Raw genomic sequence first — 268476 nt, forward strand, 5'->3', positions numbered from 1 at the left:
TCGGTTTGCTCATTTAGTAGCATACAGTACAGTTACTGAAGCATTTTCATATTTTATAATTCACGTTTTAGTTAAGTTAAATAAAGGTTAAGTCAAGTTTATAATTAACGAACTGAAATTTCCAATATCTAGTTCGATCACGTAGTGGGACCAATTATAACGTATTCCAAAGATAGATGTGAACTTTGTTGATTAAATCAATTATAATATGCGTAAAATTATTGCTAATCACTTAAGATAATATGTAATGTAATATGAACATGAAGGAAAGCGTTCTGTTAATTTTTAAAATTAATGTCATCCTAAATAGTTATATAAAATAAATTGTTGCGATAAAAAAATGATTTACTCGAAATATTATCCACTGTAATAAAAGCTTCATTATACGGCTCCGCTTATACATAATCTTTTTCACGTTGAAAAACAGAGCGGCGCTTTGGTAGTGTTATTAATATCGTATACCTGTTTCAATGTATCTATATATCATTAAACTAATACTTTTAAATAATTTAAGGTTGATGTGAGTAGATAAAAGTTAAGTTTTAGAAATTCTTTTAAAGCAATGGATACCCCTCCCACTGCAAGGCATAACCCTCCCCCAAAGATCGTAACGATGGCCGGTCCTGCGCTGTTCGCATCCAGTGACCCCCCACGACCTTAACAATGTCGTCGTTCAACCTAGTGGACTTATCTTTAGTTTAGAATTTTAAGGCTTCTAAATATTAAACAGCAACATGTGATTAGCGATAAGAGTTAAAAAAAAGTATGGGGGATTATATATGACTAGAATATATAAGGCCTATGACTTCCAGTGAACATCTATCAGTTTATAAAATAATGGGTTTTTTTTACATAGTTGTAATGGAATAGGCATTTGTCTTCCATCTTACCTGATGGAAAGTGTAGATGAAGACGAAGGCGGTACACGCCCATCCAAAAGAAACCTGTTTACTCTACCCTTAAAGGCTCCAGAGTTGAACATATTAGGAAAAATAGACCCAGGCAGGTCGTTCTAAATCTTGGCGACTCTCACCAAAAACGAGCTGTCAAACCATTTAGTTCGAACTTTGGGTATGTCAACAACGTATGGATGTAACTAATGCCTGCGCCTAGTAGTCCGTTAAAGGAATGAAGATGGCACAATCAGTTCTAAAAGAGCCTTCGAGCACTCTCCAAAGTGTATCCTATAAAAAACCGATTAGCTGGCAACTCGACGACGATGCTCAAGGGTGTGTAGTCTGCTATTTGAGAGCTTTTCGTACTTAATTAACCTACGGGCTCTTCGGTCAACTGAGTCTAAACTTAATTCCGAAATGGTGGTGGTAATTGTGGTGGTAATGATGATAATAATGATGCATATGCATAAGCCATGCAGCGGACGTCCGCCGACTGACATGATTACGATGACGATGATAACACTTCTACTAATCTGCCAACGGGACTTGAAACTATTCTCATTTAGATGTTGGAAACTTTACTTGTATTATGTTATGAATAACTTGTTCATATTTTTTGTATATTATGAATTTTTTTCTTTACTACAATAAAATAATGAATAATAAAAATCCGCTTTAATAGTTGCCGTGTATTCTTAAAAAATTTGCAATGTGCGCGAAGTAATTTAGACATTGGCTATTGCATTGATATTTAAAATTATTCTATTATATTTTTCTTCTATAATCATTTTATTGTAATCACTGTGCTTCATGCGAGAAGTTAGGAACCAAAAACTGTAATATACGGGCTCAGTTTGTATTTACTCTTCCGATTTTTGGTCTAGTTAGTTATATTTAACTATCTGACCTGATAACAGTTGTTTTGTATCAGCTATTAATCATCAAAGCAAACCTTCACAAATCGTCGTCGTCAACGTTTCAGCATAGACAGTCACTTTAAGGCGTAAGCCTTCCCCAGAGATATAAATAAGGAGATAAAAATAATCGCCACGCTTGGCAGGCGAGTTGGCGACCGCGGGGTTGTATTATAGTACGCAGAGGACACTGCTCCACTCTCTCCTCTGTAAGCTTTTTGTAAACAACAAATGTCGAATTGAATAAGGGATCGAACCCACGACCTATAATCGCAAGTCGCAGTCTATCTCTTGGCTACCACTTCTCTCTAAGCCTTAATAAATTATTGCAATATATTTAAAAAAGATGTTTCTTGTGATGCTTTTTGTAAACCAAATTGTTTGTTCTTATTTAGAGCTTAAATAATGTTAATACTTTTCCAACAAACGAACAGGCGACATGTAACTGGCCATGTGAAAAACATGGATTTTGAACTTTGATGTCACAAACACTCTTCGAGTGCCCTTGCGATTTTTGGTTGCATATTGCAAATGCAAAGCCGCACCAGAAATTTTATTTTATTCCGTAATATCCAAAAAAATTTAGAATCATAAAAGAAAGTAAATAAAAATTTCAATATATGTCGTAATCAAGCAAAGTATGAATATATTTATAAAAGTATAGAATATACTGAGTATTTTTTTTCAATCACCTTTACCGAATTTTAAAATTATTTTCTTAAATTTATAGATGTAAGTATTGTTTTGAATAATAAATATATTGTTTCAAGTAATATTATAAAATATTATAAACTCAGAATTTAAGTGCTATTATTTTCTTCTAAATCATTGAAAAATAAAATAGATTAATGGACACTCATTAATTATTCTTAAAACTAAGACGATGTGCCTCATTGACATTAATTGGATCGTCGTTCCATTAATTCGCTGAGTTTACCGGGGCTATTCCCTGTGAAGGCCCCAGGAACAAGTTTTCGTTTTAGTCAATGTTTATTAAAGTACATGGATTAGAAACTGCACAGTTCATTGAGATAAGTGTCAATCTTGAGTAATAAAATTCTTCCATTGTATAAACAAGATAAAGTATAAAATAACCATCAATTTCACAACTTTATAAACATTACGTTAGGACAAGAATAAAAGACTTCGAACTTTGTGCAAACTATATTGAAATTCACAGTTAGTTTAACATTATAATTTACATATCAATCAATAAAAACTAAATTTTGCGCTTTTTGTGTCACTTATTTACGAGAAAATTGCCAAAAGAAAACTATCAATTTACACTCCTCTACTGTATGATTGCTTACAGCTTTAAAAGTTTTATAGTGTGAATGTACAGTTAATTTGTCGGCAAATTTCTTGAAAGCTTTTACACCTATTTTTGATTATCACTCTGAAATATAATACATTAATTTTTTTTTAGAATGCGACAGGCGAATTACTTCTCCTAGCACAAATGCTGCAAGAACACATAATAAACAATAAGTAATCCGAATTTTTAAAACGCTTTTGCATAATACATTCTCATAACGCCATTTTTTTGTTTCTAAAATCATTGATATTTGGATAGACTTTACCAAACTTTGGCTGACAGCAGATGTGATATTATGTTCACCTATTTAAAGTTTTATATCTTTAATCAATCACCTTGTATAATACAAGGGATCCCAACACGCTCTGAACTAAAACATCCGTCGTCAAACTTACTCCGGTTTCTCAGTAATTGCTTTTACAAACATCCTTAATACAGTAATTGGAGCAATTCATTCTTAAGTATTGTCACTTAAAATGTTTTATAGAAAAGGGGTTGACAAGTATGTAGTTAATCCGAGCCATTTTTCTAAATTTTTAAATTTTAGCTTCTGAAACTATATGAATTTTTTTAAATATAATTACGTAAAAATTAAAAGTAAAAACCCTCGAAAAGCAGTGTGCCTTGCAAGCCGCAGGTTGGGCCCCCCTGCTGTAGAAGGATTTTTGTACTTATTTTTGTGAGACTTTTATCTCTAATAATACTGAGGTATTACAAGATAGTTAATTGCAAAAATGTATGCAAATTAATAAATAAAATAATTATGCCTACAAATGAGTTACTAATATTATACATAGCTTATACTGCTTGTAATTTCGCTTTGAAAAATTATATTTATACATAATTTTGTTTGCATCCTGTTCGTAACATAACTACGCTAGCAAGTTGTTCGCATGATGGTAAGATATATGCGTTACCCATCTCAATGTGGTTTTATCTAAGCTTTTGTATCACAAGACCTGTTACCGTATATTCTCATAAAACATTATGGTACGATACAATAACCAAGTGATTTCACGAAGAATTCTTTAAACCATCTTGGTTGGTACTATTTATGATTAATCTGTTTAGCTGGAGAAATAATCTTTAAGATTATCATCACTATAGCCTCTCTCAAAAGAGATGTATCGACAATAATTCCTTTTGAATGGTTGAATAAGCATCTTTAAATATTCAGTTTATCATCTGAATTCAAATCGCAAGAATAATTTCTAATAAAAGTATTGTGGCCGTAGTGGGTAGCAATATAGAACTTATTTATATACCTAAAAACAGATTCAGATGATCTTTAAAAGATAAATAATTATGGTTCTTTTGGTACTAAGATTAAAAGCTCCGTCGGCGCAATAAGTTTCATAATTAAACGAAATGCGTGATTTCGTGTCAAATCACGTGCCTGTAGGCGAATTAAGCTTGTAGGCAATTTCCGCGGCATTTTGGAGTCAGCTTAATTTTAATGATATATACAATGTCTAGAAAATTGAATATAATTTTCTATCACAATGAAGATTTGAAAACTCGTGGTATAATAACATTTACATCTTTTATATTGGTATTACATAGTAGTAGTAGTCTAGTAGCAGAATTCAGATTTAAAATACTACCATAACTAAACTACTAATTCAAATAAAATTAAAAAAATAATTGTGCGAAGTTTATAAGGTTTTTGAGTGAAAACTGTGGACCCATCACATAAAATCTAGATTCTAGACTGTCAATACCAATATGCTAATTCTAACTATTATTCGTCGATAAATAAAAACAAATCGAAACTAACGCCTAGTAATGCTTAGTGAAGGTTATTTGATACAAGATTTTCACATAAGATTTCTTACAGTCTTGTTTTCTTGCATGTCATTAAAAATAAATAAATTTCCTATGCAGAGTATTAGAATCCAAGAAGTAAAGTAATAGATATCTCTATGTAGAAAACTACATAAGATTATCTGATATTTTATGTAAGTTTACTTTTTTAAAAGAAACAAAACGTTGTTATATCACTACATATATTAATTAATATGACCAGTCCGTTTTACTGGAAGCCATCTTTATAAGTAATGAAGATACTTCTCATTGTCATTGACAAAAGTGTGTTGACTTTTCTCATTTTCAGCTTCACATTATTGTGTAAATATTATTATATATTATATATCTTGTTGACAAAATTATGCTATTAATATTATTATTAAATTTCGTTCTCTTATTGAATAAGCACGCGTGTGCTATTAACATTACATTTTCTTTTTTTTTTTAGAATGTAAAAGACATCAAATTAATAATCATAAAATGAAATTAATCTATGATAATTTATAAAACCATTGCGAAAGTTGTTTATTTGAAATAAATAGTCTAAAGATAGGCAAAGAGATTAATTATTCAAAGCTTAGTCCGTACTATATAACTATCCCGTTTCCCGTTTAATCGAAGGACATAAAAGTCAAGCGTATAATTCTCGCCGAAGATGACCGCGTTCCTTTAATAATTGATTGGATAGGCAGCTTATAAATTAACAAAGATATCCTAATAATTTTATAAAATAGTTACCAGGGCATTTGGCTGAGTGAACGCCTAACTTAGATCAAAAATACTATAACAATGGAATACCATCTCGATATGCATATGAAAATGCGTTGCATATCCATAAAAACATCAATTTTTCTATAAAATTATACGAAATGTAAATATAAATTTTGTATAGGTTAGATATAAAAGAATCGACTTCATAGAATTAGTAAATCTTTCTATGGACAATGTATACTATTACACAATATGTTACCAGATAATGTTCAGAAAGCTTCTTTTCTTTGCTTCTTCTAGCTAGATTTAATAAATAAATTCAAAAAAGTTTTGCGTTGAAAGATATTACGCTGCAAACCACTTATAGAAGGCAGTACACCTTGGGAATCACTTCGTCTACACTCTTTCAATGTTTCAATAAGCAATCTTTTTATTACTGTTTAGTGAATAAGAAAGAATAAGAATTTATAGCCTATTCTTCTCAAATCATCCGAACAGATGAAAAACTCAACTTGTCATATCAATAGTATTTTAAATAAAGAACTTTAGAACTTTAATTTGAGATAGAATATTTTACAGGCATACCTATCACTGAAACAAGGCATGCCATCTCATTAATCATTAGTTTTTTAAGCTCCACTACACTTTTTTATTAATATAGAATAACGGCCATATAAAAACTAAATGTTACTGTTTGTAGATTTTCTTTCTGTCAAAAGAAATTTAATGGTATAAAGTACATTTAGACAGAAAACTGACAGCTGTGGATGTCAAATGGACATTTGCGACAGCTGTCAGTTATTTTAACTGTTGGTTGATACAGCAACAAATAAACATCACAAAAGTTTACATAAATAACTACTTATTCTTAACTAATCAATTTGGAAAGACTTTACTCGTAAACATGTTTTACCATCATCATGATATCTGGCGATACACATGCATCGCAAGGCATAGATCTCCCCCAAAGATAGAAACCCAAAGAAGAGAGCTATGATGACTGGTCTTACGCTAACTCTTGTTCAGCATTTTCCGATGATCTTAGCTATGTCGTTGGTCCACCTTTCGCGACTTTCTAGAACCTTCCGGCAGCAACAGTCGTCGGTTACACGAATGGAATGTCACATCCACTACTTCACACGTGCAATTCTTCGAGCTAAGTCGATGTCCTTGATTCTTCTGCAGATGTTCTGCTCCTCATTTAATATTTATTGCTCAGAATAATTACAATAATTTAACTTATAATATCACGAACACATATAAACCAAAAAAATAAACGTATAATACGTAATTTTTCTTAATTATTCCGAACGGAATTTGTTAAACATATGTTGTGAAAATATGGTAAACAGGCACAATATTTTACTAACAAGGAAACGTTTTTAATTTCTGTTTTATTGTCAGTTTTTTTTATTTATTACATTTTATTTTAATTCAATTATATAATTAAACTATAGGTATTGCGAAAAAAGTAAACAGAAGTAATTTCCTAAAAAGGTTCGACGTTACAAGAAATTGGTTCGCGTTCTTTCAATACCCTTGGGTATTTGACAATGAACATATGTTTTTCCGTGCTTAGGTATGTTTTCTTAAGAAAGTACATTTTGATCTAACAGTTGATTATGTTACGCCCTCACATAACTCATACATTTAGAGGTACATTCATCGCTTTACAGCTTTTATTACACCTATTTACATAAACCCTGTATAATATGATCACTTTATAATACTTACGTTAATTAATTTTTCATTTGAAATGCGACCGGCCAATAACTTCTAGCAGTACAACATCAGCAGAAACATATAGTAAATAATTTACTTTTAATATGTAGTAATACGAATTTACACGTATTCAGATTTTCGAAATCATTATACTTAGAATAAAATGTACCGTACATTATTTGACATTTAATTATTATAATTCACTGCTTTAAACCTTTTACAACGTTACCAACGAAGTAATTACACGTAGGCTAACAAATTTATAAATATAGATTCTATTTTAATAATGTATTTTGTTGTATAACACAAACTTCTTTTTTAATAATTGATGTTATTAAACGACATACTTTTTATTGGTTCAGATCAAACTATTATACTCATATTATAGATCATACTATTATTTTTAGGAAAAAACTACTTTAATCTCACGCTTTGATCCCATACTAGTTAGTGAAAATATGAATAAAACGTAAACGTTATAAAAACCTTTTTCGATTGAAGACGACGTCAGAAAGGTATTTGACGTTATTCTTTTTTTAAAAACCCTGTCCGTCGCCTTAAGGCATGATCGAAATATATAACTAAACGATTTCCAATAACCTTTTCGGGCTTGTGTTTCTGTTTACTTTAAAAGCAATAACGTTTTGCGGTTCTTATACAAATACCCAACGACGAAAATCTTTTCTGCAATACTAAACTTTTACCATCAATCAAACTTTCACATTGCTAAGACTTTCTGTTTTATTACGAGTTACCGAAACATCCAATAACTATGGGGAGTCTAATAAAATTACTAACTTTTGTTTTCTATACGAAAATGAAACAAAAATATTCAGTTGATACAGAATGTAATGTCTATATTTGACGTCTTAATTTAAAAAAAATCTTATTAACCCTACACAGAGATTATTATGAAATAACACACAGATTTGAATTAAAAATATCTTATTCAGGTATGCATTTATACGCACTATTGAATCGTCGATTATTTTAACATTATTAGTAGTAAGGTAACACCGGCTTGGAATGCTGATCTGTTATCAAAATCCGGCAAGAAACTCAACAGTTGCTCTTTTCAAAAGAAATTTGACAATGCCACGTGTACAATATAATGTCAGACATATAAATGAGTCGACAAACAAAGTTTCACGCATTTTGATCAAATCAAAACTCCAAATTTTTAAAAGGGATCTCGGACAATCCGAAAAACAATTACGAGTAAAAGCAATCACTTTTTGAACCGATACAAATACAATATGAAAATTGAAATGTGTATTTTTGGAGGTTTCGAAGGTCCATTATATATGATTGCCGGTTGACTTTTCACAAAGGCACCTTCTATCCGTATTGTTAACATGACCCCGGTTTCCACAAAGCTTTTTTCTACTATCTGGTTTGAGCAAGCAAGTTATAAAAGCTTTGTCCGCGTCTCTTCAACGAGAATTATAGCGGTGGGTAAACGTAAAGGGGCTTTACCGTACCGTGCCTTATTTTAGACAAAAGGAAAACGTTTAAACAAGAGACGTTCCAAAGACTGTTTAGTTTGTGGCTTACGTCTAGTTGCCGGAATACTGTTTATATTTAATCTTGTGGTGGACAAAATAATTAAATACAGGGTGGACCATTATAAAGCTTACTTTTATTGCTCAATATTTATAACTTTGTGGCTCAGTTCAAGCAGAACAGGAGCCATTGTCACACATCTGTTATAAGTATGGAGGTCCTATTTGCATGAAAAGTCATATAATTTTATATATATTAGTCTAAGCACAACATGCATTTTTTTATTATCAAAAGTGAACTTTGACAATGATAATACAAGCGAGCTTTTAGATAAGTATCTCTGGTAGCAGATTTATGTTTACAGACGTAAATAAAAAATTTAACTCTTGACACATAGTTTTGATAAAATTATCTAACGATAGAACAAAAGTGCGGATTTGAATTTTAAAGAGTATGTCATCTTAATATCTCTTTAAGAATTGCACACAAAGTTTAAAACGGAACCTTGTTCGACCTTGGCTCATTTGAGCTCTATTCTCGACGAATATTTTCTTTTAAATTTACAAGTGTTCGGGATTGTTATTATTAACTCTCTTTTAGAGGTAGTACCATAGAACGGTTTGTTCAAATGGTCACCTAACTTGACCATTTGATTCAAGTGAGGTGAACTCGATGGCTGAACAGTTTTTCGGAGGAAGCTTCCCGAAGCAACTCATCGAAGCTCCGGCCGTGTGTGCAGTCAAATAATCCTATTAAAACCACATGTGTGCTGAGAACGATGGACAAGCGCACAGGTTTGGTGAAAAGAAATCCGCAATCGTTTGCCGATAATTCTCACTACTCACATTCATCGCCAGGCCTTGATTCGTTTCGTGTATTTTTGATGTTTCAATCGAGGGTTACGGGTTCTTGGAAACCAGTAACAGTAGCTCTGCTTTTTGACGTAGCATTTTAAGTTAAAACAAGACTTGTAAAAACAAAGTCACTTTCTTTCGCTTCTTGAACAATTTGAATTTTTCAAGGATGGAGGTTTAGTTACGATAGTCCTTGGAGATTATCTGGGCACTGGCCGTAGGGTGTACGAACACCAAAGCAATTCTCAATACGTCAGTTCTGAATCTCTCCACCTAAGCGCAGTGTAAATAAAATTGTCAACGAGCTTTTACATTAATTATTAAGTTAGTTAAATAATAAAAATGCCTCGACGACGGACGCGCGATGCTCAGTAGACCAGAGCCAACATCGTGACTTAGAAATCCGCACGGCCAATGATTCCCACGGCACCACACTTGTTATTTTCCTTTAAATCAGATAAAACAAAAAGTTACAAAGTTTAACAGATTATTTTAATTATTTAATATCCATATGTTATTCAAATGACCACTGGAGTCCTAAAGTTCTGAAGTGGAGACCACGGACTAGCAGGCGCAGGATAAGGTGTCCACCCACAAGTGAGGCAGAAGTCCTTTATAAGATTATCGGAAGACGCTGGGTACAGGCAACTTTCAACCGGTTCTATTGAAAATCTTTTACCTTCTCGATGTACAGCAGTGGGAGTCATATTGCTGAAATAATGCTGATATTTATTTAGATGGTTGATTCGGAGAGTTAAGGCTGGTTAAAATTATTTTCAGTAATCAAAACATTTTAGTTGTTTTTTTTTTATTATCACACGATCTTAAATATTAATTGATAAAAAATACTATGAGAAAACATCATTGGATCAAAGTTCACTTCTCCATTGGCCACGCTGTAAAGTTTAAACTGGAAACTCCATATTACTAGATTTATGAAGTCGTGGCGTCGTGTTAGGGCACACATTGTTATCGCTGTCGCGAAATATGAATTTCTCAGCATAGTGCTTACGACGAATCGATCTTCTTATATCTAAAATATGTTTGTTCAAGAAGGCATTTACATACGCTTTAGAATCGCCAATCATTTTATTACAACAAGTAGTAAGCTACCACCGACTCGGAACGATGATCTGTTGAGAAAAGCCGGTCAGAAATTCAACACTTGTTCTTTTATACGAATTTTAACAATAATCTTTCGTGTACATTATAATACCAACCATGTAAATAAGTCAACAAACAAAGTTCTGCATATTTCAACGAACTTAAAACTCTTAAATTTATTTCATAGCATACTTTTAATTTTAGATTTAAAATTAAGAAACGGAAGGTCTAAGATAGCTCGTGGAACTTTATTATATATGCGTACACCCATAATTAAAAAGATTTTGTTAACTTTTTCGGACGAAATTTAGGCGATATGATTTTATTTTTATTATTTGTAATTACATAGTATCTGTCTCAATTTTTCATACAAGATTTTAATATGTTATTAAAAATGTATCGTGAAGCAACGGTTAGAATACCAACTTCTTTAAAACATCTCTCAGGGAATCTCTAGCTTTTGAGTCATAACTAGCCTGTACAGCTTTCTTCTGTAAAATACTGATAGGATATCGGCGGCACTATCCCATTATAAAATAACGTAAGAGAGAACGCTATGAAAATAACTAAAATAAATGAGTCGAGCTATATTAACGTGTTAATTGCCTTACCTTTTTTCATTGCAAAGACGGCCGAGCTGGGGTTACCCACGAGTGGGAAATGGGGTTCCACTGAAATTTCTTATCCAAAATAATGCCCAAGAAAACCGTCGAATCAGTCTGCTCTAACAATTAATTATTAGGTAAGCAAAATTTTGACTGTTTACTTTAGAAAATGTAAACTGAATACACTGGGTCTTCTTAGCATTTGATACTAAATTATTAATTTCAAACCAATCAAGAACAATTGATATTGCACTGTTGACTTCATTATGATCACTCCTATTACCTTCAATTTTATGTGAGGTATCATCAGCAGGTCAAGCCTGATCTCCACATTATTGATTCGATTTCTTCTTTCTATAGTATAATTTATATGTATATAAAAATCGGTGGTACAAATTTATACATAAATGTTTTTTTTTTTCACTTGTAAGTACTTTTAACTACTACAGGTAATAAGAGCATCATTGATTCGAGAAATATTGGGTCAAATAAGTGGTACAATCAACGATTTCAAAGTGATCAACGTCACACATGTAATGATCCATGATTAAAAAATCTTGGGAATTACCGCACTGTAATATGTGAACAGTATCTCTTACACATTTAACTTATATCATCATATTCTAGTATAAATAAAGGCCTATTGTGATGTTTAATGTAGATAGAAGTCATCATCATTATCATTTTAACCGTTGTACGTCCACAGCTGGAGATTATACACCTCTAGATTTTAAATAGGACCGGTAGAAAGCGCCTCTTATTCTGTAAGTGTCGTATTCCAAATGAATTAAAAGTTTATGGAATTTTAATCTAAATTCTTTCACTGGATCACTAATTAACCGAGCCATCCCATTAAATGCAAAAACCATTTTTTTAAATCACTGCTTTCAGTCTAAAGTCGCACTCGACGCTGGAAACTGAAAGTGGGTAACAATTAAATAATAAAAATTGCAATTCTGTAGGAAAAAAGAATAATTTATTCATTAGAGTATAAAAATTATACCTAGCAAAATTACAAACAAAAAATACCATTACATTCATTGACTTCATAAATTAAGGTACGTATAATATGCGGAGTATCATAATTAGCTATGTAATGACGCAGTTATAAAATGTGTTTTATTTTTACCCTGAACAGCAAAGTATGACGGAATATTTAAAACAAAAACATAAAAATAATCTTTTATCGGGATTCCTATTAAGAAAAAGGTAAATATATTTATATACTATAATTTAATAAAAAAATATTAAAAATTGATTAGTTATTTCACTTTATGATTATTTTTCACGTGTTCTAAAATTGTTATAACAAGGATTCAAATTGCAACAAAATAAGGCGTCTAAATGAATAGAATACGATATTTCAAAATAACGTTTGATTAGAAACATATCACTCAGTAGTTGCACTATGTTACCAGTGTTTTAAACACTATATATGAAATAAAATTTATGCGTATGTAAAAATATTATGATAACATACATTCTTTTTAACGCAATCACAGCAAAAACGATCCATAATATTTTCAACAATTTTCCAATCAAATTGAATCACAATAGGTACGCACGCATACAGTACCAAAAAATATATCAACTTTTCTTTTTAAATCACAGATATTCTCCCACCAATAAAACATTGTTATAAAGCAGATACATCAGATTTACGCGAATCTTGTAACATATTAAAGCCAACATTACATGAGTTTTTTCAGATATTATCTGTAGCAAAACAGCTTTTTAAAATTAGAACAATACTTTTATACAATGATATGCACTTTCCCTAACCTGTTATGATATAATTGTTCATTTTTATTTCTTTCTCCGTCAAAAGAATAATACTTCTTCGAACAATGATTAATACATAGAGAAACAATATTTAGTATATAGGAAAATAGATGTGTTAAATATTTCTTTTATAGCTGAGGTATTAGGTGAAGAGACATAAAAGCTATTTTTTATTAAAGACCATCAAGGTCGGCTTTTGTTGCGGTAATTTAAAATGTTTTTATTAAAATCGAACTGTTCTCAACGTTTCATATATTGCCAGTGGCATTGGTGGAACTTCGTACGTTTAATATTAATAATATTGTTGAGTTCTTTCAAGATGTACATCAGTCTTTATTTCCATATCTGAAGAAACGAGTTCGTTTAATTTGATTGATTACCTATAACTAATCCCGTATCTAGTGGCTAGTTGCGGTGTGTGCGTGGAAGCGACAGCTAACAGTAAAGGGACATCGTTGACATCGATGTTGAGACACTTTGTGAGTGTTGCTATATCGCAAAAATCCGTTGTCATGAGCAAATCGGCTAGAGTTTTCGACAGCACGCATAGTTCTCGAAGTTTACCCTCCAGATATAATATGCACTGGAAAAAAAAACATTAATTAAAATCTATAAGTATAGCATTTTTCAACAAGAATTATGAGTAGTTATAATGTTATAAAAATCTTTAACAAAATGGCGCGTTTAACTTTCAAGGCTGCAATCCTTTCAGAAAACTCTACGTTCTACTTTCAACATAGGTTTATAGATAGTTCATAACCATTGAATAACCAGAGAGGCCAGTTAAGTGTACTTTCGAGAAATTATACAGTCAGGGTTTTGTGAGTAAAAATTAATTTCACTACCTGATCGACAAATAGCACCGTCACATACAAGTCATATGTAGACTGTATAAGGAGATCACTGAAAAGTGATGCGATCATTTATCTTTTCTATTAGAATGTAATGCCAATATATAGTTAAAATGAAAGGCCAATTCTAGAAGTATAGCCGGCAGAGACAGATAAAAAACTTTAAATAATTTTAAAATGAAGTAATTCGAATTTCAGAAACCATTTTTTATTACTATATTATTATTCGTTGTTATTATACGTTATTATTTCTGAAATAGGCTATTTTTTGATAATATGATGTAATACGTAAATTAACAGCGATATATTTATTTCTTTACGTCAAACATAAAATTGATCATATGTACAATAAAAAGTATGTTAAGAGGTAGTTCAACTGCCAAAAGTTGGACTTATGCCACGCCACACAAACATTGTATCTACCTGTTGCACGAGGCGGGTTCTATTTTTAATAATACACACCTGATAGGCGGGTACTTTAGCGTGTTGCATCATGACCGGCAGGGCATCCAGCATACCCCCTACCAGTGGAGACATACCACCCCAACCGCAGTCTCGGCCCACGACACGCACCTCCCTACAATTAACAATAACAATTATCTTTACTTTTATAAAGATTAGTATAAAATTTTTTGAGGCCTTGATATTAGCCTAACTAGCGTGTCGGTACAAGAAATTGAATTACATAATAATTAAAATTTCTAAAGAGATTACACAAAAAAATTAACAATGCGCTTGCTTTTGGTGGGAGTGAATGTTCGTTTACTTATGTGTGTGTATGCTTTTTGATAATGGTAATGTACTTTTGACCATAAATTGTGTTAACTTGATGTGGGTCCATCTTAGCCACAATAAATAGGTAAGGCTTTTTAAAATGTAAAATACTTTGAAAGTACGACGAAAGCTATGAATAAAATACTTGATTTAGTAACTAGTAACAAAAACTCTTATAGCAACGCGTATGTAGTACAGCTGCAGAGACCATTATAACCTGCTTAAATGGCCTCCGGGTATAATTTCTTATAACCAATGAACACAGATTTTTTAACCACCAAACTGATATATATTAACTGTTATTTATATTTCCTATTGGAAATTTAAAAGGGGGGGTGAAAAGACGATGATCCTATTTATAATCGCCCCTTATATATATGATTTCACATAAACTTCTCTAGTTATGTCAATTAAATAATTATCATAAAAATCAATTTTGAAAAAGTTCGTATAAGAAATATTTACAAAACCGAGATGTCGTTAGTACATTAACATGTGTTGTGTGCACTATTCAGTTCCTAATGAAAGAGGATTGTGACCCGCTATCTTACGACTGTGTTGTTTTTTCTGATAGTTGTGTTTATATGTTTGTCTTGTAGCTTCACTAAAAGACATGTCTAGAGTTTTTAAATAATATTTTAATTGTATTTTTAAGTATAGCAAAGCCACTGCACATCGCTGGTGTGTCGGATGACCTTTGGGGCTAAACGTTCCCAATCAGTTGGACATGGTTAAGGTCGAGATAAGTCGCTGCAAGAGGGCAGCGCAAGACTGGTCATCGAGACGATCTTTGGGGGAGGCAGGCCTACGCTATGCAGTGGGCGTCTATCGGCTATAAAAAAGAGGAAGCCATACGACTGACTTAATTCAACTCGTTTCTTTATTTGCTTTTCTTGACATGTCAATATATTTATTATAAAAACAAAATAAATACGTCATTGATTGAAAAAGCAAGGATATTACCGAACAATTAACTGGATAAATAATTCATAAACAACCATTGAATAACCCACCATGTACTGATATCTCCAACTATGGCAACCGCTTGCGTGGGCACATCTATTGTTCTGTTCAGGTACGTTGTCAGCTCTAGATCTCGTCGTAGTTCATTTTCCCAAGTTTTAGGGTTTGAGATTGTTCCTGGAATAAAAATAAAATAAATTACAAACATACTACGCTATATTGATAGTAAACACAATAAAATAAACATGAATATTACTGTAATCTTTTAAATATACCAATCGTTTGAACGCGATTAATTTAGTAGTTATCTGTAAATATGTACTATCAAATTGCCAATAAAGTATTAATATCTAATGGCTACAATATTTTCAGATCGAAGCAAGGTATTTGCAATAGAAAATAAATTTCAACAAAACACATACCTTGTAAAATTAAATCAGGATTATAATGTTCGGTGACGCCACCTAGTAGAGATGCGTCGAAACCAGAACGCACCTGGCCTTTGTGCAACCGACAACAGAGGCTCGGCACAGGGAATTCTAATACTTCTTGCACTGCGCATAGTCGGTTTGATGCCGCGAGAGAACTGTCGGTGTTTTTTTTTAAGTTCACGATGATCGTGTTCTCCTTTCGTTTCCTGACGAACGACTTCAGCGATTTCTCCCGCTCGTCTTCACCGGCCACCGTCACCTTAGCGAACTGCGGCTCCGACTGCCGGGGCATGTCGTTCATGAACTCCATTTCGGAGGCGTTGGTGGGCGTCTGAAGCAGCGATTCCATCAGCTGACACTTGTAACAAGACTCGCACCTCTCTTCCTGTATCGGCGGAACGATCGTTGGGTCGAACTGGAAGTTGTCCAGTTTTAAGTTACCCGGCTTCCCTATATAATGTCTGTCTAATATCTCTAAGTTTTTGCTCTTCATATAATTAGTGACTATCTGTGGGTACTTATCGAATTCAAACTTAAAACCGGAATGTTTTATTGGTTTGGAATGTTGAAGTGTTTGTCGGCAGCATTTTGACGGGCTGTCGGCGCTGCAAGATTTGTTTTGATCACAGTTTTCTTTGGTAATCGCCAAACTCTCGTCTGGCAACTCCGCGGTGACGGGTTCGTTAACTCTTAAAGACTTCTTTACACTTTTCCCGCCATTCGATTTATTCTTCAAACCAACAAGTTTTTCGTCGTCGCCCAACACAAAAACAACCTTTTCTGATTCCGAATCCGACCCGGAAGAGTTCTGAATTGAATCCGTAGACTCTTTCAATGAGATCAATATCGTGGGGTTCCTTCTGAGCTGGCTGGCCGATTTCTCCGCGCAATCCATCGGCTCTGAGTTAATAGAGAGCTTCCCATTAATATTAGAGAGCGTCGCCGACCGCTTGAGGCTGACGTCGCTCGGCACTAACGTACTAACACAACTACCACTACTATGAGTATTCGCTAACGGCACTTCCAAACTGTCCCGCGACTTGAACTGTCTTAAACTGTTGTTACATGTTTCGCTTTTATTTAGGCCAACATTCGAGGGGACTTTAAGACTTGTGACTTTGCTCTCTTGGCATTCACAATCCTCGTATTGGAATTCGGTCCTTGTGACGTCACCACAACGGACGAAATAAGTTAACACGGCGAGTAGCTTGTTCACGAATTGTGTGTTCGTAGAACCCGCGATGATGGTCCTGGCCGCTCTGGGGGGGAAGCCGATGCTTCCGCAGAGATCTCCCAGCTGCGCCCAAAGTGCATTATATGGACGGCGACATTCGGCTAAGGCCGACTTCGTTTGTGCGCTCTGGGGGTCGATGGCATCATAAGGGCTGACTGTTGTGACCCATCCGAGGTGGTGAGTGAGAACGTTCGTGAGTAGAGTGCTGATGAAACTGAAACAAATTAAATATAACCTCAATAATTTAGTAAAACATAGTGGAAGAAATATATACCTACGTTATGACTATGGAAATAAGAAACTGAAATAACAAAAAACTATTATTTCATTTTTATGTACCAAAAAGATGAATAATGTAATTACAATAATATAGAAAACAAAAAAATAAGTATTGAACATGAATACTAATTTTAAAACCCATCGCTAAATTAGATACAAAACCAATTTGCACAATTCGCGAACATTCATACGCGGGAATCACGTAAAAAATACGTAAACACTTACTTTATAAATAGCCAAAGACAACATGCTCAGACTAAAAATAAACATAACTTACAATATGACAGCTTCATTCACACGTTTCGTAATTACCGGTCAAACGGAAATAACTCAAAGACGTGCGACTTTTTTGAATTTAGTCAACTTATTAATTGATGGACAGCTCTGGATGTGGGCCAGACGTACGCCGTACGTCTTCCTTGAAGATTTATTGTAATACATAAATTAATTATCAAGATTAAGAATGTTTACTTGCTGACTTTGCTTATTTTTAAATTATTTCTGGTAAGCTTTCTGAAATAGCAGTGTGAAGGTCACATAGCGGGTAGAATAGATGGCTGTTAGAGCCTTAAGGTTCTGGAGTGAAGATCACGGATCAGCGAGTGCAACGCAGGACATCTCTACACAAGGTGAACACAAACGACCTTGTGAAGGTCGTAGAAAGACACTGCATGCAAGTCACTTTCCACCGGGGGAAGCATATGTGCCAGCAGTGGACGTCGGCGATTAGAAAAGAACCTTAATTATAGACTCTTTACTACCGGCCGTATTAAAAAGGTATAATTACCTCTATTTACGCTATTATAAAAAAATATTAGCCTATAGAAAGCGCTTACCCTTAAAATCATGTGATTCGCTCCATCGACAAAACGGTCTTAATAAAATTAGTGCGTCAGGGCGAGCCGCGAAAAAATTCGCGTTTCACATTTACATTGTAATATTTTTACCACTCGACTAAATCACGTGATTCCATTCCTATCACAAGTTCGATTACGACATTATCAAATCTTTTAATAGAATTTGAATTCCGAACCGTCACGAGTCGCGATTTATTTGAGATATTGCATGTACGAGACGATAAGATATCATTATCCTTCTACTCAGGTGAAGAAAACAAAGATTACAATAATAAATCTCGTTTAAGTCGTTTTAAAAAGGGCATACGATAACACAATACAAATGTTATTTAAGACAAATGCCGTTACAATATATCACTTTTGAATGGAGAATTTTAAATTTGACATTTATTCTTTACGCCATAATTTTTAATGATTAGCCAATTTTTAATATATAATTATCGAATTTGAACACATTATTACAATCAATACGTGTAACATTTATTTTAAAACGTACTTTATTTTTGTGTTTTAACTAAAAGTGTCCAGTAACATAAATCGGATTTCAAATTCAAATAAAAACTACTCTAAATAAACATTAATTTTAATAAAAATTAAAAACAATGACTGTGCAGATTTAATCCTTTTAAAAACGACATTCTATTTATTAACAAATGCATGAATTTCTTTTTGTTTCTTCTTATATTTCCTACGTTACTATTGTACGTAAGAGGACATTCAAATGCATCTTATATCAGATGCGGTAAATTCAATGACATCTTTTACTCGACATATGGGCTGAAGAAATGTGTTAATTAAGGGCAAAAAGTTGAGAGGTATTACCGACATGACAAATCAAACATAGATACGAATAGATTGGAAAATATAGTCTAATGCTTTTATCAAATTTAAATAAGATAAAATTACAAAAAATCAAGAAATTAAGTTTATACCAAATGAGATCGATATATTTATATGTAATATACATATCTAATTAGTCTAATTCTATAAAAAAAGGACAAACAAAATTTTCCTATTCTAGATTTTCAAAGGAGCTATGGGATCCAATTACACCGCAAAGAATTAATTTGTAAACGGTGTAAATGTATGAAATAGTCATGGAAATTTTCTAATATTTATATTTACAAACCGGAATGACTATATCAATGATATAATGCAACAAAGCATCTTGATAGCTAACGTCAGTCATATGCAAAGATAATGCGCAACTAACGACACGAATGAATGACAAGAGTCACAGAGCACATTAGCCGCGTGACAGAGACTTTGCACACTAGAATGGGACGTATGGAAACTTTCACCAACAGTTTCGCACTCTAAATAGAAACTGTCTAATGACGTGCGCTGCCACAGTGTAGTGACGATGACGAAGTGCGCGGAGCAAAATGAACGTTTCGGAAGGGCATTTGAAAGACTAACAATATTTTGACAATAATTTGACGGTCAGACAGCCTGGCGAATAACATCCGGGCCAAATCTACACGAGTTTTACGTCTTTAAATTCCTCTGCTATGATTTTGGCTATAATTTCGTCACGGCTTTTAATAATATTAGTCGTGATTTATTACATGATAGTACTGCAATTAATAATATTATTTAATAATTATAATACAATGGTAACATAAGAAGGTATTAATTAAGTCATCATTGTATATTATATCTGTATTGTTGTTTAAAATATTTAATAATCGCGAAAAGATGCAAAAACATGGAATCAAAATATTAATTACGTGATTAATTTTTTACCCTTTAAAATAATTTTGAGTTAAAGAATTTAATGTAGCAAAAATAAATAAAATCAAATTACTGTTCCGATCCTACCTTAATTCCATAAATAGCAATAACTTGCAACCGACTTGTGACTAGCAATCGTAAGTTGCGGGTGCTATTCCCGGAATACAGTATTACATAATTCACACTTTATGCATTTATTATATAGGATTGCCACCGCACACAAATAAGTTTCCAGATGCGCAGCAACGTCCTCTACGTACCGTAATACCACACAGCAATCGATTACGGTATATCCCTACATTGATATCTTTGGCCTACGCCTTACAATAAGCGTCTATGGGCTGAAACGACGACAACGAGCAATAATAAATTCCATTCTTTAACTACGACTAAACATTTATAAAACAAACACTTTCCTGTAAAAAAATAATTTTTCAAATCGTTAAACTAAGCTGGCAACGATACAATAAACTGTCTTCGCGGATATAGGAAATTTATAACAGGAAAATAATATGACATACAGATGAATATCGTCATCTTAACAAATAAATATATTAGAGGCGTATTAAACTGGCGAACATCCAAATATTCTTCAGCGACAATAGCTTTCATGATTACTGTATACATCCTCCAGATTAATCTTTATTATAGCATAAATTCAGTCGTAAAATCATGTCTACATTTTTATGGTTCAATAATGAAACAAAATATGAAATGAGAATTTTGATTTAGACTTAGTTGATGTGAGTGTGGTGCCCTGGAGGGTAATTAACACATTCTTGACCGGTCAAGAGTCAACTCGTGTTTTTAAAGCCGAGCGTTGCTGACCGGCCACGAGTAAGGTCGTGATAGCTTTTTTTGCATCTCTATTGGCGGACATGCAGTGCAATTGTTGGAAAATGTAATACAATCTGATTCTCTCGCTTATAAAAGCAGCCAAATCTTATTTTGTAAAAAATATTTTATAAATAAAAAAAACGATGATGGAACGTTATGAAGAATCTTTCCATGAATTACACGCAGATGCTTTATCTGACTATCCGAGTGGTGAGGTAACTGTATAAATGATACTGTATCAGAAGAGAGCGACTCTGATATTAGACCACCAAAATATCAAAAAAGAAATATTATAGCATCATATAGTAACGACGATTTGAAAGAAGAGTGAAACGAACATGATATTATACCAAACTTACAGAATTATTGAAATGTTCCTGGTGCAACTATTGAACTGGTGACGCTACGACCATCAGTGGAATAACGGCTTTATTTTATGATGGAGTTGTTTTTGATTTAGACGTTACGCAGACCAATTTTTTCATTCACAAATTAAACAGTTACATAAAATTTATGCCAAAATGGTACCCGGCTGGTGACACGCGATAAATTTTCAGTAAAATTTCCGGTCAATAATGTGCTAATTATTGAGTTAACACCTGCTTTTTGTAAAGCAGTAGTAATGCAACTAAAAGACGTTAAAAAACTTTGAATTCTCTGGCGTCGGGTCAGATCCGTATTGTCCACTAAAGTTAATCTGGGCAAGAGAGTAACATAGAACGGTCTCATGTAGCTATGGTACATAAAAGATAGCTCCAACAAAGCAAGGTTGTGTCAATAAGCGGTACTAGTGCCTTTCGTAGAATAATCGAAGCCCATCTAAGTAAGATAATCATCATATATGTATATGTTGGCGTAAAAGCATTGTAAAATCGCATGATTATTAAACACATTTTATCATTTTTAAAGGTGAATAACAAAAAAAAATATAGGAACTAATTGTGATATACTACAAAACTTGTAATATGTGATAAAGAGTAAATAAAACAAGTAATATTTAAATAATAAACACCATTTAAAATATAAAAATTCTATAATGAAGCAAAGAAATAAAAATGAACCTAAATTGAACTTATTCGTTAACGGAACGCGGCGGTAAAGCGAGGTATGAAAGGAATACAAAGAATGAAATGGAATGAAAGAATGTTTGTCGAATAAAAGAGGAATGTATGAATGACAAGGAAGTAAAGAAGTATGGAAGGAAAAAAGAGTATGGAATCAAGAAAATTTAGTCAATAAATTAGTATTGTTGTAGGTAGGCGAATACAGGCGATAAAGTGCTGGTGTTTGTAAAACAAAATCTTATTAACACAACGCCCATAATAATAATGTTACCCCGTATGACGAGCATATTAACATATAAATTATACTCACAAATTAGTGTGTTTCGTATCGCCAGTAGCCAATACAGCACAGAGATCAGACAGCAACGTCTCTGATTGCTTGTTAGAGTAGCGCGGGTCGCCTGTGACTAGATTCAACCACGTCGACTGCAGCCGTGGTCCGTATATTAGATCTGATAACCTTAAACAATACCAAACAACTGAAGAAACGGTATCTTACAAGCAACTAATGTACTTGCTCAAACTTAATGTAATAATGACATATTAATTGGCTTATCTCGCAATTCCTGTAGTGTAAAAGATTATTAAAAGTTAAGTAAAACAAATTACTGCTCTAAGCGGTGCCAAGTCCTAAGAATGATTCAATATCAAATAAATATACCGATGACGAGTTTGTTTTACACTTCAAAAATATTTTATAAGAATTATTCAAACAAAGTAATTATATTTTAGACAAACTTTTATGTACTTCCGCTTAATTTCCAAAAACATCTATGAGCTAAAGGTCCAATCTATATGTATATGACATTTCCACCTAAGTCCTGACTTATCACCATATCTCTGGAACCATAAGACTTAGAGACCAGTACGAATGTTCCTTCCGCCAAGTACAGTTCAACTAATAATGTATGTTAAGAAATTCAATCCGCAAGGGTTGAGAGGGCGTTTAAAATTCGCGAAGTTGGCGGGATTCAGTACATTATATTTCCCACTAGATTGGGTGTCCACAAGACTTATGTATAAGGGATTATAAGCAGAGTTTTCCTGTGTGACAACCCCAATGTTACATTATTGACTCCAATAATTTCATACCGTTTTTAAAAAACTTATTTTTCTATATAATCAAACATTTCAATTACCATCGGGCGGCATCACACGCAGCTTTATGCAGGGTAGAGACGAAGCTCCCGCCCGTGCCGGCCGCCAGTGTTGCCAGCCGCAACCGACACACGAGCGATTGCAGTTGAGGAGAATGCTCTACACATCGCCGAAAAAAATCCCTGCAGAAAATTATTTACAACTTTATACATTTGTATCATGTGGAAAAACGGTAAAATAACTTAATTTACCTATTTTTTATTTAAATCTAAGATGACTTGTAATTAAAAACATCACAGTTTGCATCATAGATCAAACTTTAACGAATATATGCGCTAATAGTGTATGTTAATCAATCTTTAATCTTTTTAATGTACGTTAAAAAATAATTGAAAAATATAGGTTAACTTTAAAAAGATACGTTCGTATAGACTCTATAAAAAGAAACAAGTTTGTTTGCAATATCCTTTTAGAGAAAGGCATGCGAACTTAAGCAATCTGTTATAGCGTTGATCAAGTAAGTTCAATCCGAGAACACATATCGGTTAAAAATTTAGATTTTTAATCAATAATAACAATTTATACAAACTGAGCTAAAACTTTGGATATGTAAGTTGAAAAAATGTTCGGAATTTTTTTTTTTAAATTAGGTTTTTTTTCTCTATTGCTATTTGTAATTAGCTATTTCGGTGAAGACATAAAAGGGGACGAGTTTTTTAATTCATTTTAAAACACTGCATTTAAAGATTAATATCTATCCTGATTGGTAAACAAAGTTCGCTGCATAAGCAACGGTCAGATGCATATGAGTCGAAGGCAACCCTGATAAAATCAAATAATAAGTATTATATAGGAATACGCTACAGTCTAGCATAGGATACACGAGAAGTTAAATCGCGTTTTAAAACGAGATTAAACTACGCCATGCTTAATTTTTGTTCGAATCGCAATCATATTGCACAGAGTTAATTAAAAATTAAAAAAAAAACATTATTATACGTCAATGCTAGAAGAAGAAAACGTAGTGAGTAGCGTATAGAGCGCAGCGCTGGTGATTTTCACTATAGCGCTACCAAAACCGCTGTACCGCACCATAGGTATGCACGCAGCGAGACGGGAGGAGTAGCAGACGCTCTGTTCCTAGTCGCCCTTTACCAAGAAGGATGAATGGGTGGACAGCAATTTCGGTAGTATTGTCGTATATGAGATATTTAGAGAAAAAACTAAGTTTTTTTGCTATTGACAGCATTTTTCAGATATGATATTATGGCACGAAACGTTATTATTAGAAATCTTAAAATCATTGATAATTAGATAAAACTAATTTTAATAGTGTTATATGAGCAGACTGAGAAACGGTATCAGTTGTTACGTTTTTGTTTTATTACATTGATGTACACAGACAAGAGTGTCAGATTTATTACCGTCATAAACTGATGTGTCACGAGCTTAGGATAAGTGAGAGTGATAACTATATATAAAGTAGTAATAACACAGAGTACAATAAATAAAAGTTTATGATCAAAGACAAAGGCTTACCACATAAACATCCACGAACAATAAAACACTACTAACACTTCTTAAACACAAAATATTAAAAATATGTCAATATGAAATGAACATATTTCTTATTCACATATTTTTAATACAGGACTATTGGTTATAGGTTGGAAAACTTACTCTAAAGGGATGAACGCTCACTAAAAATCCTCTAAAGCCTTCACGCATATTTTCAATTACTCTGTATAAAGCAATCACTCTGAAATATGTTACATTTATTTATTTTCTTGAATTTTTTATTTATTGAAATGCGACAGGTTATTAACTTCTGAGAGTACCTAACATAAAGAGATAGATATATAATAAACAATAATTTATGAATTTTATAAACACTTTTATTATACGTTTACTATATTATCGCTAAGTTATTTATTATTTTTGAAACTATTTTAATTGATTTTTTAATACATTCATCCCTTTCAAGTTTTTACATATATTAGCCATCACCATGTAGATGTAAATTTTAAAAGCAATTAAAAAATAATTATCATCTTGAATATTGTATAACTCGATACGGGATTTTAAAATTGCCGACAATAATATTGGCAAAATTGTCTACAAATCTTTCACTTTATTTATTACAACAAAAACAAATTAGTTTTCGTAATGAGTGCGAGTAGGGAATGTAAGGGAAGACGTTTGTATTTCTAAAATTAAATTTCGAACCTAACGACTCTTACATATCAGCGGAGTCAGGTACGGTGATCAGCAAAGCTAAACCCAATTTGTTCTTCCTCGGCGCTACTGCAGACGTGCTCATTAGACTATCACTCGTGCCGCTTGTTGTACTATTGCTGTATACCTGTTAACAAATATACTTTTAAGTTATATGGAAATAAATACATGATTTCCTTGTCAAACTTCAAAGAAGTTAACTCTTGAATCCCACTCTGCTAGGCAGCGTTCTGGAAGCTACCAAAAAATCTTTTCGTCAAATATTGGTCAGCCTAAGTCCGCTAAAACGGGGTGTCTCACTTCGGGCCTCGTTGTCAAACTCGTTCAAGAAAGAGAAGATTCGTATACGAATGAAAGTGATCGATATAGCCCAACAAATTGACAAGTGGAAGTGACAGCGGTCAGGTCACATTGCAGACAGAATAGATGGCCACTGGAACTTTGAGGTTCTGGAGCGGAGACCACGGAAACACCGTTAGTATAATGGACAAGAACATAGTTCGAAGTAGTGCATGTCATATAGAATTTATTTTCTGATCCTAAAATATTTCAGTTGCACATGATATTTATATCACGATTTATTTGTGAATAGTGGAAATTTTATGAAATTCATATAAATAATTATTTATACTATTATGTTTCCATACTATGGTTGTCTGTAAGACTTTGCCTTATGTGATAAGATAAGACCGCCCATTTTATTTATTATTATAAAACTATTTATATGTTTTCTAGCGTGTACAATAAACAATATTAAATTTAATAAAGTGTGCCACATAACGGGGACACAATTTAAAGTACGTACGGTTGTACTACGATTATGTAATAACAAAATCTAAGTCTTAGTAGGGTGCATAGGGTTAATATATACAATTCCTTACAATTTATTAACGTCATGAGCATTGGCTCTTAAGTCGCTTAATTAAAAGATAAGATTATCGATATGTAATTTTAAAATATAATCATTGATTGATCACACATGTATCGCCTCGAATAAACAAACAACTGTAGTTAACTTTTTCATACAAAAAAAAACAAGCAGAGCGTTCACCTCATAAATGTCTCGGCTATAATGTTGCGATGCTAATGAGATTTAATTAATAATATCAACATGCGAATATAGCATTCAAAAATAGCTACATTATTCATATTCCGTTAACAACGCTTATTAATAACACACGATTTAATTCTCTAGCTCATAGTGCTACAGAAACCTCATACCTTAGCGCTCGGTAAGATTGCGAGGAGTAACAGCCGCTCTGCAAAATCAATTCACTGTCAACACTCATGCTCTTTTTTGACTCTACCTCGCCGTGCGTTCATAAGAAGCGGTTGAGCTGTTTTGATAGCACTATATTTACAATAAAGTTGTTTATCCTGAGCGTCTTTTGTGCTCTACCATCAAACACTCGGTGAAGCTCAAAAATGCAACTGGCAAGCTATACGAATTCACAACAAAAACGTAAAAGAAACGGATTTATTAGTAATATATTGTGTACTGCACTTGTTGCGCTTGTAACATTTAGACATGCGATACTTTGCCTCATTAGGCCGGTAATTTAACTATTTGGGGCGCCTTTCAATCGTAGATACGATGGCATAGTAGAGTTCGCGGAAAGAAGCTGAATGTGGGCAGTGCAAGAGCGGTCATCGCGGCGATCGTTGAGCGTATCGGTGGCCTATTCTTTGCAATGGATGTCTACGTGCTGATATGATGACATTAGATATAGATTTCCTTTATAAATAGAGACGTACAATTATAGTGCTACTTTTTAGTATTAAGCTAAAATTTTACATAGCTTTTTTGTATATTATTTATATAAAACACATTTATTTTTTATTTTAGCTAAGAATTACCTATTCGAAATTCAAGAGCTTTATAAAGAGTTCACGTTTACCAGTAACGTTTCTAACTTGAACTGGTAAAATATAAGTAAAATACCATGCACATATACAAGATATCGATTTATAGCAGCTGTCAAAGAGTACGAGCTATATTTAGCTAGTAAGCATTGTTGCAGAGTGACGGTGCTAAATTAAATAGCTTTTTGTGAACCTATGAATTTAAACATTTCAGAAAACAGAGACTTTTATCATATAATAATTCTATTAACAACCTTTGCTAACCGTAATAATGACTTAATTATTGTAATTAGATACTAATGTTTCAAAGGAAGCTCCAGTTTAAAACAAATTGTTATTATTATTAACGTTCCGAAATTTTAGTAAAAATAATTCTATGTTAATAATTATACTATCAATGATATCGATTCTACATTCAAGAAATATATAGGCTAAATTGTTCTTAACTAATTTGAGAATTTGAAGCACTTATTAAAATTTATATCTGTGGACTATAAAACAGTTTTCTAAAATCAAATTAAGATAATGTCAACAAATTTTCCGTAATAATAAAATTACATCAATGTACCACACGTAGTGGCTCACGAAAAACACAAACAAGGCGTATGGTGCAAACGACCGTAAACACTGGTAGCGTAACGTATGTCCATCGTAATTGTGCAAACAATTAAGAGTAACAGTTAATTATCGAGCCTCAATTACCAGCCGTCACGCTGATAACGGCTCACATGACTGAAAAGCCGTTTCGGTCACTCGTGTGATATATCACGCGCTTGCTAATAGCGATAAAAACGTTGTATATAACTTTATTGGCATGACTACACATACGATGTTCTTATAAATAAACCGGACGATCGATAAGACCGGAAACTAACTCTCTAGGGGATTATCGATATTATTGCGATCGAATATACATCATAAACAAAATTTATATCATTCTCACTTTTGAGGATTCATAGTAAAATATATAATACTCATAGGTTAACTAGTTTTTCTACTAAACACTAATAACACAAATACAAAATTTTGTTTTTCATCTCATTTGCTGTGCATCATTTCACGATCTAAAATTACATTAACCCTTGAAAGACAATGGCTTAAAATATTTTCATAGATTCAGTTTTATCAAACTCATTGGCCAAATAAGATCGTAATAAATACGATCTCTCACTGGCACATTGGCACACTCGGCATTTCTCGACAATAACTAACCTGAAATGAGGCGATTCTAAAAGGAACAGTAGTAACTGATATCGTTAAACGGATTGGCAAGTTCAAATGGGAATTGGCAAGCCATAAAGCGCAGGAACACTGATAGCATCAGAAAGCTTAAGGTTCCACAAAGTGGACAGACGTTCTTGTTAAGATCTCCGCGAGACGATGCAAATCACTACCAATCGTTACCATTGAAAATCTGTGGGAGATGGCTATGTCCAACAGTATGTTATGCTATGTTCAGTAAGATAGCTTTAGTCTATTTTTAAAACGCTAACGCCTAGTGACAACGATGGTTAAGATAAGATAAGCTGTTTTATAAAATTAGGCATTATAAGGTATTATAAATATTTGTTACCTGTGAGTCAGTACTAGTGACCGTGCTGGTTGAAGTTGGCACGTTTAGTAAGTTGGAACTAGAACCGAGGTCAAATCGTGTCGCCATGTTCTGGAAAGTTCTTCGCTGCCAGCTACCCCTACTCGATATGCTTAACTTGCGACCTGGTGGAGCTGGTAAAATAAGTTACTTTTAATAACAACGTTAAATAACGTTCCTCAAGTTGAGGGAAAGCGATGTAATTAACTACATATATTGTACACTTGGTATTCAAACTTTATAAGCAACTATTCTTAACTATTAGACAGCTAACGTTTGCCAATTGTTAACATAATATAACTTATTATAGGAAAGGGTTATATATTATATTCACTATGTTTAGTTAGATTTGGTTAATCGATCTCATTTATTATTCACTGCAAAGCGTTGGACTCCTTTATAGATAGAGGTGACCCATCTTGCACTGCTCGCACCTAGCTACTTCCAGCGACCTTGACTAATCACTACTGGGTGGATAGACGAGATAGTCAAGACCCATGCTCCTATCGGCTCATTATCGCCTATTTTCGGTTCGTAAGGAAGTCAGTGGCACAAACGATGTGACCCAACCAGAGCCTCAAGAATTGTTTTTCTGATCCGAACAATTCTTAATCCTAAGTCGTTTTTTTTTTTGCGAACCATTCATTTCTATCTCGCAGCGCAACTCCAAGCATAGCCCTTCCTATTGCGCTCTGGGTGATTTCGAATTTTCTAAGAAGTCCCATTATAAACGACCAAGTTTCATATTCATAAATCATCACCGGCAACACATGCTGCCAGCTGAAAGCTACCCATCCAAGTATTATTAGGCAAGTAACCTCTTTCCCCAGGTTGGACTTTCCTATTTACTAATAACCTGTTTTATTTTACATGAAAAGGACATCAAAAGAAATCAAATGAAATGGGCAAAATGTTAAGTACAAACGGCGGTTTTATTGCCAATGACCATCGACTTAATTAATAAGGAATAATGGAACGAGCCCTCATTAAGGCATAGAAGTCATTGAAAATGGATGTAAATAAATATTAATTATAATACGAGTACATAAGTCATACAAATTACTACGTACTATTATAATAAGTTATATGTTAATTTTTTATCGTGAAATCCTATAAGTATTTATTGCGTTATGATATTATATCATAACGCAATAGTATTCTTATCAAATAATTCTTCAATTACTTATTACTTATTTCTGCAATTATTCACCGTCTAGTCGGGTTTTGAACAATTAATTCACCTTCGACTGGTAAGATCTCATGAATATATATTATAATAAATCTAAATAACTTCTACCAAGGTCCTTGACCTTTGTTAGTGTTGTTTTAATAATAAGCATGAGTTATAGAAGTTACGAACCTCCTGACATCATCTACGAATAAAAGTTTAATGTGCATTTTTAAGCTTTATGCGATTTAAAAATAGATGTTATATTAAAACACGACGTTAGACCATGAGCGAGAAATTCGTTTTTACATAACAATGTAATGCAGTAAGAAGATATTAATGTACCTAAGATCTAAGATCAATGTGTGTTACCGATGATGATTTAAGACAATAAATTGTAATCTCTTACTTAGACTTCATTATTAAGCCCGCAGTCGCTTAAGGTTTCGTAAAGAGGGATATACTCGAGACGAATGGATGACGGAGGTGACGGGTCGCCCAGCGGATTTGTAGGTTGTTGAGGTTATGGGCGTATAACCAGTAGGGCTTAAAGTCTTTGGTATAGAGACCACGGACTAGAAAGCGACTTGCAAGACGTTCCACCGATAAGCTGGAGGGGCAACCTTGTTCAGAAGACACTCGATTCAGGCCGCTTACAAACAATCGTGTTGTCAATGTATTTGGGATGTCCAAGGCCAGCAGTAGGAGTCATCAATAATGATAAATATGACTAAAGGATTGTCAAATTATTCGGCCCTAATGGGACTAAATGCCTTTCAATTAACAGACTAAGTCAAAATCCCTTCTCTTTACGGCCAGTCACTTAATGAAACGTATCTAAGAGATCTAAAAAGTTGCGGATTCATGATCTAGAAATATCGTAACCGAAATACCGGAAGAAACTCTAGCTTTTATTTACTGTAAAAATATTTAAACCGCTCTATAGAAGTGAAATATTTATAAAAAAAAAAACAACAACGTTACACGTTAAACTCTAGAGTAATCTTCAAATAAAAATACTACAATTTTCTCAAAATATTTGATTGGATATGGTGGAAATAGATAGCGAAGAATTTTAAAATAAAAACAGAGAGAAGTACATTGACATGAATATACACATACAAACGTGCACACACAAGCACTTGTTTATATAGGTTACGTCATTAATCGAGCCATCAATGAAATCGGCACACCTTTGTCTCCGAGTTGATCCTAATCCAACAATTAATCATAGCAATCTCGTAAATTAGAATGACCGAGGCGGGGGCGTGTAAGCAAGTTGTAATGGCAACAAAAAGCATCACGGCTGTTAAAAACGTTTTAGCATGTTTTGTTATTTACGGAGCGCTGAATAAGACAACTGATTAAATGTAAATCCGACGAGAACACCTTCAACCCTGATTAATTATAGTATTTTTAATTATTTAAACTTTAACAGCTAATCATTAAGAACATAATACTTTGATCAAAAAGTAAGGTAATTTTGTTTTTAAAACGTGAATTCTTTATTCATTTTTATCTGTCTTCTTACCCGTCCGATAAAACTTTTGCCTATGCTTTTCTTACTCCTCGAAACAGTCGAAGAATAGTCTTTTTTCGGTATAGCCTTCAAGACCTTCCATGATTCAGTTTTTATCTCCTCAATCGACTCCTTTTATATTTGCTGAATATCCTGAAGTTGCACGGAGCAAAATCAGGCAGGTAGTGGTAATCAGTGGTACGATATGAGACGAGTTTTTGCCGCCTTTTTTCCAAACATTGAGCGATTTTGGCATCAATCAAGACTTGACGCGGTTGAAGACAAAAAACATCCTTCAAAATAGTTTGAGCTGAACCAAATGATGTTCCAGCTTTTAACAAACAGACGCTTGACAAATGTTTACCTGCCTTCCTAATTAATACCTGGGAGTTTTAAATGACAATTTCACCTTACTTTTGACCGCAATAGTATAACTTACGTAACAATCAACTATTTTTTAATTTTTGAACGAAGAACTAAATTTATCTTCCAGCCATTAAATACTTATTCTTTTCTACAACAACTTCCACAACTTTTTTTAAAATCGAATATTTGTTTAAAGTAAGAGATAGTTATATTAATTTTTATACAGGTAGTTATTAGTATGTGGAATGCACAATTAACCAATACGACCAGTGTTAATGTACCTTAATGTACAGACACGGGCAGATACTGCGGACAACACATTTATTATGTCGCATTAATGTTTTTCATTGCGTATTATATGGTATTCAGATGACATATGTGGGATTGAACACAGATGTGAAAGCTTAAAAGCTGACAAATGAGCTATAAATAACTTTCAAATAAAAAATAAACAGATTTGCGCTAACATTTTTGATACGTTATTGCAAGCATGAAACGATATTATATAAAAGAGTTCCCAAACAGGCGAAACTTCGCATATTATCTTGTTACTATATAAACCTAATACACTGGGTGATCGCCCTACTCTTTTGGTTACTAGAATCACAGAGAAGAATCGTGACCTTACATTAATGTAAATGCATCAAATATTGTGGACACAATGTTAAATGTCAAGCAGGCTGTGTATTAACCTTGAACACAAATTATGTATAGAATTACGATTACCACTTATATAGGCTTTTTGAAAGCGAAAGTTTTTTTTTTTGGACCAATGTAACTGGCGCGTGATATCAAAAGGAGGTTTCATGTCACGTAGAGACAGAAATAGTGATTTGTACAACGAAATTACAAATCGAATAAATTTTTAAAATCCAGCTGTAAACCGCTGTCATAAAATTTAATCATCATCATCATAGACGTAGAAGGACCACAACTGGAGATAGGTTCTTCCTATTCTCTTCCATATTTACGAAAAAGTCCGGATGGAAGCGGCCTGCATCTAACGTCTTTCGACGACTTTAATAAGCAACAAATTCAAATTCAAAATATTTGTAATTAGGTAGGCATTCACATGTGCCTTTGAGTCGTCATCGTCGATTGTTTTAACATTATAGTAGTTATTAAGGCTCGGGATACTGATCGGTGAAGAGCCGGTCAGAAACTCAACAGTTGCTTTTTTAAGAGAAATGTAACAATTACCCTACTTAGGATAATTTCTTTATTAAATTCTACACGAGACCTAAACAAGACTCTTTGTTATACCTTGTAATCGTACAATTCAATATCAATGGATTTAAAAATAAAACAGTTCTTTTTAAAAAGGGCCAATTTATACTTACAGTGAAAACTTAATTCATCTTGCGTATTACTTCTGTCGCCGTCATCGAACATTGAGTAATAATCAAACGTTGAACCGACGCTACTGTATGGCGACTGCTCACTATAAAACCCTGCAACAAATTTACTTTTTTTATTTTTAAATTAAAACAGTTTATTTATACATATTCCAATTACTACAAAATCATAAATTTCAATAATCACGGAATTTTATATGCCTATTGCTGAAACAAACAGTACAATATCTAATTTATTACTTAGAACACAGTCTTTGAATATGACTATTTTTTACTGATAAGAATCTACATATTCAGCAGTGGCACGACAAGTCGTTTTAGCCCCTAGATGCCCATTGTAAGGCATAGGCCTACCCCAAAGATATCAATGGAAGATATACCAATATCGCCACGCTTGGCAGGCGGGTTGGCGATCGCAGTGTGAGACTTTTTTGTGACCAGTTGCGATCCTATATAATTAATGCACAAGTGTAAATTATACAAGATTGTTACTCGGGAATCGAACTCGCGACCAACGAACGTATATCTCATTTCTCTACCGCTGGACTACATTGTCATAGTAAACATAGATACATTTTGTTATTATTGATATAATATTTTGCTACTGCTTCACTAAAATACAGCATTTGTTTTTATTTATTTTTGAGTACAGACAGCTTAACGAACTTTTTAAGGATAATTTGATATTAGCCCTTATAGTTTTGAGATAAGTTGGATAAAAGTAAGCCATGAGATTTATTTACATTGTACAGCCTCTGAAATTAAATCAATGAGAGTTCTGTTAAAAGTTCCCATGTTAAATAAACGTGTTTTATCTTAATCTTCTATCTTTATATCATATGATTCACTGAAAGAATTGAAAATTTAGAAAAAAATCAAATTCTAAAATATCAGACGAAACATTGAAAATCGCTTAACATACGTGGGGTTGAAATGAGTAGGTAATCATTTCCCCCTTCTGTAGGGCACGCTTGATCCACCGGTCGTGTTACCCCCTATATACATAGATTAAAAACATATTAATGTTATTTAAACTTTCAATATACAACCCGTAATTGTATCCATTCAAATATTATCGTTGGTATTAGCTAATTTGCCTTATTATATTTCTTCACTTGCATCCTAATGAGTGATCAATTATTGTTACATTACTACCATTCTTTACTACCTACTATGTTATCTCTGATAACGTAAAAATAAACATATGTTATATGGCTTTCCCGTTTTTATCCAATAATAAATATTATTTGTAACTAAATGTTCCATTAATGAAATAAAGTATAACTTAGTAGTCTTAACATAGCGGACGGTTCTTTTTGATATTAAGATTCTCACGTCTTGTATATCCTTTCTCCTACACTGACCATACGATAAGCACTATCACTAATTTAAGAATTAAACAGAAATGAAAAATAATTTTCTTCAATGTAATTTCGTTTACGCCTTTGTCTATATAATGACATCGAAGTCATATAATACGCCTTTTTTTAAACAAAACAACAAAAAATAAGCGTGAATTGGTAGCTAAACTATTAATTCACACTGAAATTTACTTAAGCGGACTTTCATCTATCATGTTAATAACTTAAATTTTCCGGAATTTTTTATTTAATGTCCGCAGCAACGACATGTCAATGTTAACATTAAGTTTGACCATGAACATGATTTTCACAATATGTTTCCAATCACAGGGTATTGGTAAAGGTATCATAAAAATTTCTTGGTTACAAATGTTAAAATTTATTGAAAAAAAAATATTGCAATTAAGGAAAACGAGAATTTAAATGTATATAAGTAATGTAATGTATATGTAAGGTTCCGTTTGACACAATTCACTGTAACGCGTTCTTTCGATGAGCAGAAAAATTTTTAAAATATTCCCGAAAAAAAAAATTAAATTATGGAAGTTTTAAAAAAATTATGCACATACTAAGTATATATAAATACACTTGTGCAATATCTTGTGACGTCATTTAACCTTAAAATCTGGTACGCACCGGATTTCTTAACTAACGCTAATTCATGTGCATTCCGACCATTTAATTTACTGTCATGAATAGTTACTATAACGAAACTTTATTTCTACACTACCATCAATAATATTTTTAGGTTGAAATAAGTTAATGGAAATAGCACTAAAAAAATCTAAAATGAGCCATAACAGTTCTAAGCATTTGTAAAATGTTGAAGTCTTAAAAGAAACTTAAAAAAATAAGCAAAAAAAATAACAAAAACCTAGTTTTACCAGCTGTCTTGACAGACGTCGACTAATCTAAACTATAAATAATAATCAATATACTTAATGAACGCGTGAAGTTCATAGAGAACTGTCAAATGCGTAAACTTTCAAATCATATTTTATGAAACTTTTCAAGTATCTACGCAACTTTCTATTTTATTCCTCATAAGAAAATATAAAGTATTAGGAAATTGATTAAAAAGATAAATCGGAAGTCATTAAGTTATTACATATCCAAAGTAAATATATATATATATATATATATATATATATATATATATATATATATATATATATATATATGTGTGTGTGTATATAACATCCAATATTACATTAAAACCCACAGCTTAAAAAAAACATTAGACTAGACGTAGCCTGCTCCCTGAGTGAATTTCAATTGAAAATAATAAGTACTAGAAGCTAACGAAAAAAGAAGAGAAAGAAAAATTAAATTTTTCTTAAAATACTATATAGAATATTAAGTGTTTAAAATCGAAACGCAACGCTTAGCTAAAAAGCATCAAGTAATAATAAAACGAGCATGACATACCCGAATCTCCTCTATCGATGGAGAAACTCAAGGATACGCCTTCTTCTCTCAACGTCGGCACGTTCAAAGGCTTTGACGGATTCCTTGCAAGCTTGTTGTTGTTGGCTTCACTCGTCTTACGCTCGATGCGGCTTACGCGACGAGACATGGGCACGCAGAATACTTTCGTGCACATGAACCTACAAGAAAGCTAATACAATATATCTTAAATAATAAAAATGTAAAAAATATTCTGTTCTACTAAAACGAAAATTATTTTTAGTTTCGATATTCTGATTACAACTCCGTTTACAGCTCTCAAATTAGACTAGGACTGTTCCTTCCAAAGGACTGTTTCTCACCAAAAGTTAGATTTAAATTAAATCTTAAATTTTCAGGTGCTATTATGAGAATTATGAGATATTACTAGGCCCCTCATAAGGTAGACCGACGACATCGTTAACGTCGCGGGAAGTCGCTGGATGCCGGCAGGGCAAGACCATTTACCATTGTGATCCTTGGGGGGGGGGGGGAGAGCTATACCTCGCAGCGGGCGTCTACCAGCTGATATGGCGATAACGAGATAAAACTTAGATGTATTTAATATAAAAAAGTGTTTAATTTCACATTTATTTTTACTTCCATTTTTTATGATGATTAGCCAGTCAGCGTTGATGTCATTTAAAGAAAAATATTTATTGTACATTTATATGTACAAACTATAACAGAAGCATAACTTTGTATTGATAATTTTTATTTGTGGAAACTTTTAAATGACCTTTTTGTATTTAAGTTTTCATATTATTATTTAATCTAGCTGTTAGTTTCCAGAAAATAAGAAACTAATGAACAAATTCTAGTAAAAACATTTTAAAATACACTTTACATATTTCTTATACAAATATCACGTGATGAAATTGAATAACTTCACGTTGCAAAAACTTTCAGCGGTTGTATATTTATTTTACGGTCAATACATCACTTCAATTTCACAGTTCGAAGTTTGCCGAATCTGGAACGTGGCCAATTCTAACCGGTATGACACACAACGTATTAAGATCATGTATACATCACTACAGCAGATAATCTTAATATCGAGTATTTTGTAACAAACACTTATTTGGCAAATTTGAAAGTTTATAATTATTTACTAAGATGTCAACAGATTAATAACACAAATTTAAGATAACATTTAATGAATATACGATGGACACGTAACAGTTCATGAGGCGGCGTCGTCTTCTAGAACGTACTTTTACTTTATTCTAGAACATGGAAACGTGGTGGACTAATAGAACTTCGTGTTCCTTAGAAAACATGTGCCTAACAAAAGGTCCAGTGCAATCTAGGAATGAATTTATAGTGAATTTATATGCTCCAAGAAGGAGAGGTACAATAGCGAACTCTATAACCGTTAGTGGGTTCAGGCTGTCGAGAGCGAGTAAATTTTTTTAAATGACCACCGTTTCTAGGGACCTCTCGTTCTTCTTAGAAGAATATTTTTACAGACATGCTCCTCTCTCATCCTTTTTAATATCTTTCATTTATTTCTCTTTTATCCTTTTATAATATTTTGCATTCCTTTTCTTACCTTTCTTTTCGTACATCACCTTACTTCCATCGCCTGCAAGACCGTAAATACATACATTTTCTTTTATTTTTTTGTTTATTTCTTGCTTTTTACATTTATTTGTCGTAGTTTAATACTAATATCATTTTTTTCTTTATTATCTATATCACAGATTTTTTTAGTCGATTTTTAAAATATGACAGTTTATCATCACTTTTCTTTCCTCATTTGTTTTCGAGAGCGAGTATCAGTTCATTTCTGGAGCGGGCTACGAATGAAATATTGACAAAACATTTGAGATTTAGTTCGATAGAGAGAAAAGTCTGTTCGTGAAATTTAAGGAGGCTTCTTTAAACCTGCTACGCGGGTTGGCAGCCCCGAGCAGCATACCAGACCTCTCCCTCTACAAGACTGGACCCGGCACCCGTGTGTAAATCCACAATATGAAAATCATAGGTATGTATCGGCAAAATTTGTATTTGCATTGTTTTGTAGATATTTTAAAAAATGTCCTAGATTAAAAATCAATATATTTTTGCGTACAGAAACTGGCATTTGGGGTATAAAGAATAAAATTACTAAAATACTTTTGCATAAAATCATACATATGTGTCGTCTTCTTCAAACCAATATGAGCTATATACAAAAAATATAACTGGTGTGTTTTATAAAAATGTTTTCCTATAACATTTTATCTGTTAACGCAGTCTTAACATTTTTAATGAATAAATATAAAAAAAATATTTACCTCTTAGGATCATTCATGATGTGAATCTTTAGTGAGACGCTCTTGTAATTCATTGCGACCGCACCGAATATCATGTCGCCAAGAGCACTTGCATCCGCCGCCGGCCCTTTGTACTGCCAACAAAACTTATTTGAGTACCGTATCCGCTAAAATATAACCTGACTGACTATAAGCATTGATTACAAAGAAATCCTAAAACGATTACAAAACAATGACTACCATTATCCAAAAACAACTTCGTGTATAGTGGATATTCTTTCATTAAGTTTGAATAATTACATCGATTTTAATTATTATCTAATTAGTATTATTATATAGTAGTATTATCTTTAGAGGAATCTTTCACTGCTGTCACCAATAAGATGCGCTAAATCGCCGTTAACATTCAAAAAATAGTAAAAGAGCGCCTCCTTGGTCTCTAAAATTGGATATTGTGCAGCATTTGTTATTTATGGTATACTTTTTCTACCTAAATATATATATTGAAATGTATATATGAGCGTATATATAAGTATGTATGTACACCCTAAACTACCCTCTCCTTCATGTCTCTCATAGAGCGATAAAACCGCCTCTTGTAGCTCTAAATTAAAGTTTTTTTTAATTATCTTTGGTGTACAATAGTGTAAAATAAATATCTATAGTACAGAACATCAAACACGTAATTCGATGAACGGCATCAGTTATGCCCTACCAGTATTACATTACTTATTCAGAATATAATGAATAACTATAAATCCAGAGGTCATCTAGACAGATCAGGTTTAAGCTCTCACAGAATTACCTCTGAAAAAATGTCTGCGAAGTACCCCGGAGAGAAAAAATAGCAGGCCTTTGCCTGGACTGTACAACAATACCCATAATCAAGAGTATACGACCAACAATAGGACACTTGTATAATAACACAGCACATTTAATTTTCAAAATGTTTAATATATTATTTAGAAATCGTCGTGTATTGTAGAAGTTATCATAGCAGCTTAAAGCTACACAAAATCTAATTAATATTATTAACACCACTATTTAATCGGTAAACCTGGTTTAGATAATACTAGAACATTCATCAATGAAATGTTTTAGAACTTTTATTACAATGTCGATCAATTGCAGCTTCTAATGGAATCGGTTTTAGAAACGTAACAAAGTTGCAACGACGCAAAATACTGCAACAGACGTGTGCATCGATTCATTGCTATGTAACGTCCCTTTATATAAGTTGCGGTGTAATCTTATACAATACGTTTCTAAAATAAAAGCAAATGGAATAGGTTTGTAAAAAAATATCAAATGAAACAAATGCTACAGGATGGTTTATTATAGGTGTAGCTTCAAAGTGATAAGTGTATAACTCATTTGCTATCAACTAATGTATGGTACACTGTATCCAAAAATCAATGGTTTCAGAAATAATAAATAACTTAATGATAATACAGAAAAAAATGTTTTCAAAATCCGTATCACACTACGTATTAAAATTAATCAAAGTTTACTGTCTGTCTGTTATTGGGCCGTCCCATTCCAATAGTGTCTCAAAGGTTTTTTTTGTTGTTAAATATGCTATACAGTCACTTCATTAAAACCTTTACCTATAACCTAATTTATTTCGTTATAGCTGTGAAATGTACGGGGTAAAATAAACAATACGTCATAGTAAACTTTAGAATTTATCAATGGAATATAAGCATAGAATATCAATGTTGAGATGATTAAAGACAGTATTTATTTATTTAACTATTCTTTATTGTACGCTAAAACTCGATGTAAAAAAATAGAAAATATAACAAAAATAACATAGAATATAACTAAAAAAATAAATAAATTATGAGATTATGAGAGACATGGAGGATAGGGCAGTTCGTGGTGTACATAACAATTAAATAAAATAATTATAATTATAATTACTGTGATGTTCATAATATCTAGATATGTCTCGTCTCAAATAAGACTGTAGTACCGTACCAATAAAGAAAGTTTTCCTGATGATATTTCCATTCATTATTTGTGAGTAGCAACAACGACAAATTTCATACGACCATTTATCACGAACAGAACTCACTAATTACAACCATAGACCAATTTTTCTACTTACTGTATTGGAAAACACCATGTATATACTCCTAAACTTTAACCCATTTTAGCTCACGTAATGCATCTGAGAGAGACCGCCATAAACCGGGATAAAAACTAAATATGATTGAATATTAGATTTCTATTCCATCGAAATAGTAAATGTTCGGTAATTTGAGGGGTTGTGTAATATAAATTTATGGTTCGTGGTTATATATTTCATTTAAATTGTAAATGATTCTAAAAAGTAACAATATAGTACTTGTTTTTATTTCAATTGGGAGTCATTTTAAGAACATGTTCTAAAGTTAAAAGAATGCATATTTAATCTTAAAATATAAGAATACGCTGAAAGATAAGGACGTTGGAAAATTATCCATTACTGAATATATTATATATCATTATGCTTAGAATTACATGTAAGAAATTGAAGCAGTCCAATAAAAATATAAAGCCAGTTTCAGAAATATCTTATACCATCATTGTAAGCAACTATTTTAAGTCAATATATTGACGATCTTAGTTAGTTGTGAAAGATCGTCAAACGCTTTAAACGTAACAAGAATTTGCGCAATTGTTTAACAATTAAAAATAGGCACGGTTTTCTCACGATTACGACAAACAATAGTTCACGTGATGTCCTCCAATGCAAACAGTTAATTATCTTTACAGTAACATGATTAATAGTACCTTAGATTAGATAAAATACTAAAGGCTTGATAAATTAAACCTTGTCGTCGTATTAAAATTTGTTATTATTACAAACAAAAATCTAACAAACCAGTACCTCAATGTCTACGAGTTTCTTTAGATAATAAAGTGACTCAATTGGAATAACTAATGTACTTTCGTAAAACATACGTCAGTTATTTACGTCACAAACGTGATAACGATTTGAAGTGGACAAGAAACGAAATATGTGCCATTATGTGCATAACAGAAATTGTGTTAATACGACATCAACGTCATCGAAATTGCATTGTTTATTCAAATGTTATTTAAATATGTATTTTTCTCAGGAAACTTAACTACTTATAGACTAACATAGGATAAAAACTATACAAGGATCTGTTGTTTTATGCACTCTTTACATCCTATACATTTCTTAATATTTCCAGGGGTATAAAATTCGACAACAAGAGAGAAAAAGTCAAGCCAGGTCATCAGTCTGTGGATGTTTAGATATGTAATAAGTTTAGGAAACGAAACAATTATTGACATAAACTAAGAATCTCTTGCCTATTTTTATCTCGAACTAAACTGTACGCACACACGCATCATCAATACCATATTTGGAAAGACAACAATTCATGTAAAAGCCTGAAGCGTACGTTGTTGATTAGTACCACTTATGGCGTTCGTTGTAATCAAAAAGGCTAACGTATAAAGTGATCTAAATATAGACCGCAAGCGATGCGAATAAACGGAGAATTGGTCCAGTCTCGTGACGGCGCGATGTCTCAATGATTGCGTTATTTTTATTCGTAGTTTGATAACGCTCCGTATACTGCGGATACGCAAACAAGACCGAGGGGCACGTCTCGTATATTCCATCTACAAACACTCCATGACACATGTTACCCCGTTATAAAGAGTTAATATATTTTTTTGTATAAAATTATTTTTATCTTCTATCCTCATAGCCGATGTTGCTAAGGAAGATGTCTTCTTGATAATTAATAGCCTTTACATAACTTCCGCAAAGCATGGCATGTACGTGCCGCTTTCCTCTGTCGTCTTTGTTTTTTCGTTTTATTTATTTCCTTATTACATCGATATTTCTTTGAATTCGTGTATCGGTTTTTAATATCAAGTTAGATATTTTATCATTGATAGAACACATTGTTGTATCCAGAAAAGGCAAGGTTTTTAAAGACCGTCTATGTAGCTACCTCCTTGGCTCCTACCGTCAATCGTTCATTATTTAATCTTCTTTTTCATAACACAAGCGGTTTACTCACAGGATTCTTAGAGAAATCATTGAATTAGTAACACATATTTCTCATGTGTAACTCACAGATGAAGTATCCATCGCCTTACATCAGTATTCTACTTCATGCATTATTATTACATCTCGGGCCCTGAATTTGATACCTAACAAGCTGCAATATTTGAATTGAGAGAAGTATAATTTGATAACATAATATAAGGTCAAATTCCCGAAATACACATGTGGTAGTAAAAGCAAGCACTTTCGTAACAGAAAGTTGATACCTACGATTATTGCGCTTACGTGAAACTTATATTTGTAATTAACAACTTAAAAAAACTAAAACTGTCGTTATCCACTCGACTCGACTTATAATTAATTATTATAAGTCAACACCGAAAACTGATTTATTTTTACGTATCTCTGAGATATTTCATAAAGGTATTAATCACCACACTACCACATTGACGTGATTATAGTATCTAGTTTTAATTATAAACAAAATACAGGGTTATTATTGGAGGCGCGTATGGTAAAACCTCTTTTAGAATAGCTAACTTCGAGTACTCCCGGAGGCACCTCGGTTCTGACCGCTACATACTACAATTTCACAGAATTGGTATGCCGCCGAGCTCTTAGATCGCTTTGGCGGACACTCCATGGAGAAACTAGGCTAAAAGGAGAACCTGGACTTGGACTGTCGGTCGTCGATAATACCCGCGTAGCAAACCAGAGCACCCGTATAGGCCTTACCTCGAAGCGTTAGCGCTGGGAGAAGTGTCGGAAGAAAACCCTGTAACGCTTATATTAATCGTGTAATGTGTGTCTGTATATATATATATATATATATATATATATTAATCTTTTCAGAATCGAATGCGCGAACTGCGATCCTAAGACGAAGATATATCGTAGCTTCTGAAGTAAAAAGATTGATACTTTCTTTTATGCTACTCCTGATGTTTCTATATACTCGTAGTGATATATATATTAGCATCGACAACTTCTAGTGTATTTTTTTAATTTAGTTTTCGAATTAGAAACTAAAATCTTCTAGGAATTTTAGGTCAGTTTAAATTTTTGCTTGGTCAACAAAATATAATAATTACGTACGATACTTTAAAAATTCGAATTAAAAGAGAAATCATGATTGATATCATTAAAATTACTAATTAGAAATACATTTTGTACCTGTACAACTAGAAACAAGTAAAAAAAATATTTCTAAAATAAGTTTATTTATCAGTGTAATAACACTTTTGTTTATCATCAAAATGCGAAGCAAATTTATATTTCCTATATACCGAAACATACTATTTGTATTTAAAAACCTAGTATTCTAAATTTAAAATAACATCTACATGTCATATCTGCTTTAATTTTACTTGTTGCTATGGAGCAGTTTAACAGTGCCTATAATCACAATCTGTTATAGAAATCTAAAGATGCTATATAATGATATCCATACAGATAATGAGACAAACTTAATTTGATATTTGATCACTTGCTTCCTAAGTTTGGAACAAATTGTATACTATACTAAATTAAATATATAATTTTTTTTTAATATAGCCCAGTGTTGGGTATCAAACTTTATTTTAAGCCACCTTAAAATGTAATAACATGTAACAAACCTACCACATAGCTAAATCCGTCTGCAACTTCCACAATACATGGTACACCTTCTTTCTGTTTGAGATTTGGTTTATCATTTTTGACAGCTGGAATCTTTTCTATAGTGGATGAATCAAACAGAACCTTCCGTCCTCTCCAATCACATTCTTTGAACAGAAGCAATCTAACTTGCTCAGGAGCTATCTCACGAGACCTGTGAATAAAAGAATATTATCAATTTCTTTACATACCCAATGACAATTCTTAATGACAAAATTCATAATTTAACTGTGATTTGCTATCAATAGTTATTATTAATTAGTTTTAGTTTTAAAATCTGTTCTCAAGCCCAGGAAAACTAATCAATTTTCCCTTAGCTATTTCATTACCTATTTTAAAATTAGCTTTTACCTTAGAAGTATTTTTATATAAATGAATTGTAAAATAAAATTACAGAAAGTTACAAGTTATAAAAATATTATTTTAGAATAATAATAGGTATAGTTTTTAATTTCAACTATATAAGAATTAAGGCATCAGACAGAGTGGAAGCTTTTTTTAATTCAAAGGAAAAGAATTGTAAATTTTGAAAACATTGCAAAACAGTAAATTTTAACAGAAATTATGTTACTAATAATGTTAGTTAAATTAAATTAACCAGAGATTTAGGATAATAGTAATTAAGTGTAATTAAGTTAAAATAACTTTAAAAACTTTTTAGTAAACTGTATGTTGCATATATATTAAATAAAGAGTAACCTTATTGAAGCAGGCTAATTTCATACTACAGTATACAACAAACTTTCTCTTATATGCATATGCAGTCAAACACTCTTTGACATTCCAAAAGGAACTTTAGCCCAGTTGTAATGAAGTTAAAAATGCTTAACAAATTCATTACCTGTTCTTTGTTAGTATACAAATGTCAAAACATGTGTATAGTGATACATTACACATTGAAACCTTAACTTATAAATTGAACAGTGTGTGAAATAGTTTATATGTAAGTAAAATTTCACCAATACTAGACATATCAACACTTAATTCCACATGACACATCAATATATAAACGTGTTTACACTGCCTAGAACTACTTAGATTTGGACTTTATTTATTAGTATACTACATGATGATATACACATTAAAACCTGTCATATGACAGGTCGGAATTATAAAACACTCCAAATGATTTACCTATATTTCATTTTATTTCATAGTCATAAATGTTCATAGCACACAGTTGTTCACGTGTAAGAGGGAAATCCTTGCCACACAAATTCACCGTCTAACGAAATGCAATACAGAAAGGTTGTAAATGCACGTCGATAGCCGTTTCAACCGTCAGTCGGCCGGCCAGAGTGGAATGTGCGAGTGTACTAGCTCGCGGTAAGTAATAAGTAAACAACAAAGTATGCCTCCCCTCTTCCTGAGTGACGCGCTCGTTGCGCCCACGCCCGCAGCCCGCACCCCGCTCTTTGCCCTTATCACATGTTCGTGCCTCCCGTAGTATTTGTCGGTGACGCTCGCCGAACTGCCATCGACGTTTGCGTCAAACCAATTCACAATACGAAAGTACAACGTACGCTTTTATCGTTGACAAAACGATCAACTGTCGTGCGTCAACACTTCCAATACATGCCACACTCAAAAATAGAACCAAATGAATGAAATGCATCCTCTAACACATACCTGGCCCAGTTTCTTGAGCCCCGATCAACGTAATCGAGTTTTCTCTTTGTTGTAAAAATTTTATCAAACAATGCCATTGCCTCACATTAAACATTTGACGACATTCTCGTGGTCAGATTTGCCATGCATCTTTACTTGTATCCGATTACCACGAGGCAATCAAAAATAATAATTTGTCTTTCTACTTCGGATGTAAATAATCTGACAGATCACGTGCGAAAGTCATATGATTATCCATAGACTAGAAGACTGTTTTCTACGTTGAGGTCAAGGTCAATCAAAACTTTCGATTATGTCTTTATAAATTGCAGCAATAACGCTTCTTTTGAAAAACATTTTAATACAATTATTTTTTGTATTTCTTTAAAATCTAAAAGTAATAATTCAAGATAATAATAAAAAATGTTTTAAATTGCTTTAATACCATAGACATTTTGACAGTAAATCTTTTTATTAAAATGATAATATTTTCCTTTCAAAGCGTTGTACTACATAAATATATTGAATTGTACACTATTCATATACAGAAATACACATATACAGAATATTTGCAGGATTGAAACGAAGTTGTTTCAACTTTGTTTTGGTTATCAGTTAACTGGCACTGTCATTTAAGTCTAGGTTATGTTTTGAAATAGTTTTTGTTATGAATATGTAATTGTCAAATATTTTAAGTTACATTACAATGGCAATGGATAAAGTATTTGCAAAACTTGTTCAATTTAAAAATAATGTTTTAGTTGAGCTCCAAGAGGCAACCGATTTCAACTTTGTAATTAAATCTTTACTTACGGATTATTTAAATAAAGTCGAGGACCTTGATTCTTCATGCAGTTTAAAAATTCAAGCAGTTCTCGATTACATGTATGAACTAGCTAATTCAGGAAAATGGGTAGACGTAAAACTATACGTAAGAAAAACCATAACTATAGCATCCTATTTAAAGCTATTAATCCATTTATACGTGTCAGAGGGATCAGTGGACGACATATGGAAAGAATTGTTTAAAATCATTGATCATGGTATTCTTTTTGGTTGTCCACTAAAACAAGAACCAAGATTGCTGCAAAAATGTGCTTCGATTATCCATTCCCTAATGCCCCGTAATGATATTATTAAAGTACATATGCCAGAAGAGGGTGTCAAAGAATCTATAAATGATGTTAGAAATTTGCAACTAATAGGCATATTAAATTGTCCCGATATGGAAACTTTTTATAAAGACTATATTATGCAAGAAAAACCTGTAGTTTTAGAAAATTGTATTGATCATTGGCCAGCAATAGAAAAATGGAAGGATCAGAATTATTTTCTTAAACTTGCTGGTATGAGAACTGTAGCAATAGAGTTGGGTAGAGATTATACTAATACAGAATGGACTCAGAAGCTCATGACAATAGAAGAATTTATAAAGAATCACATATTTAACTCTAATGGGCCAATTGGTTATTTAGCGCAGTACCAACTTTTTGACCACATTCCAGAATTAAAGCAAGATATTTTTGAGCCAGAATATTGCTGTTTTTCTGATACTAATGAACCTGTGGATATAAATGCATGGTATGGTCCACAAGGCACTCTGTCACCTCTACATTATGATTCGAAAAGAAACTTGTTAGCACAAGTTGTTGGAAAGAAACAAATATTTTTATTTTCCCCTAAGGACACAGACTATTTATATCCATATGAAGACACGTTATTACACAATACAGCTCAAGTTGATCCAAGGAGGCCTAATTTTGAAAAGTTTCCTAAATACAAAGAAGCTCGGCCATATTATTGTACACTGAGTCCAGGTCAAATGTTATATATACCACCTAAATGGTGGCATTGTGTTGAATCATTATCTCTAAGCTTTTCTGTTAGTTTTTGGTGGGAGTAATAACTGTAATTCTATTGAGTTACTCATAAAAATTCTAATCATTATTGTTGTAATGTATCAATTGTTAAAGATATCTTTGTTTATAGACTATTCCACAAGTTGGTTTTTATATTAAAATGTTGGATGTCAGAGCTAAAATGATGGTGATAATAAAATTAATAAATTGAGTGACCAGTATTGTACATTTAGTGAAGTTTTATAAAGGGATTCGGGAATTCGTTTTCACGAATTTTAGGAGAGCAATGGAAAATGGAAACCATGAGAGAAGGAATCAGTTTTAAGAAAAAGATAAAAGTGAAAGTGAAAAAACACATTTTATTGACAATAATGAGTTTTTTTTATAACAACTTAACAAATTGTGTTCAATAAAAATAATATTTGAGATTTCAGTCATTTTAAGGTCTTTTATTATGTACACTTGCTAAGATATGTAGTAAAAAATGTTTTTGTGTATCTATGTTTTTCAACTGATGATGTTACACAAACATATTAACATTACTTTTTATTATATTGCAAGATAGAGCCAACAAATTTGACATTTTAATAATTACAACATATAAAATTTGTTATATGAATTTTTTATTCTATCTTGAATGTTATCCAGCTGTTAGCTGTTATAATTTTAAGTATAAAAGTCATAAATAATGCAATAAATCATACATTTTATTGATTGTTACTTATTTATATTCATTATTCAATGCTCTCCCAATGATCATTCTTCTTACTTCTGAGGTACCAGCGCCAATCTCATACAGCTTGGCATCCCTTAGTATTCTTCCAGTAGGATAATCATTAATATATCCATTTCCTCCTGAGATTTAAATTTAATAATATGAAAACAAATATTAGTCATTTAAAAATAAAAAGGGATGTAATAATTTTTATGAAGTCCTGGTTGCCATTAAAAGAAATTAATTGTAATAGTTTTTTTTATTTTGGATATTGTTGTTCCTTTTGTTTTATGCAATAAGATCTTAGGTTATTTAATACCCTGCTATATGTGAAATGCATCGCCTTTTGTGGCTATAATTTCATAAAATCCATTTTGAGTTATTTTAAAATAACAAGAAATAGCTTTGTTTTATACTTAAAAAGCACCGCACCGTAAACCCCCTTGCAGTTAAAATTTTCTAGTTTGTGACTTCTCTACTCAATGACAAGTAGAATGTTCTGGCTAAATTTAAAGTTTTCGCGCCGTATCTTTTCAGAGATATCTGTTATAAGCCAGTACATAAATGGAAATATCATACACAGCATAATTGGTTATACTCGTATGTGTAAAAGCTTGAAAGAAGTGACTGTATAGAATATTTGCTTTCAATCAATGTGAGTTACGCCTTATCCAAAAATCATTGGTTTCAGAAATAATAATAATAAATAACGTTATGATAATATTTTAAAAATTTGGCGTTTTAAAAATTTGTAGTCCTGCATCTAAAAATTAAATATTATTTAATATCTGTGTAAATAAAGATAATTACCCAAAATTTGTATGGCATCCAAAGCAATCTTTGTTGCTTTCTCTGCGCAGTACAAAATAACGCCCGCGCAGTCTTTGCTGTTTATGTGGCCCTCGTCGCATGCCTTCGCAACGTTGTATAAGTAAGAACGACATGCGCTCAGAGTTGTGTACATGTCAGCCATTTTTCCCTTAACAATAAATTAGAAAAGTTTATTAAACCAATATTAATACAAAAATTCAGCTATTGGATAAAGTATTTTTTAAGTAACAATAAAACGTTTGTTATGATCGAATCAGAACGCGTTTGGAAGCATAGTAGTTTTATTTAATGATTAGATATGACTTTAATGAAGATCCTAATTTATTTATTTTGTATAAAAAAGCTTATTATAACAATTTGACAAGTTTAAATAAGACAATATATAATATAAAATCAGTTTACAAATTTCATGCTTCTATTGATAAATGTGTATTGCTCTCTTGACAAACATTCAATGTGGAAAACAAAGTAAATAAATGAATATAAAAAAAATAAATGGTATATTATAACAATACAAAAGACCATCTAATGTTGACGACCAAGTCAAGACATCCGAGGGAGCGCCTGCGCTTTGGTAATGAAATAGTCCTTCAGCGCTCCGCCATCTCAAATTCAATTAAGCAATAAATTTGAAAGGACAAATAAAAATTTTATCTTACTCTATGGAAAATATGTTTATTGTTTTTAATCACGCCTTTTGAACCTTTTATATTATGTTTTGAGTTTACCCCGAAACAAATTGTATATTGAAATACGATGATTTGTTACATCTACATAGATGCCTTCTATTCCTAACATATATGTTCAATATGTACTTATGATTAATTGACTTATGATACTTCAATAACTTATCCTACATCTTATAATTTATTATTTTGTGTTCCTATTATCATTTTTTGTTTTATTTTGCTTGATTGGTTTCCAAGTAAAATTTAACAAATATAAAAACTTTTAACAAAAAAGTAACATAATATTTACCTGTAGTAACTGAAATTCACCAATATAGTTTCCGAATTGCTTTCGCGTGTGTGCGTACGAAAAGGCAGAGTCAATTGCCGCTTGCATGAGGCCGACGGGACCAGCTGCCAGTACCAGCCGCTCTAAATCTAACCCTGACATTAACACATAAACGCCCTTGTTCTCTTCTCCTAACAAATTTGCAGCGGGCACCTGAGGAAATAATATCAAGTGTCTTCAAGTCGTCATGTATTGGTTATAATACAAATGGAAAAGATTGTTTACGGACATTCTAGAAATGCGACTTTCTGTCGGATTTAGGGTCTAAAGATTCTAGGGCAAGACCCAAAAAGTAAACAAACGACCTAAACAAGATCATCAGAAGATGCTGGATGCAGGCCGCTACCAATCGGTCCTATTGTAAATCTATAGGGAAAGCCTATGCCTAGGTTGAAATAATCTTCGATCGACGTACCGCTCGTAAATTAAAAGTTTTATATACAGTACTGATATGTAACAAAACAATCTTATAGAAGAACGAATTCGTATCACCAATGTTAGAATTCTTGTTCGAATTATAATTTAAATGCACGTTACATTTGGGTTGCTGCTATGTTGTTTAATACGTGCCAGATATAATACATGAGTACTCTTGTGCGAAACTTCATACTACCTAAGAAAGTTTACCGCCCACGAAATGTTTATGCATAAGTTTTTTATATATTTTTTTGTGAATGGTTCATAATCCACACAATACGCGTTCAGCTTGTTGGGTGGGTCTTTGGGATTTCTTTGTCCTAGGAAAATCCGATTTTGAAATCGAACAAACAGCCTGTGAATAACATTTAATTTTTTGACACAATGCCGTAAATGTTAATGATTTTTTTTATAAATAATAATACGGCATAATGTTCCCTACGTAAAAGCCCTGCAGATTATTTCACACAACAGTGTTTTATTAGGATATGAAATCTCTTTTTACTCTAAAGCTATTATTATACTTAACATGTTAAAAACCATTTGTTACCTTGCAATCTTCAAACACTAGTTCTCCAGTATTAGAACCTCTCATGCCAAGTTTATCTAGTTTTTGTGCGACAGAGAAACCTGGATAATCCTTTTCAATCAAAAATGCCGATATTCCATGTTGTGGTTTGCTTGTCATGTTAGTTTTTGCGTAAACCTGTAACAAGCGTTCTTGCTATAATTATAATCATACATTTAAATTCTTTATACGTTATTATACATATATACAACTGATTTTGCTATGAACTAGATAAGAATATAAAAGTATTGTCATAAAAATAATGTTATACGCTGAGAAAACTTTACCTACATCACTTAATATTTACGATAAGTATACAGGGTGATTGGTTATAAGTGTTGAAAGTTTAAGGGGGTGAATGTATAACTTGTATGCTATACGCTACACCCTATGCAAAAAAACATCGTAATAATAGATAAGATAAATCGGTTTTAATATTATTTTCTAACATGTGTCTCTGCAGTCTGTATTACCAGATGTTATTGATCTGTAGCATTCCAAAAGAAGAATTAAATCAATGTAACATAATTCAGAGTAATCACTTTAAATAGGGTGATTGAAAATCGATGTAAAAGCTTTAAAGCTTTCTGCTGCGAAATGAGCTGTACATTTATGCACTTAAAGCAGTTACACCTATAATCTGTATTTTTCCTAGACGGAACTAGGCGTTTCCTTTAATATCTAACTGTAAATTTTTATTTTAAACTAAAACCTTATTAAGCTGCACATTAATAAACCAAATCACTTAGTCGTGTTATTTTAACTAGAAACCGGTTGAATCCTCCGAAGGTCAAATTCGGAGCCGAAATAGGCATGACATGTGCATGATAAGTTTTTTTTTTCATAACTGACATACGCTGTTTGTTCGTTGGCATTAACTGCTTCTCCGAGCGAGATATGGTTATTAAACCTCTGAGGTTAACCACTTCCTTAGTAGCGACAGCTCGAACACAGATTATTGCAAGACGAAATACAGGTTACAAAAACTTTAACTTACTTAGAGTACAATGAAATAAGTATTTTTTCTTTAGAACAGGCTTTGTTAAATACCTAAATAAATATTATACATGGTATAAATAGTTCCAATTTCCTCCTTATACTACGGAAGTAGGTTATGTTATGTTGAATTTATCGAGAAGAAAATCCAATGAAAATTATGCAAAACAATGAAATAAAACAATCTCTTACCACCAATACATCAGCATCAGGACCATTAGTTATCCAAAACTTATTACCGTTGAGTACGTAATAATCTCCTTTCTTCTCAGCTCTGAGTTTCATGGACACCACATCACTGCCTGATCCTGGTTCGGACATCGCTAATGCACCAAAATGCTCGCCTGAACAAAGCTGAAATAAATAAACTATATAGTCGAATAAATAGAAAAAAAAACGTATAACTTTTTCGCCTTTGGTTCAGACCAGTAACTTTGAAGAAAAATGCATACGTTAAAATATAGTATAGAGATCATAATTGTTTATGTTATACTTGTCTAAAAAAAATTTCTACACCGGGTATATATAAGAATTTAATTGAGTAAGTAAGAGCGAGTTAGATTCCCGGGATACAGTCTTATATTATTCACACTCTGGGCATTTATTACATAGGATTGCTACTGCTCACAGTTTCCAGTTTCCAGAGGGTGGGCAGCAGCGTCCTATGTACCATAATACACACTGCAATCACTAATCCGCTTGCTAAGCGTGAAGATTATGATATATCCCCCCATTGATTTCTTTGTGGAGGCCTTGTAATCGACTGAAACGACTCAAGTAAGTTAGGACTTCGAAACAAAGATACTCTATAAATGTATTAAATAGAAATTCGACACCTGCACATTCGCGCCTAACCTTATGGTTAGGCGCGAATGTGCAGGTGTAATTTTTTTCAACAATATCATAAAACGTAATATAATTTGTTTTCCTCGATACGAAATAAAAAAGTGTACGGTTGAAATAAATGAAATTGCACAAAATTTAGTAAAAAAAATAGTTAAATATAGGAGTATAAATAGTTAAAAATGTATATAGATAAAGATCTATATATCAGTGTACTCTCTCCATAGCTCGTTGAGTGATTGTGAGCTTCCCAATGTGGCCCGAAGTCACCCCGTTTCAGTGCCATAAGTCGGACTGGTAATACTTAATATTCATTACCAGTGACTTTTTTGAATTGAGTGATGACTTACTTCACTTGACTTCGTCTTTAGACACTAAATGATATTAAAAAAGAATATGTTTCATAGTTTCCGTAACGCAGTCCAGTTGGATTGGATTCGACGATTGACATCTTTTTTTATCAAGTTAGACGCTAAAGCAGGCATCACTCAACAGTTGTTCTTGAAAATTTTTGAAGAAGAAGGTCTTGTCGTACAGTGGACTTTCTACACCAGAAATGATGATGATGCTGATGATAATAAAAAAGTCTAAAAACATAATTGTAAACGTATTAACCTTCGGTAAATATTTGCTCTTTTGCTCATCAGTTCCATTTCTGTTGATCTGATTTACGCACAAATTTGAATGAGCACCATACGACAGGCCAATGGATCCTGATGCCCTGAAAATAAAATTTAAATTACATTGTATTAAAATATATAAGATAGCTCAGCGGTAAGGAATGAGGCTTGTGATCGTAAATCGCGGATTTGATTCCTGAGAAGCAGATATAAATAATTCACACATTTGTGCATTGATTATATAGGATTGACACTGCTCACAAATACGTTTCCAGGGGATGGGCTAGCAACGTCCTCTGCGTACCATAATCCAACACTGGGATCGCCAACTCGCCTGCTAAGAGTGGCGATTATGGTATATCTAACCATAGATACTTTGGGGAAGGCCTATGCCTTGCAGTGGACGTCTATGCGCTGAAACAACGACATTAAATACATTTCTTGTCAATTGTAATAACTTGAGAATATTTGTAAATATAACACCATTGTTATTACAGTCATAGGATGCCTTTTGCTGAACTTAATCAATCTTCTATAGATTTCCATGCCTGCACCCAGAGTTGTCTGACAACCTTTATGAGGTCACCTGTGCTCTTTGTAGGCGGACGTTCTACGCTCCGTTTGCCGGTCCGTGGATTCTATTCCAGAACCTTAGACCAAGCGATCTGGGCGCTGTGACCTGGTCACTTCTACTTGTCAAGGGAAAGAACTACTTGGTTTTAACTGTAATATTTTATACCTAAATATAAATTTCGTTTGTTATATGTACGAATTTGAAAAAAACTTTGCGAAAATTATGATGGTTTATGAAGAAAATCTTTAGTGCTCTGCGATGATATTAATAACATTGTAATGTCCAATGTTTATGAGCATTATCAATAGATCAAATCATTCAGCAATGTTTCAACTGTCACTAAAGTATTTTTTACAAATTGTAAATAATTTTTTTTAACAAACCTTACGTTCTTGATTTACGAGAACATAAATTATGACGAACGTATTAAAAATAGCGTTAAAATAATTTATGTAAGTATAGGTAATTTGAAATTTCATTTATTAACAGTGCAAACAAGAGAATAGACAAATCTTTTCTTATTTTTAAACCAAGTTTATAAGAATGTTTGAATTCGGAGATACGCGGTAGAGATTCCTACTAGATAACATTTCACAATTTAAATTGACATTGAAATTAAATATAGATATACATAAATTAGCTACTAACCGTGATATTTCTTCCATTATCACACAATGATCTGTATATTTTCCTCCAGTACCGCCATATTCCGGATTTGCAGTAATACCTGTAACAATAATCAAGATAATTCAAAGTATTGCATGGTAACAAGAAGACATTTAAAAAAATGATAACAGAGGTAACAAATTTTAAAATTGAAATTCGATAAACCAAAACTTTAAAATCTCAATTTATTTGAATTATCATTATCATCATTTCAGCTGTAAGGCGTTCACTGCTCGTTGACGAACACAGTGTCTAACAATATTGCGGACGAACGACCTACGCTGTGTTTGCCCGTCCGCGGCTTCCACTCCTTATGTATGAACATTGTGCTGCTAATCATAAATATTCTCGTTTGAAGTTGATATTGTAAGCCCGAGGGCTTTTACAGCTTTATCGGAGCCGAGTTGACGGAGCGAAAGGGTCCATGAATTTAAAAATTAAAATTTAAACAAAGCTTGACGGGCGCGTTCCAGTAACACTAAGTCTTTCGCACGTAGTAAAGCGCTCTACCCGAGTAGAGCTGTGTAGTATTGATGTTGTGTGTATGCAGTTTTAAACAGCAGAGTGCACAGGCAAGCCAAGTAGGAATCTGGATCCAACCTTGGTTTCCCCACGCTGTTCGCGGTTAGGGAGCGGGCGGTCGCCCCTAAAAACGAGTATTATGCAGCTTCATCGTTATTGAGCTTGAGGAAACAGTAGATCCGTAAACTACAATTTTACCCTGGCTCATCGTATTCAAATTTTAAATAAGATGTTTCCACGAAGAGAGAATACTCCTACAGATGTATAGTATTATAACTGTAGTGTAGTGTAAGTATTGCGAAGCGAGGACTACTCGGCGGTCAGAAGCGACACGGGCCAATCTTACCCTCCCTTGATTAAACGCGGACTCCTTATGTGGATTGGTATATGTGTTGCTATCACATATTTTTATTAGTAGAAAGAAAAGGAAAAGGAAATGTTTTTGATACTTCTACTCCCATCGCTAAGGATTTAAAGAGTGATAGCAGTGGTTGCCAGTCAGTAGCAACAGACCAAGTCTAGGTTCGGTCGTTGGGTACCCTTGAATGGGAATTATAAGCGAATAAATAATGATCAATATAACTCCACACAACCGACCTCAGAAATCTGAGGCCTCCTATACCGGTAATAACTTTGTATAATGATCCAAGCCTAGTTACTAAGTAAGAGGTTTAGGCTAAGCGCCTTCCGCACCATCTCCTTGGAATTTGTAATAGCCAATATGGTAATAGTCACCATTCGTTAAATAAATAAAAACATTTTTTTTTAATATCTAGTCATAAAACATTATTGCAAAATTTTTACATTTATAGGTTGGTTACGTCAGATACGAAAGGAAATAATATAATAACATAAAATATTATATTAGAGGCTACGTAAGCAAAGATGCGGTATAAAAGGCTTCTTTTTATCTTAATATCTTAATAGCGGCTGGAATAAGGTGCACGTGTAAAAGACTGCCTAGAGGCACAGATATTGGAAGGGGTTTAAACCAAAAAAATGAATGAATGTAGGCGAAACATGATGATGATTATGAAGCTTATATACAGGATGATTATTTATGGGTATAAAAGCTTTAAAGTGGTGAATGTATAGCTCATTTGTCAGCAGAAATATTTCCAATCACCTTCATAAAGTGATCACTATAAAACTCTATTGGGATGCGATAAGCCAATAACTTATGACAGTACAGTCTCCAGGTGTGGATAGTAAAGAATTATTCATTTTAATACATCGTAATCTAAATTTTGAAAATGCTCTTTAAGTATAACGTTGTTAATTACTTCTGAAATCACTGATTTTGCATAGGATTTACCATGTATTAACTGATTGTGAATGAGCTTAATATACTTTTAAAGCATTTTTCACAATGAATCATCCTGTACAAAGTTAATGAAAAACGTTTTATTCTCAAATATGTTATCTGTTAAATGACAGATTGCATCATTATGAACTTGACGATGTTGTTAATGTATTTTGATTAACATATCTATTCTATGATAAAGCTGTTATTTTAAACAATTCTGAACATATGATAATTAATGATGAAATGATAATTACATGTATGTTCAAACTCTCCTAAAAGCAGAAATACTAAATGATATTTAATTTATTTATGGTTCGATTGCCTCAGGAAGAAAAAAATAAACCAAATAATTATGAAAGTGTTCAATTGTTATGTATTCTTAAATTTTCTGATTTTTTAGTACAGATAAAAAATATGTAGCTATCATTTTGAAATTAATTAATAAAAGATTGTTTTAAAAAAAAACACGCAATTTTTAATGACACTTGAAATGTCATGTAATTTTCGTTATTGTTTTATGAAGAGATACAGCAAATAACTTGACTTAACTGGACTATTTGAACCTATGAAGATATTACGAAGAGAAAACAAATCATCATCTGTATCAATACCAATGATTACCACAATATATATTGAATAAACAGAAGTCAGATTCTTTCCATATTCACGCTTACTAGCTACCATAGTAAGATCGGATATTTATGCCTTAAAATTAAACGTTGAATATCTCCTGTTGGAAAACGTCATATACTGCATAGTCAGCGCTACATCTATTTATTAAAGAAAAATGTGAATGATACATACAGTCGGTTGTTTTACCTTTCTATAACAACAATAACATTTTTAAGTAAAAATAAAAAAAACTTTAAATTTAGAAAACACAACGGTTCTTTATTATTAAACTTTACAGATTAGATAGATTCGTCGAAGTTTGACTTACGTTTCTTTTAACATAAACATACGTTTCAACATTCGAATTTTTAATGTATACTAGATAAAAGAAAAGTGACAAAATAAACAGTGAACAATTTACTTCTGTTAGATTATGTAATGTAACAACAAAATGAATGGAGATAATTAATCCATATAGTAAGATTAAGAATTCGTTGTGATAACGAAATGAAAGCTTGATTATTCGGTATGAAATATGAGAAAAGCGCCTGCTTAAAGATTTAAGTCATAGCGACAACAACACGAAAGATGATGACACTAAATAAGATAGAATGGTAAAATATGAAGAAGGTTTATCGAAGACGAGCAAACAAACCAATAGAAATAATAACAAAATCATTAAATAATGCAAAATTTAAAATGTTCCAACAAGCTTACCTAATGCGCCAAGATTACCAAGCTTTTTCCAAAATTCCCTGATGTCTTTAAAATTGTTATCTCTATCTATTTCTGCTGCTTTCGGGGCTAATTCTTTCTGTGCAAAATCAAATATTGATTTTCGTAGCTGAAACATTTATTTATTAATTTATTTCAATGTATCTACGTCGTGAAAATTTAAAATACTTGGGGAATAATGTCACATTTTATTTATTTATACATTAACCTATATATTACATTTGGTAATTAAATTTTTTTAGCACGATTAGTTTTAATTTCTTTAAAATAAGTTATTGTTTTGTTTTTAAAGTAAGGGTCGCCTGAAGCGTCGTAAGCCTCATTCATCTTATTCCAGAGTTTTCTATCTCTGGCTAACATTGACCATGAATTTCCCGCAATTTTTGAAATTATATCACTCCATCTTTTAGCCGGTTTAAAGTCTATATATTTTAGTTCTTCGGGATTTTCTGAAAACGATACTACGTCATGTGCAAACTTTACATGAAAAAGATGTTTTCCATATAAATTTATTCATATGTATGTATTTCCAGTTTAATTGCCGGAAGATATCAGATTCAACTATTGCTATAAACAGCTTGAGTGTGAGAAGATCCACTTGTTTGACTCTCCGTTTCATTTGGAATCTTGGACCACTAACCTCTAAGTACTTTCGCGGTGCTGTTATTATAAATAGTTGTGGTCAGCTGTATGTACTAACCATATCCACCTTGACGATCATTGTCTTTCAAACACAGTCATGTGCGCCAAATGCCTTTATATGTTCAATGAATGGTATAATGGCAATTCAAATTCATTATACTTTTCAATTACTATTTTTAGTTTGTGGACATGGTCAATCATTGAATAGATCTTAATAAACCCAACCTGTTCTTTAGATTGATTTTTTTTATGGCCTTTGTAATACGATGTAACAGTGTGGTGGCAAATACTTTAATTGACAAGATGTTAGACTTGTTCCGTAGTTCTTGATCTGTATTCCTACTTATATTTCCCTCTTGTCTACATGATATATTAATTATTAAAATTATATATTAATTAAAAATATTTTTATCATAGTTAATTGGTTTTTAATTAAAATATATATATGTACTTTTGTCCAATAATTTGTTGCCATTTTGCACAATCCTACTATTAATTTTTGGAACTTCCATTTAAAAATAAACTTATCTAAAGTATTCTAAAGAGACTGAATCCGAAAAAAATGAAGCAAGCAAGGTCTTTCAATATTTGCTCAGTGGCTAAAAATACGTTTGATATGCTTTTATCATGATAAAAATCTTTTTCGTTGATCAATTCTGAAAGTGTTTATCTATTTCTCACTCTAGACTCATCTCAGCTATTGGCAGTATGGATAATATATATTTGAATCGATAGTTTTACTTGGCAGCAAAGGTATGTATTGAACGATGAATTTCAAACTCTGACATAAACAACATCTTATTGCAGGTTCATCGGGGTCTTTATGGAGTCGGCTATGCTTGACTGCTTTTGACCGTGGTTACCTTATTGCAGGTTCATCGGAGTCTTTATGGAGTCGGCTATGCTTGACTGCTTTGGACCGTGGTTACCTTATTGCAGGTTCATCGGAGTCTTTATGGAGTCAGCTATGCTTGACTGCTTTTGACCGTGGTTTGTTTTGCACCTCGTTTTTAATTAAAAATCCTCGTTACTTTTGACTGCCGGTGAGCAGTCTTTAAGAAACAGGTCGGTTTCATAATTTTTTATTAGAGAATTCTTAATTTTACAACTCAATACCTTTTGATCAAATAAAAATTGAACTTTTATCCGTCCAGACCTTTTTCCAAACTTTACCTTTCGCTAGCTTTTTAAGATGTCAGTCATAACATTTCTCAAATTTAAACACTTTTAAAAAAGATTTTCTACAGAATTTAGCATTATATTTATTTTTGTTACAAATTTTCAAAATGATTGGAAGTAAGTTTCCCGCCATTTTTCATTTTTGGATTTCGGTTTCCAAAACGCCATCTATTTAATGGCATCACAACCAGACAAACACCTATTAAAAATTGACTGCTATTTCTTATTTATAAAATACAAAAAACCTTTTTCCCCGTCTCAATACGTTTGTATTATTAAATTTAATGTTGATGATTTTAATTTTGAAATAAAGACAAAGTTAATGTTTTCATTTTATAGCATCAACTACAATTACTCACAAATCATACGTATATCTTTGTGTATAATTGATTTTTATTACGAAAAACTTGTCAATCTATTTAATGAAATAAAAAATTTAAAAAGAAATCGCAATAATCTCCGTATTTGTATAACAGAAACTGACGTGACTTCAATTTCCTGTAAATTATTTAATCCACGGTAGACAGTACAAGATTGTGCTGCTCAATATCAAATATTACACCATATCTGCTTTCATCCCTTTGTAAGATTAGATGACACATCTAATTATTTAGATGATTAAAAGTATCTACAATGCCATCAAAACGTAAGTAAGTAATATATATTATCGTGATACGGCCAGTTCCTAAGATTTCGTGAACAAGATGTTCTCTGGTCAAGCCGGTTCAATAATGCCACACCGCGCTGTTAGATCTAGTCGACATATGTCAATAAAACTATTTTCATTTCCTCAATTTTAAGACAATCCGGTTGGCAAAGTGATCACATTCAAATTTTGAAATAACGAAAAAAAATCATTACATTTTTAAACGTTTTGTATATTTTTATATTTAAATAGAACATTATTTTAGTCACATATGTAATAAGTTAGTGACTTGGTTAAAATGATACCAATGAATATATAAGTCGATTATCAATACAAAGTGAATGCAAGGGCAAACGTGTTTCGAAATATTTAAGTTATGTTTAGGAGAACCTGTTGTTGTTCACTTGTAAGTCCGAATATATGTTCGTCTATAGGATAGTGGGACATGCATCTGTTCCCGTTTGCACTCGCACATCTTAGAAAACTTTTAGCACACAAAAGCCTGCTGGTCATGGTAACGACCGCACTCGTCTGTTGTCCGATATTAACTGTCGTTCTGTGATACGAATTTCATCGCGACAAAACATTATTATGCGGACCTTATCTATATAGTTATAGTAGCTTCTTTCGAACGACTACATTGAAATTAATTTGGTTAATTACGCACATGATAACGCATACAAATAACGATTAACAATTTTATCGGTAAACTGTTTTATGTTGTAACTTTATGCGAATAAACTGATATGGAATCGCGTCATTTTTCACTTAGGTCTTTTAAAATTATGTCACTTTATTTTTAAATAACGATGATTTTAATTTTGAAATTTAACACCTGTGAAGTGCAAATAATTTTAGTAACGTTTACTTATATTTCAAAATCGCCAACTGATGATGTTCCTATGTCCAGCTGTGGACCAATGTGGTCTATGGTCCAGTCCAATGTATGAAATGATTTTCTACTATTGGACTCGCACTGCTGGTTCTAGGTCTCTCCGGTTAACTTCAAATAGGACCAGTTTGAAACAACCTACATCGCTGCCATTGACCTTAACAAGGACACCTGTCCACCTCAGCTTGTAATTGTAAACTTTTCTGTAGATATTTTTCATAACGCAGATATACATAAATGTATATTCTACCATTGACGTCATTATGTTTACAGAAACCTAAAACGGAATGAGGCATTATAGTGTTATAAATATTTATTTATGTAAAACTCAATTAAAGCATTCATTTGTATTTTAGGAATAGAGATGTTGTTTATTGTAACTGTAAAGAAACACTGTTGTGTAAAGTAAACCGCATATTGTTCCATACGGAATATACAATCTAGTGCATACAATAATAAGGGATTCCGAGAGTTTTGCAGTGTATTAACGGCACTTTGTGGCAACGTTTGTCAACGCGATGTACTGTTGCGGTGACGTCACTAGAGGCGTGATCCGTTTTGTTTTGTTTCTTTGGTTAAATAGTGCGGCCGAACGGAGCTCGCGCGATAAAAATTGTGAAATTTTACGATATGATAGATGGTTCATATCGTAAAATTTGTGTGATGTGTGACAGCTACAGTAATATTTCCAAATTAATGTATAATCTAAATGGAAAAGTACATAAGGAGACATGACTAGAATATCTGTATTGTAGATAACCGTAGTTATTGCAAGAAATTCAAGATTTCGTATTTAAAACATAACAATATTTAGGCTAATGTTAATATGCCTTTCTTCTGGAAATGACATTGCTAATAATGTTTGCTAAGCTATTTCTTAAGCTTTAAGCTATTTCTATCCATAATATTTTATCTAGAATTAAAAAGATAAAAAGTCTCATTTTCGACACCCGTTATAATACTACATTTTATTACTTCTAATGTATAAAAACATTTAAAAATTAAATGGAAACTGCCAGAAGTTATTGGCCTCGTTGCATTCCACTGGTAATATTTCATATTTCAGATTGATCATTTTATACAGGGCGATTAGAAATAAGTGCAAAAGCTTTAAATCAAATTGCTGACTACTGTATGTGCTACATCTCTATAAAGCTTTTATATTTGTGACCAATTAACCGCATGGTGATGACAAAATAAACTCAAATGGTGTTAAAAATGTCTCTTAAATCTTTTCCTATCTCTAACGATAATTCGTTAAAAGTATTTTATGTTATCTCCGTTAATTGTGCATTCAAAATTTTCCGACTCACAAAAATCATCATTTATTATTTTCTTTCATAAAGTTACATTAGATACAGAGTCTCATGAATTTATTGCAATGCATTGTTTCGTATATATTGTAATGTGCTTGGTCAAGGATCAAGGATATATTGACGACCATTGAGAGTTTTTTCTTAAGTTATCAATATCGGAAGCTTTGTAATTAATGCCGTCTTTATTTTATCTAAATTAAGTTTCTAGACAAAACGGTTTCAACTAGCGTTTCGTTATGTTCACCTAAATATATTTATAAAATTATCGAGATTAGATTCCATCATCATCATCATCATTTTAATAATTGGTCCGTAGATACGTCCACTGCTAGACAAAGGCCTTTTCCAGTAATTTCTAATAGGACTCGTTGAAAGCGGCCATCATTCAACGTCTTCCGTAGACCTTACATGCACCAAATTTAAAATAAAAATTAAAGAAATATTGAAAATTATTGTACGTTTTCCCAAGTTCTCTTTCTAATTGTTCTAATCTATTAACAAAGCTCTATAACTGACAGAACTATAGTTTGATTTTTTGAGGTATCTTTTAATTCGATATTAAATCCGTATCGAATAACAAACCGAATCGCGGCTCTTGAGAGAGCTCGCGGGTTTGATTACTGTTAAAGTGTTATCAAAACAAAGCTTTATTGGATTTAGTTGGGTTAATTTAGCAGAATGCTGATATATGAATGGCTAACGGATATAATAGCATTCGTCGATTTAAAAAAAAACGTTTTACAGCATTTTTAAATCACAAATTCTAAATCAAAAAAATCAACTGCAATACTTAGTCTTGCCATAAATATTGTTATAAAGAAAAGCACGATTTTTTTTTTATACGTAACATTTATTCCTTTCATAGTGAGTTAGTTTAATACATCAATATATAACTATTAAAAATATACAATGTTTATTCGAAGTGGTCTCCATTGGCTGCAATACAGTCTTTTAAACGTTGAGGCCAGTTATCAATAGCAGCACGAACTCTTTCTAGAGGAAAATTCTTCACTGCCAACCGAATGGATCGTTTTAGGGACTCCAAATTATCATGGCGTTTAGAGCAAGCCTTACTCTCTAAAACTGACCATAAATCATAATCCAATGGATTTAGGTCAGGACTTGACGACGGCCAGTTTTCAGTGCTGATAAAGTCCGGAACGTTAGTTTTCAACCAAGATTGGGTGGATCGAGCTCTATGACCCGGTGCCGAGTCTTGTTGAAAGCACCATTCTTTGTTATTGAACATGGTGTTAGTTAAAGGCTTAACTACCGTCTCAAGAATGGTATTTTGATAAACTTGTGCCGACGTTTTAATACCTTTTTCACAAAAATATGGCTCAGTCACCCCTTCATAGCTAACACCCCACCAAACCATCACTGAAGTGGGATAATGCCCACGTTGTACTCTGTTTACTAATTGCGAAGCTTCTTTAGAGCTTCCAGCATAAATACGGTCATTTTGTTTATTAAAATACTGCTCAATTGTAAAAATTTTCTCATCCGTAAACAAAATTTTTTTGTGACCTCCCTTTGCGTACCGCTTAAGTAGTTGTTTGGATTTTACCACCCTATTCTTCTTTAAATTATCAGTTAAGAAGTGACCAGTACGTCTCTTATAGGCTGCAAGTCCTAAGTCATCTTTTAATATACGCGACATGGTTCTAGGAGCTATCTTCATCTCCCGAGATAAAATCTTTTGCTTACGGACAGGATTTCTTCGAATTCTTTCCCTAACTGCTTTAATCACCTTTTTCACACGAACGGTACGTGGACGGCCAGATCTTTTTCTGTCACAAACAGAGGAGGTATCATTGTACCTATCAATAGCCCGGTACACAAACATTTGACTAATACCAAGCGGGTGGAGGGTTTTAAAAATTGCACTTTTCTCCATACCTACTTTATGTAAGGCAATCACAGCGATTCGGTTCTCTTTATCACCCCACTCCATTTTAATATAACAAAATATTTAACAATATAATGGCGCGAAAATAAGAAAACACATCAAGCAATCATATAAAAATGACAGATTCCAAATTCAAACGTAATATTTTCTTTTTTTGAATAGTAACAGTATTTATGGCCAGACTAAGTATACACGGCATCACAGAGGTAAAATAATTAAATACATATTAAATTATAACAAGTATATCTTACCCTTTTGGTGTCTATAGACTCCATAAGATTAGTAACTCTTTATGGGCAACGAGCAGCGCAAGACCGGTCATCCTGGCGAACTTTACGGGAGTCCTATGTCTTGCAGTAGACGTCCATCGGCTGAATAGAAGAAGAATCATCGTATTATTACTAAAATAGTGCTCTGTGTGAAATAAGTAAACTTAGTTCTTGCTAACAATTTTTTTTATCATTAAGACATTAGGTCATTAAACCAAATTGTCACTAGATACACCAATACCTCACTTTGTGTCGGTTACGTTCCAAAAAAACACGACGCAAATTGAACGCTGCAAAGTGGATTAAGATTTTCTATAGCAAACCATGTAAAGATCGAAGATAGGCTCCAGGGTTACGAAAATACAACTTTTTATATAGAAAATTGAACAAAGTAAACATTTAAAAAACAAAAATAATATAACTCTGCCAATAAATAAATTGGAAAAATATACCTTTTTTGTAACCAGAAACAACACGTTAAAATTTATATGAATTTATTAATATCTCTTAAAAAATTATATTATTACAATGCAATAAATTAATGCAGTATACTTTATAACACTACGTAATTGAAACTGAGCTCCAAAATTAGCAAAAGATAAAATGAGTGAAAATAAAACTATATTAGAAAGGGAATCCCCGAGTTTTGATGGCATGTCGCAATAAGAAACAAAAGTGTTACCATCTTTTAGAAAAAAAAGAAAATTTAAAAAAAATTAAAGACTCGAACCCAAAACAACGCAACCTCGAAAATCTAACGACGCACAGTGAAAATTAGTATTAATTAAGCAGCGACACAACTTCAAAAAAAAATCGCAAAACGTTACGACGCAAAGCGAGATTTTGGCGTATGTATTTTTTTTTCTAAATGGCTACAGGTCAATAACTCAGCACATCTCTCACGGCTTTAATTAAGGATTGAAGTCATAAAACCCCTAACTTGATCAAGACCATTAACGCCGATATAAAAAATTTAATTGCAATAGTATGCGAAAATCTGACGTTTAACTTAGATAGGCAAATTCAGGTTTTCGTAAAATAATACAACGTCAACAGATTAACTTATGTAAGTAAAAAAAATGTATTATTACATACTGGTGTTAAAATAAGTGGGGCCGCATTTATTTGACGCTATTAGTGGAGGAAAGAAAGGGCGGCGCAATGACCAGCTGAACTATCGAGTAATACCTGACATGAAAAATCAAAGACTTATCCCGGCGCACTTATTTAGAGTTCAGGACGTTGAAACAACTATCGTAGGCATTATCTTCACCTTTTTTCACCAGCCATTACGGGAGGATACGGCAATTTGCGAAATTCAGACTCTGTTCCATACCGACGATCCAGCTTAAAGCAGTTTTCTGCGTGACAACGTCTTGTACGTTATCAATGTAATGAACACCGCTTTAATCGGATGAAGTGTGTGAATTATAGATGAACGTGTGTTCATAGTTTTTTTAATTTATGAATTCTAACGATGTTCGCATTAGTAAACTGATTAAATGTTTTCTCACATACGGATAATGTAAGGTTCTGTTGGCTTTTGGGTGCTCTGTTAATAATATACGCCTATATTCCATATTTTATAAACAATAAAACTAGAAAAAGAATTCATTTTGAAGACCTATTAAATATAAATAACTTTTTTCAATTAGGATAATACAATAAAATCAATTATACAATACAATATAAAAAGACAATAAAAGCAATTTTTTTTAACTAAATTTAAGTTAACTAAATATAACTGAATAATACACTGCTAAAGAGTAATATACGGAAGTCTAAGAAATTTACAGCAATTTTTGCGATTTCTATCCTCTATCTAGAGTACTATATCGAAAGTATTACAATAATATTTGTCCACAATTCGTAATTGCTAATTTATGTTATAGATTGTAACCACTACGCGTTCCAATTTAGTTATTCTAAACTGTGAATTTAATGGTATTACTTTTGTCGTGGCAACGGTAGCCCAGTGGTAAAGTATCGAGACTTGCGACTGTAGGTCGAAGGTTCGGTTCTCGGGATAGAATCTATTAACGCGTGCTAGTCGCATTTGCAACGAAGAGAACGAAAATTACTGTTGAGAGTCGCTGCAAAAACTCGACGTGAGCAAGGGGGCCTTATATATAATTTAGACTTTGTGCATTTATTACATAATAGCATTGCCACTGCATGGGGATGGGCCGCAGCGTCCTCTGCGTGTCAATACCACATTTCAATCGCCAACCCGCCTAAGCGTGGCCATAGTGGTATCACCATATCCCAAATATATCTATGGGAAAAGCCTTGTAGTAGGTGTCTATGGCCTGAAACGACGATCTTTGTCCGACGAACACAGACTTGTTGATTCTAATAAATAGGAAATTAATTCTAATTTTTTTATACTATTATGTAAATCATTAATAATGTAACAGGGTTTTTATATCATTTCAAATGTATTTGTAATGAATGAAATCATTAATAAAATTTAGGAATTTTAAATAAAATGCAGTTACATCAAAAGATCTTTCTTAGTTGTAGAACTATTCTGTTAAAATAGTTTCTAGAAGCTTCATGGTTTAATCGCCAAAGGAAATTCAAGGTAAAGGTAAATAAAAACTCGAATTACACATTTGTATTATTATTTTTAGGTACAATAAATAAAACCATTACCTTTATAAGCACCATCATGATTTTGAGTTAATTACAACAATTAATTTAATAAATCTCTTAAACATTAACATGCGTACATCATGAATGCAACGTGTATAGTACAAAAAATAATTATTGTAATTTAAAATTATAAAATGTTATACAATGCAAATCGGAATGTGTTTCACATATTTACATGTAATCTTACAATAAAAACATCAAGGAATGTTAAATATTAAATAATATTTTTTATTGCACCATTTTCGATTAAAAACGCTAATAACATTGTTATAATACATTGTCAAATAGGTCAAATAAGTAAAAAATTATTTATGTTTCAATCCATGTGTGATATTGTAATATTTGAATATTTAATTATGACACATTGTTCATATTAAAACATTAAATAATGATTTTCTGTGTTGCACTTCATAAAATATATTTGTAGAGAAACGAGAAAAATATAGCAAATAATCAATCTGCGGCTAATGTTTATTAAACAATATTTTAATTCATACTTATTCTTTGATATGTAAGATAATTTTAATTCATAAAATCATAAACTTTTAATAACCTATAAAACATGTTTGTGCAATTTAACTGTCAAATATAATGTTATTTAAATTTAAACACTTCATAAATTGTTATTACTGAATTAGTAATAATGTACATTATTTTATTCCGAAAGGAAATAATTTAAAGATTTTTTAAGGATTAGTTCGTATCCATTTTGGATTTCAATGATTGGTAGTACTCCGAAAGTATCTTCCATGCAGAAGGTGCCATAAATCCTTTTGGCGGCTCCTTGCCGGCTTTAGCCAGTCCTGTGAGAAAGTAATCGTATATTAATTTATTATTTCAGCTGTGAACTGGCCTCCTTCAGAGATTTCCATTAGGGCCGGTAGAAAAAATAAAAGTGAAAAGATTTTTCACTTAATACTACTTAATAAAATGTTTTTGTTTTATTACCTCGCATTCTGGTGCCTGATATGAAATCAAAGTCCTCTTTCCTAGTTGGGTCGAAGAACGCCATCTTGCCCACAGACGTATCGTACGCTGCTACTCGGAATGGAATGATCTGAAATAATTACATACTATAATTAAAATGAAAAATAATAAAAACAATAATCAATCAAATATTATTAGAACAAAGTGGATTCTATAATAGGTAAGTTGTAACTAATATAGTCAATTAAGTAATTTCAATTAAGGAAACAGATTTTCTATAACAAAAATAAGTAAAATAGCTTAATGTTATTTATTTTATAAGTAAAGATAGATATTATATTTTAAATATTTTAATAGCATTTATAAACTACATTTTTATTTATTCTGTCTAATCCTCGATGATGATTAATCAAATTAAATCTTAACTTATCGTTAATATAATGTAAAAACAGTTTCTCCTGAGTATTATTTATAAAAACCAATTCAGACCAGGTTCTCTGGATTAGACTTATCCAGATGCATTAGGACCACAAAAACTCAAAAAATTTTTTCGACGTTTTACTCCTGCCCTATGGGCGATAGACGTCACACGCCTACAAGTCACGGGCCTTCCACATTGCCACGATGATCGGTCTTGCAGCATCCAGCGACTTCCCACGACCTTAACTACGTTACCAGGCCATCTAGTGTGGAGTCTACCCACGCCGCGTCTACAGGCTGCGTAGTCGGCATTCGAGAACCTTTCAGCACCAAGGGCCATCAGTTGCACAAGGAATGCGCCCCACCCACTACCACTCCAGATGACCAATTCTTTGAGCCATGTTGGTGACCCTGGTTCTTCTGCGGATCTCATAACTTTTTCTTATGAGACCCATCGTAAACACGTCTCAGATCCATATGCCATCACTGCATGCCAACACTTATTGGTCAAAGACCCTCGTCTTCAAGCATCGCGGTGTTTTAGACGAGAAGATGTTTCGGAGCTTTTTTATTGTAACAATACCAACCTCTAGTTCATTGAGTCCAGGTGCCATCTTAAGTACCATGGCACCGTGGCGGGGGTCGTATAGGTCCCCTTTGCCGTCGGGGTGGGGCATGCCGGCCGGATCGCGGCCTACTATGTAATGGTTGGCACCAGCGTTCATACGACACTTCGCATGCCATTGCACCTGTAACATTTATATATGTCCTTAGAAAATTCTTTACATACCTCAAAATTGATGATGATTTTAATGATACATTAATTGTAATGCATTGCTATGGCATATTTAACATCCAAGTGTTACCGTGAACATCTTTTTTAATTCCTCACTATAAAAAAAAATTGCAGCACTGTTTATATTTTTTGAACTCTTAGTTCCATAAATATACAAGATGATAGTCAACTTAATCTATTTTAAAATTTAAATTCGATTTCCACGATTATAATATTGTAAAATTAATATTTTTTTACAGTGCGTTATGTAATTATAAAAGTTAAAAAAATATAACTTCTCCTTGTTTGAATTATAATCATAACTGTTAACGAAACAAAAAGACTCTTAAGATAAACTTGGAAATAAATTTTGCTCCTTCATTCAAAATTACCTTCTTTTTCATATAATATTAATTGAATATATACATATATTTCAGTACGAATCGGAAATGCCGATAATGGTGTTAAAATTATTAACTTCGACCAAATTTCGGCCTAACATTGATTACTGGGACACATTGTATGTACATTGTCATTACCTCCGTCGGTCCAGCATACATCATGGGTGAAGGGAATATCGCTAGGACGGTCGTCTCCGGGTCCAGTACACCCTCGCTCAGCACTGCTTTATGCTGATTGATTCTTACTTCCAACGGTACATCGTCGTCCTTTGTCCATCCACCTGATAGAATATTTTCATTTATATCTATCTACTCACTTACATACTAATTCTTTTTAAATTATCTATTATTATTAAATAAACTCTTTCTATATAGTACTATAACAAATTTTGCAGCCGAAACCGTGGAAGTATGTGTATCAATATGAACAGGTCCGTAACTAGTGAATTAGTTGGTTTATTTGATGAACCATCTACAGGAGGATTTCTTATAATCAAAAATGCTTTAAAGGTGTGAATGTATAGCTCATTTGTCGTTATATATATATATATATATATATATATATATATAACGACATATTATATTTATATTTTATTTTATTATTATGTATATATATATATGTATATATATATACATATATACATATATATATATGTATATATATATATATATATACATATATTTGTGTGATACATATATACAAAAAATAAGTCTTAGAATTAATTAATAATGTAATAGTAAAAAGCATAAGCAAATAAAACGTTTTCAAAATTATAATTATTGCATTACAGACTTTGTACTGTCAAAAGTTATTGGCCTGTTGGATTTAAATGTAAAAAATCAATTTAAATAAACATATTTCAGAGTGATTGGAAAAATATTGTACACCTTTACATAACAATATCAACCTGTGTATCTTAAATAGGAAATCACAAGATTGTTATTACCTTCGCTTTTTAATTGCTTAACAATGGATTTTTATACCAAATTCTTGGCCATCACATCTATGTTACAAGTTAATAAATCTAATCTAAAATGTACAGTGACATTCCTTTATGACCATCTATTAACTATAATTTATAAATATGAAATAAATAAGCTTTGTGTATGAAAAAATATTACAATTTGCATAAATTATTTGCAAAAAATTTTTATCTAAGTAAATAATATTTAAACTGTTTTAAAGGAATTAATGTTAAGGCGTCTCACCGAGTGGGTGTAGTAAAAGAACTGGCTTCTTGAATCCCCTCTCCACGAGCTGACGGTGGGTGTCTTGCATTAGCAGCGCATGTCCATTGTGGATAGGGTTGCGCAGCTGTTTACATATAAAAACGTTATTGATATATTATATGAAAATGTGAATTAACTATCTAGTTTGAAATAGCCGTCGCCTAGCGGTTAAATTCTGTGGCTGAGACAATGAGTTAAATTTCCGGTAAAAATCAACAGACATCTTAAATAAAATTTAATGCTAAAATATTCCATTGCTAAAAATCCAAATGATTTATTATATCCAAAGGATTTTTTAATTTATATACTGTACTAGCTGTACCCGCATTTTCGAACTTAACAAACAAATCCTTTAGTTTTTTTTTTTCATTAAGATTTTTTTGAGAATGAATATTGCCTAGGTTATTCCTTAAATTTAAAAAATGTAACTTTGCTATATGTACCATATTTAATATATATTCATACACATGTAATAAAAAGCGGTTATTTTAATATCAATATAACAGGCACTTCAATTTTATTTATTCATATGAAATATAGTTAATAAGGTTACAGGTGACCGTTTAAATTGTTCTTTAAGAATTTCTCGGGTTTTCGATCAATGTGATAAGGACTCTTAACACGTTAGCTGCCATAGAAGAAATATATTTTTTTTTAGAAAAACTTTTTAATGATATTTGGTGTGGAATGTTAAGATATGAAAATATATCTAACTTAAAGTGAAATCGGTTCGATAGTTTTCAAAATATTTTCAAAAAACCTGACGAGGTCACCGGTGACCTACGTGGCGCTGTGAAGCGAAAATATGTAAAAACGTTACGAAGGCGCCGGAGTGACCGCAACTCCGGTCACCCTCTTCCGGCTGCATATTCGTCGCCATTAAGAAAAACAGTTAAATTATAAAAAATTAGGAATCGAAGTTATTTTAAATACAGCTGTTGTAAATGGATGGATTATGTACACTGAAAATAAAAAAGTTAGAGAAAGTATAGTAGAGTATAGAAGGCAGTTAATAGAGTACCTGGTAGATTCAGGAATAGATAGTGAAAAACCCGAAAATACTGAAAGACCAAAACGACTGAAGCACCAGTTGAAAAAGCGAGAGGGCAATGTTAGAAACACAAGACGTTTCTGTTCAGTATGCTACAAACATACTGCAAAGAATGCCCAAACGAATCATATTTTTGTTTGGCGTGTTTCAATCAATCTCATCGTTTTTTTTTTAAGTTTTTGATTAGACATGTTAATGTTATTTTTGATTGATACTTTTGAATAATTATTGCGCTGTGATTTTTATACTAAAGTTGTTTTATTTTTCCTTCAACAAACTTTTTGAACCCTTATGATTCTCATATATGTAGGTGTAGAACATTTGAGATTGAAATAGCATATTTCTATTATGTTATTCTTAATCCAAGCTAAGGCTATTCCTATGCTAAATTTGATTAAAAATACAAACAAAGAGCACAAACAACTTGCTCTTCACTTATCACAAACTGTTATGTTTATAATTTAAGAAAAAAAATCGAAAAACGTAGGTAAGCAGGAACCACGCCAAAGAAGTATTCTACAGCGCCACTCCGGCCACTTCAGTACAGAAAATGTATCAAAAACGCATCCTCCGGCGTACAAATTGGTTCCAAAAACAGGTTTGCCTTGAGGTCACCGGTGACCGTAATGGCGCGTAGATGTAGGTAGGGGTCCGGGCACCGGTGACCGGAGTGGCAGCTAACGTGTTAAAGTAAATGAATATTTAAAGAAATTCCATTTGTAGTTACCAGAAAAAAAATAATATCCATGTTAGAACGTCAACTGGTCATAATTTTTATTTTTTATGATAGTGTATTTTAGATTTGACAAAATAGGATGATGTACCTGGAAAGCGAAGACAGCGTCAGCTTTGAGTTCACGGAACTTCTGGCGAAGCTCGTTTGGCGTGAGGCGGTAAGAGTCCAGACCGTCGTTCCAACGAATACGTTCAAACACTTCCAGATTACCACCGACCAGCCAGTCGCCAGATTCTTCGATCATCTGAATTTTGTTTTAACAATATGAATAACAGGATCTGTAAGTTCTTTGTATAATTTTCTTTTTATATACTTTTATCTCACAAAACATTCAAAAAACATCCTACATTGAAATATCGATTATATTAGAATCGATGCAAACATGTATGTTAATGAATTTAAAAGCAAAAAATATATTTAAAAGCTGCATCTGTGAACTTCGTCCGGTCTTATTGGAAATTACGGGGTAGGCGATTATATCCAGAAGTGTTTTTTATGGAGTTTTTATTACCAAAAGTTAAAACTCGTATCATTTCAATGGATTTTTTTCCGCCAAAAATAAAGAAATTTTTATCTTTGGGCATAGAAATAAGATGAAAAGCAAGAAGTTAATAAAAATGTTTCTGTTATGGGTATGTTTTCAACGATAACAAATTTTTATACAGTGATATACACACTTAAAATCTTTCTAATCTTTTTTTTCCTTAAAGATCTTTTATTTGCAGACTACATTTTCAGTGTAAACCTGTGTATACACTTAAATATAAAAAACCAAAAAAATAACACATTTTGAAATTGAATATCCTGTGTTACCTTAATATAAGGATGTCCGGTATGATAAATTCCGTATTGACGCGAGCATCTCTCTTGTTTCCTATGAGGGTAAAATTCGGGTGAACGGAGGATGGCAACACTGCGACCGTTGTGCACCAACGATATAGCTGTTGCACCTGAGAGTTGCTCCTTCACGTTTTCTTCCACTGGCAACACCACTGGCACCGACTGGTTTACTAAAGAACCGTCCGGTAGAGTCAGGCAGTTTGAATGAAGAGCCTGGCAAGAAAAAACGTATTAGAAATGTCCTTGAATTATACAGTTGATTTATTAAAAGTGGAGACTTACTTGTAAATATTCAGTTTCACGCATAAATCCTTTCAATGGATACGCCCATCCCTCAGACAGTACCTGTAACATAATCAAATATGCTACAAGGACCTTGGCTAAATTTATATAGAAATACTAACTTCAATTAAATATCCAATTACAAATATTGGTATGTAGGGGGTTATTGATAATTGACTGGTTACAAAGGTGTTCCTTGTAAATGTGAAGAATAAATATTATTTGTTTATTTCTATACAGGATAATTTATAAGTATAAAAAAGTGGCTTGCTTTTAATAACAAAGTCGAAATCGGCACCTTCTACCACCCAGTGGGTAGTTTTGGAAGGATTGTTTTCAAATAGTCACTCCAAATAATCACTAACAATATGATACAGATAACATTAATGAGGGAGGATACTACTGTCATAGTTTGAAAATTGCTAGTCTGAAGTGGAAGGTTCTCGATTTGCAAACAAGAGCCGGTAGTCACGGCTTAGATGGACCTTACACTATGTGGAGCAACAACATAGTTAAGTTTACGGAAAGTCATCGTGACGATCTTTGGGAGAAGCTGATGTCTTACAATGAGCGTCCTTTCGAGTAGAAAGAAGAAGAATAATATTCTCAGCCTTACTTGAACCCACTGTAGATCAAGGTTTGTAATCTGTATCTGCGGCAGTGTTGCGGCTTCCTCGATAGCACTGCTGAGCCGGTTGCCATAGATAAACAACTCTTCAACGCCTTGGCTCTTTGTCTCGTAACGAGGTATGATGCCCTGGAACAAAAATATTTTAATACTGCATTACTACACACTCCCGTACATCTAAATTTGGGCCAGACACGTGTCTGGCTCTGATTTTATTGTTGGCTTATCTCCTATCAGAGCGCATTTGGGAACTTTATAGAAGCATTGAATCTTTAAGTTCAAGGATGTATTAGAAGGTGGGGAAACTCAATATGATTCTAGTTTCAATCAAATTGGGCTATTCTCGTATTCCTTTTAAGGCACTAGTGGTCCATCCTATGTGGAAAATAAATTGAATAAATAAAAAATAATATTAATAAATCAAATAAAGTATCGTAAAGATATCTGAGGAATAAAAAAAAGTGAAGAAATTTAACACCCACTAATCTGCAATGTAGCCTGTATACTTTTTTGTGAGAAGTCTTATGAACAATCAGTAGATACATGATAATGTAAACATAACTATAAAAAATAATACAATTCAAAAGTAAAAATTACCTGTGACTCAAGCAGTGCAATGACCTCCATAGTTGATTCTTCGATTGTCTGACCCACTGTTTGGATCACCAACTCCGGAGCTTCGGGCCGTTCATATTCCTGAGTGATACCGGTAAAACCCTGGAGCAATGGAAACACGATAGTTACTTGATTGTTTTTTATATTCATTTTCAAAAAATGTTTAGACACTTTACTATCAAGACAATAATGATATAATGCGTGTTCAGTTTTACATAAATATACTTATTAGTATTATGCTTTGTTAACGTATTAGACAAAATAAATGACATAAGAGCTGTTTGAAGCCTCCGTGAGTTTCTAAAAAAATCGGCAATTATACGTTTCATTTCTATTTTTTTCCACTTTTGGATATTTAGCGTTATGCAGGCTTTCAACTGGTTCTTCCCACGACTGAAATGATGATAATGATTGTTAATCATTCTCAAAGTGAATTGTCGTTGAAACACATCTAGAGTAAAAGCCGTGAAATAATTCATCAAAGCTTGACAGAGTACCACATCACGTGAGGAGCATGTTAATTATAGTTAAAATGCTTAATCAAAATGCATAAAGCTAATATTCAAATGATAGCCTGAGTCGTGGTGTACTCTTCCTGGCACCCCCAGTCAATCCATGCGGACTCCGTGGACTTTTATGCAGTTTCAGTCCATAAAAGCCCGCTGCAAGGCATAAGCCTCCCTGAAGATATTTGGAGGGGGGGGGATACCATAATCGCTTCGCTTGGTAGATAATGAGGTATCATGGTACACAGAGGTATAGAGTGGTAAAAAGTAAAAGCTATATAAAGGTGAATAGCACATTTGATCTCACTTAATGTACTGTACACCCTATAAAAATTTTCAGAAATAATAAATAATATAATGATAATGAAGTAAGAAAAAGCATTTACAAAATTGGAATTACTACATATTAAAATTATTTCTTGATTATTATCTGTTCCTGCAGACTAAAGTTATTGCCCTGTCGCATTCCAGTACAAAAAAATAAATTAATGTACTAAATTTCAGGGTGTTCTCTCTTTCTCTCTGTGTTTGGCACTAATCGGTGTAACATAACTCCTGAAGATGCCCCGTGGAGGGGTGAAACACGTGTTGAGTGAATTAACGGTGGCAGTTGTGTAATTCGCATTATTTGCCGCAAACGCATTTATCAGCGGGCTGGCGGGCGATGCACTTTGTTGCACGACTACCACTGCATGTGCGGAAGTGGCTAAATATTAGTCCTTTTCTTACTTAGGACGGACTTCCACAAGGTAACGCCTGATTCCATTAAATATTTCAGAGTGAACAATTATTCAGGATGACTTGACATTTGCTGGTAAATTTATACAATACATTCACCACTTTAAAGCTTTTACATCTGTAACCAATCATCCTGTATAATAATGTTTGTTCGGAGTGACTATTGGAAAACAACCCATCTAAAATTACTCGCTGATTGAGAGGTATTCTATCGTGACTTCAGGGGTGTTAAACTCTTAGGCCGTGGGCCGCATGCAACTCGAGATTAACTTATTTACGTCCCTGTCAATATATCCGTTGGCTACATTTTGAAAGTAGACTCGAACCATAAATTTTCCTTTTTAATAAATTTTTTAAAAAAGGAAATATTGTATTGGATCAGAAAAGTCAAGTATCAGGTTGTTTTAAATTTAATTTTGTGTGTTTATTACTATGTACTAGTTAAAATATTTTTTTTTCTATGAACATTAATTATTTTTGCAGCCCACCTAAAGTTTAGCTTTATTTATTTGACCCGTGTTAGAGGGACATTGTTCGATTAGAATTTCTCGCGAACAGTAGCTTTGTTCTTATGTGTAAGTTTTTGTATGTAACTTTTATTTTACTATTAAGTAAAATATAGATTATGTAGTTGTTTCTTAATAAAAAAATCTTATTTATTTCCATTGGAATTGGAATTTAATTTTACCATGCGTTACATAACTTGTTAGTTACGATCTAAGAGGATACGTAATAAACTTTCACATTTCCCGTTGCGAGAATGTTTCGAGCGTGGCGTGTGAATATATAAATATACTCTTCAACAGTCACTCCGTCTTATTTATGTTTACAATATATGATTAGATTTCTTTCCTCTTCAAAGTGAAAGTGATTCTTTAGACTCGCAATGTGTGGGACTTATTTCCTTTGAATTATTATTTTAATAAAACTTTTACTCGAATAGAAAAACAGATAACAATACCAAGGTGTTTTTGTATTTCAAAAACTTGGTACCTTGGTAGTGTATATTTCTATTTAACTTTTTAACTCCTGTTTAGCTTGGTGTTCTTCGACAACGATGGCAGTGACTTTGGAAAGATCCAGAAATAATGATAGGTAGAGCATTTTTCGTAAACTGCGAATCGTCATCGTATTCCAAAATAATTTCATAACTGAGTTGCAAACCTAAAAAAAATACTTTATGTAAACACATCGTTACTATTGTTGATGCCTGCTGATCTTTTCTCCCTTTCACTTGCTTATAAAAATATTGAATATGTAATTTTTTTTAACAAATGCTATTTTTTCAGTACTTGTCCAAATTGTACATTGTCCAAAAATAAAAGTATATTATCTTTTCACACTTAAAATATTTGATTTTAATACACAATAAGCTGTTACTTATATAGGACATTATAAAAAAAATTAATTAAAGATATGCATGTGTAGCTTCAAAACATCGGTTTATTTTTAATTACTGATAAAAATATAAACAAGTTGAATGACCTTTCACCTACCTTAATTTGCCCTTCTCTGGCCTTCTTGTAGAGGCCTTTAGTGTCCCGCTGCTCGCATATCTCTAGAGGCGTGTCTATGAATACCTCGAAGAATGGCAGCTGCGAGTCGGTGTGGATACGCCGCGCTACCTCGCGGTCCTGAAAGTATACGAAACTTATTTATATAATTCTTTCAATATTTTATAGGGTTGGCTACAATTAAAAGCATGTTAGTATTGAAAAAATCCGTGGTTGTGGATGAGTGAGACAGAAAAGTAAACCCAGGTCATATATACTACTAATTATTAACATAAAAATGACATAATTTAAAACATATGAATATATTATAAATATAATATAAAATTTAGTAATGTTTTTGTATAACAAATTTGCAGCCAATTTGTAGCCCAAAATGTAAAATCTCTGCTTTGGCTGTAAATTTTAATTATGACAAAATCGTCCTTATAACAAAGGTAAAGAATTCAAACTAACATTATTTTTATAAACAACATACTAATGAGATGTAATTAATAATTTCCATGAGCATGGCGGGGCTAGCGATTAAAACTACCATGGTTACGTTATTCAATAACGGTGGTTATTTATGTTTTTAACAATGTTTATGTCGGAAAGAGCATAGATAAAAAATTTTGTCTTGTAACCTAACTGCTAGGGGATTTAAAATATTTATTCCAGAAATCCATAATCAATAATAGGAAACGTAAAGTCTAAGGAATTACTTATAGTACGATAATAAATAGTAGCTTAGCAATGGTAGCCTAGCACTTGAAGACTGAAATTTGCTATCGTAGGTCGCAGGTTCAATTCCCGAGATACATTCTTATATAATTCACACTTTATGCATTATTTACATAGAATTTCTCTGCTCATAAACTAGTTTCCAAAGGATCCTCCAGCAGCGTCCTTTCCGTAACGTAATACCACACTGCGATCGCAAACCCCCTAAGCCACTATGATCGCCAAGCGTGGCGATTATGGTATATCCTCCCATAGATATTTTTGGAGAAGGGCTATCCCTTGCAGTGGGCGTCTATGCGCTAAAACGAATAAAGTAGTCGTGCGCTCTGCCTCCTCAAGATCGTGGAATCTAAAACTGTCAGTGAGGCAAATGACCGGGTGTCCGAATAAAAATTTCGCACGCTGTACTACCATTATCGTTTAATTATAATATACTTAAAAAGAATTAGAATCTATATATATATATATATATATATATAGTTACTGCACATAAGTTAACATTAGTAGAAAGTTTCACAAAAACTAACGGTATTGAACTGGACCGTGAGATTTGCCATTCCGTTCTACAAGACAAAAGCCTTTCTTCTTAACCTCGTTACATGCATGGAATTAAACATATATATTATAAGCAGAGGAGGCCAAGCTCCTCGATAGCCTATGCCTTTTTTTTAAATTTTCCAAGCCACATTTAAAAGCTAAAAAACTATTAAAGATGCACAAATTTAATATCGAAAATATATAAATAAAAGTACAAAATATTTGTATTGAATTTGAATTAAGCACACATTTATTTCTCTTGTTAATCAGTTAAGATTTTTTGACTAATCGGCGACAGCAATATTTCGTTCACACGCGCGTTAGTTAATACTGATGAGTATTTAAATTTCACGATATCATTATTTAAAATATGACTAGGACTAATTAAAAATACATGAAAATCAAAAGAGAATTCGGATTCAATTATCGAGGGCCACGAAATAATGTTTAAAAGGACCGTATGCAACTCGCGACCCGCAAGTTGGTCTCCCCTGTATTACAGCATTGATAAAATCGCTAAATATAAATATTGTAAACAAAATGTTTGTTAAGAGCGTTTACGATAAAGTGCATACTTTATTCATCAGTCGCTATCCCTTCTGACACACAAGTATGCAGAGTTCATTGTACTATTATATTACATAAATAATATATTCTAGTAATTATATACCAGTCCTGATACTGTGTATTATACACAAAGGAATAAAAAAAACTAAAATAAGGTTTTATATGAAGCACGTACGTTTTATGAGATAATACAACTCGGGGATGAATTGCTCAAACTAATGTATCTATGATAATTGTGGTCTTATTCCCCAAAAGATCAAGTTTAACTCTTCTGACAATCACCTCAGAAGGTACACGAGTAATCACTATAAATAATATGAATAAAACAAAGGTTTATAAAATGTAACGCATGTTAAAGTTAGTAAATATAAAACATCTGTTTTATTTTCATAGCGTTACCATAAAAACAGATTCATATAACTTATACCAACAATCTCTTCAAATTACGATAAAGGATTTGAATTAAGAATAAAAAATGAAATGTGTATAGCTTGTTCAGGAAAATTTGCTAATAATGTAATTACGAAATATGCAATGGCGCATAAAAAAATTCGTACTACATTATGCGCAGAAATAAAAATAAAAAAAAAACAATAATCAAATTTGTATATAGCAAACAGACCGCGAAACATTACGTGTATATCTCTAATTAAATCAGATAATCAAGCGAGATATAAATAAAAATAATTATTTGCGAATTACAGAAGTAATTGTAAATACAAAAATTGAATTAAAGTACAATAAAGCGGTCCGGTAAGAAGTCGTATGATCTTCGTACTATTAGCATAATGTTTTTAAGAATTTTATCTGAACCGAACTTGCGGGCTCTGGTTCCGTATACTATAAAACTGGTCGAATCCTACATGTGCGTTCACGTTTCTGATTTTTTACTGTGATCAAAAATATTAGGAAGGCAGGTAAGTTTTCCTAGGTTGGTAGGACTTTATAATATTTGCCAAGCGTCTGTTTATCAAGAGTTGAAACATCATTCGACTCAACCGAAACCCTTTTGAATGTTTTGTATCTTAAAGGCTTCATGCTTTAACGCGTTAATCTCGACTCATATCGTTCCACAACCATCGTATTCGCCTGATTTGGCTCTGTGCTACTTCTGGCTATTTAATAAACTCAAAAGGCCAATGCGGGGACGCCTTTTGACGATTTCGAGGACTGGAAAAAGCGTTAGCAAAAGTGCGTTTTATCAGACGAAGATTACTATGGGGGATAAATTTGGATGAATAATTATATTTATTTTAATTTCCAATTTATAAACAAATTTCACCTTACTTTTTATCACAGTATGATATTTATGATATCCACATATGTACTTAGCACGATATCACTGGAACCTTAAGACTCAGAGACACAAACTTCATAGAAATATTCCTTTTGCCGAGTAAGTGTCGGAATTTATTTGAATATGTTGGCCATAAAAGAATATTTCTTACAAGCCGCTTCCACCTATTGTGGCAGACCCATATAAAGCAATGGACGTATTATGGCTTCAATGGTCATGATGATGATGTTAAAAACTTTCCTAATGGTCATATGACAGTTAATGGTTTTGAAGACTTACTTTTTGCCTGTTTCATCTGATTTCTTTATATGTCCTATTGATGTATTATGAAGTGTAAATATAAAAATAAATAAATCAAATAATTGGGACTGTACCTCTGCGAACGGCGAGACGAAGCTACACAGGCACACCACCCCGCTGTCAGCAAAAAGCTTGGCCACCTCTGCCACTCGTCTGATATTTTCTTCACGGTCTTCCTTACTGAAGCCCAGATTCTTATTTAGTCCCGTTCGGATATTATCACCATCGAGTCCATAAGCTGGTATTCCTGAGTACGAAATATACTATCAGGGACTGCCATTACAAATTATGATTAAATCCATAGAAATACGCAAATGTTCCCATAAATCAACGTCAAGCAAGCAACTAAATCTGACTATAGGGCAGGAACTAGACCTTTACCCAGAAATATAGATGAATAATTTTAAAGAGTTATTAAATTTTATGTATACTAAGATATTTCTTCTATCACTGTGATCAAAAATCAAATATTTCACATATTATTTTTTATTTCGTTCATGTGACGACAGACAAACAAACGATATGAACGACAAACAAAAATTATTCTGTGAAGGCATGAATTTGAACAAAAAAAGGAATTCTTGTCAAATCAAATACTTAAAATTATTACTACATTGAACTTGACTGTGTTATACGTAACAAAGATTTTCTAAATTATTCTTCTGGATTTAGCAACTACCCGCCCAATTACCCTGAAATGGTATGTTCGTTTATGGGACACCTTTCTGTGATAATACGATAAATCTGCGATAAACATCAAAGCATAGACAAACTGTCTAAGATATTATTTTTAATGTTTTGAACATAATTAATTACTATTAATACTTCCATCAACTCGCTTTATCGAATAAATATCACTAAACAGGTTTACATAAGACAGAATGAGCTGTTTAGGAGCTACATAAAACACTTGAATATAGTGAATCATTTGGTATATGAAATGCAATGTACAAACGTTAATGTACAAAACAAAAGAGTTACTTCATTTCATAACGTATAGATAGTAAATGCTGCATCATATTTAAGTAACATATTTTTATTAAATTTAGCATATATAAATTTAGCATATTAAATTTAGCATATATAATAAAGCTATTTAGCTTCTGGAGTGGTGACCATGGACGGGCAGACGTAACATAGGACGAATACAAGCTGGACAGACGATATAGTAAAGGTGGTTGGTAGACGCTGGGTGCAAGCCGCTTCTAACCAGTCTTATTGGAAATCTATGGGGGAGGCCTATATTCAGCATTGGACATCCCGAGGCTGCAGCGATGATAATTATTTAGGCTTATAAAATGACTGGACCAACAAAATTTATTTATTTTATTAAATATAACCTTATAGGAATTGCGCTCAATGTGTTTATATCTATAATTTATAATATTTAGATTACATAAATATGCATAAAGATTCTCTAGTGGCGATTATAAGCCAGTAGACACGGCGTCAGTAAGTCTTCCACTTGGTGGACTGAAGACATTGTTATGGTCGGGTAAAGTAGCTAGTTTCGGACAACTCAAGATCGGTCATTGTGCCTATCTTTAAGGGAGATCTATGCCTTGCAGTAGGCGTCCATCGGCTGAAAACAATGAGAAGAAATATGCAAAGATAGTTCATATATTTGATTTATTACTACTGAAAACGTCTAGTCACCTTTTTGAATCCCACCAAATGTTTACAAAAAGCAAATAATTACAAATATATATGTTCTTATCAACTAAAGCATGTAATCTACTTAATATGAACGGCTAAACATATTGCTAAAACTAGTATATTATCTCTTCGGTTTTCACGGTCACACTAAAATGTTAATCGTATTTCGATTGACAGATGTCTTTGTCGTGAACTTGCACTGTCAATCCTTGGATCGACCACCTAATTACAGGAATAATTCATGTAGCTTAGCACTGTGGATGGAGTTTGGATGCAGGATTTGAGATAAATATGTAAATGCAAACGGCGTGTTAAAAATACGTTATAAATAATTTGGTAATAACAAGGTGAGCTAGGTCGATGTTCTAAAAAAATGAGATCATTAAAAATCAAATGAAATAATATAAGGAAAACCTATATTTCAAATATTCGATACGCAGCAAATTCAATTCAAAAGCACACTTGTTTGTACGTTATACGCTAGACGTGTCAAGTTACTCGCACGTATGACCCCGTGAAATTATGCACTCGTATTGAATGCGATTGCCATTAATAATTAATTTTTCAGTAGTACTGTAGTAAATCGGAAGGAGGCAGCTCTTAGATCGCTTAGGCATGGACCAGATTGTCCAATCGGTCACCAGAAATATTTAACTTTACACTTTACCTTAAAAAAAAGTCAGTAAAATATATATTATTGTAAGTTACTATGTAAAGAAATCATAAATAAATTAACAAAAATGTACATATTTCGACGTCAATTTATATTTAGTTTATATTTTGAAGATACGTCGAGATGTCTTAGGTGTTGTTGTCCTAAATACTTTAGAAAATTTCTATTATTGTTTTAAGGCAAAACAGAACCTATTGTTGTAACTAAACCACTATAACATTAACAATATATTGTTTCAAATTACTTAAGTGTTTAGTGTTTTATTAAGAGAATTAAATGAAGTTTCTTCTAATTTTCTTTTTAGTTGACGAATGCCCTCTTCAAGGCATAGGCCTTCCGCTAAGATGACCACGATGATCGGTCTTCACGCATCTAGCAACTTCCTATAGTAGGGGGCCTAGCCCGGCCTGCCGGCTACTAATCGCCACAAGAGAAGCTTTCGGCATCAGATGTCCCTTCGAGCTATGTCAGTGACCTTGGCCTTTGAGCGAATCTCCTCATTTCTGATTCGATCTCGCAACGAAACTCCGAGCATAGCTCTCTCTCATTTCCATTTTGTTACATTCAACAACAATAAATAATTATTAATTTGTATTCTTATCTGGTTTCTACTCCCTAATTATTTTAATTAATTCTATTTAAATTCGCAAACGTAATAAACACTGCAAGGAAGCTAAAAATATGTAGAGAAAAATTGTCTGCAAAAATTATTCTCCGGTCTCTCACGCTCGAATTTCCCACACTTTTACGATCTATACAATTTAAACTAACAGAAGTTTCTAATTCTTCACTTAGATCTTAATTACGGTTTTAAAACTGTTCTTTAAAAAACGCTAAGTAAAAGCCAATTTTACTTCTAAATCTCGTCTTGGATTTTATTCTATTTTAATGTAATTAATTTCGTAATACAATTTTATATTCTTATAACAAATCCAATGGCCTACAAAATACTTCTATAATGTATCTGCAGTAAAATAACGATCCTGTTACTTCACGCACGTTTCTAAGCCACGGTACAGCAGTTTCGGCAGAACTACAAGGGATTTTGCTAAGTAAACATACAAAGTAGACCACAAACCTTTGGAGACTAGATAGGCTTCGAGCGCGAACGCTATGCTGGTTTTCCCAGCACCACTCAGTCCAGTGAACCACACCGTACTGCCGCGAAAGGCTCGACTGCCGAGGGCTTTACTTCTTTTCGCCCTCGACACTTGATGTTTTTGTTCCACGACATTAGTCGCAACTTGGGCACACTGTAAATAAAGATTTTTTAAGTAATTATCGAAAGGTTATATTACTATTTAACTATGTTATACAACAAAAAATTAAAAAGTTTTTACGTCAACATTTATTTATAGTTGAAGCGTTTGCTTATTATGGACAGCGCTTTGCATCGAAAATATCTCGATATTTAGGTATAGAGGATTAACAGAGAAATAAAAACGAAATTAAAAGCTTAATTAAAAACGAAATGATTCGTAATAAATCCATAATGAATTTGGTCGGTGGAGGTAGGACTAGAAGTATAATAGTAATAACAGTGAAATTTCTATAACCTGCTGAAGAACATCAGCTTATTACTAGAACGGGCATTCTAATCAGCATCATTCGAATTTAAGCCAGGTAGGAAGAGGAATCTAGTACGTATAGGTGAATCATGCATTGCAAGGTTTCTTTAAACCTGATAATTCTTTAAACCTCTTTCTTTAATTCTTTACCATTCAACTCAGGTTAGTGGAGAGATAACAAATAAATAGCTGTGTAAATGCTATGCCTAAATTAATCCCTGCTTATAAAATAATAACCGTTATTCTCACTATTTCTCAAATAACAATTAACAATGATAACTTTTTCAAGTTTAAAATACAAAACCATAACCATAAAAGGAAACTGTTATAATAAAAATAATTAGACAATATAATGAAAATATAACAGTACCGCAATGACCCCGAAAGACCGTTAATAATTGACTTTGGCCTGACGAAGGTTTATTCTAAACGAAAAATAGATTGCCACACAATAAGTTATATTTCCTCTTCCTTATTAAATAAAAGCTATTTAACTGCAATTCCAATTGCACCGAACACGAAATCGATATAATTAAAACCTTGTGTACCGGGGATTGGTTATTTTAACTTTCTGTATTCTAAAAATAGTTCAATACTATAAAAGTAAAATAAAAATAAAATCATATAACCTGTTCAATCAACAATATAAAATTTATAAGAATTAAGTGTTGTAACTATAAATACTGAAACTTAATAAATACGTATATTACCTAAAAATTCCTATACTCCATATGTAACATACATAATGTTTGTCTAAAACCGATAGTGTTAAACTAGTGTTAGTCCATTTAGAATTGCCCGGACTGAACAGACAGCATCCATGCCTTTATTTGTACTATAATATATAAGATTTTTGTATCCTTACGTGTTTGCATGTTAGTGTTTAGAAAGTCTCTTAAACTACATCCTAACTTAAATCGTAAACTATTTTTTTACAGTCATGGTAACTGCATTGTGAAAAAATAACTAACGTGTAAACAAATTATTATAAAATAAATTTTTAATATTTTTGTACTATTTGCAGTAATACTAGTATTTAGTAAATATTAACAGTGCCCTGCAGAGATCAACGTTCGAGATTTTGAAACAGGATTGGGTATATCGGTAGACGATCGAAAGTAATTTAAAAATAAATAATTATTAATAAACAGTGACTAAAACAAGGTCAACAAGGTGGACAGACGACCTTGTCAAGATTGGAGGACGTTGGATGGAGGCCGCTATCTACTCGTCCTATTCGGAGTCTCTGGGGAAGGGCTCGTCCAGCTGGTGACATTAGATTGTACTTTTACTACCATTTTTTAAAAAAGAAAACACAAATATCTTTATAGGTGTAATAGGCACTTATAAATACGGATGAATCATGTGTGTAAGTAGCCTTGTAGATTAGCAGAACTAGCACTGGGCAGGTTAAATAGCGCGCAAATCAGATGGTCTCCGCCTAAAAATTCTGGAGGTGATACCACGGACCAAAAAACGACTTTAGCATTAGATGTCCTAGAGCTGAAATAATTATAAAGAAGTCAAAATAATCGAGAGAATCCAGTGTTAATATTGAATATAAATAATTTGATATGCGATCAAATGAAAAATTGTATTAAAAGATTAATTCTAGTCATAGATTTGTAATGTTTAAAATATATAGCGGAGAGGTTGACACTAAACAAGTATGTCCTTTAGCGTGTATGTTTACCATAAAAGACGATTTTCTTTTCTTATTTTAGAATACAGGATTCTTTACAACGTATTATTGACTTTATTTTTCCTCAACCTTCCTAAGAATATCCGGTTCTTTTTTGTTTCATTTCTTCTTTCGGTGATAACTCATGCACCGGTTTTGATAGTTTATAAGTTAGCAAAAATATATATCAACTACAATTTTCCCCGAATTTAAAATCTATTACGTGCTATAATTTTATTGCGGTGTAATGTTGTTTACAGCAGTTTTGGATCAATGTAAAGATATAATTACTTATGACGTGGGGGCGATTTATCATGTAATTATGATCCTGTTGAATAAGCAAAACCTAATCTTGTAATCATTTAATTCGTATTTGTCTGGATTTTCCCAAATTTATTTCAATATATTCCTTTTAAAATGTATTTTAATGTCTATGATTCTACCCTATCTAACCTATTCTATTTTCTTTGTGCCGCCTGATAGGAGGCCTTTCGTACTTCCCCTGTGTTGAGTCATCATTTATCATTCACTAATTCCTATGATGGGGCAGAGGGCGTCCACAGTACGTCGCCATCCCGAGTGGTCTCGAACCTCGTGCTTTACTTCGCTCCACGTCATTCCAACTGCCTTTACTTCTGCAGTGATCGTCCGCCGCCAGGTTTGCTTTGGGCGGCCACGTCTTCGCTTCCTTGAGGATTCCATTCTAGGGCTTGCCTCGGCATGTGATCAGGGTCCCTCCGGAGCGTGTGGCCTATCCAGTTCTACTTTCGGCGTTTGATCTGCTGCTCGATCAGCATCTCACCGCAGCGTTTCCAGAGATTTACGTTAGAGTCTTTCTCAGGCCTGTATAAACCGAGAATACGTCGAAGACAGCTGTTAACGAAGACTTGGACTGGGGCACATAAACCCTGTCTTGGGTACACAGGGATAATGTTTAACAGTAATAATTTCTTCACAGAATTCTGTCACCTACATCTACTATTCTTTCTTCTTTTATACCTCACATATTCTTTCATTTCTTTTCATTATTTATGTTCCGTTCTTTGTACAGAATTCTACAGGTATTGCAATTTGTATGACTTTATTTTAGTCATTTTACTTTCTTTTACATTATGAAATTTATTTTAAAATATTACATATTTATTTATTATTTCTTCTCTTAATATTTTTCGTATTATATTCACATATACAAAAAGATTTAAAAATCTATCACATTTCGTTTCTTTATGGTTTTTATTTGTTTATCACACCTGTTTGTTTCTCGGCTAATCTAATTGCGACGTAGAAAATATGGGTGAGCTTATTTTTAACCCCAGGGATAGAGATTCATAACTAAGTAAAAGATGGTAGAGACGATAAAAAGTTTCTTTAAGCCCTATCATCCAGCCCGCGTCTGTAGATCAAACATGATTAAGTTCTAATAGTAGAATCGTGTGCCAATTCTGAAGTCCTGTGTCGTAATATTCTTAAGTATGAATAACCCGCTGCCCTCGTAAATTAATTTTCTGAATATCAATCAGGCACCTAAAAGTGCTATAATGCATCTGCGCTGAGGACGTTTTAATAAGACTTCTGGATGCTCACTATCTATATTGAACGTTGGAAAGTATTCTGAGTAAGAAAGAGACTAATATATAGCTACTTCCTCTATACAGCAGTAGTCGTGCAATGAAGTGCACCGCCGCGCGTGCAATCAATGCAAACCCCACTACCACTGTTAATTCACTGTTCTCTCGGAAAGTATTCTTTCCAAAGGTCATATTGACGACCTTGAAAAAACCTAAAACATTGAAGAATATTTTCTGCAAACACTTTATTATGAACATCAAGAAGGTAAGACTAGAAAAGAAAATCAAGTACAATAGTGAAGAAGTAGTCGTAAGTCTTTCTTCTAGACAATTTTTCACACTAGGAATAGAAGGAGAAGCACACTAATTCCTGGAGTCGCTGATATTCATATCGATGGGAAGGACTATATTGGTCGTTAAGAAGCTGGTAATAGGGGCTTTGGCAGTCCCGAAGTTGCCTAGTCCGAGTTAAATCAGCCTGTTATGGACGTATCGTTTACGGTCATTTAAACTATGCTACCCACTTTTTCTCTTCACGTAAGGGGTGGAAACGAATCGGTAGAAGTGTTCTTGTGTGTATACGATATACCATCTCTGTATCGAACTCTACCAAATATCAGTACACGTGTACACAAATTATATCTTTGCGTAATAAAAAAAGGTGCAATGTCACCTTTTTAATTATGTAATGAGGAAAACCATATCTATAAGATACAAAGATTTAAAGTAAAAATTTTACTGCTTTTATTGCAATTTTCTTTGCTAAGATTAATGAAGTGATATTTTTTATCGATAATGACATGGTGTGATATCATTTACACAAGATATAATACATGTGTAGACTTTCTTTAATATTAAATTAGTTTATAGACGCGATTATTTTCTCCGTTTCTTTCTTACTTCTCTATTCTAATACATCAAAACTGAAGAAGGCAATAATTACTTAACATTCATTGTTTACATTAAAATTATACAATTATAAATGTTCCTGTTTTCAAATTCCCGTTGAAAAGTGAAAAGAACAATATAGGTACATAGTTTTAAAGATTTTTCGGCGAAACTATATCGAAGTCTAATTAATATTTCATTGAAAACAAACACTACGTTTACTCTTTGTTAAAATGAGAAGTAAAGCAGATTATAATAAAATAAAAAGAACTAAAGGAGTACATATATATTTTTTTAAATATTTTTTGGCTAAACCACACTAATTTTATATAAAAACGATATTAATAATTCAGTGAAAAAGGAGTAATTTCTATCAGAGAGACGAAGTTTCTTTTTTACAACTTCAAACCATTTTTTAATTCGTTATTCGTAAATTTTGGAATGTTTTAATCAGTTAATAAACAAATGTATAATTAAAGTTACATCAAAAAGATCAAAATATTATATAATGTCAAATATAATAAAAGACAAAGAGCTTATTATAAAATGCATTACTACTACGTTAATTAAAAGCCTTCATAAACATTTACAAAGCAAACGAAGACTTATGTGAGCTGATAACAATATCAGAGCTAACAATTGTGTAATATTCACTGACAATAGCGTCTTCAATTTGGTATAATAAATGATGCAACTGGCACAAAAGCCAACAAGACGAGTGTTTTGGCTAATCGCTTTCAGTTCCAAAACCCAGTGAAGCAATGCCCAATAAGGAAACTTTAATTGTCAATGACAAAAATTACAAGTGCATATAAAATGATGAACTTATGAACTTCTGTCTTATCAGTTTTCCTTTTAACCTAATAACGCACTCACTAGCCTTTTTCAAATAAATTTTAACTTAAAACTGTGATTAATATTGTGTATTTTGTAATTAATTTAAAACTGAAATAAAATAAAATTGTTTTACAATGGTAACGAAAAAAATTGCCGACATAAATACAACGACGGCTGAAAGTTAAACGACGTGGAACGATAAGCTATGTAATCGTTCAGTATGGGTTACAATTGCACAATTCCGATCTATGAATTCTGCGCATTCGCAGATATTTTTTTTATAGTTTACGTTTTTTTTACATTAACTGTTGAACGCCATATTACCGTTATTAGTCATTTAAACGATGGGGGTTTCCCCTAAGTTGTGTATAAAGTTGGTTGGTGTTGGAGTGGTGGAAACGTTTGCAACATATGCAATTATCAAAGATAATGCACATACAACTGAGCCGCGTGACACTTGCCCACAGGCGTGGTTTTCGAATCCAATAAAAACTTTAAGGTTTTAACCTTTTTGCTATATCCTTAAAACTAGACGATACGTCACTAGTTTTTTTTTATTTTACGTATAAATTATGGTATTTAATATACTTTAGAACGTAAATCTCAAAAAAAATTGGTTTTCCAATTTTGGCTTGCCTCGAATATAGTATGCTTGGCTTACCGGTAGGACGAAAGCATACGTGTTAATTTAAAAATTGCCACCACAATTACAAATGTCAATATATGAAACCCAATAACGGTCGTCTAAATTTAAAGACAAATTTCCTGATTTAGAAATATTTTTTTGTGAATTACATAGAACTATTCGTTGTAAAAATAACTACGATAGATAACTTAAGCTCTGTAAGGACAAAGTTTTCGTAGTGTATTCAAAAATTGTCTACCCTACGAAATGGAATATTCCAGAAAAGGAATCAATGACAACATATAAAAATATCCGAATGACATGATATAAAGAAAATTCTATTATATCTAGAACATTGCAAAAAACCGAACATTTGGAACTTAGAAATTGTTGCTAATGGCCCAATCGATGACATTGAAAAATTGCAACGTAATGTTGTTGATTACATTATTTTTTCATGTTGTAATAACAAAATAAAAGGTATATTTATTTTATCTTCTATTACACGACAAATATCGGTAATACGTTTATATAATATCAAATGTATCAGATAGGGGCGCAATAATCTACTCGGTGATATACTAACAAAATAAGTCTTTGTTTTGATAATGTGATATAGATAATACGTTTCTTGATACTGATGCTTGATCTCTTTAACAAGAGGCTTATTCGTGTATCATTCTAGTGTTAACTAATCCTTAAAATACTTATATATACTTTCTAACATCAAGAGCCACCGCAGTTTATTCAATTATCTTATGTAGAGGCGATGTATATTGTACGTGACATAGGACGATTGTATTTCATAACTAGCTTCCCTAAAAGTATTGTTACTGTCAACACTCATCAAAAATTTATTAACAAAAAGTTATCAAAGCGGTCACTTTATTTTTCAATTTACGTATTACCGTCTCAAAAATAAGCTTTTTTTTTACACTGCAAGAATTAAATATCATATTATTTTCATCGTAATGATTTACTTTACACGATTTTTCAAGATTGCATCCTAACACGTATTTTTTTGGTTTTGACAAATATTTGGTTTGTAAAAGTTTTGTTCTTATCATTTTCAACGTATTTTCCTATTTTTCTGTTCATAATAACCTTTATCGAGACTTGACAGAAATATTAACAACTAGGCGAATTAATAAATCCTTTTTCAATTTTTTAACTTAGCGACACATTAAAATATTCATTTTTATTTATATAGATTTCCTGAAAGTATACGCCAAACACAAGGGAACGCTGAAAATTTTATTATTTCATTGAAATAAATACTGTTTTCAAGGTAATTAACAAGGAGTCTTTATGAGATCTGTCCAAGCAATCACTCGAAACGTATAAAGCATTTTGTTTCGAAGATGCCCGAGAAGGCCGAATCCCAGTTCGATCGGTAGCTATTGGATTATTGAACGAAATTATAGAATAGTTACACTTACATAAGCGATAAACTATTACATAATATCTAAAACAATGTGGCGATAGGAATAGCAAGCTTACAGTTGTTTAACGAGCCACGGATTCGGTTACGTTTGAGTTTTCTCTACGAGATCGAATCAGGAATGAGAAGATCCGTATACGATGGAAAATATGCGTCATTGCCCAGGGAAACGTTAATTTGTAGTGCCAGTGGGCAGGCCACTTAGCACGCGTAACACGTGACCACTAGGACCTTTGGTTTCTGTAATAGACCCCACGGATCGGCAGGCGCAGCGCAGTCATTTAAAATCCAGAGATTTTCACATGACTACGCTGCACTCGTTTTCACAGCGCTGCGCTTTGTCATAACAGAGGCCTAAGTCCAACAGTGGACGTCTTATGGCTAAAATTATCATTCTGCTGTATTTTTTTTTATATCTCAAAAGTGACTTAAAATCATTTTTGTAGACGTTATACAGCAATCTTACCCACGCGAAAGTTAAATATTATGTAATACAAAGTGTAATAGTTGCAAAAGCGTTATCTTTTATTTGATATATACTCTAGATAAATACCTGGAAAATTATTTGTGCATTCGATATAAACATACATACAAAATACGAACTTTATTTTGCAACTCATACCATAACTACTTGCGTCATAATATAAGCCTTTGACTTCGGATTCTGATGGAATAAGTAGAGAACTTCTTAAGAAACAGGTTTTACCATGTATTAGAGTGTTTTATACAATATCTATCGAAGGAAATTTTTTTACTATATCACCATAAGGCCAACTATATCACCATAAGGCTAGCCGGTTGTCAAATTGAAGCGAAAGTAGACAAGACACAGGGCTCAGAACTGCTAGCCGCTGGGGCCTAAGGTGAGTGGAGACCACGGTGAACAAATGACTTTGTTTTAGTTGTCAGTAGGCGCTAAATGTCGGTCGCTTTTAACCTATCTTGTTTTAAATCTAGGATGGAAGCCTATGTCCAGCTGTGGACGTCACAGAGTAACGTAAAAAGTTAACGTAAAGAACACCCCCAAGTTGGGCAACCATAAAAACGGTAATGAGTGCAGGTCACTTTCGACCTGTCTTGTTGGAAATCTACGGTAGAAGCCTATGCCCAGCGGTGAGCGTCATATAGCACGTAGAGAACACTCAGAAGATGGGCAGACAGCCTTGACAACTGCAGTGAATGCAAGCCGCTTTCAACCTCTCTTGCTGGAAATAATAGTGTCCAGCAGAGGACGTCATTTTAATGATGATGATGAAGAAATTAAATAAATACAACCTTATCCTCAAACAGATCAGAGTATCGATGTTTTAACTGTAATAATCTCTGATATGAAAACTGTATTGGGTCTCTTTATGACCTTTGGATATTGATTCATATTGTTACACGCAGCAAAACGGACATACTAAATTTTAACAGCTGTATTAGATACAAGGCTACTGCTTTATGAGTATTGATTGTTATACAGAGAATATTATTGCGGTCCGCGATCGTGAGTTTAATATATAAAACCCAATTTATACAGATAAAAAAGTTTTTTTTAAAACATTACACGTATGTCTTTTAATTTATTAACAGGCAACCACATAACGATATGCACCATTGGAGATTACAACATCAAGTTATATATTGAAAAAATTTAAAAATATTGGTTGAAAAGATTTAAAAAAAATAATAATAAGCGCCCCGCTTAAAGTGTCTGTTAGATGACTTTTAAAAAATATATAACACATTTAATAAAACGTCTATATGTTTTTTTTTATCTGAAACAATCATTACCGGTGTAATATTTTATAAACATTACCTTAGGCATCTAATGCCTCGTGGTTAGACGCTTTACTTAACTCATTGGCCTGTAGGTACGAATTCTGACTTGTACAAGCGTCAAAAAAAAGTATTTACATCAATTTTGTGATCGTTTACCTAGTATAAAATTTTGCAATATTTCATACATGAGCATCTTTAGAAATTACATTTATTAAGATTTATTTTTTATTTCTAATTTGAATATACAAACGAGGTTTTATATTGAGAAGTTTATGGCTTAGTATTGAGCCCCCTGTGGCCGTAGTAAGAAATAACCTGTTACTGGGCACAGATAAAAAATACTATTTGTAATACATTAACGGTTAAAAACAAAATTCCAAAATTAAATTTACACACGAATCGAGAATCTATTAATAGATTGTATCGTAAAAAAATATAAACAAGTGAAAGTGTAACTACTCTACTGTAAAACACGCAATCATTAAATGCAGACATTTACTATTAAAGTACCGCTTTCCTATCAGCCCATTGACACCCACTGCGGCGAGAAAATATGTACAGGAGGGATATGCTATAGTCGAAGTGATGTATGTAATAAGCAGAGGACGCTGCTGCCCCATCCTTTGAAAAGTTTTTTGTGAGTAGTGGCAATCTTATACAATTAATGCACACGAACAAATGAATTATATATTCGATCCCGCTACCTACGATCGCAAATCTCAGTCCTTTACCGCTGGGCTACCTCTGATCAGAACAGTACAACTTTACACCCTATTAATACAAATTCAAAATGTCTTTATTTAAGTAGGCATTTACATACACTTTTGAAACATTTATTTACCATTATGAAAAGATCAGTATAGCACTCTGTAAGTTACGACTGACAGGAAATGGTGAACTTCTGAGAAGAGCCAGTTTATTTATGTATTTAAAATACTTTTTACACATATTTATAACGGCGAACTGCCGAAGGCATTCTCTACCAGATAGCCGTTAGGAGGCGCATAGGTAAATAATAAAGGTAGGTAAAACAAGTAATATCATAAAACAAAAAATAAATTAAAGAAGTAAAATCAAATTAAGAAAGCAAATAATCGCTTAAAAATATCTTGTGATATCTTCTAATATATAAAATTCTCGTGTCACGGTGTTCGAACTTGAACTCCTCCGAAACGGCTTGACCGATTTTTATCAAATTTTACATGCGTATTCAGTATGTCTGGGAATCGGCTACTATCTTCTTTATTTTCCATACCTCTAAGTGATAAGGGTGGTCCACCCCTAAATTTTATTTTTAATTTTTTAGACAATTTTTTTGGTTTTTATTTTATTATGATACAGCATACAAAAATACATACAAACCTAAATTTTCACCCCTCTACGATCAACCCTTATCTTACATTTGTTAATTAAAAACTTTAATTTTTTTTTGCAAAATAAAGTTTGCGGGATCAGCTAGTATACATATATATTTGTTAACTTGTTCAAGGCGTAATTTAGGCGTAACGGGTTTATTATATTAATATATTATATATAACATATATTTTTATATAATATTTATGTCGTATGTTATTAAATTTAAAACATTACACTTAAATAGTACAACTAACCTTAACGGCACCGTCTTTGCCCCATTGATCTATTTTAAACTTCTCAAAGGTCTCGGCTACTTTTCTATTCCTTTCTTCCAAACTCATTGTAATTGCAAATAAATAAAGGAGGAAATGAAATACGATACTTTCCCGCCAACGAATGCAGCGTTCGGAAATGCGACCGGTTTGTACGAAACGGCAGTCCGCGCGCTGCCTTGCAAGCCACTGACACTGATGCCTACAATTCTGTTCGACTACATTTATTAACGCCGATCGCATTTTCATAGATAAAAGAAAAAGATAAATGCTAATAACGAGAGCCCTGTCATATTAAATTGAGAATTTATAATAAAAATTAATTAACACACGAATTCTCTTTTTTAATTTTATAGTGTCATTTTTATTGAAAATAATTCCATTCTATTTAATAAAGTTAAGAAAACAAACGCTTTAATGTACATTAAAATTTCAATATCATATATATAAATGGTAGTAGATAAATATACGAAGATATATAATATATATCACCTATTTATTGTATATGTTAGAATCTTTCAAGACATTTCATATCCATCCTCTTTAAACAAACTGTTGTGTTATCACAATGACTTCATTGAATACTAGGAGTAGTAGTGGAATTAATCTAATAATTTAAAATATTGTTTAGAAATTTAAAGGACAATATAGAAATTTATAAATATCTATGAATATTTTACCATCGTCTTTTCAGCTGTAGAATATACACTGTTAGCCCACATCTAGTAAGTATTTGCATATTTAACTCAAATAAATAAAAAAAACAAGTATTATGTACAAATTACATTTTACAATTTAAATCAAAAATGAGATTCAAAAGTTTAATAAGTTACAAAAACTTTGCATAATACTAGAAATTTTGAGACATTATAATTGATAAATTAAACTTTAAATATTATGAATAAAAAAGTGACAATTATAATAGAGACCACTGGGAGACGCACATAACATTAATTATTTATTCCTCTAAACCAAGTAGTAAAAGACACTACTAAAACATTTTTTTAAAGAACATATTAATATAAATTGAGATAATAACAAGTTGCTCAAAATAAACTGAGATAATTTATAAAATATCTATAATATTAGCCTAATTTGATGAGAATTACATTTATATAGGAATATAGATACAACATTTTGCATGCTATTTATTTTTTATCAAATGTGCCAAAAATCTTCTAGATAATACATATATACATATCATTAGATATACTGTTAGTATGTACAACTCTTAAAAAAGGACTTGGCACACTGCAATTTTTTAAATACTTATGCACTATATTTGACAACTTTTATTATTACTTATGCTTATACTTGTGTAAGATAAACATAACCAGTAAGCAAAGTCTCTTTCCAGTCTCTATTGTGTGCTGATCATTCTATTCCAAAAATATTTTGAATAATTGCATTGAACAAATAAGCACTAAAATGTGATGGATTATAAAACATTATTAGTACCTAAATTAGAGAAGTAACAATATGCTATATACTAACTATAATTTTGTCTGTTTGGTAAGATATTAACAGTAACTTCATATCATCATCACCATTTCAGCCATAGAGCATCCACTGTTGTATATAATAATCTACCAAAAATTTCCATTAAGATGGGTTAAAAGAAACCAGTAAAATAACTTCATGTACATACAATCCTCAAAAATCAGTTTTTTTGGAAGTCTAAAAAGATGGATATCTTCCATGAAATATTTATAGTCTAGACTCATTGAAATACATAACCCTTATTCATTCATTGGACATATTCTCAAATATAAAATATTGTTTAAAATGTTGGCCTAAAAAGTGCTTTTGTTTATACATGTCTAGCTTTAAAAAAACTATAAACGTATTCTTGAATTTTAGCATGTTTTTATGATTTTAATATTCTAAATTATATTTTTTTGAAGCTTGTTTAAATGAACTATCTTTATAAATTTTAAGTACGCGTTATTACTTTACTTAAACATATTTTTCGATAGTACGTGTACCTAACTACGCTAATTCCGCAAACAACAAATTTTAAAGGCTTTAAAGGTTAGTAACACCAAACAGAGCACAATAAAAATAAGTGTAACATAACATAACATACTAATAATAATCATCATTTATTTAGATATCTTTAGAAAATAACGCGATCTTAGTGACCTAGTTTCACTGCAGACCTGTATTAATTAGTTATATTTTTAATATATTTTCTCTCTCAAAACGTTCTCATATCACCGAACAATAAAACCAATACAAACAATGTATAAATAACGGAAGTAAATAAAATCAAAACTATTTTTCACTTCAAAAGTATACTCACCGCTTTTAGTTTTTTTCTAGGTCTTGAAGGACCATCCATATTTGATTAAGTAAACGGATAAGATAATGTGAAAATAAAGTTAATTATATAAAATTTTCACTATATTTAACAGCAGGTAAATAAGACTATTATTAATAAATTATTATTTCATATCTTATCACTGTTCCTATGATCATAAGAGATCATAGAGTACAACAAATTTTTGACATATATACATTGATGTAATAGATTGGTGAGCAAACTTATTCTCGAATGTTATGTCTGAATTAGAAACTAACTAGAGAACAATAAAACTTAATTATTTTATTAAAAAGTAATGATTTAAATTAATTTCAGTTTTTTTAATTATATCGACATACACTTTGTTTTGATTATCTTTGGTTAAAACAAATCGATGTCATAGGTTACAAGTCGTAGATCGTGTGTTGTGAAATACAATTTACTACTGTTGTTGTCAATACATAAAAAATAATAATACTAAAGAATTCAATGCTAAATTTCCTTGTGTTTAGATCAAAACACAAGATAAACACATACTTTAAATTTACCCTTTGTTGAAATTAATCGTTAAAATTTATTCTAAAATGCCTGCCGTTACATCAACAACTGCTGAAGAACAAAATGAAGCTGATCAAAAAATGTGGAATGCTCTCAAAAGATATATTATACGAGAGAGACAGAGGAAAAAAGAAGGTACATAACGTGAAATGATTCTTGAAAGAAAGAATATTTTCGTAAATCAAAAGAAAATATTTTGGTGTCTTTTGCAGAATATGAGGCAGAGGTCGAAGAAGAGAGGCTGCGAAAAGAACGAGAGGCCAGAGAAAGACAGGATGTCATGACACTAGGTAGCACAGTTAATAATACTATTAGATTCCTTGGAGTCTCTTCCATACTGTTTATTATTATAAGGGTTTATGTTAAAGGTTATCATCGTCACACAATTTTTTCCTATTTAAAATTATTACAAGTGTTTTTTTCTTTATAAATTGTCGTTTTTAAAAATCTCTTTACAGAATTTAATAAAATAACTGCAAGTATATTATATAATATAATAATATATTCCTTTTAATAGTATAATAATTTATACTATTAAAAGAATTATATTATTACACTTTAAAAAAATTCAACTTGTTTTGTGCAATTCAAATATATTAATATGATAGCTGTACTTGAAATTGTCAATTCCATTGAAGCTATAGGAGCCCATGGGCTAATATCACTTATATCATCATCCTAGAAATCTATAGGGGATATTCAATGTTCAGCAACAGTTGTTCTACTGCTAAAATGATGAAATATATATCTGAAAACTTGCTCTCTGGTTATATTGATAATTATATATTTATAGAAAAATACTTAATTTAAACATAAAATCCATTTTATTCTTAAAATAAATATTAATAGTGCAGTTATTAAGTAATTATGAAATACAGAGGAAACTAAAGAACAAATAGACCAATTGGAGCAGAAATTAAAACAATTGGAAAAAGAAAAGCAGCAGCTGTTCATGCAGTTAAAGAAGGTTCTTAATGAAGATGAAATAAGGAAACGCCAGCAACAAAAGGAATCCAAGTGAGTGTAAATGTAAAAATTATACAATTTAACTAGTTGTTAATTGAAATGTTAAGGAAGGTGTATTGAATACAGTTTTGAAGTAACTTAAAAAGTCAGTAGTAGTCAAGTGGTTAAAACCTTTGATCTATTGGTTGTAGTAACACTAAATAAAATGCATGAAATTAGTAATTCCTTGGTAGGCAACCTTGTACACTAATATTATAGACTTCCATGTAATGCCTCTGAATAATGAAGCTGGTGATGAATAAAGTGAAATGTTATAAAACAATCCCATTACTTATTTACAATTTATTGGATTTTTAGCGATAATAAAGTTGGGATTGAATTGCTCTAACTAAAGTATTGAGAAATTTTTTAAAGTTGAGTTATACCACTTTGATTCTTATTTTAATCAAATTGGGATTTTCTCGCATTCTGTTCCATAGATAGATATGTGAACATTATTAATAAGTTCTCACAATAATAATAAGATAAATAAAAAAAATATTAATTTTAGTTTATGATTGCCTTTGTTTAACTTGAAACATATAACCTAGATAAATTGAATCAATAAAAATCCTAATATTTGTGTTAAATACTTTTAAACATGAATTTTTACAACTAAAACATGTTCTTTTATCTCCAGACAGAAAAATATTTGTGTTTTATTATCTATTCTATTGTTTCTGATGAAGTTAATGCTGTTAGCCCTAAGGCCTTTACAGCTTCATCTGAAATCAGTTCATGTAACAGTAGGGTCCATGAACAATACCAAGTTTAAATGAAGTCATCATAGTTCAGATTATACAATGACACTCACATGAAGGTGAAAGGGAAGCTTACTTCACGGTGTCAGTGTGTAGTGTAGCGAATGAATTGTCCAGTTAAAGGGCAGTGTTTTTTATTATATTGGAAACTCCATTTGCTATGACGAGGTCTAGCTTGACTATTGCACAATATTTCTACATAGAATGTGTGTTGGTTTTAAACAAAATTGTTTTTTTTTATCAGTGATATGCCACCTATGAAAATGCCTATGGGTAATATTCAGATACCCATGTTTCCCATGTCCTCATCAACTGGACAGGGTGAGCCACCTCCTTCTCAAGGCAGACCGCCCGCCATGTCCTCACATATACTTAACAAGGTATAATGGTATTATTTGCTCACCTCATTTATTGTATAGTAGCTATGAAACCAGCTTTTTGTCACAATAATAGCTATCTGTTTTTGATTTTTAAACATTCTTGTACAGTTCAATTGACTTGATCAGCTGAGAGACTGCCAGGCATAGACCTCCCCTTAAGTTCAGCATAATGTCCGGTCTTGGGCCACATCCAGCGACTTCATACAGTACATATTAAATATCTTTTAGTACTTCAGTTTTCATTTAGTTTAAGTTATGTTAGTTATTATTTGGACAATGCTGTACAACCTTAAACCATTTACAGCACCAAACTTTAATGGATTTGAAAGAAATTAATTCCTTGGAAACTTTTTTTCATACTATATGTACATTAGTTCTATAATATAAATCATGAATCCTACTATTACTAATCTTTAGTTATGTTTGGTTAAACTTAGGGCTTATGGAATCAGAATCTGAGATTGATGATTATGATTCAGACTTGGTTCTTGTGTATAATTTTAATTATGAACTTACAGATGAGTTAGTCATCTAAGTTTCTATATAGTATAATTGGTAATGAGATTGCAAACTCGCTAGTCTTAGATCTAGTTACACAAAACATTTTGTAATTGTGGAGCTTCTTAGTGCTGCTGATCATTTTTATTAAAAAAGAAATTCAAACTTCTTTCAACTGTATATATAACAAAAAATCCTTTTCTTTTTCAAGAACAAGCACTCCAACTACATGTTGTTCCCGCAACAGCAAACAATTGTTCGTGGTCCAATACAATCTGGTGTTAAACGTCAGAGAAGCCCTTCACCGACTTACGCTCTTTATGCACAAAGGATACACCCACCGCCTATGAAGCATCAACCAGTTTATTCCGATCACAGTAAGTTGAATTTACATGAAAAATATACATGTAAAATTATAGTTTTAATATAAAATTTATAGGTGCCTATAAGAAAAGTGAAGGAAGACTTAGGTAACTCAGAGAGCAATGGAGAGGATTATCCTTGGAGCATCATTGCAAAATCGAAAATGAGGAGATTTGCAGTGGAACCTAGGTCACTGATGTTGACTTGCTCAAGCGAAAGGTTCTCAAGTGGCGACCACGAGCCGGTAGATGCGGCTTGGGTAGGCCTCCAACTAAGTGGACCGACGATGTAGGCAAGTTCACGGAAAGTCAATGAATGTTGGCAGCGCAAGACTGGTCATTGTTGCGCTCTTTTGCGAGGAGGCCTATACTTGGCAATAGGTCAGATTAAATCAGATTACATGATGATAAAAAGTATAAAATATGCATATGCAGCATTCTGTGTATAACAGAATCGACTTTTACTCTTGAACAAATAACTAATTATGTATATATGTCAAAAGATAGTCTTACAATAAACAAAGCAAATACCAAGCTCATAACTATCAGGACAGAAAAATAAAAAAATAAATTTGTAATAGAGACCACAGACTTGTTACCATCTGAATATGCCAACTATGTATACCTAGGTCAATTAATATCAGTTAAAGACCGACCAGATTATGAAATGACAAGTAGAATAAACACCGTATGGGACTGATTTTGGTCGCTAAAAGAAATCCTCAAGAACAACCAATTTTTCACAGCAGCAAAAAGTAAAATATTGAACTTATACATCCTCTCTATAGATACCAAACATGGGTTTTCCAAAACATACAAACACCTCTATAATTCTTGCCAACAATCTTTGGAAAGCAGCGTGCTAGCATACTCAAAATTGGAGAACACTGACTCAAATGTATAAAGCTGAAATAGATATTGGCCAGTAACATATTGAGAGAAGCAAATGATAATTGGACACATTGCATTACTATATGAATCACTAGAGGCAGTATAAAAGGGGCAGACCCTACAGACGGTGGTCTGGTGACCTTAAGTGTTGCAAGGCCATTGTGGACACGTTTATCTCGAGATAGGGGCAAAAGGAAGCAATTGGGAAAGGCCTACTCATCTGTAAGTTGTGCTATATAGAACAAATTATAATGAAACTCTGTGTTGTATAAATATTATGCCTATGTAGGCTAAACAAATAAAATAAATAATAAATGTCATGACCAGACTAGTTTTAAAAAGTTTTTGACCCATCACAATCCAATAAAAAAATTATAAATACAATGTAATCCAGAGCGAATTTAATAAGAATATGAGTTTTATATTGCATTAATTGCAACACTTAATCGTTACATATCTTTTTCATGTTAATTTCATTGATAATTTTGGTCATCGACAAACTGTTTGACTGCTGGAGGGAAAGGTATTTTAATTTAATCTGGGAATTGTATGGGAGGAAAAAACTGTTGTTCTTACTATTTTTATCGCAATTTTTTTAATCTTTCAAATAAACCTGTCTGGTGTTTATATATAAAAAAATTAATTGGTTGAGTAGTTTTCGAGCTTGACCACATTTGGAAATTTATTTTTATTTATATAAAATTAGAAACATACCTTTTGATAAAAAATTTGCTATGGTTATTACTTATTATATTTTCGACATTGTAATTACGTTTCCTAAAAATTTTTTTCTAGAAAATTGTTTTAAAAGAAGTTGAAAAATTTTTGCAGAAGTAGAAGATGGCCGCATGGGCCGTCAAATGGCCCGCGCAGTGCTTTGGAACAGTGAGTTGAACCCTCAGTAGATGTCACCACTGTCGCTTACTGTCACTTTATTACATTTCATCCAATTCTTGTGTTGCCTGTTCATTTAATCTTCTTGCGTTGTATTTTCACCTGTTCTTTTTTAGCCTTTTTGTAAATATTCTTTAACGGTATCTCAGTTTTCATTATTTATTTCATTTGCTTACAAATTTTATTTGCTTCATGTGTTGCCAGTAAATAACTTATTTTAAGGTAATAATTTTTTTCATATTAACATTTTTCATTGTCTAGGCATAATACATATTAGTCTAATTATTACAATGTTAAGAAACTTTATTTAACCGGCATATGTTAAAAATAATAGTAAACAGTCTAAAATACTTCTTCTCTTAAATAATCTCTTAGAATTTGCTTTTATAGCCATACAATAAATATAAGAGTAATAAATAATATTATTTCATATAACGTCAACTAAGTGTAGGCAGTAATTATTGTTTTGCTACAATTTTTATTTCGAGTAAAAAAATTGTGAAATTTTTAAATTTCTAATCACATGGTATTCACAATAATGTCGGATTGTTACTAGAACAACAGTTATGTTATGCTATCTATCATTAATTTTTACAAATAGCACTAATTCTCCCTCAACTAACCTATATGTAATTAATGTGTAAACATATTTTTTTATTGGTAAATAGGATATTCAGATGTACATTTACTTAGTGTTGGCTTAGTATAGAGACTACTGTTATTTAAAAAATAATTCTGCATACGAATGTGCGAGTAAGACGAGTAGCTGTCTTTTCTATCTGCTTGAAGAAATGAGACAACAAATTACACTAGCTTTTGCAAGGAAAAATCACGAAGTTTTTTTGTCGATATATCTATTGTAAAGCTGTCAAAACCTTTCTACCGCTCCTTAGGCAAGCGAGACGAGGTGGGGGTTAAAGAAAAAAATAAACATTAGCGCAGCCTCTTATGATGCCTCTAAAGTAGCGGCCGATACTGCCTCTCCCTCTCGCCTCGCGCATACTTATGGCGAGGTACAGAGGTTTCGGTAGCACTATTTCATCGGTGTTAGAGGCTACGAAGCTTTTAGATGGCTTAGGCTGATACTCTTTGGAGTAATTGGATATCAGGGTCCTCGAGATGGTACTTGTAATTGCTACCACTAAGAACGCGTTCTATTAACTACATTCAATATCTTTACTTTTTTTTTTTTTTGAAAAATAATGAAAATATTTCGATGGCACTATAGTAAATCGCTGAAGTCACATCTATACTTATTAGCCAAAAAATACTTTAGGTAAATATGTATCTGAATATATCTAGTTATCATTCTTATGAAATGTGGTGTTATTTATATCACATTAAATATTTTATGTGGTATTAAAATATAGAGCCGTCACAATACGCGTCCAACGTTGGGGGATCACCGGTGTCTTCTGGGGCTTACTACGCGATGCCCACATCTGGCGTTGTGGGCGTGGTTGGTGAGCGGCCGCCGACGTTGTTGTACCCGCATCATGCGCACACACCGCACACGCCACACACACCACACACGCCGCACACGCCCCACCACACGAACTTAATGTACGCCCCTGCGCCGCAACCGCAGCTCTACATCGATATACTGAAGAATAGAGAGAACCAGCAACATCAGGAGCCCAAGAAGGACCCTCAGGTTTGTTTTATGAATATATACAAAATTAATCGCGAAATGTGTTACTGAACTCAAAACTTAATAAGGACTATAGTGCTACCGAAACGGCTGCACTGCGTCTTAGGTATGTGCGCGGCGAGACGAGGGAAGTATCGGTCGTTCCGTTCAGTTCGCCGTCAACTCTTACGTCAGCGGAGCTAATCGAAGCGACCTATACTAGCCTCTGTTTCACCGCGCGATTTTGGTCGCAATTTAGCAACCGTTAAACTGTAGTAATATTTGTATTATATTCTGTAATTAAAGTTATAATTAAAACTTTATAATAACCATATTGTTTATGTTTAGCCACCTCAGGTATTAATAGGTCTCAGCGAAGCACATCATCCGTCAGTGAGTACTGGAGTAGTATATGCTCAGCCTCCGGTCAGCCGCCATATTGCCATACATCCACCGCCACAGCATAATAACATGCAGGTAAATAAACTTAATCAAAGTTAACAATAAAGTATGGAAAATTGTTCGTCTGAAGTGGCAGCTGTTGCTGCTTGGTTAGAGCTTCCACTAAGTGGACCGACGACTTATATATAGGTTTCATCAAGTCGCTGGATGCGCGCGCAAGGCCGGTTATCGTGGCGCTCTCTGTGGAAGGCTGCAAAAAGAAAAAGAAGAAACTAAAGCCATAAATAATCCCTTTATTTTAGAAGATATGGACAAATTAATAATGTGAACACAAACATGTAACTAAAACATTACAATTAATCGTAAAACCAATGCATACAATAGACGTATACTTTTTTAATTCATGACAAATTTTCAATATATATCTTTAATCTTGACACCAGTCTCCCGTTATTTTCTACTTGAATATTATTAGTAGAGTATAGTTAGTAAGTATTTTATACCTGACTTGCTTTGTTACCCAAGTGGCTTTAGTAAAGCTCGCGCTTCCCCTGGGTAGGCTTGGGTCGCTCCTTACTGCTTTTCCACTGGATACTTCATAGAATGACAAGGCTCAGGAGGGTACCTCAGGTTGTCATTCGTCTATAATCGCGTTACGTTTATAACCTCGTTTAGCATTGCGATTCGAAGGTGCTAGAGAGAGCCAGAGCACGACTTGGTCGAGATGCAACTTTAAGTATATACAACCATTTTTTAGGCTACAAGAGGTATCAAAACGTACCTCTTGTACTTTACGTTTTAATTGTACATCAATTTTACAACGACATTTTAGCTGTTACTTAAATCTAAGTTAATATTAAGGAATTGAGACTATACACCGACAAACACAGCGAAGGACCCACAAAGTGCACATGTCACTTGCAACTGGTCTTATTGTAGATCTATGAGAGAGTCTTATGTCTAGCATTGGACGTCCTGCGGCCGAAATAATAGTGATGATAGTTAAGAATTTCATTTGACTTTGTGAAATTCACTTTTAATAACAGATCAGGCAGCTGCGTCACTATCCTAATGGAAAACGGTACTACTAATATGTTCAGTGCAACAAGTTGGAATGCAGTTTTTTAATGTATAAATTATAGGTTTATTTTAAATTTAGAATTACTTTACGAAATGTTATTCATTTTCAGACTGCAAAACCTGGCAGCATAACTCAAGGATACCCGGTCCAGCAGTCGAACCCTAATGTACAGAACCCCAATATATATCCTAATCGTCACCGGTATTAGCTAGTAATCATCCGGCGGCACACTGCCCAGCAGCCTCCCTAGCATTGGAAGAAACGCATGAAGCAGAAGTGTTATGTGCACAATGTTTAATGCGCACATTGACCTCAAACCTGCCCGTACTCCGATACAGTTTTAATTAAAAAGAAATATTGAAGTACTAAACACATTCAATTTGTAATACCAACTGATTATGTTAATCACTATTATTTAGTTTTATTTACACAAATAAGTTATTTACCATATAACAATATTAGATCCGTGGCCATGTGTGCATAGAACATAAACACTCAGTGACTTTGTGCAGTGCTATTATCAGATAAAACTGTTATAAACAGTGTAATTAACCTATTTGAATAATGAAACATACAGTGGGTGCATAAGAAATAGATTACACATAAAAAATATATTGCGACCCTTTTTAAGGGAGAAGTTCTGTTTTTTTTTTTAATATATATTTACAGCCAACTCTTTTTTTTAAGCGGTTGATACGTTTCTCAGAAAAGCATACAAATAGAATCGTGTAAAAAATACGCCACATTAAATATAAATTTGAGGACATCATTAACAATAATAGTAATAATGATGCCTATTAAATAAATATTTATAAAACTAACTACTTTGTTAATTATTAAAGGCCTCTGTTGTTTTTTTTCTTATTAAGTCTGTTATTAGCAGCTGTTTTTGGTTTCTCTAAATGCTTACATAATGCTTGACATTCAGGTACAAAAAGTTTAAATTTTAATGCACGCTCCATGTAGAGTTAAAAAATATTTTTTTAGGTACTCTTCCTTAAATGAAAAAGTGTGTTTTTACTTATTGATGAACTTTGTAAAGTTGTGTGAAAAAGAGTTGGGTGTATATCAGTGATTATAATTTTTATCAAAGTTATCAATAAATATTGATTTTGAATTAGATTCCTATTTTGTAGTTTTTATGCCTAAAGTACATTTATAAACTAGTTATTTGTTTTCTATTACACAGAAATATGGAAACCGACTATTTTTTAATTTTATTTCGAAAAACCTTGAGTTAATATAAATACTGAAGACACCAGTAATAGAAGTTAAGTGAATAATAAGAACTGAATAAAATCCGTAAATACTTATATGACATTTAGTTTGTGTTGATTTTAATTGAATTGATATTCGATTAAATATTTCATAGTTTTTGTCAATGAGAATCTTTTATATTTTGAACATTTATTCTTTGTTTATGCAATTGTGTAATATTGTGAATTTTTTAAATTAAGTTGGAAATTGAGGTTTTTATATTAGGTTTATTTACTTTTCAGACGACACTATAATTGTGAATATCAATTTATTCTCAAATATTATATGTTACACACTTAATACATGTGCTTCTGTAAAATAATTGCAATGGTGTGTTATAATAGTGAAGGGGGCCCACCATTAATAAAATTCGCTTTTGTAAATAATATGAAAAGGTTCATCTGCATAGAAGATATAGATACATGATTTTTCATTGCAATATTTCTCATACGATCGTGTAAGATCGTTAGATCTGTGACAAGTGGCGCCATCCTTCTGGAACCGAATCATTGTGTTATACTCATCGAGCTCTATGGTCGCAAGAATTTATTTAAAAACAAAAGTGAATTTTATTACGGTCAATCCCTTAACATTAGCCAGAGATCAGATATTTGAATGCATATTTACGATTAGATAAAAATACTTTTTAAAAAGTTAATGCAAAAAGGTTATTTTTTTAACTAACGTAAAAATATATATGTATTGAATATAATAAAGCAGTAATTTAAAGGAAGTTTTGACACTTCTACGGAACGATTTTTTTAAATATAATTACAGAAAAATTAAGGGTTACAGTTAATGCAGGCCCCCTGTTATAGTGTCTTCAATAAAAACAAAAAAAAATATTTAGGAATACCTGCACAAATAGATGTACTTTACTATCCGTCTCACTCACCTATTCGGAGCTAGGGATTTTTTTGTGAAATAGAAGAGCTTCCATAACAAACCTACTTCGAAAAGTAAATATTTATCCGAATATCAAATCTCTGACAATAAACATCGTACATAATCAGCATTAGCAAAAATATAATCCGCTTGAAATATACAACATATGTAACCTAGTTCCAGCATTCTATTGCTCGTGTAGAGTAATAAAAAAAGTAAAAAACTATAACCAGCCCAAAATGTTTTTTTATTAAAAAAAACACCCCAGTAACGACATCTAGAGGTTGATTATAGACTTATAAGCTTTTAAAGTTAAATGTATACCCCAATATTCAGCAAAAAAGATAAATTTTTGAACCCAAAATCCATATAATTAAATTTATATTTGTTATATATTGATATATCGATCAATACGTTGTCATCAGCCTGTCATCTATACTCATCAATGGAGTTCTTACACGTGCATAATCTTGGCATAAACACTATGACTATAAATGTATCGACTAAAGCCTCCATTAGACATTTCATAATCCCTTTAATGATTTTTCAAGATCATACGACGTTTAAAAGTGTAAATCGTATGTTGATATGATAGAATTACTATTTTAGAAGTAGGGTATCCTTAAAGAGTACAGAGAAGTTCTCTATACTTATCATATTAAAACCATGTTGTGTGAAGTAAATATGGCTGTTCCATATGGAATATATGCATTAACAAAATTTCATGGATAATAATGCACCTACGGAAATATTATCACGAAGAGTTCCCAAAATTGCGCGAATGTCTCGTGAAAACGTTTGTCAATGCGATGTGCTTTTACATTTTCGTTACTTGATGTACGTCGTCAACAAGACCATCAAGCCGCTTGAACTATTGGACGATAACATGAGGTTCAAATGCGGAAGCTGCACTATATTATCTAAGGCTCATCGCTGATATTTAATGTCTGTTAGTCCCCTGAGTTGGATGTAACTATATGACCAAGGTAATTAAAATGTTCGACAAAGCGCTAACCCTTTCATTCATGCAACCCGATAGACGCTCACTGCAAGACTTAGGCGTCCCACATAGATGACCGGTCTTGTGTTGCCTGCATCCAGCGACTTCTCGCGACGTTGATGTCGTTTGTCCACAAATTGGCTGGCCACATCTATCGGCTCGCATACGCTACTCGAGAACATTTCAGTTCACACGACCGTTGGCTGTACGAGCGATGAGCCCCGCTCACTGCCACGAGCAAATCGTCGAGCTAACTTGGTGACTTTGTTCTTCTGCGTATCATGCTAGTTTTCTCATGACCATTTCATTTTCTCAAAACAAGGTCGCGCCTTGCGGCATTCCTTAACAAATCATCAACTTTTTAATCCTTTAAATGTGACAGAACAATGTAACCCTGTTGCAAAATAGTAAATAATAGAAAACTGTGATAGATGTCTACGAGGACAAAATTGCGTTCACCGCTAGATTAGAGACCACGCCTTTTCGCAGTTGAAAAAGGGAATTTACTTGGGGAGGGAGCAGAGGAAACCGAACCCTAGCCATGAATTAGTCAGCTATTTTAGTCGATTATTTCTCCATAAAACCAATAAAGAAATAAAAATGGATTATTAACTAGTGGAGTATCTTACAATACTATATATAATCATTTTTGTATAGAAAATACGTAATGTTTTACTTATAAAATTCCTATTGACGAAAAGAATGCAAAAAATGTCTTTGTCATTATTAATATTCTGTTTGATTGTAACGTAGAATGTGATTTTAAAAATGTTTGTCTCGTCGATTGTAGTGGAAAATTGGCGAAAGAAATAATAACACGAAATGGTGTATACTGTTCATCCTCTACGTCGTTGGATGCATAAACTGGTGAAGATCTCTCTAAGGATAGGTTATTAATGCATATGTGTGTATGCAGATAAAGGGAACAATATTATTGCAATTGGAACAGCGTTGAGTCACAGTGAACATAGAAGAATGAATGATTTGTTATCCGCCTTGTACTATTCTCATCATAAGTACGTGTATCGACCTTCTAGGAGAATGTTCCAGCTGTTATCCCAAGCCAATATTGATACCTCTAAAGTAAATGAATAAAAATAAAACCAGGAAAAAAGTGAAAGTAGTAGTCTTGAAATGAAGGCAAAGAAAGAAAGGCGATGTAAGAAAAGAAATTAAATTATGGAAAGGAATGATAGAAAATGTGACGTATAAAATAAAGACGTGTAAAAGATATAAGATAAATTCAAAAATAAAATAGTCTGAAAATAATTTATTAAAAATATGATAAATAATATAAAAGAATGAAAATATAAAATGTCACTGCGAACCTAAGGTACGAGAGGTCCCCGACAGCGGAGGCCATTAAAAAAATTGAGACAACATTTACTGATTTCCTTGGAAAATTTTTTCTATATAAATAAATAAAATTTTCATCTATGTTGGTAATTTGAGACCTAGTTTTGTGAGAGATAGTTCTAACTAAGCTGCCATTAGCGTTGTTAATTTGGCGGGAAAGAAAGACTGTAGATATAATGATTATGAAAGATGCGGTATTTACATTCTTAATTTAATATAATTTTTATTGTGTTCAGGACCCACATAATAATCAAAATGTATGCAAAAACGTATTTAACGCAAACATAAATTCTGGTTGCACGCAATTCATTAGTAAACATTACAGAAATTGTGCAATTTTATTATACACAAAAGTTATCCAGCATAAATTAAAAGAGAGATGAAAATTCATTAAAGCATGAATGCTTTTGAAAACATGCAAAGCCTTTTTCCACTAATTAATTCCATACCGCCGGACTAGTCCGCAGAATTGCTGTTCTTTCAACATTTTAATGGAAAACTTTTATATTATCTTCATTATTTAAACTGTACTTCATTTTAAAAATGAGTAAATGTTTATTAGCGGGAATCTTTATACGGAGTGATTGTCTATAGGTGTAAAAACTTTTAATGAGTGAATTTATAGCTCATTTGCTGTCAATTAATATAAGGTACATTATATCCAAAAATTGATGGTTTCAGAAATATTAAATAACGAAATGATAAGATAGTAAGAATAGGCATTTTGAAAATTCGGATAATTGCTTATTAAAATGAATTATTGATTATCTGTTATATACTATCTATCCCTTCAGACTTTGTACTGCTAGAAGTTATTGGCCTATCACATTCCAATAGATAAAATATATTAATGTAACATATTTCAAAGTGATCATTTTATACAGGCGATTGAAAATAAATGTAAAAGATTTAAACTTTTTACCAACAAAAAAGTTACACATCCACACCTTTAAAGCTTTTAGACCTACTACTAATCATCCTGTATGTTCTTATATTAATACTCAGTTATATAATATTAAAAATTATAAATGAAACATTTAATTCGAAAATTAGAACGTCTCAAACTTTTCAATTTAAATCAATAAATAGAGTTAGCATTCTGACACATGATAATTATAAACAAGGTGTTTATTATATTCTATTGGACTTAAAAAGTCTTTTATAGTCACGAATGAAGATCGTTAATATATGTATGAGTGGCTTTTGTGCTGTAATAAGATTTTCAATGTAGCTACTACACGTAATTGTTATAAAAGTTTGAATGAACGCAAGGGTGGAGGAGGGGGGCGATGGTGGTGGCAGGGGGCGACGCGACCTGCAAATAGGTCGACGTGCACCGGCCACGATCGATTCGCTCGCCCGTTGCATCTCTCACCTCCCTGCATTACGGAATATTCCAGAGTTTGGTGAATTTATAACGAATACGCCTTTACATTGCTTTGTAACAAAATTTTCATTTTATCGTTATAATATTTTTTTTTCATTTATTTGTACTTAAGAGATATTATAACAATCAGAAATAGCATTTAAAGTTAATTATTAATTGGATGTATAAATAGTAAACTACGTGTAAACCTATCAATTTATCTGCAATGAATTCGCCGTTAAATATAAAAAATTATTGGTTACAGATATAAAAGCTTTAAAGTATGAATGTATAGCTCATTTGCTGTCAATTAACATATGGTACATCATATCTTAATGAGCAACGGTAGCCCAGCGGTAGAGGACTGAGACTTGCAATCGGAAGACGCGAGTTCGATCTTACACAAGTTACGCATAGAGAAGATACAACTCAAAATAATATAGAAGAGCTTAAGAACCGTTCAGTCTAGGAAAATAAAAAATAGGCAAGAAGTTAAATAAAAAGCAAACTGAAAAAATTATTACTTTACATATAAAAAAAATCTCTGTCATTTGTCGGTAGAAACATGAGCGTCAAAAAAAGTCACACTTTGTTTTGCCCACGTAGGATTGCCACTACTCACAAACAAGTTTCCAGAGGGTGGGCAGCAGCGGCCTCTGCGTACCATAATACCACACTGCGATCGCCAACCCGCCCGCAAAGCGCGGCGATTTTGGTATATCTCTCCATAGATATCTTTCAGAGAAGCCTATGACTTGCAGTTAGCGTCTATGGGCAACAACGGCGACGACGTCACCCTAACCAAAACTCAATGGTTTCACAAACAAAACTTCGGATTACTTCATTTTAAAATTATCAATTTACTATCTGCTCTGTCTGTCTACTTGCAGACAGTACTGCTAGAATTAATTGGCCTATCGCATTCCCACTGATCTAATCACAGAAATAAGTGCTTGAAAGTTTTTACTGACAAATGATGTAGATAAACACCACATTAATGCTTTTATATCTATAACCAATCACCTGTATATACCATACATCTTCCGTGTTGGCGGACGGAAATTTCGTTTAAAAATTAAGATGTTATCTCTTTATACAAAGACTATATTCATAATAAAATATGTAATGTAAACCGAATGTTAGTACATTAAGAATAATTGAATGATTTTATTTTTTCATAAAAGACAGTACAAACAAATTTTGCTGATTTAAAGAAGGAATCTATAAATATTACTTCACAAGTGTTATTAGCGCCAAATTTTTTTGAATATCTGTGTAATTACGTGTATTACAAAGTATTTATTTTATTTTTTCTTTTACAAATTTCATTACCTGTTTTTTTAAATTTCATTACATGTTTCGACATAGCTAAAAATAAGAAGTTTTGGAATTGATTTTACATCTTTTAAAAATAATATCTGAATAACAAATATGGGCTAATTGGCATGTCAAGTGCTCTCAATAAAATACACCGAGAGAGTTCGTCAAGATAAATTCAAAGTACTCAGCAATTTGTATTGAAGATTTTATTGTTCTCTTTGTTACATTTTTCCAACCTTGTTTTTGATGAATATGCTCATTATGATTGTTATAATAAGTTCAAGGTAATCTTCTAATTATTATACATGTTGATTTATAAGATCGAATATATAGCTCACTTATCTGCAAAGCTTTAAAGCTTATAAACCTAATTCCAATAATTATCTTTAAAGTAATTATTCATTTTTTATATTGGAATGCGACTGGCCAATGACTTATGGGCAGTACAGTCTGCAGAAAAAGATAGTAATAATAAATAATTAATATCTAGGAATTCGAATTATGTAAACTCTTTTTCTGTATATTATTACGTTATTGATTATTTATAAAACCATTGATTTTGGATACAGTGCAGCATTAATTGACAGTAAATAAACTATACATTCACCTATTTAAAACTTTTTACCTATCATTTTGTATACCAAATCATCCTGTATAGGTAATGCGAACAATTGAGGGAGAAGGTACACTATTTGAAACTAACGATATACCATTACAAGGTGTCATCTGTATTAAAATTGATCCTTATACACTATTACAATACACGTCATCGAAACATAATTGTCAATAGACATTACAACTCTGTCAAGAGTAAAAATTAAACTCCAAAGAAAGGAAACTTAACACAGTTTAAATATAATATTTATTAAGATTTACTCTCGTCTCTTTAATATTTAAGGAATAAGTATTCTTTAATGTTTTCGTATAGTTATTTTGATTTTAAAAATAGATCATAAATAACAGACAAACTAACTTTTCGATTAATAAATAATGAAGGACGTTTGGCTAGAATTTATGTTATTTGTCCTATTTATGCATTTCCAGTATTGTGAATTCTTTGTCCGTAACTACGTAAAAAATTTAATTCTTGGTTATATGTACTAAGGATCAATTTCGAATGTATTTTGTAATGCGTAATACCAGTTTTTGTTAGACGTAGTGAGTCTCAATACGCAAGCGCAGATGTATCGACTACATCCCCTCCCAACGCTTTCTCCTTCCTCCACTAAAACCTGAATAGTGCTTATAGGATTTCTGATAAAGGACTCAATACATATAGTATAGGTAGGGATAGAATTTCTCATCTGCCATATATGATATTACGTAAGCGTTACTTTTGTTGAAATATACGATTTACGTTAAACTATTATATATCAACGTAATAAATTTTCATACCGTATAATTAATTGCAAGAGTAAAACGAAAACTTAAACAAATTACTCCATTTTGATAATCTATTACAGTTCAGAACTTGTAATTAAATATAAATGACAATGACATATATGGCAATCTAAAAGCGCGTTTAATCTGCACGAGATATTGATTGATGAAAATAAAAAATATATCCTATGGTCACTTAAAATACTGACAGAAATAGTTTGAACATAAAGCAATTTGAAATATTCTATTTGTTTGATTTGTTATTCTATTCTCTTTATTAATTTATGCAACGAAAACTCTCAAAATTTAAATTAATTTAAAGTAATTTTTTTCAACACAACAATATTTTTTGTTGTGTTGATTAATCAATATTCTTGAATTACTAGTCCTTATTGTAGAAAAAACTATATTATTAAGTTACAAAATATTAGACCGGAAATCTTTTTGTTTGATACACAAACATATACACTTTGATAATTGCATATGCTTTATATTTAGATTTCTATAATTAGTGGTATACAATTTTGAATCGCAGTGTATATTTAGACACACTCTGTATTACTGCAATGCATGTTCAAACATTTTATTGAAAATGATCGTTTTTTTAGTTTATCATCATCTTTATTACAGTCGTACGACGTTAACTGCTGAGCATTAGCCTCTTCCATAGATTTCCAATAAAACCGGTTGGTGGCATCTTTCATCCAGTCTTCTACCAACTACTTTAACCAGGTCATCTGTCCACCTTGTGGGTGAACGTCCCCTTCGCTGCACTTGCCGGTCTATGGTCTCCACCCCAAAATTTTTCAGCCATCCGTTCTGTGCGCTATGTGACCTGTTCACTTCAACCTACCAATCTTCTGGGCTAAGTCGGTTACTTTCGCTTAACTATGGAATTCCTCGTTTCTAATTTAAACGGAATAGAAATCGGTTTCGGTAATAACCAAGAAGTTGCATTTTTAATTTTATATATTACTTTGCAGTTGATTACTACTTGTACATCTCATTAATAAAATCCAGAGCTTAATAATGCGCTGTAGACAAACAGATCGGTCGACGGATGCATTGAGTGATTGGCTCGATGTGGACTCAAAAGCACCGTACCTATTTGATCTATTTCGGTCGCTGCATCGAGCGCATAGTGCTGTGTGGGCGTTATTACTTGCGTTGCTCTGTACCTCGCTCCTGTTCTGAGTAAACATCGGCATTTATTAAATTGCACGCTTCGGATAGCTGATTTAATGAATGCATTATTTTAGTTTAGGTTGTAAATTAATTTACTTTACATTATCTAATTTGGTTAGGAAAACGAAATGCTGCCTAAAAGTAACCTTATTACTTTATGAATACGTAATGAATTTCAAAAAGTCGTCTGATGTCTATTCTCTGGTCTGGTAATGATAATGATCCTGCGTTATTATCATCTTTATCAGTTTATTCGTTGCAGGAGTTTCTTCTGCCACTTCTCTTAGCTATAAAGCTTTATTAATGGTAGTAATAAACAGGCAATATTAAACGATCAAGTCAAAGTTCGGCCCTTAAATAACGCGTATTGATTGACAGGTTTAACCGATTTCTCTTTTCGAGGGCCCTTGCGCTAGGTTCCAAGTTCCATGGAGTCTAAGCATAAGAGATATAAGAACTCAGCGGCCTGCCAACGTGGTAATTTTGCATATAACAACTCATTCCTGAGTGTGCAATTGAGTTAGATTACACAAAGAAGATTCGAGTACAGCGCCTTCTTCGCTCAGTATCCAAAAACTTGCGGAATCTGTAAAGGGCAATAAGAAAATAGTTTAGGTTAGGAAAAATATACGTATTATTTATTGTGAAGTTGTTTGTTTTTTAACTTCTTATGAAATGCTTCATAAATTTGGTTATTTTTCTTTATTGTTAAAATATGGCGATAGTCTAAAATTCAAGTGCTTGTTTCAATCACAATCTATCGTCCTCTTTACAGAAACAGAGCGAGGAGTAGAGATCTCTTGGGACCTTCTATACGGAGCTACATATTACCCACTCCTCCTGTTAGGAGGTCATAAAATTTTTAAGTAACACTTTGCAGATGTTACATAATATGAAGGCAATGGTTTATGCTGCAAATGTGTGCAACATCACAAGTGTAGAAAACATCATTGGAACCTCGACCCGAAGGGTGGCTTTTACAGGAAATTCTTAAATTGACGATCATGCGATAACTGTTAAAGTAATAGTCGCTTCGATAACAATTATGGTCGTTGTCAAGTAACATTAACGTAGTCATTACTGGTGACCTTTGGTAACTAAAAGCTTCTGTAAAAAGCTTATAGATTCTCACTTTTCGTTTGCCAATATCAACTAAGTGGTTATTTTATGTCTGTATAAATTAAACTAATATTGATTTAAACGTTATTTTAATAATGTTATAGTTTTCATAATGATAACAAATACTCATAACCTTTAGTTAGTTTCGCTTCTGTGTACGATCCTGCGGTTTCCGTTTATATTAAATGTAAAAGTTATATATAATCTTTATTTAAGAATATGGTAGTAAATAATATCCGGATCTAATTAAAATGCGGATAATATCTTCATCTGTCAAAAAATATTAGCGTCAATTTATTTCTTCTTGTTTTAACCAATTCTAACTTTTTTATTAGTAATAAGTAAGCAATTTGCGTAATTTATTCATTATAAATGTCATACAAAGTTTTCTCTCAAAACATTAGTGTTAATGTACAATGAGTCGCATTTCAAATTGCGTCAATTTTGTCTTAATGTCCCCACAATACACTGCCAAGGTCACATCGATCCAAATAGAGTACGAAAGAGATAGAACTATCGACTGTAAAATTCTTCCTTTCACCCGAGGGGAACTTGGTGTATGTGATATTCATTGGCATTTTGTTTACAAACATGCTATTATCTCACTTAATTTGTTTGTAAACTAAGTTAAGTTAAATAAATATTATCGACGATTGTTTATAATTGTAGTACATAAGTTTTATAACTTTAATCCAATTGGATTTCCTTCATTATAAAATAATGATAACCGATTATATATTAATAAATATTAACAGTCATGCACTGGATACTCCAAGTTATGGGACATGCATAAAAGAACATGTTTTCAAGTTACGCTTAATGCTTATTTTTTTTTATTTCTTCGTTTGAAAAAACAACCAAACGTGGAATGAAACATGGCGTACTTTAAACATTTGGTAAAAACAAAATTAAAAAAAAAAAACTTGAAAAAACAACATTTAATTCATGCTACTGGCTGTTAAGCAATAGGTACTGGTTTTCATGTACTAAATCAAATGCTTAAAACGATTAAATATGAATAAAAATAAAAATACTTCATCTACAATGTAGTCGTTTTTATTATTTTCCTTTAATATGACAACATCTTTAGTGTATAAATTATAATATAATAATAAATTCAAAAATATTTCAATTCTTGCAATATAACGTTACGCATAATATACCTAAAACTTTGCTGCTTTTTATGTGTTTTCTTGTTTTTATGTATCCAGCTAAGAAAAGGTTTCTATACATATACAGTTTTATCGATTGTGTCTGTAATCTTGTTTATTTAATTGTCTTAATGAATGTACAAAGAATTTTACGCGAGATTAAAATCTGAATAAGTTACTTATGAAATAATAACGTATGAAGTAAAATAAAAGTGATTAACATAACTCAGAAGGTTCGCAAGTTGAATAAGCAGTAGGCAGGATACATGGCATGCGGAACAGTTGGCCTTGCGTAACGTACAGACACAATATTATCTAAGTCATCGGAAGATGCTCGATGCAGGCTTTTATAAGAATCTAAGTAGGGGGCTAAATCAGCTAGGGCAGTTTAGGTTTTACGGCTTTACTAATACAATTGTGAATAAAATAAGTAATCAGAGTGATAGTGAGTTTGCTGGGAATTCGTACCGGTCCTATTGTAAATTTATGGGGAACGCCTATATCCAGTAGTGGGCTTAAATGATAAAGACAGTAATATGAGATAGACATATTTTGGAATTCTTCCTAGGGCCGGTAGGTCTTGAAGTAATAACAATACGAAATCCGGAGTAAAAGTGTGTGTATTCGAGTTTCGTCCGTTTTTATACCGATGTAAATGGACAATTTTATTTTTGTAGAATTCCTCATTTAGATGCGCCGCCGACGATTACGTGATATTGCTACTACAATTAAACGTTTTTTTTAATAACTGTATTGTATTGAATCTTGAATATTACGTCACAAAACAGAATATACGTTTAGAGCTGTTTCTTGTCATAACAAATATAGCAAACAAAACTATACTAAAATTAATCCTTTATTATTTGTTATTGCTTCTAGATATATGAAATTGGATATACAGAAAATAAAATGTACTATCATTTTATTTTCTGTATACATATATGTATGTATTTCTGTATATGTATATATTTATAAAACGAACTTATTGAATATCTCTTTGATATATTAAATCGTAAATAACAACTTAAAGAATTAATTAATAAAATGTTCTCTGTTTTTTCTCAAAATAAATATTGCAAGGTTTCACTTGTTGCGGCGAAGTCTTACATGGACTCCGGCCAGTAATATTTATTTTAAGTCCAATTATAATTTTTACTAAACAAATAAAATATTTATATTTATAACGTTAGTAAAGTTATCGTAGACTGTTTATTAGTAGAGGAAAGCTTTTATCGACCGTTATTTACCATGGAAACCGTCCCGGACTACGCGGCGGATATGATCTTTTTTTGCGTTTCTCTATAGAATTTTTATTCCCAATGAGACTTCATTTTATTACTTTCGTGAATATGTTTAGTTGTTTTACACCGGATTGAGTAACCAGCTCTTCTGAGGTACTCCATGAGCGCGGCTATGGCTTCATGCAACCTGAATAAAACAAGGTTCTATTTTACAGTGCTGCCGAAACCATTATATGCGCCTTAGGAAAGCGTGGATCGTCTTCGCCACAGAACGGAGGGCCAATACTCCCCCCTCCCCCCTTCTTTCAGTGCGCATACCTATGGCGTGGTACGACGCTTCATGTAACTATAAGTTGACATAAACATTGTAGCAAATTGGAAGTCTTTCCGAAAACAGCGATGCAGGAAAATCCAGTGAAAATGTGCTCAATATTTTTATTTCCATAATTTTAATGATTTGTGACATTTATTTACGTTCCATTGATGTTCTGAGCTTAATTTTATTACAGCTTCAACGAACTAAGTACGCCGATACAATAAATCTGCCGAGAGCAGTTGCTTAATTAAAGTCTGTAACAACCGGTGGATCAAACGTTGTCCTAGGGTGGGGGACCACAATAACTATATATTTCACTACCAAGCATGTTCAGCAATTTTCAATAATACGGCAGCTATTTGACAATTTGTGATTTTTCTTTAAATCTCAGAGGACTTAATGAAATAGAACTGTTACTGGTAGTAGCTTGTATAAGTTTGACAATAGCGTATGAAATAAGCAGATCTTATTTTTAGGAGCATGAGATTCTATCTCAGTCCTTTCGATTATTACATCATAATTAACTATAATATTAAATTATTTGTAAAGTATTGAAAAGGCAATAGACAATTTGACAGAAGTATAACTTAAGGTAATAAACATGTAAGAGTCCTTCGAATGAATCCTTACACATAGAAATTAAATATTGAGGCTGAAGGAAGCCGTTTGGTTATTGCCCCGTTTCAATAATTCCACATATTAAATATAACACCGTATCGATTATGTGATCTGATTATCATACAGGATAATTGGCTAAAGGTGTAAAAGCTATATAGTTATAAATATTGAATTTATAGCTTCTTTGTTATCAAGAAGCTTTAAAAGCTTCTAAATCTATTTTTGATCATTCTGTATAAAGTGATCACTCTGAAATATGTTACATACTTTTTTTTTTCGAAATGCGACAGGCCAATAACTTTTGATAGTACAAAGTCTACAGCGACAGATAGTAAACTATACCACATTTTAAAATGCAGTAATATAAACATTGATAATGCTTTTGCTTACTATATCATCATTGTGTTACATAGTATTTCTGAAGAGATTGATTTTTAAATCGGGTCGGTGATATAGTACTTGACAGCAGTTGAGCTATACATACGTCTCTATAAAGCCTAGGCCCTCTTTTATACTTATAACCAATCACTCTGTTAATCAACTACATAAATTATTGTAAAAGTAATACAAAATGTTATATTATTTAATAAGATTCGGCATACATATTTCTACAAGAAAACTAGAGCTCTATTATTTTATTTTGTTATGCAAAAACTCTTGATAGTTTGATTATGTAAAAAGTTGTAAGAGAATTCACTGTAACAGTTTAAAATAAGTGTAGTAGAACAAGAGTGTTACGTAACAAAAAGCTTGAGAGAAAATCGACTAACTATATGTTTAAGACGTTAAGGCATTGTTTGTTTTCGAGATTTTCTAGGAGCATCTAGAAGTTTGAAATAAGAAATTAATGGTTATAGACTAATTAATTGTAGAGGCAAAGGTTTAAAAACCTAGCGATATCTATACATATAGCTATTAAAGACCTTACCGGCCGGCAGACGTGCGCTTCTACGTGTTTACCTTTCAGCAAAAAGTGACGTCCCTATGCATACACTATCGATAAAAAATTGTAATGTTAAAATATACATATGTAACTCTGTTTTTACATTAAAATTTTTTAAAATCATTGTTTATACAATTTTTAAATAATATGTCATCTACTCAATCTATATCCAAACAAACAAATCTTTGTTACGTGGATTTGTGTATTGCTTCTTTCAAAATGTTTCTTCTAATACTAAATTTTAAAGTATATTTTTGTAGAATTATTCATTGGGCGTAATATGTAAATTAATATTTTATTATATGTAATATTGTCGCGTGAACTAATTATTTCTGAGGTATTTTACTTAAATGGTATAATCCTTTACATAGTTTGCACGTGTTGGTTTATTATATATTTATTTCATTGTTGTTATAAAAATGAAATATTTGTGAAACATAATATTTACATTTCACGTCGCAACAGATAATGCGCGTGCATCACTATTGAGGCAGCTCCGCCCAACGTCCTTTCAGTCACTCTCGTCGGGCGCTCGCGGGCAGACACTTTTATCCGCCATCTTGCTTTGCGACGCCATTCCGTGATCTGACATCTCTTCCTTGTTTATCAACCCCGACGGACAAGGAAATTGCGATTTGATGACCGATAAATGTGGTAAGTATATTTTTTACGTATTTTAAAGGCATAGTAAACGTAATTGTAACGTTATTAATATATCGATAAGTCAAAAAACATTTTTTGTTTGTTAAACAAATATTTTAGTATTTTTATCCAAAGTGTTTTATGTTTTATTTGTAACGAAAGTATAAAAACCGACTATTTAGTACGATGTATTTATTACTTGTTTAATTTAATAATTAAATTTTCTATATCATTGCAACTATTTTTAAAATATACTTGTAAAAATAATTATTATGTGTGTAAGTATGTTAGTACTATATATGTATTGTATAGACGTATTTCTTTACTACATTCATGATCACCGATATGTCAATATGTTTATAATTTATGATAGCTAGATATCTGAATGTTTGATATTAGCTTTTGATTTTATTTAACTTATGTTTAAACGTGGTGAAACTCTACGAGTGATGGGAATAATAAACAAAAGCCAATTTATTAAGACTCAGCCCTTTTCCGTTCGAGTATGCGACACGCCCACGCGAACGTCGAACCCAAGTGAAACCGGGTCAAATGATACTGCAAATGCTTCAGATATAAACGTAATGATACAATTGTCTATTTAACTTATATATATTTTTATTATAATTAGTTATTTATAAATTTTAACGGTAATATTTTAAAGCGAATTTATTACATCGCTTGCGATAATTTCCCGTATATTTGGAACAAAGAAAAATAATGTACCATTCAAGAGGAAACATAGTATCTGTTTAAAAAATACAATAGATTATAACAATATGCACGTATAAAAGATTAGAAACAATCGAATTTTTTTTTTACAAATGTCAATAACAATAAAATTAATAATTACCTTCAATTTTTAAACATAAAAAAGAAATTACGTCATCATTGTAATGTCAATCAACAGTAAGTAACTATTACGGTTGTGGCATTGAATAAATTCACTTCAATTGGGTGAAAATGTTAAAATTGGTGAAAATCCATTAGAGCATCGTTTAGGAAAGTTGTTGATAAGTGAAACGCTTTTTAGTATTCATTTAAATACTGGTGAACATTAGGTTTGTTTCAGTAGCAACAAAAATGACACATATTAAAAAAAATTCTTTCCAAATTGTCCCGACGGCGCCATATAAGTTGCACCGACTTTACAGAGTATTAAATGGAATTTAGTTGTGCCGTTAAATTTTTATCTATATACTATAAAAAAAAACACCTAATATTCGCGGAACCCCTAAGTGATCTCCTCGGAACGTCGGGCTTCCGCGGAACACAGTTTAATAAACCCTGCATTAGAGTAATGATGCAACATTATGATCGATTTATTCTTCTTTTCACCATCGAAACGTGAAATTCAATTTTAAATAAATTCCAAACCCCTACAAATACAGATAAAAATATTACGTTGATTTTTTTTAAAATATCTGATCTATACCTAATGTTTTTTATGTTCTTCCTTTAGATTATGGTTAAACGGATTCATAGAAAACTATTAAAAATATAAAAAAAACTAGTCAAATTGACGTATTCGTTATAATTGGCATACTGCCAAGCACTTAACTTTTGACTGCATAATCGTAGTTAACCAATATACAGGTTAAACGGTTCTAGTTGTATAATCTTTAAAGGAATAGATGTATAGCTTGCTCTCTGCTTATATATTTACGTTTTTAAAATCCGGATTACTAAATAATTAAAATTAGCTACCTATTGTTTAAAAAATATTTAACGTAAAATATTTAAAGTGGACACAGGATAATTGAAAATAAATAAAAAAACTTAAAAGCTTTTTGCTGACGAATGAGCTACACATTCATCTCTTTGCGCCTATAACCATTCACCCTTCATGTTAAGTAAAAATTATGCTACGATTTTTGATAATAGCGGTCTCTTTATGTTACACACGAAAGGTTTTATTAAATGTTTTTATTTCGCAAAGCGAAAAAATACATTTTCGAAAAGAGCAGACCATAACTTAGTGATACGCCTTTTGTACAGTTTACTATTGTCAATATTATTAAAATAAAAAATCCTTCGCTGCACTGCTTTGAGTGTAAGGGAAAAAACTACGTTGAATAATTACAGTAATCTAAGTTACTTCCGTTAAACTTACGTTATTAATAGCCTTCGGTGCTTGTTAATGTAAATGCCTTTTATTTAAAGTTATCGCAGGTATTTTTTAAGGTTCGTTACTACAGCGACACGCACTTGATACGTTTAAGTAAAATTAAAAACACAAGTAAATATTTAAGTGGTTGCTTAAGTATATTAAAGTAAAGAGATAAAACGACGAATCCTACCAGGAAGGGTCAGTATTCAGGAAATTATGAAACATCTTGTCCAATATTCTTGTGTGATGAAAGTCTACAATCAATGTGTTGGTTCGCAAACTTACAGTCATACAAGGAGCCTCAAAGGCCTATGCTCAGAATTTCTCTACGGGATTGATTCGGGAATGTAGAGATGCGTAGGCCAAGCGGTTCTGGAGTGGAGATCACGACCGGCAAGCACAGCGGAAGACGACCTTGTTAAGATCGTTAAAAGAAACTATGCGGACCATTTCCATCCTGCTATATTAATGGAGTCTTATGGCTGAAATGTTGATAATGATGAAATACATTAACAATGCTTTAATAATCCAATTTCAAAGATTTCAAATGTTATATTAATGACGAAGTAAAAAGAAAAAAAAATATTTTTTTTAAAGTATTTTGCGTCGTAGCATTGACGTAGCCTGCGCTACGAAATGCGCTGCAGGCGAAATATGACGCAATATCAAAAAACACTAACGCGCATATAAAATGTAAATGCGTAACTTCCGAATCATCTGGTACATTGAATTTAATTTTTAATACAATGAAACATAAAAATTTAATTAGGAAACCAAATATGCCTTTGAATTTCTACAATAAATTTGCTTCAAAGTTCAAATTTAAAATAATTTTGAGTCCTATTGATTGAAGAATCTTCATAATTCTGTTATAGCGAATTATATAACATATGTACAATATGTATGCATAATTTAAGTATTTATTATGTCTTTCCTTCATGTATGTATACATAGTCTATAGTATCGTCGTCGTCGTTTCAGCCTATAGACGCCCATTGTAAGGCAAAAGCCTCCACCCAAAAAAAAATCTTTGGGAGTTATACCATAATACCGACGCTTAGTAGGCGGGTTGTTGATCGCAGTGTCGTGTTATAAAATACAGAGGACGCCCCTGCCTATCCTCTGGAACCTTATTTTTGGGCAGTGGCAATCCAATATACTCAATGCACAAATGTGTGAATAAGACACATATGTGCATTGCAATAAGGCTATCTCGGCACTGCCTACCACTATAAATTTATATAATTAAAACACCTTTTTTATACCATTATACCAATAACTTATCTATGCACCAAATTAGGTAGACTGGTAGAGAATGCTGGTACACGAGTTGTAAAAAGAGTAAATAAATGAATATCAATAACATACATACTAAATAAAACATCAAAATGCGTACTAAAATATAGGTTCGATACAATTTAGTTTCTTACCATACAAATATTTATCTGTATCCTCTTTATTCTTCCAAGTATATGAATTAATGAATATGTTGACAGAAACTAAATTCTTTTGTTCTCTTTGTTTAATTAAATTAATTAGTATGTGATATCGGATATAGGACAATTATATTAGTTTAAAAATTTAGAGATTATGAATTTACATTATGAGACGTGACGTTAATTTAGAATAACAAAAGGTTGTGCTTTAACTGGCAACCGACGCATTTCTTTGACATATACAATAATAGAAGCCAGGGGATGATAATCCTGGCTTCTTTTTCATAGTTATTTTAATGAACATTCGGCGAATTTGTTATATCTCATTTTCACATATATAATTTTATTAATTGTCTTTTTTGTAAGAGGCTATCTAGTTTGGCTTTTATTTCTGCCGCCAAATAGAAAAGAGTAAATATCACCGTTTTGAAGAGCGCCTTTGTTTTACGTTTTTTGCTAGACAGAACTAACAAAGCATTCTTACTTTTAACTACACTTTATAAGCAAGTGAATAGGACAGATTATAATAGCGGACGAAAAGATTTATGTAGAAATTTAAACATGTATTTACACAATTAAACTTTAAATATAATAACAAAATCGTGATTATATGATTCAACCTGAGTGTTTTATTGAATTATTAAAATTTCAGATTTTCTCACTGAGCTTTCAATATAAGTTCACACATCATAAAGTACACTTGTGTATTATACCTAAACTCAACACAAGAGTAATAGAAAACGACCGCACAGTTAAAACGATAAATAAAAAAGATATTTTGACTCCTTGTAAACGCGACTTTAGACAGTTATTACTAACTATTTTTATGCATTTTATAGTATGGATTATGTAGAATACAGTATAGTGAATGGTATAAAATGTATTTAACGGTCCCAAGCGGGGTTCCCGGGGATAACCCCAAGCTTACTTGCTAAAAATTAAATTTAAGGTTGTCGTCCTCAGCGCTCTACCATCTCTAACCTAGTGAATATATAACTATAAATAATAATATCTAAATACCAACGACCTTCCAAAAAAACCAAACTGTGCTTATATTTCCTTCATATCTCAAGCCGTCGAAATGTGTAACAGATGATGGATATATATGTGTATATATATATATATATATATATATGGGAATGGGGCTCAATTTGAGGCACAACACAATCTTTAATAATGGAAAATGCTTTATTTTCTTCAACAAATAACATGACATCTGTCCTTCATCACATCGCGCATACACCTCACCTGACGTACATTGTTTTTAACAGTCGTAGGGATACCACTCTCATAAAAATAAATCTAACTAATCTATTACAAAACATTGAACTGTAAGCTTAAATATTCCCACATATATACAACTTATGTATATTTAGTACAGATTGATAACAAAAGGATTATATAACTCTCCACTGAAATAGATCCCGATGTAACAAAAACATTCAACATACTCGTACTTAACAAACTGCTGTGTTGAATTATGTAACAAATATACAATGATATAAATATTGTATATGAAACCCGTCTTCGATTTACGTATATTGAATTACTTGCTCGTGTTACTTTGTCGCGCACGTTGCTACTATATGTTTATATTTCATTTCATGGCGTCATTTTTCCAGATTAATCAAAATTATGCGTTTGATACTTTATTGTGAATATATTATATAGCTGCAAATACTGAATTAGAAGGTACTTTAAAAAATTAAACTGTCATCATCAACACTTTATCTTAAGACCGAAGTGAACTTTTAGTCTACTCCATAGATTTCAAACTTGAACGAGGTCGTCTATCTATTTTGTGGGTCCAGCGTGGCCACCCACTGCCAATTCATCTCGCCAATTTGCGGTTACTTTATTCCGTGAACGAATTTCTTCATTCTTGATTCGGGAAACTACTATTTAATTTAATATTTACAAGTACTCCGAGGATAAAATACGGTTTGGATCGTCGGTCATTACGTATTTAGGATTTTAATTCAAGGTTGCTCGAATCCTTGTTATACTGGATTTAAGCTATTGAGAAACTTGTTGAATAATAAATCAACTGTACTGAGGAATTTATTTAATAATATCATTATTCACTTAGGATCATTTACAGTGACCATGATTATGTACGTCATATGAAAAATGTCAAAAAGGTCCAATTTGATACATCAATTATGCGTCTCAATAATGTCGTCCTACAACTTAAGACTTCCTTGAGAACAGTCATTCAGTTTTCTCGAAAAAAATGCGCCGTTTAAATAAGATATTGGAATACTACACTTTTTTACATTAAAAAAAAAACATGTGTTCCATTATTTAAGAGTAATGGGTTAAAAAAAGCAATATAACGTCGTTAATAACATTCCAAATTGTCAGGTCAAGGATTTCTGCGTAAACTGTTTTCGTTTTACTTATATTCTAAATCTAGATTTCGGTTAGTACGTATATTACGTAATACGTAAGAAATGTACAATCTTTTCGTTAGCAATATTTTAAAATTGTCTTTTTTGAACTTATTTACTAACATGTTTGTTATTATATAAACATGATGATTCATTAAGGATGTTAAAGCGTTACAGGGGTGACATATAGCTTATCTGATTGGTGTAACCTTACCAAAAATCAATGGTTTCAAAAATGATAAATAGCGTAATGATAATATAGTAAAAAAAAACTTATTTAAAATTCCGATTACCTAGTTAATTATAAAATTAATCATTATAAATTATATGTCCTTGCAGACTGTACTGCTAGAAGTTATTGCACCGACGTATTTCGAGACGATTAGTGACAAACAGATTGACAATAAATATATGATTGATGAATAATCGATCAAAATTGTACTCTAGCGATGTTAGTTTTTTTTTTTTACAGAAGTTCCAATTAAGCTTATTGTTTTTTAGTTATTACTTGTCGAAGTAATCCTTTACTTACTTTAATTTGTAATCGCCTATTAATTAAATATATTACGTAAATTTACAGTTTCGTACAGCTTAAAGCCTACGCTTATCAATGGCTTCTGGATTAGTTAATTATGTTATATATACAACGATGTATAAAACGATATAATTTAAGTACAAATACAGTGGACCGATGACATAACCAAGGTCGCAAAACGTTATTGGATGCGGATAGCGCTAGTCTGGCTTTTGTGGCGATTCTTGGGGTAGGCCTATGCCTTCTAATATATAATAATTGTATACGTAATTATTTTATAATAAGGACCTTTAACCAGTAACCTTATTTTGACAAAAGGATGCAAAAAAATAGGCATGGTAGTTACTTGCCTACTGTGGCAGTTAATGTAAAATATATTTAAAGTATAAGCAAAATTTTCAAAATAAAAGAAAATAATATTGGTATGTATAAGTGTAACAGTATGTTTATAAGTTTGTGTGAATGTATACATGGAGTTTTGGTTGTAGGTGTGAAAACTGCAAAAGGTGAATGTATAGCTATAGCTAATCTAAACTCAATGGTTATAGAAATACTAAATGAAAATCTTTTTTAAATTCGTATTACCGTATATTAAGATTAATGATTGTTAACTGTCTGTCTCTACAGACTTTTTGCTGCCAAAAGTTATTGGTCTGTGGCATTTCAATAAAATAAATTATTGTAACATATTTTAGAGTGATGTCTTTATGCAATACGATAGCTGCAAAAGCTTTGACCAAATGAGCTATTAAAGCCCATTCTTACCTATAACCAATCACCCTGTCATATATCAATCATCAATAAAATGTCAATAAAATGTCATATATCATATATCAATCATCAATAACATATCTTATGCGATATAATAGAAAATAGGTGCAAAAGCTTTGACCTAATGAGCTTTTAAAGCCTTTTAAATCATTTTTACCTATAACCAATCATTATCACCACCTCTACATGTCTGGGCGAAACATAAAAGCTAGCACAAATTCACTTAAGTAGGGTGATCATCTAATTGTATATGGTACGATCCCCTGTAACAGTGTGTTGGTTTTATAAAACAATTTTTGTGTAATATGTACACTCAAAATCCCTTCTGTAAACATAAACATAGTTACGTTAAGTAAGTCGTATTATTTCAGTGACTAATTATGGCGCCCTTGAAGGGAAATATTGAAATTATACCCTTTAACATCTTCATCAATTTAGTCGTACGCGACTGCTAGACATCGGTCTCACCCATTGATATCCAAATGGCCCTCATCCAGCGTCTTCCGTCGATGCTATAAAGGTTGTCTCTTGACCTCGTGGACGCTTTATACTGCGTCCTACTGCGCGAGAGTTTAAAGAAAGCGTACCTAGAAGAATAAACATCGCCATCAAAAATTTGAATTATTTTCAGTGAATCTTTGTTGGTAGGGTTAATAATAATACGAATCCTGCGGTGATTTCTGATTTACTTCGGTAACAAAGTCTACGTTAAAATATTTAAAAAAAATGTTTGTGTTTTTTGTTACAGAATAACAGTCCTATGAGATCGGCGCGACTTCTATCAAATAACTTTACATCTACCCTGTTCTTTGATTTTTTGAAGCTGACAATCAAGCTACAATGGTCGACGACAACTGAACGAACAACAATCCCATTTTAACCTTTTCTTTAAAGAGCAAAGAAAACAATCACAATGGGAATAAGAATCATCAATCAATAGCTTCTAGGAGCTAGAAGTTTAATAAACACAGTTTAAATATCAATGCTAAATTACAGACTGGTTTCGACGCACTTTTTGAAGCAACCGTAAATCGATCAAAGGAAGGACCTCATAAGACTCTAAGTGCCGTATTAAAATATGTGCCGCGATCGAGATATGTCGGTGCAGTTGAGTGATATAATCAAATAAATTCAGTAATTGAACTTGTCCGTGCAATTTGAGTCTAAAATTTTTGCGTTTCGTCAAAACGGCGCCCGATAATGCTTCACCGTTACGTTTTGTTTCTTTCATTTTATTTTACATCAAAGGATAAGCAATAAACCAGTTGCTTCGTAGTTTGTTGTGGATTGTAGGCGGGGGTTTGCCCTAACACGGGCCCCATTCGCTCGACCCTGGCCAGCCGCAGTCGGGACAACATTTCTAGAATCTTGGACTCCATAGTAGACGCTGCCAGATATTGCATTGTAAGTCTCAAGTCTACGCTTACTATCCATTTTGAAATATATTAAATGTAGAGATAAATATATAAATGTAAGGTTTTAGAAGACAACTTGAGCGTACCAGTATACTTGATGAGCGCCGATTGCATGTTTGCCTATGATGGTTTAATTTCAGAAACGCATAACGGCGGCTAACTTTTGGAAATTGGGGATTTAGTAACAAGTCTAGACTTTAGCCTGAAGCAATCATGGTACTGTTGGATATAAATCAGGTACTTTTAATGCACTAGGCGATGGGGTTAGATTATCATTATAAATAAATCCAAGTAGATTTCACAAATTATCGACAAGATTTAATGGCAAATAAAAATTTTTCTTAGCTTAATATTTAACAGCTTACGCAATTATGGAAGGGTACTGGAAAAGTAAAAATTTGCGTAATAACCGTTAATCTAAACAAAATTACATGACACTACACAACACGTTACTTTGAAACAAATATTACACGTCGAGTATACATATTTAAATCATAATAACTACATATCAATTCTTGTATCAATAGTAAAAGTAAACATTGTCTTTCATCAGTTTTATTGTTTTCATATGACTTTACCAGTCACCCTTTATATCCAACGCAGATTCTTTCGTAGAATATATTGTAAAAGCTTTATCAAAAAAAAATTATAGATTGGCGACACCTAGAAATTATTGCTTCTCAGCAAAAATATGTACAATATATACACTTATTTAAAATTATTTGTGTAAATTTATGTATATAACTATATAGTAAACATGTATATATTTACAAGCTGCTGATTAATAGATTGATACATTTCATAAAATGCAGGAATTGTACTTCAAATTTATAACTAATTAAGATTAAAAATGTGGTAACAAAATTAATTAATTGGTAACATATGTTAGGAAAAATTTAATTTTATTATACCTAATGAACGGTTCTATCGAATAAGTTAATAAACGCTAAAACCTAGGAATTAACTAAATTATTTTCGGATATGTTTACTTTATTTAAAAATTCACTTCAAATTAATATTACCGCGATTTGTAATTTTAGCGATCATGTTTTCTTTTGTTCAAAACAATGCATTAGTGTCATCACATAGTGCTTTTCGGTACGTGAATAAAAAAAATCATTAATATTCAAGCTTTTAATATTCAATCAATTTCTATTTTTAATATACCGATAAGTCACTTTTTTCATGTTTTAAATTATATCGTAAGTTCATAATAATTTATTTTTCACTATTTCAAATCATATTGGAATCGTAACATGGCATCTTTTATTATCATAATGTTCAATTGACTACACAAGCACACACTAACAGAATTGGCTATGGTTAGGGTTACGGACACAGAGAGTGCCCGAGTGAGCGGCGGGTAGTAATATCAGGGCTCGGGTGGCGTGCGCAGTGCTGCGAGCGGGACCGCGTGGGTGAAGAGACAGAAGATATGGCCGCGCCCGAGTGCGAGCGAGAGGCACGCAAGCGACGCGAGCGCCACGATTCAGGCTGCGCGCACGAGAGGAAGGAGAGGCGACCGCACAGCGAGGAGCGCTACCCGCCGCCCCCACCCCCGCCGCCGCCGCTCCACGACCACAATCGCCTAGAGGTATCTAATATACATCACATACAATTTTTTTTGTAAATCCCTTCGCTTTCTCATAATTACATTATAACAACTGATTACTCCGTACTTATTAAGAATATTCGCAAAAGATTACCATAATAGTTAGAAGAATAACTCGTCTTAAGTGACAGTGGGCGGGGCACATTTGTACACCCTATGCAGTGCATTTTTCACACAATCGGGGCTGAAAGGTTCTCGAGTGGCGACCACTTGGCGGCGTGGGTAGACACTCCATTAGGTCGATCGAGGAAATAGGGTCGCGGGTCGTGGCGATCTTTGGAGGCCTTAAGCCTTGCTGATAGCGTCATTCGGCTGATATGAAGATGTCTATCCATGCTTTCTCGGGTATCCTCGAATGTTAAACGCGAAACCCAATGCTAAAGTGCTCTCGTAACATCCCAAATTGCATAAAAAACTCTACAGATGAATATTAAACAAAATCTCTACGATTATGTAGAGATTGATAATTATAGCAATCTAAAAAGCCGATGTTCTCGGGTACCCCACAATTAGAACGTAATGAACGATAGCAAAATCAGAGATGTTACGTCGAAGACGTTTGCTCTCTGTCAGTCCATAGAGCATCTATCAAGGCGATATCTCGATCAGATGAATAAATAATTTAAAAAAGATTGAAATAGCCTAAAGGCGAAAATATCATTTCCAAGTATACAACTTTTTTTTTTTAATTTGACAAACGCTGCAATTTGAATGTTAATATTTTTTACGTTGAAAAAATTTGATAACTGGTTGAAGTGCAGTTTTAGGTACACAAAATTTATTTTTGCTTCTAGTATTTATGTTATAATACTATTATTGTTGACATTTACAGTCGGAACGCCGCGCAGAACGCTTGTCTCGCGCACGTCGCCCACAGTTCGGCGGCAAAAGGCGACGACCGCCTACTAGGATCTCCAAGCAGCCTAAACAGAGCGACTACATATCCAGCGATGAAAGCCGCTGCGACTCGCCTCCGCATTTTGAATATCTTATTACGCAGAAGCCAGAATGTAAGCCATTTTATTACATCATAACATAAGACGTATGAGCCGTTATAATAGAAACCTTACGTACCAGAATAATTCTTAGAATTTTATTGCAGTATATTACTTGAATCATAAGAAAATATTACTTAATAACATGATAATTTCACTGCCTGCAGCGAGGCGCGTCAATATGTCGTCAATGTTTATGGCTGTGGCGCTTATGCTCTTTTTCTTTGGCCCACTTCGTTGCGCATTGCTAAAGCGCTGTACAAAGGTTTTTGTTGCAGTATAGCTATGTCGTGGTAGAAACATTGCACTAAATGATATACCTCACGTCTTTCCAAAAGACCTACCGGTATACTCATAAGGGTGAATACGAATAAAGTTTGTATGTTTAGATGATATAATACACTTATTACACTATTACTTCTATTTTTTTTAATACACAGTTGAATGTTTTAGGTGATGTAGGTGTAAAAGATTTAAAAGGGCGAATGTAAAGATCATTTGCCGTCAAATATTGTAACAGTTGCAACATTCTATCCAAAAGACAGTGGCTGTAAAAATAATAAAAGAACATAATGGTAAAACAGCAACAACAACCGTTTTCAAAATTAGGAATAAAATTTAATTATTGTCACGGATAATAATCTGTCATTGCAGACTTACTTGTATTGCTAAAAATTATTGACCTGTCACATTTCAATAGAGTTTCCGAGTCATTACTTTATACATAAATATTATTGATTGCAAATAGGTGAAGATATTTGTTGACAAATGTGCTATACGTTCACCACTTCAAACCTTTACACCAATCACATTGTATAGCGTATCAAAAAATTGTAATCCAATCATATATTGAGTTTTCTTCTGTTGGTCTTTTTTGTCGATTCTAAGTCTTATGCCACAATATATTGCAGTGTCCCCTGAATCTGAACACGTGGAGATAAGTAACCGTCAAGAGGAAGCTGAGCATGTTAGGCGAGATGAACGAAGCGCAGCACCTCGTCGCGCGCCACCCTGTCCCGACCGTCGTCTCGAGAAGATCAATAAGAAGGTACTTTGAACATACTTTGTCATTATGTTTTAGCTTTAAAAAAAAACATGTTTTCCGAATCCATGTCATTCGATATACTATTTTTATTGTTATTATTTGAACGTAATACATTTAAATTGACAAATAACGCCCGTAGAGGATGTTCTATGGCTGAAATGATGATAAGAGATAGAAGATTTTATTAAGGTTATTGAAAATCGCTGGATGCAAAATTTCTTTTGTTACCGGATTTATATTTTCTTTGTCATCATTAATTATGGCGTTTTCCATTTGGCAATGATTTACGTATCTTTTATATATTTTTGCATTACCTTTAAACCAGTGTAATTTGTGTCTAAAGTAATTATTTTGCAAAAAATCTATAGTATTCGTTAAACATCTTTCGAAATATTTTTTTACAAATTTTGTGTTACTTTTATTTAAAGCATCTTCATTTAAAAAAATGACTCCAGCTCTTTAGTAAGGCTTTTCTTTATGTTTCAAGGGTGTCTTAAGTACTTAAGGGGCACTGAAAAGCTACATCGCGTTTATCAAGTCGTTCATAATTAGTCATTTAAACAATCAAAACTTGACAGACGGCCTTGATTAGGTCATTTGCAAATGCCAGACGCAGGCCGCTTCTAACCGGCACTATCTGAAACCTATGTGGGTGGCCTAAGTCCAGCATTGGACATTCTGCAGCTGAAACGATGATGCTTTTGATTAATTTCATTTACCACTGATATGTACCATTGTCTATGGTGGTAGCTCCACGGTAGAGGACTGAGATTTGCAAAATGAAGAAATAATGCACTCTTATATGTAATTCATACTTTGTGCATTAATTATTTAGACTTACCACTGCTCACAAAGTTTCCTGAGGATGAGCAGCAGTGTCCACATATGTATATATACCACTCAGATAGCCAACCCCTCTGCAATGCGAGGCGATTATGATATATCACCCCATATATATTTTTAGGGGTGGCCCATGCCTTGCAGAAGGCGTGTTCGGACTGAAACGATGACAATTTTGACTATCAATTTCATATTATTTTTAGATAAATGTTCTAAAGAAAAGTATCGCGAAGTACGAAAGTGAATTCGAAGTCCAGAATGGTCACGCCATTACTCCCGGCGAGCGCATAACGGATGTGCAACTCACACGCATGCACGAATCCCTGCGGAAACTTCAGGAGGAGAAGCGCTGCATTAAAACAGATCCCATCGAATACGCGCTTAAAGTTCAAGCTGCCAAACAGCAGAAGGAAAGAGATAAGAGATTGGATGCAGCGTTGAATAGTGATAAACCGATGACCGATCTTGTTCGTGATATCGAAGAGGTAAAGTAAATCCTAAATGTTTATTTTATAAGATACTGGCTGCCCCCGATAGCTTCGAAAACTTAATGATCAACCCTCAAACTCCTCTAACTGGTGGAATTTTGTAAAAATTGGAATTTTAGTAATTCTCTACTCACCGAAAAAATATTCCTACCAAATATGGAGTATCTTAACCTTGCTACAGAGATATCATGATCAGTCAGTTTATAGGCGGAAGGAAAAAAAGTTTTTCAGATTAAAAAAGTTGAATTATAACTCTTTTGGTTTTACTGTTCGTACCTGGTTGGTTTAAATACAATAAAATAAATGAAATTTTAATTACAAAGATTAAACGGTTTCCCGTCGTTTTCCTCAAATTATTTTATTCGCAATAATTTCTCTATTGTATGCTTTATAATGAAGAAATTTGATACTATTGTTAATGTTGTATACGAAATAATTTAAAATTAAAAAAAAATCATTATTCATGTAGCCTTTTACACGTACTTTTGTATCGTCAATTATTTTAACATTATAAGAGGTAAGAAACTACCGGTTTGAAAAGCTGATCTCTTGTGAAAAGCCAGCCAGAAACTCGGCAATTCTCTTTTATATGAAATTTAATAATATTTGATGTATAATTTTGTAATATTGATCATGCAAATGAGTGAATAAACATACTTCTATCAACTAAAAACTTTAAGATTGGTAGAGGTGTGTAGCGTCAGTGTGGAAGAAAATTCTTGAGTTATTTAGTTTAATTTGGATTTATTATTATGTAATCGCAATTTTGTTTTTAAATCGCATTTCTAGTAATTCGATTAAATTTACGTGAATTAGATTAAAACGAATGACATTATCGTAGTGGGTGCAGGGGTGTCGCGAAGCGGATGGACGGGGCGCGGTGCCGGAGGCGCGCTGGTCGTGCGCGCAGCTTGCAGCGGAGAAGCTGTGCGTGCAACGCGTGCTGCTTAAGCTGGAGGCAGCACGCGGCCGCCCGCCCGTGCACTCCGCCGACCGCGGTGCAGCCAGGCACCTCTACGAGCGATATCGTGCCGTCAAGCGAGCACTCGCCGCCTCTCGCAACGATGCGGTGAGGACCCTTTCCACTCACACAAACGCATTAATATCACATCACTATAGTACTACCGAAATTGCTGTACCCTAACTATGGTATCAATCTCGCCGCACTTTCCTAAGGTGAATACAATGATTTCGGTAGCATTATAACATCTCTCAAGTATGGCAATGTCCGTTTCTCCAGAGTCAATAAATGTACAGTACAATCTCAACATCGGTACACTGCCACGATAGCACTAAAAAGAAAAGCTAGAATCGGACGTACTCTATAATACTGGTAGCTATTATACAACACGGTATCTTATAATACGGTTTCGCTATTACATGATGAGAAAACTGCAAATCCTTTGTATATACAACTCTGCATATATTTCTATAGCCGCGGCGAGGCTTGCTGTCTTTAAGATATATATATACATGTTTATATATATATATATATATATATATATATAAATAAAGGGTCGGTTAGGGAAACGTAATGGTAGCCAATGCTTTATAAATTACTAGCTGATCCCGCAAACGTTGTTTTGCAAACAAAAACTAAAGTTTTTAATTAACACATTAAAAATAAGGGTTGATCGTAGAGGGGTAAAAATTTAAGCTTGTGTGTATTTTTGTATGTTGTATCATAAAAATATAAAAACAAAAAATTTTGTCTAAAAATTAAAAAAAAAAGATAGGGGTGGACCACCCTTATCACTAAGGGGTATGGAAAATAGATAGTAGCCGATTCTCAGACCTACTGAATACGCATATGAAATTTGGTAAAAATCAGTCAAGCTGTTTCGGAGGAGTTCAAGTTCGAACACCGTGACACGAGAATTTTATATATTAGAAGATTATTAGCTTTATTATTAATCTAACTTTTAAGAACGTAATTCACGTTTTAGTACTAGCTAGTATTCTATTAGACCCAGTCTCACAAAACACGATTTCATACAACACTGCATTTTCTAGGAACCTCAATACTTATGGAAGGTTACTTGTACTTTAAAAAAAAACACAAGGAGATGGACAAAGCTTTTCGACCAACGTTTTCTTACTACAATGTTTACAATTATTACAAAACCTATATTTAAAAACTAAACTAAAACCTTTAACTTCATTTAATAAGGTACCTTATTGGTGGATGTTATATGCTACGCTTACCGGTCCGTGGTCTCCACTCGGAAACGTAGGAGGCGCCAGCGGCTATCTGTTCTGCGCTATGCTATTTCTCAAGTCACGTTATTTATTTCATTTCAGTCTCTCGGGGGAACTAATGGCGAGTTGGCAACAATACACGAACACGAAACCATCGTGTTCAACAACAGTATTGACAGCTCCAGCGATTCGCAAGAGAGGCCTACTGATTCGTCGCAGGTATTTAAAAAGTTTTTTCTTGTAGGTAAAATTGTAACTGAAAACTCCCGGCCTTTAGGAAGGTAAGTAAATTTTTTCCTAGGTTAGTAGGACTGTCTATAACTTTTAATAAGCGTCTGTTTATCAAAATATGAAATATCATTTGGCACAGCCCAAACCATATATATATTTTTAAATATTGTACTTATTTTGACGTTTCATTTCGTATTTTATAGAGAACTCATGATTCTAGAGAATCATATTTGAACCGTGCTTGTTTGGTAATTTGCGCCACTAATAACTTAGTATATTCGTCACTCCAAAAAAACAACTATGACCTCTAAAATTCGTGACAGCTACTTTAATTGATCACTACAAATCATACAAATATGTAATATATAACAGTTATATAAATACGTTTTAGCTATCTCAAAATTATGTAAATTGGTAAAAAGAATAGTCATTTTATCCACGTTCATTCTTACGACTAATAAGTTACTAGATGTTTTATTTTGCGTTTACGTATGGCGGCGACCTGGCTTTTGTCACTTGAAATACTTTAGTTTTAACAAAAGTTGAATAAAATTTCTTTTTTTTTTTGCCACGGATACGTCTGTTGGTAATTACAACTTCATTGGATTTCAAGTAACAGAGCGTTGAAGGCCTGTGACTTCTATATAAACTTAGCTCGAAGACTTCCACACAAGTTTTAGATTGAAGAACATTATTCATTTGTATACATGTTGTGCATGTGTTTTCACTCGTCAGGAGACTACTGAAACGCCCCTACAGTCGCCGCCGACTCGTGAGATCCTCGAGGAACTGCCATCGTCGACCTCTTCGGCGCAGTCCGGCGCGAGCGATGACTTCGTACCCACTAACGAGGGACTGCACTACCTCGGACTTCATGACCTCAAGCGAGCGCTCGTCGAGGCCAAGCTGCACAAATGCGTAAGTTTATATTGACATTATGACACTATGACTATTGACAATATGACGAGAAAATTCTGCCCAGTCACAACTTTTCGCCATACTTATACAATTTACAATAACTTTTCTGGTCTTTTAATAATATAGTGCGCAAATAAAATATTGTAAAATTGCCCATATAATTTCGAGTCGTAAAATTAAATAAATCTGCTAATAAGCTGTTAAAATTCGAAACACGATGGTAATACTATTTTCTCCGTTTATGTTGTAATTTGTTTTCTTGAATATTAGTTAACTAATTATTATAGTTATCTATAGTCCAACCGTAAAGGCTGTACAGCTTGATAGGAGAACGTGAATAATTAAGAAGTCAGAAACTTTTTCATCATTATGTAATGTCATATTTTGTGTTTGTTAGTACTTTTTGGAGGAATGCCAAAAAGTCCTTTTTATATACCTATTAATAAAAAAACAGATTAATTTTTGAAATAGAAAAATATAATTTTCATTTTTTTAAGTTGCGAAAACTAAAAAAATAAGTGTCATTTTATAATATATAGATATTTTAGGATTAAGTTTCATTTATTAAAAAACTTAATACCCTAAAATATCACAGATCATAGACAAATTATTACATATAAATATTCTTTCTAAACCTCTTTTTTATTTCTATATTACTGGTTTGTACTGCCAGTCTGAAATAAGTCACTATTTTTTTTGTGTATGTGTAAATATTTTATTGAATGTTATAGATTGTATGATGACTGGGAAAATTTGAATTTTAAACATTGTGATGTTTTAGTAAATTCAGAATTTTTTAAATTTAAATAATTTTATCGTGTCAATAATATACTTACATGATACAAACGATGCAAGTAAATTTTAAAAGCTTAGGGTAAATCGAGGGTTATGTTTAAAATTGTTTATTGTATATTCAATTCAGGTTGTACGTCGCAACATCAAGGAGTACGAAGTGAACTTTGAACTGGTGAACAACAGAAAAATACAAAAGGACGACCTTAAAGAACGCGAGGAAGAATACATCCAATACAAAACAATTAAGGCTAGGATTAAATTACTCAATGCACTTATAAACAAACAGAAATCTAAACTTTAAACTTGAGCGGGCGGACATTTTAAAATTGTGTATTGTGCCAAATTAAATGACAATGTATACAATTTTGAAGTAAAACGCGATTGCGTGTAGAGAACATTCATATTTAATTGCATATTTTTTATTTAAATCGCTTTTAATGTGTTAACGAGACGTATCTTGTATTGGGACAAACTTCATATGCGCTAGAATAACTAGGATAAACTTCTGTAAATAAATAAATATTCTCTCGTAAACATTACCGCGGCCATTATTGTATTTATTACAAATCCCATGGCCTTATATTAAGTACACGTCTAATTTTAATTATTACCGTTACAGATTTAGATTTTCTCTATTTGTGCAGTAATATGTAAATAAACGTCGGTCAAAAATACAAGACGCGTAAATTTAGTGTACAAACTCGTGATTTTTTTTTAAATTTAACGTGACTGATAAAGTCTCAATTGACTTACGGAACCGGGGCGCAATCCGGTAAAATTGTAGTTTGTAGTACCCGAGTCTAGGCTTCTCTGAGAGTCCTCTAGCTGCGCTAACTTAAAAGAGGTTTTATAATAATAGCTCTGTCCTCTCGCATCCGCGGAATCTGCAAATGCCTCTCGGACAGCAATACAAGCCAAGTAAAAAAGGAAAAGTGGTCTATCATTTCAGACCACATTGGCAAGCTCATAATCGCACAATGAGCCATGGAGCAGGTTGGTCACATGGCGCGCAGAACTATGGGCTATTGGGGTCTTTACGTTCTAGAGTGTCATTCACAAGTTAGGACGTCCACAAAGGAGGCCCACCGATGCCATGTTAAGGTCTTCGAAAGACGTCTTCATCGAAATATCATGGTTTACTAAATACATGATATAAAAATTATTTTTTTGTTGAAAAAATTCAATTCCAATTTTAAATTATTGAGTATATTTAATTTTTAAATAAATTACACGTAATTATTTCTTTCTTCTCCGCATGTCTTTTGTCAAATTATCAAGTAAATAACATGACTCTATTTGGTATTTCCCAATGCTGATAAACAAGATATACGGGTGCATAGGTCAAATTTTTAATAATATTTTTTTTTGTAAATGCCCATTGCAGATTCATTGAGTGACGAAATATTTACTTTAAAATTATTAAAATTAAATTTCGATGAATGAAAATCATAATATACTACGCATGTATATAAGAGATAAACAAGTTTAATTGCATTCCTTTGGTTGCATCACAAGAAAGTAAGTTCTTGTGAATAGATTTGTAAATCAAATCGATTGATCAGTACAATCAGTAGCTTTATAGTCTATCGAAATCACGTAAGGGTCATAGATAATATATCGAATATGTTAATGTACAAACATTGATAACGTTATAATTGTAATAGAGTTATTAATATTAATTCACTGACAATCGAATTGTTAATACGACAATCTAAATACGTTCCACCAATGTACATGCGAGGTGGTCAACATATCATACGAAATGAAAATCAAACTGGACAGATAAAAAATAGTGAAAATATAGCGGCAATAATTGTGACATTAATTAGAGTTGCCTATTAAAAGTGTATATAGGTGGACCTGCATGATAAATAAACTTTCCCTTGTTACTATCGTGTATTAACGTAAAATCAAATGACACTCAGCCGGTAGACATCTGGTCAAAAGACACTAGTGACATTCTGTTGACGGACAACAGGAAAAATAGCTTTTTACCGACAGTATTTATTTCAAATAAATACTAATAATAATTCAATCAACAACCGTTATTGTATATTATAGATAATAAATATTATACTCTGTCCATGTATATGTAGATTGGTTAAATGGTTGAATGGGTAGCTCATTTATCACGTTTAGGAATGCGACAGGCCAAAGACTTCTGGCAATACAAAGCCTACAAGGGAGAGCTAGTAAACAATAATTAATTTAAAATGTAAAAATCAGTTATACGCTGTTAATTATTTTTTAACCTATCGATTTTTGTACCATGTGTTAATTGACAGCTAATATGCTATACTGTTTAATGCCTTTACACCTATAACCAATCACCATGTATATAAAATGTTGTAAAAATATCATTTGTCTCTAGGTCAAATGTCTGTTGTCCAAATGTTCGTCGACATGATGCGAGAGTACCTGTTAGAATTAACTGTTGCTATGCGTTATATCGCGTTTGCTATATCGCATACGCTATTTAGCTTCAAATAATGAGGATTTTTGTCTACTCTGTGGTCTTAATATAAATGTGGTGAATCGCATGTTTAAAGACGTTATAATATGAAGCAGTCTTTAAAATTGAAATAAAAGATTTCTAACATTATTCATTGATAATATGAGGCTCTATTTTATTCTGCATATAATATGTAGCGAATATAAAGAGCATTTAGTACAAAAGTATATAATATAAAGGTCGTATTCTGACCATAATTAATTATGATATTAAAGGGATAATTTTGAAGATAATTATTCAAGGAATGCGTATTGTACATGGATTGACTTGGAGGATTTCACGTCATATAACATTTTATATTGGATTGACATCAATCAAAAAATGTATCCGTAGAGAAGATTGTGATTACCTTAAGGAAAATCGCGGATAATTGTAATCTGTTCTATAAAACAGTTATATAAGTGAATGTATTATATTATAATCTCCAGAGAGAGTATATATAGCGTTATTCTTATATATAAAGCGCTATCAACGGCACTTTTGTAAGCAAGTGGAGGAGGCAGATGATTTACTTTCGTATGCGTTAACTGTAAAGAAATGTGAAGATGCGTTAACATGGCAATTTTTAAATGGTTTTAAATGTCTTTTTTTGCTAGTTTAGTTTTCACACGTAATTGTGTTATTTTTATGGATTTTCAATAACCACAGATAGTATTTTTTATAAAAAATATTTATGCTTTAACTTTCGGCTCGGTTATTATTATGAATGGTTTAAATAATTTGACAAGAAAATTTCTTGTCTGTTAATAATATTTGCTAATTACATATATGGATTTTATAATTGTTTCAACCCTTTTGTTTACCTAACGTAATAAATTTTATCTAGAACAATGGCGATTCTGAAATATATTTAAAACATAACTCAAAGTATCGAAGACGGACAGTTGCTAAGGTAGTTTCTATATACATGATATGATTATTAATTTATGAACAAATTATTCGAGTTTGTTATGTTTAATTAATTTTACAGGCACTCCGTTATTTTGAAAAGAAAAGAAGACTCACTGTTGTAAATGATTTGACCACTAGTGGCCGATGTTTATATCGTTACTTATTATCGTATATTTTGTGGAATAAAATTATATATCTCTTAAGTTAGTCGTCCTTTTTACATGGAATAGAATTCACATATTCCCTCTTAGAGAAGGAACTATATAAGTTATAATAATTGAAATGATTAGTGATAAGTACTTACCTGTGATTTTATTATTATATTATCTTGTGTGACAAGACTTAGTGTTTTTTTATAGCTGTTATGCATCATTATGAGTTTAACGTCTGTTTAATTTGAATTTATTTCAGCTATTTATGTATCCATTTAGGTTTATCTACAAAAAATTAAATATTTAAACATTTTGATACACAAATTGACTGACATGAATATATGTGTTAAGAAATATTCACTTTAGACCTGAAATGTCCATTGAATAAATAAGTGGTAGAAGCGTTTGCAATGGGAAAGTATTTACAAAGACAATGTAAAAATTATTTTGCAACTTAAGATATAGAGTTACGGGTTTTCGGAGACTTATTTAAAAAGAATATGAATAATTAATGTGTAAAAGCTCCTTAAGAATAGGCACTCGTACTTGCCTATATTTCTATTTCTGACCAAACGAAGTGTTTCGCCTAACTTGGTGTTTAAGCATGTTTAAAACTGATTTTCATTATTAAGCATAATTGCAAGAATATTAACACGTGTAGCGTTCAATAAAGCATCTTATAATTAATAAAACATGTTTAAAATAAACAAACCGAACAATAAATTGTTTTATTTGACATATTAGAAACCATCACCAATTTCTCATTAATGAACCATTTATTTTATAAGTAAAGTTGGTCTATTTTCTCACTTACAAATTCAATGTTACTTAGGTTTTGATGACTAATTATAAATAAGGTAACGCATAACAAATATTAAGTAATCAAAGCTGCCCATCGATATCTTAACGTCTAAAATACTGCAGTGTCTGAAGACGAAGGTTTTTGACCAATGTAGATTGCCAGTGTGAAGACATACGGATCTGAGGCCTGCTCCTTTACGTTGGGCCTCATAAAACAGCTCAAGGTCACTCAGATAGCAACAGAGAGGGGGGCTACGTTCGGAGTTTCTGTGCGAGATTGAATCATGAATAAGGAGATCAGCAGAAGAATCTAAAGTCATGGACGTAACTCGAAGAATTACTCGTCTAAAGTAGTAGTGGGCGGGGTATATTACTCGTGCAGCTGAATGCCGTGGGGGTCGAAAGGTTCTCCAGTGGCGACCACGAGGTGATGGGCGCACTGTGTGGACCCTCCCACTAGGTGGACCGACCACATAGTGTAGGTCGCGAAATAGAAATCACCAGATGGGGGCAGCGCAAGACCGTTCATCGTGACGATCTTTGGGGTGGGGGGGGTCTGTAGTGATCTCACTATCACTAGTCACTTTGTTATTTAAATTGTTTTTTATCAAAATTGTTGTTTGCCAAAATTTATATTTACATTTATTTTAATATTATTTATTATTTATACGTTGCAGTGGGCGTCTATCGGCTGACAAGAAGAATTTTTTATGAAAAAATTACACTATAAATGTTTTACATGAATTATTATTTTTACTGATTTTTATTAACCTAAAGAGAACTAAATACTTTATGAAATAATTCAATATATAATTCTCAGCCATATGTTAGTAATGTTAGTGTTTTTATTTACATACAACATTTACCTACGAATATAAATAGAGAGAGTTGAATTTCGTCACGCTCTAAACATCAGATATGTGCACTATTCGTACATTTCGATATTTTCACTATATTAAAAAAATACAAATTTTCGAATAAAAAGACTGTCATATAACAGAATGTTTCGGTTTAACTTCTGTGATGGTTTGGTGTGTTGTTAGTTATTAAGGTTATTCCTTAATAACTAAGCCTTAATTTGTGAAAAAGGTGTAAAAACATAGGCACAAGTGTGTCGAGATACAAATCTTTGGAAAATGGTTAAACTTATTCAGAACACCGTGTACCATAATCAATTTTGTTCATTTTAGTAAGAAATGACCGGGTCTTAATGCTCGATCCACCCAAATACGTATGAAAAGGACGAACGTTTCGGATTTGTAATCAGTTTTAAGGAGTATGCCATCGCTATGACAATTTGGAGCCCACAAAACAATTCATAATATTGACAATTATTATTATTGAACATAAGTATATTCTGTAACATATATTATTGAATAATGTTCCCATGAAGAGAGTGCGTGACTTTATTGATAATTGATATTAACCTTTAAATCATTGCATTAAAGCCAATGGAGAACATAATAATAATAAGCTTAATATATTTTTAAAATTATTATATTAATGTATAAACTAACGCACATTACAGTAATATTTTTTTAGGTAAAAAAAAGGACTGGCTTGTAACATTATTTATGGTTAGACTAGATATATAACTAGTAGAATATTTTAATTTCTTTTATTTGCAACAACCCGATAAAAAAAGGAATTAAAAATGAATTATAAAATATTCCTTTTGTACTTTCTTTAAGAAACGCTTGTTCTAATCCAAAGAGTTATTAATATAATTGTCAGAAGTTAATTTCGACGCAAAATACATTTTATTAGAGTTGAAAGGTTATCGTTAGCGCAGTGGAAATGTTATTTAGTTTATTAATAGAAATAAAAAGGGCAAAAAACAAAAAACGCGGTTAATACTATTAAAAAGATTCATAACTTTATTTATTTACAAGAACAATGACCTATAAGTAAGTAGGAAGGTAAATAAGTTATTCATCGGGGTGCGGCGGTGATGATGAGCTTTTATACTTCTCTTCTAAAGTTTCGGATGGGAGAAGAAAAGAAAGAAACTGCAGTTCGGATTCGTAAATAGTAATCAAGTCTTCTGTGAGCGCCTGTCGCGGATTTTTAGCGCTGAGTTCCGTCGTCCGCATCACGTCGCTAGCTTCCTGACTAAACATTTCGTTTTGAATCGACTTATCTTTGCTCTCGTCACACAAGGGACCGTTTATCTCAGTTTCAACGACACCATTCAGAAACGACACTGTCACAGCAAACAACACTATCAGGCACTTATTTAAAAAGTTCATTTTAATTTATTTCACAAACAATTCGTTTAATTGTCTTTGCAGTAACAAACTCATCTGCTTTTAATAATTATCTGCGAATAAATGCCTATAAAGCATATTATAAAACCCAATACAACGATTTGTGTTTCGCTGTTATCATTCTCTCCATTCGATTTGAGAAGTACGCAGTTGGAAACTTGTGAAACATGCCGAGTTACGTCTGAGAGATAACGACGTCTTAGCTCGAATATCAAACATCATGTGTTTGTAAAGTTCAACTTCAATTACTTTATATTTTTAAACGAAAACACAAATAAAATTATTGAATCATTTTTGTTTGTGTGTCGTATTTAAATTATTATTTTTTAATAAAAAGAAAAATTCATACCTCTAACGCAGATTGAAATTTTTATATATTTACTGCGAATTATGACATTAAAAACTTTGATTCTACATTATATTATATATTTTTATGTTTGATTTTCTTTTAGCAGTAATTTTTAAATAATGAAGGTCTTATATATCTCCATGTTGTGTTATATATATATATATATATGTATATATATATATATATGTATATATATATAAATATATATATGTATATATATAAATTTGACGTAATAAGCAAAGTATGAAGTACAAAGTATGATGGCGATTTCTTTCAGACAATAACTGGATGATTAATAAAGGAAAATAGAGCGGGCGATCATCAAGTGATTGACAGGGTGAAAAATGGATGTACGTACATACTTTTATTTTACAAAAGATGTAGTATATTGATATTACTCGGCATTTGATTTGGCACGTGAGAAACTTTTTTAGATACATAATCTATTTTACTGCTCTATTTTTGTTTTAATTTTTATTTATTTATTTTTTTCGTGTATTTCACACGTTTATTGTTATATCGGCTCTTTTATAAGTTCTGTTTTGTGTTATTCTCTGTTGTCTGTATATGTTATTTCCACAACTACTTACCTTTTTACGCGTTTTTCCAAATTATAATAAATACATAACAAACACATAAAAAACGTTTTATTGTTACTTTTTATAATTATCATTCAATTTCTCATATGGCAATAATCCAATGAGACGCGCTGACCGTCGCGTTACAGTCTCTTCGCATTCTTTTCTTAAGTTTCCTTTACCTTTCCTTGATCCTTTTATCTTTTTCGCATCTTCTTCTTCTTTATTGGATTTATTAATAACCTGCGTTTTATCCTCCTCGTGTTCTTGTGAATGTCCTCCTTCCATTATAACCTGCTCCTTCCTTCCAGAATCTGCCTTAATCCACAGATATTCAGCGCCGACTGTAAAAGTGAGATGAAATTAAAGTACGTTGACATAAAATGACAATGTTTCTTTATCAACCATTTTGTATTAATATAACTGATTCTAGTTAATTTTGGCTGTGATATTTAAGTAAATAACCGTATCAGTATAAAAACAATGTCTCACTTATCACAAAGGCGTTTGAAGACGACGACGTATGTGGTTACACTGATTTGTCTAAATATGTTTTTGTTTAATGATTAAGCATTAGGCGTAGATAAAACTTAAAAACAACCAAAAATATTTTTCATTTAGTTTTAATATTGGACTTTTATTCTAATCACAGGCATTCATCATCGTTGGGTTAAGCCACCTCCCCATTCCCCCCTAATATTAACATTCTAATTGAACCGGTAAAAACAGCTTGGATTCACCGTCTTCCGACAACCTTAATAAGCGCAAACTCAACGCATGGTGCTAACTACATATAAAATACATTACTACCTTATTTTTTTAATAATGTAACATACAACTCATACTTTATATGTATTCTCTGTTGTGAACACCAATAAAAATTATATTTAACATTATAAAATTTAAATGTTTTTTGAAAACCTGTAGCCAAGGAACGATTAAAGTAGTAGTGACAAAATTTTCAATATGTAGGAGAATATGGCTGATAGTTATCGTTTCAGTAGATAGACGCCCACTGCAAGGCATCGGCTTTCCCCAAAGATATCAATCGTTACGCTTGACAAGCGGATTAGCGATTGCAGTTTGGCATGATACGCAGAAGAGGCTGCCGCTCGACATCTAGAAACTTGTTCATGAGTATCGGTAATCCTATATAATTAATGCACAAAGTGTGAATTATTAATGATTGCATCGAATCTGCGACCTACAATCGCAAGTCCTTGTCGCTGAACTGATGGTCGACTTTTAACAAATTAATCTGGAACAATCTTATATTGAACACACAAGGTTTATAAGTCGGGATTGATATCATTTACTAAATTCAGGGTGATTATCTATTTACTTTTACAAGGTTATCCACTACCCATCTGACTCATATAAACAGAGTAATTAGTAATAGTAGTAAAAGCTATAAAGGGGGCAATATATTGTTCATTTGTTAGCAAAAAGCTTTTACAGTTTTTACACTTATTTACAATCATACTGTATAAAGTTATCATTGTTAAATATTTTACTTTCATTAATTCTTTCTATTGAAATGCGACAACCTGCTAACACTTTTCCATCACAATATTACTACGTTATTTGTGAAACCAATGATCGGATAATAAAATGTTCTATGAATTGCTGGTAAGTGAACTATATATTTAACTCTTTACATTTATAACCAATCATTCTGTACATTATAATAATGTTAAAAATTACGTGGTAAACGCTGTCTAAGCGGTGCAGTTTATTAATGCTTTCAGATTGATAACAGTGCGCCGGGCTAGTTCATTGAATATTTCGTTAAGATATTATTTTTCTCTGTATAAGGTCTAATTTACTAAGCTTTATTGGTAATCGAAATGGAGTTTCGACTGTTAATTAACACGAAATTGGACAGTTTATAACGCAGGAATTGGAAAACTGTCGACCAATTGATGTGATTGCTTCGAATTTGAAAGAACCCGATGAGTGTCGAAGATAACCCGCGTTATCAAGTAGCGAACGCTTGGGGTCAAACGAGCCGAACGTAACGTGCGGTCGTTAAGCTGTCACCGTGCCCGGGCGACTATTCCGAAAATTAATTTTAATAAACTTCTTTTTATATGCAAGTGATATGATTTGAAAATTTGTGATCACAAATGCATGAAATATAAAATAAGCAGTGTTTTAAAAGTACAAAACATCGACCAGATCCCTTTTTGCGATCTCTCAACTGTCTTCCTGAATATTTTATTTCATCAGCTACGGCCATTTGTGACTAGAATCACTGTATTGTTTAATTTTTTGTTTCTAGTGATAGACACATGGACCTCAACTTCGGACCCCATTAGTAAGCTAACAGTAACTAAGCGAGCTATGGAGAAGGCGATATTTGGGATTTCTCCACGAGATCGATTCAAGAATCAAAACATACGATGACGTACGAAAGTAAATCAGTGTATTGGTAAGTTGTGGACGAGCACACGCCTCATTGTGTGACACACGCCACTTTTTGACGTTCCCCTAGAAGATTGACAAATGACCTTGTTAATGTCATCGGGAAATGCTAGATGTAGGCTGCTACCTTTCTTATTGAAAATCTATGTGAGACGCATATATTCAGCAATGGACTTTTACAGCTGATATGAGGAATGATGATCACGATGATTAGTGACAGATAAAGAAAATTACACGATATATACAATTATACCTTTTTTAAAATTAATAATTTTCATTTAAGGTTTATTGCTTGAGGCCAATTATTACGTTTATTAAATTTATTTAAATTTGATCCCAATTTACACAATTAATATTATTTCTGTTTACAAATTTTACATAGGTGCTCAGAGGAATCATCATAAATTAAAAATAATATCAAGTGTAATAATCAAGTGTTGTTACTGTTAGTTTTTTTGCATTAATGCGCGTCCTTGATACATAACTATATGATACATTTCTAAAATATTTCAATATAAATACGGAAATGGATCGATATGCGATCCATGTTAATGTGGAAGCGTACATATTTAGTAATTGCACGTCATATTGACCGTGTATGTATTCTCAATCTAATCTCAATAAATACATTTAATTACTTACTTATAAAGTTGTAGATTTTAAATGATTATACACTAAATGGGATTATGCAATATCATTCATGTCTAGTTTTTTCTTTTTTTGTCATTTACTATATAATGCATCACTATATTCAAGATTTTATACTTTTCTTTCAAAGTAAATCCCGTCCGATTATTTTTATCCCGTTATTTTTTTTTCCAGAGTATAGAGTTTCCGTTATAGTCTTCAAACGAACTTCTTCGGTTCGGTTTTCATCGCCTCAATCTTTGCTGACTAATTAAAAGTCGCACGGAATCAAATCGGTTGAGAGAACATGAGTCGAGTTTTTCACGCTTTTTTTTACAAAAGAATTTGCAATTTTGACACCAACCGAAACTTAACGCATTGAGACTTGAGTCTAATTGTATTTCAACTTTTGATAAAAAGGCATTTGGCAGCCATCTATGTAGTCATATTACCAATACTATAAAAGTAGTAGCAAGGAAAAAACATTATTATAAACATAGCCATGAAATACTCTACGATGTATCCATAAGAAATAAAAAATGAAATAAATGGGAAACTAGAACTTAGAAGGAACTGGCGGATAACGATTGTTATTTCTTTATTAACTAACAAAGGTAATTAAGGAAACGGAGAGTTTAATCTTAATTAGATTAAAATTTTTTTTAAAATAAATAGTTCGTTTTTAAAAATAAACAGTTAGTTTAAAAAAACAGTTTATAAATTAAAAAAAATATATTAAATTATAAACTGTAAGTTTTCATAAACCAAGAGATGATAATAATATATAGTATTTCTCCATAAAAAGTTGTAAACAATATGAAATATATCATTCGATATTTTTATCGAATGGTACCGTAATAGACCCATTTTTATGAGTCAACTACAAGCATTCTTATATATAATGACCTAAGACTGTGGGTGGTTCAGTTGTCGTACGACTTCAAAGCATCGAACACGCAGGCATCATGTTTTGGAAAATTGTATTAATCGCCTTCATGGCAACAGGTACGTAGATCTTTTAAACAGTGCATTACTTGACACGAATAGCCTCAAATGCGATATTATAATAGTGAATAAATAAGTGATTAATATTAAAATATTCATTGAAATAAATACAAAATGTCATTTACAATAAAATTATATATTTTTTTAATAAAAATTTAAAAGTTAATGTTTGTCTGATATTAAGATAGTATAAATACGTTACAAATTATTGCACATCTATACAATTGAATTGAATAGATATAGACGGAGGTGTACAGAGAAACCTTACAGGACACATCGCACTTGATAAAATCTGCATGAAATATTTGCGTCAAAAGGGCTGTAATATGTCTATTATTATTTTACATTTAGTTCTAGAGAATATTTGTAATACAAATTTTTTTTAAATAAAGAAATTTGCGTACGTTTAAGGTAAATTTGACAGCCTTTATTTTTAATTTATTAAATTCCTTAAAGCTATTTAAACGAATTAAGCGTAATAAAAAAGCAATATCTTCCTCATCATGAATATACATTTAATTTATATGCAGTCTGCCTTACCAACTTTAGTATTACGTTCAAGAGAGAAGCTGTATTGCTAAAATCAATATGTTATAGTCGTGCAAAATATTAAATTGTGGTAATTAATTTTTTTTTATACCAGCAATGTCTTAGAATGTATTTTCCATTTATAATCTAGGTTAACGGAAGTTACAGTTTACTCCTGATATCATATATCATCTCATTATTGCCACTTCTATTGTGATTTGAAATAGTGGGTTAAACTGTTTATTACTTTATTAGTTTTACTGTATGTTTTTATAATTTATTAGACCGTGTAATTAAGTTTCTTTGATTATTTTACAGTTCCTAGACAAAATACACAACTAAGATGTATTTATAAAAAAGTAATTATCATTGTTGTCAATAATTATATTTGTTCACTTACTAATAGGGTTCTAATAGTTCCTTGTGCTAATATGGTCTGCCCTCTCATTATTTATGCCATATAGAGTACTTGGCTTTAGATATGTAGTTTTTTTAACTTTTTTTTACAAAGCAGTGTCAAAGACTTTGTTAATAAAGCTGTTTATTCCACATTTGTTCGATTTTGTCCATTCATCTTTTGACAGTATAAGTCTATACTAATAAATGTGAAATAACAAATATATCTCGCATTCCGATTCATAGAGAATCCTCTATGGATAAATAAACGATTCAAGAGCAACGAGGGCTATGGGTGCATATTTGCTTCAGTTTGGATACTAAAATGTCGAAACGAAATCTTAAAACTTCATAGTAACTTTGTAGCTTTCAAAATAACTCATATGGACATGGTCAAGTTGATTGCCATCTAGTCACAAGTATAAGGTTGTAATATCGACGTTTACTCCACGTTAGGTATTAATGTAAAGCTTTAGGTCAAGACCATACGATGATATACGATGAACAAATCTCTCATAGGTCTGAGTGTACGCATGTATAATAAAGTTCCACAACATATCTTAGATCTTTCTTCTTTTAGTTTTTAATCAAAATTATGTTATTAAATTAATCTTATTATAGCGTCCAAGAGTTTTCAGTTGATCGAAATGTGTGGAATTCGATTTATTGAATCATTTACATGGTTGATATTATATTTAATATAGTAAACATTGTTAAATTTTATTTAAAAAAAAACAACAGTTAAATTTCTGGCCAGCTGGTAACTTATTACTTATAATATTAAAATAATTGACGATTCAAAAGTCCGCGTAAATGCCTTCTCGAATAAATAAATTCTGAATTTTATTTTATGAGTTTATAATAAACCTAACAAATATTTAATATATGTTAGTTAAATATCTATTTGATTTTTGAAAGTTTATTTAAAACTTCAACCATAGAATTAATAACCCCTTAATGTTCAGTTGGTAGTTATTTAGTAAAAGCAAAACTTTTGTTGCAAAAATCGTTATATCTATTAAAATGATGAGCCCAATCTTCATATTTGTTTATATATATATGTCAATAAATTCACGTGACTTTATAAATGGATATTGTAGCGAAAAAACTAAATATAACATTACTTCTTTCATTTGAACTTTGCTCTCAATATATTGTTTATACGAATTTAAACTTTACGGCCCTTATATTAAGAGGTTTTGTACGAAAAGATCGTGCACATCCGTCAGTTGCATGCGTCTGGGCACTAAACTCCTCGGCGATCCCCACTTCCTTTGCTGCAGATCGGGCCATTTACCAATTTACATCGTCAAAGCGGTATGACGGCTAATACATCTCAATGCGGCTTTATCGGCTATTTTAAGCTAATTTTCGTCGACATTTTACGAGTTACAATCGTTGAAAATTGTCAGGAAATATTTAGTTCATAAGCCCATTACGTAATTCCCTTTTAAATAATATTACAATCCTATATCTTTTTTGCATCAAATAATCTTAAATATTGATCGTCCAGATCTTTACTATATGTGAATTTATATATCCCATTGTAGAATATCAATGCACTATACCACAGGTTGTCAACTTTCTGAATATAAGATCTGCGTCTATTAAGTTAAATTGTTTTGTTGATAATTATTCTAATTCGACCATTTACACCCTGTTTTTTATTATTAAAAAAAACCTTTCCATTAACGTTTATATAAAGATTAACATAAATATGACCAGAGCTGTGTACGTCTTGAATAGGAAAACACATTTACATTTGTACAATGTTTTGCGAAATTTTTAAAAATGTATATTGTTTCGCTATTGATGAGTCAAATTAGTATATAATAAATGTATTGTGATCGACTTACTATCATACGTGCAGTCTAAGGGAGAAAGAAGGTATTTAAAACGTATGATATATTTATAAAATGTTGCACTATGAGTTGCACTCCAGCGATACATGGGTAGTTGTGTAGCTATATTATTTTTTGAAACATTAAAGTTTTCATTACTCATAAGGAAAAAATTATTTCCGAACCGAAATTTTCTTATTAATGTTTTTGTGACACCATTTCAAGATAAATTTTTGTATCTCCTATAAATGACCTTGCAAAAACCCCTGCTACACAACCAACGCTTGTTAGAATATATAAATAATTCAATTAATTACATAGTAAATTCATTATACTCGATTTTGTTAACTCTGAGAACTATTTCAATATTAATACGCTTTTTACTCGCTCGCATGTTAAGTCTTCTCTATTTTTAATGGCATTACTTAATGATATGTATTTCTTTCATAAGGAGTCTTATAAGAAATTGATCACCCACTAAGCTATTTTCACGAAAATAATTATTTATGACTACTGTCAAAGTTTAGTAATCAAATGATTCAGTAATCTGGCTGTACAGTGGTTCGTATTTCGTTCATTTTGATCTCTTAGCCTCATTGGCAAACCCACAGTCGCTCAATGAACCATGTTGACACAATCTCTTTACGAGATCGAATCGAGAGAGATCCATAGACAAACAAAAGAGACTGCCATAGAACATGGATGGACCACGTGGTATGGCCGCTGGAACCTTATGTTTCTGTAGTGGATACTGGCAACCGCACCTCCGTCTACGGACGGATGTAGGCCTTTTTTAACCGGCACTATCTGAAATCTATGTGAGATAGGCCTCCTCCTATCCAGTCCAGCAGTGAACGTCTTAAAAGGTTCGGTTAAAATGTGTAATATAGGACGATAAGAATATAGCACGTATAATAAGTTGAAAACGTAACCTTAACCGAAAGTTACGGAATATCAAGGCGTCATATTATATTCTTACTGGAAGTCTTATCTATATTTACGTGTCTCTTATGACAATATAAAATGGGGACAATAAACAGGATAGCATTTCGTTTGATAAAGGAGTCGTGTGGAATTTTTCTTATCGTAGATATATAAATGGCTAAATAACGTGTGCTACTGTATAATTCAATATACCCATGACATATAATACACAACATAGTTTTCATGTTTTCTCATAAAAAAAAACGATTCCAACGTTACTAGTATTTACTCGGTAAAGTAAATTTCTGATAATCAGAGAGTTTATGCAATTCGCAAGGGCAGCGTTTGGGAAGCATCGAAACATATTCTCGTCCGAAATACCGCAATATCAGGCGGAGATCGGAGACGAAGACCTTTGACCAGTGTGTGTTGGTAGTGATGACTTATAGGTCCGACATGTGGTTACTTATGGCGGGGCTTACAAGAAGACTCGAGGTCACCCAGAAAGCAATGGAGAGAGCTATGCTTGAAGTTTCTGCGAGATCGATATAATGATATGACGAGATTCGCAGAAGAACCAAGGTTACCGACGTTTCTCGAAGAATTGCCCGTCTGAATAGGCAGCGGGGCACGTTTTCCTGCCGCCGATGGCCGTTGGGGCCAAAAAATTGTTGAGTTCCGATCAGGAGCCAGTAAATGCGGCGCGGGTATGCCCCCTACATAGTCAAAGTCGCGATACCTATGCCTTGCAGCGGGTGTCTATTTGCTAAATAGAAGAAGATAAAGAATAATAAAGTTCATTGTCGTTGTATCCGGTATCTACGAGATGATAATACTGTCTCAATATGCACTATATATTGTAGTTTTGTTCATAAAAGTAATTTTATCAAAAAAAATATATCTTAGTCAGGTTTTATTAATCAGAAATCTTACTTAAGGATGTTTTAACTATATTAATTCATCACTGTACCGCCCAAACGTTAAAAAGTAGAAAATACAATCAGCATTAAGTTCTCCTTTTTGCCTAAGACAAGATAAGAAGTATACATATAAATAGATATTGAATAACAATGTTAGATAAAATAAATAAAACATAGCTTTCTTTGCTTTATGCAAAATGAAAACTAATAAGTATCTTAATTTAAGAAGAAAAGTCACAATTCGTACAAATTATTTGAATTTTCTAACTTGAACTTCTCAACATCGAAAAAGAAACTAATTAATACTGTATTTTCTTTTTATTAACCTACTTGACGATATTAAGGAGATATTTGAATTAAACATCTGCAAACGCTAGTTTCAAAACGCCAAATAACTTACGTACAACGATACCTTACCTCTTTCAAAATATGTAACACCGCTGGTCAGCTGCACTCTCATTTTAAATTCGTTTCGAGTCACATCAGGGTACGCACTGGAAATAATCGTTAGGGGGACGATATTATTGACATCAATAATAACAACTATGCTTGGCTATAAAAAAATATATAATTTATCAAAATGTTCTATATTAAAATCTTACAAGGGGACAGATAAGAAATAAAGCCATTAGAAGCAGGTATAATTATTCATCATCATTTCAGCTTTAGAACGTCCACAGCTGGGCAAAGGCGTCTATATAGATTTTTAATAAGACGAGACGAGATATTAACAAATTCGTTTGACCCACACTCTGATTGCCAGACCGTGGTCTCTGATCCAGTATCTAAAGCACCCACCATCTTTTATTCGGCCTGTCATACCTCCTGCCTCTTCAACTTGCCAATGCGTCGATCATCTATTGATCTCCTCATTACTAATTCAATCTTGTAGAGAAATACCGAGCATAGCTCTCTCTACAGTGTATCCAAAAGTAAAATACGTCTGATGAAAGATGTAGAAGAAAATAATGATTATATAAATTTCTTACTTTCCAACGCGTGTAAGAGATATTTACACATATTAATAGTCAATATAGATAAACTCTAAATGTCTTGTTTTGATTAGATAGTTGAATGTTCCGATCAAAGGTTAAAGCGCAGACAAAACTGTTATTGGAAATAAATACTTTTTCCGTTATGCACAAACAAATTGTACGTTTACCTCATTACGATAAAATTTGAACTCGTGAAAATACACAAAGTAATGTCAAATATTATCGCCACTTGTTTTAAAGCTGTATCGAATGAATACTAACTATGAAAACAGTTGTTTCTTTGTGAATTGTGAATTTATTTATTTAAAAATCCTTAGCAACTTTATATTGTAAGTAAGAATTTTCGTTTTTTAGTAAAGATTGCGCGGTTTTACACAGGATGATTGGTTATACCTGTTATAGCTATAAAGAAGTGAATGTATACCTATATATTTGCTGTCAATTACTATACCATACCAACTATACACGTTTAGCAGAAGGTTGGAAACCACGATCAGTACACGTATTTGCTCCTCAAAAATCGGCCCAAAAACAAGGACAACGGTAGCCTTACTGGTGACACCCGAATTCAAATCCTCGTTCGAATTTGAATTCGAACGCGCATGAATTATTTAAAACAAATCACTGTGGCCATAACTCTCTCACTCTATTCAAAAATAATAAATGATAACAAAACAAAAAACGTAATGATAACTTAGAAAGACCGTTTTCAAAATCTTCCTTACATACTTTGTAATCCCAGAAGTTATAAGCCTGTCTTTCTGTCCTATCCTATTGTCACACTTATTTAACAGAAAAAATAAATTTTGGAGTGTGATTTTAAATAAGAAAAGGACCAATATTTAGCCACTTCCGCACATGCAGTATTAGTGGTGCAACAAAGTGCACCGCCCGCCAGCCCGCTGATAAATGTGTATGCGGCAAGCAATGCGAATCACACAACTGCCACCGCCAAATTACTCAACACGTGTTTCACCCCTCGACGGGGCATCTTCAGGAGTTATGTTACACCGATTAGTGCCAAACACAGAGTCAAATAGGCATAAAGTAGTAGGCATAAATAGTCAAAAAGGCCATTTTCATTTCCATTTTCCATGGAGCGTTCGCCTAGGCGACATCAGATCTCGGCGGCATCTCGACAAAAATCTATGTAACGGCACAAACAGAGGCTTCTAAGAGTTTTTAATAGTTGAGAGCTACTAACGCTTAGAGAGAGAGGTTAGCTATTCTAAATGAATTCAAAAAATGTTGTGTAAAGTAAGTCGTAGGATTGTTCTATACGGAACGCCATTACGGTTGTGGTGACGCGCATCGCATGAGCTACGACCCTATTGTACTTTTTTTTTTCATAGTTGCCCAAGATTTTGGCCGCCTTTTCCTATATCGTATTTATGGGACAGAGCATTACAATCCTATTTATAATATATTTTTAATTAATATATTTTAAAATAAATATTTATGACAATTAAACAATTTTTGCTTATTTACACAAGTTTCTGTTATGTTTATTTTCGCTTTTTTATTTCACTTTAGTGTTTCGCTTTCCTGTTGGACTTTTGCCTATTCTCGAAATCAATTGAATGTGTCTTCAAGACGATTATTCTCTTTGCTTGAAATGTGACATCGGTTAGGGCTCGCAGCTATGCAATTGAGCGATAAAATATAAAAGTTCAAGTTTGGCAGCTAGTTTAGTAATAGAGAACTAGGTTAAGCTAAGCTCGCCCAGAATAAAGTCATCTCCAATCTACGGATTGTGTGAATGCCACTTAGATAAACACGCTAAAAATAATAGCCAAGTTATAATTACAGATTTAATTAAAGTTACTGAGCTCATGTGACATATGGTACATCTTACTTATGTCTCAAAATGATAAGCGCGAATGTGTTGTTTGGCATGATATTGTGTTACAAAATTCTCTGTAACACTGCAATGTAATTGGGCTTTATAAATACTCTGTTAGTCTCGTCAATTTCTAGTATAAATATGTTTTATTTTACAATATTTTAGCAAATAAAATTTATTGGCCGCCCATGCTGATTCTCCCAAAAATAATAAAATTAGGATCTTGGATTTCACCGAACGTGTAAATACTTAACTCTTTGTAGCTTACTAAAATGTAAGTAATACTCCTAAATATACTTTAAAACGTAGCCGGTTCTTTTAAATTAGATAAAACGTATTCAAAATTTTTTGATTGCGTTATTTTACGTTACTGTGAAAGCTGTCACAATAAGCTTAAACTGATGAAATTAAAACAAAGAAGAGATAAACAGAGAATAAAAAACACATTTTTGTGTTTCTTTTTATAATATATGTATATATTGGTGCATAGAGGATTAAGACATTGCGATCGTAGGTCGCGGGTTCTATTCCTGGTACACAATTGTATATAATTCAGTTTGTTTATTAATTATATAGCATTACCACTGCTCGCAAAGTTTCCAGAGGATGGACAGCAGCGTCCTCTGCGTACCATAAGACTTTGATCCCGCATGCCAAGCGAGGCGAATATATAATAATATACATATCTTAGGAGGCTTATGCTATGTAATGGGCATCTATGGGCTGAAAAAGACGATTTCAATAAAATTATTTGTAGAAACTTTACGCAAACTAGAGCTAAAATCTGTCTGGTAGCTCTTGAGTTTTCATTTTGATTATTTATTAAATTTTTCTCTTACATGGAATTTGTTTTGTACATATTTAATTAAAGGACACTTCTATTACTTGGCTGACTCGTTGACCGATCGCATGGTTTTTAAAAAAAAACTTTCTTGAATATATGGGAAGTCGTCTTCCTATATATAATATAATCGTAGGTATTAAAATTATGTGAATAAAAAGACATAACTTTTTAAAGAATGTCTTTTTTATTATTTCATATTATGAACATATTTTTGGAATTGTACTTGTGTTTAATTGTTATTCATTGGCTGTATTTTTAATATGATTTAGTTGTTACTAGTGTAATAAAACAATTTACTAATATAAAAATCCTATTATATATACTACGGTTATTTTACCTAAATATAAAAAGCAAATTTTTACCTAATCTTAATTACTATCTTTTTTCCGCTTAAAGATTTTAGTCGCAATTAATATTACAAGAAAAAATCGTGTAGTTTCTTTTGTAGGTAAGGTATTAAGGTAATATTGCGATGTTTTATTTTTATATATAAATTTCATATATTCCAGGTGTGTTTGCCGAGTACCAGCTAAATGATGCACAACGTCAGCAGTACAGAGACATGCTCAAGCAGCAATGCAAGAAGAGTGGCGCTGAAGATAAAGTAGACGACGTTGAGGTATAATCAGTATAATGTTCAATTGGAAATGACTTTCATCCAGTATCTTCCGACGACCTGGAGAATATCTGTGGTGTTCAATCCAGAACCATAAAGTCCTTCAAAAAGTGGACAAACGACCTTGTTAATGTTGTTGGAAGACACTAAATGCAGGCTTCCAACCGGTCTTCAGAGAGGACTATATCTAGCTGCAGAGATCTTATGGCTGTTATGAGATGATAATTTATATAATTTTAGACGTAGCATGTCCACAGCTGTGCCTCTCCTCGGCTTTCATCCCGTGTCTTCCGATGATCTTAAAAAGCTCATTTTTCCGCGCTGTGGGCTCTAGAACTTTAAAATCCTTCAGCTGAAAGATGATGAATATTAATGTAAATAAAACACCTGTAAAGATTTTCATGTCATCATATTTATATTCATTATATTATTTTTGACCAAGTAAGAAAATGATTTAAACAAGTAGTAGTAACATTGTAATATCACAATTATTAACCAAAAAAATTGTAATGCCAATGTCTATTTCGAGACTTAACTATTATGAAAGCGCATTAAAGAAAACCCCTATAAACCGGTGGACATTGTCGGTTTTTATCGATTAAAATAAATTCTGTTTTTATCATAATGTATGTATTCATTTTGTTTTTAACTTTGCTCATTTTAATAGTTAAAACTAAATGTATACTGTATTGGTCTTGCCTTGTCTTAACGAGCTGGTTCTCGCAGTCACATTACGCTCATTTTGCGCATAGTAAATTTATTACAATTATATTATTTACATACAATTACCTCCTTCAGTAAATATTAATCGGGCTATGATTGTGTCAAATAATGATCTTCGTTTTAACTTATTTTACAGAAAGTGATCAAGGACTTCGTGGATTGCCTAAAGGGTCTGTTCGATGTTGAAGTGCTGAAACGTGAAATTGAAGAAGCGAAACCCAACGGCGCTTTGGATGAAGTATTCAAGAAGTAATACGTCAAAACTTTTATGACTTTATTAACGCACCGACACTCTTTAGTTTTAATGTTATATAGTCTGTAATGTTGTAGACTAGAATTACGTCCCTCATATATATATGTACATATATGAGGGATATAGATTTACATACATACATTTATATATATGTGTGTATGTGTTAGATATCCACCTATCTACTGACTTATCACAATATCTCTAAAATCATAAGGTTTACAGACTTGAAATTTGATTGAAATATTTCTTTTGCCGAGTAGGGGTCAGCAAAGAAAAGATTTAACAAAATTTTACCTCTAAGGAGGTTTGAGGGGTCGTTCATTAAGTTCATAACGCGGGCGGGGCGAGCTATTTTTAAAATAAAATTAATCAATTTCGTACTCTAACATTAATTTAGTATATAACAGTACGTTCGTATGTGTATGTATATATGTAGTGTAAGATCTGTTTCAAACGAACTTTTTGGGTCTATGCTATAGACCAATAAATATCGGGCCTTGGCTGAAACAAATTGTTGTTACTGCACTATGGAGATGGAAAATTAAAAATCTTCTTCTTATAATAGTATTCCTTTAATTCAGTTAAATTACACAACGTTAATATATACGAGGGTTAACAAATCAATTTTTTCATTTGCCAGGTACTGCGCGAAGTCGCCTCAGCTCAAAACGTGCATTCACAGCTTGACTGCCGGCGTAGCACCTTGCCTGGATCAAACATCCCGAGACAACATTGGATCAGCCAATAACGCCACAGATCAGCTTATTGACTTCGTCTGCTACAAAGACGGCGACCGCATTGCTTGTAAGTGTAACTGTTATCCATAATGAATCCTTTGCTGTTCCAATGTAATAGAGACTACAATTAGATTCAGCATTTAAATTGCAATCCTTCAACATAAATCTACGAGGGTTTAAAAATCTGTCCTGATCTGAGAAAGACCATTACAAACTTATATCATACACCTTAACATAGTGGTAGAGTAATTCGTTCCCAAGCATAATTCTCACTTAAAAATCCAACAATACAATAGGACTTTCCTTACAAGTTATGTTAAGAACCTTTGATATTTATTGTATTATAATTCAGAGACTTAATCTCGGAAACGCTTTATAGGTTCGCTACTTTAATAACAATGTTAAATAGAGTTAAAAATCGATTAACATGTTCTCATTTTTTTTTTTGCCACGGATAATAAATCGATTTTATCTTAAGAAATATGTATTGATGAATTAAAGATTTTTAATTTGATTAAAATATTTAGTTTAGCTGAAATGGTTCGACACAGTCTTTTCTCGTATTTTTCAATTTTTTAATAAAAAAGTCATAATTATGTAAACGTTTTATTAATTAATATGATTGATTTTTCTTAATCTGAATATTTTATTTCTTAGTGTTCATAGCCGAAGGTGGACCCGAATGCTTCCAGGAGAAATCCGGCTCTATTCGGCAGTGCGCAGAAAAGCTCAAGAGTAGCGTATCATCAATTGAAGCAGCACAGATTTTAAGCCTTACTGTAAGTAGTCGAAACTTTTTGGTTGTAAAACTTTTTTTACTTTCTTTCTTCTGAGATATATTTAAGGTATGGTTCTACAGAGATTATCCTATGGCATATCATTATTATTCTAGCCGTAGGATCTCCCCTGAACATATGTTTGCCCAAAGGTATCCATATAACAGTATATCTTCTAAACTTATTGTGGTTTATTTACACAGGATCAGTGCGGTAAATACGAAGAGCTGACAACGTGCGTCGTAAAAGCTTTGGAGGAATGTTCAACGCCAACGCCCGCTAACATGGCCGAATCGCTGTTTAGATATGTGCGCAATGGGACTCCATGCAAGGTCGGTTTTTTTTAAATCATTTTTTTCATGTTACGTGGCAGAAGTAAACGAAGTTTCATGTCATTTAAACATTGATTTACACTAATAGTATATACACAAGTCAAGGTAAGGCGCAAAATGATTAAATAATTTTTATTAACCCTGAACAAATAAACGACAATATTTTCTGATAAAACTAAATGTCATATTTTAAATGATAATCGGTTGAAATTTTTAATGTCCTTTTTTACTTCTTGGCATCCTTGTATTTTTGTAGATGCTTCTTCTTTTTAGCCGATGGACGCCCACTGCAAGACATTGGCCTCCCCCAAAGATCACAACAAGTGATTTTCTGTGACCCTAACTGTGTCGTTGGTATATCCAGTGGGGAACCTACTCACAGCGCGTTTACCGGCTCATGGTGGTGTCACTCGAAATGTTTATATAGATAAAAATAAATGGAAGCTTGTCATCAACAAATTTCTAGCCTGAATTCAGGAGATAATCTCTTACGATAGTAGATATGAACGCTTTTTTATGAACATCATAACGCCTTGTTCACGGAGGAAATATCGAGAGAAAGTCATTGGCCTAAAAAGACTAATAGTTTTATGTGAGGTCCACTAATCCAAATTTTTGATTAAATAAATATTATTCTATGAAGTACCAGTCGCAAGTGTTAGCGAATAATTCTTATAACAAAATTAATTTGAATTTTTTTTATTTCAGACTCAAAAGCAGTAGATGCACGTGAACAAATACCATCAGTAAATACATGTATATCAATAAACGCCTAATTATACCGTAAACGTGTTCTTTCATTGCCAATGGAGGAAGGAGAAAGAAAGGAAGAATGACTTGGGAGTAAAAGATAATAAAAAATCAATGTCATCACCATAAATATATTTCGCGCAATCACCAACCTAATATTTATCACGAAGCGACGTCTAACATATCACATCAATATACCCAAATAATAACACGATTTATGAAAATGAAACATGTCTATGTCATTATTTTTAAATTAAGTTATTAATATTTGTTTTAATAATAATAAATGAATACTATAACAAAAAATTAGTTATCTGAAAAGTTGTATGAAAACATAATTAATTATATTTGAACAAACATGTATTAGGTTAAATGAATTAATGAACATATATTTGGTCAAATGAATGTAAAATAATACATTTAAAACTTTTATAATATCAAAAATAAGAACTAATGTTATGTTCTAATTATCAAAGGACAAGCTTATCGACTAAATCAGCTACGATGTCATGGATTGAGTTATTGATAAAATATGGAATGTAGAAAAATATATGACATCTATAACGGCTTAAATATAAACAATTAGAAAACTAGTTATTTCAAACGAAAGGTGATTGACGCCGTAACCAATCGACGCAGAATTATGTAATCCATCGAGGAATGCAGTTTATATCCTTAACATTAACACTTTAAATTAAAAAAAAAAACAGACAAAATAAACTTTCAAACCGTTTAAAGCTCTACGTAGATTTATTTTGAAAATCTAGCACGCCAAGCTTTGACGATAAATAGCATTTTATATAACATAAACATAGCTGATAACTATGCGGAATAAAACCTACCAAAATGATCAGAGAAGTAATAAATATATAAGTAATTATCATACACAAGCAAATAAATTAGTTTTAAAGTTTAAATTTTATGAATTCTTCTTTTAAATAATAACTGTTTCATTATTTATTCTGTAATAGTAATAGTTGCCATATCGTTGAATTTTTTTTAATTATTACCAAATATACTAAATTGGTAGGTTTTATCCTCGACATACTCTATCTAAATACGTAATGGATGGAAGCGAACATTTTGGCAAGGTATTTGTTGGCAAATTCATTTGATATAGGGACGATATGTGGTTTACGATCGACTACCCAGATTCTCCTAATTCTACGAAGTACATTTAATCTCTTGGTGCCATGCCATTTAAGATTTACGAATTACAAAGTTATTTCATTTAAAAGTAGATAATAAAACTATCATAAGACATCAAAAACAGTTTGAAAGCAGAATATTACTTCGAATCGATATTACCTTATCTACAAATAATTAGATTTCTCAGCGTCCATGAACAAAAGTTTAACGACAAAATTAAATCGTTTGAGAAATAAAACGATTTTTACCATGATTTTAAAAACTTTTTACCTGCACATAATTTTTAAACGCTTAGTAATTTGTAATAAAATGTTTTATGTGTTTTAATATTTACCTTTTAAATTCATAAATAAGATTCAATCACATTAATGTTGTAACAATCTATATCAAAATGTTTATTTCGAAAAAAAATACAGATTTTTTTTGTTATTTTCTTCTTCTTATTTTTCGTCTTAGATAAAAACCTGAAAACAAATTGTAACATGCGACACAAATGCTTGCCATTTTATTCCCAAGAGACAATAATTTCTACCAAAGGCAGTTATTTCTACCAAATACGTCGAGTTCGCATAGGATGTGGTTGTGGATAGGGTTTCGTTGTACTCGTATAAGTAATCCTACTATCGGGTAACGTTAGAGCTATCACGCTTATCGAATAACCGACTATGAGCTAACATCAAGCTGCAAATGGCATGACACGAGCAAGACGTTTAGACGAGTATCTTCGCAAATATTGCGGCAGCGATCGTCAGCGCGGTGACAGCGACTCGATTGCCTGAATTAGGTTTCTCTGTTGTATCCTGAAAAATATATTTTTTTTGTTAGATTTAAGCTGTAGCTCTGTCAATATGCCTCTGAGGATGTTTTGCGACCCATCAGTGGTATGTATATATATATAGATTAACATTTCAGCCGTAGGACACATTCACAGCTGGGGCTCCCCTATAGATTTTTGTCAGAAAAATAAGGGAACTATAACAAAGTCAGTCTTCCGACTATAAGTGGACGTATTGCGCTGCGCCTGTCGGTCCGTGGTCTCCCATCCAGAACCTAAAAATCTGCTATTTGTTTTGAGCGCTATATGGCCTGGCTACTACCACTAGAACTTGCTAATTATATTTTATGGAACTAATATTATTAACATTTTTTTCTATAAATACTTCAATATCGAATGAATAAATAAATAAATATTCCATTAACATTTGAAGGTTAAACTACTAATTTACAGTTCAAAAATTATCGATATCGACATGCACAAACATTTAATTTAAAGATTCATACTCGGTCAGCATTGCAAAAATAATATAAAAAGGCGATAAGCGGATATAATAGAAATTTCAACGTTCATAACAAAAATAGAGTATTTGTTAGAAAAAGACCGCTTAATCGGTATTGAATTTTTAAACGTAAATACTTACCTATTTTTTATTAGTCATAATAAAAACAATTTTTTTTCTAAAAAATAATAATAAACTTCAACACTGTATACAACTATTTCCAGATATAAACTTGATGTATTCTGAGTATCTCATCGTTACAGTATAGATTTTAAGCGATTTTTTAATATTTGTCATGCAACTTAAATCGAGGATTAAACAATGCAATAAATTTAAATATGGCATTAACAATTAGAACAGCTTATAACAAAAGATACGTTTAAAATGTAATGTAAATTATATCGTGAAAAAAATTCAATACATTGATCAAATGTATGTGTATGTAACATGCGCAAGAAAAATGACTAAAAATTGAGAAAAGAAATAACGAATGCAACATAACATATGCGATGTTTAAACACGCAGACAAAATCTACACTTACGGCCTTCAGATTGTCGAGGTCAATCGCTTCGTCATCCTGATAGGAAGTCGCAGGAAAAATGTATAATTTTCATCAATTCTTAATTTGTATCTAATTATCAATTCTTCAAATCTGCATTCATAATTAATTTTGAATCTTATATACATTGTTTATTATCAATTATTTAAAACTAATTTATATTTTTTTAACCCAAGACAATCGTTCATCTCTCTGACGGTATATTTAAAAAAATAATTATTTATTACTGTTTGTACATAAAAATTGAGAAACGAAAAATTCTCTTTTAATTGTCATTAAAAGGAACAGTTTATAAAGATTTTAAAATAATATTAATTTTAAATTTAAACCAAAGATTCTGATTTCGTGTTGCTCCAACGCGAGGTCATTTTCTGTGGGTTTAGTTGTGTTTTTACTTTGAGACCATAATTGTTGTAATTACTCCATTAATGAGATCTTCCATTTTATTTTATTATTCACCTTACATCATTTGCAATGATCGCTTGTGTACTTTATAAAAAATGCCCGAAATGAAAATCAAAGTTTTTACAACTTCCTCTCCTATAATGTCACTTTTCAACTTAAATTACGTAGCTTATGTGGGTTCCAAACGCGCCTGGATTTGGAAGCGCTATACCAAAAATTTCCTCAACACAATATTAAGAATAATTCAGTCCAAAGTTTTATTATTACTTAAAAGCCTTTACACAGTAAAAGGATTTGATTTACTTATGCCAGTTTTAGTTTCATAAAATTAAAAATTATTTCAAGATAATGGATTTATATAGATGCTTATTAAAAGTTTACATAGTTACCAGAAGTGTGACAACTTTTTCGAAACCTAGAGAAAATTGGAAAAAGTCATATCATACACATTAACTTCGAAAGGTATATTCGGTGATTATTTAATAGATATAAATATCGCTGTTATATTCACATTGTGATTTACTAGACAGTAACCAATAGAGAGAATGAGACATAGATATATGTAGATTAATATTTATGGTAAAGACCGTTTTATTTAATAAAGATTATTCAACAACGGGCGGAAACTACTGGCAAATTATTCTGTCAAACGTATAAATATAAATTCTCCTTGAATTGTATCCATTACGTCTGATGACTGTGACCTTTTTTGAACAGTTTGTTTTGTTATATTTGTCGCCATCAGGCGACCTCTTTGGTGGAGTGTAATTCTTCGATTACAGTAGTCACTGTGGTTATCGAACGGATTCCGGTCGTTTATATAAGTATAGATGTTAAGTAGTATTTTATATTAATACTTACGCAAGGTAAAGATTTTCGCGCAAATTTGAACAGGGACTCGATGATGTTGCCGGAAGTGGGGTCGGAGCATGTTTCCAGAGCGGACACGATGCACTTTTGGACCTGCGTCAGCTGGTCACATTCCTTTTCCTGTAACAACAAAGGCGAAGATTTTTTCGGTTGTTTTATATGATAATATAATCGTAATGTGCTTATGATCAATCACATAGCTCGATAATTCGCTTCGTTCGCAATTCTAAACGCATATACAATGATATATCGATTTATTCATATTATCCACATGCCATTACTTAGTAATCCCGTCTGTACGTCTTGAGAAGAATGACAGAAGAGTCCAATCTTATAGAAACTACAATCAGATTGAGATCCCCTATAATAACACTCTTTTTTCGACTATAGGCAAAGCATTTGCCGTTGACGAGGTTCACGATGCTACATGCTTGCTTAAAGAAAATTATTCACTTATAGGTAGCTGAAAAAGAAAGCCGAGGTACGGAAAAAGCTATTTCCATACCTTGGCTATTCGCACTGTAAAAGTACTAAACTTGAAGCTATGAGGTTTCCTCAATAATCATAGCTTTCAGGAATTCTATAATCTGAGAAAAGCTTGCTACAAATTCAGACTGTTTTTTGAGATAATTTTTACAATACAAGTTCAAATTCCCAAGCTTTATTAAAATGCAATTCCCAAGCCTTATTATCAACTTTCACACAATAATGAACTTCTTAAATTAATTACACGATAATTTTAATTTTTTTAAATTAAACTACTTATTAATTTTAAGAAGTCTAGCGTGCGGTATAACTAGTTTTCGTTTATTTCCAATGCACACCTTACTGACATTGCTATTTTTCTTATATCTATAATATAATTTAAATATTCTTATGCATAAGGCGGGGTCTTTCTTGTGGGTCCTTGGAAATTGACATTTTATCATACGTCGAATTAACATTGATCATACCAACACTTACTGGGTATCTATTTCTACAATAGCGGGTTAAATGACCCGAATTTAAATTTATGCTTGAATGTACAAAATAAAAATTAAATGTATTACAATTAAATAAAATAATTATTATATTATTGGCCATTTCCATTACAAAGGCAAAAAAAATAAGAATGCTTGATCTATTGCTCATCTCATTTTTAACATTTTCAATGCAAAAGTTTATTATGGGTCATTTGACCCTTGTAAAATGTTAGCTCACCCCGAAATTAATTTCTGGAATATTTTCAGGAAAATCGTTCATATTGAAGTTCGGCGTCGCGAATGTATTGTTCACACATTGGTTGATCATATCTGACTTCTCGTTCAGACATTCCGGACCCTTCTCCGCGATGAACACTATAAAATAAAAAAAATGTTTGTAAATATTTACGAGTAATTAATTAACGGTGTACTATTTGGAATGGCTCTCATCTATATAGCTATACCAGCTATGCATCGCCCACTTAGCGCCCACTGCCTATTGTGAGTATAATTTTATTATGTTGGTTAATTGTTAACAAGCCAAAAAACTCTGACCAAGTTTTATACCTATAAGAACTACAGTTTACAATAATACTTTTTTTTAATAAATCTAAAGTTCTCTAACAAGTAGAATTTTGTTAAATCAGTAGAAAAAAAATTACTTAGTTGACCTATATTCGGCGAAAGAAATAATCCTATCAAACTTCAAGTTTCAATGTCTTATGGTTCCAGGGATATCGTGATGAGTTAGTACGCATGTGGAAATCACTAATGTAGATTTAGATATAAATTAAAATAATCCCGTTAAGACTTTAACAGTGTACTTCGCAAGAGAAAGAAACTTTACAGTGGCAAACAATAATAAAAACACTTCTTTTTGCATAAACAAAGCAGAAATTTATTTATACACACATAATAATTACGATAATTTATACACACCTATAACCTTCGCAAACCAGAAAGAAAAAATGCAAGGAAAATATGATCACATTACACTTGCAGTGTACGAAATAGGAAAATTATCTTTGAATTAACCGTTCATTATTTAAACACAAAATAAATAAGTCATAGCTCTTTATTATGTTTTGTTTTAATTTTGCACAGAAATATGTCAAATTATAAACTTTCCAAATCATTGAGACTGTCGACACAGTTTGTTATTCTATGGTCATTGCCGAAACATTGCACTAAGTCCAATCAATATAAGCTGTTCAGTTGTGGCTTCGATACATTTTTATATACAATATATACAAGTTTGGCATCGTCGAAATCACGTTGTACTTTGCTTTTAGTTGATTGATTAAAAATAATAAAAGTATGGAGGTCGATTCCTACAGTTAAAGACGAAATGTTAAAATTTTGAGTCGCTGTTAATAATGACATGTTTTATTTTTTTACAAATGTCATTATTTTCGTGGATAAATTAAAAGGTGGACATAACATTGGGTTTTTAACAAAGTCAAAGAAGAATACAGAAACATAAATAGCTATCCTGCTTCACTTGTGCCGTTAACAAATTAAATCTAACGTAACATAATATAAACACACAATATGATTTCAAAAATATTCGACTAGGTAAATTCCAAACGTAAGGTATTTAGTGTAAATGATTGTTTAATTTAATTTAATATTCTTTACATGTAGGACTCCATAATAACTTTCTTCAGCTGACAATAAACTATTAACACATTCCATGACATGAGGGGAATATACCACCGCCGATGCACTTTTCGTTCAGGCCATTTACAGTTCTCATTTAAAAACAAAGGATTCTTAAAAAATGAATTGTAGGTTCAAATATAGATAGCTTCACATCACGTATGCGCGTACGTAATGCATATTAGAATTGATAACTTTTTGAATTTATAGCTTTTCAGAATGGAAAAAGTGAAAAACATACAACTTAAAGGACTTTTTTTAATTTTTAAAGTGTGGGTCATATACGCCTCTCGCGGCCTGAGTGGAAAATCTTTGAAAATTGCCGAGGCACGGAACGTGTTAAAAATATAGAAAGAGTCATCTAAAAGCTGAATAGCGCATCGTGAATCCAGGAAAAGTAAAAGGTGGACACGCCATGTGCGGAGATATACTCCGTTTCTTGTATACAGGCGGCTTCTATCTCAGGCGTACCCAGCGTGCCACTGAAGTACAGTTACTTCCCTGATTTTCGTTACAATTTTAATAACAGTAATAATATACTCACACGCGATCCTGTCGCCGTCTTTGTAACATACGAACTCAGCGAGTTGTTCCGCCATATTGTGCAGCGGCTTGATGTTCTCTCGCTCCTTTGGGTTGAGGCACTTCTTGACCGCATCCGTCAAGTTACCAAAACAGTCCATGAATATCGGTCGCCTGTCGCAATATCTGAAATGATGTGACAAAAATTAATTTAAAAAAAAATTTATATCAAAACCGTCAGACGTACCGTGGGGTCGCGTCTGTCTTGAAACATCTTAATGGTGTCTATGACAACCTCTTTCCATATTATCCCGTCCTTTACTTTCCTCAGGGCAATAGAAAAGAGTTTAGTTATTGACTTGTCCAGACCGGCGAGTAAGTTATCGCCTACGTGGTCTTTTATCGTTTAATTTCCTTACAAAGAGAACTTTGTTAAAGATATCTGGTTTATATTCGGGCGATGTGCCCAAATTAATTTGAGACTCGTTGGTAGCATATTGTGGAGAGTCTAGTCTTTAATTTAAGTTGGTAATAATTTAATAATTGGTGAAAGAGTAAATAAGTGCCTTACTTCCTGAAAACTTTTTTAACTAAATGTGAACATGGTATATTAATAAAACAGGAGAAGCTACATACGGCTCGCAAGGCTCATGCGCCTTTTTGAGGGATTAAATAATCCACAAATGAAGCCATCGATAAATATATCCCAGTTTCCTTTTAATTTTATTATTTAAAAAAATGTAATGAAATCAAACATCGATCAGTATCTGCATGAATTACTGCGAAATTTTGACATATTATTTAGCAAATGCAAAAAAATAAACGAGTTAAATTTTTAATATTTAAATTCAATACAATCTTTTCTACTTTTATCTGTTAACAGTAAATTATAATTCCTGTAACTATTTTATGTCTTTCTATTTTACGATGTTTGGGACAACTGTAATATACTACGACATATTTTGTCAAAGGGGCGTGGTTGGGTTAAGTTATATCACTTATTTATCACACATGGTTATCACAATGAGTCATTATTTTTTAACACAACTACTCTCCATAATGAAATTCACCTATAAACTATTTTACCATTTTTATCTACCAATAAAAGAAATATGTTTACAATCTGTGTACAATAGTAAAACCTTGAATTGAAAATAAATGTTTTCCTATTAATTGCGTTCTGTTATTGTTTCTTTACTCTATTTATATTTGAATCGATCTGTAAAGCATAATGGATAGATGGCGTAATTGGCAGTATGTTTATATAAGAAATTTAATAAACAAAAAAATGTATTAAATTTATCTACCGATGCTTTAACAATATCACATACAAAAACGACGATTTTGAGAATAACACTAATAAAAGATACCTTAGATTATGTTTGTGTAATATTGAACTTGACACTTTACGAAAAACATTTGTCATAGGCCATCCTTGTGTGAGATACAAAATTTCCAATGGTGAACTCGGAATCATTACTTGCAATAGCCTATATATTTAAATAATTAATATATTGTGGCGGGTTATATACAAAAAAAAAGATTTTTATAATTAACTAAACTTAAAATAAATAGGGCAAGATATTATGAGGCTATCAACATTCTGAACCATTATTCACTAGTAGTACAGCATAGATCTAGTATCGGAACCTGTTTTTTTCCGGTCGTTACTGCTTGCAAATCTAAATACAAGGTGGAATTTGAGGAAAAAACACAAAAACATTATCGTCATGTCAACCCACTGACACCCACTGCTAAGCATAGGTCTTCATATGGATCGCCATAATGATCTTGTCGGAGGATCGCATGCCGCCATCAAGCCTCTTCCTCCAACCTTGAGTATACATATTGTCTATCCACCTAATCATAAAAGATTTTATGTGAAGCTACAAGATTTCGAGTCCTCTAACACTGACTTAAGTTAAGCTATTAAACTTGAGCAGTATATGAATAAATGAATGCATGTCCTATAAACGACACTAACTGTTGTATTTTCTTTAAAGCGTTGAAAAGGTCGGAAATTCAAATATTGCAACTATCATTATGGACATTTATAAATGGTTATGATGTACAATTGCCAATTACGTGGTTATTTGTTATTGCTTTGTTTTAATTTATAATCAAACTGCAGGTATATGAAAAAATATTGATAATTATTTACAAACCATATCAATTATAAAAGGTGATTGGTTATAGATGCAAAAACCTTAATGAGGTAAAATAAATCCACGATCATTTCTAATCACCCTGTATAAGCGATCACTAAAGATCTATTAGACAGCGACAAGCCAATAATTTCTATCTGTATAAAGTCTGCATCCGTATTTCGAAAACGCTTTTGTTTACTATATTATCATTACGTTATTTATCATTTGTTGAACCATTGGTGTATGAATATAAAATACAATACATTAATTTATATCAAATGACCTAAACATTCACCTCTGGACATTTTATTTTTAGAGTAATTAAAAATGATTGTGTTTTTACGAACAATATTTACAACGAAAGTTATTTCGATGTGCCAAATTAAACGCCGTATACTAGTAATTAGATATGAGTGGAACTTATTGATCTAAGAACGTCACGTGTCGCTAAACCTGTTTATTGTTTTTATAGCCTTGGTAAAACATGTAGATACAACAACCAATTCATTCGATCAATGAACATTTGTGTTCAAGTCTATTACGACTACTGTACTCTATGAGTGTTTTTCCACGTGACACTTATAACAAAAAATTATAATTTGTCTGTAACTACGATGTTGACGTGAGGCAATGGAACGATATTTCGAATCGGGTCGATGCCCCGAATCAAAACCGTGGCGTCAAATTTCGCAATGTCTATTGTTCGTGTTACTGTCATGTACACATTATTTGTATAAAAAATGTCATGTAATTGCATGTAATAATAAAACATGTCCATCGATTAACCAATAAGTTATTTATTAAAGAACTATTTACTGTATCAATAAGTGTAATACATATGTGTAATTCATGTATATATTATATCCTCATATTTAAGTAATTGTTTGTAATTTTTTCAGGCGAAACATTTGACCTGTGTCTCGGCTGATGTTAAGCGATGACGAGATCTACGATGATACATGCCTGCCTTGAAGAAACCTATTCACTCTTGGCTTGAAGACTCCTAAGTTATAATTCTCAGGAAACAATGACGCCGGTAGGTTTTTCCACTACTTGGCTGTTCGCACCATAAAAGTATTAGCAAAACAGTGCGGGTGGAAGGAATTTCAACCGTGTTCGGATGTCGTGATCCGTACGCCAATACACGAGATGTGAAAACCTGACTAAATAAATAGACAATTAATTTTTACCTTTCGTTTTAAACCTTTGCGACGAATGTCGCATTTTATTTAGAATCCGTGCTAAGGAAAAAATATTAAAATAATCTTAGGAATAAAATGGAGAGCTATATACTAAAGGTTTTAAAAATTCAAAACGATTTACTGCAATGCGTTCGCGTTTAACATCATTAGTCCACTGATTTCACTAGTTGAGGCGTTTTGCAAGCCTTACACGCTGGTAAAATAAAAAATATGACCGGTTTTGTAATTATTGTTTTTCTTTCAACTTCATATTACCTTAGTTCCTTAGTAACGATTGATAAAATATTATAACGCAATGGCCTGTTTTTATTTCAAAGTTGTATTTTATGTCCAGCCGCGTTTTAGCCAAAACCAACCCACTGGCTCGATTTCGGCTTGACGTTGATTTATGGGAATTAACGTGGCGATCTTTGTGGATGGCCTATGCTTCGTAGTAAATATCTATACACTGACATGATAAAGGTGATGTACTAATGTATGTATATAAACCATTGCCATGAATATCTCGTTTTGAGGAACGACAAAACAGGAGACAGGATCTATTCAAATATACTCACTTTTTGAACACTTCATCTACTTTGCCGCTTGGTCGTGCCGCCTCGATTTCCTCTTGCAAAGCATGGAATTGTACCAGATCGTCGGTACACGTTCTGAAGCTCATCATCGCTGCCTAAAACAATTAAACAAAATCTTTTTTATACTAACGAACTTTACTAATTAACAAACATTTTAAATCTGTTCGACCCATTGAGTATGTACACTCACATAAACAACCTATTGTTATAATACGCGATGTTTGTTTCTCACAAATATTAATTCCACAGTTTGATTGATTATAGGTGAGAAAGCTTTAAAAGGGTGAATACTGACAAAAATTCAAAGCTCATTTGTCAGCAAAAATTGTTAAAGCTTTTTTGAAGCTAAAAAGACAACTTTTTCTCAAAATCTTGTACACAGTTGACACTGGTTTAGTACACGCTTTCACTCTACGACCATGTATCTGGTTATAATGGGTTAGAGCTTTGTAGGACAGTTTGAGAAACCCAGTTCTGCAAGCAGGTATCAGATGAAGCTATATGGGCCACTGATAATGAAATACCGTTCCTGTTAAACTGGATCATAGCTCTTATAGGAATTCTATTTTACTCTTAAGATGTTCATAACAAGAATCTACAGTCAACCAAGTATATAAGTACATGTGTTTGCTGCATCTTTAGTTTTGCTAAGGTTGTCAAAATGCGGTTGTAAAATTTTTTGTTGAAACTATGCCAATATACCCGAATATTCCGGAATATTGCATGTGATGTAACGGCCGAAATTCCCGAGCGGGCCCCTTGAACTTAGTTACGTAAACGAGGTTTAAGCTAAACGCCGCACTACAACCTCGAGTTCGGAATTTGGAAATGCCAATAAGTCAATAACACAGTTATTTTATAGGCTAGCTAACCCTCGCTCGCTTTTCAGCCGAAGTACGCCCGCTGCTGGGCATAGCCCTTTCCCAATGATCGCTATTGGAGGATATACCATAATCGTCACGCTTGACAGACGGGTTGGCGATCACAGAATTGCAGTACGCAGAGGACGCTGCCGCCCATCCTCTAGAAACTGATCCCTCTGTTGCGTCGTAAGACACCCGATAGGAAATGAGGTGAGCCTTTTATATGTCGGACCCACACGGCACGCAGTGGCTCACTCGCTTCACGTGGCAGAAATTATAGATAGAAATATTGATTTTAGACCTAGATGTTTAAATTTCTGCCCTTCTACCTCTTTGCTGGTGTAAATTCTTAGCTGACATCTACACGACAAAGGATTTTAATGAAATTATAGTTTATTATCTATCCGTGCAGACTTTGCCTGCCAGCAACAACAATAAAAAAAAATGGCAACATGATTAAAAACTTTTGAGGTACATATTCACTCCTTTAAAGCTTTTACATCTATGTCAGTCCTTTGGTTTAAATAGATATAAAAATTCAATTATTATTAAAAATAATTGTATAAACAAATAATAAATTAACATGTAGTCAGTATTTCACAGAGCATATTTTTTAAAATTACAGGGTTACTTTGAAAAATATTAATAGACATTTCGGCGATTTCTGCATCGACTTGAGTAACTTACCTGAATCATTAAGTGTTGAGGTACCGTTACACTATGGAATATTATATTAAATACCCATTTCACGGAAGTGGAATGTTTCTGATACGAGTCTATATCAAGTGACCCATGCGAGAGGTCGAATCAAGAGCGACCCAATTATCACTCATTAATTAAACGAGAGTACCAACTAACGATTTAATTATTCAAACATGTCATTTAAAGTATTAAATGTACGAAAATTAAACAATCAATATATTAGTAAGTATTGCATATAAAAATGCCAGCTGCCATGAAACACAATGGGTTAAAATGCCCGTTACATCTTTATGAACGGAGGCTACTGAGAACATTGTATGTATTTGTATTTACGTACACCCTAAACTGCCCTAACCTTCATGTTTCTCATCTCCATCCAAAGGTTGTCTGGTAGAGATCGCCTCGAGCGCTAAGACCGCCTCATGTACCTTTACATGAATTGTTTTTTTAGCTATTATTTATAGTGTACAAAAAAGTGTAAAAAAATTATAACTAAACGTTGTAATGGTAATGTATAGGTAAAAGTATCAATACTAAAATTAACTATTCACGGTAGTATGAACATATTCTAATATATATATATATATATATATATATATATATATATATATATACATACATACATATATATATACACTTTCATGTAGTGTCTCTAAGTTATCGAGTAATAAATTTATTTTCTAACAAAAAAAAATTCGGGGAGATCAAACTGGTTCTAGTTTTTGTCAAATTGGACTCTTTTGACATTCTTCCTACGACAAGTGGTCGCCATAAATAAGCCTCTGAAGATAACAAAATGAACTTTGAGTACTATATTCTCTTGTTCAAATGACTCATTCTAATGCCGATTGGCTTTAAGAAGGTCAAGTCCTTAAGAGATCATTACAAAAAAGTCAACACAAAAACTAAATCATAATATAATCATATCTATAACCTTGAAAATTATTCAGAAATAATTCACAAAATTACATTATGAACAGTATAAGATATAATATAATATAATAGTTACTTCTTAAATAATTTGCCAACATGGCCAATATTAGTTACTATTGTATGGACAACCGTATACGGTATTGGTATTATTACGGCTGCGTCGTAATATATATATATATAATATTGTTTTGTGTATCCGAGAAAAACATCCTAAATTATTTAAAAAAACAGTGATAGATACGGTGTTAATATAAGTTATAAAAATAAGGTGTATATTCTTAGTTTTTGTCTTCAAAAATTAGTAAATCGTTTATGGCACAAGGAATGCGTTGTACAATAGAATTCCACAATCAATTTCAGATGTCCTGGTTATGCAGATCACTAGAGAGAATTAACTGCATTTTGGAGACTGCGTCGGAATTACACCAAATAATTTCTCCATTTTCTTTCTTCCACCGGACAACAAGACATACGTTACTTTTTTACTACGACATACTTTTATATTGCGAACTGTCAAGAAGTGGAGCAGGTTGCTCTGCAAGCACTCTTTATAAAACTATATTTGTAAAGAGCAATTATTGAATTTCGCCGGCTCGTCCCAGCAGGACTTCCTTCAGAGCCTGTGGTAGCTTCCTACTCGTATATGGACCGCAATGCCGATATTATATGTTGATTGACGATTCGAAAGTGCTTGTAGTAGCCTATTCGAATACAGAATATTTTAATTTTGATTATAATACACTACCGTTTTATTTCTCTGAATTTGTTACTGGCTCTTCTTAGATCAGGGTGCGTTTAGAAACCTTGCAGCTTTATGTTGAAATATGCCATTATATGAACTTCAACATTGATTCTATTTTAAAAAAAATTACGCTCTTCTCGCATTCATCTCATGACGTACACAAATAATTATTGTAAGTGATTCTAGGTGGAAAGTTAAATAAATATGTTGGATTTGTACATACAAAAGATATTTTTTCTAACCTATCTTATGGAACTATTTAACGTGACTTATTGCTTACTTAAAAATTTAAAAAAAGACATTTCATAAAAATAGCAATTATAGCATTATATGTAAGTAATAATGCCATAAACAATGTAATGTAGTTACGTAATTGATCCCACCGTTTATAAAACAAATTATTTTGTTATTATAAAGGAAACATTCTTTTAGTTGGCTTATATGAATATTGTTGAACATCTTTGTCAAACAAATATTTAACCGAGTAGAAGCGCGAATGAAGGGAACCCTCAAGCTTAGTATTGTTGGAGTCTTGACTAAACGCCTTTAGAGCTCAGCCACTTAAAACCAGGTGAGGCTTCCGTACAAACACTATTTATTCGTCGGTATTTAGAGTTGAAGCATAAATAAATAAACAGGGTGGTAGATTATAAGTGTTCAGAAGGATGAAAGTACGGCTCATTTGTCAACAAAATACTTCACCCGTAATAAATCACTAAGTATAAAGTGATCACTTTTATGTTACTTTAAATTAATTTGTCTATGATATAAAATGCGGCAGGCCAATGACTTCTGGCAGATTGTAAACAGGGAATAATTTTAATATGTAGTAATCCAAATTCATGCAGATATATTTAATTTATAAAGCCCGAGGTCACCCAGGAAACAACGGAGAGTGTTTATGCCCGTGGTGTCTTTGCGAAATCGAATCAGAAATGTGAAGATCCGCATAAAAAACCAAGGTCACCGACGTAGCTCAAAGAATTGCACTTTTCAAGAGGCACTGGATAAGTCACATCGCTCGTGTTATCGATGGCCGCAGGGGGCGACCACGAGCGGGTAGACGCGGAGGGGGTAGCCCCTACTAAGTAGATCGACGACATAGTTAAGGCCGCAGGAAGTCCCTGGACGTGGGCAGCCCAACACCGGCCATCGTGGCGATCTTTGAGGGAGGCATATGCCATGCAATGGGCGTCTACCGGCTGAAAAGAAGATGAATCCGAATTTTGAAGCACTTTTTCTTTCTGTATTATCATTACGATATTTATTATTTTTAAAAACATTGATTATTAGATAGAATGTACGGTTAATTATCAACAGATGGACTATACATTCAAATGGCTTTTACAACTAAAACCAGGGTGATTATCCTGATAAAATAATTAATTGTGCTACTCAAAGCATGGTTTCGTTACCTAGGTACTTTCGTGTCATATGTATCTATACTGCAAACACTTCATCATAAATAATGTAAATAGCATTTCAAATGAACTACAAAATCCTTTGACGACAGCATTCGAAATCATTAGCAACGCAAACAATGAATGCTTAAGAAGTATCGGGTGTTCCGTAAGGTCATTGACGCCTCTATTCGACAATACGAATTTTAATTCTTTCGGTCTCTAACAAAGAATCTTTTAACGTAGTACCGAGCAACCATATGAGTATTTTTCCTTTATTGTTACATACATTATTATTATATATATCACTATAGACACGAGCAATGGTAGCCCTGTGGTAGAGGGGGCTTCAATTGTAGGTCACGCGTTCTATTCCCGGGATACAATCTTATATGATATACAACTTTAGGAATATAGAATTGCCACTGCTCATAAACAAGTTTCCAGTGGATGGGCAGTTGCCAAGCGTGGCGATTATGGTATATCTGCCCATAGATATTTTTGGGGGATGCCCATACCTTGCAGTGAAACGACTACCACTATGTACTTTGAACTATGTATCAAAAAGAGACCAAAATATTCATATTACTAGATTTATTCGTCTTTACTTATAAATAATACATTTATATTTACATCTATTTATTTCTTTTTATGAATTTTATTTCCAAATATTTTTATAGCCTTCAATTACGGTCGCGAACAGTAATGGCAATAAAACATATAACTGGGTCCCTTACTGAAGAATATATAAACGATAAACCGCAATTAGTTTTCCGATACGGTAGTTATGTTTTTTATGTTAAAAGTTTTATATGAATTTCTAGAAAGTTCTTGTCTGAATGGCAAAGACGGAAGACTACCAAAGATCGATAAAAATAAAATTTGAATGAATGTTGTCGAAAATCTTCCGAAGAGTACACGGGTTGATTGGTTATAGGTGCAAAAGCTTCAAATAGGTAAATGCATAGTTCATTTGCCGTCAAATAATATACAAGACACGCTATTCAAAAATCTATCCTTTTATGAAATCATTAATAACGTAATCTTCTAATATATAAAATTCTCGTGTCACGGTGTTCGGACTTGAACTCCTCTGAAACGGCTCGACCGATTTTTACCAAATTTTATATGCGTATTCAGTAGGTATGAGAATCGGCTACTATCTATTTTCCATACTCCTGAGTGATAAGGGTGGTCCACCCCTAATTTTTTTTTAGACAAATTTTTTGGTTTTTATTTTATTATGATACAACATACCAAAATACATACAACCCTAAATTTTCACCCCTCTACGATTAAGCCTTATTTTTTATTTGTTAATTAAAAACTTTAATTTTTTTTTGCAAAACAACGTTTGCGGGATCAGCTAGTGATAATATAATAAGAAAAAGTGTATTAAAAAATTCGGATGACCACATTAAAATTAATTGTTTTTTTAATATCTGACCTATCATATTCCGATTAAATTTTCAGAGTAATCGTTTTATACAGGGTAATTCAAAAAGATGCATAAGCTTTAAAGCCTTTAGCTAAAAAAAAGAGCGATACATTCACCCCTTTAAAGCTATCATTATGTAATGTTATAACGGTTGTGTCGTAAATAGCAGTATAAACGGCTTATAATTAAGATGGAAGATAAATAAATGTAATATATTTAATGTAATTAACAACATTACATTGTAAGAAATAAAGTATGAGTACTTTGAGAAGCAAACTTCACTAATTATATTATGTTAGTTGATAAGGTCGAAGTAATTTGTCCTATTACTTTCTTAAGCAGTTTCTGTTATTTACGTTAATTTACTTATAAACATACCATTCACTGTATAAGGTTTCCGCTTTATATTACTGATTATACGCGATTTATTACGATTGTTATATAAAAGGAGGACGAATGCTGTTATTGATAAAATAGTTTTAATAATAATGTTCACTTTTGTTTTATTAATATTTTTTTTACAACTAAAGCTTGAAGATCTACAATGAGTACAAATCTATGACTTAGTTCTAGCAGAATATTGACACTTCTCTCACATATAATACTATGGTGATCGTATGAGAAATGTTTCCGAGAAAAATGCGAAAGTAAAAAATATAAGAAAACCAAACCATCAATATATTATAGTGATGACTTCGTCAGCAGGTCAAGCAAGCATTCGTACCATCGCTTTTAAATAAATCGTGAAAAAATTAAAAGAAGCGCGTTCCAGAGAGGACTATTCTTCTGTGATCTTTCACATTCTCTTTGTATTGCAAAGGAGGAGTGAGTTAAATCCGCACTATAAGAAGAACATCTACGTACAAGATCGCTCTACCAGCGGAATGTTTTTGTATGTACTGGTTACGAACTGGAATTTAGATGATAAGTATAAAGGTAAAATCGGCGAAAAGAGTAAAGAGATAAAATGTAGTTAGTTCTCGCAAAGTACGCCACTGTCGGATAAACTACCATTTTTTCCGAGAACAGCTTTAGATGTTATATTGTTGCTGTTAATATAAATATTCTATTTTATTTGTTAAGCGTAACTAAATTCTTAAATTGTTTACGGGGAATTCTTTGTGACAAAAACGATCTGTAACGGTAAAGTCTAAACATAATTAAATGCAGATTTTCTATGCTATTTATCGCTAGACAAATAGGACATACTGTTATCGTGGACGCCGACTGCTAGCTAGGGAATGACCTCTGTGATTGTTAGTCATTTTAGTCGATGCCCTATTTATCAAAAATAACTTATACCAATAAATATTTTAATTTTTTTGTAAAACGACACACCGAAACTATCTAATCAAATACTCGTATCGATGTGACAATAACACTGTGTCCTCGATAATCCAAAGTACAAAATTCTGAATGATAATTAAATATAGCTCCAAGATTAAATATAAAAATTATTTAACTCTTGCACACGTTAAAAATATATACATAGTTGCACAATAGCTAAGAAAATACAGTACTGTGGGCAGTCTTATCATCACATGAGGCAATTTCTTTCAAACAACCATAGTATGGAAATAGAATAAGGACAAGTAGCGGGTAGGTTAAGTGTACATATAAATATCGCCAGTCCATAGAAGCCTACTTCAAGGTCTCCTCCAAAATTATCTATTGGGGTTATACACGATAGCAGTGTGATAGCACGGTATGCAGAGGACGCTTCTGTCTTCCTTCTGGAAACTTGTTTGTGTGAATTATATACGATTGTATCCTGAGAATCGAACCCGCGATCTAAGATCGCAAGTCTCAGTTCTCAACCGCTGTGCAGAGGTACACAAATATTTTTTATGTATACATTTAACACATAAATCACAAATCGTCATTGTAATACGAATGGGTTAATCGATTTAAATATCACTCAATGACCCACTTCTCACAGCACTCAACAAGCTCATGAGTTTAAGTGGAAAGAAACAAAATGATGTATAGATACACCTATGGTTAGGTAAGAGCCTATACCACTTTGAAAGGCCGGTGACTGACATCACAAGTGTCTAAGCTAAAAAGGGCTGTTGTAAGATTGCTTTGAAGTGGGCTCGTGTGAAGTTTTCTCACGGCTTTTATTGTAAAAACTTAGCCAACGTCTTGGATATAGTTTCTAGTTTTTTAAAGTTCCCATAAAAAATTGCGGGTAATCTTCAAAAATTTAAAAGAAACTGCGCATTTGACAGTAAACTATATAACTTTATGCGTTTGACAGTTCGCACGTCGAAAATTAATATTTTCGTTGAAAATCTACATTAGTCATTATTTATCTATCGCAGAATTTATTTATTCATATCAATTTGATAAAAAAGTGATTAATATGAAATACGTTCCAATAATATTTTTTATATCGTAATACGTCAGGCAGAACAAGTATTTCGAACTGCTAGTTACCGTATATTAAAAAAAGACAACAATATAAAGGGGCTAATAAAAAGGTTTATGAAATCATCATCATAATATCAACTGACAGATGCCAACTACGAATCATAATGCTCCACCAAAAGTCGCTACAACCACCGATCTTGCGTCACTCGCTTCCACGACTTTCCTATGTCACCGCGACCTTTATTATGTCTAGTCGGTTCACTTAGCGGGGGGTCTAATCGACGAAAAGCATATAAATTACAATTATTAATAACCTTCTTATATGTATAGTAATTGAATATTATTTTAAAATTATTGTTAAAAATTTTTGAAGAGAGAACTCAGAGAATATTTTTAAAGTTCCAGTCATCCAATTTCCGCCCACAGGTCTCTTCCTAACATCGCTACGATGACGCATCTTACACAGCCTGCATCGAGTGAGTTCCCGCGACCTTGGCTACGTCTCGGTCCACCTTGTGTAGGTCCTGCCTACCCAGGCTGCGTTTACCGGCTCGTGGTGGCTCCTCGATAACCTAACGGCTTTAACAGTCGTCAGTTTCACGACCGATATACCCGATTGTCACTCCAGACGAGAAATTCTTCGAGTTACACCAGTGACCTTGAGTTTTCTGCATACCTCCTCATTTCTGATTCGACTATAATTTTAAAAAGATACTATACTACAATACTACTGTATAAATATTATTAATCTGGCAATATACGGTAAGAGTGAAATATAAAACATGTTCTGTACATCATTAGTGTTATGTGAGAATAAATATGTATCGTATATGTCTTGTATCTGTGGACCTCACTAGATTACGTAACAGCAGTGAACGACGTAACAACTCGTTTGTATATGAAACGGTAAAGAGCACTTATTTTTTGAGCTCTTAACGTTTTCACAGCCAAAAGTTAAGTGTAAAGCTTGAAATGTTGGAATTATTAAAAAAATACATTTGCTATTTGTATATTTTACGAAGCCACGACATAACATATAGGTTTTCCCATAAATCAACGTCAATCTGAAATTAGGTTAAAAAGTTGGTTGCTTATTATTTCGGTTGAGCACTAACCCCTACAGGCCATAATATAAAAAACATTTTTTTTTCAAATATGTCCGACGAAGTTAAGCTATGTAAAGTTTAGGAGAGATTTGGATTATATATTTGGATATAGTTTGAACAAAAACCCTCTAAACGACAAGGAAAAAATCTAATATGTGAAAAGAAAAGAATGTAAAAGGTTGTTGATAACGCAGGAAATGTAGTCGTGTGAATTTATCTAAAGAAAGCGACATTACTTTCCGGTCCCACTAATACATGTGCTATTTTTTATCATTTCAAACAATACAGTTATAAATACGGTTCGATAAAATTCATGCAATCTGTGAAACGCCCTATGATATATCGTTTGTATATAACTTACTTCTCGTCTACGTCTTACTTAGTCTTATACAGGATGAATGGTAATTAAATCATTCATTATAGTCAATTGATGGTGGTGGTACAGCTCATCCAAAAATTATTGCTTTTAATAATAATTAATAACGAAAAGGATATATAATATAGCGAAATAGGGTGAAAAACTGATTACTTCCCTCTTTCTATTGTCATATATTATAGGCCTATAGCACTACAATAGAAAAAAATATATGTAACATATTTTAAAAGAATCACCTTACTCGTATATAATTTTATTGGAAATAGGTGTTAATGCTCTAAAGCTTTTTGAACAAATGAGCGTTTGCACCTATAACAAATCATCCTGTATATTCATTCACTAGATACATCACGTAACCTAGCAAACATAGTTTACTCCGGCAAAATGTTACATAAACAGAGAGCCTCTTGCAAAAGAAAGCGATCACCATTAAGGAAAACGTCAGTATTCTAGCTGTTAACATGAAACCTATCAGTCGTAATACAAATCTATACATATATAAAAAAGATAATACTTGTCTGTCTGTATTCGATAGATTCATAAACCATACATTCAATGACCGTGAAAATTTGGTACATTATAAGGAATATTCTTAGGAAGGTTTTTAAAAAAATGTTTAAATTTTTAATAAGTTTATTTTTGACGTGACTTTTAAACTGCTTTTTCGTTCAAAATCTTCAGATGCAGAACACAGAAACACGTGAACGGGTATAACTAGTAATTCTATAAACTATTTGTCTTTATAAATCTCGCTTTGTTTACGCTTTTTGGGAAGTAAATATAATATTGGTAACAAATTGTTATGACTAAATTGTTTGTATATATTGGCAAAGCGGAAATATTAAAGAGGTTCCAATGAACATGTGTAATATGACAAAATTAAAGTTAAATGTACAGATACATATTACAAAAGAATAGTTACGTTGTATATTTATATTTTATCTACTTGTACGCCTGATAAGACACTATCTAAAAATCAATGATTTCAAAAATTATGAATAACGCAATAATGATATAAAAATAAAATGCGATTTCAAAATTTGTACTGCCAGAAGTTATTGGTCGGTTGCATTTTATTAGAAATTTAATTCATGTAACATATTTCAGTAAATTATAGAGTGACCACTTTATAAAGGTGATAAGAATTAGGTGTTAAAACTTTAAGGCTTTTTGCGGACAAATACATGCATTCCCTTACAGTTTTTTTTACATATAACCAATCACCCTGTATATAACAATAAATGTCAGTGTCCCATAGTAATTATGGAATGTTATTTTTGAAAAGATCTTTCTGCTTGTTATTAGGTAAATGTTTGTATATTTTATAAATAGGCACAAAAAAGGTTTCTCTGTTTGTGACAGTAAAAGCTCAGGCCATCCAGGTTGTATCCTTATTAAATCAAAACAATCAAATCGATCACAACAGTAAAAAAAATTGAAACTAATTCCGAAATCAAATGATTAGGGGAAAGAATATAGTAGCCACAAAGCAACGTATTTAAAAAAAAATCATTTTGAAATTGGAATGTTATACAGTTTTTTTTTTAATTAAACGGTGTAAATATTATGACGGCCAGACTACAGGTTTTGTCTATACCAACACGGTCCAAAAACAATATTATATGAATACTTTAAATCAATTTATGCGAGTGATTTTCCACTGAAGACACGGAAGTGAATAGGAAACGACATAAATATACAGAACGGAACGGCATTAAGCGAATTTGTATTCTCAGCGCGCGCTGAGCCGATTCCAATAGACAGTCGAGGTCCAATCTGCATCCTGATAACGAACGCGTTAATCCAATATGATGCGATGTATATCATGGACTTTGAAGCAAATTAAATTCCCGGATTAAAGCTAAGCCGGAAGCTTATTGAAAAATTACATCATAATTTCATTCCAATGTAATTCCATTTATATTGACATTAGAGATTATCTAAAGGTTTATTTATGTAATTATAATATATTTTTTATTTCCTCTTAGGTAATAAAAGTTTAAAACCATTTAAAAATGTTTTATAAAATGATATAGCATTATTAACGAAACTCCTTGACCAATGTAACCCTGAATTGAATGATTATAATTATAACATAGTTGTATCTTTCTATCGAATATAACGCCATAAATATTAGACATCTAGATTTTTATAACTTATAAATAATAAATGTAATTCCGATACCGCTTACGTTATTCCCCTTATTTTAATTTTTAATCTTACAGTCCATCAAATAACGTCAGAAATAAATTACCATTTCATTATTTAAAAACATTACCAGGGAAAAGTCTTCTTCCGATGAAATAAAAACTATGTATAATAATATTATGGAGATTTGAAAGAAATCTTATTTACGTTTTCGTAGAAAACTATATTTAAATACTATTAATAATGCTAAATGCCAAAAAATAATATCTAGCATAAATAGCTTTTAAGTTCTATATGTATAGCTTGTTCGTCAACAAAAAGCTTTCACACCTATTTCCAATCAACCTGTATAAGTGATCGCTCTAAAATATGTCATATTAATTTATTTTTCCTATTGAAAACCTAATAACGAAAAGCAGTATAAAGTCTACAGTGATAGATATTAAACAATAAATAATTTTAAAATGTGATCCGGATTCTTGAACGCTTATTCTTTCTATATTGTTGTTACCTCAATTATTATTTCTGAAACTATTAAATTTTTGATATGGTATACCGTACATTACAATTTTACACTTAAATTTTCATAATAAGTTACGATTTATTACTGGATTATTGGTCTATTCATATTAACAGCCGTGGCCTCGTTTCCCGTAGTGAAACAAAGACAAACCTATAACGCCAGGGCGAAGGACTAACCTCTTGGCGGCCGTTTGCTATGCCCATTTAGCATAATGGTATTGGTACTGCCATTGCTATTATAAGCGACGCAAAAGAAATAGTATAATAATCCCACTATGATTTTAAGTGATATTACAGAAAATGTTTACCACTAAAATTTAACTTATATAGGCACTTCTCCTAATAGGATACGTTGAAAATATTTGATGCTCTATTTTAAGTTATATATAAAGACATATCATCATTGTTTGAGCCGTAAGACCTCCATTACTGGCCATAGGACCCCATAGATTTCCAATAGAATCGGTTACAAGCATCCAGCGTTTTCCAAAGACCTTAACAAGGACGTCTATTGTCTAATACTAGACAGTCAAATTGGCCTTTTCTAGCATTCTTATAACATACTCAATTGATCAATGTTATTGATACAAAGTAGAAAATAAACTGAATAAATGAATTAATGACACCGGAGACGCGCGGCTTGACAAACAAATAGATCCTGAGCCAATGGACATCGACTATCTTGGTGCAAGTGCTTGCACTCTTGGTTTCTTTGATCTTTGTGTCCTGAATTTAAGGAAATTCACTACCCAGGTGAGGACAGTCAAAGTGAAAAAGACACTCGGCGTATCTACCCCGGGTAGTGACATAGAGAGAGGTCAAAACACTATCCAGAATATGATAGATAGCATTTCCATGGGGGTTTTTGTACGTACAAACTCGTCATTACTTGAGTCATATTACGTATTGTCTACATTTTAAATATGAATAAATGAAAATACTATTATAAATGAACATATTATTATTTTTATGTTTCTTATATGGATCTTTTTATATAATATTGGAATTTCTGATTTACTCCAAAGTGGTGTTTTATTTCCTAAAATCAAGCGATCTTTGGTCTCTTCCCAAATGATAAATATACACAAATTATTATGCAGAATTAAATTAAATATATTAGGCTCAAACTTAAAAAAGGATATAAATTTAAAATCACACAAAATTTAAAAAAAGAATGTACGAAACATGTATGTCCCACATAAGTTCTTTAATAACATACATACATAATACTACGACAGTTGTTTTATTTTATCAACATTATTTAGGCCTATTGTTTTAAATACTTTAGGACAACTCGCCTCTCGGTCATTTGAGATGCAGAGCACAATAGCGGAAAACGCTGCAGACACATAATTTATAAATACGAAAGAAGACAAAAGAAAATACGGTTCAAAACATAGGAAGTTTTTGAAAGAAGAATTAATCGTATGAATAACATAAAATAGTCATCAGGAACAGGTAAAGAAACAGACAATCAATCTTCATGGTCATAATTATATATTAGTAACATGATGTATATTTTGGCAGTTTATAAATAAAGCTTATATAGCTATATTTGTATCGACAATACGCGTAACTTACCATCTAATACATAAATATGCGCATTTAAATGAAACAGATTCATAAAATGTTTTATACTTTATTTTTCTGTTGTTGTTCGGTAATACTCTTTCAACATAAATTTTTCTTTTAATATCTTTTATTTGATTAAAAATTTAATTACATATTAATCGCGTACACTAGGAATGAGCAACACCCTTTAAACATGTTTATGCAGCCCGCTTAGCATTTCAAAAATTGAATTTATTTTATCGATTTTCTCCCATCGATAGATTGTTAAAAAATTTATTATAATAAAATGGTAGTACATAATAAACCAAAACAATCTGTTTGTGAAGAGTTACTCCAACAGCGACTTGTTCAAACAATCTTTTTTTTTTCTTTCTTTCATTCTTCATTCAAATTATTAATAAATATTCCTTTAAATGCGGCCCGCCAAACTACTTCAAAATTTAAATTGGTCCCTAGATTAAAAAGGTTGTTGACCTCTGGCGGATACTATTAATGTTAAAAACCTTACATAATTTAAGAACATGTTTTGGAAACTTGATGAAATGTAATATAAAGACATAGTACAGAAGGTATCTGTAAGGTATTATTTCGTCAAGATAATATTATTGTAATTAAAAATGTGGATTTAATGTGTAATTAAAAATGTCACATTTCTAAAAAAGATAATTTGTGAAGTGTGTGATAAAGAAGAGCTGGTTATGGTTTTCACCAGGCTTTATACAATTATTAACTTTTTTGAAGGCTGCGTACGCTTATTAACTTCAAGGTAATTCCTCGAGGATTGACTAGTTAAAATCATCGTGTAGAAGCCTCATATCGCGTAGAATAGAAGGCCGTTGGTGCCTTAAGGTTAAGGAGACAACGAAGTGCCAAGAGCAACGTAAGCCATCCTCCTCCAAGGTGGATTACAAGCCGCTTGCAACTAGTCCTGCTGGAAATCTATGGGGTTTACCTATGTCCGGTAGTAAACGTTCTACGGATGAAATAATAGTTGTGGTAATCATGTACGATAAATAATTGTTTATCTTTGGGCGATTTTTTTAGGTTTAAATTTTTAATCTGGCGATCGTTCCAAATATAAATTTTGGTCCCATTATGAACGTGTCGTTTATGTATAACACCTAGAATGCTTTTTATAAAGATGTTACAACTCTCATATCGCTAATGGACTATGCAATGAAATTTCAACTGCCGCCTAGAATGCTGCTTCAGATGTTTTCCTCATTTTTCAAAGATTTCGTCACACCTTTGTGCAAATGTGCTATTACTTCGCTTCTTTTAATCTTTACTTCCTGGTAATTAATAAAACATTATTCACTAGTCATTAAAAATCTGTGTAGTAATGTATCGTTGATTTGTTAATATTATTTTCTATTGCCTTCCTATTGCCACTGAATGCTATATAAAGGGTGATTTGTTATAGATATATAAGCTTCATAGTGCCTCTCGTTGTCGCTGGTCACTTGCGTTGATGATAAATGGAATTTGTAAATATTTTTTTCTGACATAAATTACATTGAAAAAATTCTGATCTGACCATGTTTTTTATATTATCACACGACAGAACAAAACACGAGGAATCCTAATGAAGTTTAATTTGCTATATTATAATTCGGATACAGAGTTACGTTTTATATTTCAATTTATGTAAGTAATTTAGTCTATGTATGTATCTTCTCAGTCTATCGTCATGTCAAGAAAACAATTGGTATCACAGCAAATTAAAAAGGAAGAAAAAAATACAGTTTTGTTTATTTCAAAACTACTCTTCGATAGATTTCGTACTGTCAAAAATCACTTGCCTGTCGCAGTCGAAAAAAAAAATAATGAAACTTATTTAAAAGTGATGACTTTATTTGTTGTAATTAAATAATAATAACTTGTAAAAAACTGTTTTATATTTTTTATTTTATATGTAATTCTTGACGGTACACGATTGGTTGGTTTGATTTTATTAGCAGTACGACATAGGGTTTTAAATTATTGAATGGTTTATATAGTAAAAGATGCGCGTTATTTTCAATATTTCCTTTGCAATTTCGGAATTTTTTCTCTCCGCGAGATACTTCCTTGTCATTTAACAAATATCCTTCCTTGAGTTTTACGCTTAGCAAAACATTTGGTGATTCATGTAATTGAGACGACTTATCCGTTACTTAGCCTTGATTTAGAGAAAGATATTGCTTTGTCTTAACTGTTTGTGTTTTCAAACACAAAGATAAACCTTTCGACGTTCTTTTATGATTAAAAATATGATACGAAAAAGTATTTCGTAACCGGCAATGTAACAAATTTAGTTGCCATTTTAAATATTAGATGTTTTGCTTCGTTCACAAGGTCAGCACTAACAAAGCAATTAACCTAAAGACGTAACATAAGCGAAACTTGATTTCTTGTTCGAATTGTAAAATAATACATCGTCGAACGTAATTTGTTGAAGAATTCATTTTTAATGACTATCACATCAGCGTCATTAGCAGTAATGACAACGTTTATCCTATCCACGGGATTATGATAAACATTGTTATTATTCAATGGTTCAAATTTTAGCTATAAATCTGCAAGCATAGTTCAGTTAATAATAATCTTGTCTAAGAATCCTAGGAGCCTTTTGGGCGAGTAGAGAGCTATACTTGGCAATGCATCTCACTATACAGCTTCCAAAGTCTACATACAAGCTGTAGATGTTTAAATTCATCTTTCAGTTATACTAAAAGTATCATAGTAGACGAATACGTTAATGAGGAAAACTGAATCGAAAAAATTTAAAGGTATTTAGAAAAACCTGTTTCCAGCAGTGGGTGTGAGTTCTTGTGTCATTCATTAAGTCACTGCTTTAAAAAATATATAAGCGAAGCTAGATAGAAAGGAAATATGCTATAAAAATGTTAAGTGGTGACAAAGTGAGGTTTTTGGACAAACCTAAAATATGCGTAAGGTAGTTGAGTCTGAGCTGATAGTCGCATCTTCAGAGGATGCGTCATACAAAAGTTACGAAATACAAGCGGATCAATGTTTTTATTATTGTTATTTGAAAGGAATAAATGACCAGTTCAAAGGCCACTTCGTTCTTTATTCGAATGACGTCCGGATCGACGCTGAGCTGTAAGCACGACATTTCAGAATATTCCTTTACCAACCCCTGGAACCGAACAGTTCATGATTGTGATAAACTTCACCAGTTTTTACGAGAGGGAGAGAGTGCCGCAATTTTAGTACAACGTACAGATAAATCATAATTTCGGCAGAAACGGAACGTCAAACATCGAAATTTTTACGGTAAACAGACCGATGACATCTATGACCTAACAGATGTACTAAAGAATTATAATATACACGATAATATTCTTTGAGATCGAATCAGAAACAAATAGATCCATAGATCGAGTGTCTTAGCCCAGAGGATTGGTAAGTTGAAATGGCAGTGGGCAGAGCATATAGCGCGGAACATATGACCGCTGGGATCTTTAAGTTCTGGAGAGAAGACCACGGATCAGCAAGCGTAGCATATGACGTCCACGCACAAGGTGGTCAGAAAGGTAGTCGGAAATCACTAAATGCAAGTAGCTTTTAACCGGTTTTATTGTAAATCTATGGAAGAGGCATATGTCAATGGACGTCCTATGTCTAAAAATATGATGATTTTAATCATACACGATAAATAATCAATTATCTTTGTGCGATTATTTAAGGTTTAAATTTTTAAACTCTCCTTTCAAATATGAAGTAGCAGAACGACGTTTAACCCAGGTAATTGACCACTTTGATTCCATTATGAAAGAATCGTTTATGTACAACGCGTAGAAAACATTTTCATAAAAAAAACATTACATTTCATATGTTACATATCTCTAATGGACTATGGAATAAAATCTCAGCTGCTGCCTAGAACGATGCTCTTCAACCGTTTTCCTCGTTTTTCAAACATTTTGTCACGTCTTTGTGCAAATGTACTTCGCTTCTGCTCGTCTTTCTTCCCCGTTAATTAATAAAACATTATTAAATTATCATTAAAAATATTAACTGTGTCGAAATGTATTGTTTGCTCTTCTGATATTGTTATCTATTGCTTTCCTTTTGTCACGGGATGCTATACAGCGTGATTGATTATTGATATAAAAGCATCAAAGGGGACTCACTGACAATTAATGCATGGTACATCATACCCAAAAATCAATAGTTTCAATAATACTAAATAATGTAATGATAATATAGTATGAAAAAGCGTTTTCAAAATTCGGATTACTAAAATATATTGTAAGATTAATAATTGTTTACTTTCTATGACTACAGACTTTACAACCAGTATTTAAAGCGATAAAAAAAAATTCAGCGATCCATTTACACAGTTTGATTGGAAATAGGTGTAAAAGCTTTAAATCTATTTGTAATAAAATTAACCAATCATCCTGTATATCAATTGCATTTGCAAGTGCTCAAAAACCCAAAATCTGCTGTTCTTTGTTTGCCCTTGTACAAAATACTGTCACATTCATTAAAATTGTTCATCTTTATATTTCACCATAATTTGTTTCAAATAAATAGTTTTAATTCTTCTACAACATTTATTAATAGACCTATCTACCTCAACAGTGATAACCAATGCAAGGGCCTTTTTGTTAATATAAATAAAACATTATTTATTCACATATAAATCCCAATTAATATTTTCAAATTCCAAAATTTCCAGTGTTGAATAGTTATTTATTTATTCATAAAATTATCCATTTTGGATAATCTATAGTAAACACTTCTATGCGTCATGAGAACAATGTCTGAAGATTCTAATTTATACACATTTCTAGTGGAAAAATGACATGTAAGTGTATAAGTCAGTCACCACAGAATAAAATGACAAATACATAATAAATAAAATCAATTTTTCTGTCATAAATTCAAAAATAATTCACTTAGTGATACATTTTAAAAGTAAAGTGTGTCATGTTTTGTTTCTATGCTATAAGATTAAAATTGAAAACTAAATTTACTAAAACATTTTAACAACATCAGTCTTGTAAATAGCTACAGAGATCATAGTATTATTATATTCTTCTATAACTTTTTAAATAACAGACTGTATTTAAATGAATGTAAAAGTAATTTTTCTTCAAATATAATTTTTCATGTCTCTTCTCAACAATATCTATTTAATGTATAGAACAAAGACATGTATAAATCATAGATTAAGAAGGAGGGCTAGGAATATTACACAGGTGATTGTTTAGGTAGATACCAAGCTTTACTACCAACAGAAGCTGTTCAAACAAAAGCTGTTAAATTACCGAAATAAACAAGAGGTGATATTGCACAGGATACAATATTACTAGTGTGATAACACACTCTTATAGACATACCATGGCTGTAAGGTGAACCCTCCATTAGGTATTTTGTTTCTAAGTAGTAAATTAAAGAAACCCAAAAAAAAAAAACAAAGATAAGAATAATCAATTATACATACCATAAAATTTTCATATGCCTCTGGGCCACCATTTTTCTCACATTTTTCCTTTAGAACTAGTGCAGTTTTATTTTGAATGTCCTGGATTTGTGTCTCATTAACGGCACCTTGAAGATCTGCAGGTAATGCTTTTAGTACATCAGCAGTTGACGGGTTTGTCTGGGCAAACGCAGCACCTAGAAAACCATGTGCCTTTTATTCATGATCAACACAAAATAGTAAAAATAAACTAAATTTTGCCTTCTTTGTCAGTTAATAAAAATGGTATAATGTGTAATAATAAATTAGATAAAAAATTATATTTTCTATAATAGAAAGACTCTATTCACTTATAATAACAAATGTTAAAGGAATCGATCCTTTCACTCCAATAAATTAAAGTTTAATTTGGGACAAGACCTGACGTTAATTAAATGCAAAACATAAAGATGGAATTTGTAGGTTCAATGTTGATTGTTAAAAAATTTAATATTGTTAAATTTATTACATTTGACTTACAATACAACCTAAAGCAGGAAAATAACAACATTAATTTAATGTGAAAGTTAAACTTTTAAGAAAAATCTCACCTAATGGTACATAATTAGTTTGAATATTTTATTAATGTACTTATATTACAACTTTTATAAGCTTACTAGAAAAAAGAGGAGGTATATGTATAATATTACTGCGCTTCTCATTTTTGGAACTTGTTAACACATATTTTTAAACTTTTTGCTGGTATTTTTTTATTTACCACCAAGTTGCATAAGTACTGCAAATGACTTTTCTCAAAATTTATATACTTTCTGGGAAAAGAAAAGCATTGAAGAAAATTCTTTGAAAAAAAATATCCAAATTTTAATCACGCTAATCTAATATAGATAAAAATTATCATAAGAATAATTATTCCAAAACTTACCGATGTATAAGCATAAGATTAGTACTTTAATAGCCATATTTGCAATATTTAGCGATTCTGAAATATTACACCAAAAACTAAAAATGCAAATAATTTTAGTACAAAAGCAATTCACATTCGTTTAAATATAATCGAATCAATAATTAAACATCACTCTGCACAACTTCACCTTTTAACTGAAGTATAAATACTAAATAAAATGAGACAGCCTAAAAAGACATTTCAATTGCCAAACGAACAGTGTGACCAGTTTACTACAAAAGTTGTCAAATTGTAGAAAAACAAAGTTTTACAAAAATTATATTTATATATGTTTAAATATATATTTATATATGTAGTCAAACTAAAAAAACTATATATAAATTTAAAATGTAGAAATTTTAATAACGAGCATAATTGGATTAAAATTTTATGATAATAAAATGGCCGAAAATTTTGCTTCCTTCGATTTCTTTGAAACATTTTTAAACATTGCCAACTATTGAAAGAACAAAAATAAATTTAACTGAATAAATGCCATTTGTGTATTAAACTATCTCCTACATTAACTATTCAATTGATTATAGTTTTCATTTCTAGTTTGAAATCGATAAACTTCAAAATGAAACTAAAATATTAGTATGATATCGGAAAAATAGTACTATTAGTTAAATAAAAAGTTTAATCTCGTTATTGTCTTTTTTTATCTGTGCTGGGAAACAAATACTCCTGTTATATTTAAATAATGAAAATATTACACAGCCACATTTTACTGAATATGAAATTCATTAAAGAATCTCAAATGTAACTCCAATTAAATGATGTTAATTTACATAAAGTAACCAAACAAATAAGTACTAATATATTACACATAAAATTATAATTAGAAATGTTTTTAATACTAACAGCCAATGGAACTTGCGAACTCCGTAGACGTTTTATGTAGCGACGTATCTTGTACAGAAAAATCATGGTAATAATTTATATACTATGTAATTTTAGACTCGGTGAATATGAAAATGACACATAAACATTCAAGATGATTTGTTGTCATAATGGAATTTAGGTGATTAAGGCTAAATGTTATCGTGATTTTTATTTCTTCGTATATAAATTACCAGTATGTAAAACAGAAAAATTTGTTAAAGAGATGTTTATTACAAGGATTTTTATTTCAAAATATACTTTAAACAAACTATCGATGGACTCGTTTTAGTAAAAGTATGATTTACGAGATTTTTACTACACCAAATTCAGAAATGTTGTATAACAGTGGCAAATAACATTCATTTTATTATTTTTTGGCCCATAACTTTAATATACTATGGCGAAATCATTTAATGACATAACTATGAGGGCGTCCAGACATGTAAAGCATTGCAGAAATGACTGTGAGGTTCCTAATGTAGGAGTTTTTAATAAAAAGAAGAATATAGACTATAATCGAAGCTTTGTACAAAAGCTCGGAAATGGCGATGTTCTAGACAATTTGAGTAGGCATAAAAATTATCCAAAGGAATGCAAAAAAAATCAGCACAGAGATAGTGTTTTATTTTTAAATTACATCGAAGCCAATAAAAAAGGCCAAGTGATTACGACAAATAATAAAGCAGATAAGTCAGAGGGGAAAATAAAATCTACGATGAATACCTTTCAATCACATTTTTCGCAATGTAGCAAACCTTTGCCTTCATTTCATCCAGAAGAGATCGCCGAAAAGGAATGTATTGATCGCTCAAATATAAAATTAAATAAACATGCTAGATTAAAGAGAAATATTCCCAACAACAATTTTATTTCAGTTTACGACGAGATACAATGTTATCTTAACGAAATTTTACATATTAATAACTGTAATAGGATGGTTAAAGCTAAACAAAACACGCCTATTTCTAATAGAAACAACAATATTTCGAAAGTAAGCGATGAATATACATTACATACACTTTGTGAGGAAAATATTGATACAAAAACTAGAGTAAATTCCAAAGAATTTAATTCTGAAATTCTTTCTAAGCATAGTAATGTAACCGACAAAGTAAAAGCTGATTGTAAGGATTATGGCAAATCTAGCTATAATTTAAACCAACTTGACAACTCACTATCAAAAAATAAGTTTCGATGTAATGGTACAGAGCTGCAAAGCGAAATATACAGCAACCATGTTAGTGATTTAAAGTTTAAGATGAATGAAAGTAACGATCTAGTTGATTATCCCGGACATGTAAAAAGTCCCTTTCAATGTAAATTAAACAAAGACTTAGTGTGTTTCTTTGTTAGCCTCGGAAGCAATAACAGGAAAGGTATGTGCATTGAATGTCCCAAAAAAATTAAACTGCATCAAAATAGAGCATGTGCAAGTAAATTGGAAACAAAAAACAAATGCATTAATTATGAAAGGCAGATACAAGTAACGATTAGCGACGAATGTGTTATCAAAGATTCCCTGTTTAAAAGAGGGAAACTGTATTTAAGAGATAAATTCAATAAGTGCTTTAAGAGAAAAACAAATGCATGTAATAAGAGTTTAAGCGATGGTCCTGCTAAGTCAAACTCTAAGAGTAATAACAAACCGTATACCTGCAATTGTAACACCGATGCTGTAAAAGCTTCTAGTGTAATATGCATTAAATTAGAAAATAAAAAATCATTAGCGAAACAAAATAAGTCTTGTAATACACTTAAATGTTGTAAACCATGCTTCAAATTAAGAATTAAAAATGCAGCTCAAAATCTTTTTAAAAGAAAACAATGTGTCGGTGACACTAAGAAAAAAAAAGTAGACGGTGGTATATTTCGGATAAAGGTCGATACTGTTAATAAGCGTGTAATAAATAGGAGAGAAGTAAAGAAGAGAATTAAGCTACAATCCAAAAAAGAAAATAAAACATGTTTCGAAGCAGATCCAATATCGGTTTTAAAAGGAAGAGCTTGTATTCAAGGGGAAATACCGCCAACTGCTAGTGATTGTAAAGGGCCGTTATTCGAAATAAAACTAGATCGCAATACCATGTGTATATTGAATCTTCCAGAAATTTTACATAAGATTCGTAAACTTAATTCTGGTCACCCCGTAACTTGTATGCCTCCAACAAAAATGGAAACTTGTCATACCGTAAATAAATGCGATTCGAAACTTCTTCGAGAAATAAAATCGAAAATATCTTGTTTATGGTCCCGTTTATCCGAATACAGTAGACCTCATTGCAAATGCAGACGGAAAAAGCCAAAAGTGATTTTCAAAAATTCTTTTGATTGTGAATATATGCACTATAATTCCCGTAAAAATGGTAAGAATTACGACTTTTGTTTCTCGACAACGTTGTGGTGGTAACGTTGGCTTTAGATGTTTTCTTTACAATGCAAAGTAAACGACTAATAGCCACTTCCGCACATGCAGTGGTAGTCGTGCAACAAAGTGCACCGCCCGCCAGCCCGCTGATAAATGCGTATGCGGCAAACAATACGAATTACACAACTGCCACCGTCATCTTCAGGAGTTATGTTACACCGATTAGTGCCAAACACAGAGTCTGTCAGTAATTCTGTCCACTCAAGTCATCATCCTCATGTCAGTCGATAGACCCACTGCATGGCATAGGCTTCCCTTTAAGATCGACCGGTCTTGCGCTGCCTGTATCGAGCAATTTCGTCACTCGAGAACCTTTCGGCCCCAATGGTCGTCTAATGCACTAGCGGCGTACTCTACCCACTGCTACTTTTGACAATCAATTCTTCCAGCGTCAGTGACTTTATTTTTTTGGTTTCTTAATTTCTGATTTGATCTCGCAGCAAAGCCTCGAGCATAGCACAGTAAATAGAAATACTAAAAGCATTTCCAATGACATCACAAATCGTGGTCCTCTTGGAGTCCCATGAACTCAGTCATTCAATGGAGCATTCCCCTTAGCGACCTAGAGCTTGGCGTGCTTTCAAGTTGCCCTGGATTAAAGAAATTTAAACTCATCTTCTTCAGCGCTGTACTCGGTGAGGCTATAAATGCCCACCCAAATCATCTATCAATGATGAAAAATCTTTTTATACGATGTAATATAATAACTTTTACAAAAACTTAACTTACTTCTTACTTAATTTATCCACTTCTTGCTACAAAGCATAGTCCAGCGGATTAGTATATTAAAGTGGCAGTGATCAGGCCACATAGCGATTAGATGAACACTTGGACCTTAAGGTTCTGGAGTAAAGACCACGGACCGGTAAGGACAGCCGATGACGGATAACGTCCACTCGCAGTGTGGAACAGTCGACTTTATTAGGGTAGTTGATATTCATTGGACGTAGGCCACTTCCAACCGACTTTATTCGAATTCTATGGGATCGGCCTAAGTTCACCGATGGACTTCGTTCGACGGAAATGCTGATGATAAAATCATTCAATTTCGATGTTATGGTATCTTCGAGGTGAATCAGAGACTTATAAAAACGTAGTCAAGCTAAGACCCGTCCAGGAATTTAAATAAATAAATTTTTAGAAATTGATAATTGCTATATTCCGCAATAAGCTTGTGCAAAAAAATCATTTTTTAAACATAAACAGTTTTAAAATTAAACACTATATTTATTGCAGCAAACAAAAACAAACCACAACTAATACAGACGCTTCATAAGCAGAAAGGAAAAAAACAAAAGTCAATCAAGAAGTTAATTAAAAAACACAGTTCAACTAGGTATCAGAAGATTGAAAGAAAAATCAAACCCCGGATAAAGGACTCCAGTGCAGAATGGGTTTTTAGAAGTCGTAAAAGAGTGAATAAAAAGAAACCAAAGAATAAATTAAAGAAAAAGAAAACTCTCAGACGTAAAAAGAAGAAAAACAAGGAGACTCGCCGACGCATAAAAAAAGCTCATGCCAACGAATGTTGCAGAGAATTATCCCAATTACTGGCACAATATATATGGTGTAAACCAAAAAGTTCAAAGTGTAAAAAACATCCAGAAAAGTGCAGGAGGCAACGCTGCGACCAAATTAAATACAATTGTAAGGTCGCACATCTAAACAAGAGAGAAGTGTCCTGTCTGTGGCTTTACGTTGTCTGTCCTTCCGCATATCCAACGTTTTTAGTTTTAAAATCAATGTTTCGTAACTTTGGACGTGTCCTTTTAATTATGTTCGCACTTGTATTGTGGTGTCCGTTTGTGGTTGCTTTTGAGCTATTTCGTATTTTATGCAGTGTACGGTAGTGTCGTTTTTATTGTAATGTGTAGGCAAATATGTGGCAAAAATAAATGTACATATACTCGAAATGCTTTATTTTTTTACATAACAATGATTTATTATTTATTTATTTTGACGTTTTTGAAGAACTGCTTGTCTGAAGTTGCAGTGGGAGAAGACTTATTGCTCGAACAACCAATGATTATTGTGAACGAAAACGAGTTGCCACCATGAAGGTTTAGTTTTATTCTAGTTGGACCGACGATATAATTGATACACCTTATGGGATCGCTGGTAGTAGAGAAGTAGCTGGATGTGGGCAGAAGGGCAACGGTCGTCGTTGTGATCTTTGAGGAAAGTCGACATATATTTAGGGAGACCGGAAAGTAATCTCGATTTCTTCAATGAAATTCACACGACTACGTTTTTATTTCTAATCAACAATATACCTACCGACTTTTGTTATCAACAATCTTTTGCTATCTAGTATACAAATTTTCAATGTCGGTGCGGTAAAAATAATTTTTCTGTAAAATATGTCGACAGAAACGTCATCACTTTCCGATCGCCCTAAATTATGATGATGATGAAATGATTTCTTTAAGAACAAAAGAAAACTTTTTGTATATAATATATATACATTTTGAAAACAGTCACATAAAACCAATAAAAATTAACGAAATGCGAATATATACGGGTACAAGGTTCGATTTGGAAATATAACAAATTCTTTGTATACATAAAAAGATTTTTAAATTTGAATTATATATATTTTGCGAAGTAGCTGATAGTAATAATAAAGTAATAGATATGCATTTTCACTTTGCATTTAACCAAAACCTAAGTTTTCTGAAAAAGAATTTTTAAAATAGGAATCGGTTTTTTTTACCACGAATCTAAAATTCGTTGTTATAGATAAAATATGTACGGCATCATAAGGACTTTTTGAGGTTTTCGTTATAACATAAAAAGAAACAAGCCACGAGCAAATTTATGTAAAACGCAAATATGTTACAAAAGTATAGGTCATCAACGTTTCAGCAGACGCCCTTTGCAAGGCATAGGTCTTCTAGGATATCTATGAAGACATATACAACAATCGCCACACTCAGCAGGCGGGTTGGCGATCGCAGTGTGGTATTATAATACGATGAGAACAGTGCTGTCTTTTCTCTGGAAACTTGTTTGTGAGTAGTGGCAATCTTGCATAATTAATGCACATGTGTGATTTACACATAAGATTTCACGGTAATCGACTGCAAGTTTCAATCATCTATCTCTGCTCATAAAGTATGGATAAAACACCTAAGTCATGGTCTATAAATAATTAGTCATGGACAAAAATTTCAATAAGTTTTAATATAGTCGTTTTAAATAATAATAATTCATTACATCATAATCATTTGTTATAGATTCTTACACATATGCAGCTACAATAGCTTACAATGACATATATCTTTTAATATTAGTATAAAGGTGTTTTTGAAGTCTCGTCTGCAGAATCTATGGAATTATCGTCGTATGTGTTTGTACTAAAAACATTGGTAAGCCGCATATTTTCAAATTTTTTTTTGGAACTCATATTCGTTAATATTTCTTCCAGTAACGACAAAACTTTACTCATACTTTGTTTTTCCTTTACGAATTCTTTAACATCACTCAAATTAGTAATTTGAGTATCGACGTAAACATTACCCGTAGGTTCTTGATTTTCTGTATAAGAGTTATCGGTTGGATTCTTGACTTCTTCAGTAGTTATAACGATTTGCTCGTAATTACTCCTTTCTGACTCAGTTAATTCAGTTAATTCTGTTTCTTCTTTAACCGTCGACGCGATTTCTTGGCTCAGTGCATCTATTCGTTTTTGCAAAATTTCTAAATTATTGTAATCATATCTTCGTCCATCAGTAGTCGTAGTTGTCGTTGGAATTGGCAGTAGGGATGTCGGAGAATCAGTGAAACTCGACGTATTCGGCGGATCCGTTTCTTTCTCTTTAAAATCTTCTGATCTCTTGTAACATTTACCTAATAAATTTTCAATCCATTGCGTGTGGAATATGACCATGAATATAGCTGCTAATATGACAAGCAAGCAACTGACGCTGCACATTATTTCATATATCTGCAGTCTACAGTCTTGTTGCGGACATGTGTATTGAAATTTATTATTAATGCAACAAAATAACCGTGAGCACAAGCACGAAATCAGATGTAAAATATCGCAAATACAATTACAGAACCCAACTATGATTCTGCGTATTAAAAGAAATAATCCGACTATGATATTTTGAGTAGTTTTCGCAAGTACATCGTAGTAAAGCACCAAAGGACACACATTGCACATTGCACATGAAGTTTATTTATCTAATTTTTACTCAGAATCATATATGTGACAGATACACAAAACATATATTTGAATACATTTATATATACAAGTGGATTTGGCATTTAATGTTCATTATTGAATGTGATTAAAGATCTTTACATTTCTATGATTTATCAGTACTTTTAGGTATGTATGTCAACAATGACAGGCTTAAGTCAAGGAGTTACGAAAACATGAAGATTAACCTGTATAAACTTTACATATACAAATAATGATAATTTAACATATTAGCATACTATTTCTACTACACAGACTTTTTATTAATTACATAAAAAAGAGAAATATAAAATGAGTAAAAGTCCTAATTTATTTCGTTCCTAGCGTATCGTAACAATTTTGAAAAGTTACAGTTAAAGGTTTTATTAAAGTAAGTAAAACCGAAAGTACAGCCTTGACCGCGCTGCCGCCCTCTTAGATTGTCTTAGAAGTTCTAGTTCAAAATATTTTTTTTCCTTTATTCTGAACAGTATTTGCCGAGGATGAAAGCTCGGCAATTGTTGGCGGAATTCGATCCTTCAAAAATCGCAGTTCCAGCAGTGACATTGACACAATGTCCTGCACATTCCACGATCTTACCTATGTCGCCGGTCCATTTAGTGTGGGGCCGCCTACACACGCCTCGTTTATCGGCTGGTGGTCGTCACCCAAGAACTTTTCGGCCCCAATGGTGTCGGTTACACGAGTGATGTGCCTCGCCCATTGTTACTTCAGACGGGCCATTCTTCGAACACTGTTGAAAAACCCTTTGGTCAAAGACCTTCGTCTTCAGAGATGGGGCGGCTCTAGCTCGTGTAGCGCCCGTGTGTAATGAAACCCTGGCGCTCCCTAGGCCTAACTCACCTCCCCTGTTCCAAACTATTAACTTTGCCGTCGTAACAAGAAATTTTTTCATATCCCAACAAGCTCTTTTATGAGTAGGTATAGTTTACAGTATGGTTTTAGTTACAGCCTTTCCTTTTCCATAACAATATGATGGCAAAACTTACTCGTTTTTATGCTTGTAGCACATCTCTGTTGCGAAACTAAGCGTGCATGATGGTCCAAGACGATGCTCTTAGCTGTCTTAGGGAATGCCGCGGCGCCCCCTGAGACGGCGGCGCCCGTGTGCATTGCCCTGCACTATAAGTTAAGCCGCCCCTGTAAAAGATGTTTCGAACCTTCCCGAATATTACCCATCCTAGTTGGATTCGTCGGGTGAGTGAGTGTTTTTTTTTTACAATTTATGAGAATATAGAAATGTGTGTGAATCAAGTATTGTTTGTAACATGACCTAAAAAGCAAGATTGCTTTCTTTAGGCAAAGGAACTTAACGTTCCACATGTTTCGACACAGGCCTCTAAGAGAATTACAATATCTTTATTATCTATATTATATTTATACTATTTTTTTAGGTTTATTCTAATTTCCGTATAGACAACACATCTCAAAATACTGTATTTCAATTTAAAGGCATGTGTGGAATCTGCTAAATTTTAATGCCAATTAACACTTAAATTTTTACTTGTCACTTAATTTATTTTATTATCTAATTGCAATGTAATTAGAAATAAAATATCGAATGGTCTATCTTTTCATAAAATAAATAACGTTATCGTGTTTCGTTTATTAGACAGCAAAGTTGTTAAATAATGGTAACAAGAGAACTAAAGAATATTTTAGAATAAGTAATATAATATAGTCGACCAATTCCCGGTTTTAGCGTGCTCAGTGGTGATAGGAACATCTTCAACCAGCGGCATTGTTATAGAAGGTGTAGTCGTATCGTTTTCAAACGACTCGTACCATTCGTTTCTCTCTTCTTCATAGTCTTCGTTACCAGCTCGAAGCTTTTTGGTTGTATTTAACCATGTCCTGTTCGGCGGTCCTCCCGGGTCCTTGTATATTTGTTTGTGAATACGTCTCTGAGGTATTTTCATATAACCCACGCGCAGTAGCATTTTATCGAAGATGCCGTAATTCTTTAAAGCGCCAAATAGTACTATGAAAAAAAGGACAGACAGCACGCAGCCAAGAATTCCTCCTCCACCGCCGCCAAGACCGCAGCCTCCGCCGCCGCCGCAAAGCAAACAACGCATACGCGCCGTCAAAAGGAACACGCAACAGATAGGTATTAAAGAGATTATTTGCAGTAGAGTTGATATGAAGTTGTAAATTGACTGCAGTAGCATTCTGATCATGTTTTCGATCATCAGCAGTACCGTCATGAAAATACGTGTAATCATTTGTAGGGCGCATATTAGCGTTTGAATTATTGCTTGGAATGTTCGACACATCTTGCTTTAATCTGTAAAATAGGAGAGAAATGTACCTTGGGTTAGTAGTGCTGACTTTCACGTACATGAAGTTCTAACTTGGCGTGAAAAGTGTAAATATTATGTTTCTTGCTTAGTTCTCACGATAAAATCGACATTCAAAACCTGACAGTAGTATACCAATACATTTTGGGCCAATAATACTATGTATAAATGTATATTTACATATACATTATAGCAATATGTTGACTTTTAAATGACTTAGTAAAACTATTCGAAAAAAATTGTAACAGTTTAAAAAATAAATTAATATTTTGCTTGATAAAAAATAAAATATGACAAATTGTACATTTATTTTAATATTGTTAGACTCATTTATTAACGAGCATACAGAAATGTTATTATGTGCTCCTATTTAAACATGTATTTATAAGTAATTGGATTTTGCAGGTTTTGTAGGTTTTAGGTTTTGTATTTATCATGTACATATAACATAGAATTATATGATTTCTATTATTTTTCTATTGCATTTACAAAATCTTTACAGCTTGACAAGTAAAAAATGCCTATAAGTTATAGGTCCCCCATTACACCCAAGTATAAAAAGAAATAAAAATCACTTTTTTTATTTTATTTTTTCGATTTAAAATTATATTTTTCCTCAATAAATTTTGTTCTGTTAAATACCTCTGGCTTTTAACCTATTTAACGATAATTTAGCATACACACATAAATTATGTATTACTTTCATAGTTCATCTATAATTGAATAATTGATATTATTTGGAAAGATCTATAATAGATTTGTAAATAACTTACTTCACTTGGCTTTCTCTTATTTATTTAGACTTTTTTTCTAAAAATTGCTAAAACAATATTTTGTAAATACATTTTGTATAATCTTCTTTCAAGTAAGATAGCTAAAATAGTGAATCAAATTGACAAATAAGAATATTTTGTTTTTTAAGTTACAGTCGTTTTTGAAAAAAGAACGTCAGAGTTAATACTTGCATGTGTACTGATGTACTATGACTCTAGTTTTTTGGCCATCAATAAATTTAACTGTTTGTGGTAATATTAAACTAATTTAACATAAATTTTATATAGTGTTTATAGCAATCTAGATAAAACAGAATTGAGGCATTCTACTTATTACGTAATACTTTTTCGAAAATATGTAATGATTATCGTAATCTTTTTTTGTATTGCTCGCCTGAAGCGACGTGGACGAGACATCGCTCGTGCAACCGACGACTATTGGGACAGAAAAGCCAGTAGACTGCCCTCGGATAGGCACCATTCCAGGTGAACCAGCAACATAGCTAAGATCGCAGAAAGCTGCTCGATACAGGCAGCGCAAGACCGGCCATCGTGGTGATGTTTGGGGGAATGCCTGAATCTATTTAGTTACAATTCTGAGCACAATACACAAAATTTCCATTTTAAATATAGTTCATGTCCATGTATTTCGGGGTATTTTCATCTTGCATTAGATACCTCATGTATCTGTACAAAAACATTGTCACTCAGTATTACGAGTATGGTGCTCCCAAATATGGAAGGCGATGCTTTTGAAATACGCATGTTACCGTATTATAAAACCTGTACACCGTATCGCAAATCATCAATTCGGCCGGAAAATTTCCACGAATAGACGTATATGCCTATAGATTTCCAATAAGCGAAGTAGGAAGCATCCAGGTATCTAGCATCTTACGGCGATTTTATCGAATTCGCCCGACTCTCTTGTGGACGTTCTACACTGTGCTCTCTTGTCCAAGAACCAGAACACTTAGGCCTCAACCCAGTGACGAAGACAGGCCTGCGTTTCTCAAATGTTGCAGAGCTATAACTGAAGACGTAATTAACAGGAATAAAGGTGAATAGAGAACAAGTCGGGTAAGAAATTATAAAACGGAAAGTTACGTAAATAAGCCACAATTGTGAAATCAAATAAGTACATTAATTAAGAGTATTATGTATTAGAAAAAAGATTGTAATACCGTCCCATAGATATGACAGGGAAGAGCGAGAGGCCAACAATAGCGTGGGCCATAATGAAAAAACCATTTGTTTTACCTTCCTTTACTATGAGGGTGGCTTGTGAAATTGAAATGAGTAAGAGCATTGCTTAAGGGAGCATAGCTTCCCTTTTAGAGGCGGAAGAGAACCGCCACACTTTCTTGCAGTTTCATTACAAGGTGATTAATTTAATTAAGTTTTGCAATAAATATGGCGGAGGAAGGGATGCGATGCGTGAATATAAATGAATACTGAGAGAATGGTAGAAAATAAAAAAGCGAAGAAAGAGAGAAATTATGAAGCCATCCATTTTTCAAAAATGAGAAGGAAAAAGTATTGAAAAATAAAACCCATCCGCTGGGCATCTTCGTTCGTCTATGAAATCCTTGGCATAGACTTCTTGATGGCTCGTTGAACGACAGTGGACTTGTAAATGAAGCTCTGAAGAGAGAAAATGTATCGATACACGCTATTACTGGCTGACAATATTTTTCCACCATTAAAAAAATATATTTCACCTATAACCATGCTGGTCAATAACTCAAGGAAGAACTAAACAAAATAAAAAACAATTTAATAAATAATACTCTTTAATTTATATATTTATTGTGATATATTCCTTGAAGCAGACTATAACACTTCGCAGTAATAACATTTAATTCGAGAAGCAATTAGTGCAAGAAATGCTCACACCACTCCATTGATGCATGTGTGAGAGTTATAAAGAAGAAAGTTGTGTAAGCATATTACAATTTGTAAGACTGACGCATCATTAGATCGAAATAGCAATCATTGTCGATAGACACGCTGATGCCACTGTAATAGTTCATAAACTCTTCAAGTGTCACCTGGAAAGACACAAAAGTATTAATATTGTCAATCACATGTATAAGGTGAAATGGAGAGTGAAACATTCTGTGAATTCCTGTTTCTACCAGAAACAGAATCAAGACAGTTGCAGATGCAACTTGATGATAGATGCTACCTGCCATCCTACCTAGATCAAAGAAATCCTTGAAAACCTAGGTGAATCTTGAAAATCATGTTCTTCACACGAGCAATTGTACAACGCATATTCCGATATTAGAGAGAATAAATAATCATTATATATGCATAAGGAAATAAAACTAACAATCATCGCCATCATCATACCAGCATTTAGATGCCCACTGCTGGAATAGGCTTCCCACAATGATTGCTGTGACTGGTCGAGCCTACTTGCATCCAGTGACTTTCCCTGCTTGGAGCCAAAGTGTTCCAACGAATCCAACAGGAAATCTAAGGAGGAGGTCCATGTTGACTAGTGGGCATCTTACAATTGCAATGACTATCACAATTTTTTTTCTTTTTAGCTGATAAGGACTCTCGCTGCAAGGCATAGGTCTCCTCCAATTACCACCACGAAAATCAGCCATGCGCTGCCCGCATCCAGCGATTTCCCGCGTTCTCAACTAAGTCATTGGTCCATGTCGATCGACGGGAAGGGGGGATCCTACCCACACCGCCCCTACCACCTTGTGGTCGCCACTCAAAAACTTTTAGACGTTGTGTATCAAAAATCCATATTAAATAAATACATTTTTAACTAAGGTTCGTATTAAGAATTTTATACCCAAGTCGGGACAAAGTTAGTCGGCTCAGCTAGTCGCTTTCACAAAAACAGTTTCTTCTAGTGTGTTTCACTTTACTTTGGTAATTATGAAAATTCGTTTGACGATTATGGTATATTATAATATAATCATTGTGAAGTGCATACCTTCGCACCGGTGGTTCCTTCGCCATCAAAATTGGCCAAGAACCTGGTCATGACCACATCAGCAGTCTCCTCTCCACTCATATATCTGTAAACTCATTGTATTGAAAAAAATGTAATTAAAGTAGAAAAAGTACTCAACATTACTTTTTCCTTTCTTTATCAGGTAGACCTATTATTACAACTGAAAGCATAGGCTTCTCTTCAAAGATTTTCAATAGGACTTGTGAGAAATGGCCTGCGTCTAGCGTATTCAGAAGACCTTAACCAGAAAAAATGTGTCTTATTTATATAGTAATATTGACAAGCCTTGGGAATTGAGACAGCTCAAAGGATAGTTATTTAGGTGATGGTCAAAGCTATTATTATTCTCGTTGATGCACCAATATGCCTGAAAATCAAGCATACATTGAAAGAACTTTCAACAAAATTATCGCTATTTTATCTACTTATTCAAATTAAAAATATCTCTAACTCTTAAATGCTATAAAATTTATTTAACAACATACTGTTTTTTTAATTTTAGTTTTAAAATCGTACCAACAAAATTAAGTATTGCCTGTGCACTTGTACTGTAAGTGATAAGTTAGCTACTGCATTTACCTTGGATGAGCCTCCATAGAATAAACTCCGCGGATATCATCCACAGTAATTAGTCCATCTCCAGTTCTGTCGAGTTTCTTAAAAGCTTGCTCCACTATAGCGCGACGAGAGTCAGACATCGGGGGCTTAAAACAAAAGAAAAAATAATAAATCTGAATTTTTTTATTGTTTTAAATAATACATTTGTTTATTAGTATAAAGAGCTTCATTAGGTTTTGAATGGCAGAGAGATCTGACCTAGATCTTTTAACCCTAAGTTCAAGGGTTCTCTTTGAAGACTAGACTTATTACATCATATATTCGATTGGATTAGATTAGATTTTCTCTTAAATTCCTGTAAAGGTAACGATAATATACAGTGATAGATCTAGACATGTTAGGACTAAATGTATAGCTCATTTGTTAACAAAACCTTTAAAGGCTTTTACATCTATTTACAATTGTCCTTTATAAAGTGAAAACTCTGAAAGGTCACATTAATTTATTTTTCTAAAAGAGCTAATAACTTCTGGCGGTACAAAGTTTGCAGAAAGACAGTAACCAATAAGTTATTTTAATATGTAGTAATCAGAATTTTTAAAACACTTTTTAAACTATAGTATTATAAGGTAATTTATTATTTTGAAAACCATATGTTAATTGATAGCAAGTGAGCTTTACATTCACATGTTCTAATCTTTTACACCTAAAACCCAGTATATTATAGTGCAGCACTATATTTACTTTTATAGTAAAGCACTATAGTACAAATGTTACTCTTTGATTTTGTACATTATTAGATAAGACAAATTTTAGTTGAACAATTATTTCAATACATACTGAACATGTACAAATTAATGCAGCATAAACTTTTGTGTTTAACAAATTTATTTGGTTCGAAAACAAATTCAGAAAACGTTTGCGTTATATAAGCATACGAACTTTGTTTCATTTCAACAATAATAATTATAACAATGTGAGAAATTTAAAAAAACTGAATACTTACACGGATTTGCCTGATGAATTCGTCGAGATTGATTGAGCCGCTGTGGTCAATGTCAAATCTCTTGAACAACTCCTCGGCCTCCTAGAAATTCGATTGAAAATAATTTGCTATAAAATACATTATAAAATGAATATGTTCATATTTTTTTTAAAATATAAGGAAATGCAATGCATGAACATTTCTGGTTCATGGTTATATCGGACTTCCGACCAAAATTCCTGTTCCTCCATCATCACTATATGTCAGAACACCAAAAACTATTTAATCACATCTGCAGCCTGACAATCAACAATAACCCAAGCAGCCTTATTTAAGAGGGAGATAATTACTTTTCCCGTCAGTAAAGATGAAATAGAGAATAGCTAGAATGTATCACACTTTAATTCCCAGCCTTCCCATATCGCAGGCAATAGAACCTCTTAGAGTTGTCACCCAGATGCCAATGTTACCCAGAAAGCAAGTTTACTACTAATCAATTCAGTGTATGTACTCATTTATTTATATATTATTCACATAGGATCATTTAGTAACCACCTGTGTGCACCATGAGAAGATAACAAGAGCCTAATTTGATAGAAACTAGAATCAGATTGAACTTGCCTCAAATGACATTCTTCATCTTAAAGCGGGAAATATTTGTATTAAAATACTATATTAACTACAATACTTTCGCCCTCTACAGCGGAAAAACACTCATCTATTTTTGCTCCGCTGCACACCTGCTCACCTCTCACTTGGGCTTATCATACCAGTTCATAAAGGCCACCTGGGTTCCTGTTCCTGTTGCCCAAAGAAAATGACTAAGTTCTGGATACTGCCTCCCTCTCTCCATACTAGGAGGGCAGATATGTTAAATAATGTTCACAATTTCAGCCATTGATCATTTACTGCTGGACCATAAGCCTCTCCTCCAGATTCTCAATAGGTTCAGTAAGAAGTAGCTTCTTCTACTTTACCAGGGATGACTTACAGCACAAATGCTATGGAGAATGCTATGCTCTATATTTTTCTTCAATATAGAATTACAAATGAGATGATTTATTGAAGAATGAAAGTGGCCAACATAGCCCATTGGATTGACAATGGCTGAGGGCAACCCTTATAGCATCCAGAATAGTAGGCCACTGATGTCTTGAGGTCCTGGGGTAGAGACAATGGACCAGCAAGTAAAGTAAATGCTACATAATAAGCTATGACAACTTATCACAGTCCTGGTGAGAAGAAATGTAAAAATGTATCATTCTCAAGGTCTTCAAAAACTCCATTATGAATATATTTAATTGCATACATCATGAGTTATTTCAAGTCCAGTCTCCTTCAAGCCATTGATGAACTCTTCCTTGTTGAGCTTTCCATCATCATCCATTCGTCTGAACACTCTGGCAAGAAACGATAGATAAGATTATTATTTTTTCAAACATTACACTATTATTATTATTAACATACATATTTTGTTCTGACCAGGAACATGGCAGAGTGATCTATAATCTTTTAAAAACTAGCAATGGCTCAGTTCATCCATATGAATGCAGTTCTACAAAGAATTTGCAATGCAAATATTTGCGTTTATGACTTTCAGGTTTGATAAAATAAGTCTTTAGTCTAATTATTGATTGCTGTAGCTATTTCCCTACAGTGAAATTCACGCTTTAAGACATGTCTATACAAGATTTGGATGTGATATGGGCTCCTAAATGTAGTATATGAACATTTGGTACTTCCCAAAAAAACATTTTAACATGTCATCTACGGTCCTGTATAAATTTGGCTTCTGGCTACAGATACCAACCACATCATTAAAACCTACTTGTTTCTAAAAGTAACATTTTGTTATTAAATGTTTGCGATTTCATAATATCCTTCTTATGTCTGTAGTCTATTTAAAAATAATAAATCATGTATAATTGCAAGCATTTCATTTCAAAAAAGCTTACGAATTACTACTAATATTCAGCAAGTTGACTATGCTGTAAAAAAAAAATTAATTACCTTCCTAGGCCCAAAATACCAGTGGCGCCTCTAGATAAGCATAGCAGACGTAGCTTCTCCAGTGGATCCGTAGTGTGCGAAACAGCACGGGAACTCTTTTGTATCAGTTCCTCTTCCTCCCGCGAGGTAGCGGACTGAGGGCGGTGCCATGCAACTGACATTCAAGAAAATGTACTTTTATATCAATCATATATCCTTTTTGAAAAATAAAAATCTAAAGAAGTAATAATTCAATACGTAGCGGCCGGGCTTGAACTTCCATATTTTATCGCCAAATTCCTACGAGAGCCTACCGACCTTGAGTAACCGCTAAAGTGCAACACGATTCCGTATGAAACAATAATGTGGTTTACTTCAGACAAATCTTATTTAAATTGGGATAGAAAATCTTTTTACTACGTAGGGTTTCTACCCCTAAAAATATAACAACGAAACATGACACATTTATTATTGCTCTATTAATGGAATTTTTAAAGTTTACATTTGCTTTATACTTAATATTTTAATGTATCACCTGATCGTAAATTGAACCTAAAAATGTAACCTAAAAGTGTTTCTAGACGATTAGTAGAAATTTTAATTGTCAGATCATAGAATACTATTATTATTTCCACAACATCAAATTGGATTCATAGTTTGAAAAGATGTATAACAACGCAAAATACGCATCAGCGCCCAAGTAAAACGAGTCATTTCTTACTGCGCCATCTATCTATATATTCAATGCGTCCTTTCTAAGTCTTCTAAGTTTTCACTCCAAGTCTGTTTTAACATCTTAAAAATTTTATTACAACGTGTTAATAAATGCACATCTTGTTCATTTTCGTAATAATATTAAGGTGTACTAGTGTGTAAACATAAACTTATTATGAACAATCAATCTATCCTACTGCAGTCAATAAGTAAAAATTTATAACCGTATTTTAACTTTCAACGACAGTTGTAAATTTCCCCATTGTGTCTCAACGAACACGTCAATACGACATGAATAATTAAGTTGTATTAAAGGGATGAAATTTAGAAAAAAATGTTTTAAAACATTTTGTATTCACTTGGTTAATAACAATGTTAATAAGCCGATTCACAAATTTGTAGCAACCACAAATCTAATTAACAAAACCTAAAATAAAATACTTACTGTTTGATGATGTCTTTGGTTTACCGAGATACATGTCGCTCATGTTGCTATATTACATAGTATTGTACTTAACGTTATTACAAATTTAGGTATAGCACACGAACACGTCTTCAGCACGCGACGTATTATGTCCAACTGACGCAGTGAGGGATACTTTTTTAAAAAACAATTTTAACTACGGAGATCTTAATGCGTCTTGGAATTTTATGATTGTTTTGTATGTGAAAAAAAAAATGGAATAAAATCTAAATGATTAAATCTTTTTTCTGGCATTACTTTAAATATTTAACTTTTATTGGTTCAATTTTTTACTAATCATTTTTTAAATTATACAGATAAGTTAACGTTTTTTTCCAGGAGTTATTTTTTATAAATAAATACACAGTACAAAAGATTTGTATTGCATTGTTTAAGCAAAAATGATTGAAATGTATTATCATAACCAGCCCGACGCTGGACCAAATTCAGAATAGTTTGCACTTAGGGGTCTTTTTAAATGTCATTGATAAAAAATGAAGAGCCAAAAGAGTTTGTTTATTTTTCTTAATTCCAGATAGCGGCAGGGAATTCATTAATATTACTTTAAAATAATATTTAAAGAATTACCTGAATTATTTACCAATATTAATTAACTTTTATAACATTAGTATACCCTAGTGAAAAAAACACGCCATTACGCCGGCGCGCTATTGGATCTGCATACTGAAAACTGTTTTTAAGAGAACTTTGTCTCTTCTATCTACGTTTTCTACTTCGTCTTTTATCTTTTTTTTATTCGTCTCCTTTTATCTTCGTTTTCTTCTTCTATTTACTTCTATCTACGTTTAATAAATAAAAAAATATGATTGCGGAGAAAACTGCACTAGATTTTCATTTCTTTCATTTCTCGGCAAGTAAAAACGTGCTACAGCGCACGAGTTGCGTCGTAATATTTTTAGGCAGACGCGCGAGTTGGGTCGTAATATTTTAATTAAACTATTTATTGTCAGTAGACAGGGTGCGGCATTCGGGGTGAGGTGTGATATGTCAAATCGTCGTACTTTACACACGAATTATTATAAATCAAATTATTTTTTCACTGGACTCGAAATTAGATGAACCCCTTACTGTACTACCGTACAAAATTATGAGCGGATGATGTTTTTAATATGTACGCAGGCCCATATAATACCATAATTAGTTTTTACCTATTTTCCTTGTTTTTTACTGCTACATACTGATTTTATTAAATAAAGGAGTGTTTATTAATAAAGAAACGTGCTATTTTAGACAATGACAATAGACGTGCTTTTTCAGGAAAAACCTACCTCACGAAGCATAATCTGCGTGAGATCTACATGCAACTTATACGTTACAAAAATCTTTTTTTTTTATTATTATTGCGTGACTTTTTTATACGAGTCGTAATTAAGTATTATGCATTGGCATAATGTCTTCCAGCCAACTTCTCAATATTGATGTCTAAAGTAAAGATCTATGCACGGCTTGTAAAGAAGAGATCGACAAATAAGTTTCAACGGTTAAAACCTATTTTAAAATAAAATTCTGTCATGGCAATCGTAATAAATATATGCCTATAATTCTGAGAAAAATTTTGAAATTGTACCACTGTTTCATATAACATAATAGGGGATAAATAATTTATTTACAATTAATTTCTCCAAATTGTTGTTAATGTAATGAAGACTTTTAAATTTCGAATAATATAAAATTGAGAGCGAAAATAAAAATATATACTTACGACTAGCAGGATCCATGATATCTTTTGCGTCCAATTTATTCCCCTTCGACTTTGTATCGTAGTTGAAGCAGGCTGTCAACAAAGAAATCGGTAAATACTAACGATATTGTAAAAGTAAAGAAATACGATAACAGGCGATTGTGTATAAGTACAAAAATTTTAAGCGGGGACATTAATAGCACATTTTCTGTCAATGTATGATTAACTTATTCTAAAATAAATAGTTTAATAAATAACATTATGATAATATGGTAGTACAAAAAGTATTTTCAAAATTATAATTATCACATATTGAAATTAATTATTGTTCATTATCTGTTTATGCAGACAGTAGTGTCAGAAGTTATTGTTTTTTTTTTTATTTTAATAGTGTAAAGTGATCATATTTTAGGACAATTAAATAAAGGTATAAAAGATTTTTGCTGACAAATTCTCCTTTTTAAACCTTTTACACCTAAGCCAAACGTCGTACATAATCAATTTATTATACTAAACAAATGCGCAGTGACAGCATCGTGGGATTGATCTCATCTGAAAAGAACTGGCAAATATAAAGAATAAGAAACAAATAAAATTGAAAAAAGTTTGAAAAAAGATTATCTGTTCCGAATTTCTTGGTAGTTAGCATCTACAGCTTGACGCGATTTAAGTTGAAAGAGTGCAGACGGTGCTTAGCCTAAATTTTTTTATAGGGAATAAGCTCGAGAGTTTCCAAATAATTTATTATTTTATAGGGAATAAGCTCGAGATTTTCAATAAGCTTAGTAGGAAGCGACCTGTATCCAGCGTCTTCCGATGACTAACAGAGTCTTCTGTCTACCTTGTGGGTTAAAGAATCTTACGTTGCGTATGCCGTAGGTCCTTGGTCTCAAGAACCCACTTACTTCGTGGCTCGATCACTGCCACGTCATCTGCCGAGGCTATGTCGTTTATTTTCTATCATGCACAGCTCTGTCTTAATCTTTATTCGATCTTGTAAAGAAATCCCGAGCATACCGGTCTTCGTGGCTCTTCAGAGACCACATTTCAGTGCTGTAAGTCATTTCTGGTAGCCAGTTCTGTATAAGGGGCCGGGCAAGCCGGGTCACAGCCCGGGACGCCAAATTTTATGAGGCGGTAATATATTTTTTTTGCATAAATTTTTCCCTTTTTTATAATTTTTTTTTGCAGTAAATTTGTATATTTATGAAAGGGCGCCAATATTCGTTTAGCCCGGGGTGCCTAATATTGGCTGCTGTTTGCCTAACATTAGACCTAGAACTTGGATTTAAGGAACTGAGGGATATTGGACCAGAAGATGTTTCGTAGTTGTCTAAATGCTGCCCAGTCGATTTGGATAAAACAATCACATTTGATATTCCACTGGATTGAGAGGCCCCAATGCTCTTAGGTCGATTAGGGGTACGCTACGTGCTGGTACTGGGCGCTGGCCCTTGGCCCTTCAACTCGGGCTGTCATTAACACAATGAGGAGGAGGAGAGCAGAACCTCGCCTCGTTCGGGTGCTGTTACCAGAATTATATTTACAAGAACAAAATTTAAAATCAAGGTTTCAGTCGCTTTAAAGTATAATGTTATGTTATCCTCCCTTAAAATACTTATTTGCTCTTTAGATCTACACTGTTATCATTTACATCCGGGGGCAGCGCGCAGAAGGCACTTGTTTAGAGCTCGTGTACGTAACTAAGCTCAATGGCTCCCTCGAGGAACAAACGCCAAATTAATGAAAATTTTCCCGGTACCAGTACTACATGTTACAATATTTTAAAAGTTTCTTCGACTTTTCGTTAACCTTGACAACAATAGACAGTAAATCGATCGCCTTAATGACTAGCGATATTCAACGTCGTCGTAACGGTATCTTTCAGTATACGGGCAACGTTTACAAATAAAATTAACTTATTTGCCTTGTTTTATTAAAAATAGGTTTAACAAGTTATCCGAACTAGTTTGCGGTTGTGATATATTTCGATCCACGTCGTAAGGATCGAATGTATTCTACCACATTACTTTACCACATTACTGATCTTGTCATTTCTCTAGCAGTAGGTTTAATATAAATTCCTTCTACATACTGAGATTTTTTTGGTGAAGGTAACTGTTAAAATTTTTATAGTAATAAGGCTCGAGGACTTGACTTCATCAGCCATGGCTTTGGCAGTTTTTTATATATTTTGATTTGATGGTTGCCAAGTTCACAAGGCGGGGAGGTTCAGAGGGCCTGGATTAGAAAATGCCATGGAAGGCAGAACCTTGCCTCGGTAAGTTGTCATTGATATAACTAGAAGAAATGCAACCACCCCTTTTTTGAATCCCTTACCTAAAATGTGCGCAATATCCGTCGTTGTGCAAATCAGCCAGAGACAAACATGACCGCCTTCTTTCTAGACTATTGTTGTTTATCGAAATGCAAGAAGGATTCAGTCACGTGAAGAGGATCATGGATGAAATGCGTTAAAATTAATAAAACAAATTATTAACATTTTTAGATGATTGAAATTTAATATAAGATACTATAGTTAGGTAAAGTGGAAAAATTGAGTTTTTTTGGAGCCACTTGAATTTGAACTTTTATAGGTTCCTTTCGAGAGTCGGGTGGGACTTTTAAAAGCTTTAATACAATATGTACTAAATTTGCTGCTACTTTTTTTAGATGTAATGGAAAAGTAGAGTTACATGGGACATAACAGCATGAGAGAAGGAGAGAAATTGAACATGAAAACCTGTGTCCGATTTGCTCACGTACTTAGCTTATTGAGCAGTGAGACATAACAATAGTTTTGTACAACGTAGTACAAAATGATATGTTTGTCTACTACAGGCATACAGCCTTGACAATGATTTAACATCATCATCACATCGGCTGATTAATAACCACTGCATCCCCCAAAGAAAAACAGTGTTAATAGATTCTCTAAATAATAATAAAACAAGACAAAAACAATTCATTGTTTGTTAATTTAATTATAGACATGACTTTAAATTTTCGTTACAATAAAAGAAAGTATAGGAGAGAAAGGAAACAAAGGAAGGAAAGGAAACGATTATTAATATTATTGTTTTATGTAATATTCTTTATATATTATAATTGTTTCAACCAAAGCAAACGTTGGACTACTACAATTATAGGTATCTTTTTTGAAACCAATAATTTTCTCTACATTAATTGAACACGATGACAATCAGACAGAGCGTCCGCAGCAATTATCGTCACGCTGCGACTTTGTACATGAATATTTGAACAAAATCGATATATAATATGTATGAAGGCACCACTGCGGCGGGCTAGTCACGTACGAACGAATCTAATGAATCAGCCCAACCTACGTGAATACCCAATTGGGGCAACAGTAATCTACGTTTGTCTGAGCCGTTGCAAATGATCTGGAACTTTCATTACCTCATCACGTAAACAACGCAGCGACGTCTATATACACGGCAATTGGCTATAAGTGTAAAAGCTTTAAAGTTGTAAATGTATGGATATTTGTCAACAAAAAGGTTTAAAGCTGTCACACCTATTTCCAATCAACCTACACAGTAACCATTTTAAATTAAGGTACATGAATTTAATTTTTCTATTAGGTTGCGACAGACAATAAATTCTGACAGTAAAGTCTGTAGGTACAAATAATGAACAAAAATTAATCGTAATATATAGTAATACGAATTACGAAAACACTTTTTACGTATTATTTATTATGATTTTAGGTATGGTCGTATCTACCGTACATCCAATACTTGTAACCAATCACCTCATATATATACATAATTATAAATGATACTTTATAACACTCTTGAATCCTAAATATGATATTAGTAAACCTAAAATACAAAGGATAAATCTCTTCAATTTAACTCTGGTAGCGTGCTACAGACTGGTTTATCGATTTATCCGTCGTTTCAGCCCACAGACGCCCACTGTTAGTCATAGGTCTCACCTAGATATATATATTGAACTTGGCTGGCGGGTAGGCAGCGCAGTATGGTATTATACGTACGTACGTATGTACGCAGCAAATACCGCTGCCTATATCTGGAAACTTGTCTCCGAGCAATGGTAATCTTATATAATTACAGAGTGAATTATATAAGGTTGCATACCGGGAATCGGCCTCTAATGTACTATATATATTTAAATAGAAAGCTTCTATGCCTAACTTTTTGTAAAAATATGAATAATAAATGTTATTCGCCCAATCGTCCAAATGTATTTGAGTTTCTGACAATATTCACGTTGTGGCCACCTATCTTTCTCTCTTGATCACGAACAGAAGCCTATCATGCTTTAACGTGTCAAATAATAACTTAATTAACCCTTCGAAAGAAAGAAGAGAAAGAGGAAACTTTCTTTTATACAAAAAAGTGCCACATCCAAAAATAATAACAACGCGATAATATTTTTCTTTGCTAGATGCGGGCAGGGAAAAACCAGTCATTGGGGCGATATTTGAGGGAGGCCTATGACAAGCAGTGGACTTCTATCAGCTGTCATAAATGAATGAATGAATGAATTCATAAATTATTTAAACTACGAATTCAATCATTATCGAAAAACATTATTTATTTTTTTGGTACCTTTTATTTCGCCTGAGAATTGTACTCACGACTGCCAGCAAAAAGTTTATTAAAAAAAAAACCGAAAACCTATAGTCAAAGATAATGCAATATGCAAGTGAATATTTTCTAATAACAAAACGGCGGAATGATCAAGACATTTACTATATTGTAAATTGTATCCACTCCCTATATATTTATTACTATTTATTTGCACTTACATTTGTCACGCTTAGATAAAAGATAGCATGTCTTATTAACGACCTTTCTAATAATAAATCTTTTTTCTTTGTTTAGAAACAAAAGAAAATGATGTAGTGTTTCTCTTATATCTTTACCCAAAAAAAATTTATGAAGGTATAATTTTGTTAAAGATATGCAAATATAGCTTAACATTCATTTTAAAGTTGAGGCAACGTACTCCCTACAATAGCCATAAATTGTTTACTAATTCATGTACAACGCAGGGCATTAATAATAATAATAATAAAGCCCTTTACTCCGAAATTAGTATTTACAAAATAATCTATTGCTACACATTTTAAAACTAAATTTATTTTTAAAGTATGTCTCTAATTTCAGTGTGCCTGTTGGCATAGGCCTCCTCCAAAAACTTCCATTGACCGCACGCAAGCAGAGCATTAGTTCTATATTTATTAGAAGAGAGAAAGGTTTCCAAATGATTCGAATTGAATATTTAATTAAAAAAATCATTCCATTGTCAAGCTCAACAAATGGCAAACAGGCGTGGGAAATGTAACATGTGTAAACATGTTACTTTTCCCACGCCTTGGTGACGAAACTTTATTTGTATTATTTTAAACAGCATATAAATTTATTTTTAAAATACGACACGACTACGACTGCATGCGCGAAAGTAAATAGACATATTATTAGTCCTTTTCTTACTTAACATAAGGAATTTCTTTAAATCTTTTCTCTAGTTTTTTTTTCTTCATTTTGATATTTGAATCTTTATTTTTAAATCACCATATCGTTGATATATTTCTAGTACACATAACAGACTAATTATTTATTTAAAAACAAAATTAAAAAAAAGAAAATAGTGGCCTGTAATAGTTAAATATTACGAAATATTTTATTGAATTTTACTCACAGATTATGAGTGTGCTTCGTTGCGTTAAAAAACAACAGCGAGACGCGTGCCGTCTATCAATTTCTATTCACTAATACTGCATTACATACAACACGGTACGGTTGTAAAAATCGATCAACTAATACACTATAATTATCTTTAAATTATAAACGCTTTATTGTTAGTGGCAAATGATAGTTATATTGTTCACATGAGACTCGAATTCCGAATGAACCATAATATTCTTGAGAGAACAAGGCTTAGTAACCTCACTCGGTTTACATAGGACATATAACGTAAGGAAATCACGTGATGGGATGTAATTATTCTACTAAATATATTTAGCGGAAAAACCTTTTTCTATTTATTTATTTTTTATTTACTTTATTGGAGATAAACAGTAACAAAAGGCAGTAAGAAAGTACAAACTTAGAAGCTTAGAAATATAAAATTAGTTACAATTGTTACCTTATAACTATCTCACTGAGAACATATAATGATTTATAGTCAAACAAATAAAAACATCACTAAACAGGGATCAAAGACTATGGCTATATGACTATATACATTATTTCAAAATATATTTTAAATTGTATATTTTTATATTTTAAATTGTATTGTATGTACTCAATAATTTCAAACGAATTTATTTTTTTGAAGGATACGAGAGAGCACGAGAATATATCAATATCACTAACATTTGAATTGTGGAGGTTACACATTCTGCATAAGGGTACACGTTTACCGATATTTGTCCTAGCCGTTGATAAAAAAAGAGAGATCTAGAACGCGTTCTTGCTGCAGGAATTCGAAAGTTTACCTCGGACAACAGTTCCGAACAGTTAACATTGCCACCACAAATATTTTTTAGTGTAGTGGCGTCCATTAGAGAACGTCGATCCTTCAATGATAACATTCGGTATCTGTTTAAAAACATTTTATAAGAATCCCGGTGGCAATGCATTCGGTAGTTCAGAATACGAAGGAATTTTTTTTGTACTCTTTCAATTTTATTTTCGTAGACTGCATACAGTGGATTCCAAACGGGGGATAGATACTCTAAGTGAGATCTTACTATAGATTGACAAAGATAGATGAAAGTGTCTCTGCGCTTAAAGGATTTTGTTATACGTGTAACAAAACCCAGCATACGGTAAGATTTATTAATAGCTTCGTCAATGTGTCTGTCGAGAGTGAGTTTTGAATCCAGATACAGCCCCAAATCCCGTATGGTGTTATCAGAAGCGAGATAGTTACCACCTATGTGAAAATTAGCCGGTATTACATTAACCTTTCTGGTATAAGTTATGTGTTTACATTTATTATAAGCTAGGAATAATTTATTAGTTTTACAGTATGCGTCCTGTCTGTCTAAATCATCCTGTATTAAATTTAAGTCATTCAAACAGATGATATCGGTGTATAGATTCAGGTCATCCGCATATAATAGAAATTTGCAATTGATAAAACATGTCGATATGTCATTAATAAATAAGATGAATAGTAAGGGACCAATTATTGATCCTTGAGGAACGCCAGATGTAATTGGAACAAGGGAGGACATATACCCATTAAACACGACGGATTAAGTACGATTTTCTAAATAAGAGGCAAACCAAAAGTAAAATCGTAAAAGATTGCCTTTAATTCCATTGTAAGGAATTTTTCTTAGGAGCAGTAAGTGATCAACTTTATCGAAGGCCTTTTTGAAGTCGGTATAAATAGCTTCTATTTGTGCTTGTTTATCTAATTTTCTTAATAGCAAATTGATGAAAACGAGGAGATTTATATTATATTAAATTTTATTTATGTTTATATATATGTGTTTGCGTGTGCATGTGCGTGGGCGTGTGCGAGTGCGAGTGCGAGTGCGAGTGCGAGTGCGAGTGCGAGTGCGTGTGCGAGTGCGAGTGCGAGTGCGAGTGCGTGTACGTGTGCGAGTCCGCATGCGCGAGTGCGTGCGTGTGTGTGTGTGTGTCTGTGTGTAATCCGATAATGTGGAAAATTTGGTCGCGTTGTGAGTGACAATATATGCTACAACTCTGAGTCAGACATTTTATGGAGTGTTCTCTAAGCGACCTAAGACCTTGACGGCTTTCTAATTCTGTCTTTTAACGTATGTAGTTGCTCGAGTTAAGTTTCTGGAGGAGCCAGCCAAGCTTAATTACTGTAAAGAAGCTCATAAACATCTTAGCGATCTGCCACTACCCTAAATCCATTTCTTAAATTATTTTAAATATAGCAATAAAGACTTTACAAATGGATTCCACAGATTCCACTAAGTGTAATATGGTTCTTATCTTATCATAGCTCATACATTATTTATTACCCTTTTCTTTACATATCAAACAATTACTTTTAAACATGACCTAAGTTTATAGTTTTTGGTCCTTCGCTACGATAAGGAAATATGCTCAATAATTAAAAGTTTGTAAATCTCACAATCTGATTTCGTAATTCTTCTTTTCCTGTTCAGCGTTCTTTTTTAAAGTAAACTTCACGGATTTTTTCCAAAGTAAAATTAGTAAAAATAGTATGTATAAATGGCAATACTCTGCGGAATTAGTTTCCAAGCTGTTATACTTAAAAAAATTTGACACCTATTTGTTGAAGAATCGACGTAATTTCTCTCTAATTGAATATTATACAGATTATGTATATACATATGTGATCGGTATATGTATATCTAATTTTCATATTTAGGTACATATATGTTTATCATGTAGGAACTCTGTAGTTTAAGCTGGCGTCAACAGATGGCGCTAGTAGTTTCTCCGCAGATAGGTATAAAAAAGCGGCATCGCGCGGCAGAATCCATATAATAGCTCATGGACCTCCTGTTTTGGCACGATCGATATAGATGAAGTTACACAGAGCATAAATCAGCTAGCATAACTTCAATCACATAAGTGCAGAATCGACATTAACAAAGTAAATGCGACAACGACTCGACATATATTTTTCAAGCATGAATAGCATATATTATAGTTAAATACAAGTATACTATAATTTACTACAACTTTTATACATTAACAAATTATTTATGTATTATCTTAGGTTGACTGGTAGAGAATGCCTATAAGGCAAAATTCGCCATTAAAATGTCTAAAAAGAATAAATAAATAAATAAGTAAAACGGGCTACTTGTACGCTGATGTGTTACACGGTGGCAGATTGTCGTAATTTACTGCAATAATGAACATGAATATAACTTAGATATTTATAATATTCCCTAGATGTGAAAGAATAAAAAAAAATCAATAATAATTATTAATGACTGGGGTTTAGTTTTGGCGTCTGAAGAGTCTGATCCTTCAAAGCGGTTTTGTCGTCTTACACTCCATGTTTCGAAGTTTTCCTTGACAATATGTTAAAAACCTTACCTGCCATAGAGGCACTGCTCATCCTTCCGCGTGAGAAATCAATCTTGAATAATTTCTAGAAAACGTTTTTTGTAGAAGACAAAGTGATGTTTAAAAATATTTAAAGCACTTCGATTTCTCAACCTAATGTCAATTTCTTTTGTTTAATTTATCTCATAACATGCATTAAAAGAGGTCTGTAGTAAAAAGATTTTATTTTTTAAAATATGGATTTTCATGATCGATAAGCGAAAGTGATGTTTTAACACAAGAATTTCTATGTTTTGTTTTGTTTATTTATTATAAACTTTCATTTATGGAGATAGTATGTATGTTCGATCAAAACGAAATAATTACTTTTATTTGCCTTATAAATCTGTAATACTTATTTATCGTTATCTTGCACAAGCGTTAATAATATTATTATGAATAAATACGATTTATATTTCAAAATTTAAAATGGCTGTATGTAAAACCCTTTTCCCTAAAAGATTAAAAATGTTTATACGTCAATGTGTCAGTTGAACGTCATTGTCACACGTATTATTTGATTTTGTAAACAAATGTGTTTAGATCACAGTATAACAAAAATATTATATTAAAGATGGCACCAGGGAAAAAAGGAGGCGTTCGTGGCAAGCGTTCCAATAACCACATTCAACGCAATTACGCCGAAAGATTTAAGGAACTTAGTTTGCAGTCATCAGAAGGTAGCGAATCTGATAGTTCCAACAATTCCGAATGTTCCGATAGTTCTGGAGAAGGTACCGAAGCTATTTTTCCTATTAGTATGTGGGACTTAAATCACTGTGATCCAAAGAAGTGTTCCGGAAGGAAGTTGCTAAGACATAACCTAATAAAAAATTTAAAATTAGGACAAAAGTTTCAAGGTCTTGTGTTGTCGCCAGTAGGCAGTCAGTGTGTAAGCCCTAACGATAAAGAGATTATTGAAAAATACGGTCTTGCTGTGATAGATTGTTCTTGGGCAAAAATTGATGAAACACCATTCGGGCGCATGAAATCACCACATCCTAGACTTCTTCCTTTTTTAGTTGCAGCGAATCCAATTAATTATGGAAAACCATATCAGTTGAGCTGTGTAGAAGCTTTAGCAGCAGCTATGTTCATTACTGGCCATAAGCAGGAAGCAAAATATTATTTATCTAAATTTTCATGGGGACATTCATTTTTAGAATTAAACATGGATGTGTTAAATATTTATAGTGCTTGCTCAGATAGCAAAAGTGTTATAGAAGCACAAAACAAATTTTTGGCAACAGCAGGCAAACAAGAAGATGATTCTAGACCTACCTGGCCACCAAGTGATTCCGACACCAGTGATACGGAATCACAAGATGTATAAAATTTACTATCATTGTATAAGGTATAAAAATATTAGTGTAATTTTTTTAAAATAAATGTTTTGAAACAATAAGAAAATTTTATTTCATCCAAAAATCTTTTGTTCATACATGTGAAATTTATGAAGGTAATGCCAATGTTGGAACAATATAAATGTAAATCACTTCTGGACAATCTTTTGTAAATTTATGGATGAGGCGAATGTCCAGCTATGGATATCCCATGGCTGAAATGATGATGATGAATGACAATGAGTTTTAAAAGAAAATAAGATAAAGTAAATTCAGAATGTCAGTATGTGTAAAAATTATTAGCTGCATTATTTGATTTGATTCTTGAGGGATTTGCTACTTGATTACTACCACTTTACAAGAAAAAATATCCACATTATAATTTTTCTTTACACTATAATAATAAAATAAACATTTATGATCATCATTATTATCATATTAGCTTATAGAACGCAAGGCGTTGGTCTCTAATAGAAAATTTTAATAAATGTAACATATTCCAAACAGGCTACTATGTTCGGGCTGATAAGAAATAGGTTTAAACGGTTCAAGGCTTTTCATTGACAATAGAACTACACTTACCCAGTACTGGCATTGCTCTCTAGTTTTGAAACAATGAAACTAATAGTTGATTTGTTCCTAAGATTTCTTGATAGATGGCGTTATTTTCAATATTTGAACAAGCGAAATTACCCCTGAAAAAGAATGAATAGGGTTGATATGTGTTTAATTATTTTTGTTGAATTATTCGTGTTTTAAAGCTTTTCATGAAATTAAAGTAAAGGTAAACAACGAGTCTTGTGTAACTGAAACATTGTTCTCTTTTTATCTCTTGCGGTGGTTGAATTTGTAGGAGCCAGATTAAATTGAAAGTTTTTATTATCTGTAAATGTCATCCAAATATTTTTGACAAATGTGTTATTAAATTTTGTTCAAAATTATTTGTGAATAAATTAGAATATTAATACATTTAAAATTTTCTGCAATAACGTTATATGAATAAATGGTAAAGATGATTTCAATGGAGTCATGTTTCAAGAAAAAAACTGTATTAACAATAATAAATAGTGGGTATATAAATGAATAAACGTTTATTTAACGTATATTATTTAATAATCACATTCTTAACACAACTTCAATTTGTTTTGCTCACTTTTATCCTTTTTCAAACATGATATTCGAAAATAATATTGTTTTTTTTACAGGTTTATAAACTCGTAGAACCTAACCCGAGGGATCAAATTTAAAAATATTATAAGAGGATCTTTGATTTATTGGTAATGGTTGCGCAAAAAACAAGACGTGATGAAACCACCCAGTGAAATTTTTTTTTGTGACAAAAGAAGCAAGTCTTTTTGCTTAGATAGTAAATTAAGTTTTAAGAAACATTTTGCTCAAAATTTGGGAATTTACAATCAACACAATATCTGCGTTTTTCCGGTCAAAGAGACAAAATTGATCCACAAACTATTGAAGTCGAGAGCTAACTATGATGATCTGAGGTGTCGAGTTATTTCCGAAAGTTTAATTAGTCTCAACGACAGAGGTAAAATGAAATGTAAAAAGAATCTTCAACCCATTGAAGCTCAAAGAGTTAAAGCAATAATCCAGTTAATTACGGCAGTAGATAAAGGTGCTGATCTAGGCACTGATAATACGCGAAGGTCACGATGTAGTTCCGTGAAGTCCAAATTCCGAATATTTTCACGTTCACAAGACAAGCTCACGCAGTGTTGTGTTTGTCCAGAAGATCAAAGGCAAGATTCCTCCGTTGATGTGCACGCTGAAAAACCTCGTAGAAAGACAAACATATTTCTGAAACGTGTTGTAAAAAAATCAAATAATCGTACTACCTGCGTCCAAGTACAAGCAATAGAAAGTATTGACGATGACAGTTCATCACCAACGACTAAAGAACCCTGTGATAGTAAAGAGCTGTTAAAAAGTTTTAAAAACAGCTTGCCGAAGGAATGTCGTAAAGCTGTACAAGGCTATCCAAAAGTAGACAGTCCAAATGTTGATCATAAAAAACAAGTCAAAATAAAAACCTGCATGCCCTGTATCGCTGAATGCTGTTTCAAAAAAAAATCGAAGGGTTATGTAAATCCAATAGCGTCTAATAAAAGTAGCAGAAGTGTTGCTTGTCAGGGTAAAACTGTCGGGCTTCGTAAGAAAGCGGCTCAAGTAAAAGTTAGCATAGTTAAAAAAGGTACTTCTACTGATCCACCTCGGGCTGTAGTCTGTAGTGCCAAAATAAAAGATAAGAAAAAGAGTGAACCAAAGAAACCAGAAAAATCTCGTGATAACAGCCGCTCTTCTAGTGTTTATAAAAAGAATGTGAAAGAAAAAAAAAGTCCAAAACAAAAAGTTCCTCAAGTAACACCCGATACGTGTACTTGTAATAAAAATACACAAACGAAAAGTAAGAAAAAATCGAAGAGTAAAAATGAAGATGAAAGCTTCATTAAATTAGAAAAAAAGAAAAAGGAAAGTGTTACTAGTAGCAAAAAGGAGAAAAAGAAACAACGGAACAAGAAGACAATGAAAAAGCCCAGTAAAGTATCCTGCTCAAAGAATGAAACACAAAATAAAAAAACTAAGTGCTTACCTTGTAATAAATGTTCGCATTCGGTAAATTGTTGCGAAATCGTTAATCGAAGTAACAGGAAAGTTAATACACGTAGGTTTAAACTGCGATCGAAATCCTGTGGTACTTTAGTAAAAAATCTGAATCAACCAAAACAGACTACTTCCGATGGCAAAATAAAATCAAAGTTACCTGATAAAGAAAAACCAGTGAAAAAGCCGAAAGCAGAAAAAAAAACAAAATCAGGTAAAAAATCGAACGAGGAACCTCCGAAGAAATGTCAACTTATTCGTTTGGGTTCCAATTTTAGTTTTCAAATAGAATTTTATAAAGATAGATCGAAGGTTAATCCGGAAAAAAGCGAAAAGCAAGAAAAACAGAAATATGAAAATGAAAAGGTAGACAAACGTGAAAAGAAGAAGAGGCTAAAAAATAAATATTCAACTACAAAAGTAGCTAAACCGGCTAAAACTGTTACCAAAAGCACAAAAACGAAGCGAACTTGCTGTTCAATGTGTTATTTCGCGAAAGTGTATCGACGCAAATCTAATTTCAAACTCGAACGTGTAATTTCTTCTTCAAGGAGTGCTGTAAAATTTCCTGCACGACATGAAGATAACAGACACGATGTAGAATTAGATGATTTCAAAAAGAGCTTGACTACATTTGAAAGCTATTCAAGTAGTCTAAAAACTTTTTCCATAGAAAATATTGTTAGTGATTACCATATAGAAAATCGTTGTTTATCTAAATACATATATACACGGCATGGAATTAATGATCGGCTAGCAAAAGATTTTTTTATTAACTCTAACAACATGAGATTTCACCCTGTGTGTCTAACCAAGAAGATATTAATGGACTGCATCACTCCTTTCGACTTGCAAAGGAAACGTTCTTTACTTTTAATACTTCGTCTTCCAATTTTTCAAACAATATTTTGTTTTAGTGCGAACATAATCAATGTTTCAATGTTAGCGCTTTATCGAGTATTTTTTCTGGTAAATCTTTCTATATTGTTTCATAATTTTAAAACCGTTATTCTTTTTATGAAACAATTTTATTTATGTTTCATATGTATTTTAGTTGATACTTTACTTTGAATGAAACTATTTTTTACGAAACTGATCAAGCCACATGTCTGCTTCATTGTTAACTATATAATATTTTACACATTTTTACAAATCTTGTATCAAGTCGTTTTTAACTTTTGTTATTAAGATGTTTTTGTATCACGTGTGAATTATGTTTATATTTTCACTCATCTAAAAAATTATAATGTGTTTGTAAAAGATTACGTAAAGTGAGAACGAAAAATATTGTTTACTATTTAAATATCTTATAAACATTCTAAACTTATCTTTTTTTTTTGAGTTGTTTCCTCATGACCGAGGGTCAGTGTGATTTAGTGTGCAAATATAATTGTGCTTACTGTCGTGTTAGTAATGTCGAAATGAATAGGCCAGGATCACGTAGTCTTTGGTCTGAGTTCTTAATAGCATTGAACGTTACCTTAACTAACTAGTCTCAGCGCAATTTCAATCCATATTTAATTGAATATATTTTAATTTTTTTAATCAGCTTTAATTTCACTAATTTTATCATATTACTTATTGTAGCCAAGAATTAACCCAGCTATAGTAACTGATTGTTAAGCTGTTTTATGAATAAATAAATAAACTATTTAATACGCACGTGCCACCCTGACAAGTAAAATTAATAATTGCCAAACACAGACTCTGTGTTTGGCACTAAGCGGTGTAGCATAACTCCTCAAGATGCCCCGTAGAGGGGTGAAACACGTGTTGAGTGATTTAACGGTGTTAGTTGTGTAATTCGTATTGTTTGCCACATGCGCATTTATCAGCGGGCTGGCGGGCGGTGCACTATGTTGCACGACTATCACTATATGTGCGGAAGGAGCTAAATATTGGTCCTTTTCTAAATTAATGATTGTTTCGAATCCCCATACAAGTTTATGATATATAACACTTTTATGGCATAGAGGTGCTAGATTCGCCAATTTGAATAAAAAATGCTGCACCAGTTTACGACCTAGACTTCCTCTAAAGATCTCTACGATGATCGGTCTTGCGATGCTCGCATCCAGCGATCTTCCATGTGTGACCTTTTGTCGTCGACCCACCTAGTGCCACTTGCCACACAAGAACCTGTACAGCCTCAACGGCCGTAGGTAACACGCCTGATGTGCCGTACCCAGTACCAATTCCCAAGAGTAAAAGCTTACGACGTACGTCGGTGATTTTAGTTCTGTTGCGGATTTCCTCATTTATGTTTCGTAACTCTTCAAGTTTAGTAGGCTTTATTTTAAAACTCGTTCATTTCATTCTTAGAGACGAAACACCGTTCACGATTCTCGCATTGGGAAAATCACATTTTATTAGGCTAATAGTTTTACCTCATTATAGCGCTATAAACAAACACAAATAACCACTTAGGTATATATAAAAGATATATTATTTGGCACAAATAATCGTCACAAATTAAAACACGTATAGTGCATTCAATCGACTTCCAAAACAAGGGTTTTTATAATATTAATTTAATTTAGTTTCTTATCAGCTTTAATATTTACTTACTAATGAAAATCTATGTTCGTGGACATAAAAAGAGTTTTACAAGTTAGTGATGCTTTTTTGTAATCATAAATATAGGGCGACTCTTTGTAGATATAAAATCTTTCTTAAAGGTCCATATGTGTAGTTTATTTATCGGCAAAAAGCATTAAATCTTTTACACCTATTTTATATGTGTTATATTATTTTTTTATTCGAATGCGACAGGCCAGTTACTGTAACTATTGGGAACAGATAGTAAACAATTATTAATTCTAATATGTAATCCGAATTTTTAAAACGCTTCTGAAAGCATTGATTTTTGGACACGTTCTATACATTAATTAAACACAAATGAAGTATATACATTTACACCTTATATATACATTCACACCATTGGAGCTCTGACAGCTATATCAAACACTCTGTATATGATATAATCAAACATGACATATATTGTAATTGTAAATATGATTTTCAAAGGAGATATGTTTCATTTTCGTCTGTTAAATAAATATTATGAAACTCACGATCGCTGGGCGCAGCTGTGATGCCCACGATTATAGCGAATGCCATCACCACAACACTTAGAGAGGCCATTGTCACTGACGTCAATTTACATAAATTGCTTTATATATAGATGACCGTAACGGCCCACGGGCCATCATTAGTTCAGTTCGAATCGGCCTTGGCAATTGGATAATCGTATGAAACACAATGGATTCAGCGGCATTGTATATATAACCTGGTGAACAATTTATACAGCGTCCTGTTCCTTCCATTGTTTTCTGTTAAAAAAATTATTGTGTATTTACTGTGAAGTGATGACAAATCACCACGTTATTTTTAATTAGTTGTTGTTGTTTTTAATTAGTTAGTTGAATAAAGGGTCCGCCCAGGATTCCGCCTTGCACACGTTTGCGGTCTGCCCGGCGTGGCAGTCGGAGCGGGGGATTCTGGCGGACGAGATCGGAAAGGACCTTTCCTTGCCAGCAGTCGTATCGGCGATGCTGAGGGGGTCATCGGCGTGGAGGGCCGTGGCCTCTTTTTGTGAGTCCGTCATGGTTCAGAAGGAGGCAGCCGAACGGGATCGGCAGAGGACAGAACCCGCACGGAGACGATGCCTTCAGCGCAGAGACGTGCCTCGCGACGGCCCTCCGATGAATGGTGCTCCCCTACCATAAACGGGGCCTTCGGAGTCGCGGGAGTTTAGGGTGGGGGCCCTAAACTCCCACTAGCTTCGGCGAGTCTGAGGCGGACGATGGTTCGACGTGGTCTCGACCATCGTGATAGCACCACGAGGGTTTCGGGGGTAGCGTATCCACGCATACCCCGGGACGGGCTATCGAAAAATAGCATGGCGCGAGGGAAGACCGCATGGCGATCCCTGACCGGGAGATACCGCGGTCCCCCGTTTAGCGCAGAGGGCGACCACCGGGGGGGGGGGGTTTAGTGGGTAGAAATCCCACATACCCCTGTCCTCCCCCCAGAGGCAGGGCATCTTGAATACCGGAAGATTTCCCCCACCGAAACAAAAAAAAAAGGGACACGAAATAACGTCGGGCGAAAATAGTCGGGCGCAAATTTTACTTGTGACTTCGCTGACTTTTGCAATCAGCTTCTCTTAGGTAAACTAACTGTTTTGAACAGAATTCATTAATATATTTTGATAATTTTTGTGTCCAGAGGAAAATCTTCTGGCTAGATTCAAGATACCCGCCTAGGAGAATGAAAAGGTTATATGGAATTCCTATCAACAAAAACCACCTCGGTAGTCTTCTTCCATGCCTTTTTAAGGGTCGCCGAATCACCTATGAAACTCGCAGAAGCCACCCATTGTCAAGCTACATCTTGGGGGACAACTGAACCTCCCCCAGAATCCTCGTAGTGCTGCAGCATCACGAGACCACTTCGCATTACTGCCCTCGTAGAGTCCGTATTGAGTGGACCTCATCCCTCATCTTCAATGGCTTCGAACTATATGCCCTTTAAAGTCGCGTCTTACGACAGGAGCTATGATATCCGTACCTAAGCTAAAAGTATATATCATTAACCTAACCTATCCCAATGATTTTGATCACATTTTGCACTCTGTCAATATTTTTAACTTTCTTTTGAAGAAAAGCATCTGCATTGACTTTGGAATACCAATATTTTTACAAAAAATATTAATTAAGAAAGAGATGAAAATTAAAATATATTGTTTTGAATGAACGACAAAAATAGAGCAAATGGCCCTAAACAAACATTTTACATTATGATGGTAAGAAATTTTAGGAGAATAACATATTAATTGGCGATTTTTTTCATTTGCGCCAAGCTAACCGAAAAATAATTTCCGTTAGTACAAAACGTGTTTTATATTAAACAGTGATAAAAGGAGTATGTCGCTGCACTAACAGTAAGTTCGCCCGTAACGATAAAATATCGTAGAAGATTTTTAATCCTTTGCAACATTCAATTTGTTCTTATTAGCTAACATTTAATCTACATCTGATATGCTCAAAAATAACACAAGTAACAACCAGCAGTCAAGAAAGCAACCTTTCTACTTGTTTGTAGGAAAAAATAACAAGGACGAACCCATCTTGACAATCTTCTAGAAGAGCAAAAATGTAATATAATTGCGATATTTATTGACTAAATTTATATATCACGACATCGATTCGCTTATACGTATAATACAATTGTTTTTATGTGTGTAAAAGTATACGGCTCCAGTGAAATAACAAAAAAATCTGCTATGATTTCCGTGGACAGCTCGTAAAACTAGTGCATGGATACTGATGGAAATTGAAGTGTTCACTCGCCTTTTCACTCTATTCACAAAGCGAATTTTTGAGTTTTTCGACAACACTTTTAATATCCGGAAAAATTATGGACACGGGTCTGCGATCTCAAGCTCTGTTCTGATTGGACGAAGCATTACATACGGCCGAAGATCGACAAAGATGTGCAGCAGAGCGACCAACTTTCGAAAAAGCTTCTCAATCTCCAGTCGTGAGAAGGAGCAAAAGTAATTTAGAAATTATCACTGTTTTATTAAAATTTAATTTATTAAAAGGACATCATGCATTTTGCCATTTTTCACCATTATTCGTATAAAAACAACAATTTTGCATAGATCACATATTTATTAATAGGTTTTTCATTTCAGTATACTAGCATTACAAACGGAATCCGATTTTTTAATAAAATTCCGTAAAACGAAAACTACCATTTATAAAATTCAAACGCATAATAAAAGTATATCGTATATATACAAATCGGTGTAACATAACTCCACGGGGCATCTTCTGGAGTTATGTTACACCGATTTGTGCCAATTTGTGTTTGGCGTGATTGGTGATTTAACGGTGCACTTTGTTACACGACTACCACTGCATGTGCGGAAGTGGCTAAATATTGGTCCTTTTCTTACTTAGGATGGACTTCCGCAAGGTAGCGCCTGATTTCATTAAATATTAAAGACTCACGAACTTGGGACTGACAATTACATTATATAACTAAGTTTTCTCAAGGAATCGATATTTTCAAATAAACTACAAATCTTCAAATCAGTGAAAACTATGAAAATAGCTGGGGGGTGAAGTGGATAGGTATTGAGGTTCCTCGCTGCTGTGACACATTTGATCAAACGGTCGTGTTACACCCTGTATAATATAAATATAGTAGCGTTTAAAAACGGTTTGAATATAAACGACAACAAGGAATAAGCGATATGAAAAGGGAACTTAAGATGCTTACAAACTTTTGTCAATCGTCTTAGTGGACAACCTTTTTAATATTATGAACGCGATGCAAAAAGGTTTCGTCTTCGGCCGCCATTGGTATCGCTTTAGGAATAGAGGTGGAATTATTTTCCGTCTTTTTTTAAAAGGAATGTCATATAAAAAACACTATTTAATAGTAAAGGGGTGAATGTGTATGTATAATTTATATAGCTTCATTCGACAGTGAAAAGCTTTTGCACTTATTTCTGATCACTCTTTATAAAGTGATCACTTTGCTATATGTTACATTAATTAATTTTTTATATTGTTATGCGACAGAAAAATATACTTATCGCAATCTGCAGATAGTAAACAATACGTAATTTTATTATATAGTAAACCGTATTTTGAAAATGCTTTTTCATAATGAACTATCATTATCTTATTCAATATTTTTAAACCGGTGATTTTAGGATACGATGTCGTTGTCGATTTAGAATATAGACGACGCCCACTGGAAGGCACAGGCCTCCCTCAAAGGTATCTATGGGGGATGTACTAGATTCGCCACGCTTGGCGGATTGGCAATGGTAGTGTGATATTAAGATACGCAGAAGACGCTGCTGCTCATTCTCTGGAAATTTGTTTATGAGCAGTGTCAATCCTTTAAAATAAATGTACAAAGTGTGAATTACATAGGATGTGTCCTGGGAAGCATCCCTGGGACCTACGATTTTAAGTCTCAGTCCTCTACCAATGGTATTGCTGCTAATAATGGTAGTCCAGCATTATATGATATACCATATATTAAATGACTACAAATGTGCTATACATTCTCCCTTTTGGCGTTTTTATACCTTCAATCAGTCACCCTGAATATTGTTACAGTGTTGTACATTTTTGTGGCAGTAATTGAAGACAACCACCGCTTTAGATAAAAAAAATATTGTAGTGTATTCTACTATTTACATTTATAAGCCAAACAATCCTATTCAGCATCTCATTTGCGTTATTCATATTAATTAATGATAGTATATTGCGTTTACTAAAGAGGTTAAGTGCTCATCTTCAAACCACGTAAAAAATGTTGAGTTTACCCAAACGTTTCACTATTTATTTATTTATAGAAATGTTACAAAGATAATAGACACAAAGTACCATATTAAATAGGTTTTTGTATAACAATAAATTAATAAAGAATTGTAGATGCATCTTTTGCTATGTTTACGCAGCATCATAGAGAAAAAACACGTTATATTATATTGTACATTGTGCAATTTTTGAAGGAAAAAAAATATTTATATTACTTTTTTATTGAAGGTTTTTTGAAGGCAAACTCATCTGTTTATAGTGGGTGTTTTTGTGTTTCTTACTAGTCTGAATACGTTTTAATAACACCAATAAATAACACTTACCGCATTTTACCAAAAATTAGGAATTTTAAGTGCAACGAGTGAATGCAATTTTTTTTTTAATTTTAATGCATAAATAGAATCCATTTACATAAGTAACGTAAATTACCTGCCGTCATGTTAGTGCGCATTTTGTTGCCTCAAAATATTCATGTAAGAAGTTGTAATTTATGAAGAGAACCAACTAATTTTACTAAATTTACAAAAACAAGTGATTAAAGTAAATTATACAATTCATGAAATAAAACTTTAATAATAAACACCGTAAGGTTGAATTACTATAATACCATAAAAAGCAAATCATTATTATTTTAGCCTTAGAGAGTCCACTGTTGGACATAATTCTCCGCGGTAGATTTCCAACAGGACTGCTTGGAAGGTTCCTGCATTCAGCGTCAAACAAGGTCATCTGTCATCTTCTACCAAATGGTTTCCGTACCAGAACGCTATAACCCTGCTGATATTTAAACTACAGAAGACATTTTTATGTCATTAGTAATTAATTTAAAACAGAAGGAATAGAAAACTCTGTCAGGTAGGTTAAAAGCCACAAAACGAAATTAATTGTACGTTACGGTTCAAAGGAACACACTGGCTTTATATACAAAGTCATAAATGTAATTAGATGGACCAATGTAGGACTGTTTGTGTCATTACGAGCTAGCAGGAAATTGCGGTCTTGTGGGGCATCGGATTTCTTTTATCGCTTTGTCGCAAGCAGCAATAGGTTTTCGCTGTCACGTTTTTCTCTTTATTGTACAGTTCCTATTAACGTCGTAAGTGTCCACAGATAAAGATTGCTGCTGTGAAAGATGATACTGAATTCAGTATATTATATACAGTATTAATATTTTCACCGATATGTTAGAAATACTATTTGCCATTTGTCCTATACAGTTTATTGGTTATAAGTGTTAAAGTTTTTAAGAAATACATACATTCATAGGCCATTTGTCAGCAGAAAACTTTGAAGATTTTACACCTATTTACGATAAAATTAGTAATCTGAATTTTAGAAATGCTTTTACTTATTATTTTCCTCCTTACATTTTTTATTATTTCTGATTTAAGTGTGTCGTGTACTATACGTTAATTGAGAGCAAATGATTTATATATTCATCCCTTTAAATTTTTTACACCTATGTCCAACCAATCCTGTAGTGCGCAGAACAGATGGCCGCTAAGACCTTCAGGTTCTGTAGAGCAGACCAGAGAGGATCATTAAGCACAGCGTAAGACGATCACACTCAAGTTCGAACGATGATCTTGTTTTTGTTGTTTGACCTGTCTACTGAAAACCAACGAGGGTGGACGTTCTACGGCCGAAGTAATGATGATTTGCTCTATTAAGGTGTTACAGTAATTGAACTTAACCCTGTAAATTATAAGAGTTTCAATTCCATGAATTGTATAATTTACTTGAATATGATATATTTTTTAATGTAGTGAAATTGATTTGTTCGCTTTGAGAATTAAAACTTTTTGCTCGAATATTTAACAGCAACGAAACGTGCACGCACTAACTTGTCGGAAGGTAATTTTCGTTATTTACGCAAATACGTACTATTTGTGCTTAAAAATCTTAAAAATATATTTCATTAATTTACGATAAATTAAGCTATATATTAATATAATTAAATTAATTTCAGACTAGTAGGGAATTCAGAGGCTTGTAGTGTTTCAAAATGGTTTACTTTGCAGGTTCCAGTCTCAGCTGGAAAACCCAAAAGCGTACATTAACAGACAGAAAATAAGCAAAGCAATCATTCACTATTTTAAAGCTTTAATGCTTATAACTACTCACCCTGTATTGAACGAAATTTGGCAATTTTCTGTAACTTATTTTAATACTTTTGTGATAAATCGTTTAGAGTTCCTAACTGTAAGAACATAAGCACAAAACTAAACATATATTTCCTTGTAATCCTCCTGGACGCTTCCCGCATCGAGTAAGATTTACGCACAAAGTTTGTTCTTCGCTCACATAGATCCTTTCTCGACTTTCTTATAGTAATTTTCCAAGATTTGTTTGTAACATTTGAACATGTCTGTCAAATCGTATTAATAAATAAATAAGTATAAATTAATATTTTAATTAAATATGTATTTTTATAATAATAATTAATTTCTGGCCGAAAGGTTCTCGAATGGTGACCACGAGCTGTTGGACGAGGCCTGGGGAGGTCTTCAACTTGGTGAACAGACGTCATAGTAAAGGACGCAGGAAGTCGCTAGATGTAGGCAGCGCATGAAAAGAAATCTTTGGGGGAGTTGAGTATCTATCAGCTGCAAACAAGAAGAAGGTAGATTATAGATAGGAATTTAACATAAAATAATATCACGTCAACTAAATATTCGCTATCAGTTAAATAAAGCGAATCTTTAATATAAAAATCATTTATCATGAGATAAAGGCTTTGCTTTATCTCTTTGTTAAAGTAAAAGAAATCCTGCAAAAATGATGCTTTTGTGAGTAAAAGTTGGGAACGACTCAACCAATTCGATTATAAATCAACAAACCTTTAAACAATCAATAACGTGAACACCATAATTTCTGCCAAACAGGCCTCCGTCATAGATTTTCAATAGAAGCGGTTGAAAGTGGGCAGCATCTAGCATCTTCCGAAAACCTTTACAAGGTCATCTGTTCACGTGGGTGGACCTTTTATCTTTTTATTGCTGGCCCGTGGTCTATAGAACCTCAAGGCTCCAGCACCGGTTCTACACGCTTTGTAGCCTACCTCCTGCCATTTAAACTTGCTAATCCGCCGACCAATGAGCACATGTGCACTTTCGTTCATCTACAGACCTTTTCATTTCTAATTATATCTTGTAGATAAAACCCGAGAAGGATATTCTTTTGTTTACTTTATTATTTATTATTTTGTGTATAAAATATGTTTAAAATTATTATAAGTGTAGTGTAACTAATAGTTACGATACAACTTATAAGTAATAGTTAATTAATTAACACAAAAATTAATTTAACCCTGACTGCCTTAAACAATTAGTGCAATTTTAATACAATGTAAAATAGAAAGTAATTTTTATTACACTTGACAAATACGGTACAATACTAAGTAAATTAAATGTGTTATTGATGTATAATGGTTGCACATAGAGAAAGGATTTACTTGGCTAATCTAACCCTATTACGCTTATCGCAGACTGTACAGTGATTAGAGAGCACTGAGAGGATGTTCAAATGACCGTGAAAAGGGCGAAATGGATATCCTAATGGCGATTTGTGACACGCTTAATTAATCAATCCATTAGCAGTTAAGGACCTTCGCAACAAATAAGTTTCTATATGAGTTATTGATATAATATATTCTCTACATAAACAAAATGGATTCGCTAAACGAAAAACTCGAGTACGTTTTGACCAAATCACCAATTTTAATACACTTCCTTTAAGTTACGAAGAAGGTTCTAATGGAAAAAAATTGGACAATTGCGGGGGAAACTTTAACATCACATTTTTTTCATATACAAAACACAGAGTAAATTAAAACACCTGTATCAAGTTGTTAAATATTTATCGTTGATCAAAACCAAAGGCGGGTTAAATATTAAATGACAGCCAAAAAATTACACTACATTTAGTTAAATCATGTTCTCAAAATAATTACTTCAACTAACTTTATAAAATTAAAAAAAAAAATAATAATATTTCTGATGTTTGGAAATATCTGATTTATAATCTGTATCGGCTTATCGTTGATTTATGGGACACTTGTATATAAATCCCACGTTTGTGCCTAGTTGAGAATCTAACTGGCTACTGCAATGATAACATTCGTATATTAGAACCGTCGAGTTAACTTTACAGTCTATTTATTTTTAGCTTAAAAATACAGATAAAATAAGGATTTTAACAAAAGATCGTACAATTTCCATCGAAGAGGATTTTCTTTTAAGCGTCCTCGAACAGTCAAGTGTCGCTGGCGCTCCTCCATTGAAAATCAACTTGAAACGCTTTCAGCTTTGTATCGGTGGAAGGATGTTGTTATTTTAAGATTTTTTTCAGGATAATAGTAAATTGTATCTATTCAATAGATTTATTTCAATGACACTAATGCAAATTATTTATTATTACAAACTTTACTTGCTTATTATTGCTGTACTAGGATTGAATCTTGTATATGTACATATATAAAGCGCCATGTACGTTAATAAGCATCAACCTTGAGAATAAGTTAATCGATAGACTAGCCACCAGCTTAATTTCGTTTTGGTATTATCGTTAGGTCTTCAGGAAGGATCTAATGAAGAGAAAAAATAGAATCTGCGCGAAAAATTGTAAAAAGATAACACTTGTTTTTTGATACAATCTCATAGTAGTTTAAATAAAATACCTCGACGTCAATTAACATCATAAAAGGCTTGTTAGGATGTAATAAAACCAAAAAAATCCTTTATCATAGAGCATTACAATCAAAATATAATAACTTTTATATAAATATCTAAACATGTATTTATATAAAAGTTAACTAGCACATGTATCCTTTATTATTTACAGTTTAGAAATCACGGTTTAATAAAAAATATTTTATAGGCGTTTTTCCATAAAGAATTATTTCTTTGGTGTGGACGACAAAAAAGTTTTGTCAAAATAAACCTCCTTAACGGGGAAGAGTCTTCATTGCATAAGGCTGTTGCTATCACCAAAAAAATATTTTTATAAAAAATATTTATCGAGTTTGACTATGCTAAAATACCATAAACGTTTTCAGCACCTAGTTTACCGAAGACAAAGATTACCGCCGTCGAAGTCAGTGCTTTGAAGTTACAGTTAGTGAAATTATTGAATTATGCTATTTCATGTTTCAGGGTCGTGATTGTAGAAGCTATGTTTCGCTACATATAATTTATCCATGGATCGACCGCATAAACGATCTAAGAGCTTGGCGACCTCCCAATTTCGACGAATATCTCATGTATCAGCCAAACCTGAAGATCTCGTGAAAACCTCTGCTCCTTAGGTACTGTACAAAGGTTTATATTAAGCGCTACCATGCATCTGCTGGAAATGACAAAAGAAAAAAAACACATCATAATATTAGGGTATAGTCAGATAATACTAAGCGTTGGACATCCCGTATTTTGAACACTTTATGATAAATGTTCTTTATTTGATGGTTCATTAGTTAGTAATATTATTATTGTTGTTCATCTACTACAGAGTTCTAATTATATTCATTACATTCTATTTTGAGAAATAAATACAAGAAACTTAAGTGAAGCATCGTTAAGAGCAGAGCAGGGTAAAGGAAAATACGCTTCACACCGAGAAAATGTTTCCCTAGTTCTACAATATTTGATATAATTTAATTTACTTCATAATAAATTTCGTAACATTTAACTAGTACAGAAATATAACAAAGACTAATAGTCTGTTATATTTTGTTTCAATTAAGTTTACTTTCAAAACGTATAATAAAGGTAAATGAAGTGAAAACACCTAAAAATGTTAATTGGTAATTCGAGGGATATCTATGCCTTACAATGGGCGTCTATCATTTGACATTATAATGATGATGATGAAAGACGAAATTTCGAAGCATTCTATGGATTCACCGTGCAGGGGATGGATCAATCTGAATCTGCGGAGAAGGCCCGGGACGATGTTCGGAGCTGACGATCTAATAGTCGGTTTTACGGAAGATCCTTTGCAATGTGTTCACCCCGAACAGACAGCAGTCCTTACCTAACCTAACCTTCCAAATTTAAAATGATCCTACTAAGGCTGTTTTATTACCATGTCTTCACTTTTACTTACATTTACAACTAAATTAAGATGGTAAAATCAATATGTATATTTTACGTACGAAGATATAATAAACACATTCACGCCGTCAAAGCTTCGTAGCAATATTTTACTTCGTTCGGTGATATTTCACTTTGATAAAAGTATTTGTCTCGTGCGTCCCACATAAAAACTTGGTAAGTAATGAGAGCTCCGAATTTCAGAACGTACATTACAATTTCAGTTCGCGCGAGAAAGTTCGCCTCCACTGTTTTACTTTTATTACGTCTTTAATGAAACCCAAACTTTGCGCATGTTACAGTATACTCGTTTCTAACTTTGCAAATTAAATCTGATATTTCATAAGGTCTATGTTATATTCATAATCTAATTAATTAATGTATATGTCGGAAAAATAGCCTCGTGAAGTGATTCGCAAAAATCCAAGGACATCGTAGTACCTCGAATAATTTGTTTGTTTAAAGTAGCAGTGTTTGTTTGGGTAAACGAAACGAAACAATTTCCAAGAAAAGAAATCAAAATAAGAAAACGGTAAAACAGTAATATATAGAAAGAAAGCAAAATTGTAAACAAAACATTGGAATAAATAATATTCAATGTTATATCAACTGTGACAATATCTACAAATTTTATTAGTAAAAATAAGTTAAGCACTAAATAAATTGTGATAAAAAAGAGAAGAAACTAAATACCTGTCATATTTGAGAAGTTAGGTGAAGAATGAAAAGTGTTGAAAAGGAGGAAACTTAATATGGTTGAGTATGTAAGATCATGTGAAGTATGTTAGAAGACCGAATGAATGATTTAAAGAAGACTGCAAGAGGAGTAAAGAAACAAAAAGAGGGATGTGAAATAATTAATTAAAAATTGTATGTTCCCTGTTCCTAACAAGATAGGGGAGAGCGAGAGAGAAAATAACTGACGGTTGTTGTGACCGAAAGTTTCTCGAGTGGTGATCACAAGCTGGGTAACCCCTTTAGGTTGACTTAAGAAATAGTTGAGGTCAACAAGGTCAACACAGTCAAGGTGATGATGACGATGATGGTGATAACCGTACAATAATTAATTATCAGCATTTACGCAGTTAATAAATCAAACTCGTAAATGAAATAACTCACGCTAATAGCAGCATAATAAAATGTCTTAAATCTTTCGGTACTAATAATTCTCGGTAACCTTACGAGTTTTTCTTTAACCATTTAGCGGTATAGTATTCATGTATTAATCATAATAACATATTATCAAATTGGACATAAATTAAAAAGAACTAAATGGGAAATATGATATTTTTACTATTGCCGCAATGTTTTTGTATTATAAGAATCTTAAATTGCAGCGATTGTGGAAGCATTAAATGTTTCTAAATTCTTACAAGTGTCTTTTATTGCCAGTAAAACAAAACTCATAGACAGTCATGATCTTTTAAGGTTTAAAAAATAGATTTTAACCGAGCAATAGTTGTTTGATAATAAATCGATTATGTGATTACAATTAAAAAAAGCATTGTTCTCGTAACATTAATACGCTTAATAAAGTTGTCAAAATTAAACATTTGTTAATTAAACATTGTACATACAAGCTTTGAAGCGCCACTTAGTTCAATTACATAACTTTGTTTAGGGTAATTAATTTAATCCTGGGCGTACCAATATTCAAGTGAACAACAAGTAAGTTTAAATTAAGTTTGCTCGTACTAAACATTTCCAAGTTAATGTACTGATTCAATATTCCTTATGTAAATATTTATTAATTCTATTACACAAAATCATTATGGTTTAAGAGAGTAATTAGGAGTACCAAATGTCAAATCACGTGCTAACAATATTCTTTAAATGTATCGGATTTATTTAAGTACGGTAATTTTTCAATGATCATCATTATTTCAGTCGTAGAACATTCATCACCAGTTAGAAATCTACATCCAGCCTTCCGATGCCCTTAATAAGATTGTCTATGCATCTTGTGCATCGATGTTGTACGTTGTGTTAGCCAGTCCATGGTTTTCATTGTAGAACCTTAAGGCTCCTGCGTCTATTTCTCATGCGCGCTGTAAGGTCTGGATTTTGACTTGCCAATCAGTTAAGCTGTTCCTTTTAGTTTTGTTCGTCTCGGATCTCGATAAGTCAAATGCATATATTACCTATCGTAAATTACTCGTAGCAATTGCTTTCTGTACGTTATTTATATTCTTCAAGAATTTGTCTATAGGTCAGAGGTATAAAGAGCATGAGCACCACCGTCGCGAGATTTGACAGCAGACTGACGGAGTAGACCACACGATATTCCCCCGTCTCTTTGCGCGTATACCTAAGGCACGGCACAGCGGTTTCGGTAGCGCTAAAGAAAGATTACTACATGCCAAATTTATTAATTTATTGTCAGAAAATCTCGCACATTCTTACGTGATGTTACGTGAGAGTTTGTAATTCGAAAGCCTTGGCATATATTATTGATATGAGCAGCGGATTAAACACTATCAGACAAACTTCATTTTGTTAGTAATATTCGTATAATATTTTTAATTAATCGCCGTTCAATGTAAGATTCACATTTTAAAAACTAATTCTTAACTCCCGTGTTATTACATTACGATAAATAATACATTTGATATCAGTCTGACAAGCTGTTCAACTAAAAAATATCGCAATAGACCAGGGTATCAACGTAATGTTATAGAGAGCAAATACGTAATAACGAACGAATGCTTTAATCATTTAGTTTCCTAAGGTAAATGATATTTTTTCTATATTGATATTGGGTCAAATTCTATTATAGCTCACAGGAAGATTATAAAATCAAATCTTTCTCCATGATTTATAATTTATAATCACCAACTTAAAGCACTAATAAAGTAATTTTATCAATAACTGTTAAGAATCTAAAGACATTTGAATGCTCATTTGGTGATTACCAGTTTGAGAAAAACAGGTTTATTGTGCATATAAAGATACTAAATTTTGTGTCGCTATCGCATTTTGTAAAAACACTTTCAGTGAAAAACGACTTTGTTTTCTTTTGAAATTGAACGAAGGGGACCTAAACTCAACAAAAGGACGCGGATATGAGGCTAATGTACCATCAAATGGTAGCGATTTACGACAAACGCTTCAGTTGTAATAAATTGACATGTGTGATCTCATGTAAAAGGTATTGATCGTAATGCAAAATAATACTTTTTTTAGATACACTATTAGATTATCCATTACGGGAGATAAGGGCGAATTGTGTATGCTAATGATAATAACAAAACATTTTCTCTTTTTTTAAGAGAAATGTCTACGACTAATGAGTGTTGCCAGTGATAAGGCACAGAAACATGATTTTAGTGGAAATCTATTTTAGAGGCTTGGGTCTAAAAGTTGACTTCCTACAGCTGAAATTATGACAAAAAAATGTACGATCATTTTCTTTATAGTTTTTGAATACTAACGATATTATTTAATTTACGCTAAGTGTATTACCTCTTAAGAAAAGAAGCAAACTCGCTTGTTAGCAACTTTATCATAAGTCAACGTACTTATCTACTAAGTTGTTACAGCTTAGTATAGTAAATTAAACATTATAATAGTATGAGTATAGTAAATAAGCTTTGAAAGGAAATTATAATTCCTCCGATGTTATCAACATTAGTTACACTATTTAATACTGCGTTAAATTTTATTGTCAATGTGCATATATCTAAAGAAAGAAAAAAAATTATTTCGCTGTTTTCTATGACTATTAATGTAATAACTGATCGCAATGAACTTTGTTCAATCAAAGCTAGAATTTTCTTATCGCTGTTATAAAACTAACATGTAAAAAGTTATAATTTGGCACAATACAAACTTTTGCCCAGCGGTAGTGCTTGGATATAGGAATAAAGAATTAATTATATGTTGTTCAGAGCATTCATGTCAGAATTTTAATTTTTTTTTTCAAGATATAATATAGAGGAGTTGAAGACCTTTTGTGTTTTATAAAAAAGGAATCACATAAATGAAAATGTACGAATTTTACTTTAAATAAAAATCACAGAATGTACGTATATACAAGAAATAAATAAAGTACAATTTGAAAAAATGGTTACCAGAAATTAAAACTATCTATATAATATTTAATATTAAAGTTATTTTTTCTGTTTGTGGAGATTGTGGAGCGCTCCAATTAATAATAATAATATTCGCAGAACGCAATTAATTCGACCGATGCTTATTATGTCATTGTCGCACTGACGTTCTTATGTCATTCTTATTACACATAAATTTATGACATTTGTGGGGTTACCCACAGGTTAATAAATGCTTATACACAAATGTACGTTAACTTATTATAATTGCATATATTTCTGTTTTAAATATACTGTCAGATTTTTTTTAGTTTCAGAATATAATTATAAAAATGCACTAATGTACATTCCATTTAGGTTTACGCAACGTTTCTAATACGTTTTCCATTCTCAGAAAAACTAAGCAAGGAATGTTAATATCAACGAAAAAATCTTATATTTTACGAAATAACTCAATTCATTATCACACATATATTAATCTATGGTATATTTATAAACACGAATCTTTCTTTATCTCTTTCACGCTATAACCCGTGAACGGCTTTTCCGATATCATCTTTGTTATTTTATAGGAGGTAGTTAAAAATGTTAAAGAAAATGCGCAGAAACTTGGAAAAAATCTGAAAATGTTATAACTATTAAAACTGCTAATTTCACAGTTCACTATGTACTTCTCGTATTTAAAAGTTCGAATTAAGGTTCGCGCGCAGTTCACGCGCAGCAAGTTTATATTGTAGTTTAATATCATTAATTTAAAATTTAATTAATAAGTAAAATGATTACTTTCAAAGCAAAATTATTTAAGCCGATCGACGTTCACTGTAAGGCACGTAGTCACGATGACCAGTCTTGCACTGATCGCAGGTTCGATTCCGGGGATTAAATATAATATAATACACACTTTGTACATTTATTATACAGGATTGTCACTTATTACAAACAAGTTTCCAGTGAATGGGCAGTAGCGTCCTCTGCGTACCATAATACCACACTGCGATCTCCAATCCGCCTGACAAACATGGCGATTATGGTAAATCCCCCCCCCATCTTTGGGGAGACGCCTGTGCTTTGCAGTGAGCAGTTATGGGACATTAATTTCCTTTTTTATTGGAACATGTCAGTCAAAAACTTTAGCTTGTGAACATATAAACATTGTTATACTCGTACTTTTGTTTCAATAAAATTGGCTGGGTCGGCTCCGTTGATTGTTTTATATCAGATTTACATAAATATGTACAAATCCCTTTTAAAGCACAAATCTAATCAGTACGCCGGTCGCATTCCGAGGAATTACTCATTCCATTCACTGACCGCACTAATTTCCTTTGAAACCTAGGTCTCACGATTAATTCGAAACATTGGAAGCGACGGGCAATGGTATAGGGGATTTAGTTTAATTTGATCTGATAAGGGTCGCGTGTTTTGGGCGGAAATTGGGTTTTAATGCCATTAGATTTAGCAGTACTTTACAATGGGAATTATTAACTAACCAATGGCATTGTTTACCGTACCGGATTATTACATATTAAAATAAATTATTGTTCTAATATATATTTTAAAATTAATTAATCTGTCAGGGATAGACAGTAAACATATGTTTATGTTGTAAACATAATTTTGTACTGCCACAAAAAATGAATTATCGATTTTGGATTAAAAAAAATAATGTTACATATTTCAGAGTGATCACTTTATACATACTGCAGCAGATATAGCATATATAAGATAGAGCAGCATAAGATATAAGATATAGCATAGCATAGCATATAATATAATAAATACTTGATGTTTGTGGTAATATTATCTATCTTTTTTACAACCAAACTTTCAACTGTCTTTTTCACAAAAAGGTCACTTATATATTTTTTCTAGTAAAGAAGAAACTTTTGGTTTAACACAATTGAATATCACGTACCGTACTAATAAAGTAATCAAAATTAAGTATCCAAATATTATAGGGTAAGCTGCAATAACATGTTATATTTGCTTACTTTCTTAGCGAGAAACACTACAGTTTACTCCCGTCGTATCTTAAGCGCACTCAGCGATATAAATTATACTTTAATATAAATTTGTGTGTTCGTTCATAATAAAGTAACTTTTGTTAATATTTACATTTCAAATAAGCATGTAAAAGACGCCTATACTGTTTGATTTTAGGTTAAAATGCTTTTAAAAAACCTTTATCGCGCATTTATATGCCGGTAGGAATCAGTGCACCTCAGTTTTTATATATATGTACAGAAAATAAATATAATTGTTTGTGAATTAAAAATATGATTCTTACAAAGCTTATAAGTTTAATTAATACAACGAAATGGAGATATGATTTGCCAGTCTCTCAAAATCTATGATTTGTAGAGGTTAGCCGTTAGACTTATTTTCCAGGCTGTTGACAAGCTATTGACCGTTTTAGTGCTTGCGTGTGATTATATAAAAATTAGGTTGGAAATAAACTTTGTTTTTTCAAAATCGAAACATTATTATGTTATCATTAATGCGTAGTAAGACTTAGAACATAGTCTACTTTTGTAGTTTGATATCCAAACAAAACTTTTATCACGGATTTTTCTTGCACGTTATAAAAACCCAGGAATGCAGTGCACTGAAAGCTTCTTCGAAGCTCATCATCAGATTGTGTTGTAGCCAAGAGTTAGTTAAAAAAATAATTAAAATTCTCCGTGGCAGAACTTGAATATTCATGATTAATATAACGTCTCCATCGTTTTATTCTGACAAAGTTAAACATTGAACATCCTTGTTTTAAAAATTTGCATTTATTTTAAAATGTAAATAATACTCGTTTATAATTCTTTAATATTTTCATTTGAATATTCAGTTTTGTTGATTTAGTAAATGAAGTTCCATTTACATTTCTACCGTTTTAATAAACTTTTTTATAGCATTCATCAAAACAGACTTGATTTTTTCAACACTAACAGCGCGGCACCTGAAGTGGTGAAAATATAAACATCATTTTAACGTTTACAACTGAATCTGTAGCCTCCCCCATGGATTTCCGATGAGATTACCATGAAATAATTTATTTTTAAAAAATTTGAATATTTGGTAAGTAATGTCATTATTGTACAAAATATCCATGTTTATGACCATTGCTGAATGTGGGAATAGATTAAAGAATTAACCAGTTTTATTTTATTGATTTTCTCGCTATGTTTGGATCTTTTACAATTCGGAATCTAAATGACCAAACAATGATCATTAAAATCTCCGAAACATCGTCACATACGATGGCTAATTCCCTTTCGATGGTGTGACATCATACGGCTTAATGTAGTGGGAGGATGTCACCACCCTCATAGCTTCGGTAACGAGGTAAGAAGGGAGAAGACCAGCTCATAACAACATCTTTCTATACCATTAGAATTTAAACTATTCGTTTGGAGATTTAATGACTTTGAAGATCTCATGTGTCAACAGAAACAACATACTCTTTAAATAGGTCTGTAATTGGGTATATGTATAGGTTTAGAACGGACTATGAACTAGAAAACTAAATATAGAACGTCCGCTCACAAGGTGAATAAACGTCTTACTTAAGGTCGTCGGAAGACTCTGGATGCAAGCCGGCTTGTCTCCAACCGATTGAAGTCCTTTTGGAAATTTGTGAGGGTGCCCTATGCCCGTCATGTGGTAGCCACACGACAACCTTTTGGCAGCAACAGCCTACGGAAGAATCTTTTTTTTATTTTTATACGTGTTGATGTTAAGTTTTTTTTTATTCTGATATTTTTTATTCATTTATTCGATATTAAACAGACTGTGAAAACATTAATCCTCTTTCATTCCTACTCCGTTTTTCAAAAGGTTTAACTTAGGCATGGGTAGGTTTCAGGTATAGGTTTTACGTGTTTCATCTTAAAAACTTATTTTGATTGCGATTAAAGGTAAACAAAGTGTATCAAAGTGTATCTTGACCCTTTTAAAATAAGCCTCTGTTTTATTTACTTTCTTAGCAGTGAATTTCTTCGTCGCACAAACTCGAAGAGCTTTGTAAAAATGTTTATATTCAATGAAAACTTCTAAGAAAGTGGAATATTTTAAATGGTTTCTTTTACGAGAAAGATCAAAGAGCAGATCGGCGATTTCTTTTATTTGCAGTTTTCCTATCATAAGGTAGGAAGCATCGATTAATGCTTTGAGGAGTATCATGAAGTGTATTTTGTGTTTGAATCATATGTTATATATAGTTTGACTTTTATAGCTTTTTTATTATTTATTTAGTTGTTTAAAAAGGCACCGGAAGCACATATAAAATATAAACTTATAATACGATGAATAATAATTCGTGATATACTCCATCATCATAATTTTTTTTGATACAAGTCCAGTTCTGTAGTTAATTCATAGGGAAGGTATATGCCCAACAGTGGGTAGTAGTTTGTGGTAGTGATGATGCACTGATGTAATGATACTAAGTTCACCATATAAGCGACTTTAGCCATATTATTTATTTTTAGAGCAAATTAACAATACAGATCATGAATCTTTTGAAGAGTTTGAGTGTGTTAAGTGATTACAAATTAGTGTACTAATTTAATTTTCTCTCAGGAAATAATTTTTCTTCTTTTTAGCCGATGGACTTTTTCCAAAGGTCGCTACGATGACGGGTCCATCGCTGCTCGCATCCAGTGACTTTCCGCGACCTTACCTACGTCGTAAGTCCGCCTAGTGGGGGGCGTCTCTCATGATCGCTACTCGAGACCCTTTTGGACCCAACGCCCTGCCGTTTCACGAGAGATGTGCTCTGCCCACTGCCACTTCAGACGGGCAATTCTTTGAGCTATGTCGGTGATCTGGGTTCTTCTACTGATCTCCTCATTTTTGGATCGATCTCGCAGTGAAACTCCGGGCATAACCCTCTTAATCTCTAGATGACTTTGAATTTTCATTTTAAATGATAATAACCAATGTTTTAAAATATAAGTCATATCTAATATATTCAACAGGAATTTTAAATAAAAATGCACTAATTTGTTACAAGATTCGGTCACGAACAAAATATGTTTCATCCCACGTCATAATTTCATATCATTAAGAGCGTACGTGGCCATTAAGTTGAATAATTGATCTAGGGCCGCATATTAATCACTGGAAGCGTTAACGAGCACTTTCTTCTCGTTGCGAAATATTTTCACTGAAAAACTGAAAAAAATTAAATTGCCAAGATATCTGTTAAAGTTGCTACAGCATATTTTCAATAGTAACTTGGTGAAGGAAAGGCGTCATGTAGAGCTTTGTTTTTATAAATTTCTATGTTGAACTTAGACAGTTATGGTGTTGTGGGCTTAGTGTAGCTGGGAATTTAAGATATTTATAGCCTGGAGGCAAATTAACGACACAAAGCAATGTACTATATTCACCACTAAATTTAATAGTATCGTACACATGAATACTAATTTTTAGGTGTCGATAGTTGTAAGTAAATAATAGCATTTCACATATGTAATAATCTTATAAAGGGTAGTTTTATTTTTCTTAAATTGCAACATTACTCGACCCTGTCACTCTTTTGTGATAATTTCTGGTAAAAAGATTGAGAGTGGTGGGGTTGAAACAGCGTTTTGATTGAGTCGGGACCTCGGTCACTCGTTCGATAACAATCAAAGTGATAAGTTGTCTTGTGGAAACTATGCTAGTTGGTCTATAAGAATATTAAAAGTGAAATAAAAGTATTTACTGTGTTGTAAATTGGAGTTTTTCTGATACATGACTGCTAGATAAAAGGTGCGCAAATAATTTATACTTCATATAGCTTCTGGGTCCCTTCTATTAATAATTATTTTTGATTTCATATGGTTCATGGCCACATAGCAGTCAGAACAGACAGCCAGTGAGGCTTTAAGGTTCGCGAGTGGAGATCACAGATCGGCAAGTACAGCTTAGGTCGTCTACCCACAAAGTGGATATACAACCTTGTTAAGGCCGTCGTAAAACGCAAGCTGTACGCTGCTTCCTTCCTGTCCTATTGAAAATCAATGAGGAATAATCTTTGGGCGTATGTTCAGCAGTGGACAATTTACGGAGAAAGTGATTAAAATGACGATTGTTCAGATTTCATGGTTCGTCTTATAGTTCTATAAATCTGTTTTAAAATAGAAATAAAGTATCACTTGGTATTGTACTAATAGTACGGATATATCTCTTTATACAGCTTCCGGTAAGAGAAGTTTAGAACTGCATAGATCATTACATCTTTTTTAGAATTACGGAGCATTTAGATAACTTTCGATTTTGTTGTCAAGTGTTAATGTTAACAAGATCAGTCTTAAATCATCATCAAAGAGTAGGGCCAGTCTTCGACGTGGTGGTCAGTTGGGCTTCTACCGGAGATACTTAACATCCTTTGCTCCGCCGTTACTATGGCTGATATCTCCACCAGAAATAGCGAAGCTGCTGGGGACTAGGGGCCTAATATTTTTACCTACCTAGCTTTGGTTTGTGGCCTGAAATCATACACGTGATCACATCAGGCTCGGCATACGACGGAATGTTACTTTTATGTTCCATTTTATACAGGAGATGGTGCTACCCATTGTTCGATTCTTATCAAAACCACAGGACGAAATGGTGGGGATTATTCTATATGCCTGTATTATCACGGCCAAGTTGGAAATCTATGGCAAGTCAATCTGCATTGGATAATGATAATATCCGAAGTATTTAATAAAATTATTTTCTCCATTCTATTCATTGTCACTTCTATTTTGCTACTCACAGAAACTAGTTCTATTTAAGAAGTTTGCATAATATTCTGAAGTTGCTGCGTAATAGTTTCGAAACAATTAATTAATTTATCCGTCACATAATGATGTTTTCCGGAAACATGTGTACGATAGCAGTTTTTGTTACAGTTACTTTACATTCGCTTTATAATATGCTAAAGTGTTTTACTCTAATAAACTTTTTTAAATGGCTAAAAAATTAACTTTTAATTAAAAGACATACGACGATAACAGAATATTGATAGCATAACAATTATAAATATTATGCTTTGTAACATTTTATTTGTCCACTTCATAGCGTATTTTTGTATCATCAGGCATATTAGCAACTCGAGCCGAAAGTACGAGCTTTGCCATCTAATATAAGGTAATATAAGACTTACCACCTTTTCAAACCCGTGAAATCTGTAAATGTCATTAGAACAATGGCGACAATGTGTCTACAAAACGCCTAAGTAAATACCGAGCTAGCTTCCATGAGTTAGTAGCTTTTTATAAGAAAGAAATAACCCGAAAGTGATTAAAAGGGCTTGGCCATTAACACGTTCAATAATATCAAATAATAAAAAAAAAACAAGTAAAGTCACTCGAGTATATGAAATAAAATAGGACAAAACAAATGTAAATAAGACGCGTCTAGGTCCATTTATGAATTTATTCACATCATTATCGACTTACGAACGTTTATAATACTCAAACGTGTATGTCACGAGAGTCCAAATTTGTAGAAAGTAGAATCAAATTAAACTCCTTTAAAATGGCATCGTTGGAATTAAAGCAAAAATGGTTCCAAACGCCTCCTGATTCCAGAAGGGCCCACAACAAAGTCAGACGTGTTTTATGATAATATTCACACCCTTAATTACAGTATTCATCAAATCTATAATCATTTAAGATTATTTAATAACTTAGCGAATCGTACGTAATTTCGTTATGATATTATATATGTAGCTCGTATCTCAAGCTTCAACAGAAAATCGTGAGTCAATAGCTTTTTATTTTTGCATATTTTCCTACGTGGTTTTTCCATATTGCTTTTGATTTAAAATAATAGAAAAGGTATTAATCCAATCCGTGTAGACTGTATGGCTACAAGCTATTTGTTGTTGAGTTTTGTATGTATTTAATATGTCAGGTATGTGTTTATACCTGATATATCCACCCCGTTATGACATACCACCTTTATAGGTATTTTAACCTTTTATAAGTATATCTTTTAAACTTGTAACGAAATAGAATCAAAAGATTCTAATCCCTTATTATGTGATATGGTATATAACAAAATATCTGATATATCGGCGATTAATACCGAATTTGTTTTCTTTGGTATTGAATGCTTACCTTATACGCAAAAAGGCTACTGTATTTGGCATTCTGTACGTTACAGACTTTAAACATTGAATACAATTTTGATCTACAATTGTTTGTCCTATAAAATTTAATAACCTGCCAACGTACGTCATCGACTCTTCTTTGTTATATTTCATAAAATATTCATCTAGTTTTTTGTACAATGTTACACAACGAAGTTTGTTGAGAGTCGTTTGAATTTTATTTTAATATTAATTAGGGTCTGAACAAAAGCTGCTATGAAACCAGAACTAGTTCATATTTCTATTTTTAAACTATTGTAATTTTTTTTTGGATCACAATTAAAAATTTGTATTCTTTTGTATATTTAGGTTAGAACATTCTTCGTAGTTACATTTATATCGTTAATGTTTGTCTTTTATTAGCTCATATATAACGTGGAAAGTTAGATTAAGGAAAATTTGGACCAGTATTTCGCTTTACTTTATTGGACGGTCCCAATTTCTGTAATTAGGTATTGTAATTTATATGCTTATATTTGTGTAATATGACTTTATTTTGAATATAGAATATTAACTCATCAAATTATTTAAGTTTAATTCATTAAATATTTTTAGTTATCCTTCATAAACAGGTTGATAAGTGATAAACTTAAAAGCTCTAAATGAGGGAAAAAATAGTTCATTTTTCAAAATTTTAAGATTTACATTTATTCACTTTCTCATATAGCAGTACAAAGTCTGCAAAGACAGATAGTAAACAATAATTAATTTTAATAAGTATTATACACATAACCCGAATTTTGAAAGTTATTCTTACTATGTTATTATTATATCTTTATAACTTCTGAAACCATTGATTTTTGGATAGGGTGTATGGTAAGTGACATCAAATGCAAATATATTCATCCTTTACAACTTTTACATCCATATCCATCCACCCTGTATATCTATTCTTACAAAGATGATAATATAAAGGCCAACAACATACAACCATTATTTTAAGCTATATCTTCCTGCATACGGTGATTGCTATATGCGGGCTTTTAAATTGAGTTTATTGCAGGATAAATTAATCAAAGAAGTAACGCAAGAACGTGGTTGAAGGACTTCTCTAAAATTATCATTTCCTTTATTATGTTTCTCACATACATCATACAGATTAATTGTTAAATGAAATATAATAATTGTTCGATATTTAACCACTTCGATATTTGTTAATAATATATAACAAATGAAACAGTCATTTTTCATTTTAATTAAAAATTTAAACAACACTTAAAAAGTATTGTTGCGTAGTTGTGCTTATCTTATTTAATGTAGTATCGTGTCAAGGGATAATTTTAATTATCGTCTTTAAGTTTGTAGTTTCTACACAGAATACATCGCAACTTAACCATCGTTTATTTGTCGACTAATTTCTAGTTTGAGACGTTTAACGGCTGAATTGTTAACTAGAATAAAAGTTTAAAAATATGGATTGAATCTATTTCAAATTTTTCCAGATCTCCGTGGCTATAAATCGCGTTATATACGTTAGGGCATAAGCGCGGCAGTTAACAAATAATCCGACTCGATGTTTCCATCGGCAGCGAGATTTACGCACAAAGTTGGCTGCCGCTAACATGGCATAGTGATTCATTCGACGCACGCCTCCGCCAACTCCCGGCGACTTGCTCCAATAGTTGCGAACAAAAAAGTTTCTTCCTTAACATTAATTTATTTCCAAAAAAAGATTTGCTATTTTTGTTTCTTTTAGTTTTGTTGTTTCTGCACGCTAGAGGTTATGTTAAATTTATTATTAAAGCCGGTTCGGATTATTGCTTGTAATTTTTCACTGAAAAGTATCGAGTGATTTATTTAAATTGATAATATTGTATTTTAGAAGAATGCAACTGTAAATACAGACATGCTTCATCATTTAATCAGTAGGACATTCGCTGCTGAATATCTCATCTTCAGGTTATGTCTAGTCTTCATCTTCTTTTCAGCCGATGGACGCCTACGGCAAGGCATAGGCGTCCCCCAAATCACTACTATGATCGGTCTTGCGATGATTAACAATGTCGTCGGCCCACCTAGTGAAAGACCTCCAGGGCCCCTCAGGCTTGCCCATCCCACGTCTTCTACCTCATGATCGCCACTCCAGAACCTTTCAATTCCAACAGCCATTTGATCTTGGCCACTTGATCTTGGTTCTTTTGCAGTATTTGTCATTTCTGATTCGACCTCTGAGCGAAACTCCGTGCGTAACCCCCTCCATTGCTCTTAATGACCTAGAGTCTTCTTATGAGAACTGTTTAATAGGACTGGTTGGGGGTCTGCATCCAGTGCTTCTCGATGACGTCCACGTTGCGCTTGCCCATCTATGGTTTTTACTCCAGAATCTCCTGGCCCCAGCTACCATATGTTCTGCACGTTTTCTGGTCTGCGTACTACCGTTTCAACTTACCAATTGGCCGGGAAATTTCGGCTATTTTAAGAAACGCATAGTTATTTTATATTTTGTTATCATCCATATCACCTCAACGTAATGGCGAGGGTGCTAAGTGATGCGTAATATAACAAAGTATTACTTATCTTGTCACTTGTTTGGAAAAATTTACAGGCATATTTACATGACCGAAATAATACTTGTATAAAAACTTTCACGCGTACAGTTTTTCAAATAGTATTTTAGTTAAATAAAGCATATTCAATTTATTCCTGCATTACATTATAGCGATAAAATATTACCTAAATGCCATGTTTTTAATTTCAATACATAGAAGGAGTTAAGTGAACTATTAAAAAACAAAATTCAAACTAAATTGTTATACAATATTTAGTACGAAGTAATAATTTTATTTAGTTTTAAAAAAAAATTGAAATCTTAAGTAATTATTACTACATCTAACATTAATTTACGTTTCTTCTCAAACCAACGAAGCAGACGAACGTCTCGCGAGATTTCGTTGCAAGAAGTTTGCTTGTTTAATATTTATAAGGATTAATTTAAACTTAGTGCAGTGCACTGTTTTGATGAAGTGCGCTTTTCAAGTAATTTTTATTATTGAAAAATTATATTTCAATGTATTATCTCCATAAAGTAATAAAGTATATAATAAAAAAATTTTAAAGGTCAACTTGGTTTCTGGCAACTGAGTTTCCGGCCGACTTTTCTCGGATTAACGTTCCGAACTGATGGTAGTTTAACTAAACTAAACACTTATAATATTAAAATGACCGATGATTCAAAAGTACATGTAAAAGCATATTTGAATTTTTTTTAATTTGAATTTGAGGTAAACCGGTTAAAAGACTGAAAATAAGTTGAACAAGTACAATAATTTAGTTAACGTAAAGACGATGAATTGTAGGCAGTGGTAGCCCAGCGGTAGAGGACTGAGACTTGCGATCGTAGATCGTGGGTTTGATAATTAACATTTGTGCATTAAATATATACTATTTTTACTGTTCACAAACAAGTTTACAGAGAATGGGCAGCAGCGTCTGCTGCGTACCATAATACAACACTGCGAATGCCAATCCGGATGTCTTATATATATTATAGTGTACCTTCCATAGATGCATATACCATGCAGAGAACGTCTATGGGCTAAAACGACGTAAAACGAAGGATAAATTTATATTGAACTTGTATTCGGCTAAAGTAGAACCGAGTGATATGACAACGAACTCCCTCTATACTCTGTTAAAGAATTTGTACCTGTAATAGGATTACCTAAAATTTTGTTTTACATATGGAGAGGAGGCTGTTGGCTGTGAAAGTGATAGTCGGTGAATTGCAAAGAGGATTATTTAACCTGCTACGTTTGGCATCAGACTTCGGCTTCCCTACCTGCAAGACGTGGACTCTGTATTCATGGTGAATGTTTGGAATGGCAAGAAGTTACCAGTATCATTTTGAATGTCTTTTTTAGCATAGTACCGTAAATTTGGACACGGAGTGTATGACAGATCTGTTGCGTAGGCTAAGATGTTCCAGCTCAAGCCTCAAGGTAACATTTCTGCGCTGGTTTTTAGATTTTAAAATCGGTGAAATGATGTAACAGCTCGTAGAATGTTTTTATCCTTCATAAACCTAGTGAATGACACGATCTGTCATGATTAAAAAACGACGTATGACTTAAAATTAGGCGATGGATTCGCTTGTGGCATTTAAAGGTTATAAGATCAGACGTATTTGGCGGCATGTGCATGTTCCATGTGATATAGATTGATGAATACTCGTCCATTTATAATCATGAATAAAGATTTCACTGTTTATTTGTCACAAGATCTCTTTTATAAAACTACTCTGCAGTGAAGACGTTTAGGCATCTACTAATCATTATCATCATGTCTGCCGATTATGTGGTCACTGCAAGGCATAGGCCACCCCGGAAGTTCGACACAATTTCCGGTCTTGCGCTGCCTGCATCCAGAAATTTCCCGCGACCTTGACTATGATGTCAGTCCACCTAGTGGGCTACCGAGTCTACTGGGTCGTGGTCGCCACTCTAATATGCAGATTCTAAGAAATACTACATTTGGACAAAATGTCGTAAATTATTTAATCATATCTGAATTTCTTATTCAAAACCCGTCTAAGCAAACCATAGGCTTTTCAATTTTTTGAGGAATTCGTACAACACCCATGTGTTATCCAAATTACCACCTTTTACAACAGAGGCTTATTGCGCGTGCTATTTCGTCAGAAGCATTTTTCATATTACGTAATAATACTTTTCCTAATATCTGCATTAATGATTTGTTTTTTTTGTATAATGTATTTGTGTTAAGTAAACATTTCTTCATTTTATTCCTTAACCTTTATTACTTATGTTTTTAATTATTAATTTTACTCAATTTTAACATTTATTTTAAAGTTTTACTGATCTCAGTTTTAGATGAATATCTGTTTGTTTGATATCTTCTGTTTCTTCTCTCATGGTGTTAAATTCCATTTCTTTGGGGGTCAGCATTTCTAATTATAGGCGTTTAAACTCTGTGTTTATTGCTTTACTTAGGGGTGGAGCCTCTTGGTCCTCATATATTTCTTTCTGGTTGATTTACAATCTGCATTCAAGCGTCCTGGAACTCTATTTCATCATTAATCATCATCTATTCCTATGTCCCTAAGATGGGGCAGAGGGCGTCCACAGTACGTCGCCATCCCGAGTGGTCTTGAGCCACGCGCTTTACTTCGCTCCATGCTATTCCAACTGCCTTCACTTCTCTAGTGATCGTCCGCCACTAGGTTTGCTTTGGGCAGCCACGTCTACTTTTTCATTGAGGATTCCATTCTAGGGCTTGCCTCGGTATGTGATCAGGGTCCCTTCGGTGCGCGTGGCCTATCCAGATCCACTTGCAGCGTTTAATGTGCTGGTCGATCGGCATCTCACCGCTACGTTTCCAGAAGTCTACGTAGGAGACTTTCTCAGGGCAGTATATACCGAGAATACGACGAAGACAGTTGTTGACGAAGACTTGGAGCCGACGCGTAATATCTTTGGTAACCTTCCACGTCTCGCATCCATAAAGCAACACGCTTTTCACATTGGACCAGGATATTTTGAGCTTAATTCTCCTAGTCAGCTTCCGTGATTACCATACAGAACGGAGGCGTGCGAAGGCTGCCTTTCCCTTGGAAATTCTCGAAACAGTGTCCTCTTCAGTCCCTCCTGATTCCGATACTACGCTACCGAGGTAAGAGTATGTGTGGACTTTCTCCCCTCCCTCTGTGCCAATAAGCAACGGCAAAGAACCTGCTGCTCCGCACCTCATTTCTTGGGTTTTCCGGATGTTACTAACAAGGAACTCTATTTAGTTTAAAGATTTTCAGAACCTTCCTGGTGATATGTCTATTTTCTATCCGTGAAACTTTGAAATACTTACATTTGCCTTTCTGATACAGCTTAGACGATTAAAAATAACCTTTTTTTGTGTTTTTATCTTCTTTGACAATTTTCAATCTTTCAAATATCCAGAGACCTTTCAAAAGCTATCTTGGAATGGTTAATGTAGGTAGAAGACGAATATCCAGGCTGAAAAGCACACGCCTGTGGTTTAAAAGAGCACATTTATATATATATATATATATATATATATATATATATATATATATATATATATATATATATATAAAATAAACACCGCGTTTTTGAATTAAAAATATTTATGTTATGGATAACAGTAAACAGCTGTACTCAAGGTAAGAGTTTACTGTTTTACTAAAAAGTTTCAACTTCGCTATGGTCTTATATAAACTGGGATGTATATGGCGTAGTAAATGTTATTTAAATGCATACAGGCAAAGTAACAAAGCCATAAAATTTCGAATTATTTCTCGCAAAGTCTATTTTTTTCTTTGATATATAGCAACGTGAGAATTTTTTCAACTATTGATTGGTAACTTATGTAAATATAATATATGTTATATTGAACGACACAAACAAAACAATAAAATTTGATTAATGATATTTCATTGTGTTTACCACAATGTCCCAGCCTGTGAATTTTGGAACAAATAATAGTTGGTCAATAGTTGAATATTAAATATTATTATGTCCGTTTACATTTCATACAGGATTCAAAATATACACTGTAATAAGCCTGTTTATAAAGGTTTTGAAAATCGATATTAGATAAAGCGTATATTATAAGTAGATGGGCACATGAAAAATAATTAAACTTTTTAAAACCAGTGGAGTCACGGTAACTTGAAAGAGTTATTTGGTTTATAGTAGTAATATGTTGGTGATATTGAAAGTTTTGAATCTGGCCACTATAAAAACAATATAAAAGTATAATGAAATTCAAAAATAGAACGCTTTATCGGTCTTATCACGTTCAATGTATGATTTCGTTATTTACTTTCACAAATAGGCGGCAACTTAAAAATGAAGTGTCAATATCAGAAGGGATTTAACACAATCAAATTGTCTTTGAACGATTTTTTACGACTTCATTCACAGTCTTAGTCAACACCAAAGTCACCACAGACTTCGATTAGTTTTTTGTGATGAAGCTGCATTTTTTGTACTATTTACGACTGGTGAAACAGGCTGAAAAATATATCTATACATAGATATTTTATTTGTGTGATATTTAGTTGTTTTATGGTAAGGGCATGTTAGGCCTTTCTGTTAGTTGAAATTATTATTTGCCTATTATGACTATTAAAAGGGCGATTGGTTACGTATACAACCTTGTAATAGTATCTTTCGTATTCCTGCAAGTTTTACATTTTATTAACTATATGATTGACAACTCGGTGGTCGAAAGGGTGATTGGTTTTAGGTGTAAAAACTTTGAGTTGTATATATTTTATATGATGTCGATTAATGTATGACTCTCCCTATTCGGAAATCAATAGTTTCAGAAACAATAAATAACGTAATGTGTAAAAAGTTTTATAAAAATTCGGATTATTAAAATTAAATAGTGCTTCCCTGCAGACTTTGTACTGCCAGAAGTATTTAGTCAGTCAAAAATAAAAAACAAATTAATTGAACATTATTTCAGTGTGATTCAAATCGATTAGAAATTTTTGCTGTAAAATGAGCTACAGATTCACTCCTTTAAAATCTATATAATTACATTCAACTGTTTCCTAGAGTTTAATGTCCAAGAAGTTATAATTTTACATTAAGTACATTTTATTATTTTTCAGTTTGTGGAAAGATTAGATATGTTTAAACTTGAATTCCTGTGGATAATTTGTTAGATATTTCACTGTGCATGCTTGCAATTAATTCAACAAACGTCGTTGCAATACGAATGACTGTGCGTTCATAGTAGTAGCTAGCATAATAATTGAGCTCCAGTTTTCCTCCGCATTCCGAGAGTGGAGATGCTTCCAATGAAATGTACCAAACGTGCAGTTAACGTCGTGGAATGTTTTATGTTCATATGTCCCGAGTCTGCGTTGCAACTGATAGTACTGGCTACCGAATACTACGATGTAATTTCGTTGCTCTCTCTGACGTCCTTTATGTCTCAGGAGATTCCATAGTGACATACGATGTTTGACGTTACGTATTTGCAGATGAAACATCAATTTTGAACCATTGTTTATTTCTTTTGCTTTTATTAGATTGTATATTTACCGATATATAAGAGTTTTGGAACGACTAATATAAAACTATACAATGTTTTTGTACCTAAATCGAAAATTCGGCGAAATAACCATATTTCACCATTTTCAATTGTATAAAAATAGTATTTTTAAATTTTAATTATCAATTATATAAAAATAGTATTTTTAAATATTAATTTTCAATTATACAAAAATAGTATTTTTAAATATTAATTTTTCTTAATAGATTTAGAGGGATTTTTCACAGAGTGCTTTGAAATTATTTCTCACTTTTAATGAAAAAGTATGATTTTGCAATTGTTAAAAATAAAAAAAAAAAATATTCTAAAAAGTCCATCATAACCACACATATATAAACATATAGACCATCATTATTATCAATCACATTTTACAGCTACTAACCGTCAGTCTAAGTTTTTTGTTTCCATATTGTTTCCCTCTCCTTGCGTTGTATTCCACGTTTACGAAACGTGATAGTGACTCTTTTTAGAAAGTTTGTGGCGCACTATGTAACCCTATCTGTGCAAGTCTTCGATGGTATGAAGCAACACATACGGCTACTGTAATATCGAGGGTTGTTCAGATTAGATCGGACCATGGCATGAAGGTGCAGCCTCGGTGTCGCCGTCCATCCATTTTTTCAGTGATTTAATTTTTTTCTAAATAGTAATCGTCTTTTCTGGCTACGTAGTCGTAAATTCTAAAATCGCCTTTGTAAATAACAAGGAAAGGTGATTACACATCCATCAGTATCGTTAGTGTTGGTTCTACGACTTTTTGGAATTCTAGTTTGTAATATTAGTTTGCAGCACCATATCTTAATCGCGTAAACAGACCCATTTCGCTTAGTTTCATTTGAAAATTAAATGCACAAACTAAATTTAAACTTAATCTAAAATCATACTGATGTCTCCTGAGTAAACGCTTTGAGGGTAATTATGTATTTAGTCTAAGTGTTGGGTTCTTTCTTTTAATCGCGTCACGGTTTTTGAGCTTACGAATCTATTGATTTCGTAAAACCTTTTTTAAAACACAGCTCTACAAAAAATAATTTATTGGTGTTAAGTTGGATGGTTGAGCCGGTCAATGAACATCTAAGATACATAAAATTACTTATATCTCCTGATTTAGTGCAATAGGGTATAGTATTTGTAACACATGTTTCTTTAATACAAATGATATAAAAGGAAGACATTGGGCTATGTCCAGCTGTGGACTACTGTTGAAGAAATTTCCAATAAATTCATTATTTCGAAGACTGTGTCATGACGCACCGTCTCATTGTCTTTGATTGATTTTTATAACTGTTCGAAAACAAATTTCCTGTTGAAAAATTTAATATATCGTAAACAATAATGTAGTACTCGAACACTATGAAAATTGCACAAAGATAAAACAAACAGTCAACTTTATAAGCCTTGCACATGGTTTTACATGAAAATCTCTACATAAATAAGGCCCGGGCATGCTCATAAGGCAGTAATAGCTTCTCTGTGCAGCCTCAACGTCCCGCAGCCACCGTAACGATGTAGACAGGGCTGCATTCGCCGTCCTAATTACACACATCACTTTGTAAGTCGGTGCTCTAACGACATACATTCGGATTCCTCCCTGTGTTGTGGACATTAAGTCAACACGGTCTACTGCAAGTTTCAGTTTCCGGACGCTAGATGTCTGAAATTATACAGCTGAGAACTTGAGCACTTTGGTAATGTGGTATTGTCTGATATGTTATGCTTTCGTATTTTGCTTTATAATATTCGTAGAGCTGGGACACACGTCGACTCGGAGAGAGTAGAACAAGTGAACTCAGTGCAGATTCTCGATGTCTGGATATTTTTTCGCCGTACAGTGGTTATTTTATACAGAATTTAGATGTGAAACTTTTAAAGGGTTAGATGTATAGCTCAATTCTTACCAAAAAGCTTTTGCACCTATTTCCAATCACCTTGTGACAGGCAAATAACATCTGTCAATTTTCGCAGCGACAGATGTTAAAAAACGATTTTTCGTAGTTTATTATAATATCATTACGTTATTTTTTGATCATTGTTATATTGCATGAGATATACAATCAGCATTTGAAGCTTTTTCACTAATAATTAATGAACTGGTATAATGTAGTATGAACATATCGGAAACCTACACCACGATCTTGGACCATAAGTTGCAGACAATAACAACTAGGGTACTTTAACTTGATTTTTAATAACTCGGTTATTTTTAATTTTTGTAAATAAAACTGTGTATTTTAAGTATTGTGTTTGACGTATTCTGAAGTGGCTATAGGAAACCAAATGTGCACGTTATTGGCGAGTAGAACACCAATTAAAATCACATTTTCTAAAAAAACTTTATGACACAACAATAGTGGCAGCGACAGAAATCGAATGGATCATCAAATTAGAAATTGACGAGATTGTTACATATCATCAAGTATTATCGACAGAATGAACACTACAAAGAGAAAATAATGATTTTTTTCAATATCTATTCTGTTACTTGGATATTGTACCATATTAGGTAAGCTGTAAAAATGAGCTTATGAATGACGAAACTTTTTAACGACATGCTTATTAAAATGTGTTTAATTCTTTGAAGTAGATGCATAATTAAATTGTAATTAATTTTAACAAAGGTTGTTAAATTAAAACTGATGCTACCGGTACCAACATTTCTCTATTAAATTGAAACAGAATTGAGAAGATATGTAGACGAACGAAAGTGAAATACGTAGTCTACAACAGTAGGCCACATTGCACGCAGAAAAAATGGCTGCTGGTATCTTAAAGTTCTGCAGAGGAGACTAAGAATCGGCGAGTCAGCTTGGGACATCCACCCTCGAGGTGGACAGCCGATTGATGATTTCGAATGTAGGCCGCTTCTAACCGGTCCTTTATAAATCTATGGCAGAGGCCCCAGCAGTCGATGGCCGATGGCTAAAATGATGATGAAAATGATGATTTTTCAACCATTGCAATAACTCCTGCGGGTCTACTTCGTTGTTTACTACATTTCCGCTTCTCTGTATGTAAATAATCCTCTACTCAATTTTGAAGGAAAACAAAGTCATAATTCAACGTATTAGAGCGCTCTCGCAAGCTTAGAGAGGTTGCAAATTTTAGTTGGGTTCGCGTAAATAAATCTGTATTTATGCTATCTCTACCAGAATTCGTTAAATTATTGCACAGCATAAAATGTATGTATGTGTATAAAGAATTACTTGAATAACTTTTTGTGATGTTCACGCTAAGATTGAATTAAATTATAAAAATAATTATTAAATTTTTTTTAATTCCGTGTTATAAAAAAATATCTTTACCTCGAACGCCACAAAATGGCTGTTTGGCATAAAAATACAGTTTAGTCATTAAAGACTTAACTTTAAACAAATGATTTTAATGTTAAAAGTCATTATGAATCACATTAATTTTTAAACACATATAGAAATAATAATAACCATAAAGAGCAGTAACGTAAACCTTAATTGTAAGAATGTTTGACCTAGCATTATAAAGATTGAATATTATTTTGTATATCCTGACCCCTTTTTCATGATAAAAACATAATCTTTCATATAACACGTGTACAAAAAATAAACTGATTTCACATATATCTAAAAACAAGTGAATATTATAAGTCAAATTTTGATTTAAAACGACATATATATAATAAAAGCATTGAATTAGTTAACATAAAGCTCATTCGTAAGTAAAAAGCTCTAAAACTTTTACATCAGTTTCTAATTAACGTGTATAAAGTGATCACTCTGAAATATTTACTTTTTCAATTATATCTGACAGTACAAAGTTTGTAGGGACGGGTCGTTAACAATAACTTATATTAATGTGTAGTTAACCGAATTTCGAAAACCCTTTTCCTTACTATATCATCATTGCTTAATTTATTATTCCTGAAATCATTGATTTTTGGATAAGATGTACCACACATTAATTGACTGCAAATGAGCTATTTAACCCTTTATAGCTTTTACACTGATAACCATCCATCTACACATGACCATTTACTTTCATATTTAACGGAATTAAGCGTTACCTTGCGGAAGTCCATCCTAAGTAAGAAAAGGACCAATATTTAGCCACTTCCGCACATGCAGTGGTAGTGGTGCAACAAAGTGCACCGCCCGCCAGCCTGTTGATAAATGCGTATGCGGCAAACAATGCGAATAACACAACTGCCACTGTTAAATCACACGTGTTTCACCCCTCCACGGGGCATCTTCAGGAGTTATGTTACATCGATTAGTGCCAAACACAGAGTCTGACACACAGTCAGTGAGTCAGTGAGTCTGTCACAGTTTTTTTTGCACGACTACCACTGCATGTGTGGAAGTGGCTAAATATTCGTCCTTTTCTTACCATTTACTTTCAGTTTTATTAATAAAATCAATAATAATAAAATCAATAACAATAATGATTCAAATAAAAATTATTTTCATCTTGCACAAAAAAGTCGTTCTGACCAAACTGTACATTGAATATGACGTCAGCTTCTGAAATCAAAGAAATAAATGGATACGTAATCATCTTAGTTGAAACAGCATGAAGTTCGTAATATGCAAAATCGTCTAGACAAAGCCATTTAGGCTGGGTGCTGTTAATATCAAAGTGTACAAAGGGAACGACTTTCCTTGAAATTGAACAATCATACTAACTGTTTGAGACGCGCTTTGAATGTTAATCCCTTTATTTTGTTTTGGTAAATGTAACTTAAACCCAGTGTTGTTGCTTGAAATGCTAATATTTTTATTTTTGATATATCATTTATACATCAAAGGAAAGTAAATAATAAATGAATATGTCTACATGTTTAGGGCCGATAAAAATAATGAAAGTTAAATAATTGAATCAACAGGACATACAATCTAATGTTTAATGGTATTAAGATACAAATGAGCACAAAATATTTTTAATTGCTAAACTTTTTAAAGTATAAAAAAGATCAACATTATTCATGATGCTTATAAATGTAGTCATTCATTTTACTATACATCGATCGAAGTTAAATCTAAGTAACAATACGGCTTTATAACGACTCAACTAAACAGATCTGTTAAAGAAATCACAAAAGAAACCTCGAATTAGTTTTTTGTGGTTTTTCTCAGACCTCAAGTTGGTAGGTTATATAAGTTGAATGGTGCCATTATAGAACTCATTTTTTTCTCATGTTTATATTCCGTTAATATTATTTAATATAAATGCAAGTTGTGAAAAATGTTAAATAAACTGTTTCGTATTGCAGTCGGCAGATTATACTCCCGCTTGTTACGTAAATCGTACTAACCCTTTAAATTAGAAAGTACTACCTCTCAAAATAATAAAAAAAGTTTCATATTTAATTTTTAAGGATTAACGTATTGTTCATGATTTTTTTTTAGTTCTGGTGACCTGCTATGCGGATCATTTCGCGGATCATGATTTTGTGGTAAGACCGTTGGCTGTTACTTTTATAACTTCTTCAGAACGAAGCCTCGCTCGAAGTTCATACGTGAAGCATCGCGAATTGAATATTGTATATATTTTATATTTCGAGT

The 268476-nt window shown here is 32.6% G+C and overlaps 10 protein-coding genes and 1 long non-coding RNA gene across 22 annotated transcripts; 5 read left to right on the plus strand and 6 right to left on the minus strand.

The window, feature by feature from the left end:
- Positions 1-12455: 12455 nt before the first annotated feature.
- LOC137930788 (folliculin-interacting protein 1) lies at positions 12456-46017 on the minus strand. 5 transcript variants are annotated; one of them, XM_068774079.1, is made up of 13 exons: positions 45818-46017; positions 44153-44342; positions 38518-38630; positions 36221-36399; positions 33417-33527; positions 29006-29157; positions 25575-25696; positions 23376-23516; positions 22547-22696; positions 16223-17679; positions 15851-15977; positions 14526-14640; positions 12456-13795 (listed from the first exon to the last, which is right to left on the minus strand). In XM_068774079.1, exons 1-13 carry the CDS (start codon positions 45892-45894, stop codon positions 13589-13591), a joined length of 3141 nt encoding a protein of 1046 aa, XP_068630180.1. In that variant the 5' UTR covers positions 45895-46017; the 3' UTR covers positions 12456-13588. The 5 variants fall into 5 exon arrangements, with proteins under 5 accessions (XP_068630180.1, XP_068630181.1, XP_068630182.1 ...); XM_068774080.1 differs by lacking the exon at positions 45818-46017 and adding an exon at positions 45323-45486; XM_068774081.1 differs by lacking the exons at positions 44153-44342; positions 45818-46017 and adding an exon at positions 37791-38037 and having other exon boundaries at positions 38518-38600.
- A 425-nt stretch (positions 46018-46442) lies between these two features.
- JMJD5 (Jumonji domain containing 5) lies at positions 46443-48244 on the plus strand. The gene has a single exon (XM_068774085.1). It carries the CDS (start codon positions 46503-46505, stop codon positions 47697-47699), a length of 1197 nt encoding a protein of 398 aa, XP_068630186.1. The 5' UTR covers positions 46443-46502; the 3' UTR covers positions 47700-48244.
- On the minus strand, positions 48057-61075 carry LOC137930789 (isovaleryl-CoA dehydrogenase, mitochondrial). Its single transcript, XM_068774084.1, has 9 exons — positions 60935-61075; positions 58060-58186; positions 54885-54963; positions 53658-53763; positions 52392-52553; positions 51186-51341; positions 50180-50371; positions 49181-49349; positions 48057-48510 (listed from the first exon to the last, which is right to left on the minus strand). The coding sequence occupies exons 1-9, from the start codon at positions 61055-61057 to the stop codon at positions 48377-48379; spliced, it is 1248 nt and encodes a 415-aa protein (XP_068630185.1). The 5' UTR covers positions 61058-61075; the 3' UTR covers positions 48057-48376.
- A 6687-nt stretch (positions 61076-67762) lies between these two features.
- On the minus strand, positions 67763-96177 carry Papss (PAPS synthetase). Its single transcript, XM_068774779.1, has 14 exons — positions 95981-96177; positions 85077-85251; positions 81744-81916; positions 78231-78368; positions 75473-75592; positions 74864-75004; positions 74248-74310; positions 73939-74178; positions 73214-73369; positions 71318-71423; positions 70247-70389; positions 69520-69681; positions 68534-68642; positions 67763-68388 (listed from the first exon to the last, which is right to left on the minus strand). The coding sequence occupies exons 1-14, from the start codon at positions 96065-96067 to the stop codon at positions 68279-68281; spliced, it is 1923 nt and encodes a 640-aa protein (XP_068630880.1). The 5' UTR covers positions 96068-96177; the 3' UTR covers positions 67763-68278.
- Positions 96178-98723: 2546 nt separating this feature from the next.
- Positions 98724-108031, plus strand: LOC137930940 (uncharacterized). Of its 2 annotated transcripts, XM_068774308.1 has the most exons (9): positions 98724-98993; positions 99071-99148; positions 99737-99875; positions 100869-101004; positions 101714-101879; positions 103587-103640; positions 105020-105303; positions 105628-105756; positions 106872-108031. In XM_068774308.1, the coding sequence occupies exons 1-9, from the start codon at positions 98885-98887 to the stop codon at positions 106968-106970; spliced, it is 1194 nt and encodes a 397-aa protein (XP_068630409.1). In that variant the 5' UTR covers positions 98724-98884; the 3' UTR covers positions 106971-108031. The 2 variants fall into 2 exon arrangements, with proteins under 2 accessions (XP_068630409.1, XP_068630410.1); XM_068774309.1 differs by lacking the exon at positions 103587-103640.
- Positions 108032-122435: 14404 nt separating this feature from the next.
- On the plus strand, positions 122436-141811 carry LOC137930913 (protein FAM13A). 3 transcript variants are annotated; one of them, XM_068774273.1, is made up of 10 exons: positions 122436-122553; positions 130532-131187; positions 132595-132792; positions 133643-133820; positions 134717-134853; positions 135894-136175; positions 137020-137247; positions 138480-138596; positions 139344-139526; positions 140449-141811. In XM_068774273.1, exons 3-10 carry the CDS (start codon positions 132634-132636, stop codon positions 140620-140622), a joined length of 1458 nt encoding a protein of 485 aa, XP_068630374.1. In that variant the 5' UTR covers positions 122436-122553; positions 130532-131187; positions 132595-132633; the 3' UTR covers positions 140623-141811. The 3 variants fall into 3 exon arrangements, with proteins under 3 accessions (XP_068630374.1, XP_068630372.1, XP_068630373.1); XM_068774271.1 differs by lacking the exons at positions 122436-122553; positions 130532-131187 and adding an exon at positions 131204-131435 and having other exon boundaries at positions 132526-132792; XM_068774272.1 differs by lacking the exons at positions 122436-122553; positions 130532-131187 and adding an exon at positions 131204-131435 and having other exon boundaries at positions 132526-132792; positions 137029-137247.
- Positions 141812-147918: 6107 nt separating this feature from the next.
- On the minus strand, positions 147919-148411 carry LOC137931271 (uncharacterized). The gene is made up of 2 exons (XR_011108948.1): positions 148364-148411; positions 147919-148215 (listed from the first exon to the last, which is right to left on the minus strand). It is a non-coding gene; the product is annotated as an uncharacterized lncRNA (long non-coding RNA).
- A 3427-nt stretch (positions 148412-151838) lies between these two features.
- On the plus strand, positions 151839-164443 carry LOC137931270 (27 kDa hemolymph protein-like). Its single transcript, XM_068774701.1, has 7 exons — positions 151839-151927; positions 160728-160837; positions 161694-161806; positions 162451-162614; positions 163205-163326; positions 163527-163655; positions 164364-164443. Exons 1-7 carry the CDS (start codon positions 151888-151890, stop codon positions 164376-164378), a joined length of 693 nt encoding a protein of 230 aa, XP_068630802.1. The 5' UTR covers positions 151839-151887; the 3' UTR covers positions 164379-164443.
- A 64-nt stretch (positions 164444-164507) lies between these two features.
- On the minus strand, positions 164508-211675 carry LOC137931267 (27 kDa hemolymph protein-like). 2 transcript variants are annotated; one of them, XM_068774695.1, is made up of 8 exons: positions 211670-211675; positions 196268-196327; positions 195367-195542; positions 175716-175828; positions 171832-171995; positions 169867-170003; positions 168658-168786; positions 164508-166354 (listed from the first exon to the last, which is right to left on the minus strand). In XM_068774695.1, the coding sequence occupies exons 2-8, from the start codon at positions 196302-196304 to the stop codon at positions 166265-166267; spliced, it is 846 nt and encodes a 281-aa protein (XP_068630796.1). In that variant the 5' UTR covers positions 196305-196327; positions 211670-211675; the 3' UTR covers positions 164508-166264. The 2 variants fall into 2 exon arrangements, with proteins under 2 accessions (XP_068630796.1, XP_068630795.1); XM_068774694.1 differs by lacking the exon at positions 211670-211675 and having other exon boundaries at positions 196268-196443.
- Positions 208654-232435, minus strand: LOC137931269 (calcyphosin-like protein). Of its 4 annotated transcripts, none has more exons than XM_068774696.1 (8): positions 232371-232435; positions 216291-216362; positions 213412-213565; positions 212711-212801; positions 211423-211503; positions 210438-210562; positions 209838-209922; positions 208654-208929 (listed from the first exon to the last, which is right to left on the minus strand). In XM_068774696.1, exons 1-8 carry the CDS (start codon positions 232414-232416, stop codon positions 208828-208830), a joined length of 756 nt encoding a protein of 251 aa, XP_068630797.1. In that variant the 5' UTR covers positions 232417-232435; the 3' UTR covers positions 208654-208827. The 4 variants fall into 4 exon arrangements, with proteins under 4 accessions (XP_068630797.1, XP_068630798.1, XP_068630801.1 ...); XM_068774697.1 differs by lacking the exon at positions 232371-232435 and adding an exon at positions 225326-225362; XM_068774700.1 differs by lacking the exon at positions 232371-232435 and adding an exon at positions 221964-222023.
- Positions 225843-227928, plus strand: LOC137930949 (18S rRNA aminocarboxypropyltransferase). The gene is made up of 2 exons (XM_068774321.1): positions 225843-226688; positions 227883-227928. The coding sequence occupies exon 1, from the start codon at positions 225909-225911 to the stop codon at positions 226665-226667; it is 759 nt and encodes a 252-aa protein (XP_068630422.1). The 5' UTR covers positions 225843-225908; the 3' UTR covers positions 226668-226688; positions 227883-227928.
- Positions 232436-268476: the final 36041 nt, after the last annotated feature.

The sequence above is a fragment of the Battus philenor genome, unplaced genomic scaffold (genome assembly GCF_028537555.1).
Source record: "Battus philenor isolate CCGP_79_NKW_IND1 unplaced genomic scaffold, ilBatPhil1.0.hap1 SCAF_7, whole genome shotgun sequence".
NCBI classification, from domain to species: Eukaryota; Metazoa; Arthropoda; class Insecta; order Lepidoptera; family Papilionidae; genus Battus; species Battus philenor.

Bases quoted from the DNA above. Each gene is read 5' to 3' on its own strand.
- Papss (XM_068774779.1), bottom strand. From the start codon at position 96,067: ATGAGTTTGGAAGAAAGGAATAGAAAAGTAGCCGAGACCTTTGAGAAG. The intron at 78,369-81,743 runs GTACAGTCCCAA...GTATACTTTCAG, and splicing joins TCGTCTCGCCGTTCGCAGAG to GACCGCGAGGTAGCGCGGCG. The intron at 74,311-74,863 runs GTAAGGCTGAGA...ATTATGTTACAG, and splicing joins TTGATCTACAGTGGGTTCAA to GTACTGTCTGAGGGATGGGC.
- LOC137930940 (XM_068774308.1), top strand. From the start codon at position 98,885: ATGCCTGCCGTTACATCAACAACTGCTGAAGAACAAAATGAAGCTGAT. The intron at 99,876-100,868 runs GTGAGTGTAAAT...TTTTTTTATCAG, and splicing joins CAGCAACAAAAGGAATCCAA to TGATATGCCACCTATGAAAA. The intron at 101,005-101,713 runs GTATAATGGTAT...TTCTTTTTCAAG, and splicing joins CCTCACATATACTTAACAAG to AACAAGCACTCCAACTACAT.
- JMJD5 (XM_068774085.1), top strand. From the start codon at position 46,503: ATGGCAATGGATAAAGTATTTGCAAAACTTGTTCAATTTAAAAATAAT.
- LOC137930788 (XM_068774079.1), bottom strand. From the start codon at position 45,894: ATGGCATTGTTTGATAAAATTTTTACAACAAAGAGAAAACTCGATTAC. The intron at 23,517-25,574 runs GTAAGAGTCGTT...AATTTTCTGCAG, and splicing joins GTACCTGACTCCGCTGATAT to GGATTTTTTTCGGCGATGTG. The intron at 13,796-14,525 runs GTGTGTATTATT...TTTTTTTTCCAG, and splicing joins CTAAAGTACCCGCCTATCAG to TGCATATTATATCTGGAGGG.
- LOC137931269 (XM_068774696.1), bottom strand. From the start codon at position 232,416: ATGGCATTCGCTATAATCGTGGGCATCACAGCTGCGCCCAGCGATC. The intron at 209,923-210,437 runs GTAAATGCAGTA...ATGAGTTTACAG, and splicing joins TCTATGGAGGCTCATCCAAG to ATATATGAGTGGAGAGGAGA. The intron at 208,930-209,837 runs GTATGCACTTCA...GTGTCTTTCCAG, and splicing joins AAGGAACCACCGGTGCGAAG to GTGACACTTGAAGAGTTTAT.
- LOC137931270 (XM_068774701.1), top strand. From the start codon at position 151,888: ATGTTTTGGAAAATTGTATTAATCGCCTTCATGGCAACAG. The intron at 160,838-161,693 runs GTATAATCAGTA...CTTATTTTACAG, and splicing joins ATAAAGTAGACGACGTTGAG to AAAGTGATCAAGGACTTCGT. The intron at 161,807-162,450 runs GTAATACGTCAA...TTCATTTGCCAG, and splicing joins TTGGATGAAGTATTCAAGAA to GTACTGCGCGAAGTCGCCTC.
- LOC137931267 (XM_068774695.1), bottom strand. From the start codon at position 196,304: ATGGCTATTAAAGTACTAATCTTATGCTTATACATCG. The intron at 171,996-175,715 runs GTGAGTATATTT...ACATCATTTCAG, and splicing joins GTAGATGAAGTGTTCAAAAA to ATATTGCGACAGGCGACCGA. The intron at 170,004-171,831 runs GTGAGTATATTA...TTTATTTTATAG, and splicing joins AGACGGCGACAGGATCGCGT to TGTTCATCGCGGAGAAGGGT.
- LOC137930949 (XM_068774321.1), top strand. From the start codon at position 225,909: ATGGCACCAGGGAAAAAAGGAGGCGTTCGTGGCAAGCGTTCCAATAAC.
- LOC137930789 (XM_068774084.1), bottom strand. From the start codon at position 61,057: ATGACCAGCAGGCTTTTGTGTGCTAAAAGTTTTCTAAGATGTGCGAGT. The intron at 58,187-60,934 runs GTTCTCCTAAAC...TAAATGTTTCAG, and splicing joins TTACAAGTGAACAACAACAG to CTACGAAAATCAATATTTGA. The intron at 50,372-51,185 runs GTAACAAATGGT...TTATTTCCTCAG, and splicing joins TAGTGTTTGAAGATTGCAAG to GTGCCCGCTGCAAATTTGTT.
- LOC137930913 (XM_068774271.1), top strand. From the start codon at position 131,412: ATGGTACTGTTGGATATAAATCAG. The intron at 132,793-133,642 runs GTATCTAATATA...TGACATTTACAG, and splicing joins ACGACCACAATCGCCTAGAG to TCGGAACGCCGCGCAGAACG. The intron at 137,248-138,479 runs GTGAGGACCCTT...ATTTCATTTCAG, and splicing joins CCGCCTCTCGCAACGATGCG to TCTCTCGGGGGAACTAATGG.